This window comes from Pseudophryne corroboree, chromosome 5, assembly GCF_028390025.1.
Source record: "Pseudophryne corroboree isolate aPseCor3 chromosome 5, aPseCor3.hap2, whole genome shotgun sequence".
NCBI classification, from domain to species: Eukaryota; Metazoa; Chordata; class Amphibia; order Anura; family Myobatrachidae; genus Pseudophryne; species Pseudophryne corroboree.
Genome location: NC_086448.1, coordinates 564,180,416 through 564,383,257, shown reverse-complemented (window position 1 = coordinate 564,383,257; position 202,842 = coordinate 564,180,416). Strand labels below are relative to the sequence as shown.

Below are 202,842 nucleotides of genomic sequence, written 5' to 3'. Positions count from 1 at the left end.
AACAGAAGCCCTCCCCGGCTCCTGCAAAAACCTCAGCATGACGCTGGGGCCTCTCAAGCGGACTCGGGGACAGTGGGGGGCCGTCTCAAAGATTACAGCGCGCAGTGGGCTCACTCGCAGGTAGACCCCTGGATCCTGCAGATAATATCTCAGGGGTACAGGTTGGAATTAGAGACGGATCCTCCTCATCGTTTCCTGAAGTCTGCCTTACCAACCGTCTCTTCCGAAAGGGAGAGGGTGTTGGAAGCCATTCACAAGCTGTACGCTCAGCAGGTGATAGTCAAAGTACCCCTATTACAACAAGGAAAGGGGTATTATTCCACTCTATTTGTGGTACCGAAGCCGGATGGCTCGGTAAGGCCTATTCTAAATCTGAAGTCCTTGAACCTCTACATAAAAAAGTTCAAGTTCAAGATGGAGTCACTCAGAGCAGTGATAGCGAACCTGGAAGAAGGGGACTTTATGGTATCCTTGGACATCAAGGATGCGTATCTACACGTTCCGATTTACCCCGCACACCAGGGGTACCTCAGGTTCATTGTTCAAAACTGTCACTATCAGTTTCAGACGCTGCCGTTCGGATTGTCCACGGCGCCTCGGGTCTTTACCAAGGTAATGGCCGAGATGATGATTCTTCTTCGAAGAAAAGGCGTATTAGTTATCCCATACTTGGACGATCTCCTAATAAGGGCAAGGTCCAGAGAACAGCTGGAGACAGCTTTAGCACTATCTCAAGAGGTGCTAAGACAACACGGGTGGATTCTGAATATTCCAAAATCCCATTTAATCCCGACAACTCGTCTGCTGTTCCTAGGAATGATTCTGGACACGGTTCAGAAAAAGGTTTTCCTTCCAGAGGAAAAAGCCAAGGAGTTATCCGATCTGGTCAGGAACCTCCTAAAACCAGGAAAAGTGTCAGTACATCAATGCACAAGAGTCCTGGGAAAAATGGTGGCTTCTTACGAAGCAATTCCATTCGGCAGATTCCATGCAAGAATATTCCAAAGGGATCTGTTGGACAAATGGTCAGGGTCGCATCTGCAGATGCACCTGCGAATAACCCTGTCACCAAAGACAAGGGTGTCACTTCTGTGGTGGTTGCAGAAGGCTCACCTATTAGAAGGCCGCAGATTCGGCATTCAGGATTGGATCCTGGTGACCACGGACGCCAGCCTGAGAGGCTGGGGAGCAGTCACACAAGGAAGAAACTTCCAGGGAGTATGGACGAGTCTGGAAAAGTCTCTTCACATAAACATTCTGGAACTAAGAGCAATCTACAATGCTCTAAGCCAGGCGGAACTTCTCCTGCAAGGAAAGCCGGTGTTGATTCAGTCGGACAACATCACGGCGGTCGCCCATGTAAACAGGCAGGGCGGCACAAGAAGCAGGAGTGCAATGGCAGAAGCTGCCAAGATTCTTCGCTGGGCGGAGAATCACGTGATAGCACTGTCAGCAGTGTTCATCCCGGGCGTGGACAACTGGGAAGCAGACTTCCTCAGCAGACACGATCTTCATCCGGGAGAGTGGGGTCTACATCCAGAAGTCTTCAACATGTTAATAGACCGTTGGGAAAGACCAATTGTAGACATGATGGCGTCTCGCCTCAACAAGAAACTGGACAAATATTGCGCCAGGTCAAGAGATCCACAGGCAATAGCTGTGGACGCACTGGTAACTCCTTGGGTGTACCAGTCAGTGTATGTGTTTCCTCCTCTGCCGCTCATACCAAAGGTATTGAAGATCATACGGCAAAGAAGAGTAAGAACAATACTAGTGGTTCCGGATTGGCCGAGAAGGACTTGGTATCCGGAACTTCAAGAGATGCTCACGGACGAACCGTGGCCTCTACCTCTGAGAAGGGACCTGCTACAGCAGGGTCCCTGTCTTTTTCAAGACTTACCGCGGCTGCGTTTGACGGCATGGCGGTTGAACGCCAGATCCTAAAAGGGAAAGGCATTCCAGAAGAAGTCATTCCTACCTTGATTAAGGCACGGAAGGAAGTCACCGTGAAACATTATCACCGCATTTGGCGAAAATATGTAGCGTGGTGCGAGGATCGGAGGGTTCCGACGGAGGAATTCCAACTGGGTCGTTTCCTACATTTCCTGCAATCAGGATTATCTATGGGTCTCAAATTGGGATCCATTAAGGTTCAAATTTCGGCCCTGTCAATATTCTTCCAAAAAGAATTGGCCTCTGTCCCTGAGGTCCAGACTTTTGTCAAGGGAGTACTGCATATACAGCCTCCTGTGGTGCCTCCGGTGGCACCGTGGGATCTAAATGTAGTTTTAGATTTCCTCAAATCCCATTGGTTTGAACCATTGAAAAAGGTGGATTTGAAATATCTCACATTGAAAGTGACTATGTTACTAGCCCTGGCCTCTGCCAGGAGAGTATCTGAATTGGCGGCTTTATCTTATAAAAGTCCTTATCTAATCTTCCATTCGGATAGGGCAGAACTGCGGACTCGTCCGCATTTTCTCCCTAAAGTGGTATCAGCATTTCATCTGAACCAACCTATTGTGGTGCCTGCGGCCACTAGCGACTTGGAGGACTCCAAGTTGTTGGACGTTGTCAGAGCCTTAAAAATATACATTGCAAGGACGGCTGGAGTCAGAAAATCTGACTCGCTGTTTATATTGTATGCACCCAACAAGTTGGGCGCACCTGCTTCTAAGCAGTCGATTGCTCGTTGGATTTGTAACACAATTCAACTTGCACATTCTGTGGCAGGCCTGCCACAGCCTAAAACTGTAAAAGCCCACTCCACAAGGAAGGTGGGCTCATCTTGGGCGGCTGCCCGAGGGGTCTCGGCATTACAACTCTGCCGAGCAGCTACGTGGTCGGGGGAGAACACGTTTGTAAAATTTTACAAATTTGATACCCTGGCAAAGGAGGACCTGGAGTTCTCTCATTCGGTGCTGCAGAGTCATCCGCACTCTCCCGCCCGTTTGGGAGCTTTGGTATAATCCCCATGGTCCTTTCAGGAACCCCAGCATCCACTTAGGACGATAGAGAAAATAAGAATTTACTTACCGATAATTCTATTTCTCGGAGTCCGTAGTGGATGCTGGGCGCCCATCCCAAGTGCGGATTATCTGCAATACTTGTACATAGTTATTGTTAACTAATTCGGGTTATTGTTAAGGAGCCATCTTTAAGAGGCCCTTTCTGTTGTCATACTGTTAACTGGGTTTAGATCACAAGTTGTACGGTGTGATTGGTGTGGCTGGTATGAGTCTTACCCGGGATTCAAAATGCCTCCCTTATTGTGTATGCTCGTCCGGGCACAGTACCTAACTGGAGTCTGGAGGAGGGTCATGGGGGGAGGAGCCAGTGCACACCACCTGACCTAGTAAAGCTTTACTTTTTTGTGCCCTGTCTCCTGCGGAGCCGCTATTCCCCATGGTCCTTTCAGGAACCCCAGCATCCACTACGGACTCCGAGAAATAGAATTATCGGTAAGTAAATTCTTATTTTCCTGCAGTGCCCGATGAAAATAATCAGCAGCTCTTTCTCCCTCTTTTTGCCTGATGGAGAAAATTTTGTTCCACTTAGCAACAGCTGGGAAATATACTCCTAACTGCAGATTGATTCTTTTTACATTATCTTGGTTGTACGCATCCGTAAGGGGTACCTCTTCGTCTAATTTACAGCCAGCGATAAATTTCACTGAGTCGACATTGGAGGGTAAACATGCCCTCAGCAATGTCCGCCAATCTTTGTTAGTGGGCTCTGCAGAGTTACCTAGCTCTCTAATGTATCTCTGGCTTGCAGCTAGATCTTTCCTAGGATCAGGGAATTCAGACATCATTGATCTTAATTCCGTTCGGGAAAAAGGGCAGTGCATGTTTCTGACAGGAGTGACTCCTGAAGTGTCAGTTTTCCCATTTGGTACTGCAATTACCCTAACGGGATTAAGTTCAATAACATCATTCTGAGTAGATTCTACAACATGTGGTGTAATGGTTTCTGCATAGTGTACAGTGCCGTACTTACCAGTTGATACGACCTCACCTGTCCCTCCACTAGGGGCCTTTGATACTGCTCTTACTGGTTGGGACGTGCCCACTGTAGTCTCTTGTATGGTGGCTGCTAGAGAGTGCCGATATTGTGGTGGGCTCATCCTCTTGGTCACAATCCTGGGGAAAGTTTAAAACAGGGTACAGCTTGCACGGGTTAGTATTAGCATCAACAATCTTAGTTACATTATTCTTAACATCTATACAGTTACTAAGTGCATGTTTATCATACACCAGTGTGCCATTCTCTGTGACCACTTTCTCTCCTGTTATGTATGGTGGTGGTGGTGCGGTGGCTATCAGTTTCCTGATAGGGTTAGATCCAGCCGCTTGAGCCAATCCTCTTTGTATTTCACCTTCCTGTTGCCATAATTGTAAACAATCATAATGTCGGATCCGCCTCTTTGCAGATTTAATGAGACATATCCTTCTCCTTAGATTTTGTAACACCTCGGGGCTAAAACTGCCTACCCGTGGGAACTTTTCCCCGTCATGCACAGTCATTCTTTCCCATTCATCGCACAAAACCTCTGTGTGTGAACCGTATTTCTCACACATGATATACCTTGCCGACCCTATTGGCCGGCTTACTAAATCAACCTGAACCAAGGTTGATCGCCCCCTACCTGAACAACTGACCCCCATCTTTGCAGGTGTTGCTTTCACTACCTCTGACCTTCAAATCAGGGTCTTCAGCGAACCCTTACAAAAACCAAGATGTCCGGGGTAGGCCGACGGTGAAAGTTTACCGAGTACCTTCACACACTCGCCCAAGTCGACCAATACGCCCACACACTGCCTTAGCCCCTGCAACCTGAACCTCTATTTACTGGAACGTGTGGGTGTGATCCGAAGAGCACTTACCCTTCCCAGTAAATATCAGTTGCTGGAGAGTTCCTGAGTGACCAGCAAACCTCCCTTAAAATAAAAAAAATTACACAAATCACGTTAGAATGTACAAATAGCGTTTATGACCCCTCTCATACGCAAACGGTACTGGGTCAAGTTACAAACTAATGCACACAATTACATGCGGTACAATCGTACTGCACATAAGCAACTAATCTTATGTGCGGAACGACCAATGGAATCGAAAATTACGGCTGCGAATTCCTTCAGCCAGAGCTTAATGGCCTATATGGGTATACTCTATCTATAGCGGACTTCCTAGTCTGCTGTACCTAGACCTCCTGGTCTGTCTCTCTGGACCTCCTGGTCCGTGACCTCCTGGTCTGTGTACAGTAGACCTCCTAATCTGCTATACTCTAATGCTCATTTCAATATTTAACAAGGGATGCCTCCCAAGCCACCGCGCTGTCATTTTCACGGATGTACCTCTACGAGAACTCGATTTTTAGGTTCCAACCAAAATGAGAAACTTATATATATATATGCAAATACTCTTTCACCTCATATACTCTTTACTTTCGTTTCTGTACAGAAATCCTGTCAGGAATCGACTTACCGCTGTTATGTCTGTCCGCCGGAGCGGACTCCGTCCGGGGTCACTGCATGTTGCTGTCACCTGTCGCCCTGCTCGTGGATACCATCTCAGGCCTGGGAGCGCCCCTGGAGTCAACGGGCGTGTGGGCGCGCCGCGTCCCAGCCGGGCCGCGTCAAGGGCGCCGCCATGACAGTTTTCCCCAGTGTAAGTGCGGTAGCCAATCCGGAGCTTGGCCGCACCTCCTCGTCTCACTCCAGCCAATACCTGCCGGTCAGGGGGTATATCAGGAGCTGCAGGGTGAGTCAGAGGTGGTCCTGAACTTTGTGTCACTCCTGCGACCCGTGTGTCTGGACCTGTTCTCCTGTTCCTCCGTGTTCCAGGATATTCTCCTGATCCTCCGTGCTCCTGGATATTCTTCTGTACCTGTTACTTCCGTGGAACTACAAGTACCAGCACCAGCAATACCTTTCTGGCTTCACACCTTCAACACCTGCAGTGTGCTCCAGCCTACAGCAGTAGAGACTCCCTCTCCAGGTGCATTCCGTCATCTCACCTGTGATTCAGCCTGCATGCTGATTGTGCACTTCCAACAGCACAGTGAACATTACCATCCAGTCTCCTGCATTGCTACCAGGTTTGCTACCATTATTCCACCTCTGCTGGCTCCACGTTTTAATTACTCTGGTTCCATTTCTGCATTACAAACTCTGCCATAGACTTTCAAGTTTCAAACCATATTATATCATTGCCATTACCATTGCCGTTACCATTATCATTTCCATTGCATTCGTTTGTTTTACTTTCTGCTGCATTATTATCTGGACTTTCTGTTAATAATAAATCTTCATTGTGCACATGCGCAGAAACCCAATACTGCCTCCTCATTTCATTCCACCTACCTCCACTGACCCACTAGCGCCCCCTCCGGGGACACAAACTAAACCGACTCTGACAGTAAGTTCAGGACAGATGGACTCGCACGGTGGTCAGAGTGTGGGGTCAGGGGCCTTACAAAACCTGGTCTCCCGTTTGGATGGACAAGAGGCTGTGCAGCAGCAGATCTTCCAGTTTCTGCAAGGGATGTCCTCCCGGATTGATACGTTACAACAATCTCTGCTAAGTGCGCCTGCACCTCCAGTTCCTGTTACCCCTGCACATGCAAGTGTAGGGGGTTCTTCTTCTCCGGCTGCATCTGCTCCTGTATCTCGTTTGCACCTGCCTGTGCCTAGCAGGTATGATGGCAGTCCGAAGTTATGCCGTGGGTTCCTCAACCAGTGTGAAGTCCAGTTTGAACTTTTACCTCATAATTTTCCCACGCCAAGATCCAAGGTTGCTTATATCATTTCACTGCTCTCTGGATCAGCCCTGAGCTGGGTGTCTCCTCTATGGGAACGTGCCGACCCGTTGATGAACAACTATGCTGAGTTTGTTTCCATCTTCAGACGCATCTTCGATGAACCGGGTCGTGCAACATCAGCCTCCGCAGATCTTCTCCAGCTCCGTCAAGGGACTCGCAGTATGGGCCAATACGTCATCCAGTTCCAGACGCTAGCCGCAGAGATCCAGTGGAATAACCAAGCCTTGGTAGCAGCCTTCTGGCATGGACTCTCGGAGAGGATAAAAGATGAACTGGCAACCCGTGATATCCCTGTGCAATTACCAGAATTAATCTCCCTATGTATCAAGTTGGACTCTCGCATCCGCGAACGCAATAGTGAGCGTGCTCGTGCTGAGTGTCGCAAACCAAGAATGGTACCTCCTGTACAGTTTCAGCCTCCACCTTCTGACGAGCCTATGCAAATTAATAGGTCCCGCTTAACCTCTGAGGAGCGGTCAAGCAGACTTCGTGAGAGACTGTGTCTTTATTGTGCGGCAGTAGGTCACCAAATAAATTCTTGTCCAGTGCGTTCGGGAAACGCCAGATCCTGACTTGTAGGGGAGGAGTCAAGTTGGGATCTTTCAAGCAAGCTCCTTCAACCCAAGATTTAATTCTTCCTGTGACCTTAGAGACGGCGGCTGGACTCCAATCAGCAACTGCGTTGGTAGACTGTGGTGCAGCGGGGAATTTCATCACTCAAGCTGCGGTAGACAAGTTTCATCTGCCGGTCTATGAACTTCCATATCCAGTCTACATCACGGCAGTTGATGGTAGTCGTATTTCTAAGGGGTATATCACTCAACAAACCCGGCCAGTGATACTGGGGGTTGGGTTCCTGCATTCTGAGTTAATAAAATTTCTAGTTATTCCTCAGGCAACTCAGGAGATTGTGTTAGGTATGCCCTGGCTCCAGCTACATAACCCACAGATTGATTGGGCTACCTTACAACTAACTGCTTGGGGTTCACATTGCCGTCAGTCCTGTTTAGCCCAAGTTGTTCCTGTCAAGACTTCTGAAATCAAGACCCAGTCTACTCTTCCTATGGCCTATCAAGATTTCGCTGACGTCTTCAGCGAGAAGGCCGCTGATGTTCTGCCGCCCCATAGAGAGTGGGATTGCCCCATCGACCTCATTCCTGGCAAAAAACCACCTAGGGGGCGCACCTACCCGTTATCTGTTCCTGAAACCGAAGCGATGAGCGAATACATCAAAGAAAACCTACAGAAAGGATTCATCCGTCCCTCATCATCACCTGCTGGGGCAGGTTTCTTTTTTGTTAAAAAGAAAGATGGAGGACTTCGTCCATGTATTGACTACCGGGGACTTAATGATATTACCGTTAAGAACAGCTACCCGTTACCTCTTATTACCGAGTTATTTGATAGAGTCAAAGGAGCCCGCATCTTCACCAAGTTAGATCTCCGCGGTGCCTATAATCTCATCAGAATCCGCAGCGGTGACGAATGGAAGACAGCTTTCAATACTCGGGATGGCCATTACGAGTACCTGGTAATGCCATTCGGGTTGAGCAATGCTCCAGCAGTGTTTCAACACTTTGTTAATGAAATTTTCCGTGACGTTCTGTACAAGTATCTCGTTGTTTACCTGGACGATATCCTCATCTTCTCTCAAGACCTCCCTTCTCATCGTCTCCAAGTCCGTGAAGTCCTCCGACGTCTTCGTGAGAATTGTCTTTACGGCAAATTATCTAAGTGTACCTTTGAGGTTACCTCCATACCCTTCCTGGGGTATATAATTTCTGGATCGGATCTCCAGATGGACCCGGCAAAATTGGAAGCTATTGCCAATTGGTCCATTCCGAACACTCTCAAGTCCATTCAACGATTCCTGGGCTTTGCCAATTATTATAGGAAATTCATCCGAGGCTTTTCAACTCTCATTGCTCCTATTACTAGCTTAACTCGGAAAGGGGCAGATCATTCCAACTGGTCAGAAGATGCCCTGGCTGCGTTTCAAAAAATCAAGATGGCTTTTGTTACCGCTCCAGTTTTGTTACAGCCCGATATTAATAAGCCATTCGAGTTGGAGGTGGATGCTTCCACAGTAGGAGTGGGAGCTGTTCTCTCTCAGATGGGAGCTGACGGGAAGATTCATCCCTGTGGATTCTTTTCCCGTAAGTTTCTTCCTGCAGAAGTTAATTATTCCATCGGAGATCAAGAGCTTCTGGCGATTAAACTGGCCCTTGAGGAATGGAGGTATCTCCTGGAAGGGGCGAAGTTTCCATTTAATATCTATACGGATCATAAAAACCTGCTCTACTTGAAGGCAGCTCAGTGCCTTAATCCTCGCCAGTCCCGATGGGCTATGTTCTTCTCCCGTTTTAATTTCAAGCTCCATTTCCGCCCAGGTTCTCAGAATACCAAAGCAGATGCCTTGTCTCGATCCATGGAATCTGAGGACGAGATATCCGATCCAGTACCACGCTCCATCCTGGATCCTGTTGCTTTTGCTTCTTCACAAGTTTCTCCAGCTCCGCCTCCTGGTAAGACTTTTGTTGCTCCTGAACTCCGTTCTAAGTTGTTGTCTTGGGCTCATCAGTCTAAATTTACTGGGCATCCTGGTGTCCTAAAGACTTTTAAATTTCTCTCTGAAACATACTGGTGGCCGAAGATGAAAGTCGACATCAAAGACTTTGTGGCGTCTTGCCCTAAATGTGTGCAGCACAAAACTCCTCGTCAGTCTCCAGCAGGTCAGTTACAGCCATTATCTATTCCCAGCCGTCCTTGGTCACATCTGTCTATGGATTTCATCTCTGACCTTCCCTCCTCCCAAGGATTCAATACCATCTGGGTAGTGGTCGACAGATTTACCAAAATGGCTCATTTTGTTCCACTCCAAGGACTTCCTTCCGCTCCAAAACTGGCTCAAACCTTCCTACGGGAGATTTTCCGTTTACATGGACTACCCACTGAAATAATATCTGACCGTGGAGTTCAGTTTGTGGCAAGGTTTTGGAGAGCTCTCTGTTCTGCCATGCAGGTCCATCTCAAGTTCTCGTCAGCGTATCATCCTCAGACGAATGGGCAGACAGAGAGGGTAAACCAGGAGTTGGAAACTTTCCTGAGACTGTACATATCATCTTCCCAAGATGACTGGGTAGATTTGCTCCCGTGGGCTGAATTCGCTCACAATTTCCGCTACCACACAGCTACTGAAACTACTCCGTTCTTCGCTGTTTATGGGCAGCATCCACGAGTTCCTGATTTTCAAGACCTTCCTAGCATCGATGTTCCTGCTGCCACTACTGTCCTCAGTCAGTTCTCAACAATCTGGAGGAAGATTCATACTTCACTCAAAAAGGCTTCTGCCCGGTACAAATTCTTTGCCGACCGCAAGAGACGTGCAGTTCCCAGCTTGAAACCTGGGGATAAAGTCTGGCTGTCAACCCGGAATCTTCGTCTTAAAGTGCCTTCGATGAAGTTTGCACCATGCTTCATTGGTCCTTTCTCCATCGAAAGAGTTCTAAATCCTGTGGCTTACAAGCTCAAGTTACCCTCTTCATTGCGTATTCCTAATGCTTTCCATGTCTCTCTCCTCAGACCATTAGTCCTAAATCGCTTCCAAAGAGCTCTTCCAGCTGGCCCCAGCATTCCAACTCAGCGGGGCATAGAGTTCGAGATAGAGAAGATCCTGGACTCCCGTCACCGGTATGGTCGTCTGCAATATCTCATCGACTGGGCCGGCTATGGTCCTGAGGAGAGGAGTTGGGTGAACTCTGCTGATGTCCACGCTCCCAGGTTGGTCCGTGTTTTCCACAGGTCTCATCCTTCCAAGCCACGTGGGTGTTCGGTGCCCACCCATAAGGGAGGGGGTACTGTCAGGAATCGACTTACCGCTGTTATGTCTGTCCGCCGGAGCGGACTCCGTCCGGGGTCACTGCATGTTGCTGTCACCTGTCGCCCTGCTCGTGGATACCATCTCAGGCCTGGGAGCGCCCCTGGAGTCAACGGGCGTGTGGGCGCGCCGCGTCCCAGCCGGGCCGCGTCATGGGCGCCGCCATGACAGTTTTCCCCAGTGTAAGTGCGGTAGCCAATCCGGAGCTTGGCCGCACCTCCTCGTCTCACTCCAGCCAATACCTGCCGGTCAGGGGGTATATCAGGAGCTGCAGGGTGAGTCAGAGGTGGTCCTGAACTTTGTGTCACTCCTGCGACCCGTGTGTCTGGACCTGTTCTCCTGTTCCTCCGTGTTCCAGGATATTCTCCTGATCCTCCGTGCTCCTGGATATTCTTCTGTACCTGTTACTTCCGTGGAACTACAAGTACCAGCACCAGCAATACCTTTCTGGCTTCACACCTTCAACACCTGCAGTGTGCTCCAGCCTACAGCAGTAGAGACTCCCTCTCCAGGTGCATTCCGTCATCTCACCTGTGATTCAGCCTGCATGCTGATTGTGCACTTCCAACAGCACAGTGAACATTACCATCCAGTCTCCTGCATTGCTACCAGGTTTGCTACCATTATTCCACCTCTGCTGGCTCCACGTTTTAATTACTCTGGTTCCATTTCTGCATTACAAACTCTGCCATAGACTTTCAAGTTTCAAACCATATTATATCATTGCCATTACCATTGCCGTTACCATTATCATTTCCATTGCATTCGTTTGTTTTACTTTCTGCTGCATTATTATCTGGACTTTCTGTTAATAATAAATCTTCATTGTGCACATGCGCAGAAACCCAATACTGCCTCCTCATTTCATTCCACCTACCTCCACTGACCCACTAGCGCCCCCTCCGGGGACACAAACTAAACCGACTCTGACAAATCCCTTTCATTCAGTATCGCAGTCTAGTCCCAGAGGAGTTGCAACTAGAGAAGGTTCCTTTTAGATTAAAATTTAGGATACTGAGATTAATTTGCGCTATTATCGCGTTGCTTCCGTATCGCCTACTAAAACAATACTATTGTGTGATTCGTATTACGTGGGCGTATCCATACGCTCCATTGCGTAATATACGCTACGTGTGTCGACCCTTGCGTCGCGTACGCTTGTCCCGCCCTTTGTTAGGGACACGTTTACACAGGCCAGACACGTCCACAGTAACACAAGTAACACGTTTCTATCAATGCAAATGATTTTTAACTGTAATCATTTACCGAGCACCACACAGAACTTGCTTGTATCTTAGGCAAAGCCGTGTGCGTGTTTTACAAATTACTTCCTTACGTATTAATTTTACTTTTAACTACCAATAGCAACAAATCTTTCTCAGCACGTTATCAATGATAAATGGCAAACAGGAAGGCGAGATGTGAAAATACCAATGAAAATACAGGTGTGTGCTTGTGTTGCGTATGCAATGTGTACCAAACAGAAATGAAACAGTTTAAAAAAAAACAATAGCGTACTGTTCTTACCTTCCGGTTCCGGATTCCACCAACACTCCTACAACGTAGCGATGCAGACGCTTATCTAGTCAGCACTACCGTATCCCTCACCACCAACACGGATACGAAGGGATACTACCTTCCCGCCCTTTGCTGACAGATAAAGTCTGCTTGTGTTCGCTAGAGCGGATATGTGGAGGAAGGACGAGCATCCAATTGATAAAGCTAATTATTTATCTTATAACATTCACTATATATTGGTAAGAGACTCAGTACGCAATGGGCGTATGGGGTACCGTAATGGTACGCACTTAGCGTAGCAGACGCTGGGCCGTGGTCGAGACGCACGAGCGGTACGTTCGCTCACTGCTTACGCTGGATATCGAGCACGCTATAGGCGGCCCGAGCACCGTAATGCTACGCTACTAGCGTAGCGGACGCTGTGCCAACGAGAGGAACACGAGCGGCGCAGACGCTCACAGGATGACACACAGTAAACCTTGTATGCAACACACTGAAAGGCTAAGCCTATACTGTAAACCTTGGTCTTGTAATGTTAACACAATGTAACGCTGATTAACCTCTATTATATAAAAGCTGATTGAGCGATTGAGACGCTCAGAAAGAGAAACACAGACACCTTGCTGAGGTTCCAAAACCTTTACTTACGATAATTTGTATGAAAAATGGGAAAACAGTTAACAGCTTATACACTACAACACTAACCTAAAACACCTAAACAGAATAACTGGGCATTAATATACAATAGCGTCTTAATCCTAAACAATAACAGTGAGAGAGAGAGAGAGTATGGCAAATACAGACAGAGAATAAGTTGGTCACAGAGAACTTACACACGTGGGGAATGATCGCTAGCGCAGTCCTGGAACCAGCTCTCTAGTTAGTCAATGATGAAAACCTTTGTGGAGAAAAGACTGAGCTGGCCCAGGCTGGCTGTTCTTATATACACAAAGTACAGTACACTACAAAGGGCCCTACAATCTCATTGGCCCTCATTCCGAGTCGTTCGCTCAGTAATTTTCTTCGCATCGCAGCGTTTTTCTGCTTAGTACGCATGCGCAATGTTCGCACTGCGACTGCGCCAAGTAATTTTGCTATGAAGATAGTTTTTTTACTCACGGCTTTTTCTTCGCTCCGGCGATCGTAGTGTGATTGACAGGAAATGGGTGTTACTGGGCGGAAACACAGCGTTTTATGGGCGTGTGGATAAAAACGCTACCGTTTCCGGAAAAAACGCGGGAGTGGCTGGAGAAACGGAGGAGTGTCTGGGCGAACGCTGGGTGTGTTTATGACGTCAAACCAGGAACGACAAGCAGTGAACTGATCGCAGATGCCGAGTAAGTCTGAAGCTACTCTGAAACTGCTAAGTAGTTTGTAATCGCAATATTGCGAATACATCGTTCGCAATTTTAAGAAGCTAAGATTCACTCCCAGTAGGCGGCGGCTTAGCGTGTGTAACTCTGCTAAAATCGCCTTGCGAGCGAACAACTCGGAATGAGGGCCATTGTTCATTGGACACAGGAATCTGCACATTATAACAAAAGGTCATAGGTTGATTCGAACAGGTGGGCTGTGACTATTTCAAACTGCTCAGGTGGGAGGGAATCTCAGGTTTCCCGCCGCATGGATAATGAACTGCAAATACAGTAAATGTCCATAAACTTCTTATAAACATAACTATACGCAGGAGCGATTAATCTCTTTCAAACCAACACCGGAATGTTACTAATAATATACTCTTCCGTTGCATACTAAACACCACTGCTCAAAACCTGTCTGACCCTTCGTATCATGTAAAGAGGGATTTCTCTGTCCATGAACCAGTTACACTAAACAAACTTACTGATATTATTAAGGGGACCATAACCTATAAAATACACTATTTAGATTAACTGTGTAACGATCGAGTCGCCCGCCAGACGCACACAAACTCTACCGTAAATGCGCATACCACGCGCCTGAGCGCACGACCGTGGAGGCGCCGTCACGCAACTGCGAATATGCGCACACACGGGAGAGAATGTGCACGTGCAGCGGGCAAGCGCATGGGGTTAGTACAAGGCATCATAGGTTGCTATATTTTTCGACTTTGACAAGGGTAACCTGGACTATTTAAATAAATAATGGGGACACTTTTGAGCACTCCTACCAAATATAAATGATGGAGTCCAGGGCAGCATTGTATCTCCCAACAGGATGTAAACAGAACGACAAAAAAATTTGACATTATAGACCAAATAGGTAAGAGGCGATGAAGAAGATATTCCCAAGTCATATCGCAGACTGTGCCAACACTCTACAGTAGAGATTGTCAGATGGCATGTGCCAGGCAGCGCATGCTTACCGCCGCGGGTCCCGCTGTTTGGCCGTTGCCGGTGGGCTGTCTGCGGCGGCTCCGTGGCTTCACAGGTATGCGGCTGGGTCGGGCAGCGTGAGTGCGGCTTCCTGGAGGCTGGAGGAGGACCTAGTGGCCAGCAGCTCCCTGGCATGTCTGCAGTGCTGGGAGCAGCCATGTTGGAGACCAAGGGTAGCACCAATTAGCGTGAAGGGTGAGTGCCAGCCAATCCTGTTTTCCTGTTGCCTATAAATAGGCTGGGATTATTGCATTCTGTGCCAGTGCTTTGTTGTGGTTACTCTGTACCTAGCTCTGTGCTCCCGCAGTTGTTCTGTGCGTCTCTTGTAATTGGTTCCATCAGAATCTCCGAATTCTCAGCCGACTATCGCTGTACAACGCCCGCCAGCTCTCCATGGTGCAGTCACGGTCGACCGCTCTCCCACCAGTACCTTCGAGTTCCGCAGGATTCTCGTGGCGGTTCACTAGCATCCAGCTCTCAGTCCTTCATCCACGTGTTCATATTATCCAGCATCCAGCTTTCACAGTTCTTCTTCCATGTCTTCATATCATCCCGCATCCAGTTTCCACAGTTCTTCATCCATGTCTTCATATCATCCAGCATCCAGTTTTCACAGTTCTTCGTCCACATCTTCATATAATCCAGCATCCAGTTTTCACAGTTCTTTGTCCACGTCTTCATATCATCCAGTTTCCACAGTTCTTCATCCACATCTTTGCATCACCCAGGATCCGTTTGTTACAGTTCTTCATTCACGCCTTGTGTCATTCAGTGACTTCCTTTCCTGCAGTTCCCTAATCCTGAACTTTTGCCTCAGCTTTTCAGTTCTGTTGTCTTAATAAATATATGAGAAGGAATTATCTTCGTCCTCCTTGTTTCCAGCACACAGGGGCATCCGCTTCTTCAGGTAGACTGAGTACGACAGATCCACAAACACAGCCTGTCCTGACAGCATGTTCTAGGTAGATGGGTGAGACAGGGAATCACATGAACAGGTTTCTGAACAGCAGCAGTTTTAATATTAACCCATTGTTAAGACCCCTCTTACAGAGACCATTCCAGGACCCTGGATAACATGACTGCCGATAATAACGAAGACATCTGGAGACCATCCTTTATTTGGGTCAATATAGGGGACTCTTACTTCCCCAAATAAAGCTACATACTAACTACTGTAATCTGATTTAAAAGAGGGGGTGGGATTTTATGCAGAACTGCATGTAAGATGAACAAAAGCCTGGGAAGAAGGTTCATTTTGACAATGTTAATTTTACCCAACCAAAAGAATTTGAGATATGAAGCCAAAATCTTAGTTAGTATCCAATATCCCTTCGCACATAATAATGTTTTAAAATTTGTATTAAACTTCCAGACATTCGTAGTTTGTGCAGTAAAGATGTCATGCATCTCACGCTCACTGGTTGATATCCCCTATTCAGAACCATGGTGCAAGATGTTTTTCACCAATAACAGCCGCCTTTCCTGGAACCACACTGTTCACAGCTTCTCGGATGCCACCTAAACTTGATCTCAGTAGTACATAGTTATAAACTAAGAGGAAGAGTCTTGGAGACTCACAGCTATGGTACATAGGACAGACATGACACACCGGAAGATAAATTGGCAGGCTGGGTCAAAGAGCCGGACAAGCACTCCGGTCACATCCACAGTTTCCAGTAGCAGAAAGAAACAGCAAAATCTCAGGGACAGAAAAGACAGGAGCTAGTCCAGGTAAAAAACCTTATACCAGCAACGTAGTAAATGTGTTGAGGGCACTTATGTGAAGACAGTGGGGGAGATGTAGTAAGCAGTGAAAAGAGTGGATAAGTGAGCCAGTGGAGAAGTTGCCCATGGCAACCAATCAGCATTGAAGTAACATTTCTAATTTGCATACTATAAAATTATACAGAGCAGCCGATTGGTTGGGCAACTTCTCCACTGGCTCACTTCCCCACACTTTTCACTGCTTAGTACATCTCACCCAGTGTTGCATGAACAGCTGTGAAGCAGAAACCCTGGGGGTCATTCCGGCCTGATCGTAGCTGTGCTAAATTTAGCATGGCTACGATCACTTACACTGACATGCCGGTGGACACCCAGCACAGGGCTAGTCCGCCCCGCATGTCAGGCCGCCCCCCTCCCCGCACAAGTACAAAAGCATCGCACAGCAGTGATGCTTTTGTACTTGACGAGTAACTCCCGGCCAGCGCAGCTCCTGCGGCTGGCCTGGAGTTACTCGTCGCTGCCCTGGGTCACAGTGGCTACGTGTGACGTCACGCAGCCGCTGTGGCCCGCATGGTCCAGCCACGCCTGTGTTGGCCGGGCCATGCCCACAAAACAGCAGCCAAACGCCGCCGTGCCACCCCCTCCCACCCAACGACCGTCTCTGCCTGTCAATCAGCTGGCGCATGCGCAGTTGTGACCTGATCGCTGCGAAGAACTGCAGCGTGCGATCAGGTCAGAATGCCCCCCCAGAGAGCTGTCAATCGGGGCAGTTGGTGCTTAATTAGTCTCAGCTACTGAGCCAGGGTGGAAAGCAGTTGCCTAGCAACCTCAGTACACACAATGACACACACACACAATGCCACTGAAACCAGACAAATAAGAACAGAAGTGTGACAAAAGATTTAATTTTAAGCCTCTCATACACCAAGAACATATAGGGAATGCATTGATCAATTTTATTAAACCTTGTCCAGGTACCTTCTAATAGGAACTTTTTTACCATATGTTCTTATTGTATGTTTTTAAATTGTGTGTGTTTTAATATTATTATTTTTTCTTGTAATGCTGGCCAGCATTAGTAATATATATGTGTAATATTTACCTTTAAAAATTAAAATTCACACCAGATTGAATAAGCGCATTCTCTTCATTTTTTGTTGTCTGGTTTTGATATAGAGGGGGTTAATACCGATTACCCTTGTGAGACTGCTGCATTCAATTTGGATCAGCCACAGCGCCAGGAAAATTGGGTTAGAGGATTGTTTTTAAATATAAATTAATTTTGAAAAATCATTGCCACTTATTTTGGTCACACTGCATGACCTTCCAGTGCCTCTTCTCTCAATGTACAATGAGCCACTTGCTAAAGACCTTTCTTGGAGCTTAAGATTCCTAAACAAATTCTAGAACTATATAATATCCCTTTCACACTTAGACCGACCCGGGAATAAACTGGATTCATCACCCATGTTTAATATCCCTTTCACACATAGCCTTTCGACCCTGGTTTTTGCCGGGGCTTGTGGCTTGACCGTGTCTCGGCTATGTGTGAACAGACCCGGGTCAGGTGTCCCAGGTTCGCCACCTTGCTCGGTGCCAGGGTTATTCCTAGCAGAGCCGACCCTAACCAATATGATGCCCTAGGCAAGATTTTGGCTGGTGCCCCCTAGCACCACCGCTAGTTCAGCCTATGACCCTGCACCCCTTTTCCAGCACCATCACCCCTCACCCATAGAAGTCCTTATTTTGGTGTTCCTACTACCTATATTTTAAATAGGAACAGTGCGCCCAAAAAGGGGTGTGTTTTTGCTGGCAAGAGGCATGGCCACGCAATAGTACCCCCAATTGAAATTACTCTACACAGTACTGCAACTTTATTATCACACCAAATTGCTCCTTATTTACATTACACCACACCATAGTGCTCTTTATTCACATTAGACCACATACAGTGGGGTTTGAAAGTTTGGGCACCCCAGGCAAAAATTCATTTTAATGTGCAAAAAGAAGCCAAGGAAAGATGGAAAAATCTCCAAAAGGCATCAAATTACAGATTAGACATTCTTATAACATGTCAAAAAAAGATTTTATTTCCATCATTTACACTTTCAAAAGAACAGAAAACAAAAAATGGCATCTGCAAAAGTTTGGGCACCCTGCAGAGTTAATACCTTGTACTGCCCCCTTTGGACAGCTGAGACCTGGCAGTGTCATGGATTGTTCTCAATCATCGTCTGGAAAGACCAAGTGATGTCAATCTCAAAGGTTTTAAAAGCCCAGACTCATCTGACCTTGCTTCAACAATCAGCACCATGGGTTCCTCTAAGCAGTTGTGTAGAACACTGAAACTGAGAATAGTTGACGCTCACAAAGCAGGAGAAGGCTATAAGAAGATAGCAAAGCGTTATCAGATGCCCATATCCTCTGTTCGGAATGTAATTAAGAAATGGCAGTCATCAGGAACAGTGGAAGTTAAAGTAAGATCTGGAAGACCAAGAAAAATATCAGACAGAACAGCTCGCATGATTGTAAGAAAAGTAAGTCAAAATCGTTTGACTGCACGATCCCTCCAGGAAGATCTGGCAGACACTGGAGTTGTGGTACACTATTCCACTATAAAGAGATACTTGTACAAATATGGTCTTCATGGAAGAGTCATCAGAAGAAAACCTCCTCTACGTCCTCACCACAAAAATCAGCGTTTGAAGTTTGCAAATGAACATATAGACAAGCCTGATGCATTTTGGAATAAAGTTCTGTGGACCAATGAGGTTAAAATAGAACTTTTTGGCCGGAATGAGCAAAGGTACGTTTGGAGAAGGAAGGGCACAGAATTTAATGAAAATAACCTCTGTCCAACTGTTAAGCATGGGGGTGGATCAATCATGCTTTGGGGTTGTATTGCAGCCAGTGGCACAGGGAACATTTCACGAGTAGAAGGAAAAATGGATTCAATAAGATTCCAGCAAATTTTGGACGCTAACTTGATGCCATCTGTGAAATAGCTGAAGTTAAAGAGAGGCTGGCTTCTACAAATGGATAATGATCCTAAACACACCTCAAAATCCACGAGGGATTACATCAAGAGGCGTAAACTGAAGGTTTTGCCATGGCCTTCACAATCTCCTGACCTCAACATAATTGAAAATCTATGGATAGACCTTAAAAGAGCAGTGTGTCACAGACAGCCCAGGAATCTCAAAGAACTGGAAGACTTTTGTAAGGAAGAATGGGCGAAGATACCTCAAATAAGAATTGAAAGACTCTTGGCTGGCTACAAAAAGCGTTTACAAGCTGTGATACTTGCCAAAGGGGGCAGTACAAGGTATTAACTCTGCAGGGTGCCCAAACTTTTGCAGATGCCATTTTTTGCTTTCTGTTCTTTTGAAAGTGTAAATGATGGAAATGAAATCAAACTTTTTTTTGACATGTTATAAGAATGTCTAATCTGTAATTTGATGCCTTTTGGAGATTTTTCCATCTTTCCTTGGCTTCTTTTTGCACATTAAAATGAATTTTTGCCTGGGGTGCCCACACTTTCAATCCCCACTGTAGTAGTGCCCTTTCTAGATGTTACACCACACAGTAGAGCACCTTATACACATAATGCCACACATTAGTAATGCATTTATACACATATAGTACCACACAGTAATGCCCCTTACACATATAGCACACATTATTAATGTCCTTATAAACATAATGCACCTTACACATTATGCCAACCTTTATTAATACCCTTATACACATAATGTCCCTTACACATGACGCAATTATTAGTGCCCTTATACACATAATGACACACATAATGTCCCTTACACATACACCGCATATCAATAATGCCCTTATACACATATATTTAATGGAAATTAAACATAAGGTCATGAACTGATTATTATTATTATTATTAATCATCGTTGTGGAACTACAAATCTTAGCATGCTACCAGGGCTGTTGGTTTATTACACTACCATTGCAATAACCACATCAAAGTTTAAAGAAAATGTACTGCCTCAAACGGGTTGTCCATATCATATACAGTCCTAGCATTAGCATGCCTTAAATTTGAACCTAATTGTAGTCCTTATACATATAATATTGGCCCAAGCCATAATCAGTGGTTTGGCAGCCTTCTAATGTGAGTTTCACCATGGGCGCATTAATCTCATGAATCATCCCTGCTTTTCTGTTCTTACTGTTCCTAAAATGTGGACTATAAGCAGAAAAGGCAAGTGTGTAGATCCTGCCCTGCTTTTTCTTGTTTTTGTTTTTTTACACAGCATTGTTCAGTCTTAGAACTTTGTATATTTTCATTATTTTATGCATGTATTTAATTGTTTTTTTTGTTTAATGCACAATTTGTAATTTAGGGGGTAATTCCAAGTTGATCGCAGCAGGATTTTTGTTAGCAATTGGGCAAAACCATGTACACTGCAGGGGAGGCAGATATAACATGTGCAGAGAGAGTTAGATTTGGGTGGGGTGTGTTCAGTCTGCAATCTAATTTGCAGTGTAAAAATAAAGCAGCCAGTATTTACCCTGCACAGAAATTAAATAACCCACCCAAATCTAACTCTTTCTGCAAATGTTATATCTGCCTCCCCTGCAGTGCACATGGTTTTGCCCAATTGCTATCAAAAATCCTGCTGCGATCAACTTGGAATTACCCCCTTAATTCACAGATGTGTGACTGCATTAAATGTAAAATAAAAACCTACAAAAAAAATACAAACAATATAAAAATACAAACAAATGCTGCATTTTTCCTGACTGACTTTCTTTATTCATAGAGATATTAATGGAGTGTAGGTCATATAGTAGTGTTTAAGTTAAATACATCAAACTGAATGTAGTACAATAATAAACCATTTTCTGTACATTTAAATCATATTTTAATTTCCATTTACTTACTCATTTTCAATATTACACGTGTGTATTCTTTCTGAACGTTGTACAATTTCTCACATAACACTGTAAATCTCATACTGCTACTTCATGTATGAAAATATATTTGATTTTGTAAGGAATGACAGATGTGTGAGACTTCTTTTATTGAAGGCTGCCTGTAATTACGGCTTGTTTGTTAAATGCATATGCTACTTGTTTTTAACTGTAAACTGTGGTACCTGTCACTTGCCACTGAGTGGTGATAGCCTGAGGACATAAGCACACATGGATATGATAACGGCGACAAGCAACAGGTTACCATGACTCAGGGAGGCAGTTGAAAGCTTGACCAAATGTTTTGTTTTTACCTGTATACTATTTAGTGACCAATTAACTGTACTGTACGTTTCTAAGGTTACTCTAATATCATTTGCTGTGTATAAATTGTACCACACTGACCCTTGCAGGTCAAGACTCTAAGGATTGAAACCTTGTGTTGGTGCCAGCCGTGTATGTTCATTGTATTGGTGGTATACTTGTATTTGTTTCTGCAAATAAATCTCTTGGACTTTGGAACTCTAAGTAAGCTGATGGGACCCCACAATTACTTATAGTATTGTTCTCTGTCTTTGGTGGTTGACTCGAAGTAGGGAATACTTTTATATATGCTTATAATATTTCTTGTTGCCATAATCTAAAGTTTTTCACCTCTGAGAGCCTCTAATAAATAATATTGCATAGCATGGTATGTTTGGAATTCAAATGCCAATTTTGTGGACCAATATATATTTCTACTAAAATAGCCAATGATGGTACTATGGTACAGATTATGTTGGTGGCAAATAAGGCTACAGCTCCCTACTGCAGCTTCAGCTCAGTTTCAAGACTAGAGAAAGTGGCTGTGTAGACCCGGCATGTCCAAACTGCGGCCCTCCAGCTGTTGAGAAACTATACATCCCAGCATGCTCTGACACAGCATTAGCATTCTCTGACAGCAAAACTGTGTCAGGGCATGCTGGGATGTGTAGTTTCACAACAGCTGGAGGGCCGCAGTTTGGACATGCCTGTAGACCAATAGCTTCCTATCTCTCCCCCCACAGCTGCACATACAAGGGGAAGGGGGAGTTCATGCAGCCACATAGTTGAGGCTACATGCTTTGCGGGTGTCATAGAAGCGGCAGCACTAAAGAAATACATTTCTCTTGGCGGCTCAACCTACTGTATTATGGTGGTCATTCCGAGTTGATCGCAGCCAGCAACTTTTTGCTGCTGCTGCGATCAACTAGCACACGCCTATGTGGGAGTGTATTTTAGCTTAGCAGGGCTGCGATCGCTGGTGTAGCCCTGCTAAGCTAAAAAATGTTCATGCAGAAGTAGATGAGACCTGGACATACTTACCCTGTGCGACGATCTCTGCAATGCTGGAGCCGGCTTTGACGTCAGACATCCGTTCTGCTGGACACGCCTGCGTTTTCCTTACCACTCCCCGAAAACGGTCTCCAACAGTCCGGATCCGCCTTCTTCTTGTCAATCTCCTTTGCGGTCAGCTCTGCGACGGCTTCCTTCGTTAGACGCGACCCCTGTCGCTGGGCAACGTTGCGCACGCGTATTGTGGCCGCCACACATGCGCATTCTGGACCCGTTCGCACCGCAGCGATAAACCGCTGCGTGCGAATGGATCAGAATGACCCCCTATAAGTAATCAAAATCCTAGCATGTCGTGTTTGGTGTGGCAGAATAGAAAGTAATGCAACTAATTTACCTTTAACAGCTAACCCAGAAGTGAGAAGAGCACATATTACAGATGCTTAGCAAACGAGACCTGGTAACCCCACTGTAATGTGTTTGGGCAGCATTTGGACATGTGCATATGGCCCTATCTATATCAGCCTACCCACTATTACTGCTTTCAACTGGAGAATGGAGGAGGAATGGATACTTGCATAGAGGTTGCTGATCTCAGTACATAGACGCCGGACTGACAGTGCACATGGGGCTTTGCAGAGGCAGATGTAGGAGCAGGTATGGGGAACGCAAAGCATGGAATTTTTTCCCAGTCCCTTTGCTAAACATAACAATGCAAGTTTCCCCTTTTTCTCCATTATCTGGTCATTTGCTAGAACAGAGAGGAGAAAGCTATAGAAACTAGTTATTCACTTAGGGGTAAATGTATTATAGTGGTACGGATTGTGCCGTGATAACACTTCATTACTGAGGTGAAGCAGAAAGGGACATCGACAAGATGTATTAACATCTTGCCTGCCGAAGCGGGTGAGCAATGACCCCCTGAGCACATAGCGCTCTAGCTCTGTGCTGATGCGCTGTGTCTCCCTGCCCAGCCAGCTCCGTTACACATGTGCGGGATCTTGCTACTTATGAGAGATCTCCTGCGCAGTCCGGAGCCGGCGCCCGCCACAGCCAGGAACAGCTCTGTCTCTGCTATGGAGATAGGGCATCGCCACCTGGAGCTGTTGAAATCAACCATTCATACATTGACCCCGCATATTGGCGTGCTATCTTAAAAGTAGCAGCGCCGATATGGACAGGGGGCATAGCACGCCTGTCACTGAGCTGTCATACATGGGGGAGAAGTGGTATCAGTGCATATAACGTGCGCTGTTACCACATCTCCCCCATAATGACGCATCATACATTTACCCAATAGTCCCCTAGATATTAGAATGGTATAATTTCATCTGAGACCTACAACGCCACAATTACTATAATAATGATACATTATTAACATAAAAAGAAACACATTGAGTTTATAACAATGGAGAAGCACCTGTATATTTCTGATCACTACTATAATATTCCTAGGCCAGGGATGCCTATGTTTACATTGTAATTATGGTGCTGCCACTATATCGGGTATGGGCAGGCCTCGTAGAATGTCAGCTGCATTTCTTACAAGCCTTTCTGCAATTCTCCTCCTTGTTTTATCTGTTGCATTTCCTGCATGTGGAGTCAAAATAATATTCTTCATTGTCAACAAGGGATGAGTCCTGAAGAAGAAAAACGGAACACAATTATAAATGAATAACACTACAAGAGCAAATAGTTTTATAAAAAATTACAATGCAGCCCCTAATATTCCTTATCCTGCATATTGCCCATGCCCAGAGCCCATGTCCCATGATGAGAAAAATGACAGCTAACTACCATTTTACTTCTGTGTTTGGATCCAGCCGGTGCAACTGAGTATGTGTATCTGGTCATGCATGTGCAAATCTAAAACATTGCGATGGGCATTGCAAACTGTTCCAGCACACGGGGGAGCGATCAAGAGATCCTACTTTGTTTCAGATGGCATTAGCTGATGGAGACAAGCTCTTAAAAGGGGACAGCTTCTGCGAGTGCTGTTACTAGTAAACAAAAAAAATAGGTCTGTACAGAAACAGTCATCACCGCGTATTTATAGGACTATCTTTGATAAATAAGCCCCTATAACTGCCAATGCTCACATTAATGTCCCTTATTAATAACATTTTTATTTTTAGAAAAATAGCTGACAAGTAATGTGGACTTTACTAATTTACATGTTTGAACTATGGGGGTTATTCAGGTTTGTTAGCAAACAAAAGCACACTAATGGGCAAAGCCATGTTGTACTGCAGGTGGGGCAGATGTAACATGTGCAGAGAGATTTTTAAGTTTGGATGGGGTGTGTTCACACTGAGGGCCCGATTCAGACCTAATCGCTGGTGTGCGAATTTGCACAGCGGGCGATTATCGAATGACTGCGCATGCGTATGCACTGCAATGTGCATGTGCGTCGCCAAACAGCGACAGGATGGTGCGAAAATTTTGCTCGCAAGGTGATTGACAGGAAGAAGACGTTTGGGGGTGGTAACTGCCCGTTTTCAGGGAGTGTCAGGAAAAATGCAGGCGTTACCAAGTGATTTCAGGGCATGTGTGTGGCGTTAGCTCCGGCCCCGATCAGCCTGTTTGCATTGCACTGTAGGAGTAAGTCTTGGGCTACGCACAGACTGCACAGATTGTTAAAATCATTAGATGGTGAGTGAGTTCTGAACGGATTTGTAGATGTCCGCTGTCTGACAGATTTTTGGCACGGCGTACACATGCATTTGCACACTTGCATGGGGCAGGTTTTCACTCTCCCAGGGCGGCGACTATCTGATCGCAGGACAGTGTCATTTGCAGCATAGCAATCAGGTCTGAATTAGGCCCTGAAATCTAAAGTGCAATGTAAAAATAAAGCAGCCAGTATTTACTCTGCACATGTTACACCTGCCCCACCTGCAGTGCAACATGTTTTTGCCCAATTGCTTACTTGTATGGTTTGCTAACAAATCTGAATAACCCCCTATGTTTCTTTATCAAGTAGAGATGTAGAAAACACAATAAGGCACATTATTAGGACCCCCCATCCCCCTCCACCTTATACATTTACATATTTTCTATGAATGATCAGAGCACTTTGGGCACATACTACGTCTGCATTTGTTTTTACATAAAATTAGTCTAACAGTACATGAATCCCTATTGCATAAGGGTCTTACCTTGGCAAAGGTTCTGGATAAGTGACATCTAGAGCAGCAGCCTTGATGGTTCCTTGATTAAGGGCATCTACCAAACTATCTTGATCAATTACTTGACCTGCAATAAAGAGTTGGAAAAGAATTCTCAAACATGAAACAGAATCCTTCATGAAATATAAGCATTCTACTAATATGTTGACAATTCATGATTAATATTAAAAGTCATATATTTAAAAAAAAATATGATGTACACTACACAACAGTGTTTCATTGAGCCTGGACCTCAAACACTAGTGTGTTAAGTTTTTACATATATGGCAATCTATATTACACATCCGATACTTTTTACAAAACAGGTATATTATTGACATAAGCCAACATACTTAAGAGAATCAGCTTTCAATTGAAAACCTTTGTAAAGTAGGAGCTGTCCACATTTGATGTATGGCACATATGTTTATACATATAAGTAATGAACGCTAGCACTAAAAGTTGTTCTATTTTTTTTTATTGTATTTTAACTGTATGAAAATGTAAAAAGATAGTAAGCACCTCCCTAAAGGGGGAGTCTGAATGCTGGGTTACACTAATTACAAAGTAAGACATTCCATCGATGATGTGCTTAAAATTGCATACAAACTTAACGTCGGAGGTGGAAGGCCACACCCCTGATGAAGTTGCACAGACTAAGCGTTCCACATTCTGTCCATTGTTCGAGTTTGGATCAATACTGCTGTCTGGAAACAGTTGGCTGTTCAGAGATCAATGTGGCACAGATACTGAAGGGATTTTAATTGTATATTTTCATGAATGTGAATATTATTTTAAGTATAATGCATTAGTGGAAACTGATTTTTCTTGTTTGTATGCAGTCGTCAGTCCACCCTCTTGCAAGATACATGAGAACCAACTGGGTCAGGGCCATCTTATCGTATAGGTACACTCTGTAGCTGCCCATGGCACCACAATTCTAGGGGCCTTTAAGCAGGGGAGGGTGGTGGTCACATAATCAGAGTGGTGAGGTAGCATTCTCTACCTGCAGCCATACAGTGAATGGCTGTCAGCATGTTATTGGTGGACGACTGGAGCTATCCACCAGTCAGAGTGCTGACAGCCATTCACTGTATGAAAGCACTTAGGGGGTCATTCCGAGTTGATCGCTCGCTAGCTACTTTTAGCAGCCGTGCAAACGCATAGTCACCGCCCACGGGGGAGTGTATTTTCGCTTTGCAAGTGTGCGAACGTGTGTGCAGCCTAGCGGGACGAAAACGTTTTTTTTGCAGTTTCTGAGTAGTTCTGGACTTACTCAGCCCTTGTGATTACTTCAGTCTTTTTGGTCCCGGAATTGATGTCAGACATTCGCACTTGGACACGTCTGCATTTTTCCAAACACTCCCTGAAAACGGTCAGTTGCCAGCCACAAATGCCCTCTTCCTGTCAATCTCCTTGCGATAGGCTGTGCGAATGGATTCTTCATTAAATCCATCACCCAGCTACGATCCGCTTTGTACCCGTACGACGCGCGTGCGCATTGCGGCCCATGCGTAGTAGTAACCTGATCGCTGCGCTGTGAAAAATGGCAGCGAGCGATCAACTCGGAATGACCCCCTTAAAGAGATGTTGCAGAACCGTCGGAGGGACAATTTTTTTTTCCAATTGGTTCCCCAGAATGGGTGTGTAGGAGACCCAGTGCATTGCTTTGCCCAGGGTCTACTATGATGTTAAGACAGTCCAGAACTGGGTGATATCAGACAAGCTTATTCATTTTATTGTGAACTAAATTTTACTTCTAAATTTGGCTATTCAGATATTATCGGTGTCCTTTCATGTTGTGCATTATGGCCCTTATTCAGATGTGGTTTGAGATGGGCCCTGATGCGCAAAGTATTGATGTTCGGTACTGTCGGTACTTCTATGTAAGCAGCAGTAATAGCGCCTCCAACCACATCTGAATGAGGGCCATTAGCATTCCCTTATCCTTTTTAGTTAAATATTTTTATATAATTCAAACGCATCTTACATATAACATCTTGAACCTGTTGAGAATGTGTGTGCAGTTTTGTAAGTGACCAGAGTACTGTATACACACCAGCGGTTAGTGTGTAGGCATTGACCAGTCCAGTAACATAACAAGGCTCTGTGGTTTATTGTGGCCCAAGTGACTGTACAGCTGTACTTACTGTTAAGATGGTTGGATCAGCAATATAGCAGCAATATAGCAGAAGCCTCCACCATGTTGCTCATACACAGTGGCAAAATGTCGTTGCACATGCTCACATACACTATCGGTGCCCATCTTGGTAAGGGAATGAAGTTTCCCCAGAGGAGCCATGTTTTGTTGTTTTGTTTGACACCGGAGGGGGTAAGTATTTCTACCATCCCTCCTGTCACCCACCCTGACCCTCGGGGGGTGGCTGCTACAGCTAACTCCCGGGGGTGTTGGCTATGGCTAACCCTTGGGGGGATGGCTAGGGCTAACCACACCCCTTAGTGCCTAACCCAAGCCCTCCCCCACTCTGGGCCCTAACCCTAAACCCTGATACTCACCTTCGGCATCCTGGCTGTCGGTCTCCTGAGTGGTGTTGGTATTCCAGCATCGGTCACATGACTGCCGGCATCCTGACAGCCAGGATACTAAACGCATCCCATCCTGTCTATATTAGCAATCATATTTCTGCATTCATGTAACTTTGTGTTATAAAATATATGCATCAAATGTATTCTCCTCATGAAACCTCCATCCTAATACGCCTCTTGCATATCTCTAGCTTGCACTTTCCCATGAATTATGAAGTATATATGCTGCTCCACACTCAAGCCTATGGTACCTATAGCTCTCTCTACTTCATCTGGGTTTGGACTTTCACCACGATCTACTGTTACTTTCCACAATTTCTCCTGCTTAAGTTACATTTCCTTGTGTAGTTTTCTGTGCTTCTAAATTCAATGAACCCCATTATAGATGTAATACCTGTATATGTGCTCCTTACAACCATTATTCTGCAGCTCTGATACTGTAATTGTGTTTGCTGTCACACCTTTTAACTCAGAACACACTGTACTTGCTCTGTCTGTGTTACAGCAGCTCTCAGTATTTTTTACATGTGGTCAAGATGGCGCCTCAATGCTGATCTGGTATTTGCAAAGAAATTCCCAATTTGGCTGTGGCACTTCTGCATACACTCTGAATGCTTTGATGCTTCTTTTCCCACTTATGTGTAGAGGTATCCCTTCTGTAGTATAGTGTTCTGGGTGTCTGTTACAACTGTGCGCTCTTGGAACTCTCATGCAGTGCTTGGGACTTGTAGTACCTGGATACTGTTGTGCCTGGGGTGTGTTGTGCCTGTTGAGAATGTGTATACCGTTTTAAAAGGACAGCAGAGTACTGTACACAGCAGCGGTTATTGAGCACTGAGGATGCAGTCAATTGACCTACAATCAAAATACTGATGGTCAAAATACCGGCAACCATAGACCAATGGTCAAAATACAGATAATGTCAAAATACTGACATAAAAAATGTCGACACGGTCAAAATACCATCATTTAAAATGTCGACAGGTCAATTACTTTTTCACTGAAACCAACTTGTTCATACTTTACCATCCCATTGGACGTGGAGGGGTAAAATAATAGTAGTGTGCTGAGCGCAGTGAGGCACTGCGCCCGAAGCAAGGCAAGCGCAGCGAGCCATGCAAGGGTACGCAGTACACTTATATGGTGTCCATGTCGGTATTTTGACATTTTAAATGTCGGTATTTTGACCGTCTGTATTTTAATTGTAGGTAAATCATACTGATCCCATGCACTGATCAGTCCAGTAGCTTAACCAGGCTCTATGTTTTGTTGTGGCACAAATGAACGAACAGCCATACTCACTGTTACAATGTTTGTATCAGCAATGGAGGGGAGCCTATAGCAGAGTAGGGGTGTAGGCAGCTCACCAGCCAGTGACTGTCTTCTCTTAAGGTAGCAGTCCAGGGTTATGGCATGGTGAAGTTACAGGTCTCAAGCTAAGAGGAAGATGTCCATTCTCCATTATGTTGCGCATGCACAGAAACCCTATCAGTGGCCATCTTGGTTAGGGAATGAAGTTTCCCAAAGGAGAAATTTTGTTGGAGACTGCGTAGTAGCGCACTCCAGTTCTAACAAAATCATGTCAACAAACTTGCTAAACAATGTATGTTTAGATTCAATTTAATTCTGTACCTCTACTGATGTTGATAAGGGTGGCTGTAGGCTTCATCAATTGAAGCTGCTCTCTTCCAATCAATTTGTGGGTGTCCGGGGTCAGCTTTACAACGACCATAACAAAATCAGCTTGCTGAAGTAAATCGGCCATGTTAGTGCAGTACTCAGCATCTACAGCCATTTCTTCTTCCAGACTTCTGTTCCAAACATTGTTTAAGTACATTTGTGTGAGCATTATACATAACATATGTAGCATATACACGTGAAAAACACTTCTAGACTAATATTGTAGGTAAAAGAATTTTAACAAACCCTTCCTACTTTGGGAATACACATACATAGAATATTAAAATGTTACTATGATGGTCAGTAACAAAGGATAGTTAAGATATAGGGGGGAATGTAATAGCCTGCGAGAAGCAGGAAGTGCTAGACTTTGTGCGAGTTCTCCGCCTTTTTCTAAAGCAGCAACCCAGAGGCGTCACCGGGTGTGGTGACACCCGGTGCGCCACTGCAGCAACCATTTTTTTGCCGTGTAAATGATTACCGCTTTAAAAAAAAACAGGAGAGCTCGCACAAAGTCTCGCACTTCCTGCTTCTCACAGGCTATTACATTCCCCCCATTATATCCTAAGACTAGAAAAGCTCACTGGGTAGGTAGCAAAAACAGGCGTCTAAGTGATATTAGGCCTGGATATGTATAGGTCTCTGTCACTTTAAGACATTGCCCACAGCCACTATTGCACATTTCAAGCAAATGGAAGGACTGCCATTGGGCACTCACTAGCGGCTAATTAAATATCTCCCATAATGTGAAGTGGGGCACTGTAATGTGGCACAATATGATATGGAGGCACTATAGTGTGGCATAATATGATATGGAGGCACTATAGTGTGGCATAATATGAACTGGAGGCACTGTATTGTGACATAATATGAACTGGGGACACTATGGGGGTCATTCCGACCTGAATGCTAGCAGGCTACTGTTAGCACTGCTGCGATCAGGTAGTGGCCGCCTGGGGAGGGGGGATTAGCTGTGCTGGGCTGCGTTTCGCTGTGCAAAGACTGCACAAGCAAAACATTTGTGCAGTATCTGCTCAGCTCAAGACTTACTCACCCGCTGCGATGATCCTTCCTGGAGCTGACGTCAGGATCCCTCCCTGCATTCGACCAGACACGCCTGTGTTTTCTTCAGCACTCCCAGAAAACGGTCAGTTGCCACCCCCGGCCGGCCTCTTCCTGTCAATCTTCTTGCGTTCGCCGCTGCAAATGCTTTCTTCGTAATTCTCGTTGCTGCCCGGCGACGTCACCAGGCAGCGATGCGCCTGCGCATTGCCGCCCACGCTCATGCACAGTTCTGACCCGTTCGCACGGCTGCAAAAAACTGCAGCATATGAATGGGTCGGAATGACGGGATGTCATAATATGAATTGGGAGTACTGTGTTACATAACGTGTATTGGTCACCCTACACTGTGGCATAATGTGAGCTAGGATACTACCATGGTTCATAAAATAAACTAGGGCACTACTGTGGGGCATAACATTGACTAAGGCACTTCTATGGATCAGAAAATGAACTAGAGCACTGCTATTGGGCATAAAATTAACAACTGCTGTGGAGAGGTGTCTCTCTAGAAGCATTGGGACAGGGGCCCCTTCAATATTTTGCTATGGGGCCAACAATGTTCTGGCTACGCCCCTGTACAGTTAGCTTTGTAAAAAAAAATGCTTTTTGGTGTTTTTTATATCTTCTCTGCTTTTTTTTTATAAAATGCCTCGTTGGTGGATTGTTTCTCTATAAATGTAGCATGTAGATGCAAGCAGAATTTAACTATACAGTTGGCAGAGGCAAATCAGATTAGGATGATAAATAGATGAGCAATAGAAATAAATCATCCCATAGCTACACAATGCTTACACATAACTATGGGGGTGATTCAGACCTGATCGTAGATGTGCTAAATTTAGCACATCTACAATCAGTTTCTCTGACATGAGGGGGGACGCCCAGCACAGGTCTAGTCCGCCCCGCATGTTAGGCCCTACCCCCCCTCCGCACGGGTGCGAAAGCATCACACGGCGGCGATGCTTCCGTTCCCGCCAAGTAGCTTCCTACCTGAGCATCCGAGCTGCTCTGGCAGGCAGCTACCTGCCGTGTTCTTGGTCGCATCGGCTGCGTGTGACGTCACACAGCCATCGCGGCCTGCCCCGGTTATAACACTGTTGGTGGGGTGCGGTCTGGACAACGCAGGCGTGTCCGGATCATGCCCCACCAATGGCGTTGTAACGCCGTTGGCATGCCCCCTGATGTCCCGCGACCACCTCTGCCTGTCAGATGCTTTTGCATCTCACTGGGTGCGCACGCGCAGTGTGGCCATTGCATGTGCGCACAACGCTTAGGGCTTTGGCTATGAATTAGGTCCCATGCAGATGGACAGCTGCCAGAGGCGTAGCTAGGGTTTTCGGAGCCTAGGGCAAGATGAAAAATGGCGCCCCCCCAAAAAATGGGCGAGTCAAAAAATGGGCGTGGCCACACTCCAGAAGGGTTGTGGCCACGCACCAGAAGGGGTGTGGCCACTATAAATGGCTGACAGTGCCAGTTACATTGCCCCACAGTGCCAGATACAATGCCCCACAGTGCCGGATACATGCCCCACAGTGCAGGATACATTGCCCCACAGTGCCAGATACATTGCCCCACAGTGCCAGTTACATTGCCCCACAGTGCCAGTTACATTGCCCCACAGTGCCAGATACATGCCCCACAGTGCCAGATACATTGCCCCACTGTGCCAGTTACATTGCCCCACATTGCCAGATACATTGCCCCACAGTGCCAGATACATTGCCCCACTGTGCCAGTTACATTGCCCCACTGTGCCAGATACATGCCCCACTGTGCCAGTTACATGCCCCACTCAGTGCCAGATACATGCCCCACTGTGCCAGTTACATGCCCCACTCAGTGCCAGTTACATGCCCCACTCAGTGCCAGATACATGCCCCGCTGTGCCGCCCCCCCCCCCCGGTCACTCACCGTTTGTTGATATGTGAGGGGAGAACGCAGCGCAGCTTCTCTCCTGCCCCTCACCGCTCCAGGTCTCCGGCAGCTGTGTGGCGGCGGTTCGCTAGCCAATCAGAGCTCACGGACCGGCAGCCAATCAGGAGCTGGTCCGCAAGCTCTGATTGGCTAACGCCGCCGGAGACCGGACACACGCAGCGCTAGTGCTGGCAGCGGCGGTGAGGGGAGGGAGAGACGCTGCGCTCTCCTCCCCTCACATTTCGGCGTGACGGGGGCGAGTGGGGCATGATGCCCTGGCCGCCGGCGGCGCCCCCCTCTCCTGGGCCTGCCAAGGCACCCAGGGCACGTGCCCCACTCGCCCTACCCTAGTTACGCCTCTGACAGCTGCTGCACATGTGCTGAGCCTGAGCACAGACTTGGCCTTCCAAGTGGTAACACTTTCAGTCAGATTAGTAGCAGTTTTATAGGGTGTGGAATGTGTGTATGCGTGATCGCCGCCGAGCTTGGTGGCGACCTACGGTCGCAATGGGTTCTGTTCCTACTCTATGGGCGTCGTGGACACCCACGAGTGGGAATAGTCCCTGTTGGTCAGCATGCCGACCGTCGGGATTTTGAGGGGACGGGATGTAGGTGGAGGTTATGTGACCATTGCTCTCCTGACCACCGGTCACATAACTACATCCTGTTTTTATGCATGCTATTGGTGAATGTGTGTGTACAGTACATGACCGGAGGAACAGCTATTTGTTTGCTTTGAACTTGCTCATCATAAATGCCATCCATAATTTTCACTATTTATTTTTTTGGTTAGTCAGTTTTTATATCCTGCAAGATGCTGCCACTGTTATAGATATCTTAGGAGAGATGTTATTGATATTAAGCTCTCTCATCAGTTATTACTGTACTAAATAGGAAAAATATTATTAGACAACAGTCATTGTTATCAGAACCCTTAACTGCTCAGTTATACTTAACACAATATTTTTCAAAATTGTATTCCAATGCTGATTATTTAAATCAGGGGTGGCCAGACTTTTTGGACCTGGGATCTAGTTTTTGTTACTTACCGGTGATCTACCGGCGTCAAATAACACCAATAAGAACACTCACATTTAAAAATAGCACTAAGAATTACATCATCAAGTAACCCCCTTCTGTACAAATCCCCCCTTTTACAGATCCCCCTTTGTACAGATACTCCCCTTCCAGTCCCCTGCATAATAGCCCCCTGTACAATAATCCCTTTCTGTGCAGATCCTCCACCCTTTGAAGACCCCCCCTTGTGTTAAAAAAATAAAAAAATCCTTTGTGAAGATACCACGCTCTGTGCAGAATCCCCCCTTTGCAGATTGTCTCTCCCCTTGTGAAGAAGCCCCCCTTTGCATAACTTACCTGACAACAAGTTGTCCTGCTGCCTAGCTTTAATCCTCCCTCTCCCCGTAGTCACGGCTCCCGCTTTCACGCTGCATGACCTCCCGCTGGATGCTTCTCCTGACGTCGCCACTGCCGGTTAGATCAAACTGGATCCAACTAACGCCCAGGCTCCTCACATCGCGGGTGACATCATTACGTCACCCGCGCACCCGCATACTGCATCCCTGGGAACTGTGAAGAGAAGCAGCAGCGGCAGGCTCCTTACACAGTTATTTTCTGTTAAATCTGTTGCGATCTACCGGCGGATGCTCCGCGAGCTACCGGTAGATCGCGATCTACCTATTGGCCACCTCTGATTTAAATATATGGTAAGGCATTGACTTAGGCTGTTATGTGTGCCTTACCTCCGGTTTCTATTGTGGTAGAGAATTCTCATTCTGAAAGCTTTGGCTCGCTGAGCTATGCTGTAACCGATGCTTCCCATTCCAATGATACCCAGCGTGGCCTCTGTGATGTCGTCACCCAAGCAGTTGAAATCAAAATCTTTAGTGTCCGGTGAACACGCTATTTTGTTGCCTGTGAAATAAAAGATATGCAGCAGTTGCATTAGAACCTACCTTTGCCATGTGTGCCATCTGTCCTCTCTGGGGTGCAGTAGACTCAGGCATTGAGTCTACTGCGCATGCACAGGTCTCCGGAAACACTCGCCATGTTTCTGGTGACTAATCTCTGACTACTGCACATGCGCAACTAACGGTGAAAATGGCCACCACAGCATTTTCTGGGTGATTTCTGCTTCAGCTGCAGCACCAAGAAAGGACTCGGGAGTGGTAAGTAATTAAACATGGGTGCAGAGTGTGCGCATACACTGCACCCATTATAGAAACGCCAATGACTGACATCCCTCCCTCACATCACATGGCATGCTGACTATTTGTGCCTGTGTCTGGCAGTCATTTGTGCCTGAGATGTTTTGAAAAGGAGATAATGATTGTAGGAGAATAGCTATTAAAAAAAAAATTAGTATCAGACACATTTCTACAAAGTACTTTAATTTAAAGGGTCTGATTGAGAGATATGCATAAACACAATGGTTAGGGGCATCACCCATGTTTGTGAGACTGCGAATGCACAGTGGCCCTCATTCCGAGTTGTTCGCTCGTTCTTTTTCTTCGCATCGCAGCGATTTTCCGCAAACTGCGCATGCGCAATGTTCGCACTGCGACTGCGCCAAGTAAGTTTGCTAAGCAGTTTGGTATTTTACTCACGGCATTACGAGGTTTTTTCTTCGTTCTGGTGATCGGAGTGTGATTGACAGGAAGTGGGTGTTTCTGGGCGGAAACTGGCCGTTTTATGGGAGTGTGTGTAAAAACGCTACAGTTTCTGGGAAAAACGCGGGAGTGGCTGGAGAAACGGGGGAGTGTCTGGGCGAACGCTGGGTGTGTTTGTGACGTCAAACGAGGAACGACAAGCACTGAACTGATCGCACTGGAAGAGTAAGTCTCGAGCTACTCAGAAACTGCACAGATAAATCTTTTCGCAATATTGCGAATCTTTCGTTCGCAATTTTGCTAAGCTAAGATTCACTCCCAGTAGGCGGCGGCTTAGCGTGTGCAATGCTGCTAAAAGCAGCTTGCGAGCGAACAACTCGGAATGAGGGCCAGTATTCATTCAGCGCATGTACTGAACAAGTCCTGCATGACCACACACAGTGCCTCCAAGACGCAACATATCAATCATATGGGGCCAGGTGGGAGCGGCACTGCTTGCTTTTTCCAGAAAATGAGGCGTCTCCAGAAAATAGGCTTACTCAGATGGCCAATGCTGCTGCTGATCCAATGCTGCATATTCAGATGCAATACTCAGATACAAGATGCTGGCAGGAGGTATCTTTTTCCTCCAGATGCCTACTGCAGCATTAGCATATTTTTTCACAGCTGCTGTGCAAAAGCATCTCTCTGAATCAGGCCCAAAGTTATCAATGAAATAACTGCAAAACTCTGATAAACAAAGGGGTTTTATTAACTTTTGGTTTAAAGACAGATTACAATCAGAGCTATGTCTTGATCCAAACACCCTCTCCAACTACTGACCCATCTCTCTCCTCTCTTTTGCCTCCAAATTCCTTGAGCGTATTGTCTACAACCGCCTTACTGTATTTCTTTCCTCCAATTCACTGCCTGACCCAATCCAGTCTAGCTTCCGTTTTCTGCACTCCACTGAAAGTGCCCTCACCAAAGTCTGCAATGACTTCCATGCTGCCATATCTAAGGGCCACTACTCTCTGCTTATGCTTCTTGATATCTCTGCTGCTTTTGACAAGGTGTACCTCCCTCTCCTTCTGCAAATCCTTCACTCCCTTGGTCTGTGTGATACTGCCCTCTCCTGGCTGTCCTCCTACCTTTCTGACCATTCTTTCTCTGTCTACTCTCATTACTCCCCCCTCCCCCCACTTCCACTAACTGTAGTTGTCCCTAGAGATGAGCGGGTTCGGTTCCTCGGAATCCGAACCCGCCCGAACTTCAGCTTTTTTTACACGGATCCGAGCGACTCGGATCTTCCCGCCTTGCTCGGTTAACCCGAGCGCGCCCGAACGTCATCATGACGCTGTCGGATTCTCGCGAGGCTCGGATTCTATCGCGAGACTCGGATTCTATATAAGGAGCCGCGCGTCGCCGCCATTTTCACACGTGCATTGAGATTGATAGGGAGAGGACGTGGCTGGCGTCCTCTCCATTTAGATTATAAGAGAGAGAGATTTACTGGATCTTAGGACTAGGAGGAGTACTGTAGAAGTGTAGAGAGTGCAGAGAGTTTACTAGTGAGTGACCACCAGACAGTGCAGTTTATTTAATATATCCGTTCTCTGCCTGAAAAAAGCGATACACACAGTGACTCAGTCACATACCATATCTGTGTGCACTGCTCAGGCTCAGCCCAGTGTGCTGCATCATCTATATATATTATATATCTGTCTGACTGCTCAGCTCACACAGCTTATAATTGTGGGGGAGACTGGGGAGCACTGCAGTGCCAGTTATAGGTTATAGCAGGAGCCAGGAGTACATAATATTATATAGTGAGTGACCACCAGACAGTGCAGTTTATTTAATATATCCGTTCTCTGCCTGAAAAAAGCGATACACACAGTGACTCAGTCACATACCATATCTGTGTGCACTGCTCAGGCTCAGCCCAGTGTGCTGCATCATCTATATATATTATATATCTGTCTGACTGCTCAGCTCACACAGCTTATAATTGTGGGGGAGACTGGGGAGCACTGCAGTGCCAGTTATAGGTTATAGCAGGAGCCAGGAGTACATAATATTATATTAAAATTAAACAGTGCACACTTTTGCTGCAGGAGTGCCACTGCCAGTGTGACTGACCAGTGACCTGACCACACTGACCACCAGTATAGTTAGTAGTATACTTATATTGTGATTGCCTGAAAAAGTTAAACACTCGTCGTGTGACTTCACTTGTGTGTTGTTGTTTTTTTTATTCTATAAAAATAAAACTCATTCTGCTGACAGACAGTGTCCAGCAGGTCCGTCATTATATAATATATAATATATACCTGTCCGGCTGCAGTAGTGATATATATATATTTTTTATATCATTTATCATCCAGTCGCAGCAGACACAGTACGGTAGTTCACGGCTGTGGCTACCTCTGTGTCTGCACTCGGCAGGCAGTCCGTCCATAATTGTATACCACCTAACCGTGGTTTTTTTTTCTTCTTTATACATACATACTACTACGACATCTCTTTATCAACCAGTCTATATTAGCAGCAGACACAGTACAGTACGGTAGTTCACGGCTGTGGCTACCTCTGTGTCTGCACTCGGCAGGCAGTCCGTCCATAATTGTATACCACCTAACCGTGGTTTTTTTTTCTTTCTTCTTTATACATACATAGTTACATAGACATCTCTTTATCAACCAGTCTATATTAGCAGCAGACACAGTACAGTACGGTAGTTCACGGCTGTGGCTACCTCTGTGTCTGCACTCGGCAGGCAGTCCATAATTGTATACTAGTATCCATCTCCATTGTTTACCTGAGGTGCCTTTTAGTTGTGCCTATTAAAATATGGAGAACAAAAATGTTGAGGTTCCAAAATTAGGGAAAGATCAAGATCCACTTCCACCTCGTGCTGAAGCTGCTGCCACTAGTCATGGCCGAGACGATGAAATGCCAGCAACGTCGTCTGCCAAGGCCGATGCCCAATGTCATAGTACAGAGCATGTCAAATCCAAAACACCAAATATCAGAAAAAAAAGGACTCCAAAACCTAAAATAAAATTGTCGGAGGAGAAGCGTAAACTTGCCAATATGCCATTTACGACACGGAGTGGCAAGGAACGGCTGAGGCCCTGGCCTGTGTTCATGGCTAGTGGTTCAGCTTCACATGAGGATGGAAGCACTCAGCCTCTCGCTAGAAAAATGAAAAGACTCAAGCTGGCAAAAGCAGCACAGCAAAGAACTGTGCATTCTTCGAAATCCCAAATCCACAAGGAGAGTCCAATTGTGTCGGTTGCGATGCCTGACCTTCCCAACACTGGACGTGAAGAGCATGCACCTTCCACCATTTGCACGCCCCCTGCAAGTGCTGGAAGGAGCACCCGCAGTCCAGTTCCTGATAGTCAGATTGAAGATGTCAGTGTTGAAGTACACCAGGATGAGGAGGATATGGGTGTTGCTGGCGCTGGGGAGGAAATTGACCAGGAGGATTCTGATGGTGAGGTGGTTTGTTTAAGTCAGGCACCCGGGGAGACACCTGTTGTCCGTGGGAGGAATATGGCCGTTGACATGCCAGGTGAAAATACCAAAAAAATCAGCTCTTCGGTGTGGAGGTATTTCACCAGAAATGCGGACAACAGGTGTCAAGCCGTGTGTTCCCTTTGTCAAGCTGTAATAAGTAGGGGTAAGGACGTTAACCACCTCGGAACATCCTCCCTTATACGTCACCTGCAGCGCATTCATAATAAGTCAGTGACAAGTTCAAAAACTTTGGGTGACAGCGGAAGCAGTCCACTGACCAGTAAATCCCTTCCTCTTGTAACCAAGCTCACGCAAACCACCCCACCAACTCCCTCAGTGTCAATTTCCTCCTTCCCCAGGAATGCCAATAGTCCTGCAGGCCATGTCACTGGCAATTCTGACGAGTCCTCTCCTGCCTGGGATTCCTCCGATGCATCCTTGCGTGTAACGCCTACTGCTGCTGGCGCTGCTGTTGTTGCCGCTGGGAGTCGATGGTCATCCCAGAGGGGAAGTCGTAAGCCCACTTGTACTACTTCCAGTAAGCAATTGACTGTTCAACAGTCCTTTGCGAGGAAGATGAAATATCACAGCAGTCATCCTACTGCAAAGCGGATAACTGAGGCCTTGGCATCCTGGGTGGTGAGAAACGTGGTTCCGGTATCCATCATTACTGCAGAGCCAACTAGAGACTTGTTGGAGGTACTGTGTCCCCGGTACCAAATACCATCTAGGTTCCATTTCTCTAGGCAGGCGATACCGAAAATGTACACAGACCTCAGAAAAAGAGTCACCAGTGTCCTAAAAAATGCAGCTGTACCCAATGTCCACTTAACCACGGACATGTGGACAAGTGGAGCAGGGCAGGGTCAGGACTATGTGACTGTGACAGCCCACTGGGTAGATGTATGGACTCCCGCCGCAAGAACAGCAGCGGCGGCACCAGTAGCAGCATCTCGCAAACGCCAACTCTTTCCTAGGCAGGCTACGCTTTGTATCACCGGTTTCCAGAATACGCACACAGCTGAAAACCTCTTACGGCAACTGAGGAAGATCATCGCGGAATGGCTTACCCCAATTGGACTCTCCTGTGGATTTGTGGCATCGGACAACGCCAGCAATATTGTGTGTGCATTAAATATGGGCAAATTCCAGCACGTCCCATGTTTTGCACTTACCTTGAATTTGGTGGTGCAGAATTTTTAAAAAACGACAGGGGCGTGCAAGAGATGCTGTCGGTGGCCAGAAGAATTGCGGGACACTTTCGGCGTACAGGCACCACGTACAGAAGACTGGAGCACCACCAAAAACTACTGAACCTGCCCTGCCATCATCTGAAGCAAGAAGTGGTAACGAGGTGGAATTCAACCCTCTATATGCTTCAGAGGTTGGAGGAGCAGCAAAAGGCCATTCAAGCCTATACAATTGAGCACGATATAGTAGGTGGAATGCACCTGTCTCAAGCGCAGTGGAGAATGATTTCAACGTTGTGCAAGGTTCTGATGCCCTTTGAACTTGCCACACGTGAAGTCAGTTCAGACACTGCCAGCCTGAGTCAGGTCATTCCCCTCATCAGGCTTTTGCAGAAGAAGCTGGAGACATTGAAGGAGGAGCTAACACGAAGCGATTCCGCTAGGCATGTGGGACTTGTGGATGGAGCCCTTAATTCGCTTAACAAGGATTCACGGGTGGTCAATCTGTTGAAATCAGAGCACTACATTTTGGCCACCGTGCTCGATCCTAGATTTAAAGCCTACCTTGGATCTCTCTTTCCGGCAGACACAAGTCTGCTGGGGTTGAAAGACCTGCTGGTGACAAAATTGTCAAGTCAAGCGGAACGCGACCTGTCAACATCTCCTCCTTCACATTCTCCCGCAACTGGGGGTGCGAGGAAAAGGCTCAGAATTCCGAGCCCACCCGCTGGCGGTGATGCAGGGCAGTCTGGAGCGACTGCTGATGCTGACATCTGGTCCGGACTGAAGGACCTGACAACGATTACGGACATGTCGTCTACTGTCACTGCATATGATTCTCTCAACATTGATAGAATGGTGGAGGATTATATGAGTGACCGCATCCAAGTAGGCACGTCACACAGTCCGTACTTATACTGGCAGGAAAAAGAGGCAATTTGGAGGCCCTTGCACAAACTGGCTTTATTCTACCTAAGTTGCCCTCCCACAAGTGTGTACTCCGAAAGAGTGTTTAGTGCCGCCGCTCACCTTGTCAGCAATCGGCGTACGAGGTTACATCCAGAAAATGTGGAGAAGATGATGTTCATTAAAATGAATTATAATCAATTCCTCCGCGGAGACATTGACCAGCAGCAATTGCCTCCACAAAGTACACAGGGAGCTGAGATGGTGGATTCCAGTGGGGACGAATTGATAATCTGTGAGGAGGGGGATGTACACGGTGATATATCGGAGGGTGATGATGAGGTGGACATCTTGCCTCTGTAGAGCCAGTTTGTGCAAGGAGAGATTAATTGCTTCTTTTTTGGGGGGGGTCCAAACCAACCCGTCATATCAGTCACAGTCGTGTGGCAGACCCTGTCACTGAAATGATGGGTTGGTTAAAGTGTGCATGTCCTGTTTTGTTTATACAACATAAGGGTGGGTGGGAGGGCCCAAGGACAATTCCATCTTGCACCTCTTTTTTCTTTTCTTTTTCTTTGCATCATGTGCTGATTGGGGAGGGTTTTTTGGAAGGGACATCCTGCGTGACACTGCAGTGCCACTCCTAAATGGGCCCGGTGTTTGTGTCGGCCACTAGGGTCGCTAATCTTACTCACACAGTCAGCTACCTCATTGCGCCTCTTTTTTTCTTTGCGTCATGTGCTGTTTGGGGAGGGTTTTTTGGAAGGGACATCCTGCGTGACACTGCAGTGCCACTCCTAGATGGGCCCGGTGTTTGTGTCGGCCACTAGGGTCGCTAATCTTACTCACACAGCTACCTCATTGCGCCTCTTTTTTTCTTTGCGTCATGTGCTGTTTGGGGAGGGTTTTTTGGAAGGGACATCCTGCGTGACACTGCAGTGCCACTCCTAGATGGGCCCGGTGTTTGTGTCGGCCACTAGGGTCGCTAATCTTACTCACACAGCTACCTCATTGCGCCTCTTTTTTTCTTTGCGTCATGTGCTGTTTGGGGAGGGTTTTTTGGAAGGGCCATCCTGCGTGACACTGCAGTGCCACTCCTAGATGGACCCGGTGTTTGTGTCGGCCACTAGGGTCGCTAATCTTACTCACACAGCTACCTCATTGCGCCTCTTTTTTTCTTTGCGTCATGTGCTGTTTGGGGAGGGTTTTTTGGAAGGGACATCCTGCGTGACACTGCAGTGCCACTCCTAGATGGGCCCGGTGTTTGTGTCGGCCACTAGGGTCGCTTATCTTACTCACACAGCGACCTCGGTGCAAATTTTAGGACTAAAAATAATATTGTGAGGTGTGAGGTATTCAGAATAGACTGAAAATGAGTGTAAATTATGGTTTTTGAGGTTAATAATACTTTGGGATCAAAATGACCCCCAAATTCTATGATTTAAGCTGTTTTTTAGTGTTTTTTGAAAAAAACACCCGAATCCAAAACACACCCGAATCCGACAAAAAAAATTCGGTGAGGTTTTGCCAAAACGCGTTCGAACCCAAAACACGGCCGCGGAACCGAACCCAAAACCAAAACACAAAACCCGAAAAATTTCAGGCGCTCATCTCTAGTTGTCCCCCAAGGTTCTGTTCTTGGTCCTCTCCTTTTCTCTCTTCATACGTCCTTTTTAGGAGAACTCATTAGATCTTTTGACTTCCAATATCATCTGTATGCTGATGATACTCAAATCTAACTCTCCTCCCCTGACCTCTCCCCTGCTCTCCTCACTCGTATCTCCAACTGTTTCTGTTATTTCTTCTTGGATGTCCCAGCTCTTTCTTCCCAAAAATGTTTTATTTTTTTTTATTTTATTTTATTGAAGCATGAAATCACATACATTAAATGTACACCTCATGTGAACATGAATTTTACAAACATTATGAACAATTGTCCATTGTACACTGGATACGGTTTCAGCACATATTTCACAATGGTGCTATCTTTGATAACATACACATATAGGTGAGTTTAGTCATATAGGTGTAAAATAAAATAAAGTGAAGTAAACTGAACCCCCAGATCAATGCCCGCATAGCCCTCCCTCTCGTCGAGCAAGGCTCCCGCTCCGCTATCAAAATTAGCCACAAACCCAGATTATTCATTACCGAAGTTTACTTCACTTTATTTTGGGGGGATCTTGGTCATAAACACGTGTTTCGTACCCAGCTTTTTCTTAAACTTAACATGTCTAAGATTGAGGTGATCATTTTACCACCCTCCCTCACAACCTCATCTCCCACAATTTCAGTATGTATTGATGGCACTACTATCTCCTCTAGACGCAAATACGCTGTCTTGGGAGTAATCCTTGACTTTTCCCTCTTTTTCAAACCACACATTTATCACCCCTCACAAACCTGCCATTTTAATCTCAAAAATATTTCCAGGATCAGACCCTTTCTCACCCAGGATGCTACCAAGACCATTATCCACTAACTGGTCATTTCCAGACTGGACTACTGTAATCTCCTCCTAACTGGCATCCCTGACAAATGCCTCTCCCCACTTTAATCTATCCTCAATTCTACAGCCCAGGTCATCTTCCTCACCAAATGCACTATGTCTACCTCCCCTGTCTTACAAGCCCTTCACTGTTTTCCCTTCCCTTTCAGAATCCAATTCAAACTTCTCACACTCACAAAGCCTTATCCCACTCCTCTCCTGTTTATATCCCTGACCTTATCTCCCTTTACACTCCCACCCATTCTCTTTGCACTACTAATGCACACTGCCTCTCCAGCCTAATGATTACTTTCTCCCACTCCTACCTTCAGGATTTCTCACATGCTGCTCCCTTTCTCTGGAATTCTCTACCTCTCCCCTCAGACTCTCCAGCTTTCTAAAAAAACTTCAAATGGGCTCTCAAGACCGACTTCTTCACCAAACCCAGCCTATTCTCATCCTGACCCTCTATTCCATGCTCACTGTCTACCCAACCTGTATTACCCCTCCCCTTTAGGAATGTAAGCTCTCATGAGCAGGGCCCTCAACCCTCATGTGCTCGGTTTCCTGCCACCCTGATACTTATGTCAGGGTCGTCTGCTGCGGTAGCTACAGATGTGTCACGATCCGGGTATCTGGACGCCATTTCTTACCCATCAGATGCCTCCTAAGGCTGGCTCAGCGCTCCAGGACCGGATCCCATCTGTTATCCTAATGTTCACATTCCTGCATCCTCTCCTGTCTCTCTGAGATGCTGTCACAGTAACGCCTTATTACATCTGGCATGGCGTCTCCCGCGGCCTCCGCCGCCGTCCCTGAGCTTCTGCATGCAGAGTGTCAGAGTGGCGATTACGTCAGCCGCGGCCTCCGCTGTGTCCGCGTGGTTGGATGTGCACTTGTCAGCCTGGCGTCTCCTGTCTCCAGTGGCCGGCGCCGCCATTACTGTTTTCATTACCACATGGATTACAAACCAAACTTCCCTCCAAGTGTCTGCATGGGCGCAGCCATCTTGGATTCTGTCAGCTGATCATTTCCTCCAATCTGTTGTCAGTATTGTTAATCTGCATAATTGCCTAGCCAATCCCTTCCTTGCTGCAGGTATAAATACACTGTGCCTGAGCAAGGAAGGCGTCAGTGCTTTGGTTGTCAAACCTAGTTCCTGTTTGTCTCTCTCCTGTGATTGTCTTCCAGGTTCCAGCTCCTGTCTCAAGACTTCCACCATAGAGACCCGCACCAGCATTCCACCTGCGGTGTAGCCTGACTCTCCAATCCATTGTGGATTCATCTGTTTCCAGCTACAACACTACCTGCTTCCAGCTCAGCTTCCAGCAGAGTACAGCTTCCCTTAAAGGGCCGGTGTCCTTTCTACACTTTACCACTCTCCACCGGTATTATTATTTCTCCGCTCTCAAGTTCTACATTTCAGTTCATATTTCATCGCTCCCAAGTTCATTTATTATTTAACTGGTTCCAGCCAGTATCCACTCCGTGCTAACAACAGTCTGGTTCCAGCCAGTATCCACAGCAGCTGTTTTACCTTCAGCAACCCAGCTTTTCCTGGAACACCAGCTGGCACAATCCTGGGTTATCTCCATTGCTACAGTCGGGCCTGGTAAGGACTTTCCATCTAGAAGATCATAAGAACTATCTCACACTACCAGTGCCCTGTGGCTCCTGCCATCCTGTAGTACCCAGGAACTGTATTTATTATTTGCTGACTTTTACGTTTTCTTTTACTGCTGCTGTGTTGCGGAGTTGTTATAATAAACATCATTGACTTTTATCTAAGTTGTCGTGGTCACGCCTTCGGGCAGTTATTATTCATGTTACTTACATGTCCAGGGGTCTGATACAACCTCCCAGGTTCCGGTACATCTCAGCCCCTACAACTGAGGCTGCCTCCCGTCAGCTCAGGCCCTCAGTTGTGACAGTAAGCACTGACCTAATGAATCCAGCCGGAGACCAGGATCAAGCGGCCAGGCCGATGCAAGAACTGGCAGCCCGACTAGAACATCAGGAGGCTGCACAGGGCCACATCATCCGCTGTCTCCAGGATCTCTCTACTCGGCTGGATGGGATTCAGACAACTCTCCGTGGATCAGGCGCATCTGGTGCGTCAACCACAGTGACTCCAGCTATAACCCCACCCACCTTACCCATTTCTGCTCCACGTCTTCATCTTCCAACGCCAGCAAAATTTGACGGATCTCCAAGATTCTGCAGGGGATTTCTCAACCAGTGTGAGATTCAGTTTGAGCTACAACCTGGCAATTTTCCCAGTGACCGTACAAAAATTGCCTACATCATCTCTCTTCTCAGTGGCTCCGCCCTTGACTGGGCATCACCGTTATGGGAGAGGTCCGACACCCTGCTATCTTCTTACACTGCATTCGTGTCAACATTCAGGCGCATCTTCGACGAGCCAGGCCGGGTAACCTCAGCTTCATCCGAGATTCTCCGTTTACGCCAGGGGTCACGTACTGTAGGACAATATCTGATACAGTTCCAGATCCTGGCATCCGAACTGGCATGGAACGACGAGGCCCTGTATGCTGCATTCTGGCATGGCTTATCTGAGCTTATTAAAGATGAGTTAGCTACCAGAGACTTACCTTCTAAGTTAGATGAGCTAATCTCACTCTGCACGAAAGTTGATTTACGTTTCAGAGAGAGAGCAACTGAGCGTGGAAGATCATCTGCTCCAAAATCTTCTGCTCCTCCTCCTCGTCAACTGTCACCATCTAAAGATGAGCCCATGCAAATTGGCCGTTCCCGTTTAACTCCTGCTGAGCGCCGAAGACGTCTCTCTGAGTCTCTTTGTCTTTACTGTGCAGCTCCGTCTCACACCATCAATGCCTGTCCCGAACGTCCGGGAAAACTCCAAACCCTAGCTCGCCCAGGAGAGGGCCGGCTAGGAGTAATGATCTCCTCTCCATCTCCTCATGATTGTAATCTCCCAGTCTCGCTTCAAGTTGCTCAACGTTATCGGAACGTCATTGCTCTCCTTGATTCCGGAGCAGCTGGGAACTTTATTACTGAAGCCTATGTTAAACGGTGGTCCCTACCCACCGAGAGACTTCCTTCCTCCTTTTCCTTAACTGCCGTGGATGGCAGTAAAATTTTTGATACTGTTATTGCTCTAAGGACTCTACCAGTTCGTCTGAGAGTGGGAGTTCTTCATTCCGAACTTATTTCACTTTTAGTGATTCCAAGAGCCACACATCCTGTGGTCCTGGGCCTTCCATGGCTCCGTCTTCACAATCCTACAATTGATTGGACGACTACGCAAATCCTGGCATGGGGTTCCTCCTGTGCAGAGACATGTTTGTTTAAAGTATTGCCTGTCTGTTCTTCCTCCCCCAGGTCGTCTGATGTTCCACCTCCTCCATATCAAGATTTCACGGATGTGTTCAGTAAAGCTTCTGCTGATATCCTTCCTCCTCATAGAGAATGGGACTGCCCGATTGATCTCGTTCCAGGGAAGGTTCCACCTCGAGGCCGAACTTATCCGTTGTCTCTGCCTGAGACGCATTCTATGGAGGAATACATTAAAGAGAACCTAGCAAAGGGGTTCATTCGACCTTCTTCTTCCCCAGCCGGCGCAGGCTTCTTTTTTGTAAAAAAGAAAGATGGTGGTCTGCGGCCGTGCATCGACTACAGAGGTTTGAACGACATTACCATCAAGAACCGTTATCCTTTACCCCTGATTACTGAGCTCTTTGACAGAGTTAGCGGAGCTACCATCTTTACAAAGCTGGACTTGCGAGGTGCATACAATCTCATCCGGATCCGTGAGGGTGACGAGTGGAAGACCGCCTTTAACACCCGTGACGGACATTATGAGTACCTCGTCATGCCCTTCGGATTGAGCAATGCTCCAGCTGTCTTCCAGCATTTTGTCAATGAGATTTTCAGAGACATTCTATACCGTCATGTCGTGGTCTATCTAGACGATATCCTAATTTTTGCCAACGATTTAGAGGAACATCGTTTTTGGGTTAAAGAGGTTCTGTCCCGTCTCCGTGTCAATCATCTCTATTGCAAATTAGAAAAATGCGTCTTTGAAGTCAAGTCCATTCCGTTTCTAGGGTACATTGTGTCCGGTTCCGGACTAGAGATGGATCCTGAGAAACTACAAGCAATTCAGAATTGGCCGGTACCCTTAACCCTCAAAGGGGTCCAGAGGTTCTTAGGGTTCGCCAATTATTACCGAAAGTTTATACGAGACTTTTCCACCATTGTGGCGCCTATTACTGCTTTCACCAAGAAGGGTGCTAACCCGTCCAAGTGGTCTGAAGAAGCCATGCAAGCTTTTCATCTTTTAAAACAGAGGTTCATCTCTGCGCCTGTCCTGAAACAGCCTGACATCGACTCTCCTTTCATCCTAGAGGTGGATGCCTCCTCCGTTGGAGTAGGAGCGGTGTTATCTCAGAGGGCTAAAGATGGCCATTTACATCCTTGCAGTTTCTTCTCCCGGAAGTTCTCCCCAGCTGAGCGCAACTATGCCATTGGCGACCAGGAGTTGCTAGCCATCAAGCTCGCTCTAGAAGAGTGGAGGTATCTGTTGGAGGGAGCTTCTCATTTAATCACCATACTTACAGACCACAAGAACCTTTTATACCTGAAGGGCGCACAATGTCTCAACCCTCGTCAGGCCAGATGGGCACTTTTCTTTTCCAGGTTCGACTTTAAACTCCAGTTCTGTCCGGGCTCTCAGAATCGCAAGGCCGATGCCCTTTCCCGCTCATGGGAGCAAGAAAATGAGTCAGAGTCTTCAGACAAGCATCCTATTATAAATCCGTTGGCATTCTCCACGGTAGGGATGGACTCTACGCCCCCATCAGGGAAAAGTTTTGTGAAGCCGATGCTAAGGAAGAAGCTCATGCATTGGGCCCATGCTTCCCGTTTTGCCGGACATACAGGTATCCAAAAAACCCCGGAGTTTATCTCTAGGTCCTATTGGTGGCCAACTCTGAAAAAGGACGTCTTGGAGTTTATTGCATCTTGCCCAAAGTGTGCCCAACATAAAGTATCCCGCCAGTCGCCTGCGGGGCAACTGGTTCCACTATCCGTTCCCCGTCGACCATGGACCCACTTGTCGATGGATTTCATTACAGACTTACCCATGTGCAACAAGTTCAATACCATCTGGGTGGTAGTTGACCGGTTCACCAAGATGGCACACTTCATTCCTCTCACCGGTCTTCCGTCAGCTTCCAAGTTGGCTCAAGTATTCATACAAGAGATCTTCCGACTCCACGGTCTTCCTGAAGAAATTATCTCAGATCGAGGAGTTCAATTCACAGCCAAATTCTGGCGAAGTTTATGTCAAGTCCTCCAAGTCAAGCTAAAGTTTTCCACGGCTTACCATCCTCAGACCAATGGTCAAACCGAGAGGGTGAATCAGGACTTGGAGGCCTTCCTCCGCATCTATGTGTCCTCCTCTCAAGATGACTGGGTTCAATTACTTCCCTGGGCCGAGTTCTGTCATAACAACCAGTATCATTCTTCATCTGCTTCAACACCATTCTTCACTAACTTTGGATTCCACCCTAAAGTTCCTGAGTTCCAACCGCTTCCAGCAACTTCTGTTCCCGCAGTGGATATCACCTTGCATCAGTTTGCCAATATCTGGAAGAGCGTACGATCAGCTCTGCTCAAGGCATCGTTCAGGTACAAGAAGTTTGCGGATAAGAAGCGTCGAGCAGTTCCTGCTCTCAAGGTGGGTGATCGGGTATGGTTATCCACGAAGAATTTGAGGTTAAGAGTTCCCAGTATGAAGTTTGCACCTCGCTATATCGGTCCTTTCAAGATTGAACAAGTCATCAATCCTGTTGCTTACAGACTCCAGTTGCCTCCCTTCTTAAAAATACCCAGGACATTCCATGTTTCCCTGTTGAAACCGCTGATCTTGAATCGGTTTCATTCCTCACTTCCTCCAACTCCGAAAGTCCAAACTCAACGAGGCGTTGAGTATGAAGTGGCCAAGATCCTGGACTCACGTCACCGTTACGGTCAACTACAATATCTTATTGACTGGAAGGGTTATGGTCCTGAGGAACGTTCATGGACCAATGCTTCTGATGTCCATGCTCCTGCCTTGGTCCGGAGATTCCATTCCAAGTTTCCTCAAAAGCCAAAGAAGTGTCCTGGGGCCACTCCTAAAGGGGGGGGTGCTGTCACGATCCGGGTATCTGGATGCCATTTCTTACCCATCAGATGCCTCCTAAGGCTGGCTCAGCGCTCCAGGACCGGATCCCATCTGTTATCCTAATGTTCACATTCCTGCATCCTCTCCTGTCTCTCTGAGACGCTGTCACAGTAACGCCTTATTACATCTGGCATGGCGTCTCCCGCGGCCTCCGCCGCCGTCCCTGAGCTTCTGCATGCAGAGTGTCAGAGTGGCGATTACGTCAGCCGCGGCCTCCGCTGTGTCCGCGTGGTTGGATGTGCACTTGTCAGCCTGGCGTCTCCTGTCTCCAGTGGCCGGCGCCGCCATTACTGTTTTCATTACCACATGGATTACAAACCAAACTTCCCTCCAAGTGTCTGCATGGGCGCAGCCATCTTGGATTCTGTCAGCTGATCATTTCCTCCAATCTGTTGTCAGTATTGTTAATCTGCATAATTGCCTAGCCAATCCCTTCCTTGCTGCAGGTATAAATACACTGTGCCTGAGCAAGGAAGGCGTCAGTGCTTTGGTTGTCAAACCTAGTTCCTGTTTGTCTCTCTCCTGTGATTGTCTTCCAGGTTCCAGCTCCTGTCTCAAGACTTCCACCATAGAGACCCGCACCAGCATTCCACCTGCGGTGTAGCCTGACTCTCCAATCCATTGTGGATTCATCTGTTTCCAGCTACAACACTACCTGCTTCCAGCTCAGCTTCCAGCAGAGTACAGCTTCCCTTAAAGGGCCGGTGTCCTTTCTACACTTTACCACTCTCCACCGGTATTATTATTTCTCCGCTCTCAAGTTCTACATTTCAGTTCATATTTCATCGCTCCCAAGTTCATTTATTATTTAACTGGTTCCAGCCAGTATCCACTCCGTGCTAACAACAGTCTGGTTCCAGCCAGTATCCACAGCAGCTGTTTTACCTTCAGCAACCCAGCTTTTCCTGGAACACCAGCTGGCACAATCCTGGGTTATCTCCATTGCTACAGTCGGGCCTGGTAAGGACTTTCCATCTAGAAGATCATAAGAACTATCTCACACTACCAGTGCCCTGTGGCTCCTGCCATCCTGTAGTACCCAGGAACTGTATTTATTATTTGCTGACTTTTACGTTTTCTTTTACTGCTGCTGTGTTGCGGAGTTGTTATAATAAACATCATTGACTTTTATCTAAGTTGTCGTGGTCACGCCTTCGGGCAGTTATTATTCATGTTACTTACATGTCCAGGGGTCTGATACAACCTCCCAGGTTCCGGTACATCTCAGCCCCTACAACTGAGGCTGCCTCCCGTCAGCTCAGGCCCTCAGTTGTGACAAGATGCAGCCTCCTTCATCATTGCAGTTTCTCCGCCTAAACGTAGTATTGTCGAGCATTAGCTATAGCTCAGGTTGTTGAGGTGTTGCATGGAAAGGCACATTAGGGTACGACAAGATACACAGCATGCAATAGACATCTTCACCACTGGGTGGTTAATGCTCCACTAATCCAGTACTTTAGAGCGAATAGCGGCAGATAGATATACAGTACAGTACATTAATCATACTGTAATAGCGTACTCTTAGCAAGCCCTGGCAAATGGCCAGTGACAACTGTAATGTTATACACACAGACCAACAGTCAGACAGGAACTTGAAGTGTACAGTATAGCCTACTGTAAGCATTAATACCATGATTTACTAATGAACGCTGGGCTTCATGGATGCTGTAGGAAATATTCATTCTCTGTTGGGACCAAAAAAACAAATCAATAAATAAAATTAGTGTACACAGATGCAAACTTACCTTTTAAAGCAATGGATTATTGGCGTTAGGATTATGTGAGCGTCTAAGTCCCATAGACAATACAGCATAAGCAAAACCAATTGAAAGGGATCACTGCTTATATTTATACTTGAGTTTGCGTCTGTATCACCAGGCGTCATGGCCTAGCGTAGAGGTGTACCGGGCCCCATGCTCATGGTCCCAGGTTCAGTTCCCAAGAAGAGCGAATTACAATTTTTCTTTACTTACAGTTTATTCATTTTTTTTTTACATTCACACATTTAAGAACCTTACATTCAATAGAATTATGAACACAGCAAAAAGGAGATTTATGGTAAGACTTACCATTGTTAAAGCTCTTTCTGCAAGGTACACTGGATTCCACAGGGAATAACATCGGGGTGCAGAGTTGGACCTTGATCCGAGGCACCAACAGGCTAAAGCTGTGACTGTTCCCAGGATGCACTGCACCGCCTCCTCTATAGCCCCGCCTCCAGGCACTGGAGCTCAGTTTCGTTAACCAGTCCAATGCAGTAGCAGGTAAAATAGAGATGGTAGATGTTAGCCACATAGAACCACATTCTCACGACAGGAGAAGGTACCAGCGGCTAATGCCATACAAACCTAAAGAAGCTAAGTGCATTAGGGTGGGCGCCCTGTGGAATCCAGTGTACCTCGCAGAAAGAGATTTAACAATGGTATACCATAAATCTCTTTTTCTGCAGCGGGGTACACTGGTATTCTACAGGGAATAACATTGGGGATGTACTAAAGCAGTTCCTCATGGGAGGGGAAGCACTGTAGCGGGCACAAGAACCGGGCGTCCAAAGGAAGCATCCCGGGAGGCGGAAGTATCAAAGTCATAGAACCTGATGAACGTGTTCACTGAGGACCACGTAGCCGCCTTGCACAATTGTTCAGCAGACGCACCACGGCGGGCCGCCCAAGAAGGTCCAACAGACCGAGTAGAATGGGCCTTGATAGCAGCAGGAGCTGGGAGTCCAGCCTGCGCATAAACTTGTGCAATCACCATTCTAATCCCATACCTCCCAACATGACCCTCTCCAGGAGGGACACAATGCTCTGCTGCTGGACTTTTTTCTCAATTTGTGATTGCCAGCACCTGTGTGAACAGGTTAATGGATAAGAAAGGTGTTTCAGCACAGGTGATGGCAATCATAAATTAAGATGGAAGTCCAGGAGCAGAGTATTCTGTCCCTCCTGGAGAGGGTCATGTTGGGAGGTATGTAATCCATCTGGCCAAGGTTTGCTTATTCGCAGAACTCCAAAAAAAAAATCACAATTCAGGCGCTTTAAGTTTTTAAATTGTATAAATTCAATTAGTTTTTATACTATGAGCTGCAAAAAAACAGTCCAGCTGTGTCTGTGTGCACACAGCTATTTTAATTAGTGATGATGAAGAGCCACAGATCTCCACCCCAGAAATTAAAGCAAACCAAGGAACCAAATAATGACTGTTTTGCACTAAAATACTAAATGGTGCATATACTGTATGAATGAAAACTCCTGTATAATATATAACCATCTGATTCACTTATTCAATAAAAAAAAATAAGAATTTACTTACCGATAATTCTATTTCTCATAGTCCGTAGTGGATGCTGGGGACTCCGAAAGGACCATGGGGAATAGCGGCTCCGCAGGAGACTGGGCACAAAAGTAAAAAGCTTTAGGACTACCTGGTGTGCACTGGCTCCTCCCCCTATGACCCTCCTCCAAGCCTCAGTTAGGATACTGTGCCCGGACGAGCGTACACAATAAGGAAGGATTTTGAATCCCGGGTAAGACTCTTACCAGCCACACCAATCACACCGTACAACTTGTGATCTGAACCCAGTTAACAGCATGATAACAGAAGGAGCCTCTGAAAAGATGGCTCACAACAACAATAACCCGATTTTTGTAACAATAACTATGTACAAGTAATGCAGACAATCCGCACTTGGGATGGGCGCCCAGCATCCACTACGGACTACGAGAAATAGAATTATCGGTAAGTAAATTCTTATTTTCTCTAACGTCCTAGTGGATGCTGGGGACTCCGAAAGGACCATGGGGATTATACCAAAGCTCCCAAACGGGCGGGAGAGTGCGGATGACTCTGCAGCACCGAATGAGAGAACTCCAGGTCCTCCTCAGCCAGGGTATCAAATTTGTAGAATTTAGCAAACGTGTTTGCCCCTGACCAAGTAGCAGCTCGGCAAAGTTGTAAAGCCGAGACCCCTCGGGCAGCCGCCCAAAATGAGCCCACTTTCCGTGTGGAATGGGCTTTTACAGATTTTGGCTGTGGCAGGCCTGCCACAGAATGTGCAAGCTGAATTGTACTACAAATCCAACGAGCAATCGTCTGCTTAGAAGCAGGAGCACCCAGCTTGTTGGGTGCATACAGGATAAACAGCGAGTCAGATTTTCTGACTCCAGCCGTCCTGGAAACATATATTTTCAGGGCCCTGACTACGTCCAGCAACTTGGAATCCTCCAAGTCCCTAGTAGCCGCAGGCACCACAATAGGCTGGTTTAAGTGAAATGCTGAAACCACCTTAGGGAGAAATTGAGGACGAGTCCTCAATTCTGCCCTGTCCGTATGAAAAATTAGGTAAGGGCTTTTATAGGATAAAGCCGCCAATTCTGAAACACGCCTGGCTGAAGCCAGGGCTAACAGCATTACCACTTTCCATGTGAGATATTTTAAGTCCACAGTGGTGAGTGGTTCAAACCAATGTGATTTTAGGAATCCCAAAACTACATTGAGATCCCAAGGTGCCACTGGAGGCACAAAAGGAGGCTGTATATGCAGTACTCCCTTGACAAACGTCTGAACTTCAGGAACAGAAGCTAGTTCTTTTTGGAAGAATATTGACAGGGCCGAAATTTGAATCTTAATGGACCCCAATTTTAGGCCCATAGACAGTCCTGTTTGCAGGAAATGCAGGAATCGACCCAGTTGAAATTCCTCTGTAGGGGCCTTCCTGGCCTCGCACCACGCAACATATTTTCGCCAAATACGGTGATAATGTTGTACGGTCACATCCTTCCTGGCTTTGATCAGGGTAGGGATGACTTCATCCGGAATGCCTTTTTCCTTCAGGATCCGGCGTTCAACCGCCATGCCGTCAAACGCAGCCGCGGTAAGTCTTGGAACAGACATGGTCCCTGCTGGAGCAAGTCCTTTCTTAGAGGTAGAGGCCACGGGTCTTCCGTGAGCATCTCTTGAATTTCCGGGTACCAAGTCCTTCTTGGCCAATCCGGAGCCACGAGTATAGTCTTTACTCCTCTCCTTCTTATGATTCTCAGTACTTTTGGTATGAGAGGAAGAGGAGGGAACACATACACTGACTGGTACACCCACGGTGTTACCAGAGCGTCCACAGCTATTGCCTGAGGGTCCCTTGACCTGGCGCAATATCTGTTCAGTTTTTTGTTGAGGCGGGACGCCATCATGTCCACCTTTGGTTTTTCCCAACGGTTCACAATCATGTGGAAGACTTCTGGGTGAAGTCCCCACTCCCCCGGGTGAAGATCGTGTATGCTGAGGAAGTCTGCTTCCCAGTTGTCCACTCCCGGAATGAACACTGCTGACAGTGCTATCACATGATTTTCCGCCCAGCGAAGAATCCTTGCCACTTCCGTCATTGCCCTCCTGCTTCTTGTGCCGCCCTGTCTGTTTACGTGGGCGACTGCCGTGATGTTGTCCGACTGGATCAACACCGGCTGACCCTGAAGCAGAGGTCTTGCCTGACTTAGGGCATTGTAAATGGCCCTGAGTTCCAGGATATTTATGTGAAGTGACGTTTCCATGCTTGACCACAAGCCCTGGAAATTTCTTCCCTGTGTGACTGCTCCCCAGCCCCTCAGGCTGGCATCCGTGGTCACCAGGACCCAATCCTGAATGCCGAATCTGCGGCCCTCTAGGAGATGAGCACTCTGTAACCACCACAGGAGAGACACCCTTGTCCTTGGAGACAGGGTTATCCGCTGATGCATTTGAAGATGCGATCCGGACCATTTGTCCAGCAGATCCCACTGAAAAGTTCTTGCGTGGAATCTGCCGAATGGAATCGCTTCGTAAGAAGCCACCATCTTTCCCAGGACCCTTGTGCATTGATGTACTGACACTTGGCCTGGTCTTAGGAGGTTCCTGACTAGGTCGGATAACTCCCTGGCTTTCTCTTCCGGGAGAAACACCCTTTTCTGTACTGTGTCCAGAATCATTCCTAGGAACAGCAGACGTGTCGTCGGAATCAGCTGCGATTTTGGAATATTTAGAATCCATCCGTGCTGTCGTAGTACTACTTGAGATAGTGCTACTCCGACCTCTAACTGTTCTCTGGACCTTGCCCTTATCAGGAGATCGTCCAAGTAAGGGATAATTAAGACGCCTTTTCTTCGAAGAAGAATCATCATTTCGGCCATTACCTTGGTAAAGACCCGGGGTGCTGTGGACAATCCAAACGGCAGCGTCTGAAACTGATAGTGACAGTTCTGTACCACAAACCTGAGGTACCCTTGGTGAGAAGGGCAAATTGGGACATGGAGGTAAGCATCCTTGATGTCCAGAGACACCATATAGTCCCCTTCTTCCAGGTTCGCTATCACTGCTCTGAGTGACTCCATCTTGAACTTGAACCTTTTTATGTAAGTGTTCAAGGATTTCAGATTTAAAATGGGTCTCACCGAGCCGTCCGGCTTCGGTACCACAAACAGCGTGGAATAATACCCCTTTCCCTGTTGTAGGAGGGGTACCTTGATTATCACTTGCTGGGAATACAGCTTGTGAATGGCTTCCAATACCGCCTCCCTGTCGGGGGGAGACGTTGGTAAAGCAGACTTCAGGAACCGGCGAGGGGGAGACGTCTCGAATTCCAATTTGTACCCCTGAGATACTACCTGCAGGATCCAGGGGTCCACTTGCGAGTGAGCCCACTGCGCGCTGAAATTCTTGAGACGGGGCCCCCACCTTGCCTGAGTCCGCTTGTAAGGCCCCAGCGTCATGCTGAGGACTTGGCAGAAGCGGGGGAGGGCTTCTGTTCGTGGGAAGAGGCTGTCTGCTGCAGTCTCTTTCCCCTTCCTCTGCCCCGGGGCAGATATGAGTGGCCTTTTGCCCGCTTGCCCTTATGGGGACGAAAGGACTGAGCCTGAAAAGACGGTATCTTTTTCTGCTGTGAGGTGACTTGGGGTAAAAAGGTGGATTTCCCAGCCGTTGCCGTGGCCACCAGGTCCGATAGACCGACCCCAAATAACTCCTCCCCTTTATACGGCAATACTTCCATATGCCGTTTGGAATCCGCATCACCTGACCACTGTCGCGTCCATAACCCTCTTCTGGCAGAAATGGACATCGCACTTACTCTTGATGCCAGAGTGCAAATATCCCTCTGTGCATCACGCATATATAGAAATGCATCCTTTAAATGCTCTATAGTCAATAATATATTGTCCCTGTCCAGGGTATCAATATTTTCAGTCAGGGAATCCGACCAAGCCACCCCAGCACTGCACATCCAGGCTGAGGCGATTGCTGGTCGCAGTATAATACCAGTATGTGTGTATATACTTTTTAGGATATTTTCCAGCTTCCTATCAGCTGGTTCCTTGAGGGCGGCCGTATCAGGAGACGGTAACGCCACTTGTTTTGATAAGCGTGTGAGCGCCTTATCCACTCTAGGGGGTGTTTCCCAACGCGCCCTAACCTCTGGCGGGAAAGGGTATAATGCCAATAATTTTTTAGAAATTAGCAGTTTTTTATCGGGGGAAACCCACGCTTCATCACACACCTCATTTAATTCATCTGATTCAGGAAAAACTACGGGTAGTTTTTTCACACCCCACATAATACCCTTTTTTGTGGTACTTGTAGTATCAGAAATGTTCAAAACCTCCTTCATTGCCGTGATCATGTAACGTGTGGCCCTACTGGAAAATACGTTTGTTTCCTCACCGTCGACACTGGAAGTCAGTGTCCGTGTCAGTGTCTGTATCGACCTGAGGTAACGGGCGTTTTATAGCCCCTGACGGTGTTTGAGACGCCTGTACAGGTATTAACTGATTTGCCGGCTGTCTCATGTCGTCAACAGTCTTTTGTAAAGTGCCGACACTATCACGTAATTCTTTCCATAAGACCATCCAGTCAGGTGTCGACTCCCTAGGGCAGGCATGTCCAAACTGCGGCCCTCCAGCTGTTAAGAAACTACACATTCCAGCATGCCCTGACACAGTTTTACTGTCAGAGAATGCTAAAGCTGTGTCAGGGCGTGCTGGGATGTGTAGTTTCTCAACAGCTGGAGGGCCGCAGTTTGGACATGCCTGCCCTAGGGGGTGACATCACTAACACAGGCAATTGCTCCGCCTCCACACCATTTTCCTCCTCATACATGTCGACACAGCGTACCGACACACAGCACACACACAGGGAATGCTCTGATAGAGGACAGGACCCCACTAGCCCTTTGGGGAGACAGAGGGAGAGTTTGCCAGCACACACCAGAGCGCTATATATATACAGGGATAACCTTATATAAGTGTTTTTCCCTAATATAGCTGCTGTATATATTAATATGCCAATTTAGTGCCCCCCCTCTCTTGTTTTACCCTGTTTCTGTAGTGCAGGACTGCAGGGGAGAGTCAGGGAGCCTTCCTCCAACGGAGCTGTGAGGAAAAAATGGCGCCAGTGTGCTGAGGAGATAGGCTCCGCCCCCTTCTCGGCGGCCTTTCTCCCGCTTTTTAATGGAAAAATTGGCAGGGGTTAAATGCATCCATATAGCCCAGGAGCTATATGTGATGTATTTTTTGCCAAAAAAAGGTTTTTTATTGCGTCTCAGGGCGCCCCCCCCAGCGCCCTGCACCCTCAGTGACCGGAGTGTGAAGTGTGCTGAGAGCAATGGCGCACAGCTGCGGTGCTGTGCGCTACCTTATTGAAGACCAGGACGTCTTCTGCCGCCGATTTTCCGGACCTCTTCACTCTTCTGGCTCTGTAAGGGGGCCGGCGGCGCGGCTCCGGGACCCATCCATGGCTGGGCCTGTGATCGTCCCTCTGGAGCTAATGTCCAGTAGCCTAAGAAGCCCAATCCACTCTGCACGCAGGTGAGTTCGCTTCTTCTCCCCTTAGTCCCTCGGTGCAGTGAGCCTGTTGCCAGCAGGTCTCACTGAAAATAAAAAACCTACTTTAAACTTTTACACTAAGCAGCTCAGGAGAGCCCCTTAGCCTGCACCCGTCTCGTTCGGGCACAAAAATCTAACTGAGGCTTGGAGGAGGGTCATAGGGGGAGGAGCCAGTGCACACCAGGTAGTCCTAAAGCTTTTTACTTTTGTGCCCAGTCTCCTGCGGAGCCGCTATTCCCCATGGTCCTTTCGGAGTCCCCAGCATCCACTAGGACGTTAGAGAAATATATATAAAAAGATTGGGTAACGTTCTGCTTTTACTATATAGAATTCATGTGTACAAGTCATCAAATACTTTTCCTAATTTCTATAACAATGGAAAACACCTGATACATATTACCACATGTAGTATGAATACTTATGCACACTCTAGAGACTCTTTGAGGAAGCACCCAGGTGCGAAACTAGTTAGAGGGAGAATTTGCCGATCAGTCTACAAATTCCTACAACTGATAGTGATCTGGTCCATAAGCTGGGAACCAAGGACGGCCAAACGTCACTCCTTAAATCAGAAACTGCCGGCTGGGTCTTCTGCAACGAGGATGCGGCCAACCAGCTGACGGGGAGAGTCTGATCTGCACAGCCGTCCATATACAAGCATCTCCAGCTTCCCGTGCTCTGTTGAGCGGACGTAGACGGGTGAGAGACAGCACCACATACCGCTGAGTGCAGTGCAAGATCCCGCAAAACAGACAGTTGGGCTGCAGTGGTAAGCTGCCATACGCCGCACATAAGCAGCAATCACATTACGGGATAAGTGCTCTCAGGATCGTTTGCACATAACGTGGGACACCATACTTAGTGCCACTGCTTGTATATACAAGAGACTGCACCTTAAAACTGAAAAGCATACGAGTGTGCAAGAGTTTTCATACCATTTTAAGAAACATATATATCATGGAACCAGAGGCAGAACTCTGGGAGGCAAAGCAGTCAGCTGCCGCCGGGCTCCTGCTTTGAAGGGGGGCACCTCTCCTCCTGTTCCGTGTGTTCAGCGACATTAATCAATTAAGTTAAATGACAGCAGCTAGTATCTCTTCTGTAGCCGACTACCCCACTAGTCACTACACCTTACAAATCACACCCTCTTTATTATAGATACACTGGAAGCAGACAACTTACTGATGAAGCTATTTGCCCCTATAAAGGAAGCATGAACATTCTAACTATATGAAGTTATTTCTCAGACAATTAAAATTAACTTCATATACTGTAGTTAGAATTCTCATACTTCCTATGCAAGAGTAGATACAGTATCTCCATCAGTAAGGTGCATGTTTCCAGTGTAATAGGTTGTGGATTCTAATCCTGGATATGACACTTGCAAACTAATTGTCAGAGAAATAATCAGCATTGTGAGTGACTGAGCAGATCTATGTAGTGTGTGGCTGGACTCTACATAGACCTGCCTAGTTGCAACGGTTTTGTAGTAGCTTCATATAGTTAGAATCTACAGGCTTGCTATGCAGGAGCAAATATATATATATATATATATATATATATATATATAAACACACACAGTATATATATATGTGTGTGTATATATATATATATATATATATATATATATATATGGGGGCACCACTGTTTTTCTTGCCTCCGGGCAACTGGGACAAACTTACGCCACTGCATGGAACAATAAGCTGTGTGCATAGTTGCATACAGCATATGAGTGGTAACCACAATTTGGGACAGCATCTTTAAACACAGTTGTTTCTACAATATCTATATGGATAACATTTTAAAGTTAAATTGCACTTTTTTATGAAAGATGTATACTTAAGATTGGATACTTTCTAGAGTGTGCATAAGTATTCATACTACATGTGGTAATATGTATCAGGTGTTTTCCATTGTTATAGCAATTAGGAAAAGTATTTGATGACTTGTACACATGAATTCTATATAGTAAAAGCAGAACATTACCCAATCTTTTTATATATATTTTTTTTATTGAATAAATGAATCAGATAGTTATATATTATACAGGAGTTTTCATTCATATATGCACAATTCAGTATTTTAGCGCAAAACAGTCATTTTTTGCTTATTCGCAGGCCAGCCACAATTGTGAAAACCAAAAAGTACAAAAAGGGAATCTGATCTCCTGATAGAGGCAGTCGTTTCCACATAAATACGAAGAGCCTGTACCACATCCAAAGACCGCTCATTGGATGACAAACCAGGAGCGATAAAGGCCGGAACCACAATCTCTTGGTTAAGGTGGAAAGATGACACCACCTTAGGTAGACAACCAGGGCGAGTTCGAAGAACAGCCCGGTCACGGTGAAAAATCAGAACGGGTGGATGACAGGACAAGGCGCCTAAGTCCAACAGCCTCCTAGCAGAGGCAATAGCCAGCAGAAACATGACCTTAAACATAAGGCATTTAAGGTCCACAGACTCAAGAGGTTCAAATGGAGACTCTTGTAGAGGCATTTTTTCTCTGAAACCACACCAAGGCAGATATATGAACCTTGAGGGAGGCTAAACGAAGGCCTAAGTCCAGGCCTTGTTGCAGAAAAGCCAAAAGTCTGGCAGTGCTGAATTTGTATGCATCGTAATTCTTATTAGCACACCAGGTGAAATAAGAATTCCAGACCCTATAATAAATCTGAGCCGAAGCCGGTTTATGGGCTTTCAACATAGTTTGAACGACCGCCTTGGAGAATCCCTTGGTCCTCAGGAGTGAAGCTTCAAGAGCCACGCCATCAAAGCCAGTCTGGCCAGGTCCGGGTAGACACAAGGGCCCTGAATGAGGAGGTATGGGCGTTGAGGAAGTAGAAGAGGGCGCTCTATCGAGAGACCCTGCTGGTCTGAGAACCAATGCCGTCTGGGCCACGCTGGTGCGACTAGAAGTAGTATTACTCCTTCTTGCTTGAACTTCTGTAGTACCCTGGGCAGGCAGACACTGGAGGGAACACGTATGGCAGCCGAAAGTTCCATGGAATTGCCAGTGCGTCCACGAACGCTGCTTGAGGATCCCTTATCCTTGCTCCGAAGACCGGAACCTTGTGATTGTGTCGAGACGCCATCAGGTCTACATCTGGTAGGCCCCACTTGTCTACTAGGAGCTGAAAGACGTCCGGATGAAGACTCCACTCTCCGGCGTGTATGTCCTGACGACTGAGGAAGTCCGCATCCCAGTTGAGGACTCCCGGAATGAACACTGCCGATATAGCTGGCAGATGGCATTCTGCCCATTGAAGTATTTTTGACACTTCCATCATTGCCATGTGGCTTCGAGTGCTGCCTTGATGATTTATGTACGCCACTGTGGTGGCGTTGTCTGACTGTACTTGAACAGGCCTGTTTTGTACCAGAGGCAGGGTAAGTTTGAGCGCATTGAACACTGCCCGCAATTCCATAATATTTCCTCCCTGGTCCACCGACCCTGAAGAGAGTGTTGCTCCAACACCATACCTCAACCCCACAGACTGGCATCCGTCGTTAGGAGGACCCAGTTGCGGATCCAGAAGGGACAACCCCTGCTCAATTGTTGGTCCTGCAGCCACCAGCTCAGTGACAGACGGACCTCCAGATTCACGGAGATCATTTGAGACCTGATCTGGTGAGGCAGGCCATCCGACTTGGAAAGGATTAACCACTGTAGAGGGCGGGAATGAAATTGAGCATACTCTACCATGTCAAAAGCCGACACCATGAGGCCTAGTACTTGCATCGCCGAGTGTATCAACACTCTTGGGCGAGAGAGGAAGCATCGTATCCTGTACTTAAGTTTCAGGACCTTCTCTGGAGACAAGAACAAACGTTGGTTGTGTGTATCCAGTAATGCCCCCAGGTGCACCATGCCCTGAGCAGGGACCAGCGAGGAATTCTTCCAATTGATGAGCCACCCGTGGGCTTGTAGAAATTGGACTGTCAGTTCCAGATGACGGGTGAGAACCTCTGGGGAGTTCACCAGGATCAACAAGTCATCCAGATACGGCAGGATCCTGACACCCTGACAACAGAGAATGGCCGTCATGGTTGCCATGACCTTGGTGAAGATCCGAGGAGCTGTGGTCAGTCCAAAAGGTAAGGCTTGGAATTGATAATGTAGGTTGCCAATAGCAAACTGCAGACACTGCTGATGCGACATGGCAATAGGTATGTGTAGGTAAACATCCTGTATGTCCAGGGATACCATATAATCCTTGGGCTCCAAAGCCAGAACAATAGAGCGAAGAGTTTCCATATGGAATTTGGATACCTTCACAAACTTGTTCGAAGATTTGAGGTTGAGAATGGACCGGGAGGATCCATTCGGCTTCAGAACTAGAAACAGTGTTGAATAGTATCCCCTGCCTCTCTGAGACAGAGGCACCGGCACTATCACTCCCGTGTCAAGGAGGGATTGTACAACCAAACGTAGAGTTTTTGCTTTTAATGGATCCGAAGGGATAACCGTTGAGCGAGGGGGACGTTTCTTGAAAGAGAAGGCGTATCCGTGAGAGATAACTTCCTGCACCCAGGCGTTTGAAGTGGTCTTTGACCATACCTGGGCGAACTGCAGAAGTTGGCCTCCCACCCTGGGATCCCCCAGGGGGAGGCCCACCCCGTCATGCTACAGGCTTGGCTGATTTGGAAGCAGGCTGACGGGTGGCTCAAGAACCTTTAGGTTTGGGCTTAGAGGTTTTGGAAGTGCGAGCTTGTCTCGGGTACTCCTGACCCTTTGCTTTTCCTGGAGTTCGAGAGGAACGAAAAGTGGTACTCTTAGCCTTTGGAGCTGAAGGATTAGTACTTGGGAGACACACAGTCTTGGCCGACGCCAAGTCAGTCAAAATCTCTTTCAGATCTTCCCCAAACAGTAGATCTCCCTTAAAAGGGACCATCTCCAAGGTCTTCTTAGAGTCCAGGTCCACCGACCAGGACCATAACCACAGAATCCGGTGAGCCAGGATGGACGTAGTAGACGCTTTGGCCGCCATAATACCTACATCAGAGGCCGCCTCCTGAATGTAATGGGAGTCTGTGGTAATATATGTTAGACATTGTCTGGCATTGTCAGAAAAATTCAGAGGTAGCTCCGCTTCAACTGCTTGAACCCAGGCTTCAATACCTTTTGCAGCCGAAGAGGCTGCCATAGTTGGTCTATGTACAGCACCAGCAAGAGTGTAAATAGACTTCAAGCATGGTTGCTCGGTACTCCGTAAGGACCATGGGGTATAGACGGGCTCCGCAGGAGACTGGGTACTCTTAAAAGAAAGATTAGGTACTATATCTGGTGTGCACTGGCTCCTCCCTCTATGCCCCTCCTCCAGACCTCAGTTAGGGAAACTGTGCCCGGAAGAGCTGACATTACTAGGAAAGGATTTGAAATCCAGGGTAAGACTCATACCAGCCACACCAATCACACCGTACAACTCGTGATAACTATACCCAGTTAACAGTATGAACAATAACTGAGCCTCTCTCAACAGATGGCTCATACAATAACCCTTTAGTTAAGCAATAACTATATATATATGTATTGCAAAGAGTCCGCACCTGGGACGGGCTCCCAGCATCCACTACGGACTACGAGAAATAGAATTACCGGTGAGTAAATTCTTATTTTCTCTGACGTCCTAGTGGATGCTGGGTACTCCGTAAGGACCATGGGGATTATACCAAAGCTCCCAAACGGGCGGGAGAGTGCGGATGACTCTGCAGCACCGAATGAGCAAACTCAAGGTCCTCCTCAGCCAGGGTATCAAACTTGTAGAATTTTGCAAAAGTGTTTGAACCCGACCAAGTAGCAGCTCGGCCAAGTTGTAAAGCCGAGACCCCTCGGGCAGCCGCCCAAGAAGAGCCCACCTTCCTCGTGGAATGGGCTTTTACTGATTTAGGATGCGGCAGTCCAGCCGCAGAATGTGCAAGCTGAATCGTGCTACAGATCCAGCGAGCAATAGTCTGCTTTGAAGCAGGAGCACCCAGCTTGTTGGGTGCATGCAGGATAAATAGCGAGTCAGTTTTTCTGACTCTAGCCGTCCTGGAAACATAAAGTTTCAGGGCCCGGACTATGTCCAGCAACTTGGAATCCTCCAAGTCCCTAGTAGCCGCAGGCACCACAATAGGTTGGTTCAAATGAAACGATGATACCACCTTAGGGAGAAATTGGGGACAAGTCCTCCATTCTGCCCTTTCCATATGGAAGATCAGATATGGGCTTTTACATGACAAAGCCGCCATTTCTGACACACGCCTAGTCCAAGCTAAGGCCAAAAGCATGACCACTTTCCACGTGAGATATTTTAGCTCCACGGTCTTAAGTGGCTCAAACCAGTGGGACTTTAGGAATCCAACACACGTTAAGATCCCAAGGTGCCACTGGAGGCACAAAAGGGGCTGAATATGCAGCACCCCTGTAACAACGTCCGAACTTCAGGCAGTGAAGCCAGTTCTTTTTGAGAGAAAAAGGGATAGGGCCGAAATCTTGGTCTTAATGGATCCTAATTTTAGGCCCATAGTCACTCCTGACTGTAGGAAGTGCAGGAATCGACCCCCCTGGAATTCTTATGTAGGGCCTTCCCGGCCACACACCAAGCAACCTATTTTCGCCATATACAGTGAAAAAGTCTTGCTGTCACGTCTTTCCTAGCCTTTATCAGCGTAGGAATAACTGCATCCGGAATGCCCTTTTCCGCTAGGATCCGGCGTTCAACCGCCATGCCGTCCAACGCAGCCGCTGTAAGTCTTGGATCAGACAGGGTCCCTGTTGCAACATGTCCTGACTGAGAGGCAGAGGCCATGCGTCCTCTGAGAGCATTTCTTGCAGTTCCGGGTACCGAGTCCTTCTTGGCCAATCCGGAGCAAAGAATATTGTTCACACCACTCCGTTTATTACAATTCTCAGCCCTTGGGTCTGAGAGGAAGAGGAGGGAATATATAGACCGACTGGAACACCCACGGTGTTACTAGTGCGACCACAGCTATCACCTGAGAGTCCCTTGACCCAGCGTAAAACCTTTTTTTATCTTTTTATTGAGGTGGGACGCCATGTAGTCCACCTGAGGCAGTTTCCATCAATTTGCAAAACTGCGTGAAGACTTCCTGATGAAGTCACCACTTTCCCGGGTGGAGGTCGTGTCCACTCCCGGAATGAACACTGCTGACAGTGCGCTTACTTGATTCTCCGCCCAGCGAAGAATTCTGGTGGCTTCTACCCTCGCCACCCTGCTCCTTGTGCCGCCCTGGCGGTTTACATGAGCCCCTGCGGTCTGACTGGATCAGAACCGGTTGGTCGCGAAGCAGGAACTCCGCTTGACTTAGGGCGTTGTATATGGCCCTTAGTTCCAGGATATTGATGTGAAGGCAAGTCTGTTGGCTTGACCACAAACCTTGGAATTTTCTTCCCTGTGTAACTGCCCCCCACCCTCGGAGGCTTGCATCCGTGGTCACCAGGACCCAGTCCTGAATGCCGAATCTGCGGCCCTCGAGAAGGTGAGCACTCCGCAGCCACCACAGGAGAGACACCCTGGCCCTGGGGGATAGGGTGATTAACCGATGCATCTGAAGATGTGACCCGGACCACTTGTCCAGTAAGTTCCATTGTCCTTGCATGGAACCAGCCGAAGGGGATGGCCTTGTATGATGCCATCATCCTTCCCAGGACTCGAGTACAGTGATGCACTGACACCTGTTTTGGTTTTCAATAGATTCCTGACCAGTGTCATGAGCTCCTAAGCTCTCTCTATCGGGAGATAAACCCTCTTCTGGTCTGTGTCTAGGATCATGCCTAGGCGAGGCAGATGAGCTGTAGGAACCAACTGCGACTTCGGAATATATAGAATCCAGTCGTGTTGCCGTTTCACTTCCAGAGAAGGTGATACGCTGTCCAGCAACTGCTCTCTTGATCTCGCTTTTATGAGGAGATCATCCAAGTATGTGATAATATAGTGACACCTTGCTTCCGCAGGAGCACCATCATATCCGCCATTACCTTGGTGAAATTGGTAATGACAATCCCGTACCGCAATTCTGAGGTACGCCTGATGAGGTGGATAAATGGGGACACGAAGGTATGCATCCCTTATGTCCCGATTCATTTCAGGCTTGCAATGACCGCTCTTAGCGATTCCATCTTGAACCTGAACCTTTTCAGGTATATGTTCAGGGATTTTAATTCCATATGGGTCTAACCGAACCGTCTGGTTTCGGGATTATAACATGGTCGAATAATAACACCCTCTTGTTGAAGGAGGGGACCCTTGACCACCACCTGTTGAAGATACAATTTACGAATTGCAGTTAACACTGGCTCCCTCTCTTGGGGGGAAGCCCGCCGGGTCCTCGGTGAGGGGGCATCTTCTCACAGTCCAGCCTGTATCCCTGCGATACAATTTCTATTGCCCAGGGATCCACCTGGGAGTGAACCCACTTGTGGCTGAAATTTCGAAGACGTGCCCCCACCAGGCCTAGTTCCGCCTGTGGAGCCCCAGCGTCCTGCGGTGGATTTTGTAGAGGCCGGGGAGGACTTCTGTTCCTGGGAACTAGCTGTGTTGTGCAGCGTCTCTGCCACTGCCTCTGGCAAGAAAGGACGCACCTCGGACTTTCTTGCTTTGTGATCGAAAGGACTGAATTTGATAATGTTGTGCTTCCTTAGGCTGTGCGGGAATATAAGGCAAAAGATTAGAATTACCAGCTATAGCTGTGGAGACCAGGTCCGAGAGCCCTTCTCCACACAATTCCTCAGCCTTGTAAGGTAAACCTTGCATATGCCTCTTTTAGTCGGCATCACCTGTGCATGTTCCACAGGACACGTCTAGCAGAAATCGATATAGCGCTGACTCTAGAACCCAGTAGACTAATGTCTCTTTGGGCATGTTTTATATATATATATATATATATATATATATATAAAAGACAGCATCTTTTATATATATATATATTTTACTGCATGCTATCTGCAGGATCCCTGAGGATAGCTGTTAAGTCAGCGCTACCTTTTGGGTAAACGTGACAAGCTTTGTCCACCCTAGGGGAAGATTCCCATCGTATCCTGGCCCTAGTAGGGAAAGGATACTCCCTGAGAATTCTTTGTGGGAAGCTGCAGCTTCTTGTCTGGAGATTCCTGCTCTTTTTCTTCCTGAGAGGAGGGAAATTTACCTCAGCTTTCTTCCCCTTAAACATGTGTACCCTTGTGTCAGGGACAGATGAGTCATCAGTGATATGCAAAACATCTTTCATTACAATAATCATATATTGAATACTTTCCTGCCATTTTGGCTGTAACTTTGCATTATCGTAGTGGACACTGGAGTCAGACTCCGTGTCGATATCAGTGTCTATTATTTTGGATAGTGAGGGTTGTGAGACTCTGAATGTCTCTGCGACATAGGGACAGACATGGGTAGATTCCCTGTCTGTTCTCTAATCTTTTGTGCAATAAATTTACCTCAGCACTTAATTTCATATATCCAATCAGGTGTCAGCGTTGTCGACGGAGACACCACACACACACACATTTGCTCCATCACCTCCTTAGGACAGCCTTTTACCTCAGACTTGTCGACACACACGTTCCGACACACCACACACTCCGGGAATGCTCATCTGAAGACAGTTCCCCCACAAGGCCCTTTGGAGAGACAGAGAGAGAGTATGCCAGCACACACCCCAGCGCTATATGACCCAGGAAAAAACACAGCAATTTAATGTTTACCCAGTAGCGCTGTTATTATCTGCGCCGAATTATGTTCCCCCCCCTCTTCTTTAAAACCCTCCCTTCTACCGTGGTATAAGCAGGGGAGAGACCGGGGAGCTTCCTCTCAGCGGTGCTGTGGAGAAAAAACATGGCGCTGGTGAGTGCTGAGAAAGAAGCCCCGCCCCCTCGACGGCGGGCTTCTGTCCCGCTTAAATATACATTTTCTTGGCGGGGGCTCATACATATATACAGTGCCCAAAAGGAGGTCCAAATGCTGCCCAGGGCGCCCCCCCCCCCCCCCCCCTGCGCCCTGCACCCTTACAGTGACCGGAGTATGTGAGGTGTGTGGGAGCAATGGCGCACAGCTGCAGTGCTGTGCGTTACCTCAGTGAAGAACGGAGTCTTCTGCCGCCGATTTCGAAGTCTTCTTGCTTCTCATACTCACCCGGCTTCTGTCTTCCGGCTCTGCGAGGGGGACGGCGGCGCAGCTCTGGGATCGGACGGCGAGGGTGAGATCCTGCGTACGATCCCTCTGGAGCTAATGGTGTCCAGTAGCCTAAGAAGCAGGACCTAGCTTCAGAGAGTAGGGCTGCTTCTCTCCCCTCAGTCCCACGATGCAGGGAGTCTGTTGCCAGCAGAGCTCCCTGAAAATAAAAAACCTAACAAAATACTTTCTTTCAGCAAACTCAGGAGAGCTCACTGAAAAGCACCCAGCTCGCTCTGGGCACAGTATCAAACTGAGGTCTGGAGGAGGGGCATAGAGGGAGGAGCCAGAGCACACCAGAATGTCTCCTGCGGAGGCCGTCTATCCCCATGGCCCTTACGGAGTCCCCAGCATCCACTAGGACGTTAGAGAAGTACACATACACACACACAGGGGCAAACACAGGATTCTCAATGGGGGGGGTGCTCTGTACAAACAAGCGCACAGGGAGGAAGGGGGGGGGGGGATTTGGTGGTGTTTGGTTGTGTGTGTGTGTGTGTATATATATATATATATATATATATATATATAGTTATCGGATCCCTCCCAGCACCACCCGAGGTGCGCATCACTCGATGCATGCGCAGATAGGACTCTGGGTCCTAAACCTGGTAGTCCTATCATCGCAAAAGTTAGCTCTTGGCGCAAGAGCTGTACTTTTTGCTGTTCTTCATGCAAAGAAGGCGCTGTCTGTTGCTATATAGTGTGGTAGGGGATGCATGATCATAGTTGCATTCCGCACATTTAAGAACAGTGAGAAGCAAGTTCCTGGACAGTGGCCTCCACTCTTGGTAGTCTGGGTGAACGTCCAGTCATTATGATAGAACAGGCAAGTATGGTGCCAGAAATCTATGTGAACAAAACAATTGTGATGGGGTGGATCTAACTATAGCATGAATACCTCTTGATATATCTTTTTGGGTTCAGGTTCAAAACATTCTATGCCTATTTCCCTATAGATTGTAAGCTTGCGAGCAGGGCCTTCCTACCTCTGTCTGTCTGTTTTTACCCAGTTTTGTTCTATTACTGTTGTTCTAATTGTAAAGCGCAACGGAATATGCTGTGCTATATAAGAAACTGTTAATAAATAAATAAATAAAACATTGCACCCCCTGGATTACTGTAACTAAACTGTTTTAGTACATCATTAAACATGTACCCTCACAGGCTTGCTTCACTCGCCACGTTTCAAACACGGTGGCTCGCTCTGCTCCTCTCGCCTCAGGTTACTACTCCCAATATATATCCACGTGGATATTAGGAGTGCTAGTCCAGGGGTCCTATGTTCTGAACTTGGGTCATCTTTTTGACTGAGGACAAACGTAGAACATTGAAAGGATGACTTACCTTCTACTACATTTTTGGCAGACGCCAGCATTAGAGCCATTCCCATATCTGCAGTAGCGTCATCTCCCACACCCGGTGTATTGGATACAGCAATACCATAACTTGATATAATGTTTAGGTCCAGGTGATCCACCCCTGCTCCAGAGCTTGCTATAACTTTAAGATTTGGAAGAGAATCCAGAAGCTCTCTGTCAACAACAGGTAGATGCCACCAGCTCAAGACAGCCTTTATCTTTGGAGCATATGCTTTCTTGTCATGGGCAAATTCATCCAGGTACACAATTTGGAAATGCTGCTTTATAAGGGGTTCATAACTTTTGGGAAATCCCCGAGACCCACCACTGTGTGATAGCAGAGCATATGGTAATTCCTCCATTTCTTCTAGAAAATAAGCAAAATAGTATTCAGAATGTGTCTGCTTTTAACCACATATATTCTGCATTATCTGCACTGATTTCTACAGTGTTACATCATTAGCAGTAAACAAAAAATGGAGTCAACTAACAGAAGCATCAATAGTAAAAGATGTTATAAAAACTATTAAAACTGTACAGCATGATTTTAAAACAGTTGAACTAAAAAACTGAATAGTCCTTATCTGTAAATTAACAGTGGTTGGAAAACCGTATAAATATATACTAGTACAGTATTTTAGATCCATCAACCCACCAGGTTGCTAGCTATTGTGGTCACCATATTGTGTCTCTCCAGCCTCATGTATTCTGTGCCTCTGAGGGTTTAGACTGTTTTGGAGGGTGACTTTTTCTTACTAACTTGATTGTTTTAAAACGGCGCCCGATGGTCTGAGTGGTCTCTCCTCTGGGTAAAATTGTGCTGGGACTTTTTGTCAGCAGTAGCGGGCTAGTTTCACTACATCTCCCAGTATGCTCCTTAATGATTTCCTGTTTTTGAAGCATTACTACCCAGTAGGACTACATCTCCCAGCCTGCTCCTCTAGGAATTCTTGTTTTGATGGCCCTGTGAAATGAACACACTCATTGTCATGTCTTAATGTGGTTTTAAAAGGGATCAGGTGCTGGGGAAGGGGTGTGTCGGTCTTTCCAAATTGTGTTGCTGAAGCAGCATGTGTTTAGCAGCTTCAGAGAAGTGAGATGCAGCAGGAACTCTTTCTCCTAGCAGAGCCCAAGCAGCAGGTATACTGAAGGTGCTGTGAGGTCTGCTGGCATATCCCTCTGTAAGTTGCAGATTACAGGGTATAGTTTCTGGGACCCCACCATGTTTGTGAAGTGCAGTGTGCGTGTGGCTGGGATACTGAAGAGTTTGCTGTAGCTGTTAACCCGAGATCCTGGTAGGAACTGTATTAAACTTGGGTAACTGCCTTTGATGAGTTTTGGGGACTCTGCTGGAACATTTGGGGAAACTGGTGTTCAACCTACAGGGTGATTCAAAAGTCGCAGTACACCCTTTTGTTTCAAAAACTGCAGGAAATGGGAAAACTGACTTAGATTCAAGATGGTGCCCATGTTCAGTGCATACCCTAAAAGATAGCCCACCTCACCCATACCTTATTGGACTATTTAGTTTTTTCAATTTCCTGCACTGTTTTTAAAACAAAAGGGTGTACTGCAACTTTTGAATCACCCTGTATTAATTATGACATTGTTAAATGCTCTTTGGTGATTGTGATGTTACCTAGGAGGCTTGTGTTGTTTTTACATTACCTTTCAATAAATGTGTGATTACAAGGCACCTGTCTCCTTATCTAAGTGAGCACCGTGTTTAAGGGAGTTCGAGAATAATGGTTGGCTTTATGTCCTAAATAGGTACCTTCACCCTTCATGTGTCTCTCCAGCCTCATGCATCCTGTGTCTCTGTTTCCTCATACCAACCCTGAATCTCTTCAATCCTTATGCCAAGTGTCTCTCCAGCCTCATACCACCCCCTATATCTCTCCAGCCTCATTCTTTTCCTGTGTCCATTCTCATGCCCCCACTGTGTCTCTCCAGCCAAATGTCCTACCCCCATGTCTCCATCTTCATGCGACACTGATTGGAGCACCATAACTTGCTTTGGTGAAAAGGTATTAGGATGACTGTAATAAAGAGTGCCTTCATATTTGAAAGGAGAGCTGACAGGTTGGTTGGGAGAGTGGGGGTGTGCTGGAGAATATATTGTGCCTTACATAGCCACGTGCTTTTGTGTGTATGTATGTATATATATATATATATACAAAGTCATACAGTGACGAAACGCGTTGGTCGTGACCTGGGACGGACGTGTTCGTTTCACTTCAGGAACACTGGTCTGTTGGCTGAGACGCTGAATTGAATCTACATCTACCAGCGCTGTGCGGGGCGAGCCGATGCAAGCTGCTCCGGAGGCAGCAGAGATTAGTCTGCACACTGGTGATCTTTTATCTCGATGTATGTGAGCTTGTTACTTTGTAGTAAAACCTTTGATACTTTGACTCACTGAGTGCGCCTTCATTTTTCTTTTTTTTATATATATATATATATATATATATATATATACACAGTACCAGTCAAAAGTTTGGACACACCTTCTCATTCAATGGTTTTCATTTATTTTAATTATTTTCTACATTGTAGATTAATACTGAAGACATCAAAACTATAAAAGAACACACATGGAATTATGTTGTAAACAAGAGAGTGTTAAATCAATATATGTTTTATATTTTAGATTCCTCAAAGTAGCCCCCTTTTGCTTTGATGACAGCTTTGCAAACTCTTGGCATTCTCTCAATCAGCTTCATGAGGTAGACTCCTGGAATGGTTTTGAATTAACAGGTGTGCCTTGTCAAGAGTCAATCTGTGGAATTACTTGCCTTCTTAATGTGTTTGAGACCATTGGTTGTGTTGTGCAGAGGTAGGGTTAGTACACAGTGGACACCCCTATTTGACTACTGTTGTAATCCATATTATGGTACGAACCACTCAACTCAGCAAAGAGAAATGACAGTCCATCATTACTTTAAGACATGAAGGTCAGTCGATACGGAAAATTTCAAGAACTTTGAATGTATCCTCAACTGCAGTTGCAAAAACCATCAAACGCTATGATGAAACTGTCCCTCAGGAAGACCAAGAGTAGCCTTTGCTGCAGAAGATAAGTTCATTAGAGTTACCAGCCTCGGAAACTGCTACTTAACAGCACCTCAGATTAAAGCCCACATAAATTGTTCACAGAGTTCAAGTAGCAGACAAATCTTAACATCAACTGTTCAGAGGAGACTGCGTGAATCAGGCCTTCATGGTCGAATTGCTGCAAAGAAGCCAACAAGAATAAGAGATTTGTTTGGGCCAAGAAACACAAGGAATGGACATTAGACCTGTGGAAATCTGTACTTTTGTCAAGTCCAAATTTGAGATTTTTGGTTCCAACCGCTGTGTCTTTGTGAGACACAGAGAAGGTGAGCAGATGGTTTCTGCATATGTGGTTCCCACTGTGAAGCATGGAGGAGGAGGTGTGATGGTGTACGGGTGCTTTGCTGGTGACATTGTTGGTGATTTATTAAAAATTCAAGGCACACTTAACCAGCATGGTAACCACAGCACTCTGCAGAGCCATGCCATCACATCTGGTTTGCGCTTACTGGGACCATCATTTGTTTTTCAACAAGACAATGACCCAAAACACACCTCCAGGCTATGTAAGGACTACTTGACCAAGAAGGAAAGTGATGGAGTGCTGCGTCAGATGACCTGGCCTCCACAATCACCCAACCTAAACCCAATTGAGATGGTTTGGGATGAGTTAGACCGCAGAGTGAAGGAAAAGCAGCCAACAAGTGCTCAGCACCTCAGGGAACTCCTTCAAGACTGTTGGAAAAGCATTCCAGGAGACTACCTCATGAAGCTGATTGAGAGAATGCCAAGAGTGTGCAAAGCTGTCATCAGACCAAAAGGGGGCTACTGTGAGGAATATAAAACATATTTTGATTTAACACTTTTTTGTTTACATCACAATTCCATGTGTTCTTTCATAGTTTTGATGTCTTCAGTATTAATCTACAATGTAGAAAATAATTTTTAAAAATAAATAAAAACCAATGAATGAGAAGGTGTGTCCAAACTTTTGACTGGTACTGTGTGTGTGTGTGTGTGTGTGTGTGTGTGTGTGTGTGTGTGTGTGTGTGTGTGTGTGTGTGTGTATATATATATATATATATATATATATATATATACGTATGACCGGCACTCCAGCAGCACAGCATAAATACCTGGGTGCCCTCCCGTGGCACTACAAAGCCCAGCAGACAGCACAGATTGGTGGGCGGCACTCCAAGGATTTGTAAAAATTTTTTACAAATCCTTGGAGTGCCGCCCACCAATCTGTGCTATATATATATATATATATATATATATATATATACACACACACAGGGCAGCAATGAAGTGTCATACGTGGGTTAAGTTTAGAGTAGGCTTTTTGAGGGTGTGTAGTCAGAATTATGGGCTATACTAAGCTGTACATATGTATTCATCCATCGGGTATCAGATGGATATGTTTTGTTTCCACGCATAGGGCTGGTGAAAGTGCTTGCTAATATTGATGTATAGAAAGGGGAGGTGCATCTGGCCAGCAGGGTGCCTTCAGTGGGACAATCAGGGCCGGCTCCGACATGTGCGGCCGCGCGGGGCATCATCCTTAATGGGTACATGGATTGCTTACCGCCATTAAGGGTTTTGGGCTGCAACTAGTAAACAGGCCACAACATTCCCTGGCTGTACCTCCCGGCTACAGCGCCAGTCATGTCACTCCTTCCTGACACTCGCAGCGTATCGCTGGCAGAGCAGCCTGTGCGGATTCTCACTACACCCATACACCAACTGCAGGGCAGGCTGTTAGCATTTTTGATTGGTTCGCGGCACTGGCCATCCACCAATCACATTTGTGGGAGTGTCTAAATGATGATTGGTGGATGTCTGGAGCTATCCACCAATCAGTAGAAACCGCAGTGAAGCAGCCAATCATTGAGGATGAGAAAGAGAGACGGAGACAGAAGTGATCACTGCACAGCAGCAGCAGGAGGAGGGTGAGTAGATGTAATAATCTGTCCCCATAGATCTGAGGTGGTCTCCTATGAAAAGCATATTGACTCGGTGGTACGCTTACCCCCAGGGGCACGCGGCAGACTGGTCGAGGATACTTAAAAACAATGCCGGTAATGGCGGAAGAAGCCTCTCTTCAGCGTCCCCCCGGCGCATGCGCTGTTGCGCTTGGAGGACGCCAGGTCATGGAGCTGCGGCTGGAGGAAGGAGCCCCCGGCGCATGCGCTGTCGCTAATACATGTCCACTCCTGGATGGGAAACAAATTGCTGGGTGCCTTATCCAGAATGCTATGCTGACAGCGCTGGCTAGCCCGGAAGATTTCTGTGCATAATACCTTCTGGCTCCCTGGGGACAGTCGTGCAGCGTGCACGGTGCCCAGGAACTCCTACTGGCCGGGGAGGCGGGCTTAGCTGTAAAATGGCTTATGCTGATTCGCGGGCGCCGCAAGGCTCACCCCCCACACCCTGCACCTTCCCCCCTGCTCCCACGCCAATTTAACCCCCCCCCCCAGGGTGTGTTTTTAAATTAAAAACCCACCACAGAAGGAGTTAAGGAGCCTAATATATGCAATGAAAACATTCGCTACATCGTTAACACTATCACCAGCCTGACCCATTGGCATAAGCCATGAAGGATCCATGATTTCAGGTTGGGTACTCCAATTCTGACCAACTGCATGCCACAGCAGTTCAAGTCAGGTCCATGAAACATTTTTACAATCTAACTGCCCAATGAACACCTCTTTCCTTTTCTTAGCTGACAGGAGTGGAATCATACGTGGCCTTCTGCTGCTGTAGCCCATCTAGGTTTGATGGGCTGCATGATCGGAGATGCTCTTCTGCATACCACTGTTGTAATACATGGTTATTAGTTATTAGTTACTGTCTCCTTTCTGTCAGTTTGAACCAGTCTGGCCCTTCTCCTCTGACATCTCTCATTAACAAGGCATTTTCACTCACAAAACTGCTGCTCAATGGTTTTGCACACCATTCTCTGTACGATTCTGCCTGGCCCACTGTCCCATACCACTGTGCAATGACAAGCGGCCCGGCTGAGCCGCTTGTCATTGCGCTACAAAGCTCCAAGATGCGGCGCCGCTGAGGAAATACCCGGTAACGCCATAGGGTCTGTTGACCGCGATTTCCTCTGTGACATCCGGCGCTGGGCGGCATAGGGGGCGGAGCCACAGCAGGAGCGTGCAGAGGGCAGCGGGTAGCAGCAGCGGCTCTGCGCAGCGGGCAGCGGATCTGGCAAAAGGCGGTGGATAATCTTGGCAGCAGATCTGCCACTGTGAAAAAAATACATCAAAGGTAAAGCTGCTATATGGGTCCGGGGGGGAGGAGGAGGAGGAGGAGGAGGGAGGGAGGAGAGGAGGGTGGTAGAGACTGCTGTATAGGTTCAGGGGAAGGGGGGTAGAGACTGCTGTATAGGTTCAGGGGAGGTGGTGAAGGGGGGTAGTGACTGCTATATGGGTTCAGGGGAGGGGAAAGGGGGGTAGAGACTGCTATATGGGTTTAAGGGAGAGGGGAGGTTTGAGACTGCTATGTGGGTTCAGGGAAGCGGGTGGGGGGAGCTAGTAACCAGCTGTGAATACGATTTATAACAGCATTACACAGGATGCTGTTTGTTTGTTTTCAGCAGTTTTTTTTTGTTTGTTTTTTATTACTGGATGTGTTTTTTAGACATTTGTATTTTGCCTGTAAAAAACTACGTATGCGGTGTAATGTATATTGTGGTGTGTGTGTTTTTATAGTTTTATATATATATATATATATATAATACTATGTTTTTATAGTTTTATTTATTTATATATATATATATATATATATATAACTAATTCAGACCTGATCGCTAGGGTGTGATTTTTGCACTGCTACGATCAGGTAGTCGCCGCCTACAGGGGGGGGTGGGGGGTAATCGCTGTGCAGGGGAGCGATCGCATGTGCAGGAGAGCTGCAGAAACAGAAGTTTGTGCACTCTCTGCGCAGCTCAGCACTCACTCTTCCAGTGCGATGATCGGGGCCGGAGCTGACGTCAGAAACACTCCCTCCAAACGCCTGGTCCCTCCTGCATTTTTCTGTGCACTCCTCTAAACCGGTCAGTTGCCACCCACAAACGGCCTCTTCCTGTCAATCACCTTGCGATCACCTGTGCGATCGCTTTGTTCGCACCATCCCATCACTGCCTGACGCTCCCCAGCGCGGCGGATCGATGTGCCTGCGCACTGCAATGCATGCGTAGTTCAGACCCGATCACCCGCTGTGCGAAAATACACAGCAGCGACCGGGTCTGAATTGGGCCCTATAACGGGTCTCATTTGCAGCAACTGCTGACTAAGGGGCTGATTCAGACCTGATCACTGTGCTGCAAATTTTGCTGTCCTGCGTTCGGGTAGTCGCCACTCCCAGGAGGAGTGTAAATTCACCCGTGCAAGTGTGCGATCGTATGTGTACGCAGAGCTGCAAAAATCTACTTTGTGCAGTCTCTGCACAGCCCAGGACTTACTCCTACAAATATTTGTCATTCATATTAGTCCCCGCCCTTGTGTGTGGCCCTCGAATATTCACTGGAAGTGTTAAGCGGCCCCCCAGCTGAAATAATTGCCCACCCCTGCTCTAGAGAGTGTTGTGTGAGAAAATCACAGAAGAAAAAAAAATCAGTATTTCTGAGATACCAAAACCAGTCTGTCTGGCACCAACAATAAATCCACGATGACTGCACTTAGATCTCATTTCATCTCCAGTCTGGTGTTTTGTCTGTACAATAATTCAACCTCTTGATCAGGTTTGCATGCTTATATGTATTGAGCTGCTGCCACATTGTTGGCGGATTAGATATTTGCATCAACATGAAGGTGTATCAGTGTACCTAAAAAAGTGGCCAATGAGTGTGTGTATAAAGGACCATAAAATGTACTCAATATCCTATTTAGTCAATTCATTATATGATAAGCACAAGCTAACTAACTTAACAACTTAATTACAACTCTCAAGTTACAGTCCTTTGATCACATGTAGTGACAGCCAGATCTGTAAAGGCACATTAGGAGACTAGGTAGGAGGTCCTGCAGCCACTGGAACAAATGGAAACCCTGCTCAGCTAATTTACCTGGTCTAAAAAAAGTCAAGAGTTTCATAAAGAAACTAAGGGAGAAGAACAAATGCATTGCACATGCTTAGCCAGGTAGCAATGATAAAGTTTTACTTTGAACCATTTCTGTAATCTATCTGGAACTGCTGGTGTGTGCACTGCCCTGGCCATCTCTACATAAAGGTCACATTGATCTCTATGGGAATGAACAAGAATGAATTCTCACAAGCAGTTGTATACAATATTGATGATTATTGGAGTGCACAAACATCATAATGTTGAATTTAGTTAATACAGGTCTATTCATGAAGCAGTGAAAAGAGTGGATAAGTGATCCAGTGGAGAAGCTACCGCTGTGAATGATAAAACTTATTACGCATGATAAATGCTGCTCCAGCCAATCAGCTCCCAACTGTCATTTGGCAAACACATATCAGTTGGGAGCGGATTGATTGGATCACCATTTATCATACGCAATGAGTTTTATTATTAACAACAAGATTTATCACTCGTTGATAAATAGGCCTCTTAAACTGAACCCAAGCCTTCTCAAGAGCAATGAATATTTGGGTGGACCCAGACCTGAGTGCTGGATTTATTGCACCCATACGTCTACATAACAAGACTGCACATGTCATAGGCATGAACTTTGCACATTCCATGAATGTGCTCAGTATACTGTATGTCTTAGGCATGGCAGGTCTAAAGGTGCATCCGCAATTGTGACTGCATCTGCAGCTGGCAATGAAAGATCACCACTTCTTGCCAATACAGTTAAACCCCTTTTCCACCTGTAAAGCACGGGTCACAGCGGGGAGCCTGACACGGTTGCTACCCGGCTGCGGCCCGTGCTCAGCCCCCTGTCTCACTGCGCTCACCAACCCGGCATATTGCTGCTGGCGACGCGGCAGGGGCGGCGCTGGGAGATCACATGATCTCCCAGCACCGCCCTTCCATAGACTGTGAACGGGAGCCGTGTCGCATCGACACAGCTTCCGTTTACACTGCACAGCTTACCGGGTTGAACTTGTGTCCAACCTGGTAAACTACCCGGGTAGGATTCCCGGATCACTTGATCCGGGTTGACCCTTTTCCACTAGCAAAAAACACGGGTAAATGCGCGCCCCCGTGCATTTACCCGTGTTTTCTAAGCTAAAAGGGGTATTACTTTGAAAAGTGTATTATGGCATTCTATGATTTCTTTACTCAATAATGCAGAGGTATAAATGTCAACGTTACACAAAGTATCGCATCTTATAGTAAACCAGACCAAATTTGGACTCTGCTATGAAGGTCTGCGATAACATATACAGGTATGAGATATCACTTTATCTGGATTGCTTGGCACTCATACTGTACATGACAACATTATCAGTCATTTACTTTTTCTTTCTGGTTTTCTGAGCTTTCTGAATTTCCAGAAAAAAGATCACATACATGGTTTTCTCTGTACAACTCATCAAAAATATTATTAAACAACAACAAAAACTTGATGGACTGTTGATTTCTACAGTTGACTTGATAAGTAAAGTATGCATAACTATCAATAGAGACAAGGTTCAGCAGTACATACCACAGCTTGAGTATCCCCGACTGAATCCTGCCAGACTCAGCAAGACTTTGCTAGAGGCAAAATGAGTTAATAAGTTGCTTGAATAATCAATTTATAACTTAACATATAGGGACCTTACAGGACTGTACATATGTCATCATTTTCTCACTATTAGAAGCCTGTTATGTAGGTCTTATCCTGTCAAATTTAAAGGGTTTCCCACCTCCATATTACTTCATGTATTACTTGCAAATGCCTTGTGTTTCAACAGGGTGGTATATGTTAACAAATGATAGCTATGCAAAAGTGAAAACCTCCTTAATTAGTATTTTCTAATTTAACACCACAAAAAAGCATGGATCTGCATACATAGGGCTGTATACAAATATCAGAGAGACCGGTTCGAGATCCGGCTGCAAAGGAGGCGAGTTCCACTGCCATTGCCATCATGTATACGCTGTTGCAGCGGCAACTAGCCCCCTTCGCCCCTAATTAAATTGATCCCAATGTTTCTTTTAGGCAACTTTCATTTATTGTTTTCCAGTAACCTTTACTAAATCCTTACTCTTTCTGACTTAATTCTACAGGTCTGCGTAGCAGAGGGTGGTGATAGGAAACTGAGAACAATCATCTTGTCCTATTATTGGCAGATTATGTTCAGATCCATGTATATCACTGAACTCAGACTGACGGTGACGATGAGAAGAAATAAAGCTGCTATCAGTCAATATAATAGTCACGTAGTAGCTTGGAGATATGGCGGGATCAAGATGGAAGGAAATGACACACTTATCTAACAGGGAATGGGCTTAATTTGGTACAATGGCAATCAGACCCTATGCAAACAGGACACACAAGCAGACTCTGCTGATAAAAATTATATGTGGCATGTCTATATTCTCTGTGCATCTGTGGCTGTAACTGCATAGGATAGTGTTCACTCTAGCCTTCTTTGACGGGGCGCTGCGCCCTGCCCCTTTTCTGAGTGGCAGAATGCGCCCTGCCCGTTTGTGCCCGCCCTGCTGATTACTAAAGGTCCGCCTACTCACCGCCGCGCCAGGCTGTCACTGCCCCCTGCCGTGATGTCACTCCTCCCCGCCGCTCTGTCTTACCACACTGCCTGCCGCGCTGCCACTCCCCCCTGCCGAGATGTCACTCCTCCCCGCCGCTCTGTCCCACCGATCTCTCATGCCACTCCGCATAGCTGTCACTCCCCCTGCCGCCCTGCCACTCCCCCCTGCCGAGATGTCACTCCTCCCCGCCGCTCTGTCCCACCGATCTGTTATGCCTCTCCGCAGAGCTGTCAGTACCCCTGCCGCGCTGTCACTCCCCCCTGCCGAGAGCAGCTGCCTTAGGCTTGTTGCGCTGATGCGCTGAAGGCAAGACTGTACAGGCTGCTCGGAATCTGGTAAGATGAGGAGGGCTGGGTTTGCTTCTCTCGCCGAGGCAAACCCAGCCCTCCCTCCTCTGTGTACATGACCCTATAAAAGAGGACGCCGGGGAGGATCAGTGTGGCGGCCATTTTCAATCAGCTCCGCGGTGTGTGAGGGGGAATCAGCGCGATCAACTCCCGCAGCATCAGCCCCCAGTAAGTAAAGTTAGCACACAAAAAAGTGGAGATAAAAAATGTGACCTACCTGGTGCAGTATGTCTCAGTGCTCTCTACCTGGTGCAATGTGCCTCAGTGCTCTCTACCTGGTGCAATGTGTCTCAGTGCTCTCTACCTGGTGCAATGTGTCTCAGTGCTCTCTACCTGGTGCAATGTGTCTCAGTGCTCTCTACCTGGTGCAATGTGTCTCAGTGCTCTCTACCTGGTGCAGTGTGTCTCAGTGCTCTCTACCTGGTGCAATGTGCCTCAGTGCTCTCTACCTGGTGCAATGTGTCCCAGTGCTCTGTACCTGGTGCAATGTGTCTCAGTGATCTCTACCTGGTGCAGTGTGTCTCAGTGCTCTCTACCTGGTGCAATGTGCCTCAGTGCTCTCTACCTGGTGCAATGTGTCTCAGTGCTCTGTACCTGGTGCAATGTGTCTCAGTGCTCTCTACCTGGTGCAGTGTGTCTCAGTGCTCTCTACCTGGTGCAATGTGCCTCAGTGCTCTCTACCTGGTGCAATGTGTCTCAGTGCTCTCTACCTGGTGCAATGTGTCTCAGTGCTCTACCTGGTGCATTGTGCCTCAGTGCTCTCTACCTGGTGCAATGTGCCTCAGTGCTCTCTACCTGGTGCAGTGTGTCTCAGTGCTCTCTACCTGGTGCATTGTGCCTCAGTGCTCTCTACCTGGTGCAATGTGTATAACGTGCTCTGCCTGGCGCAAAGTGTAGAACGTGCTCTATCTGGCGCAATATGTATAATGTGCTCTACCTGTCGCAGTGTGTATAGGAGGTTATACTTGGTGCAGTGTGTATTAGCTGCACTACTGTGTGGTGTAATGTGAATTGCCACTTTTATGTGGCCACGCCCCTTCCCCACGAAACAACGCCCTAAATTTTTTATGCGCGCCTTCGCCGCGCAATGTCCATGCTTTCACATGTAGTAATGGGAGGACCAAGCATTATAGTATGTACCTAATTTTGCCCTACTAACTTAAAAATGTGCCCTCCCGAATGAAAAATGTGCCCTCCCCGTGATCAGCACCCTGCCCTAAAAAAATCCTAGAGTGAACACTAATAGGAAATGGTACATTACAGTGCTTTCTAGGAAACACTCCAGCATAACATTCTGTATGCAGAAACAGACACAGATGCACACACAGAATATAGGCATGCCACATAGTATTTTAATCAGCATAAGCTGCTTGTGCGTCATATTCACATAATTTTGTGAATAAGACACTTTTTAATGGAAAAAGTTGCATGGCACTACCAAGTCAAGCCACGGCATGGCGTGACTAGAAGGGCTGTTTAATGTGCAGGAAGGCTAGATGTAGGTGGACACATCTGTACTTTAATACTGTCCTGCATTTACTACTGTCATTTTGTATCTTTTGTATCTTTTTTTTCTGCTTTCCACTTTGCCTTCTTCCATAAAATTGTTACAAAACAGAAAGACAGTTGTTGGTGCTATCACTAGCACTACAAACCTGTGTGTACCTAGCAAATACAAGAATTGAGATTTTATTCATACAAACGCTGCTGTATGTATCATCTATGGTGCTCCCATTCTGTGTCTGCCCTTGCTCTTCTCTAAACTCTATGGGTCTAATTCAGATCTGATCGCAAGAGTATGCGTTCGCACGCTCATCTGCAACGCAGTGCTATCAGTATGCAAATTTGCGAACATACACAAGAACACGCCGAGAACGCATGGTTGCACAGAAAAGTGACACTCGTGGCATCAGAATACGAATTTCACCTATAGGTACTCACGCACCAGGTAAAGATTCAACCTTGCATCTGAGTGCAAGGTCCACTGTCCAACCAGGAAGAAAGATAAGGCAGGTAGAGACAAACAGACACAGATGGTTCTCACCGTGACTACTCATGTTCTTCCTCCGCACACTCGCCTACAGATCCCTGTAAGGAAACAAACACCACCGCAATGCAGGGCCACTAACTTAAGTGTCATACTACTACACTTTATAAAACAGCCAGGCCCGATGCTACCCGCTCAGCGAAGGGATGCAGTGCAGGGAGGCGCTGGGACGGAGAGGCGCTCCCCCAGCTCTGCATCCCTTCCCTGCTGCTGCGTCGTACTGTCCCCCCTGCTGCTGCTACCAGCTGCTGTGCCTGTCACTGTATGACAGGCAGTGGCGCCGGCAGCATGAAAAGCCTCCTCTCCTCCCCAGTCACCTGTGTGACAGCGGCTGTATGGATAAGAGGAGGGGGCGGAGCTACATGGGACGGAAGGGGGTGGGGCTAAACGGGACGGAAGGGGCGGGGGTACACGGACCAGGCTGCTGAGAGAGGGACAGCAATTACAGTGGCGGCCAGCCAGACTTAGGTAAGTGGAGGGTGAGAAAGAAATGTATGTGTGTGTGTGTGTGTGTGTGTGTGTGTGTGTATGGTGGGTGTGTATGTGTGTATATATGTGTGAATTCTGTGTGTGAGGTGTGTCTGTGTGCGCACGCATTATGGGGGTCATTCCGAGTTGATGGCTCGCTGGCAGTTTTTAGCAGCCGTGCAAACGCTATGCCACCTCCCACTGGGAGTGTATTTTAGCTTAGCAGAAGTGCGAACGAAAGGATCGCAGAGCGGCTACAAAATAATTTTGTGCAGTTCCAGAGTAGCTTCAGACTTACTCAGCGCTTGCGATCACTTCAGACTATTCATTTCCTGTTTTGACACGTCATGAACACATCCTGCATTCGGCCAGCCACGCCTGCATTTTTACTGGCACGCCTGCGTTTTCCTGAACACTTCCTGAAAACGGTCAGTTGACACCCAGAAACGCCCTCTTCCTGTTAATCACTCTACGTATAATGACGCTACTAAGGAAGGGGGGGGGGAATTACATGTAAGTACGCTACTGCTACAGGGGGACATTACGTATAACAACGCTACTACTGGGGGCCATTACATGTAAGTACAGTACTACTGCTTGGGGGGGCATTACGTATAACAATGCTACTACTGGGGGGGGCATTACATGTATGTACGCTACTACTACAAGGGGGGCATTATGTAAAACGATGCTACTACTGGGGGGGCCATTACATGTAAGGACGGTACTACTACTTGAGGGGGGGCATTACGTATAATGACGCTACTACTGGGGGGGCATTACATGTAAGTACACACTACTACTACAGGGGGGCATTACGTATAACGATGCTACTACTGGGGGGCCATTACATGTAAGGACGCTACTACTACTTGGGAAGGCATTACGTATAATGACGCTACTACTGGGGGGGGAGCATTACATGTAAGTATGCTACTACTACTACTGGGGGGGCATTACGTATAACGATGCTACTACTGGGGGGGCCATTACATGTAAGGACGCTACTACTTGAGGGGGGGGCATTACGTATAAGGATGCTACTACTGGGGGAGGGGGCATTACGTATAATAACGCTACTATTACTGGGGGGAGCATTACGTATAATGACGCTACTATTACTTGGGGGGCATTACGTATAACGATGCTACTACTACTGGGGGGGGCATTACGTATGAGAACACTACTGCTACTGGGGGGGGCATTATGTATAAGGATGCTACTACTACTGGGGGTGCACTAGGTATAAGGACGCTACTACTACTGTGGGTTCATTACGTATAAAGATGCTACTACTACTGGGGGTGCACTACGTATAAGGACGCTACTACTGGGGGGGCATTACGTATAGGGACACTTCTACTACTGGGGGTGCACTACGTATAAGGACGCTACTACTACTGTGGTTGCATTATGTATAAGGATGCTACTACTACTGGGGGGGGCATTATGTATAAGGATGCTATCACTACTGGGGGGGCATTATATATAAGGATGCTACTACTACTACTGGGATGCATTACATATAAGGATGCTACTACTACGGGTGGGGCATTACGTATAAGATGAATAAGATTGTGCTACTGTGTGGGGTAAATTTAAATGGGGTTACTATTGTGTGGCCATGCCCCTTATTTGTGAGACCACACTCCTTTGCCGAATATGGGAGGGCGCAAATTAATAGTTTGCAGGGGGGCGCCAAACACCCTAGCACCGACCCTGAAAACCGCATCACCTTCAATGTATAACTTTGTGTGTAGTGGGGCACAGACTTTAACCGACAAACAGTTCTAACCAGTTTACCCTGCATGGAACAACAATAATGACAGATGGTAATAACACAACAGCTAATCGGGGTAAAGTCTCTTGAACCCCTGCCTATATAGAGCTGTTCCATCAACCCCTACCTACTTAGAGCTGGCCAACCCTTCTCTCTACTACAGGGGAAGTCAGAAGTACCGAGAGAGGGGGGAGGGGGGGGAGAGGGTACAAATTACCTGTTATGAACCACAGGTAGTGGTTCATTCCTATTTTATGTTTATAAAGTTGTCTTGCATGCCAGGATTTCCCGTTGCTCTGTTTTAGAATACTCTTGTCTGCTGCCGCTGGTGGGTCTGTGTAATTGCAGCTTGTTCCCATGTGTTCAGCCTCACCTGGCTGCTAATTGTATCTTGTCAGTTTGGAGTCATGCTAGAGGGCAGCTGCACGAGATTATTAATTAGGCCTCTCTGTTATATGCTGGCTGACTGCAATTCACAGATGCTGGTGATATTTCTTGGTTTTCAGTCTGCTTGAAGTCTGACCTGGTTCCTGCCAGTCCCTGAGCTCCTGTATAGCAGTGTCTGACTAGCTGCTTCCTGTGTTGATTCCTGTGTCGATTCCTGTGTCTGATCCCGTGTCCTGCTGTGAGGCGTTCCTGCCCTGAGGTCCAGTGGCTTTGCCTATCCCTGGTCAAGTTCCTGGTTACCTGGTGTCCACTGGTCTGTCGTTTGGGATTCTGCCTGTCCTCCAGTTCTGAGAGTGTGTGTCGGCATCATTGAGGGTTCCTGTCCGTTTGCCAGTATTTGTACCGGTTCCGTGAGTAGCGGCTCTGCCGCGTCCGTTGGCCTAGGCCGCTGTATTTCATTATTGTTTCTATCCCTGGTGTTTTGCAGAGGGTTCTGCTTATGCTGTCACCGCCGGTACACAAAGGTATTGTGTCGGCGTGTGATCAGCATTTCCTTTGTTGTTATTTTCCTTTGGCGGTTTCTCCGCACATACTTTAGGTTTTTAGTTAGCTTGTAGCCCCTGGCCTGTTTGCTTAGTTAGAGGGCCTCTTGTTATCATCCTGTCTTGGATTTCCCTTTGTCTCTCACTAAGACCGGGGGGCATCGGAGTTGGGCAGACATAATCCGCCCTTCAAACGCGGCTGCCAAGGGCTCAAGAAACCATAGTCTCGCAAGGGATTTCTGACAGCACGGGTGAGACAACAGAGTTAGGGCGCCAGGGGCTATTCCCTTTCCATTCCCCTTTCCCAGCATTACGTCCTGGTGCTCTGGACTCACTTCATGAACATCTCCCTTGTTCTGAGCAGCAGGAACCTAACATTATCACCAGCCATACCACAAAAAAGAATAAAACTTTTTTTCTTTTTTGGCCCAGTCCAGTGTCTAGTCTAGAATCCAGTCCTGTCTAAAATTCAGTGTGCAGAATCCAATCCGGTGTTTAGAATCCAGTCTTGTCTAGAATTCAGTGTGCAGAATCCAATCCGGTGTTTAGAATCCAGTCCTGTCTAGAATTCAGTGTGCAGAATCCAGTCCGGTGTTTAGAATCTAGTCCGGTGTTTAGAATCCAGTCCGCTGTTTAGAATCCAGTCCGCTGTTTAGAATCCAGTCCGGTGTTTAAAAAAAAAAAAAAAAAAAGTCTTGTTTTGTTTAGCAAAAATTTAGTCTTGCCTTGTCTTGCCTTGTCTTGTCTTGTCTAGTTTTAAATCCTCCTATGTCTACTATGCAAGCCCTGCAGGCATCTCTCGCAGCCCTGAACTCTGTTTTCAGTGCTTTGAGACCAGAGCGACTAGAAGTTTTGCAGCAATCCCTAAAGCAACTGCAAAACCTTCTGACTAAAATCTTGCTCATCTTGCCAGAAGTCGTTGAGAGTACATCTATCTCTAAAGAGACTCTTGTTCACAGTATGGTGACAAGAGAATCCTCTGGTTTAATTGAAGAGAGAAGGTTTAAAAGTTTTCTGCGGCCCAGGCTCTCAGAAGAGGAGCGTCTGCGTCGCAGAAACTTAAACTTGTGCCTATATTGTGGGGGTTTAGGCCACTATCTGCAGACCTGTGAGTTGCGCAAGCCAAAGTGTGGTGACGAGTTTTGCCCTCTGGCCAAGTTGAGTCAGGATACAAGACCTACTCCTGTCTCTACTGTGGCAGAGGTACTTGTCACACAACCCACACTAAAAAGCTCTCTGTCCTATAATTGGGGTCCTTGGGCAAGGGAGCCCCATTATAGATTCAGGAATCAAAAGAGAATGTTTCTCTCCTCTCTTGAGGTTCCTGTGGAAGTGGAATTGCAAGCCCCTGGAGTGGTGCCCGATGCCCAGGTTCCTGGAGTGGTGCCCGATGCCCAGGTTCCTGGAGTGGTGCCCGATGCCCAGGTTCCTGGAGTGGTGCCCGATGCCCAGGTTCCTGGAGTGGTGCCCGATGCCCAGGTTCCTGGAGTGGTGCCCGATGCCCAGGTTCCTGGAGTGGTGCCCGTAGCCCAGGGTCCTGGAGTGGTGCCCGTAGCCCAGGGTCCTGGAGTGGTGCCCGTAGCCCAGGGTCCTGGTGCGGTAGCCGTAGCCCAGGGTCCTGGTGCGGTACCCGATGCCCAGAGTGCTGGTGCGGTACCCGATGCCCAGAGTGCTGGTGCGGTACCCGATGCCCAGATTGCTGGTGCGGTACCCGATGCCCAAGCTTATAGAGGGACATCAAATATTGTAGTTCAGGTGTCCATACCAGAAGGGGTCTCAGAAGCTGTTACCCCAGGTAGGGACTTGAAGAGCGCAACCCTAGAAAGGGTCTCTAAAACCATAGTTCTTGAAGGGAACTCGAGAAGCAAAACCCCAGAAGGGATCTTTGAAGTAATATCCCCAAGTGGGGTCTCGAGAGACGCAGCCCCAAAGAAGGGTCTAGAAGTCGCTTCCCCAGGAAAGAACTTAAGAAGCATAGCATTAGTGGAGGATCTGAACGTTATTGCTTCAGCAAAAGTCCCGGAAGTCATAGTCCCGGGAGAACTTTCGATAATTATCGACTCAGAGAGGGAGGCCGATGGCCCGATCCCAGTCAGGGAGGCCAACGGCCCGGTCCCAGTAAAAGAATCCGAGGTGCTGACCCCAGCGGGGTTCCCGGAGGCCACTGCCCCAGCGGGGTTCCCGGAGGCCACTGCCCCAGCGGGGTTCCCGGAGGCCACTGCCCCAGCGGGGTTCCCGGAGGCCACTGCCCCGGGTGGGGTTCAGAAAGTCACTGCCCCGGTTGGGGTTCAGAAAGTCACTGCCCCGGTTAGGGTTCAGAAAGTCACTGCCCCGGGTGGGGTTCAGAAAGTCACTGCCCCGGGTGGGGTTCAGAAAGTCACTGCCCCGGGTGGGGTTCAGAAAGTCACTGCCCCGGGTGGGGTTCAGAAAGTCTCAGCCCCGGGTGGGGTTCAGAGAGTCTCAGCCTCGAGTAAGGTCAATAGTGACCAGGTCCTAGCAAAGCACTCCAGTCAGTCAGATGAGAAGGAAACAGATCCTGACTCTGATATCTCAACATCCATAACCTTTGATGGGGACTTAGCCCAATTTCTGGCGCTTTTCAAACACTATTACACTATTATGTTGTCTAGACCATTTCTGGGCATCACTTCAGAAAACCTTGGGCTCTATCTGATTTATTCTTTTAGAGGAGAGCCTTTTGAGTGGGCGACCAGCCTAATGAAAGCTGAAGATCCCATTCTTCAGGATCCCCTAGCATTCTGTGATGCAATTATTAAAAGATATGGTTCCAAAGAAATTGGTTCAGGTTCCTCTAAGTCACCCGTCTTGTCTGCTGAGAGTCCACCAAATACTGTAAACTCGGCACAAGAGTCCCAGCCTGTTGTTTTGACTGCAGGATGTGCTTTTCTGACTTCTTCTTCTAATAATAGTACTTTACCAGAAAGTTCAGCTCCCAAGGGTAAGAGACCTGTCTCTGATTTGAACGCAGCCTTGCTGGGTGGTACCATCAGTTCAGACAATGTTTGGGGAATTACCTTGGTCAGACCTAAAGAGCTTTGTAAAAAGAAGAAGAAAAAAAAGAAATAATTTTTGACTCTTGCCTTGATAAAAAAAAAAAAAAAAGATTTTTTTTTTCCTTGTCTTGTGTCCAGTGGCCACCATCAAGGGGAGGGCACTGTTACAAGTTGTCGCTTCAGCTTGTTTTTTGTTTTCTTGTCTGTTAGACCAGTGTGTCAGGTTTTTTTTTTTTTATCCCCTGTTCTGGATAGTCTGAATTTTGGGGTCTTTTGACCCCTCCTCAAGGGGGGGGGGGGGGGGGGGGTAATGTTATGAGCCACGGCAGTGGCTCATCCCTGTTTTGCATTTTTGTTCTGTATTTTATGTTATACTTCTGTTTATGTTCCCCGTGGGTGTCATGGGTTGCTCGGAGCTCACCCTTAAGGAGGGGATACTGTTATGAACCACAGGTAGTGGTTCATTCCTATTTTATGTTTATAAAGTTGTCTTGCATGCCAGGATTTCCCGTTGCTCTGTTTTAGAATACTCTTGTCTGCTGCCGCTGGTGGGTCTGTGTAATTGCAGCTTGTTCCCATGTGTTCAGCCTCACCTGGCTGCTAATTGTATCTTGTCAGTTTGGAGTCATGCTAGAGGGCAGCTGCACGAGATTATTAATTAGGCCTCTCTGTTATATGCTGGCTGACTGCAATTCACAGATGCTGGTGATATTTCTTGGTTTTCAGTCTGCTTGAAGTCTGACCTGGTTCCTGCCAGTCCCTGAGCTCCTGTATAGCAGTGTCTGACTAGCTGCTTCCTGTGTTGATTCCTGTGTCAGTCCCTGTGTCGATTCCTGTGTCTGATCCCGTGTCCTGCTGTGAGGCGTTCCTGCCCTGAGGTCCAGTGGCTTTGCCTATCCCTGGTCAAGTTCCTGGTTACCTGGTGTCTACTGGTCTGTCGTTTGGGATTCTGCCTGTCCTCCAGTTCTGAGAGTGTGTGTCGGCATCATTGAGGGTTCCTGTCCGTTTGCCAGTATTCGTACCGGTTCCGTGTGTAGCGGCTCTGCCGCGTCCGTTGGCCTAGGCCGCTGTATTTCATTATTGTTTCTATCCCTGGTGTTTTGCAGAGGGTTCTGCTTATGCTGTCACCGCCGGTACACAAAGGTATTGTGTCGGCGTGTGATCAGCATTTCCTTTGTTGTTATTTTCCTTTGGCAGTTTCTCCGCACATACTTTAGGTTTTTAGTTAGCTTGTAGCCCCTGGCCTGTTTGCTTAGTTAGAGGGCCTCTTGTTATCATCCTGTCTTGGATTTCCCTTTGTCTCTCACTAAGACCGGGGGGCATCGGAGTTGGGCAGACATAATCCGCCCTTCAAACGCGGCTGCCAAGGGCTCAAGAAACCATAGTCTCGCAAGGGATTTCTGACAGCACGGGTGAGACAACAGAGTTAGGGCGCCAGGGGCTATTCCCTTTCCATTCCCCTTTCCCAGCGTTACGTCCTGGTGCTCTGGACTCACTTCATGAACATCTCCCTTGTTCTGAGCACCAGGAACCTAACATTACCACACAAGTAGGCACATTCATGTGATTCGGTGGAGTGACCAGGTCCTAATGGCCACAGTCACTCTTAATGTTGGTGGCACGGGCACATTGCACGCCTAGCATGTGGCACAGGCACCAGGTCCTATTAACCCCACGAGCCTTGTACCCAATCCCTGGTGGTCTAGGAAGGGTTAATAACAACTATGCCTACCTGTACCTTTGGGAGAGGCTGCAATGGGGAGCTTCTTTAGTCCCTTTGCATCCCAATACTGCAGCACTCTCCGGTCCTCAGTCGCATTCTTCTGCCGCTGGCCCATTCTTGCCAGCTGTGTCGCCTCTTCTTCTCTTGCTTCTCATTGGCTGCCAGTCCAGCACCAAGTTTGAACTGCCACTTTTGCAGCACTGCCCAACTCTGCTAAATGACCTGCATAGGAAACAGACACACTGTCCCAGGGTCGGTCTCTGATGTACCGAAAGCAGGACAGATCTCCACAAAGGGTGTAGTATGGTATACCGACAGTGTGGCGGGCGCAAATGAGCCCCTTGCTGGCTCGCTGCGCTCGCCACGCTGCGGGCACTGTGGCGCGCCACCGTGGACCCCCTCGAGGGAGAATAAGTGTCGGTATGCCGGCTGTCGGGATTCCGGAGCCGGTATACTGTGCGCCGGGATCCCGACAGCCGGCATACTGAAGACCACCCCTCCACAAGCATGCTGCAGCCAGAACACTAAACCTAATAAACTTGAAAAAGGATTAACTTTATGCTGCACGGGTGTGGCATGCAAGGTTGACAGTAACTAGGTCGGCCACTATTGGTCGACAGTAACTAGGTCGACAGGGTCTGTGGGTCGACATGGTCTAGGTCGACAGGTCAAAAAGTCGACATTAGTTTTTTATGGTTGTTTTGGTGACGTTTTCTCTGTACAGTGACCGGGAACCCCAATTAGTGCACCGTGACCCCTCGCATGGCTCGCGCTCGTGCAAGGTGCCTCGCTGCGCTCAGCACAGGTAATCGTAGTCCACGTGGATCGATAAGTATGAAAAAGTCTTAAAAAAGAAATAGTGAAAAACTCATGTCGACCTCTTGACCTGTCGACCTAAAACATGTCAACCTAGAGACCGGGGGGGGGAATTCTGAGTTGATTGCAGCAGGAACTTTGGCCCTCATTCCGAGTTGTTCGCTCGCAAGTGAATTTTAGCAGATTTGCTCATGCTAAGCCGCCGCCTACTGGGAGTGAATCTTAGCATCTTAAAATTGCGAACGATGTATTCGCAATATTGCGATTACACACCTCGTAGCAGTTTCTGAGTAGCTTCAGACTTACTCGGCATCTGCGATCATTTCACTGCTTGTCGTTCCTGGTTTGACGTCACAAACACACCCAGCGTTCGCCCAGACACTCCTCCGTTCCTCCGGCCACTCCTGCGTTTTTTCCGGAAACGGTAGCGTTTTTTCCCACACGCCCATAAAACGTCCTGTTTCCGCCCAGTAACACCCATTTCCTGTCAATCACATTACGATCGCCAGAACGATGAAAAAGCCGTGAGTAAAATTCCTAACTGCATAGCAAATTTACTTGGCGCAGTCACAGTGCGGACATTGCACATGCGCATTAAGCGGAAAAATCGCTGCGATGCGAAGATTTTTACCGAGCGAACAACTCGGAATGAGGGCCTTTGTTAGCAGTTGGGCAAAACCATGTGCACTGCAGGGGAGGCAGATATAACGTGCAGAGAGAGTTAAGATTTGGGTGTGGTGAGTTCAATCTGCAATCTAAATTGCAGTGTAAAGATAAAGCAGCCAGCATTTACCCTACACAGAAACAATATAACCCACCCAAATCTAACTCTCCCTGCACATATTATATCTGCCTCCCCTGCAGTGCACATGGTTTTGCCCAACTGCAAACAAAGGGGGTCATTCCGAGTTGTTCGCTCGTTATTTTTTTCTCGCAACGGAGCGATTAGTCACTAATGCGCATGCGCAATGTCCGCAGTGCGACTGCGCCAAGTAAATTTGCTATGCAGTTAGGAATTTTACTCACGGCATTACGAGGTTTTTTCTTCGTTCTGGTGATCGTAATGTGATTGACAGGAAGTGGGTGTTTCTGGGCGGAAACTGGCCGTTTTATGGGTGTGTGCGAAAAAACGCTACCGTTTCTGGGAAAAACGCGGGAGTGGCTGGAGAAACAGAGGAGTGTCTGGGCGAACGCTGGGTGTGTTTGTGACGTCAAACCAGGAACGACAAGCACTGAACTGATCGCACTGGCAGAGTAAGTCTCGAGCTACTCAGAAACTGCACAGAGAAGTCTTTTCGCAATATTGCGAATCTTTCGTTCGCAATTTTGATAAGCTAAGATTCACTCCCAGTAGGCGGCGGCTTAGCGTGTGCAAAGCTGCTAAAAGCAGCTTGCGAGCGAACAACTCAGAATGACCCCCAAATTTCCTGCTGCGATCAACTCAGAATTACCCCACGGATCCCGTGCTTTTTACCTAATCAAAACTGTTATGCTGTATCTCTAGCACAGCTTGGCTGCTGCACTATTTAATAACGTGTGGATGCTCGCGGCTGCCATCTGCTGGTTGTCGGCACACGTGCAGTTGCATCTTCTGGTAGGGTCTGGATAGTCCAGGCAGCCGCTCGCAGATCAGCGTGTGGATCCAAGTACCGGAGTGCTGTGACATTAAACATGGCGACCTCCGTTACAATTCTACGGAGATTCTGCCGCCCTGTTATCTGGCGGGATTTTCCTTTGTTTGTGTGGGGGTCATGTTCTCTCTCCCGTGTTACCATCACTCCTTTGGCAGCAGTCACCCCCCACTTCTACAGATGTGTGCATGTCTCCCCAGCGCTGCTGGCCAAGAGCCTAATACATAAGTTCTCCATTAAATCCAAGTAAGCCTCCTATCTAGCGTCCGTGTGTCTATGGGTAGGGAGCCGGCTGCCTGGTGTCAATGGGTAGACACCTGGAAGTAGTCATTGGGTAGAGTGGCACCTCAATGGTGGCATAGGTTAAGTATACACCTTCCTGGTGTCATTGGGTCGGGAGATGCCTCTCTGGTGTCTTTGGGTTAGGGGAATGCAAGCCTGGTGTCATTGGGTCAGAAGACGTCTGCCTGGTGTCATTGGGTCGGGAGACGCCTCCCTGGTGTCATTGGGTCGGGAGATGCCTCTCTGGTGTCTTTGGGTTAGGGGAATGCAAGCCTGGTGTTATTGGGTCAGAAGATGTCTGCCTGGTGTCATTGGGTCGGGAGACGCCTCCTTGGTGTCATTGGGTTGGGAGCTGACAGCTTAGTGTCATTGGGTCGGGAAGACGTCTGCCTGGTGTCATTGGGTTGGGAGATGCCTGCCTGGTGTCGTTGGGTTGGGAGACGCCTGCCCAGTGTCATTGAATAGGAAGCCAGCTGCCTGGTGTCATTGGGTTGGGAGCTGACAGCCTAGTGTCATTGGGTTGGGAGACGCCTGCCTGGTGTCATTGAATAGGAAGACAGCTGCCTGGTGTCACTGGGTTGGGAGCTGACAGCCTGGTGTCATTGGGTCGGGAGCTGACTGCCTGGTGTCACTGGGTTGGGAGCTGACTTCCTCGTGTCATTGGGTCGGGAGCTGACTGCCTGGTGTCACTGGGTTGGGAGCTGACTGCCTGGTGTCATTCGGTCGGGAGCTGACTGCCTGGTGTCACTGGGTTGGGTGCTGACTGCCTGGTGTCACTGGGTTGGGTGATGACTGCCTGGTGTCACTGGGTTGGGAGCTGACTGCCTGGTGTCACTGGGTTGGGAGCTGACTGCCTGGTGTCACTGGGTTGGGAGCTGACTGCCTGGTGTCACTGGGTTGGGAGCTGACAGCCTGGTGTCATTGGGTCGGGAGCCATCATTGTGCACTGTGTAGCTTTAGTAAAAATTTCAACATGTATGTTAATTTTATTTTTTAAACAGAAAGAAACTTTGGTACGACAGTCCATGTTATTCTAGGCCAGTAAGTATTAGTATATATATTTTGATTTGTCAGTTTTCATTCAAATATGACCAATACATTTCAAATAGGTCTTTGTTATACACATTTTTGTTGTATCACACGGACTTTGGGAGCACTTCCACTAAGGTTAGAAGGAGAGTATCTGTTTAAAGAAAAACTATCCTATAAACAGTCTAGTTATTGAACCATGTTGTATAGCCTTCCATCATTTCACCAAAGTTGGGTACACACTTTCCGATATATATTGGGGGTCATTGCGACCCGATCACTCGCTGCAGTTTCTTGCAGCGCAGTGAACGGGTCGGAAGTGCGCATGGCAGCTGTCATTGCCTAGCGATCACCTCTGAGACAGAGGCGGTTGGTGGGTGGGAGGGGGCTGGACGGTGGCGTTAAGCCGCCATTTAGGGGGCACGGTCTGGCCAACGCAGGCGTGGCCGGACCGTTGGGGGGGGGGGGGGGGTCCGTGGCGGCTGCGTGACGTCACACGCAGCTGCTGCGGGCCGGGGAGCGATGAGTAGCTCCCGGCCAGCACGCTAAAGCTGCGCTGGTCGGGAGCTACTCTGGAAGTGGAAAGGTATCGCCGCTGTGCGATGCCTTTGCACTTCTGCGGGGGGCGGGGCCGGCACTGACATGCGGGGCGGACTAGCCCTATGCTGGGCGTCCCCCCACATGTCAGTGTGAATGATCGTAGCTGTGCTAAATTTAGCACAGCTACGATCAACTCGGAATGACCCCCATTGTGCGTACAGCTGACGAACGATATATCGACTGGACCATCACCTCATATGTACGGCCGATGGATATTCATATAGATATTCCTGTGAACGACGTAATGTAGTTCACAGACCTATCAGGTCGGCCCTGCAGCAGGACCGATGCCAATATATCATGCAGCTATATCTGTGCCTATGTGTATGGGCGACCTGCTGACCACGCGTGATATCTGCCACATAATCTAATGAATATAACGTCACAAGTGGGCAGGCATATTCAATTTATTCTGCTGGGCAGACAATTGGTAACCTCTGTATGTATTTTATTTCCTAATGGGATGTTTACACTTTTCTTATGGCTACCAAAATGCTTGCATACAGCTGATATGCAAATGTACAATTTTACAAATGATGCATGCGTTCTGTTTGTATATTGTGTAAATTGTAGTTAAGGTTGTAATTTTCTCAATCCCTTGCGACCAGGAATGTGGCTTGCTTATATTGCTTCTTATTCTCCATGCCAGTACGTGGTGTGATTTTTATTTTTTTAAACAGAGAAATGTTAGTACGTTTTATCAGCATTTTACTGTAGATTTCCTTTCAATTGAATTGAGTGGCTTTCAGTAGCATGTTGATTTTATATAAATATATAATTTTTATTTTTATTTTTTTCCAGTGTGGTAGTATGGAGGAAAATATTTGTGTCTTGGAAGTTTTTTTGTTTACATTCCAGAACCGGATATTTATTTGTGACCTTCTTTGTATGCCTAACTTGCAGGATAATCAGCCACAAGGTTTAATGAGCTTGATGAAACAGGAGCAGAAAGAAAAGAGAGGAAACACTGTGCGCATCAAAGCTCTGAATGCAATCCTGTACAGAGCCCTGACAGGCATGCTAGGTACAGCAGAAGTCAGCGAAGAGGTTTTCGATCTTTATATTGAACTTTCAAAGGTAATTTATACGAGTCTGATAAGAGCCTTCCGAAACAAAATCCACATTAAGTGCGTGTGTTTTTTCCCAAAAAATGTGTGTTTTTTTTCTGCAAAAAAAAAAAGGTCTTTAATTGAATTGCCCCCCATCAGGCAAAACCCTTTTCTCTTACGTCCTAGAGCAGTGGTTCTCAAACTCTGTCCTCAGGACCCCACACGGTTCACGTTTTCCATGTCACCCAGCAGGTGCACTGTGTATCACCAACTGTCGCACTTTAAAAATCTACAGGTCACCTGCAAAACATGGACCGTGTGGTGTCCCGAGGACCGAGTTTGAGAACCTGTGTCCTAGAGGATACTGGAGTTCCATTTAGTACCATGGGTATAGACGGGTCCACTAGGAGCCATGAGCACTTTAAGAATTTGATAGTGTGGGCTGTCTCCTCCCTCTATGCCCCTCCTACCAGACTCAGTTTAGAGAATGTGCCCGGAGGAGCCGGTCACGTTTATGGAAGCTCCTGAAGAGTTTTCTACATTTATTTTATATGTTTGTTATTTTCAGGCAGGGCTGGATGGTACCAGCCTGCCTGCTTCGTGGAACTTAGGGGGAGAGACGGCCAATCCTCTTGAAGGGTTAATGGTCTTGTTCCCCGCTGACAGGACACTGAGCTCCTGAGGGAACTATTCGCAAGCCCTACCACGGCGAGCATTCCCGCAGCACGCCGCCACCCATAACAGCCAGAAGAATGAAGAGTGGTGAGTACTAAGCCGTTGTCCCGGTTAGCAGGGCGCCGGCCATTATGGCGGCATGAGGGTACGGAGACACACGGCTTCTAACTGGGGCGGAATGCGTCTCCAGACACAGTACACAGCTGCATCTCAGTGCACTGTACAGAGTACCCACACTGGCAAACACAGCCTTAAAACATTTTTCTCTCCATTTTAAGCACCAGATTACCTCAGCCAGTATAAAAAAGCGGTAAGACCGCATGCCATTGAAGGGGCGGGCCTTCATTATGAGCGGATTCAGCAGCTCACCAGCGCCATTTTCCATCTGCAGTGGACACAGACGCTGACTGACAGGGACGCGAAGCTCCTCCGGAGAGACTCCAGGTTACCTCAGCTGTACCAGGGGGTCATAGCACGGGGGGGAGTGATTATTAGTGCACTAAGTCCCCGATCAGGGTACTTAGTCTGCGACCCGGCTAAGCTTGGCATTAGCGATAAGGGCACGGTGGCGGCTGGCTCCAAATAACTCTGCACCTTCCAGAATAGCGGGGCTGAACCGGAGTGGGTTAATTTCCTTAAAGGAATGATCTCCAATATTTCTACAAAATTATCCCGCAATGAGAAAGAGACGCAATACTTAAGACAGACTGTGGATGAGTTTATGAATAGAGGCTCAGTACCATACCTCAGGCCAGTATAAAGATGTAAAATGCGGGAAGCAGCGCCATGTTTCAGGGGGCGGAGCTTCTCAGAGCGGACCCAGCAGCGTTCAGCGCCATTTTCCTCCCTGCAGATCCAGCTACAGAGACGCTGACAGGGAGAGCTGTCCCTCCACACGACTCCGGCTATCCTGTGCGGTAGAAGGGGGGCGAGGCTGTATAATTACCGTGTAGTATATTAAGGTACACAGTCAGCACCCGGTATTTGTATTATTTATACCTAGGGAAGCGCTGTGTGTGTGCTGGCTCCAAACTCTGTGTTTCTCTGAAGGTACTTGAGGGAAACTGTGTCTGACATTTTCCTGTGTGTGTGGTTGTATGTTTTTTCACATAGTCATGTCCAGGGACTCTGTGTCTTATGCTGCAGAGGACGTTTTATCCCCAGAGGAAGCCATTCCATGTACCCAGGAATGTAATGTATTGTCTCAGATTCCTATTAAAGAGCCAGAATGGCTGACTTCTATTAAGGGAATGATCTCTCATATCTCTACTAGGGTAGCTCATACTGAGATGGAAACTCAGGATTTAAAGAATTCTATGGCTGTTTGGTCAGGTTCTGTTCCTATTCCTTCTCAATCCCCTAGCATATTCCCAAAGAAACGTGCACTTGCCCAGATTACGCAGGATGACACAGATACCGACTCTGACACGACAGACGGGGATGGGGATGTGCCAAGGGGGGCGGCATCTCTGGCTAAGGGGTTGCAGCTCATGATTGAGGCCATTAGAGATGTGTTAAACATTACTGACACACCACCTGAGCAGTTTGAGGAGGCTTACTTCACAGACAATAAGAAAGCCTCGCTAACCTTTCCTGCCTCTAAAGAATTAAATGCTTTATTTAAAAAATCCTGGGAAACCCTGGAGAAAAAATTCCAGACGGTGGGCTACATCAACTGTCAGGGCAGAACGAAGAGCAGAGCCGCAATGTCAGAGGTAACAAGAATCATCCTCTGGGCAGAAAAACACGCGTTGGCGCTGTCAGCAATTTTCATTCCGGGAGTGGACAACTGGGAAGTGGACTTCCTCAGCAGACACGATCTCCATCCAGGAGAGTGGGGCCTCCATCCAGAGGTGTTCACAGAAGTGACACATCTTTGGGGGGTTCCTCAGATAGACATGATGGCCTCCCGCCTCAACAAGACGTTTCTGAGGTATTGTTCCAGGTCGAGAGACCCGCAAGCAATGGCGGTGAATGCTCTGGTGTCTCCGTGGGTGTTCCAGCCGGTGTACGTGTTTCCTCCACTTCCACTCATTCCAAGGATTCTAAAGCTCGTAAGGAGAACAAGAGTTCAGGCAATCCTCATTGCTCCGGACTGGCTAAGAAGGGCTTGGTACGCAGATCTTCTGGGTCTACTGCTTGAAGATCCGAGGCCTCTGCCGCTTCGGAAGGACCTGATACAACAGGGGCCATTCACTTATCAAGACTTACCGCTGCTACGTTTGACGGCATGGAGGTTGAACGCCAGATATTAGCTCGGAAAGGCATTCCGAATAAGGTTATCCCTACCCTGATACAGGCTAGGAAAGGAGTAACGTCTAAACATTACCATCGCATTTGGAAAAAGTATGTATCTTGGTGTGAATCCAAGAAGTTTCCTACGGTGGAGTTTCAACTGGGACGGTTTCTCCTCTTCCTGCAAGCAGGTGTGGATATGGGCCTGAGTTTAGGATCCGTAAAGGTCCAGATTTCGGCCTTATCCATTTTCTTCCAGAAACAGCTGGCTTCCCTCCCTGAGGTTCATACTTTTTTGAAAGGGGTTCTGCACATCCAGCCTCCCTTTGTGCCGCCTATGGCACCCTTGGACCTTAACGTGGTATTACAGTTCCTCCAGTCGAATTGGTTCGAGCCTCTACAGGAGGTTGAAGTCAGATTTCTCACTCACGTGGAAGGCTGCCACTTTGTTGGCCTTAGCTTCTGCTCGATGTGTGTCGGAGTTGGGGGCTTTGTCTTGTAAAAGCCCCTATTTGATCTTCCATGAAGATAGAGCTGAGCTCCGGACTCGTCAGCAGTTCCTTCCAAAGGTTGTGTCGGCTTTTCATATCAACCAAGCTATTGTAGTGCCAGTTGCTACTGACTCCTCAGTTCCGTCAAAGTCCTTGGGTGTTGTAAGGGCTCTGAAAATCTACGTGAAGAGTACTGCTCGTCATAGAAAATCGGACTCTCTTGTTTGTCCTGTAAGATCCCAAGAAACTTGGGTGTCCGTAAGAGAAAGTAAGATTTTCTCGTAGTCCGTAGAGGATGCTGGGCGCCCGCCCAGCGCTTTGTTATCCTGCAGTGGTTACTTGGTTCAGTACTGCTTGGTTCTTAGTTAAGTACTGCGTTATTACTTGGTTCGAGTATGTTATTCAGCTGTTGCTGAGTTTTCAAGCTTGTTAGCTTGGTTTGCCTTGTTTGTGTGAGCTGGTGTGACTCTTGCCACTATCTGTGTAAAATCCTTCTCTCGAAGTTGTCTGTATCCTCGGGCACAGTTTCTAGTCTGATAGGAGGGGCATAGAGGGAGGAGCCAGCCCACACTATTAAACTCTTAAAGTGCCAGTGGCTCCTAGTGGACCCGTCTATACCCCATGGTACTAATGTGGACCCTACGGACTACGAGTAAAGGATTTACCGGTAGATAATTAAAATCCTATTTTCTCTGGAAGATAGGAAAAAATGGGAAAATCCACCGATAGTGGATGCATCATTGTCTAGGCTGTCACGAAAAATTGTATTGCCTGTCCCTGGTGCAGCCTCCCTAAAAGAAGGACACCAGCACACCCCTAGCTGTACAGTCCCATTCTCAACCTCAAGTCTTTGAACAAATTTGGTGTGTAGGTAGCTGAGTGGGAGGATGTACAGTAGGTAGCGGGGAGGGTTGGTAGCGGCGTGGGAGGGAGAAAGGTGTAAGTACCACTTACTATTAGGTGGGCGCCAGCCATGGACACACTGAACACGGCGGCATTTCAAATGAAGCGCTGGCCGCCAGCCAACCAGAGCTGGCGGACCAGCAGCCAATCAGGGAAGCGGCCGCTGATTGGCTGCCGGTCCGCCAGCTCTGATTGGCTGGCGGCCGGCGCCACATTTGAAGTGCCGCCGCGTTCAGCGTTAGTCTATGGCTGCCGCCCGCCTAATTGTAAGTAGTATTACTTACACACACTCCCTCCCGCACATGCGTAGTGTAATCCCGTGAATCCCGGGATTGGATGCTCCAATCCCGGGATTCAAATCCCGGCATTTTTGGGCCCAAATCCCGGGATCGGCCTCCCTACTTCGGATCTGTTGAAAGCAAAAACTCTACATTTGGTAGTACAAACCCTCCTGGACACAGAAGTGATGGTGCCGTTGACTCTGGCTCAGAGAGGCAGGGGGTACTATTCAACGCTGTTCCTAGTTCCGAAACCGCATGGATCCTCCCGGCCCATTCTCAACCTCAAGTCTTTGAACAAATTTGTGACGATATCCAAATTCCGTATGGAAGCTCTTCGCTTTATTATTCTGGCCTTGGAACCCAAGGACTATATGGTATCCCTGGACATATAGGATGCTTACCTACATATACCTATTGCCATGTCGCATCAACAATATCTGCGGTTTGCTATTGGCAACCTACATTATCAACTCCGCGAATCTTCACCAAGGTTATGACGGCCCTTCTCCGCCGTCAGGGTATCAGGATCCTGCCGTATCTGGATGAATTGTTGATCCTGGCAAACTCGCCAGAGGTTCTCCTCTGTCATCTGGAACTGATGGTCCAATTCCTGCAAGCCCACGGGTGGCTCATAAACTTGAAGAAACCCTCACTGGTTCCTGCTCAGAGCATGGTGCACCTGGGGCCATTGCTGGACACACACAACCAACGGTTGTTCTTGTCTCCGGAGAAGGTCCTGAAAGTTCAGGACATGATAAGATGCTTCCTATCTCGCCCACGTGTGTCGATGTATTCGGCGATGCAAGTTCTAGGCCTCATGGTGTCGGCTTTCGACATGGTAGAGTACGCTCAATTTCATTCTCACCCTCTGCAGCGGTTAATCCTTTCCAAGTGGGATGGCCTGCCTCACCAGATCAGGTCTCACATGATTTCCTTGACTCCGGAAGTTCGTCTGTCTCTGAGCTGGTGGCTCCAGGACCAACGATTGAGCAGGGGTCATCCCTTCTGGATCTCCAACTGGTTCCTTCTAACGAGGGATACCAGTCTGCGGGGTTGGGGCACGGTGTTGTAGCAACACTCTCTTCAGGGTCTGTGGACCAGGGAGTAATCTTTCCTTCCGATAAACATTCTGGAGTTGTGGGCAGTGTTCAATGCTCTGAAACTGGACCTGTCTCTGGTACAGAACAGGCCTGTTCAAGTACACGCCACCATGGTGGCAGCACTCAAAGCTGCATGGCAATGATGAAAGTGTCAAATATTCTTCTATGGGCGGAACGCCATATGCCAGCCGTATCGGCAGTGTTCATTCCGGGGGTCCTCAACTGGGAAGCGGACTTCCTCAGTCGTCAGGTCGTATACGCCGGAGAGTGGAGCCTTCAGCTGGAAATCTTTCAACTCCTAGTTAAAGTGGGGCCTACCAGATGTAGACCTGATGGCGTCTCGACACAATCACAAGGTTCCGGTCTTCGGAGCAAGGACAAGGGATCCTCAAGCAGCATTCGTGGATGCGCTGGCAATTCCATGGAACTTTCGGCTGCTGTATGTGTTCCCTCCAGTGTCACTCCTGCACAGGGTAATAAGGAAGTTCAAGCAAGAAAGAGGATTACTACTTCTAATCGCTCCAGCGTGGCCCAGACGGCATTGGTTCTCAGACCTGCAGGGTCTCTTGATAGAGCGTCCTCTTCTACTTCCGCAACGCCCAGACCTCCTCGTTCAGGGCCCTTGTGTCTACCAGGATCTGGCCCGACTGGCTTTGATGGCGTGGTTCTTGATGCTCCAGTTCTGAGGGCCAAAGGATTTTCTGAGGCGGTCATTCAAACTAAGTTCAAAGCCCGTAAACCGGCTTCAGCTCTGATTTATTATAGGGTCTGGAATTCTTACTTCACCTGGTGTGCGACTAAGAATTATGATGCATACATGTTCAGTACTGCCAAACTTTTGGCTTTTCTGCAACAGGGCCTGGACTTAGGCCTTCGTCTGGCCTCCCTCAAGGTTCATATTTCAGCCTTCTCGGTTTGGTTTCAGAGAAAAATTTGCCTCTCTGCCTGACGTTCATAGTTTCACTCAGGGTGTTTTACAGATTCAGCCTCCCTATGTCCCTCCTGTGGTTCCTTTGGATTTGTCGGTTGTTCTGGATGCCCTACAGGAGTCTCCGTTTGAACCTCTTGAGTCTGTGGACCTTAGGTAGCTTACTATTAAGGTCTTATTTTTGCTGGCTATTGCCTCTGCTAGGAGGGTTTCGGACTTGGCTGCCTTATCCTGTCGGTCACCCTTTCTGATTTTTCACCGTGACCGTGCGGTTCTTAGAACTCGCCCTGGTTATATGCCTGAGGTGGTGTCGTCTTTCCACCTTAACCAAGAAATTGTGGTTCCGGCCTTTATCTCTCCTGGTTAGTCCTCCAAAGAAAGGTCTTTGGATGTGGTACGGGCTCTCCGTATATATGTGAAGAGAACCGCCTCTCTTAGGAGATCTGATTCTCTCTTTGTCCTTTTTGGTTTTCACAAACGTGGCTGGCCTGCGAATAAGCAGACCTTGGCCAGATAGATTAGAATGGTGATTGCACAAGCTTATGTACAGGCTGGACTTCCAGCTTCTGCTACTATCAAGGCCCATACTACTCGGTCTGTTGGACCTTCTTGGGCGGCCCGCTGTGGCGCGTCCCTAGAACAATTGTGCAAGGCAGCTACGTGGTCCTCAGTGAACACGTTCATCAGGTTCTATGCCTTTGATACTTCCGCCTCCCAGGATGTTTCCTTCGGACGCCGGGCTCTTGTGCCCTCTACAGTGCTTCCCCTCCCATGAGGAACTGCTTTTGGACATCCCCAATGTTAATCCCTGTGGAATACCAGTGTACCCCACTGCAGAAAAGGAGATTTATGGTAAGAACTTACCATTGTTAAATCTCTTTCTGCGAGATACACTGGATTCCACAGGGCGCCCACCCTGACGCACTTAGCTTCTTTGGGTTTGTATGGCATTAGCCGCTGGTACCTTCTCCTGTCGTGCGAATGTGGTTATCTGTGGCTACTAACTACGGTTGTCTCTTTTACCTGCTACTGCATTGGACTGGTTAACAAAACTGAGCTCCAGTGCCTGGAGGCGGGGATATAGAGGAGGCGGTGCAAGGCATCCTGGGAACAGTCAAAGCTTTAGCCTGTTGGTGCCTCAGGTCAAGATCCAACTCTACACCCCGATGTGTTTCCCTGTGGAATCCAGTGTACCTCGCAGAAAGAGATTTAACAATGGTAAGTCTTACCATAAATCTCCTTTTTAGTGCTAGCATACACAGTATATTTACAAACAAACAGTAATACAGGTCCGGGATCTCATGGCATGATCTCCTTATACAGTTCTTTGATTCATCAAGCTTTTTATTTTATTACCAGTTACTTATATAGCGCACACATATTCCGCAGCGCTTTACAGAGAATATTTGGCCATTCACATCAGTCCCTGCACCAGTGGCGCTTACAATCTATATTCCCTATCACATGTACACACAGACACATTCACACTAGGGTTAATTTTGTTGGGAGCCAATTAACCTACCAGTATATTTTTGGACTGTGGGAGGAAACCAGAGTACCCGGAGGAAACCCACGCAAGTACAGGGAGATTATACAAACTCCGCACAGTTAGGGCCATGATGGAAATCGAACCCATGACCTCAGTGCTGTAAGGCAGTAATGCTAACCATTACACCATCCGTACTGCCCATTTTAATATAAACACCCAGCCTTCCAGCTGCACTTTAAGTTACAAGTACAGCATTGTTGCAGTTTTACAGTTTCTTCTGTAGTGGAGCAATATAGCATCTATTCCGTCCAACACTGACATCAGCAAAACTTTAGCGTGAATCTCTATTTGCACCAGTAGTTTGATTTCTGCAGTGGGGTACACTGGTATTCCACGGGGAATAAAATCAGAGTGTAGGGTTGGATCTTGATCCGAGGCACCAACAGGCTAAAGCTTTAACTGTTCCCAGGATGCACTGCACCGCCTCCTCTATAGCCCCGCCTCCAGGAACTGGAGCTCAGTTTGTAAGTTGGTGCCTGCAGTGCAGGTAACTAACAGGTGGGGCTGCGCTAGGCAGCGCTGAAAAGAGCTTTTTAGAAGACTTCAAGGGCCGCAGCACTTTCTGTGTCTTTATGACATGCTGTGCTGCGGCTCCATCACCTCCCTCAGCGGCACTGCATACTCCCACGGCCGGGTTCCCGGGTACTTGCAGCGGAGACGCACCGGTTTTCAGGCACACCACCGCTGTCACTGTCCAGGATCGCGTGGCTGCACTAAAGGGAGGAGGTAAGAGGGTCCCCCAGGTGGGACCCGACGGTAAATCAAGATCCGGTTGTGGTCCCAGGAGATGGACCGCGCCGCTGGCGTGGATACTCTGTCGCACAGGGACCCCACTATATCCACCAGGGCAAGGAGCACAGGCCGGATTTACTAAAATCCGTTTATAAAAGGCTCCACAGTACCCGGTGGTGAAGTTCAGCATAGGGGATAAGGCACAGACCTGTAGCCCCTCCCCCAGCTCCAGGCACCATCTACTGCTGGTGTTCCCGCCCTGGAGCTACAGTTCTCTCTCCCTCACTCCCTGACTGAGATTTTGGCGCCATTACATAGCTGGGCTGATCTCCGGGACTGCTGGGCACTGTCTCCTCTGTAAACCCACCTGTATCATCAACGCTGTGCATTTACATACACTTAAGTATTCTACATGTCATTTTAGACAGTGTTAGTTAAGAACAAGTGTACTGCTATCTGAATATTTAGTACAAGTATTCTGTGATATATATCCAGTGTTTACTGTGCATTGTTATATCTGTATACAGTACGGCAGTACGGATGGTGTAATGGTTAGCATTACTTACTCACAGCACTGAGGTCATGGGTTCGATTCCCACCATGGCTCTAACTGTTCGGAGTATGTATATTCTCCCCGTACTTGTGTGGGTTTCCTCCGGGTACTCCGGTTTCCTCCCACAATCCAAAAAAATACTGGTAGGTCAATTGGCTTACAACAAAAAATGACCCTAGTGTGAATGTGTCTGTGTGTACATGTGATAGGAAATATAGATTGTAAGCTCCACTGGGGCAGGGGACTGATGTGAATGTCCAAATATTCTTTGTAAAGCGCAGCGGAATATGTGTGCGCTATATAAATAACTGGTAATAAATATACATACATACTTATATGTAATTTACTAGTCCAGTGCAGTTTTATTTTTTATATGTGATAATTCCTGTGTTGTATCTGTGACTGAGTGTGCCTATAACTGCTGTGTGGATTCCATTCTTGTGTATCACACGTTTTGCTATCACTATATTCTCTACCCTGGGAAACTAGGTGCATCAGGGTCTCATATAATATATAGTGCTACACAGGGTATGCTGTTTGTATTTCTTACTGTGTTTTTCAGTCACCCCACACCGCTTAAATCCTCTGTTTGTGCTCTGTATTTACTGTCACAAAACACAGGGGATTATTTGCTGGTTTTTGTGTTTGCCTGGCTATATTGTACTGTTACGCCCTAAGGCTACATCACATACAATGTCTGCTACACAGGGCGGGACATCCGCGGACACTCCTGCATCATGCAGTGCTGTCGTCACGGATTCACCAGTGGGGGAAGTGTTAGGTGCTGGTTCAGGCACTGGGTGTCATACATCTCCCAGTCCACCTACGGCGCCTGTGGCCAGTCAGGACCCACCTTGGGCAGCTTTTTCAAATATGCTGACTACGCTTGTAACGCGTCTTACGCCCCCCTGTGGGTCCTCCCATGCCATTAGAGCCACATATTGTCCCTGTAGTCAATTCGCCATGGGCGGATACTATTGTCTACCCAGTTACAGCAATTAAATCAGACTTTGGTTAGACAAAAGTCCACCTCACGTCACTCTGGAGCCAAGGGGTCATCTAAACGGGCCATTTCTTCCTCACAATCAACTAATATTTTGGATAATTCTCCCGATGAGGATGGGGAATATACTTATCCGTCAGACGTTGATACAGTTGCTTCTGATGAGGTCAGGAACAACAGGTTGATGTTCCTGACCTTGTGGAGGCTATCAAGTTGATTCTCCAGATTGATGATGTCATTGAGCCTTTTATTACGTCTAAGAAACCGGATAAGTTTAAGCGTCAGAAGGTTACTAAAGTAAATTTACCACATTCTGACCTTTTAATTGACATACGTCAGGAATCCTGGTCATCTCCAGGAAATAAGTTTTCCCTTTCTAACAAGATGCTAGCTCGTTATCCTATCCCTGTGGAGTTGAGTAACAAGTGGGAAACTGCACTGCCGGTGGACTCTCATGTGGCCCGTCTTGTGGTGTCATCTACTCTGCCTGTCACCACTGTCACCTCACTGAAGGAACAGACAGATAAGCGTGCGTAGGGATGCCTGAAGTCTATTTACACTCTTACCGGCGCTGTACATCGACCCACTATGGCGTCCTCTTGGGCTGCAAAAGGAATTGAAGCATGGGTTTAGGCAATTGAGGATGAGCTGCCTCAGGATTTTTCTGATACTGCCAGACAATATCTTTCATATATTACCACAGCCTCTCACTATATTCAGGAGGCGGCCTCTGATGCAGGGGTCATGGTGGCCAAGGCATCTACTACGTCTATCCTGGCTCGCCAGATTCTGTGGTTGAGGTCCTGGAAAGTGGACCTGGACTCTAAAAAGACCTTGGAGGTGCTTCCTTTCAAGGGAGACATACTATTTGGGGAGGATCTCAACGAGATTGTGATTAACTTGGCGACGGGCAAGACTGCGTTCCTCCCAAGTGCTAATCCTTCTACTCAGAAGGCTAAGAGAACAAAAGGTCAGATACCCGAGACAGGCTCGTACTTCCAAAACCACTAAGCCCAAATCTAAACAATCATGGGCCGCCCGTCAGCCTGCTTCCAAACAAGACAAGCCTGCTGCATGATGGGGCGGGCCACCCCCTGGGGGACCCCAGGGTGGGAGGCCGACTTCTGCAGTTCGCCCAGGCCTGGTTAAAGACCACTTCGGACACCTGGGTACGGGAAGTTGTCTCTCACAGGTACGCAATCTCTTTCAAGAGACGTCCCCCTCTTGAAAGGGGGATGCAAGCTCTACAATTGGTTTTGCGATCCCTCCTGGACACAAGAGTGGTAGTGCCGGTACCTCTGTCCCAGAGAGACAGGGGATACTATTCGACCCTGTTTCTAGTTCCGAAACCCAATGGGTCTTTTCAGCCTATACTCGACCTCAAATTATTGAACAAATTTGTGAGAGTGTCCAGATTCCGTATGGAAACTCTGCGCTCTATTGTACTGGCCATGGAACCCGAAGACTGGGAAATTTGCGGTCTGCAGTCTGCGCTTAACCACCTGGGTGGGGGAAGTTGTCTCTCACGGGTACGCAGTCTCTTTCAAGAGACTTCCCCCTCGCCAGTTCTGTTCAACGGTTATTGACTCAGATCTGTTGAAAACGCAAGCTCTACACCTGGTTGTACAATCCCTCCTGGAAACAGGAGTGGTAGTGCCGGTACCTCTGTCCCAGAGTGGCAGAGGATACTATTCGACCCTGTTTCTAGTTACGAAACCAAATGGGTCTTTTCGGCCTATCCTCCACCTCAAATCATTGAACCAGTCTGTAGGAGTGTCCAAATTCCGTATGGAAACCCTGTGCTCTATTGTGCTGGCCATGGAACCCGAGGACTATATGGTATCCCTGGACATACAGGATGCTTACCTGCACATACCTATTGCCATTTCGCATCAGCAATATCTGCGGTTTGCTATTGGCAACCTTCATTTTCAATTCCAGGCTCTGCCATTTGGACTGGCCACGGCACCTCAGATTTTCACCAAGGTCATGGCCGTGATGACGGCTTTCCTCCGTCGTCAGGGAATCAGAATCCTGCTGTATCTGGATGACTTGCTGATTCTGGAGAACTCCAAAGATGTTCTCCTCAGTCAACTGGAGATGTCAGCCCAATTCCTACAAGCACACGGGTGGCTCATCAATTGGAATAAGTTCTCGCTGGTCCCTGCTCGGAGCATGGTGCACCTGGGGGTGCTACTGGACACACACAGCCAAAGACTGTTTCTGTCACCAGAGAAGGTCCTGAAACTTCAGGACAAGAACAGATGCTTCCTCTCTCGCCAGAGAGTGTCGATACACTTGGCGATGCAAGTACTAGGCCTCATGGTGTCTGCTTTCGTCATGGTAGAGTATGCTCAATTTCACTCCCGCCCTCTGCAGAGGTTAATCCTTTCCAAATGGGATGGCCTGCCTCATCGGATCAGGTCGCAAATTATCTCCTTGACTCCGGAGGTTCATCTGTCACTGAGCTGGTGGCTACAGGACCAACAGTTGAGCAGGGCCCTTCCCTTCTGGATCTCCAACTGGGTCCTCCTGACAACGGACGCCAGTATGCGGGGTTGGGGCGTGGTATTGGAGCAACACTCTCTCTAGGGTCGGTGGACCAGGGAGGAATCTCTCCTCCCGATAAACATTCTGGAATTGCGGGCAGTGTTCAATGCGTTGTCACTGGCCGTGCCTCTGGTACAGGACAGGCCTGTTCAAGTACAATCGGACAACGCCACCACGGTGGCGTACATAAATCATCAAGGCGGCCCGTAAATAAATCATCAAGGCAGCACTCGAAGCCGCATGGCAATGATGGAAGTGTCAAAATCGTCCAATGGGTGGAACGCCATCTGCCAGCCATATCAGCAGTGTTCATTCCGGGAGTCCTCAACTGGGAAGCGGACTTCCTCTGTGGTCAGGACGTGCACGCCGAAGAGTGGAGTCTTCATCCCGAAGTCTTTCAACTCCTAGTGGACAAGTGGTGCCTACCAGATGTAGGCCTGATGGCATCTAGACACATTCACAAGGTTCCGGTCTTCGGAGCAAGGACAAGGGATCCTCAAGCAGCATTCGTGGATGCACTGGCAATTCCATGGAACTTTCGGCTGCCATACGTGTTCGCTCCAGTGTCACTCCTGCCCTGGGTAATACGGAAGTTCAAGCAAGAAGGAGGAATACTACATCTAGTCGTTCCAGCGTGGCCCAGACGGCATTGGTTCTCAGACCTGCAGGGTCTCTCTATAGAGCGTCCTCTTCTACTTCCTCAGCGCCCAGACGTCCTTGTTCAAGGCCCTTGTGTCTACCCGGACCTGGCCAGACTGGCTTTGATGGCGTGGCTCTTGAAGCATCACTCCTGAGAGCAAAAGGATTCTCTGAGGCGGTCAATCAAACTATGTTGAAAGCCCGTAAACCAGCTTCGGCTCAGATTTGTTACAGGGTCTGGAATTCTTACTTCACATGGTGTGCTGCTAAGAATTATGATGCATATACTTTCAAAACTTCCAGACTTTTGGCATTTCTACAACAAGGCCTAGTTTTGGGCCTTCGTCTGGCCTCCCTGAAGGTTCATATATCTGCCTTGTCGGTGTGGTTTCAGAGAAAAATGGCGTCTCTTCCTGACGTTCACACTTTTACTCAGGGTGTTTTACAGATTCAGCCTCCCTATGTCCCTCCTGTGGCTCTATGAGATCTGTCTGTAGTCTTATATGCCCTGCAAGAGTCTCCATTTGAACCTCTTGAGTCTGTGGACCTTAAATGCCTTACGCTTAAGGTCGTGTTTCTGTTGGCTATTGCCTCTGCTAGGAGGGTGTCGGACTTAGGCGCTTTGTCCTGTCGGTCACCCTTTCTGATTTTTCATCGTGATCGGGAAGTTCTTCGAACTTGCCCTGGTTATTTACCTAAGGTGGTATCATCTTTTCACCTTAACCAGGAGATTGTGGTTCCGGTCTTCATCTCTTCTGGTTTGTCTTCAAAGAAAGATCTTTGGACGTGGTACGGGCTCTCCGTATTTATGTGGAAAGGACTGCCTCGATCAGGAGGTCAGATTCCCTTTTTGTACTTTTTGGTTTTCACAAACGTGACTGGCCTGCGAATAAGCAAACCTTGGCCAGATGGATTAGAATGGTGGTTGCACAAGCCTATGCGCAGGCTGGTCTTCCAGCTCCTGCTGCTGTCAAAGCCCATTCTACTCGGCCTGTTGCACCTTCTTGGGCGGCCCGCAGTGGCGCGTCCGCAGAATAATTGTGCAAGACGGCTACGTGGTCCTCAGTGAACACGTTCATCAGGTTCTATGCCTTTGATACTTCCGGCTCCCAGGATGCTTCCTTTGGATGCCGGGTACTTGTGCCCGCTACAGTGCGTCCCCTCCCATGAGGAACTGCTTTAGGACATCCCTGATGTTATTCCCTGTAGAATACCAGTGTACCCCGCTGCAGAAAAGGAGATTTATGGCAGACTTACCATTGTTAAATCTTGGACTGGTTAACAAAACTGAGCTCCAGTGCCTGGAGGCGGGGCTGTAGAGGAGGAGGTGCAGCGCATCCTGGGAACAGTTAAAGCTTTAGCCTGTTGGAGCCTCGGATCAAGATCCAACTCTACACCCCGATGTTATTCCCTGTGGAACCCAGTGTACAGGCCAGTACTGACAGGAGAGATGTGTGCTGAGCGATCTTAACACAGACCGCTCAGCACACATCTCTTCCGCTCAGCACAGCGTGATGTGTGCTGAGCGAGAGGAGGGGGGGACGCCTACTTCATACAGCGCTGAAGTGAGTGACCCGCTAGATTGAGCCTGCATGCAGGCTCAATCTAGCACCGGGGATAGCCCCCGCGCATCGCTATCGCTGGGGGGCATACACATAACAGATCCGTGCTTAAAATCTAAGCAATCTACTCAGATTTTAAACACGGATCTCTCTGTGTGTACCCCCCTACTCGCAGAAAGAGATTTAACAATGGTAAGTCTACCATAAATCTCCTTTTTCCCTGACATCAGATGGATGACGTGGTGTCTTAAACTATGAGCAGTGGTCTTTTTAATCGGGGTATAATGGGAGTAATTCAGAGTTGATCGTAGATGTGCTAAATTTAGCACATCTACGATCAGTTACTCTGACATGCAGGGGGATGCCCAGCACAGGACTAGTCCACCCCGCATGTCCGTCTCTCTCCCCCCGCCCCGGCACAGGTACAAAAGCATTGCACGGTGGCTATGCCTTTGTACCTGACAAGTAGCTCCCTGCCAGCACAGCTCCTGCACGCTGGCAGGGAGCTACTGGCCGAGTTCCAGGTCGCAGCTGCCACAGCCCGCCCACCCATTGGTCGGGACACACCTTTGTTGTCCGGACCGCGCCCCGCCAACAGCGTTCTAATGTCTTTGGCAGGACTGCTCCCGCCCTGTGACCGCCTCTGCCAGTCAATCAAGCAGACGCGGTCGCAGTCCAGAGATGCTCATAGCATCTTACTGGGCACCCGGGGTGCGCATGCGCAGTGCAGCCGCTGCACGTGCGCACTCAACAAAAAGATTGTCTGCGATCGCTGCCGCAATCCAGGCTGAATTAGCCCCAATGTGTGTTTACTGGCGATTGTGGTTGGTTAGGGGGCTGGAAAGGCAGTTTGAAAACAGGCTATTACAAGAAGCTATATGTACTTGTTAATCCACAAAGAAAGGATTTGGGATGAGGGTATTCTACAAAATGTTATAGGATTAGTGGGAATGGTGTATAGAAGATTTATGAAGCTATTGACATAAGGTCAGATTCATGTTTGTAAGTAAAGCAAAAAAGCAAGCAACTGGACTAAACCATTTTGCACAGCAGGTGGGACAAATGTAACGTGCAGAGAGACTTAGATTTGGGTGGTTATTCAAACCAAAATCTATATTGCAGTGTAATAATAAAGCTGGCTAATGTTTGTGGGCTACATGCAAAAGCAGCCAGTATTTACCCTGCACAGGAAAGACTATACATGTATTTGCTCCCTTTGCATGGGACAATGAGTCCTGTTGGATAAAGAGCGCAATATAAATAAAATGATTATTATTATTAAAACATGGTTTGTTCCAGACACAAAGTTACTTGTTTTTCTTTGCTTTACTTACAAACATGAATCAGGCCCTGTATGCAGAGAACACAATTACTTAATTGAAATTCTTTTATTCAGAGAACATGTAGTTAAAGACATCAATTCTGTGGTATTTACACACACCTAAGATAGAGGAATTATTGGTCAGTGTAAGCACAGAGCACAACTGCTGCATAGTCTGTCTTACTGCAATACAGATTCTGCCATGCTTCTGGTTGAAGTTGAAAAAGGAGATGGGACATTATTACACATATTAATTGGTTCCAGTATATGTTTGAGGAAATGTAAGACCATTGTTGCATATACTGGTACTTCAGTAAGTAACGGCACAAAGTAACATTTTAAAATTTAATAGAGAGTTATATAGTAATACAATACCAATAGTTGTGGGGGTTTTTTTGTTTTGTTTTTTTATCACATCAGTGTCCCATAAGGGGAATGGTATAAAATAGTATTTTTTGTATTGAAACCATGATAGTGAAAATTTGAGTGTGACCTTAATGGTAATAAGGTGGCACAATAACTCACCCAGCACTTGTACTAGTGTAATGGAAATTAGTGGTGTTGCTCTGGAAAGTGACCAGTAAAAGGTTATTTTCACTTTCTCCATGTTTGCAAGCAGTGCAGCTCTCTCCATTACCTTGCTACTCACCGCAGGTAGTGCTATGCCCTAATTACCTCATCCTATGCCACTGTTGAACGAAAATCTTTTTTCTCCCTTTCAGCTATCAGCATTTCCCTCCTCTCCTTGTCTGCACTGGAGCTTGGCTGACACGCCCTGTATTCCGTGCATCTGCCTGGAAGCGTTTGATTGTCGTACACAGCGTCCTAATGTAGAACACTATGGGGGTAATTCAGAGTTGATCGCAGCAGCAAATTTGTTAGCAGTTGGGCAAAACCATGTGCACTGCACGGGGGGCAGATATAACTTGTGCAGAGAGAGTTAGATTTGGGTGGGTTGTTTTGTTTCTGTGCAGGGTAAATACTGGCTGCTTTATTTTTACACTGCAATTTAGATTTCAGTTTAAACACACCCCACCCAAATCTAACTCTCTCTGCACATGTTATATCTGCCCCCCCCTGCAGTGCACATGGTTTTCCCCAACTGCTAACCAATTTGCTGCTGCGATCAACTCTGAATTACCCCCTATAAGCAGGAGCCAAAAATAATGCTTACCTATAACATGGAGTCTCTTGTGATGTTGCCACCAGGATATCTGTAGCAAGGACAGTTTCTGTGTTGTTATAGATCCAGATAGCTTTACCCACAGCGCCATTAATGTTACTGAAATAAATATTTTTCTTTTTAAAAAGTGTCAGGCCTGCAAAATAAACTTTTTTTGACTGCAAAAGCTTCACAATAGTATCCCTATAAAACGTAACATTCCCCAATAATTCAAGAATGTTGCCATACTATGCAGAAGGGACATGTTTTGAGACTGGATTGTTTAGAAGTTGGCAAACCCTTAATAAAATTCTGGGAGGTAATTCAGCTCATAATTGCGGTTATGTTTCAGAATCTTGCATTCGCGTTGTAACTAGAACTTCTGTTTTGTTTTTAGGTGTCTGTAACATTCGATGTTTCGGTCTGTCGGGCTTATTGGAAAACCAGCGGCAACAAAGACACTGATGCTGAGATTGAAAAAGTGCTCCAGAAATATGCTGCTCGTTTTAGGTGTTGTATTTTCTTTATCTAAGCTACACACCCAATGGAACATGTGGGGCTTCCCGTCACATATAGCAAAGCTACTGTATGTTCTTTTACTTTTTTTACTTTCAAGTGCTGTTTCTAATGAATAGCCAAGGTGTTGTCCAATTGCGTGTGACTGCTGCTGCATTTCTGGATTGTGGGCATAATTCAGACCTGATCGCAGCAGCAAATTTGTTAGCTAATGGGCAAAACCATGTGCACTGCAGGTGGGGCAGGTATAACATGTGCAGAGAGAGTTAGATTTGGGTGGGATATATTGTTTCTGTGCAGGGTTAATACTGGCTGCTTTATTTTTACACTGCAATTTAGATTTCAGTTTGAACACACCCCACCCAAATCTAACTCTCTCTGCACATGTTATATCTGCCTCCCCTGCAGTGCACATGGTTTTGCCCATTAGCTATCAAATTTGCTGCTGCGATCAGGTCTGAATTAGGCCCCGTGTTATGTTTGCTAGCTACCTCAACCAGTCATTGCATTCATTATTTGCAGGTGAAGAAAGAGACTGAGCTTCTGCATAGTGTATGTGTGATGCGTCATCCAGCTGGGTGCTTTATTGCATTTTACTAACTGCAAATGCTTTCTGGGCACAGAAAGATTGGCATTCACCATAAAACGCAGCAATCTTCTAGTCTAAAAAATGATGGAAACTTACCATCCGTTTGCTTGCACACAACATACTACCTTATTTACTTTGCTAAATTCATTACAGGTTGCTAAGTGAACCTTCCTGTTCATGCATCAGGAGTTGGAGGACTGGAGTGATGTAATTATACACAGGGTGGGGCTTAGGGGGTAATTCCAAGTTGATCGCAGCAGGATTTTTGATAGCAATTGGGCAAAACCATGTGCACTGCAGGGGAGGCAGATATAACATGTGCAGAGAGAGTTAGATTTGGGTGGGGTGTGTTCAATCTGCAATCTAATTTGCAGTGTAAAAATAAAGCAGCCAGTATTTACCCCTGCACAGAAATAAAATAACCCACCCAAATCTAACTCTTTCTGCACATGTTATATCTGCCTCCCCTGCAGTGCATATGGTTTTTCCCAATTGCTATCAAAAATCCTGCTGCAATCAACTCGGAATTACCCCCTTAGTGCAAAGTGCTAGCCCCAGTATTTCAGTAGGGCAAGTGCTGATGTTCCTTAGCCTCATGGCCAGTGAGACTAGTTTACCTTTTCTTTTTTGTTAAACTTTGTTGTGGTCACACTAATGCAGGAAGACCATCACTTCAAGAATAGCAAAGAGTTTGCTATTAGCAACACTTCCATGTGACGTATTGTATAGTGTGGAAACAGTTTCTATTTTGAATACTGTCTGCTTGATTGTTCCCTGATCCTATTTCCTTATAGATATACACCAATTTCTCTTTCTCTATCGTCCTAGTGGATGCTGGGGTTCCTGAAAGGACCATGGGGAATAGCGGCTCCGCAGGAGACAGGGCACAAAAAGTAAAGCTTTTCCAGATCAGGTGGTGTGCACTGGCTCCTCCCCCTATGACCCTCCTCCAGACTCCAGTTAGATTTTTGTGCCCGGCCGAGAAGGGTGCAATTCTAGGTGGCTCTCATAAAGAGCTGCTTAGAGAAAGTTTAGCTTAGGTTTTTTATTTTACAGTGATTCCTGCTGGCAACAGGATCACTGCAACGAGGGACAGAGGGGAGAAGAAGTGAACTCACCTGCGTGCAGGATGGATTGGCTTCTTGGCTACTGGACATCAGCTCCAGAGGGACGATCACAGGTACAGCCTGGATGGTCACCGGAGCCGCGCCGCCGGCCCCCTTGCAGATGCTGAAGTAAGAAGAGGTCCAGAATCGGCGGCTGAAGACTCCTGCAGTCTTCTAAAGGTAGCGCACAGCACTGCAGCTGTGCGCCATTTTCCTCTCAGCACACTTCACACGCAGTCACTGAGGGTGCAGGGCGCTGGGGGGGGCGCCCTGGGAGGCAAATGAAAACCTATTAAAAGGCTAAAAATACCTCACATATAGCCCCCAGAGGCTATATGGAGATATTTAACCCCTGCCTGTATTCACAAAATAGCGGGAGACGAGCCCGCCGAAAAAGGGGCGGGGCCTATCTCCTCAGCACACGGCGCCATTTCCTCTCACAGTTCCGCTGGTCAGGACGGCTCCCAGGTCTCTCCCCTGCACTGCACTACAGAAACAGGGTAAAACAGAGAGGGGGGGCAAATTTAATGGCAATATCTTGATATATATAAAGCAGCTATAAGGGAGCACTTATTATAAGGCTATCCCTGTCATATATAGCGCTTTTTGGTGTGTGCTGGCAGACTCTCCCTCTGTCTCCCCAAAGGGCTAGTGGGTCCTGTCTTCGTTTAGAGCATTCCCTGTGTGTCTGCTGTGTGTCGGTACGTGTGTGTCGACATGTATGAGGACGATATTGGTGTGGAGGCGGAGCAATTGCCAAATATGGGGATGTCACCTCCTAGGGGGTCGACACCAGAATGGATGCCTTTATTTGTGGAATTACGGGATAGCGTCAACTCGCTTAAGCAGTCGTTTGACGACATGAGGCGGCCGGACAATCAATTAGTGCCTGTCCAGGCGCCTCAAACACCGTCAGGGGCTGTAAAACGCCCTTTGCCTCAGTCGGTCGACACAGACCCAGACACAGGCACTGATTCCAGTGGTGACGGTGACCAATCAACCGTATTTTCCAGTAGGGCCACACGTTATATGATTTTGGCAATGAAGGAGGCGTTACATTTAGCTGATACTACAGGTACCACTAAACAGGGTATTATGTGGGGTGTGAAAAAACTACCTATAGTTTTTCCTGAATCAGAAGAATTAAATGACGTGTGTGATGAAGCGTGGGTTGCCCCTGATAAAAAGCTGATAATTTCAAAGAAATTATTGGCATTATACCCTTTCCCGCCAGAGGTTAGGGAGCGCTGGGAAACACCTCCTAGGGTGGACAAGGCGCTAACACGCTTATCAAAACAAGTGGCGTTACCTTCTCCTGAGACGGCCGCACTTAAAGATCCATCAGATAGGAGGATGGAAAATATCCAAAAAAGTATATACACACATGCAGGTGTTATACTACGACCAGCTATAGCGTCTGCCTGGATGTGCAGTGCTGGGGTAGTTTGGTCAGAGTCCCTGATTGAAAATATTGATACCCTGGACAGGGACAATATTTTACTGTCGTTAGAACAAATAAAGGATGCATTTCTTTATATGCGTGATGCACAGAGGGATATCTGCACACTGGCATCACGGGTAAGTGCTATGTCCATTTCGGCCAGAAGAGCTTTATGGACGCGACAGTGGACAGGCGATGCGGATTCAAAACGGCATATGGAAGTTTTGCCGTATAAAGGGGAGGAGTTATTTGGAGTCGGTCTATCAGATTTGGTGGCCACGGCTACAGCCGGGAAATCCACCTTTCTACCTCAAGTCACTCCCCAACAGAAAAAGGCACCGACTTTTCAACCGCAGCCCTTTCGTTCCTTTAAAAATAAGAGAGCAAAGGGCTATTCATATCTGCCACGAGGCAGAGGTCGAGGGAAGAAACAGCAACAGGCAGCTCCTTCCCAGGAACAGAAGCCCTCCCCGGCTTCTACAAAAGCCTCAGCATGACGCTGGGGCTTCTCAAGCGGACTCGGGGACGGTGGGAGGTCGTCTCAAAAATTACAGCGCGCAGTGGGCTCACTCGCAGGTAGATCCCTGGATCCTGCAGATAATATCTCAGGGGTACAGGTTGGAATTAGAGACAGATCCACCTCGCCGTTTCCTGAAGTCTGCTTTACCAACGTCCCCTTCCGAAAGGGAGACGGTTTTGGAAGCCATTCACAAGCTGTACTCTCAGCAGGTGATAGTCAAGGTACCTCTTCTACAACAAGGGAAGGGGTATTATTCCACTCTATTTGTGGTACCGAAGCCGGATGGCTCGGTAAGGCCTATTCTAAATCTGAAGTCCTTGAACCTGTACATAAAGAAGTTCAAGTTCAAGATGGAGTCACTCAGAGCAGTGATAGCGAACCTGGAAGAAGGGGACTTTATGGTATCCTTGGACATCAAGGATGCGTATCTCCACGTTCCAATTTACCCCTCACACCAGGGGTACCTCAGGTTCGTTGTACAAAACTGTCACTATCAGTTTCAGACGCTGCCGTTTGGTTTGTCCACGGCACCTCGGATCTTTACAAAGGTAATGGCCGAGATGATGATTCTTCTTCGAAGAAAAGGCGTATTAATTATCCCATACTTGGACGATCTCCTAATAAGGGCAAGGTCCAGAGAACAGCTAGAGATGGGATTAGCAATATCTCAAGAGGTGCTAAAGCAGCACGGATGGATTCTGAATATTCCAAAATCCCAATTAATGCCGACAACTCGTCTGCTGTTCCTAGGGATGATTCTGGACACGGTTCAGAAAAAGGTTTTTCTTCCCGAGGTAAAAGCCAAGGAGTTATCCGACCTGGTCAGGAATCTCCTAAAACCAGGAAAGGTGTCTGTACATCAATGCACAAGAGTCCTGGGAAAAATGGTGGCTTCTTACGAAGCAATTCCATTCGGCAGATTCCATGCAAGAATTTTCCAAAGGGATCTGTTGGACAAATGGTCAGGGTCGCATCTTCAGATGCACCTGCGGATAACCCTGTCTCCAAGGACAAGGGTATCTCTTCTGTGGTGGTTGCAGAGGGCTCATCTATTGGAGGGCCGCAGATTCGGCATACAGGATTGGATCCTGGTGACCACGGACGCCAGCCTGAGAGGCTGGGGAGCAGTCACACAAGGAAGAAACTTCCAGGGAGTGTGGTCGAGCCTGGAAAAGTCTCTTCACATAAACATTCTGGAACTAAGAGCAATCTACAATGCTCTAAGCCAGGCGGAACCTCTGCTTCAAGGAAGACCGGTGTTGATCCAGTCGGACAACATCACGGCAGTCGCCCATGTAAACAGACAGGGCGGCACAAGAAGCAGGAGTGCAATGGCAGAAGCTGCCAGGATCCTTCGCTGGGCGGAGAATCACGTGATAGCACTGTCAGCAGTGTTCATCCCGGGAGTGGACAACTGGGAAGCAGACTTCCTCAGCAGACACGATCTTCACCCGGGAGAGTGGGGACTTCATCCAGAAGTTTTCCACATGCTAATAAACCGTTGGGAAAGACCAATGGTGGACATGATGGCGTCTCGCCTCAACAAAAAACTGGACAGGTATTGCGCCAGGTCAAGAGATCCGCAGGCAATAGCTGTGGACGCGCTGGTAACACCTTGGGTGTACCAGTCGGTGTATGTGTTTCCTCCTCTGCCTCTCATACCAAAGGTATTGAGAATCATAAGGCAAAGCGGAGTAAGAACGATACTAGTGGCTCCGGATTGGCCAAGAAGGTCTTGGTACCCGGAACTTCAAGAGATGGTCACGGACGATCCGTGGCCTCTACCTCTAAGACAGGACCTGCTTCAGCAGGGACCGTGTCTATTCCAAGACTTACCGCGGCTGCGTTTGACGGCATGGCGGTTGAACGCCAGATCCTAAAAGGGAAAGGCATTCCAGAAGAAGTCATTCCTACCTTGATTAAGGCAAGAAAGGAAGTCACCGCGAAGCATTATCACCGCATTTGGCGGAAATATGTTGCGTGGTGCGAGGATCGGAGTGCTCCGACGGAGGAATTTCAACTGGGTCGTTTCCTACATTTCCTGCAATCAGGATTGTCTATGGGTCTCAAATTGGGATCTATTAAGGTTCAAATTTCGGCCCTGTCAATATTCTTCCAAAAAGAATTGGCCTCAGTTCCTGAGGTCCAGACTTTTGTAAAGGGAGTACTGCATATACAGCCTCCTGTGGTGCCTCCGGTGGCACCGTGGGATCTAAATGTAGTTTTAGATTTCCTCAAATCCCATTGGTTTGAACCACTAAAAGATGTGGATTTGAAATATCTCACATGGAAAGTGACTATGTTACTGGCCCTGGCGTCCGCCAGGAGAGTATCTGAACTGGCGGCTTTATCTTATAAAAGCCCTTATTTAATTTTCCATTCGGATACGGCAGAGCTGCGGACGCGTCCGCATTTTCTCCCTAAGGTGGTATCAGCGTTTCACCTGAACCAGCCTATTGTAGTGCCTGCGGCTACAAGCGACTTGGAGGACTCCAAGTTGTTGGACGTTGTCAGAGCTTTAAAAATATACATTTCAAGGACGGCTGGAGTCAGAAAATCTGACTCGCTGTTTATACTGTATGCACCCAACAAGTTGGGTGCGCCTGCTTCTAAGCAGTCGATTGCTCCTTGGATTTGTAACACAATTCAACTTGCACATTCTGTGGCAGGCCTGCCACAGCCTAAATCTGTTAAGGCCCATTCCACAAGGAAGGTGGGCTCATCTTGGGCGGCTGCCCGAGGGGTCTCGGCATTACAACTCTGCCGAGCAGCTACGTGGTCAGGGGAGAACACGTTTGTAAAATTCTACAAATTTGATACCCTGGCAAAGGAGGACCTGGAGTTCTCTCATTCGGTGCTGCAGAGTCATCCGCACTCTCCCGCCCGTTTGGGAGCTTTGGTATAATCCCCATGGTCCTTTCAGGAACCCCAGCATCCACTAGGACGATAGAGAAAATAAGAATTTACTTACCGATAATTCTATTTCTCGGAGTCCGTAGTGGATGCTGGGCGCCCATCCCAAGTGCGGATTATCTGCAATACTTGTACATAGTTATTGTTAACTAATTCGGGTTATTGTTTAGGGAGCCATCTTTCAGAGGCTCCTCTGTTATCATACTGTTAACTGGGTTTAGATCACAAGTTGTACGGTGTGATTGGTGTGGCTGGTATGAGTCTTACCCGGGATTCAAAATCCTCCCTTATTGTGTACGCTCGTCCGGGCACAGTACCTAACTGGAGTCTGGAGGAGGGTCATAGGGGGAGGAGCCAGTGCACACCACCTGATCTGGAAAAGCTTTACTTTTTGTGCCCTGTCTCCTGCGGAGCCGCTATTCCCCATGGTCCTTTCAGGAACCCCAGCATCCACTACGGACTCCGAGAAATAGAATTATCGGTAAGTAAATTCTTATTATCGTCCTAGTGGATGCTGGGGTTCCTGAAAGGACCATGGGGAATAGCGGCTCCGCAGGAGACAGGGCACAAAAAGTAAAGCTTTAGGATCAGGTGGTGTGCACTGGCTCCTCCCCCTATGACCCTCCTCCAAGCCTCAGTTAGATTTTTGTGCCCGGCCGAGAAGGGTGCAATCTAGGTGGCTCTCCTAAAGAGCTGCTTAGAAAAGTTTAGCTTAGGTTTTTTATTTTACAGTGAGTCCTGCTGGCAACAGGATCACTGCAACGAGGGACTTAGGGGAGAAGAAGTGAACTCACCTGCGTGCAGGATGGATTGGCTTCTTGGCTACTGGACATTAGCTCCAGAGGGACGATCACAGGTACAGCCTGGATGGTCACCGGAGCCTCGCCGCCGGCCCCCTTGCAGATGCTGAAACGAGAAGAGGTCCAGAATCGGCGGCAGAAGACTCCTCAGTCTTCTTAAGGTAGCGCACAGCACTGCAGCTGTGCGCCATTTTCCTCTCAGCACACTTCACACGGCAGTCACTGAGGGTGCAGGGCGCTGGGAGGGGGGCGCCCTGGGAGGCAAATGAAAACCTTTTTTGGCTAAAAATACCTCACATATAGCCTCCGGGGGCTATATGGAGATATTTAACCCCTGCCAGAATCCGTTAAGAGCGGGAGACGAGGCCGCCGAAAAAGGGGCGGGGCCTATCTCCTCAGCACACAGCGCCATTTTCCCTCACAGAAAGGCTGGAGGGAAGGCTCCCAGGCTCTCCCCTGCACTGCACTACAGAAACAGGGTTAAAACAGAGAGGGGGGGCACTAATTGGCGTTAGAAATATATAAAAAAGATGCTATAAGGGAAAACACTTATATAAGGTTGTCCCTATATAATTATAGCGTTTTTGGTGTGTGCTGGCAAACTCTCCCTCTGTCTCTCCAAAGGGCTAGTAGGTCCTGTCCTCTATCAGAGCATTCCCTGTGTGTGTGCTGTGTGTCGGTACGTGTGTGTCGACATGTATGAGGACGATGTTGGTGAGGAGGCGGAGCAATTGCCTGTAATGGTGATGTCACTCTCTAGGGAGTCGACACCGGAATGGATGGCTTATTTAGGGAATTACGTGATAATGTCAACACACGCCAAGGTCGGTTGACGACATGAGACGGCCGACAAACAATTAGTACCGGTCCAGACGTCTCAAAAACACCGTCAGGGGTTTTAAAACGCCCGTTTACTTTAGTCGGTCGACACAGACACAGACAGGGACACTGAATCCAGTGTCGACGGTGAATAAACAAACGTATTCCTTATTAGGGCCACACGTTAAGGGCAATGAAGGAGGTGTTACATATTTCTGATACTACAAGTACCACAAAAGAGGGTATTATGTGGGATGTGAAAAAACTACCGTAGTTTTTCCTGAATCAGATAAATTAAATGAAGTGTGTGATGATGCGTGGGTTCCCCCCGATAGAAAATATGGGCGGTATACCCTTTCCCGCCAGAAGTTAGGGCGCGTTGGGAAACACCCCTTAGGGTGGATAAGGCGCTCACACGCTTATCAGAACAAGTGGCGGTACCGTCTATAGATAGGGCCGTCCTCAAGGAGCCAGCTGACAGGAGGCTGGAAAAATATCATAAAAAGTATATACACACATACTGGTGTTATACTGCGACCAGCGATCGCCTCAGCCTGGATGTGCAGAGCTGGGGTGGCTTGGTCGGATTCCCTGACTAAAAATATTGATACCCTTGACAGGGACAGTATTTTATTGACTATAGAGCATTTAAAGGATGTATTTCTATATATGCGAGATGCACAGAGGGATATTTGCACTCTGGCATCAAGAGTAAGTGCGATGTCCATATCTGCCAGAAGATGTTTATGGACACGACAGTGGTCAGGTGATGCAGATTCCAAACGGCACAAAGGTGTATTGCCGTATAAAGGAAGAGGAGTTATTTGGGGTCGGTCCATCGGACCTGGTGGCCACGGCAACTGCTGGAAAATCCACCGTTTTTACCCTAAGTCACATCTCTGCAGAAAAAGACACCGTCTTTTCAGCTTCAGTCCTTTCGTCCCTATAAGAGTCATATCTGCCCAGGGATAGAGGAAAGGGAAGAAGACTGCAGCAGGCAGCCCATTCCCAGGAACAGAAGCGTTCCAACCCTTCTGACAAGCTCTCAGCATGACGCTGAGACCGTACAGGACCCCTGGATCCTACAAGTAGTATCCCAGGGGTACAGTTTGGAATGTCGAGACGTTTCCCCTGCGCAGGCTCCTGAAGGCTGCTTTACCAAGGTCTCCCTCCGACAAGGAGGCAGTATGGGAAAAAATTCACGAGCTGTATTCCCAGCAGGTGATAATTAAATTACCCCTCCTACAACAAGAAAAGGGGTATTATTCCACACTATATTGTGGTACTGAAGCCAGAAGGCTAGGTGAGACCTATTCTAAATCTAAAAAAATTTGAACACTTACAAAGGTTCAAATCAAGATGGAGTCACTCAGAGCAGTGATAACGAACCGGGAAGAAGGGGACTATCTGGTGTCCCGAGACATCAGGGATGCTTACCTCCATGTCCCAAATTTGCCCTTATCACTAAGGGTACCTCAGGTTCGTGGTACAGAACTGTCACTATCAGTTTCAGACGCTGCCGTTTGGATTGTCTACGGCACCCCGGGTCTTTACCAAGGTAATGGCCGAAATGATGGTTCTTCTTCGAAGAAAAGGCGTCTTAATTATCCCTTACTTGGACGATCTCCTGATAAGGGCAAAGTCCAGGGAACAGTTGGAGGTCGGAGTAGCACTATCTCGGATACTGTTACAACAGCAGGGGTGGATTCTAAAGATTCCAAAATCGCAGCTGATCCCGACAACAAGTCTCCTGTGCTTAGGGATGATTCTGGACACAGTCCAGAAAAAGGTGTTTCTCCCGGAAGAGAAAGCCAGGGAGTTATCCGAGCTAGTCAGGAACCTCCTAAAATCAGTGCATCATTGCACAAGGGCCATGGTAAAAAAATGGTGACTTCCTTCGAAGCAATTCCAGTCGGCAGATTTCATGCAAGAACTTTTTAGTGGGATCTGCTGGACAAATGGTCCGGATCGCATCTTCAGATGCATCAGCGGATAACCCTATATCCAAGGACAAGGGTGTCTCTCCTGTGGTGGTTACAGAGTGCTCATCTTCTAGAGGGCCGCAGATTCGGCATTCAGTTTTGGATGTTGGTGACCACGGAGGCCAGCCCGAGAGGCTGGGGAGCAGTCACACAAGGAAAAAATTTCCAGGGAGTGTGGTCAAGTCTGGAGATTTTTCTCCACATAAATATAGCTAAGGGTAAATTTATAATGCTCTAAGCTTAGCAAGACCTCTGCTTCAAGGTCAGCCGGTATTGATCCAGTGGGATAAAACATCACGGCAGTCGCCCACGTAAATAGACAGGGCGGCACAAGAAGCAGGAGGGCAGTGGCAAAAACTGCAAGGACTTTTCGCTGGGCGGAAAATCATGTGATAGCACTGTCAGCAGTGTTTCATTCCGGGAATGGAAACTGGGAAGCAGACTTCCTCAGTAGGCACGACCTCCACCCGGCAGAGTGGGAACTTCATGGGGAAGTTTTCCACATAATTGTAAACCGTTGGGAATTACCAAAGGTGGACATGATGGCGTCCCGTCTGAACAAAAAACGGGACAGGTATTGCGCCAGGTTAAGAGACCCTCAGGCAATAGCTGTGGACGTTCTGGTAACACCGTGGGTGTACCAGTCGGTGTATGTGTTCCATCCTCTGCTTTTCATACCTAAGGTACTGAGAATTATAAGACGTAGAGGAGTAAGAACTATACTCATGGCTCCGGATTGGCCAAGAAGGACTTGGTACCCGGAACTTCAAGAGATGCTCACAGAGGACTTATGGCCTCTGCCGCTAAGAAGGGACTTGTTTCAGCAAGTACCATGTCTGTTCCAAGACTTACCGCAGCTGCGTTTGACGGCATGGCGGTGGAACGCCGGATCCTAAGGGAAAAGGCATTCAGGAAGAGGTCATTCCTACCCTGGTCAAAGCCAGAAAGGAGGTGACCGCACAACATTATCACCACATGTGGCGAAAATATGTTGCGTGGTGTGAGGCCAGGAAGGCCCCACGAAGAAATCTCAACTCGGTCGATTCCTGCATTTCTTGCAAACAGGAGTGTCTATGGGCTTCAAATTGGGGTCCATTAAGGTTCAAATTTCGGCCCTGTTGATTTTTCTTCCAGAAAGAAGTGGCTTCAGTTCCTGAAGTCCAGAAGTTTGTCAAGGGAGTATTGCATATACAACCCCCTTTTGTGCCTCCAGTGGCACTGTGGGATCTCAACGTAGTTCTGGGATTCCTCAAAACACATTGGTTTAAAACCAGTCAAATCTGTGGATTTGAAGCATCTCACATGAAAAGTGAACATGCTCTTGGACCTGGCCTGGACCAGGCGAGTGTCAAATTGGTGGTTCTTTTTTCTCAAAAAAGCCCATATCTGTTTGTCCATTCGGACAGGGCAGAGCTGCGGACTCGTCCCCAGTTCTCTCCCTAAGGTGGTGTCAGTGTTTCACCTGAACCAGCTTATTGTGGTGTCTTGCGCCTACTAGGGACTTGGAGGACTCCAAGTTGCTAGATGTGGTCAGGGCCCTGAAAATATAGGTTCCAGGACGGCTGGAGTCAGGAAAACTGACTTGCTGTTATCCTGTATGCACCCAACAAACTGGGTGCTCTTGCTTTTAAGCAGACTTTTGCTAGTTGGATGTGTAATACAATTCAGCTTGCACATTCTGTTGCAGGCCTGCCACAGCCAAAATATGTAAATGCCCATTCCACAAGGAAGGTGGGCTCATCTTGGGCGGCTGCCCGAGGGGTCTCGGCTTTACAACTTTGCCGAGCGGCTATTTAGTCAGGGGCAAACACGTTTGTAAAATCCTACAAATTTGATACCCTGGCTAAGGAGGACCTGGAGTTCTCTCATTCGGTGCTGCAGAGTCATCCGCACTCTCCCGCCCGTTTGGGAGCTTTGGTATAATCCCCATGGTCCTTTCAGGAACCCCAGCATCCACTAGGACGATAGAGAAAATAAGAATTTACTTACCGATAATTCTATTTCTCGGAGTCCGTAGTGGATGCTGGGCGCCCATCCCAAGTGCGGATTATCTGCATTACTTGTACATAGTTACAAAAATCGGGTTATTATTGTTGTGAGCCATCTTTTCAGAGGCTCCGCTGTTATCATACTGTTAACTGGGTTCAGATCACAGGTTGTACAGTGTGATTGGTGTGGCTGGTATGAGTCTTACCCGGGATTCATAAATCCTTCCTTATTGTGTACGCTCGTCCGGGCACAGTACCTAACTGAGGCTTGGAGGAGGGTCATAGGGGGAGGAGCCAGTGCACACCACCTGATCCTAAAGCTTTACTTTTTGTGCCCTGTCTCCTGCGGAGCCGCTATTCCCCATGGTCCTTTCAGGAACCCCAGCATCCACTACGGACTCCGAGAAATAGAATTATCGGTAAGTAAATTCTTATTTTTCATTCTACACTGCATCTTTGCTGGATTGAATGACATGTACAGGTGGACTCAGAGCATATTCTCTTTATGCCCTGCAGAGGTTCTCAAACGCGGTCCTCAAGGCACCCCAACAGTCCAGGATTTAGGTATATCCATGGCTCAGCACAGATGGTTAAATCAAATTGACTGAGGTGCTAATTAAGTCACCTGTGGCCAAGCATGGATACATTTAAAACCAGGATCGTTGGGGTGCCTTGAGGACCGTATTTGGGAACCTCTGCCCTACAGTAATACTTTCTAGGCATACTACCCATTGTTTGTAGCTTGTAAAACTTACAATTGCTACAATAAAGTTGTGCTTTATACATATATACATATTGCACAGACCCTATACGTTGATTATATGACCTTATACCTCCAGGAAATTACTTTCATTATTTTGGGAAATTCGAAATACACCAGAGGCCCGTTTTTAATGTATGTTTGTTTCATTTTTTTTTAACTAAGATAATATTGTGTTTTTCAGACATCTCTTGATAACACATCAGGTTCTTGGAAGAGTTCCACCAATTTTGTTTTTAAAAGACAAAGAGGACGCTAAAATACAAGAGGTAGGATTAAGAGAATATTTAAATTATTTTCAAAATTAATTTGTGCAGTTATTGTTAAGGTGCATTTTTACTAGGATCTGAACACCCTTTAGTATCCATCTCACGCTTTCATGGGATGACCCCAGGTTTGAAGTAGGTGAGGAAAGAATGACATGTATCCAATCACCTCATTAGGAAGTTGACAGCAGAGTACTTAAGGTTATGATCTGCAGGAGGCAGCAACCACCATGGGATTTCCATGATTGACAGTGAGGACAAGAATGAGTACAATGGAACAGCAGTGGTGGATGCCTCACTAGGAATGTGCCTAGGGGTGATGCTTGCTGGGGCGGGGCGGGGGGGGGGGGGGGGGGCGCAGCATGCTCACTTGCATGAGATTCCTGCTAGGCCGATGACCTGATGAGGTCAGGTTTTTCATTTTACCATTACAACTTATTTTTTCATTCTGTAACTGGTGAGGGAGGAGGGGACAATATTGGTCAGTTAATTGTGGAGGTGAGGGGGGTATGGTTTGTGTTGCTTTGGCAATTGGGAGGTCCCAACATGAAAGGGGTAGTGACATGATGGGGGGCGACTGATAATATTGTGCCTAGGGGCCGCATGACAAGGGGAAGTTTTATGGTGTGAGAAAGTAATGAAAGCAAACAGGCAGACAGTTACATAGAAGAAACAGGGTCCTTCAGCCGCCTTGAGGGGTGATATGAGGTCTCTGTCAAACTATTGAAGGGAATCTGGCATTAAATGGGTTTGTGGGGGACAGGTCATGGGTTTGTGAAGGACAAGTCATGGGTTTGTGAGGGACAGGTCATGTCAGACTAACTTAATTAGCTTCTACAAGGAAGTGAGCAATAATCTTGATCAAGGAAAAGCAGTGGATGTGGTCTTCCTAGATTTTGCAAAAGCCTTCGATACAGTTCCTCACAGGAGACTGATGATCAAATTAAAGGAGATTGGCCTAGGAAAAACTATTTGCACATGGATAAGCAGCTGGTTGGATAGCAGGGTACAGCGAGTAGTGGTCAACTGAAAGTCCTCAACCTGGTCCCCAGTAGTCAGCGGAATACCACAAGGGTCCGTACTCGGACCACTACTGTTCAACATATTTATCAATGACCTAAAAATAGGCCTGGAAAGCACAGTGTCAATCTTTGCAGATGATACTAAACTGTGTAAGGTAATTAATTCAGAATTGGATGTGGAGTCCTTGCAGAATGATCTATCTAAACTTGAACTCTGGGCGTCTAAATGGAAAATGAGGTTCAATACAGACAAATGCAAGGTTATGCATTTTGGGACTAAAAACAAACGTGCATCCTAGATATTAAATGGGGAACGCCTAGGGGAAACAGAGTTGGAAAAAGATTTGGAGGTATTCATTGATAATAGGCTTAATAACCGTACACAATGTCAAAACGCAGTAAAGAAGGCAAGTAAGGTGCTAGCGTGCATAAAAAGGGGAATTGAGACAAGGGACTCGGATGTAATCATGCCGCTGTATAAGACATTGGTACGTCCGCACCTGGAATATGGTGTTCAGTTTTGGGCACCATTGTATAAAAAAGACATCAGTGAACTCGAAAGTGTTCAAAGGCGAGCTACTAAATTGATTAAAGGCCTAGAAGGACTGGACTATAAGGAAAGACTTACTAGGCTGAATATGTATACACTAGAAAAGAGGCGCCTAAGAGGAGATATTATTAATATCTTCAAATATGTAAAAGGGACATCACAAAGAGTTATCAGAGGAATTATTTATTAAAAGAACACAGTTTAGGACACGTGGGCACTCGCTGCGACTGGAGGAGAGAAAGTTCCGAATGCAACGGAGGAAAGGGTTCTTCACTGTTAGGGCAATCAGGATGTGGAATTCCCTGCCAGGGAAGGTGGTAATGGCGGACTCTGTAATTGGATTTAAAAAAGGAATGGATACATTTCTGAATGAAAAAGCTATCCAAGGTTATAATACTTAAAATATCAACGTTGTTAATCGGGGGTAACATGAGTTATAGTAGCTAAATAGTCATAAAACATTATTTAGCAAGTATGTAGAATCATCACAACTTAAAACAGGTTGAACACGATGGGCAATTTGCCTCTATTCAACCTCAAATACTATGTTACTATGTTAAATGCACCGCTACATTAAACTAAGTTCATACTATAATTTTTTGCAGTCTGTAAGTATGAAGCTAAGCTGCAACGTCATACATCTGTGCTGCTATATTGATAAGCTTACAGAAGCTAATTAGGTGTGGTTGAGGTGACCTGTATTTCATACTCATAGAAAGATTATGACGGCAGATAAGAACCACTTTGCCCATCTAGTCTGCCCCTTGTTTACCCTTTTTGTTACCTCAAACCGTATTAGATCCTTGGTTCTTTGTAAGAATATCCTTACGTCTATCCCAAGCATGTTTAAATTGCTCTATTTTATTAGCCTCTACCACCTCTGATAGGAGGCTATTCCACTTTTTCACTACCCTTTCTTTGAAGTATTGTTTCCTCAAGTTTTCCCTGAACCCTACTGTACCTCCTTCCAGTTTCAGTGCATGTCCTCGTGTTCTGATACTTCTCTTCCTTTGAAAAATGTCTCCCTCCTGTGCCTTGTTAAAACCCTTCATATATTTGAAAGTTTCTATCATGTCTTCCCTTTCCCTTCTCTGCTCTAAACTATACATATAAAGATCTTTCCTGGTTAGTTTTGTGATGTACTGTAGGCCATGACCCATTTTAGTTGCCTTACTTTGTAAGTCTCTAATCTAATGTATTAATATCCTTCTGGAGATATGGGGGTATATGCAATTGCGGTCGAATTCCCGAAATTGTCGAAAAACTGGACTTTTTCGCCAAAAAAAAAAAATCGACAATGCAATTCAGTACTTTCCGTCAAAAAAACGGACTTTCAAAATTCGACTTTTTGAAATTCGACATTTCTGCAATGGTACAAATGCGGCAATTCGCCAAAAGTATATTCAATTGAAGTTTGGAAATTCGACAACAGTGCTTTTAGACAGTAAATTCGTCATTTTCAATCCGCCACACTTTGGTGGGGGAATCTAATAAAAAAAATTGAAAACATGTTTTTTTGGGTGTTTTTTTTATTGGTAATAGCATATCTATTTATATCAGAAGGGATTAGGTAATTGGTTTGTCTATTTTGGAGCCACAAGTATTATTTATATATTTTATATATTTTTAAAAAAATTATTATTATTTTTTTTTAAATGGAATGGTAAAATCCCGAAAATAAATGGCGTGGGGTCCCCCCTCCAAAGCATAACCAGCCTCGGGCTCTTCGAGCCAGTCCTGGTTCTAAAAATCTGGGGGGGAAATTACAGGGGATCCCCCGTATTTTTAAAACCAGCACCGGGCTCTGCGCCTGGTGCTGGTGCAAAAAATACAGGGGACAAAAAGAGTAGGGGTCCCCCGTATTTTTTACACCAGCATCGGGCTCCACTAGCTGGACAGATAATGCCACATCCGGGGGTCACTTTTATACAGCGCCCTGCGGCCGTGGCATTAAATATCCAACTAATCACCCCTGGCCGGGGTACCCTGGGGGAGTGGGGACCCCTTCAATCAAGGGGTCCCCCCCCCCCAGCCACCCAAGGGCCAGGGGTGAAGCCTGAGGCTACAAGTCCCAGCAAGCCTCCCCCGCAAGCTGGTACTTGGAGAACCACAAGTACCAGCATGCGGGAGAAAAACGGGCCCGCTGGTACCTGTAGTTCTACTGGGAAAAAAATACCCAAATAAAAACAGGACACGCACACCTTGAAAGTACAACTTTATTTCACACCTGCCGACACACACATACTTACCTATGTTGACACGACGTTCGGTCCACTTGTCCAAGTAGAATCCGGGGTACCTGTGAATAAAATTAAACTCACCTGATCCAGTGTCCAGGTATAATCCACGTACTTGCCAAAACAACAAAACGGCAACCCGGACCAAACGGACTGAAAGGGGTCCCATGTTTACACATAGGACCCCTTTCCACGAATGCAGAGACCCCCTCCCGTGACTGCTGTCACAGAAAGGTCTCTTCAGCCAATCAGCGAGCGCAACGTCCTGGCACTCTGCTGATTGGCTGTATGCGCGTCTGCTGTCAGACAGCGCATCGCAAAGCCTCTCCATTATATTCAATGGTGGGAACTTTGCGGGTAGCGGTGAGGTCACCCGTGGTCAGCGGCTGACCGCGGGTAACTCCACTGCTACCCGCAAAGTTCCCACCATTGAAACTAATGGAGGGAGCTGTGCGATGCGCTGTCTGACAGCAGACGCGCATACAGCCAATCAGGTGAGTGCCACGAAGTAGCGCTTCCTGGTTGGCTGAAGGGACCTTCTGTGACAGCAGTCACGTGGGGTCCCGGCATTCGTGGAAAGGGGTCCCATGTGTAAACATGGGACCCCTTTCAGTCAGTTTGGTCCGGGTTGCCGTTTTGTTGTTTTGCCAAGTACGTGGATATAACCTGGACACTGGATTGAGGTGAGTATAATTTTATTCACAGGTACCCCGGATTCTTCAGTGACGAGGGGGGCGTGGCAGTCGGCGGGTCAACATAGGTAAGTATGTGTGTGTCTCGGCATGTATGAAATAAAGTTTTACTTTCACGGTGTGTGTCTCCTGTTTTTATTTGGGTATTTTCTCTGACGTCCTAGTGGATGCTGGGAACTCCGAAAGGACCATGGGGAATAGCGGCTCCGCAGGAGACTGGGCACAACTAAAGAAAGCTTTTAGGTCACCTGGTGTGCACTGGCTCCTCCCACTATGACCCTCCTCCAAGCCTCAGTTAGATTTTGTGCCCGGCCGAGGTTGGATGCACACTAGGGGCTCTCCTGAGCTTCTAAAAAGAAAGTATATAATTAGGTTTTTTATTTTACAGTGAGACCTGCTGGCAACAGGCTCACTGCAGCGAGGGACTAAGGGGAGAAGAAGCGAACCTACCTGCTTGCAGCTAGCTTGGGCTTCTTAGGCTACTGGACACCATTAGCTCCAGAGGGATCGACCGCATGGAACTGGCCTTGGTGTTCGGTCCCGGAGCCGCGCCGCCGTCCCCCTTACAGAGCCAGAAGCAAGAAGAGGTCCGGAAAATCGGCGGCAGAAGACATCAGTCTTCACCAAGGTAGCGCACAGCACTGCAGCTGTGCGCCATTGCTCCTCATACACACTTCACACTCCGGTCACTGAGGGTGCAGGGCGCTAGGGGGGGGGGGGGGGCGCCCTGAGCAGCAATAAAAACACCTTGGCTGGCAAAAATACCACAATATATAGCCCCAGAGGCTATATATGTGATAATTACCCCTGCCAGAATCCATAAAAAAGCGGGAGAAAAGTCCGTGAAAAAGGGGCGGAGCTATCTCCTTCAGCACACTGGCGCCATTTCTCCCTCACAGCTCCGCTGGAAGGAAGCTCCCTGGCTCTCCCCTGCAGTCTACACTACAGAAAAGGGTAAAAAAGAGAGGGGGGGCACTAAATTTAGGCGCAGTATATATAACAGCAGCTATATGGGACATAATTCAGTTAGTCCCTGCATTATATAGCGCTCTGGTGTGTGCTGGCATACTCTCACTCTGTCTCCCCAAAGGGCTTTTGTGGGTCCTGTCCTCTGTTAGAGCATTCCCTGTGTGTGTGCGGTGTGTCGGTACGGCTGTGTCGACATGTTTGATGCGGATAATGATGTGGAGGCGGAGCAGATGCCTATAGAAGGGATGTCACCCCCTGCGGGGCAGACACCTGAGTGGATGGACTTATGGAAGGAATTGCGTGCACGTGTCGACTCCTTACACAAAAAATTTGACGACATGCCAAATGCGGGACAGCCGGCTTCTCAGCTCGTGCCTGTCCAGGCGTCTCAAAGGCCATCGGGGGCTCTAAAACGCCCGCTACCTCAGATGGCAGACGCGGATGTCGACACGGATACTGACACCAGTGTCGACGACGATGAGTCTAGTCTAATGTCCACTAAGGCCATTCGTTGCATGATTGAAGCAATGAAAGAGGTGTTACAAATTTCTGATATAAACCCAGGTACCACTAAAAAGGGTATTATGTTTGGGGAGAAAAAACTACCCGTAGTTTTTCCCCCATCAGAAGAATTAAATGAAGTGTGTGAAGAAGCGTGGGCTTTCCCTGATAAAAGATTGGTAATCTCTAAGAAGTTACTAATGGCGTACCCTTTCCCGCCAGAGGATAGGTCACGTTGGGAGACACCCCCTAGGGTGGATAAAGCGCTCACACGTTTGTCTAAAAAGGTGGCACTACCGTCTCCGGATACGGCCGCCCTCAAGGAACCTGCTGATAGAAAGCAGAAGGCGATCCTGAAGTCTGTATATACACACTCAGGCATTATACTTAGGCCAGCTATTGCGTCAGCATGGATGTGCAGTGCTGCCGCTGCGTGGTCAGATTCCCTGTCAGGAAATATTGACACCCTAGGCAGGGACACTATTCTGCTAACCATAGAGCATATAAAAGACTCAGTCTTATACATGAGAGATGCACAGAGGGAGATCTGCCGGCTGGCATCTAAAATAAGTGCATTGTCCATTTCTGCTAGGAGAGGCTTATGGACTCGCCAGTGGACAGGGGATGCAGATTCAAAAAGGCACATGGAAGTTTTGCCTTATAAGGGTGAGGAGTTATTTGGGGATGGTCTCTCTGACCTAGTTTCCACAGCAACTGCTGGGAAGTCAGCATTTTTACCCCATGTTCCCTCACAGCCTAAAAAGGCGCCGTTTTATCAGGTACAGTCCTTTCGGACTCAGAAAAACAGGCGTGGCAAAGGCGGGTCCTTTCTGTCCAGAGGCAGAGGTAGGGGAAAAAGGCTGCAACAAACAGGTTCCCAGGAGCAAAAGTCCTCCCCCGCTTCTTCCAAGTCCGCCGCATGACGGTGGGGCTCCACAGGCGGAGCCAGGTACGGTGGGGGGCCGCCTCAAAAAATTTCAGCGATCAGTGGGCTCGCTCACAGGTGGATCCCTGGATCCTGCAAATAGTATCTCAAGGGTACAAACTGGAATTCGAGCCGTCTCCACCCCACCGGTTCCTAAAATCTGCCTTGCCGATTACTCCTTCAGACAGGGAGGCTGTGCTAGCGGCAATTCACAAGCTGTATTCCCAGCAGGTGATAATCAAGGTGCCCCTACTTCAACAAGGACGGGGTTACTATTCCACACTGTTTGTGGTACCGAAACCGGACGGTTCGGTGAGACCCATTTTAAATGTGAAATCCTTGAACACATACATAAAAAAATTCAAGTTCAAGATGGAATCGCTCAGGGCGGTTATTGCAAGCCTGGACGAGGGGGATTACATGGTATCCCTGGACATCAAGGATGCTTACCTGCATGTCCCCATTTACTATCCTCACCAGGAGTACCTCAGATTTGTGGTACAGGATTGCCATTACCAATTCCAGACGCTGCCGTTTGGACTCTCCACGGCACCGAGGGTGTTTACCAAGGTAATGGCGGAAATGATGATACTCCTTCGAAGAAAGGGAGTTTTAATTATCCCGTACTTGGACGATCTCCTAATAAAGGCGAGGTCCAAGGAGCAGTTGTTGGTGGGAGTAGCACTATCTCAGGAGGTGCTACACCAGCACGGTTGGATTCTGAATATTCCAAAATCACAGCTGGTTCCGACGACACGTCTACTGTTCCTGGGTATGATTCTGGATACAGTCCAGAAAAAAGTGTTTCTCCCGGAGGAGAAAGCCAAGGAGCTGTCATCTCTAGTCAGAGACCTCCTGAAACCAAAACAGGTATCGGTGCATCACTGCACGCGGGTCCTGGGAAAGATGGTGGCTTCTTACGAAGCAATTCCTTTCGGCAGGTTCCATGCCAGAATCTTTCAGTGGGACCTGTTGGACCGGATCGTATCTTCAGATGCATCGCCTAATAACCCTGTCTCCAAGAACCAGGGTGTCTCTGCTGTGGTGGCTGCAGAGTGCTCATCTTCTAGAGGGCCGCAGATTCGGCATACAGGACTGGGTCCTGGTGACCACGGATGCCAGCCTTCGAGGCTGGGGGGCAGTCACACAGGGAAGAAACTTCCAAGGACTATGGTCGAGTCAGGAGACTTCCCTACACATAAATATTCTGGAACTAAGGGCCATTTACAATGCCCTAAGTCAGGCAAAATCCCTGCTTCTACACCAGCCGGTACTGATCCAGTCAGACAACATCACGGCAGTCGCCCATGTAAATCGACAGGGCGGCACAAGAAGCAGGTTGGCAATGGCAGAAGCCACAAAGATTCTCCGATGGGCGGAAAATCACGTAACATAGTATCTGAGGTTGAAAAAAGACAATTGTCCATCGAGTTCAACCTATTTGTGGTGTCCTATGCATGATGATTTGACTAAAATTTCTGACTGATGCTGCTGTCAGCCATTGCATTTTATCCCTATTTATAGTAACTATAGTGCATGACTATGCACCATACCCCTGGATATCCTTTTCCAATAGGAATTTATCTAACCCATTCTTAAAGGTGTTGACAGATTCCGCCATTACAACTCCCTCGGGCAGGGAATTCCAAACACGTATTGTCCTTACCGTGAAAAAGCCTTTACGCCGTATTGTGCGGAATCTCCTCTCCTCTAACCTGAGCGAGTGTCCACGAGTCCTCTGTGTTGATCTAACCAAAAACAGGTCCCGCGCAAGCTCTGTGTATTGTCCCCTTATATATTTGTAGATGTTGATCATATCCCCTCTTAGTCTCCGCTTTTGCAATGTAAACATGCCTAGTCTTTCAAGCCTTTCCTTGTATTCCATCGTCTCCATGCCCTTAATTAGTTTGGTCGCCCTCCTCTGTACCTTTTCAAGCTCCAGGATATCCTTTTTGTAGTACGGTGCCCAGAACTGTACACAGTATTCAAGGTGTGGCCTCACTAGTGATTTATATAACGGGAGTATAATACTCTCGTCCCTAGCATCAATACCCCGTTTTATGCATGCTAATATCTTATTAGCCTTCTTTGCTGCAGTCCTACTTTGGATACTACTTCTTAGCTTGCTATCTATGAGGACACCTAAGTCCTTTTCCAGTACAGAATCCCCTAATTTTACCCCATTTAGTAGGTAGGTGTAATTTTTGTTCTTGTTACCACAGTGCATTACCTTACACTTGTCTGTGTTGAAGCGCATTCTCCATTTGGCTGCCCATGCTTCTAATTTAACTAAGTCGTTCTGAAGAGACTCGGCATCCTCCTCTGTATTTATAGCCTTACATAATTTGGTATCATCTGCAAAAATTGACACCATGCTCTCTAGACCTTCTGTTAGGTCGTTAATGAAAATATTGAACAATAGCGGTCCTAATACTGAGCCTTGCGGCACACCACTTAGCACTTCAGTCCAAGTTGAAAAAGATCCATTAACCACAACGCGCTGCTTCCTATTATCTAACCAGTTTTTGACCCAAGTGCATATTGTGCTTCCTAGCCCTGATTCTTGTAGCTTGTATATAAGTCTCATGTGTGGTACAGTATCGAACGCTTTGGCAAAGTCTAAAAAGATTACATCCACGTCTTTATCCTGATCTAGGTTTGCGCTTACTGTTTCATAAAAGCCAAGTAAGTTGGTTTGACAGGATCTGTCCTTCATAAACCCATGTTGATTCCTTTTAATGACCTTATTGGTTTCAAGGAACTTCTGAATACTATCTCTTAGAATACCTTCCAATACTTTCCCCACTATAGATGTAAGACTAACTGGTCTATAATTACCTGGTTCAGCTTTACTTCCCTTTTTGAATATAGGCACTACTTCCGCTATACGCCAGTCTTTGGGAACCATACCTGATATAACTGAATCCTCAAAGATCAAAGATAGCGGTTTTGCCAGTTCAGAGTGAAGCTCCATTAGAACCCTTGGATGAATACCATCGGGCCCTGGTGATTTATTAATCTTTAAATGTTTTAATCGGTCACAGACTACTTCCTCGCTTAAATAAGTACCTATCAGTGTGATATTGTCATTATTGAGATTGTGTGTCAGTCCCTGAATTGGGTCCTCTCTAGTGAATACTGTTGAAAAAAACTCATTTAGTGTGTCCGCTATGTCATTATCATTTTTGCTTAAGACTCCCAACTTGTCTTTCAAAGGGCCTATACTCTCCTTTTTTAATCTCTTGCTATTAATGTATTTAAAGAATTTTTTGGGATTCGCTTTGCTTTCCTTTGCTACTAGTTTTTCAGTTTCTACTTTAGCCGCTCTTATTTCCTTTTTGCAATTTTTGTTACATTCCTTATAGTGCTGAAATAACTCTGCATCCCCGTCAGATTTGTATTTTTTAAATGCTCGCCTTTTCTTGCCCATAAGTTCCTTAATCTTTTTGTTAAGCCACATCGGTTTATGATTTTTACTAGCACTGTCAGCAGTGTTCATTCCGGGAGTGGACAACTGGGAAGCAGACTTTCTCAGCAGGCACGACCTCCACCCGGGAGAGTGGGGACTTCATCCAGAAGTCTTCACGCTGATTGTAAATCGATGGGAACGGCCACAGGTGGACATGATGGCGTCCCACCTAAACAAAAAACTAGAGAGATATTGCGCCAGGTCAAGGGACCCTCAGGCGATAGCTGTGGACGCTCTAGTGACACCGTGGGTGTACCAGTCAGTTTATGTGTTCCCTCCTCTGCCTCTCATACCAAGGGTACTGAGAATAATAAGAAAACGAGGAGTAAGAACAATACTCGTGGTTCCGGATTGGCCAAGACGAGCGTGGTACCCGGAACTTCAAGAGATGATCTCAGAGGACCCATGGCCTCTGCCGCTCAGACAGGACCTGCTGCAGCAGGGGCCCTGTCTGTTCCAAGACTTACCGCGGCTGCGTTTGATGGCATGGCGGTTGAACGCCGGATCCTGAAGGAAAAGGGCATTCCGGAGGAAGTCATTCCTACGCTGATTAAAGCCAGGAAAGATGTAACTGCAAAGCATTATCACCGCATATGGCGGAAATATGTTGCTTGGTGTGAGGCCAAAAAGGCCCCAACAGAGGAATTTCAACTAGGTCGATTTCTGCATTTCCTACAAGCAGGAGTGACTATGGGCCTGAAATTAGGCTCCATTAAGGTACAGATCTCGGCTCTGTCGATTTTCTTCCAGAAAGAACTAGCTTCACTACCTGAAGTTCAGACGTTTGTGAAAGGAGTGCTGCATATTCAGCCCCCGTTTGTGCCTCCAGTGGCACCTTGGGATCTCAACGTGGTGTTGAGTTTCTTAAAATCACATTGGTTTGAGCCACTTAAAACCGTGGATCTAAAATATCTCACGTGGAAAGTGGTCATGTTATTGGCCTTGGCTTCAGCCAGGAGTGTGTCAGAATTGGCAGCTTTGTCATGTAAAAGCCCTTATCTGATTTTCCATATGGATAGGGCGGAATTGAGGACTCGTCCCCAGTTTCTCCCTAAGGTGGTATCAGCTTTTTACTTGAACCAACCTATTGTGGTGCCTGCGGCTACTAGGGACTTGGAGGATTCCAAGTTACTGGACGTAGTCAGGGCCTTGAAAATGTATGTTTCCAGGAAGGCTAGAGTCAGGAAAACTGACTCGCTATTTATCCTGTATGCACCCAACAAACTGGGTGCTCCTGCTTCTAAGCAGACTATTGCTCGCTGGATTTGTAGCACAATTCAGCTGGCGCATTCTGTGGCTGGACTGCCGCATCCTAAATCAGTAAAAGCCCATTCCACAAGGAAGGTGGGCTCATCTTGGGCGGCTGCCCGAGGGGTCTCGGCTTTACAACTTTGCCGAGCTGCTACTTGGTCAGGGGCAAACACGTTTGCAAAATTCTACACATTTGATACCCTGGCTGAGGAGGACCTTGAGTTCTCTCATTCGGTGCTGCAGAGTCATCCGCACTCTCCCGCCCGTTTGGGAGCTTTGGTATAATCCCCATGGTCCTTTCGGAGTTCCCAGCATCCACTAGGACGTCAGAGAAAATAAGATTTTACTCACCGGTAAATCTATTTCTCGTAGTCCGTAGTGGATGCTGGGCGCCCATCCCAAGTGCGGATTGTCTGCAATACTTGTACATAGTTATTGTTAACTAAAGGGTTATTGTTGAGCCATCTGTTAAGAGGCTCAGGTGTTTTCATACTGTTAATCTGGGTATAGTATCACGAGTTATACGGTGTGATTGGTGTGGCTGGTAGGAGTCTTACCCGGGATTCAAAATCCTTCCTTATTATGTCAGCTCGTCCGGGCACAGTGTCCTAACTGAGGCTTGGAGGAGGGTCATAGTGGGAGGAGCCAGTGCACACCAGGTGACCTAAAAGCTTTCTTTAGTTGTGCCCAGTCTCCTGCGGAGCCGCTATTCCCCATGGTCCTTTCGGAGTTCCCAGCATCCACTACGGACTACGAGAAATAGATTTACAGGTGAGTAAAATCTTATTTTTTTTCCAGTAGAACTACAGGTACCAGCGGGCCCGTTTTTCTCCCGCATGCTGGTACTTGTGGTTCTCCAAGTACCAGCTTGCGGGGGAGGCTTGCTGGGACTTGTAGTACTACTGGAAAAAACAATATTTCATTTTTCCAAAGGCTATCAGCCCCCCATCCGCAGCCCTTGGATGGGGGGGACAGCCTCGGGCTTTACCCCTGGCCTTTGGGTGGCTGGGGGACCCCTTGACTAAAGGGGTCCCCACTCCCCCAGGGTACCCCGGCCAGGGGTGACTAGTTGGATATTTAATGCCACGGCCGCAGGGCGCTGTATAAAAGTGACCCCCGGCTGTGGCATTATCTGTCCAGCTAGCGGAGCCCGATGCTGGTGTAAAAAATACGGGGGACCCCTACTCTTTTTGTCCCCCGTATTTTTTGCACCAGCACCAGGCGCAGAGCCAGTGCTGGTTTTAAAAATACGGGGGATCCCCTGTCATTTTTCCCCCTGGATTTTTAGAACCAGGACCGGCTCAAAGAGCCCGAGGCTGGTTATGCTTTGGAGGGGGGACCCCACGCAATGTTTTTTCCCATTTTTTAAAAATCGGAACAAAATCCGTCAAATCGGCCGTTTTTCGTCAGCGGGACTGTCTAATCCGTTTTTTATTGAATATGGTCAATTTCGGCACCCACTTGCCGAAATTAGACGGTCGAATTGTGTCGAATTAAAAAACGGCCGAAAAATTGTCGCGATTCGCCGCTAATTGCATATACCCCATGACCTCCAGAACTGAACACTGCATTCTAGATAAGGCCGTACCAATGACCTATACAGTGGCATTATTACTTCTTTCTTTCTGCTGCTGATTCCTCTCCCTCTGCAACCAAACATCTGACTAGCCTTCCTCATTGCTTTGTTACATTGCTTACCTGCCTTTAAGTCACCTGAAATAGAGACTCCTAGACCCCTTTCCTCCTCAGTAGTTTCCATTATAATGCCATTAATACTATATTTAGCCTTTGGATTTTTAAGACCCAAGTGCATAATTTTGCATATTTTGTGCATTAGATTGTAGTTGTCACACTTTTGCCCATTCCTCTATACATAGATCATCACTGATTTGTTTTACCCCTCCTGGTGTGTCTACCCTGTTGCATACCTTTTTGTGTCATCGCAAAAAGGCATACTTTCCATTCAGTACCATTTGCAGTGTCACCAACAAACTTTATAAAGCACTGGTCCAAGTACAGATCCCTGGGGTACTCCATTCACTACAACTGCCTGTTTTCTATCCTGCAACCAATGAAATGAAAAATAAATGTTATGATTACTGCCAAGATAGAAGCAATCAACATTTCTGATGCTTGTTTGAGTAAACCGTTATATGCCACTTGTGCTCTCAGCCACTAATGTGATGTGGCTTATTGGTCCAAGCTATCTCCTTTTGTTCAGCCAAATTGTACATGGATTCTGACATTTGCATTAAGCGCTGACAAACTAGATTGACCTTTGCATGACCAGTGTTTCTGATAGCCCCATAATGCCCCACATGGGGCATTGGCATGAAGTAGAATCAGCCAGCAGTTTTTTACTAAGTAAGCTGCTGGCTGCTTCTCCTCCATGTTGGTGTTTCACTGGGAGTGAGACACATTACAGCCAAGAACCACACTTCCAGTTTCAGGAGGAGAGGCTGCGGCTCCCACCTTTCCCTGCTGAGCTAACTAGCAATGATTGGGGAGCAACACGAGGCAGCTATCAATAGGTGGCAGCATCTCCTAGGGCATCCCCAGGACTAACGCTGGCGCTGTTCTGCACCTAGCTCCAAACATGGCAGTCTGCTCAAAAGGGTGCAGAAAACTGTTCTTGCAATATTTGGCTTATTATAAAGGCTGCAGTTATTCCATGCATGTCATTTATCTCTACATAGTTCTATTAAAATATATATTAACGTCAAATTGTGATTTCTTTTCATTTAACACACAGGTTGAAGAATTGTTGGCTACTTTAGACTTTGGAGACAACTATGATACAGCAATCAAATGTGGGGATGTACCCAGGTACATAGTGCCAGCATACTCCATAGCAATATGGGGTTGGGGACAAACACTGCAATGAAACAAAACTGGATACTAGACAAAACTTTGCTCACAAACCATAGAAAGAAATACAAAGAAATAGGAGTTTGATGCATGAGGTTAGGTGCCACATATTGCAAAACTAAGTGTTTTACAGTGGCTGAATTAAAAAGAAAAAAAAATGGGTGTATATATATATATATATATATATATAGTGGAAGAAACGAGGCGGCACTCAGAGACTTTTCACTTCAATCATGTAATTGTGCAAATGGTCACATCAACGTTTCGGTGACCTGGTCCCCGAAACGTTGATGTGACCATTTGCACAATTACATGATTGAAGTGAAAAGTCTCTGAGTGCCGCCTCGTTTCTTCCACTGCATACCACCGGTTCCCGGTTGGGGAGGGCACCAGAGAGGCATCAGTCCAGCATTGGACTTCGTGGAGTGCCGGAGCAGCTGCTTTCTCTTTCTCTCTCTCTCTCTCTCTCTGTGTGTGTGTGTGTGTGTGTGTGTGTGTGTGTGTGTGTGTGTGTATGTATATATATATATATATATATATATATATATATATATATATATATATGAGAAAAAGAAAGAAAAGGATCTGTTTCTGGTGCACAAATATATATATAATATTTAAAAAAAAATATTATTGAGCCAGTGTAAAATACTTAGTAGGGATGTGTGATCCATACAGTTGATAGATGGTTTATGAGCATTGATGGAGAATAAATGTAAGTTTGTGTGATCTGTGTACACTGGCACTGATTGGGTGAAATAGCCTACAGAGAGGTTAAGGAGATTAGTCAGTAATTTACATTTCTTGCCCAAGGAGTTTGGAGACTAGAGGAAAGTCTTAGAGGGTATTTCACAGGCTAAGGTCACCCCCAGGATAAAGTCTTGTAATCCGGAATAGGAGCGCACATGCTAGGTGCAGATCTTGGTAAGGGTGGATTGGTTGAGTTGGTAGTTATGGAGCTGACTAGAGATTTATGTTGGTGCAGTTTTCTTAATGACTATGTTAGTAGCAGTACTTTTTTGGCAGACAATGAAGTGACTGACAGGCTGGAGCAGCAATGGAGTAATAAGCTATTGCAAGGAAAATGGCTCTAGCTGCTGAACTCAAAATATTTTGTTCGGGTAAAGGTCAGTAAGAAGAGAACTGAAATAGTCATGGTGGGAGATAGTGCATAAATGTTGGTGGGAATAGTATTAGATCAGTCTTTAAAAGATTGATTTGACATGGTGAGAGGACGGCCAATATAAAATTAAGGAGAGTGGGTCAACAAAAGTGAAGGGAGATCTGGGTATATAGATTTTATTAAAAATTTTTTAAGCACACAGTGTTATAGGGGAGTAGTTGGCCCAGAACTGAAAACATGCTGTTACTGCTAACTGCTGCTACTGACGGAAACAAAGAGTCGTTTGATAATTAGTATGAGAACCAGGTAATGACAGTGTCTTGTAGACCTAATGAATATAATGTTTATTGAGAACCGTTGTCCATCAGATCAGTAGCTGCATATAGAGGTCCTTGAGCATTTGAAGCAAGTAATAGCCTCATAATAACGTTAGCGCAATCATCTTTTTTGTTGTGCTTACTTTAGAACATTGGACTCTGAATCCCCGTCTGCGGTGTCTGCTGTCTCTGCTACTAGTGTGTTTGGTATTGATCATGTAGAACTTAACAAACAAATTGTTGACTACAAGATGAAAATGAAGGACAGACAAATGGAAAATGATGGAATTGAACTATCAAAGCAACAACAAGAACAGCTGGCAGAAATTAGGAAGCAAAAGCTGCTGAGGAAGAAAATGAAAAAGCAAAAGTGGGCTGTGCAGGATTACATCAATCCACAGGACTATTTGCTGTCTGCAGACAGTGACTTGTACTATGAAGAAGAGTCCGAACTGCAGGAGGACATTGATGATCTGGAAGAGGAGGATGGAGATGGTGTTACCAAATTAAATTAAGTAAACACCTGACAATGGACATACTTGCCATGTGTACTACTTTCTACTCCTAACTATTTACACCATATGACTATTCTAGTTTATGGTGATGGGATTATTAAGAAATGCCTGAGTCTTAAATTGTTAATTTCCTTTGACTGTACTAGAATATTTTTTTATGGTGTGACTCGGAAGCAAAAACATTTCTTATGTAGACTTTTTCCAATAAATGTAATGATTTTGGTAACTTTTTGTTTGATTTTAATGCAACTGCTTTTATTCTACTAAAATATATATATGATTATATTCCTCCTGCTCAAGGAAGTGAGAACAGACTACTATTGAACTGGCAGATGTAGCAAATGTTAAATTGACAATGGTCATGTTACAATTTTAATGCAATGCATCATTTCTTGGTAATAATTACACATTTCTACACATACAATTCCCACGAGCACCCTCCATACAATAGACAGAGCGAGAGAGAGAGATATCAAAAGGATAGAGGGAGGTATAATATTTGCACTACTCCCCTATTGAAACTCCCTCAGCCACCAGCCTGTATTTTATGTTCAGGCTTTCAGGTTTCTGGCAGTCTTTAGCAATGTGCACCTGTCTCTGCTAACAGTGCTGATTCCTGAGGAGAGAAGAAACATTGTTTATTCGCACAAGAACTGCCAGGCTGAGAGAAGCGCCTTTTTGTGATTGACAGGTTAAAAAACCTGGGTGCGACGGATCATTGGCTATCCTAGTCGCCTGTTTTTTGGCTCTGGACCGGTACAGGTCATGGACAGGCGGGAGGTCAACTCCGATGATCTTCTCAGCGGACCTTACCGCTCTTTGGAACTTGCGTTTGTCTCTCTCGCTGGCGGAGCTATACCAGACGATAATCGTGGAGCACAGGACAGATTCTACAATTGCAGAGTAGAAGGAGACTCTGTGGGACGTTAAACTTCTTAAGTTGCCTTAAGAAGAACAGCCTCTGCTGCACCCTTCCGATGGTGGCATTTGCATTTGGTCCCTACTTGAGGTCTCTAGAGATCGTAGTCCCCGGGAACTTGAAGGAGTCCACTAGCGGCACCGGTATTTCTGCAGCGAGGTACACTGGGGTTCCACAGGGATAATATCGGGGTGTAGAGTTGGGTCTTGATCCGAGGCACCAACAGGCTAAAAGCTTTGACTGTTCCCAGGATGCATAGCGCCGCCTCCTCTATAACCCCGCCTCTATGCACAGGAGCTCAGTTTGTAAGTTGGTGCCTGCCTGAGCAGCCCTAAAAAGAGCTTTTAAGAAGACAGAATACTTCAAGGACCGCAGCATTGGCTCACTCCTTGTCAGCGTTTGGGCGTCATTACACACATACTGAGCTGACTTTGGGACTGCTGGGCAATGTCTCCTCTGTAAAGCCGCCTGCATCATCGGCGCTGTGCATTTACAGGACACTTAAGTATTCTACATGTCTTTAGACAGTGTTAGTTAAGAACAAGTGCATACATTCAGGGATATTTTGTACAAGTATCCTGGGATATACATCCAGTCTTTACTGTGCATTGTTATATTTATATATCTACACAGCTTTACTTAGTAGTACAGTTATTTAGTATTGCTAGTCCAGTGCAGTTTTATTGTTATTTGTGATAATTTCTGCATTGTACATGTGACTGTGTGTGTGCCAATAGCTGCTGTGTGATTTCCATTCCGTGTATCTCACATATACTGCTATCCCTATATTCTGTACCCTGAGGGGGGGCTAAGTGCGTCAGGGTTATCATATAATATAATGTTTAACTACTACTCTGGTATTTTTCTCTGTGTATTACACTCACCATATACCTCTTAAATCCTCTGTGTGTGCTCTGCTTATAGTCACACTATACAGGGGGATTTTTGTCAGGTACTTTGCTTATATTGTACTAATTTGCCCTACGCTTTCATATAATGTCAGCTACACAGGGTGGTAATTCTATGGCTGATCCTGCTTCATGCACTGCTAATGCCGTGGATGTCTCAGGGGAAAATATTGCAGCTGAGGGTTCCTGGTGCTGGGGGTCTTATACCCCTCAGTCTACAGCACGGGGGCAACTCATGACCCACCGTAGGCTACTTTTTCTAATTTACTGACTACGCTGGTAACTAGACTTGCGCCCACTATGGGACCTTCTGTGCCATTACAGCCACATATTGTCCCTGCAGTTAATCTGCCATGGGCAGATACTCTGTCCTCACAGTTACAGCAATTAAATCAGTCTTTGGCTAAACAAAATCCTAACCCTCGCCCGCCTGAGACCAAGGGGTCATCTAAGCGGGCCATTACATCCTCACAATCCACACATGTTTCAGATACTTCATCTGATGAAGATGGCGCATATACTGACCCCTCAGACACTGATGCAGATGCTTCTGATGGGGAATCTATAACTCAAGTGGATGTTCCTGACCTCTTGGAGGCTATCAGGCTGATTCTTCAGGTTGATGATGATGAAGAACCCCCAGTTACCTCTAAGAAACCAGATAAGTTCAAGCGTCAGAAGGTTACTAAATTAGTTTTACCACATTCTGACCACTTAGTGGAAATACGTCCAGAATCCTGGGAAAATCCAGGAAAGAAATTCTCCCTGTCTAAGAAGATGCTAGCTCGTTATCCCCTCGCTGCAGAGTAAAGTAAAAGTTGGGAAACACAGCCACCGGTGGACCCACAAGTCACACGTCTGGTGGTATCATCTGCTCTGCCTGTCACTACCGTCACCTCTCTGAAGGAACCGACGGATAAGCGTGTGGAGGGTTGCTTGAAGTCTATTTATTTACACACTAGCTGGAGCTGTACACAGGCCTACTGTTGTGGCCTCTTGGGCTGCTAAAGCTATAGAGGCCTGGGTTCAGGAAGTTGAAGCGGAACTATCGTCTGATTTTCTTGATAATGCTAGACCGTGTCTTTCATACGTTATTACAGCCTCTCATTATATTCAGTAGGCAGCATCTGATGCAGGTATCCTGGCGGCCAAAGCGTCCACTACGTCTATTCTGGCTCGCTGGATCCTCTGGTTGCGGTCCTGGTCTGTAGATCTAGACTCTAAAAATACCTTGGAGGTGATCCCTTTTAAGGGAAACATACTTTTTGGGGAAGCCCTCAATAAGATTGTTGCTGATTTAGCATCTGCTAAGACTGCATGTCTACCTAGTACTACACCTTCGGATCCGAAGGCTAAGAGTACTTCATTTCGTTCCTTTCAGCCTCCAGGTAAAGCAAAGGGTCAGGCGTATCCGAAACAGGCTTGCACTGCCAAATCCACTAAGCACAAACCTAAACATGCCTGGGCTGCCCATCAGCCTGCTTCCAAAACAGACAAGCCTGCTGCATGACGTGGGAGGCCGACTTCAACAATTTGCTCAGGTATGGTTACAGACCACTTCAGACACCTGGGTAAGGGAGGTCATTGCTCACGGATACGCCGTCTCTTCCAAGAAATGTCCCCCTCGCCAGTTTTGCTTGACAAACGTTCCTACGGATCCGGTAAAAGCAAAGACTCTCCATCTGGTGGTACAATCCCTCCTGGACACGGTGCCTCTGTCTCAGAGAGGCAAGGGGTACTATTCAACACTGTTCCTAGTTCCGAAGCCGAATGGTTCTTCCCGGCCCATTCTCAATCTCAAGTCTTTGAACAAATTTGTGAAGGTTTCCAAATTCCGTATGGAAACTCTTCGCTCTATTGTTCTGGCCCTGGAGTCCGAGGACTATATGGTATCTCTGGATATACAGGATGCTTACCTGCATATACCTATTGCAGTGTCGCATCAGCAATATCTGCGGTTTGCTATTGACAACCTACAATTTCAATTCCAGGCCTTACCTTTCGGTCTGACCACGCCTCCAAGAATTTTCACCAAGGTCATGGCGGCTCTACTCGGCCGTCAGGGTATCAGGATCCTGCCGTATCTGGACGACTTCTTGATCCTGGCGAACTCTACAGAGGTTCTCATCTGTCATCCAATTCCTGCAAGCCCATGGGTGGCTCATCAACTGGAAGAAATCTTCCCTGGTGCCTGCTCAGAGCATGGTGCACCTGGGAGCACTATTGGACACCCACAACCAGCGTTTGATTTTGTCTCCAGAGAAGGTCCTGAAACTTCAGGACAAGATAAGATGCTTCCTCTCTCGCCCACGTGTGTCGATACACTAGGCGATGCAAGTACTAGGCCTCATGGTGTCAGCTTTCGACATGGTAGAGTACGCTCAATTTCATTCCCGCCCTCTGCAGAGGTTGATACTCTCCAAGTGGGATGGCCTGCCTCACCGGATCAGGACTCACATGATCTCCTTGACTCCAGAGGTCTGCTTGTCACTGAGCTGGTGGCTCTAGGACCAGCAACTGAGCAAAGGTTGTCCCTTCTGGATCTCCATCTGGGTCCTTCTGACGACTGATGCCAGTCTGCGGGGCTGGGGCGCGGTGTTGGAGCAACACTCTCTTCAGGATCGGTGGACTAGGGAGGAATCTCTCCTCCTGAAAAACATTCTGGAATTGCGTGCAGTGTTCAGTGCATTGACACTAGCCCTACCTCTAGTACAGAACAGGCCTGTTCAAGTACAGTCAGACAATGCCACCACGGTGGCGTACATAAATCATCAAGGCGACACTCGAAGCCGCATGGCAATGATGGAAGTATCAAAATCCTTAATTCGGCGGAACACCATCTGCCAGCCATATCGGCAGTGTTCATTCCGGGAGTCCTCAACTGGGAAGCGGACTTCCTCAGTGATCAGGACGTACACGCTGGAGTCTTCATCTGGAAGTCTATCAACTCCTAGTGGACAAGTGGGGCCTACCAGATGTAGACCTGATGGTGTCTCGACACAATCACAAAGTTCCGGTCTTCGGAGCAAGTACAAGGGATCCTCAAGCAGCGTTCGTGGACGTACTGACAATTCCATGGAACATTCGGCTGCCGTACGTGTTTCCTCTGGTGTCACTTCTGCCCAGGGTGATAAGGAAGTTCAAGCAAGAAGGAGGAATACTACTTCTAATCGCTCCAGCGTGGCCCAGAAGGCATTGGTTCTCAGACCTGCAGGGTCTCTCGATAGAGCGTCCTCTTCTACTTCCGCAACGCCCTGACCTCCTCGTTCAGGGCCCTTGTGTCTACCAGGATTTGGCCCGGCTGGCTTTGACGGCGTGGCTCTTGAAGCTTCCATACTGAGGGCAAAGGATTTTCTGAGGCGGTCATTCAAACTATGCTGAAGGCCCATAAACCGGCTTCTGCTCGGATTTATCATAGGGTCTGGAATTCTTATTTCGCCTGGTGTGCGACTAACAATTATGATGTATACAAGTTCAGCACTGCCAAACTTTTGGCTTTCCTGCAACATGGCCTGGACTTAGGCCTTCGTCCAGCCTACCTCTAGGTTCATATTTCTGTCTTGTTGGTATGGTTTCAGAGAAAAATTGCAACCCTGCCTGATGTTCATACGTTCACTCAGGGTGTTTTACGGATTCAACCTTCCTATGTCCCACATGTAGCTCCTTGGAATTTGTCAGTTGTTCTGGACGCCTTACAAGAGTCTCCATTTTAACCTCTTCAGTCTGTGGACCCTAAGTGGCTTACTCTTTAGTTCTTGTTCTTGCTGGCTATTACCTCTGCTAGACGGGTTTCAGACCTGGATGCCTTGTCCTGTCTGTCACCCTTTCTTATTTTTCACCGTGACTGGGCGTTTCTTAGAACTCGTCCTGGTTATTTGCCTAAGGTGGTGTCGTCTTTCCACCTTAACCAGGAAATTGTGGTTCCGGCATTTATCTCTCCAGGTTTATCCTCCAAAGAGTGGTCTTTAGATGTGGTATGGGCTCTACATATTTATGTGAAGAGAACAGCTTCTCTTAGGAGATCTGATTCCCTCTTTGTCCTTTTTGGTTTTCACAAACGTGGCTGGCCTGCTAATAAGCAAACCTTGGCCAGATGGATGAGAATGGTGATTGCTTATGTACAGGCTGGCCTTCCAGCTCCTGCTACCATCAAAGCCCATTCTACTCGGCCTGTTGGACCTTCTTGGGAGGCCCGCTGTGGTGCGACCCTTGAACAGGTGTGCAAGGCGCGGCTACGTGGTCCTCAGTGAACACGTTCATAAGGTTCTATGCCCTCAATACTTTCGGCTTCCGGGATGCCTCCTTTGGACTTTGGGTTCTTGTGCCCGCTACAGTGCGTCCCCTCCCGTGAGGAACTGCTTTAGGACATCCCCGATGTTATCCCTGTGAAACCCCAGTGTACCCCGCTGCAGAAAAGGAAATTTATGGTAAGAACTTACCTTTGTTAAATCTCTTTCTGCGAGGTACACTGGGTTCAACAGGGCGCCCACCCTGACGCACTTAGCGTCTTTGGGTTTGTATGGCATTAGCCGCTGGTACCTTCTCCTGTTGTGAGAATGTAGTGTATGTGGCTACTAACGGTTGTCGTCTCTTTTACCTGCTACTGCATTGGACTGGTTAACAAAATTGAGCTCCTGTGCACGGAGGTGGGGTTATAGAGGAGGCAGCACTATGCATCCTGGGAACAGTCAAAGCTTTTAGTCTGTTAGTGCCTCGGATCAAGATCCAACTCTACACCCCGATGTTATCCCTGTGGAACCCAGTGTACCTCGCAGAAAGAGATTTAACAAAGGTAAATTCTTACCATAAATCTCCTTTTACCCTGCACAGAAACAAAATAACCTACCCAAATCTAACACTCTGCAAATGTTATATCTGCCCCATCTACAGTGCACATGGTTTTTGCCCAACTGCTAACAAATTTGCTGCTATGATCAGGTCTGAATTACCCCCTAAGTCTCAAGAACTATAAGATTAAAAATAAAATAAAAAAATGTGTAACTGAGCAGGAGCTCAGTCAGCAGTGACCGGCTCCCTCCGCACAAATTCAAAACTGAGGGATGATGGAGGATAGTGGGGGAGGAGCCTGTTTCACTTCTTAGATCATTTAAAGTGCCAGCTCCATGTAAGCCACCATCATCAACCCCCCTTTCGCCCCCACAGTCTTGAAGTTGTGTCAGTGTCCACCTAGTGGCTGACTGAAAAAAGTAAATACGTGTTAAAATAAATATGGAATCCATGTGTTTCTAAACAATTAAAATTGTAGGTATACTTCAACCAAGGGTATAGCTACCATAGGTACAGGCAGTACAGCTGCTATGGGGCCCAGAGGCAAGAGTGGTCCACCCTGTCGCAGTTGCATGTGTTATACATTTTTCACAGTTGGGTGCTATATAGGTGCCCTTAGAAACTTTTGCCTTTTGGGGACTACAATATGTCTAGTTACGCCCTTGGACCTGCTCATTGTAATGTGGTATAAAGTTAACTGGAGGGCATTCTAATGTTACATATCATAACATTAACTAAGGCACTACTAAGGATCAGAAAATTAACTGGGGTACTATTATGAGGAATAAAATTAACAATTGCTGCAGAGAGGTGTCTCTAGAAGCACTGGGACAGGGGACCCTTCAAAATGTTGCTGTGAAGCCCAAAAAGTTTTGGCTATGCCCCTGCCTGGCGCCATTCTTCATCCAGCCCCTATTTGACCTCCCATTGCAGCAAGATATCAAGTCACACTCATCCTTAGCACTAATGGGTTAAATATTGCTGCTTTATATGGATCCCAAAACTGTGGAGGAATGAATTGGAAACAGATGAGCTACGTACACACTATAAGAAAGATCAGGCGATATGGCAATTTCTGCCCAACATAGCTGACAATCGTTTAGTGTGTACACAGCACGTTTTTCCTCCCGATATAGGGGGTCATTCCAACCCGTTCACACGCAGCGGTTCTTTGCTGCGGGGCGAACGGGTCGGGACTGTGGCTGCGTGGTGCCCGGTGACAGTCGTCGCCGGAAAGCAACGCCGCCAGCGCAGAAAGTGATTGCAGCGGTGATCGCATGAAGACTGACAGGAGGGAGGCGTTCCGGGGCATCAACTGACCGTTTTCAAGGCGTGGTAGGACGAACGCAGGCGGAACCAGGCGTTTGGAGGGCGGATGTCTGACGTCAATCCCGGGACCTTCGTCGCTGGATCCGTCGCACAGGGTAAGTAACTCTTGTCTTGTTTTGCAGGAAACTTTTTTAGCATAGCAGGGCTGCATAAGCAATCGCAGCCGTGCTATGCTAAAATACACTCTCCCATTGGCGGCGGCAAGTTGATCGCACGAGAAACAAAAACTTGCTACGAGCGATCAACTCGGAATGAGGGCCATAGTGAGAGCTGCACTGATCATGGAAGTTTGTAAAAGTGTTTATTCCAACTTTTTAAAAACCTGTATAAAACACTAAAAAATTACTGTACACTAATTATTCTGTAACCCAATCTGCTGGAAAGACTTTAATTTGATGAAGAACGCTTGCTTTCTATCATATTTCAACCATCAATAAAAAGTGCTAAAATGATCCATTTGACACCTTTAAAAAACATCCAGTACTTTCCTTCTGGACACACTGCCTTCTGTATGGTCCTGCTATCTCAGTTGTCACTTTTTGGGGGCCCGGGATGGTTTTTCCACTTTTTATGCACTTTTCCCAGGTCACATTTAGTAGAAAAGTCACACAACATCGCCACAAGTTATCATTTCTAATTGGATCTCTAATTTCTCCGGTGCGCACATTCATGCAACATATGTAAGTTTCATGAAACAAACTTGGCACCTAATTGGATTGACCCCTATAGTTTATATATTTATAAATATTGAAGTTTCTCATACGTCCTAGAGGATGCTGGGGACACCATTAGAACCATGGGGTATAGACAGGCTCCGCAGGAGACATGGGCACTTTAAGACTTTGAAAGGGTGTGAACTGGCTCCTCCCTCTATGCCCCTCCTCCAGACTCCAGTTTTAGAATTGTGCCCAGTGAGACTGGACGCACTAAGGGGAGCTCTACTGAGTTTCTCTGTAAATACTTTTTTGTTAGGTTTTTTATTTTCAGGGAGGCTGCTGGCAACAGTCTCCCTGCATCGTGGGACTTAGGGGATAGAAGTATGACCCACTTCCAGTGAGTTCAAGGGCTCTGCTTCTGGCTACAGGACACCATTAGCTCCTGAGGGTTTGATCGCTGGGTACGCTCAGATGCTCGCTCCCACAGCCTGCCGTCACCCCCTTTCAGAGCCAGAAGTCAGAAGCAGGTGAGTAACCGAAGAAAAGAAGACTTCTCTTCAGTGACGGCATTTGCAGAGGTACCGCGCAGCAGGCAGACGCTGCACGCCAAGCTCCCACTCACACAGCACTGCAGGGTGCAGGGCGTGGGGGGGGGGGGGACACCCTGGACAGCTGGAAACAATCCTCTTTAAGCCCACTGGCAAGAGGGGACATTAGTGCCGCGGCACGGTCCCAACCCCCGCCAGTATAAATATTGAGAAAGCGGGACAGAAGCGCGCTATTAAGGGGGCGGAGCTTCTTCCTCACAGCTCACGGCGCCATTTCCTCTCCACACGCTGCAGAGACGCTGGTCCTCCACACACGCTGACAAGTACCAGGGGTGCAAAACGGAGGGGGGAGGCATATAATTGGTGCAATATATATATATGTGATAAAAGCGCTATAGGTCTGAGGCATTGTCTTGGCAATTTCAGGCCCATTTGTTTATTTCAGCGCAGGGTTGTGAGCTGGCTAATCCCCTCTGTGTCTCTCTCTGACAGACTTCACTGTGGGTCTGTCCCCTATATGCCTGGTGTGTCTCGGGGTGTTTGGTGCACGAGTGTTGACATGTCTGAGGCTGAAGGCTCTTTCCAGGAGGAGGCTGTATTAGGGACGTAGACGGCTGCGGGGGTGGCCTTGTCGGCACCGCCGACACCTGATTGGGTAAATGTGTTGAACGCCTTGAATGCTAATGTGGCTCTTATTAGTAAGAGGTTAGATAAGTCTGAGTTGCAGACCCAGGCATGGAAGAAATCTGTGGAAGATATGTTATTCCAAAGTCAGGTTCCCTCAGGGTCACAAAAACGTACGTTGGGCCAATTGGCAGACACTGATACCGACACGGACACTGATTCCAGTGTCGACTATAGCGATTCCAGGTTAGACCCAAAATTGGCAAAGAGCATTCAGTACATGATTGTGGTGGTTAAAGATGTGTTACATATCACTGAGGACCCAGCTATCCCTGATAAAAGGGTCTGTATGTATAAAGAAAGGAAACCTGAGATAACGTTTCCTCCCTCTCATGAACTGAACACGCTATTTGAAAAAGTTTGGGAAGGTCCTGACAGAAAGTTTCAGATTCCCAAAAGAATTATGGCAGCTTATCCGTTTCCCTCGACGGATAGGGAAAAGTGGGAGTCACCCCCCCCTTCACTGTAGACAAGGCCTTGTCTCGTTTGTCTAAAAAGGTGGCTCTACCGTCACCTGACACGGCGGCCCTTAAGGATCCTGCGGATCGTAAACAAGAAACTACGTTGAAGTCCATTTATGAAACTACGTTGAAGTCCATTTATGTGACCACGGGTACACTACTCCGACCTGTCATTGCGTCTGCGTGGGTAAGTAGTGCTATCGAAAAGTGAGCAGATAACTTGTCATCTGATATAGATACCCTAGATAGGGATAGCATCCTCTTGACGCTGGGTTATATCAAGGACGCTGCAGCATACCTTAAGGAAGCTGCGAGAGATATAGGTCTTTTGGGATCAAAGGCCAATGCCATGGCATTCTCAGCTAGGCGTGCGTTGTGGATTCACCAATGGAATGCTGATGCTGACTCCAAGAAAAGTATGGAATCTCTACCATATAAAGGTAAGGCCTTATTTGGAGACGGCCTTGATGATTTGATATCTACGGCTACCGCGGGTAAGTCATCCTTTTTACCTTATGTTCCTCCACAACAAAAGAAAACGCACCATTATCAGATGCAGTCCTTTCGGACCAATAAATTCAGAAAGGGCCGGGGTTCTTCCTTCCTTGCTACTAGAGGAAGGGGAAGAGGTAAACGATCTCCAGCCTTGTCAGGCTCCCAGGAGCAGAAGTCCTCCCAGGCTTCTGCCAATTCCAACACATGACGTTGGGGTTCCTATGCGGGAGTCCGCACCGGTGGGGGCCCGTCTCAAACTCTTCAGTCAATTTTGGGTTCATTCGAACCTAGACCCTTGAATTTTACAAATAGTATCCCAAGGGTACAAGCTGGAGTTTCAAGACGTCCCTTCTCGATGGTTTTTTTCAAATCGGCCTTACCAGCTTCTCTTCCCGACAGGGAGGTAGTTTGCGATGCAATACAAAAATTGTGTCAAACTCAAGTTATCATCAAGGTTCCCCAATCACAACAGGGAGAAGGTTTTTATTCGAGCCTGTTTGTGGTCCCGAAGCCTAAACCTGGAATCCCTGAATTTCTACCTAAGGAGATTCAAATTCAAGATGGAGTCTCTCCGGGCAGTGATCTCCAGTCTGGAGGAAGGGGATTTTATGGTGTCGGTGGACACAAAAGATGCCTACTTACATGTTCCAATTTATCCTCCGCATCAGGCTTACCTGAGATTTGCAATTCAGAATTGTCATTACCAATTTCAAACGTTGCCGTTTGGTCTATCCACGGCTCCGAGGATTTTCACCAAAGTGATGGCGGAGATGATGGTTCTCCTTCGCAAGCAAGGAGTCACAATTATCCCATACTTGGATGATCTCCTAATAAAGGCGAGATCCAGGGACCAGTTGGTCCAAAACGTTGCACTCTCCATGACAGTTCTTCAACAACATGGTTGGCTCCTAAACCTGCCAAAATCACAGTTGATTCCGACGACGCGGTTGTCGTTCTTGGGAATGATTTCGGACACAGAACTACAGAGAGTCTTTCTTCCTGGGGAAAAGGCTCTGGAACTTCAGAGTCTGGTCAAACAAATTCTGAAACCAACAAGAGTGTCAATCCATCAATGCATTCGGTTGCTGGGGAAGATGGTTGTGGCCTACGAGGCCATTCAGTTTGGCACGTTCCGTGCCAGAGTGTTCCAGTGGGACCTGTTGGACAAGTGGTCCGGGTCCCATCTACACATGCACCAGAGGATAATCCTGTCTTCCAAGACCAGGGTATTACTCCTGTGGTGGCTGCACAGCTCTCACCGCCTAGAGGGGCGCAGGTTCGGGATACAGGACTAGATCCTAGTGACCACGGATGCAAGCATCCGAGGCTGGGGGGCAGTCACAATGGGAGAAAACTTCCAAGGAAGATGGTCAAGTCGGGAAACTTGTCTCCACATAAATGTTCTGGAGCTAAGGGACATTTATAAATTTATAACGGCCTCCTACAAGCGGAACATCTTCTTCGAGATCTGCCTGTACTGATCCAATCGGACAATGCAACAGCAGTAGCGTACATAAACCGTCAGGGCAGAACGAAAAGCAGAGCGGCGATGGCAGAAGCCACAAGGATTTTCCGCTGGGTGGAGAAGTATACAAGCGCTCTGTCAGCAATCTTCATTCCAGGAGTGGACAACTGGGAAGCAGACACGATCTCCATCCAGGAGAGTGGGGCCTCCACCAAGAAGTCTTCGCAGAGATAACAAGTCGTTGGGGAGTTCCTCAAATAGACATGATGGCATCTCGTCTCAACAAGAAGCTTCAGAAATATTGTTCCCGGTCAAGGGACCCTCAAGCAATAGCAATGGATGCACTGGTGACACCGTGGGTGTTTCAGTCGGTGTATGTATTCCCTTCCTCTTCCGCTCATTCCAAAAGTTCTAAAGATCATAAGAAGAACAAAGATCCGGGCGATCATCATTGTCCCAGACTGGTCAAGGAGGGCCTGGTATCCAGATCTTCAGGAATTACTCATAGGAGATCCCTGGCCTCTTCCTCTGCGCGAGGACCTGTTGCAACAGGGGCCGTGCGTGTATCAGGACTTACAGCGGCTGCGTTTGACGGCATGGCGGTTGAGCGCAAAATCCTAGCCCGAAAGGGTATTCCCAGTGAAGTCATTCCCACACTTCTTCAGGCCAGAAAAGGGGTAACGTCTAAACATTACCACCATATTTGGAGAAAATATGTTTCTTGGTGTGAATCCAAGGGGGCTCCTATGGAAGAGTTTCGGCTAGGACGTTTTCTCCATTTTCTACAAGCAGGTGTGGATGCGGGCCCAAAATTGGGCTCAATTAAGGTACAGATTTCAGCCTTATCGGTTTTCTTTCAGAAACAATTGGCCTCACTTCCAGAAGTTCAGACTTTCGTGAAAGGCATGTTGCACATCCAACCTCCATTTTTGCCTCCAGTGGCACCATGGGATCTTAATGTGGTGTTGCAGTTCCTTCAATCACATTGGTTTGAACCTTTACGGAAGGTGGAGTTGAAATTCCTCACTTGGAAAGTGGTCATCCTGTGGCCTTTGCATCTGCAAGGCTGGTGTCTGAATTAGCGGCCTTGTCTCACAAGAGCCCTTACTTGATCTTCCATGAAGACAGAGCTGAATTGAGGACACGTCAACAATTTTTACCGAAGGTGGTTTCCTTTCCACATAAACCAACCTATCTTGGTACCTGTGGCTACTGACGCCTTCGCTGAGTCAAAATCTCTGGATGTGGTCAGAGCTTTGAATATTTATGTCGCCAGAACGGCTCAGATTAGGAAAACAGAGGCTCTGTTTGTCCTTATGCTCCCAACAAGGTTGGGCGTCCTGCTTCCAAGCAGACCATTTGCGCGCTGGATCTGTAACACGATCCAGCAGGCCCATTCCACGGCTGGATTGCCATTACCAGAATCAGTGAAGGCCCATTCCACTAGGAAAATGGGCTCATCCTGGGCGGCTGCCCTGGGGGTCTCGGCATTGCAACTCTGCCGAGCAGCTACTTGGTCGGGGTCAAACACTTTTGCAAAGTTCTACAAGTTTGACACCTTGGCCGATGAAGACCTTAAGTTCGGTCAATCGGTGCTGCAGAGTCGTCCACGCTCTCCCGCCCGTTCTAGAGCTTTGGTATAACCCCATGGTTCTAATGGTGTCCCCAGCATCCTCTAGGACGTATGAGAAAATAGGATTTTAATACCTACCGGTAAATCCTTTTCTCTTAGTCCGTAGAGGATGCTGGGTGCCCGTCCCGGTGCGTACTTTATCTGCAGTTAATAGTTATGGTTACACATGTGTTGTGTTACGTTTATTGTCAGCCTGTTGCTGCAATTGTTCATGCCGTTGGCTTGTGTTCTGTTGAATGCCACGTTGTGCGGCATGCTTGAGGTGTGAGCTGGTATGAATCTCACCTTAGTTTAACAATAAATCCTTTCCTCGAAATGTCCGTCTCCCTGGGCACAGTTCCTATAACTGGAGTCTGGAGGAGGGGCATAGAGGGAGGAGCCAGTTCACACCCTTTCAAAGTCTTAAAGTGCCCATGTCTCCTGCGGATCCCGTCTATACCCCATGGTTCTAATGGTGTCCCCAGTATCCTCTATGGACTAAGAGAAAAGGATTTACCGGTAGGTATTAAAATCCTATTTTTATAGGTTTTTGCAAGTTTCTAAATGTTGGTGCTTTTTCTGAAAAAATTTGTTAATTTAAAAAAAAAGTGTATTCAATTTTACACTAACCATTACATATTGATCTGTAAGCGCGATGATGATAGCTTTGCAGGTCTCAGGTAAGATCAGGCCAAGTGCTTGCTTTGAGATGAGGGTGCTGAGCTTGAAGTCTGTCAGGGACCTTTCAGTAACCAGGAAGTGCAGGGTAGCCACCAGGCATTGCTACAGGTATGGCTCTCCTTAAATATGGCCCTCATTCCGAGTTGATCGGTCGCAAGGCGAATTTAGCAGAGTTACACACGCTAAGCCGCCGCCTACTGGGAGTGAATCTTAGCTTCTTAAAATTGCGACCGATGTATTCGCAATATTGCGATTACTAACTACTTAGCAGTTTCAGAGTAGCTCCAGACTTACTCTGCCTGTGCGATCAGTTCAGTGCTTGTCGTTCCTGGTTGACGTCACAAACACACCCAGCGTTCGCCCAGGCACTCCCACCGTTTCCCTGGCCACTCCTGCGTTTTTTCCGGAAACGGTAGCGTTTTCAGCCACACGCCCCTGAAACGCCGTGTTTCCGCCCAGTAACACCCATTTCCTGTCAATCACATTACGATCGCCGGAGCGAAGAAAAAGCCGTGAGTAAAAATACTATCTTCATAGTAAAGTTACTTGGCGCAGTCGCAGTGCGAACATTGCGCATGCGTACTAAGCGGATTTTCACTGCGATGCGATGAAAAATACCGAGCGAACAACTCGGAATGAGGGCCTATGTGTATTGCTTCTTTTTGTTGTACATGCTGTCATCTTCAGGCTGTATAGGTTTTGCAGACGGCCCTGGGACGCAAGTCAGACGCCTTTCTAGGGAAGAGACGGCAAATATACTAGGTTAAGACATTGACAGGATAGACAACAGCAAACAAGAGCACTCTATAGTGGCCCAATTAAAAAGAACAAAATGGAGGGATCAGAAACTTTTGACTGTCCAGCCATAGGGTCACCTGTATAAAAAGAAAAAAGTCAGTATAAAGTTCTCCTCTTTGGACTTATGATTGGATCTTTTTCTGCTTGATGTCTTTAAAATAGTCTTCATCTGGCAGACTGTACGATGCCACTTGTCTCATCCATTCGTTTTGTATAAATAGTTTTTTTTATTGTTAAAAAAAACAAAATTGGATCTGATATTTAAAAAAAAAAATATGTATCTGGGGGGATCATAAACGTCTTTCTTAATCATTTGACTGTTCACATCGTGTCCCTCCAGAGATCTTGCTGTATTAAAATTTAAAAAAGGAAAAAGATTTAAAAAAAATTAAATATGAAGTTTTCCCACTTTGGACTTTTGCTTGGCTCTTATTCTGCTCAGTGTCCTTGGCCATTAATTTTGTATACACAGGTTGAGTATCCCTTATCCAAAATTCAAAATCCCACTTTTTTGGGTCCCATACTGAGAAAATGACATATATGTATATACACTGCTCAAAAAAATAAAGGGAACACTAAAATAACACATCCTAGATCTGAATGAATGAAATATTCTTATTAAATACTTTGTTCTTTACATAGTTGAATGTGCCGACAACAAAATCACACAAAAATTAGCAATGGAAATCAAATGTATTAACCCATGGAGGTCTGGATTTGGAGTCACCCTCAATATTAAAGTGGAAAAACACACTACAGGCTGATCCAACTTTGATGTAATGTCCTTAAAACAAGTCAAAATGAGGCTCAGTAGTGTGTGTGGCCTCCACGTGCCTGTATGACCTCCCTACAACCCACACAAGTGGCTCAGGTAGTGCAGCTCATCCAGGATGGCACATCAATGCGAGCTGTGGCAAGAAGGTTTGCTGTGTCTGTCAGCGTAGTGTCCAGAGCATGGAGGCGCTACCAGGAGACAGGCCAGTACATCAGGAGACGTGGAGGAGGCCGTAGGAGGGCAACAACCCAGCAGCAGGACCGCTACCTCCGCCTTTGTGCAAGGAGGAACAGGAGGACCACTGCCAGGGCCCTGCAAAATGACCTCCAGCAAGCCACAAATGTGCATGTGTCTACTCAAACGATCAGAAACAGACTCCATGAGGGTGGTATGAGGGCCCGACGTCCACAGGTGGGGGTTGTGCTTACAGCCCAACACCGTGCAGGACGTTTGGCATTTGCCAGAGAACACCAAGATTGGCAAATTCGCCACTGGCACCCTGTGCTCTTCACAAATGAAAGCAGGTTCTCACTGAGCACATGTGACAGACGTGACAGTCTGGAGACGCCAAGGAGAACGTTCTGCTGCCTGCAACATCCTCCAGCATGACCGGTTTGGCAGTGGGTCAGTAATGGTGAGGGGTGGCATTTCTTTGGGGGGCCGCACAGCCCTCCATGTGCTCGCCAGAGGTAGCCTGACTGCCATTAGGTACCGAGATGAGATCCTCAGACCCCTTGTGAGACCATATGCTGGTGCGGTTGGCCCTGGGTTCCTCCTAATGCAAGACAATGCTAGACCTCATGTGGCTGGAGTGTGTCAGCAGTTCCTGCAAGATGAAGGCATTGATGCTATGGACTGGCCCGCCCGTTCCCCAGACCTGAATCCAATTGAGCACATCTGGGACATCATGTCTCACTCCATCCACCAACGCCACGTTGCACCACAGACTGTCCAGGAGTTGGTGGATGCTTTAGTCCAGGTCTGGGAGGAGATCCCTCAGGAGACCATCCGCCACCTCATCAGGAGCATGCCCAAGCGTTATAGGGAGGTCATACAGGCACGTGGAGGCCACACACACTACTGAGCCTCATTTTGACTTGTTTTAAGGACATTACATCAAAGTTGGATCAGCCTGTAGTGTGTTTTTCCACTTTAATATTGAGGGTGACTCCAAATCCAGACCTCCATGGGTTAATAAATTTGATTTCAATTGATAATTTTTGTGTGATTTTGTTGTCGGCACATTCAACTATGGAAATATCAAAGTATTTAATAAGAATATTTCATTCATTCAGATCTAGGATGTGTTATTTTAGTGTTCCCTTTATTTTTTTGAGCAGTGTATATATATATATATATATATATATATATATAATATTTATGTCATTATCTCCGTAGGGGGCCCAAAAATTTGAGATTTTGGATAAGAGATACTCAACCTGTATTATGTTCTTTTATTATTGAAAGGAAAATAAAATAAAATTGGATCTCACATAAAAAAAAATGGAGGGATCAGAAACGTCTTTCTTAATCATTTGACTGTTCACATCATATCCCTCCAGAGATCCAGCTGTCTCGTACCTCGTTGGCGCCAATCATCTTGTCTTCATGCCACCTTGGCTTTTAGCATAGTAGATGTCTGGAGTTTTGTTTTGACTCGGTTCCTCTTAGATATGATGGTAGAAGAGACTGTTCAAGTCGATGCATCGTGTGCGGCACAGGGGGCAGGCGGTGTTAATCTGAAGCCATTGAGTCAGACGTGGTAGTAAGATGACATTGCAACGTCCACTCCAACCACAAACTGTGAGAAACAGATGGTACAAGACTCTCCAGCTTCTTCTTCTCCAGTTGTGCACCTCCTGTAGCTGGAAAGGAGAGAAAGAGGGACTCCCAGGGTGGTGTCCAGTGCAAGTATTGCTACCCTATGTGCAATTGATTCATATGAGCTTGCACTTGGTCCATTTCCTTCACTTGTTCCTGATGATGGTCCACTTCCAGCACTATTTCTTGCTGAAGGTACATTTCCTGCACTTCTTCCTGAGGATGCACCATTTCTTGCTCTTCTTCCTGATATTGGTGGCCTAAGGAATACTGATCTTAGCCATGCCCCAGTGACGTTATGGCCAGGTCTATCTGAAAAGATATTTCATATCAGACAGGTCAGTCAGACGTAATCCGCTGCTGTAATGACTTAATCCCCTGATGTATTGTTCTCTGCATTGTATTGCAGCTGAGAACAATAGATGAAGGGTTTATGTTAATAAACCATGGTGTGCCTAGGCGCAGCAAAGAAATCAAGATAAAGGTGTACCCATCTGTATTGTTGATATAATAGCCATAGGTAACCTGCAGATATCAAATATTGTTTGTATACAATGGGGGAGATGTATTAAGTTGTGGAGAGAGATAAAGTATCAATCAATCAGCTCCTAACTGCTATGTTACATGCTGTGTTTGAAAAAAATGATAGGAGTTTACTGGTACTTTATCTCTCTCCAAGGCTTAGTACATCTGCCCCAATATGTGCTACAGAAATAATGGGATTTATAGATTATTGCAATAGTCTCCTAACTGGTCTTCCCAAAACGAGACTCTCACCACTACAATCCATTCTGAATGCAGCGGCGAGGCTTATCTTCCTTGCGTTCATCGTCTAAAGATCCACTCTGTCAGTCTCTCCATTGGTTACCTGTATTCTACCGTATTCAATATAAAATATTTTTACTTACACACAAGGCCATTAACCAAACTACACACAGCACATCACTTCGCTTATCTCAAAATATCTCCCAACCCGACCTCTTCGCTTTTCACAAGATCTGTGTCTCTCATCCACACTCATTACTCACTCCCACTCACGACTGCAGGACTTTCACCGGGCTGCACCCACTCTGTGGAATGCCCTACCACGCACAATAAGACTTTCCTCTAGTCTCCAAACCTTCAAGCGTTCCCTGAAAACTCACCTCATTAGGCAAGCGTATCAAATTCCAGAACCGCCCACATAACTTTCAAAAACCTTCCTATCAAATTGCATCCACTATGTACAGTCCACACATATCCTCACATGTCTTCTCATTCTTCACTTTCCCTTCCTCTCGACCCCGGTTCATCATTGCTCTGTGACCATATCATACAGCCCACCAAGAACATTTGCAATCTGGTGGACAACTATGCAATAGATAGCACCTTTCCTTGTGTACACATGCCTATTTCCCTATAGATTGTAAGCTTGCGAGCAGGGCCTTCCTCCCTCTATGACTGTTTGTTATTACCCAGTTTTGTTATATCATTGTTATTTCCAATTGTAAAGCGCAACAGAATTTGCTGCGCTATATAAGAAACTGTTAATAAATAAATAAAAATTCTATTATCTTAAAATGCTTGTAACTCAAACAAGAGTTGTAAAAGTATAAGGGGTATATTCAATTAGCGTCGGATCCATTCCGACATGCATTTGTCGTAATGTATCTGACAACCCCTATTAAAATCTCATCTCAATTCGAGGAGGAGAGAGGGGGGGAGCCGCGGGGGGGGGGGGGGGGGGAGACCAAAGGGGACAGCCGCCGGCAGACGGAGGAGATCAGCGCAGGAGGATGTCACACAGCCTCACGGCAGTGTCCACCCGGCTCCAGCAAGCGTGACCTCACTTGCTGGAGCCGGGTGGAAGCTGCCGTGAGCGGCGCGGCTGTGTGACATCCTGCTGTAGCGCTGATCTCCCCTATATGCCCGCGGCTGTCCCCCGTCTCCCTGCGGCTCTCCCCCCTCTCCTGCTCTGAGTCCCACATCTCAGTCCGACATTTTTTTATGTCAGACTGAGATGGTCGAAAAGGGGGCCAAAACTTGTTGATTTTGGCCCTGTTTTCGACACAAGCATGTGGATCAGCAGGTATTCCGCAGATCCACGTGCTTTTCAACAAGTCTAATTCATCGACTTGTCGAAAAATTTGGGGATATATTGAATAGGTCGAATCACGATTCGACCTTAAAAAGTCAAAAACTGCCGTCTTTTTCGACAGACGGCAGCTTTCGACTTCAGTTGAATATACCCCTAAGTGTACAGACGGATGCCCTAAATGTTCATCCTCCTAGCACAACCAGAAATATTTTGATAGTTATCCATAGAAAATGCTGCCAGATGGAATGGTAACAGATATCCCCTTTCAGTTTGATTTTTGTGTTTTATAAAAAAAAAAAAAAAAGAGAGATATACAAAGATGCAGATAGAATCACAGCCAATAATTGTTAAATCCCATCGGACTATAACATGGGGAAGGAGAATGTAGGTAATCTCCAGAGCTCAGCTACATCTAGGAGGGGTAATCAGTGTAATCACCTGGGGCTCTGCCTCTTGTCGGCCACTGGAGTAAACACTACTCTCCCTTCATCTTTGCAGAATGTAGATTTACGATGATCTCACCTAACATTGCCCATAATTCATCTTTCTTTCTAGAAAACAAACTGAGAACTGAACATTTCTTGATCAGTTAGTGAATAAAGTAGTGATGAGCGGGTTCGGTTCCTCGGAATCCGAACCCTCCCCGAACTTCACCCATTTTACATGGGTCCGAGGCATACTCGGATTCTCCCGTATTGCTCGGTTAACCCAAGCGCGCCCGAACGTCATCATCCCGCTGTCGGATTCTCGCGAGATTCGGATTCTATATAAGGAGCCGTGCGTCGCCGCCATTTTTCACTCGTGCATTGGAAATGATAGTGAGAGGACGTGGCTGGCGTCCTCTCACTTTGTTTCAGGGGGCTGCAAATATCTTTATTCTGGGGACCAGCAGTATTATAGGAGGAGTACAGTGCAGAGTTTTGCTGACCAGTGACCACCAGTATTATACGTTCTCTGCCTGAAAAACGCTCCATATCTGTGCTCAGTGTGCTGCATATATCTGTGCTCACACTGCTTTATTGTGGGGACTGGGGACCAGCAGTATTATATAGGAGGAGTACAGTGCAGAGTTTTGCTGACCAGTGACCACCAGTATTATACGTTCTCTGCCTGAAAAACGCTCCATATCTATGCTGCATTGTAGTATATAGTAGGAGTACAGTGCATAATCTTGCTGACCACCAGTATATAATATATAGGAGTACGGTACAGAAGGCCACTGCTCTACCTACCTCTGTGTCGTCAAGTATACTATCCATCCATACCTGTGGTGCATTTCAGTTTTGCACAGTTTGCTGACCACCAGTATATAATATATAGCAGTACGGTACAGTAGGCCACTGCTCTACCTACCTCTGTGTCGTCAAGTATACTATCCATCCATACCTGTGGTGCATTTCAGTTTTGCACAGTTTGTATATAGCAGTATGGTACAGTAGGCCACTGCTCTACCTACCTCTGTGTCGTCAAGTATACTATCCATCCATACCTGTGGTGCATTTCAGTTTTGCACAGTTTGCTGACCACCAGTATATAATATATAGCAGTACGGTACAGTAGGCCACTGCTCTACCTACCTCTGTGTCGTCAAGTATACTATCCATCCATACCTGTGGTGCATTTCAGTTTTGCACAGTTTGCTGACCACCAGTATATAATATATAGCTGTACGGTACAGTAGGTCACTGCTCTACCTACCTCTGTGTCGTCAATTATACTATCCATCCATACCTGTGGTGCATTTCAGTTTTGCACAGTTTGCTGACCACCAGTATATAATATATAGCAGTACGGTACAGTAGGCCACTGCTCTACCTACCTCTGTGTCGTCAAGTATACTATCCATCCATACCTGTGGTGCATTTCAGTTTTGCACAGTTTGCTGACCACCAGTATATAATATATAGCAGTACGGTACAGTAGGCCACTGCTCTACCTACCTCTGTGTCGTCAAGTATACTATCCATCCATACCTGTGGTGCATTTCAGTTTTGCACAGTTTGCTGACCACCAGTATATAATATATAGCAGTACGGTACAGTAGGCCACTGCTCTACCTACCTCTGTGTCGTCAAGTATACTATCCATCCATACCTGTGGTGCATTTCAGTTTTGCACAGTTTGCTGACCACCAGTATATAATATATAGCAGTACGGTACAGTAGGCCACTGCTCTACCTACCTCTGTGTCGTCAAGTATACTATCCATCCATACCTGTGGTGCATTTCAGTTTCTCTGACGTCCTAAGTGGATGCTGGGGACTCCGTCAGGACCATGGGGAATAGCGGCTCCGCAGGAGACAGGGCACAAAAGTAAAAGCTTTAGGATCAGGTGGTGTGCACTGGCTCCTCCCCCTATGACCCTCCTCCAAGCCTCAGTTGGGTTTTTGTGCCCGGCCGAGAAGGGTGCAATCTAGGTGGCTCTCCTAAAGAGCTGCTTAGAGTAAAAGTTTTGTTAGGTTTTTTATTTTCAGTGAGTCCTGCTGGCAACAGGCTCACTGCAACGAGGGACTTAGGGGAGAAGAAGTGAACTCACCTGCGTGCAGGATGGATTGGCTTCTTAGGCTACTGGACACTAGCTCCAGAGGGACGATCACAGGTACAGCCTGGATGGGTCACCGGAGCCGCGCCGCCGACCCCCTTGCAGATGCTGAAGAGAGAAGAGGTCCAGAAATCGGCGGCTGAAGACTTCTCAGTCTTCATGAGGTAGCGCACAGCACTGCAGCTGTGCGCCATTGCTCTCAGCACACTTTACACCAACGGTCACTGAGGGTGCAGGGCGCTTGGGGGGGCGCCCTGGGCAGCAGTGAAAGTACCTATGCTGGCTAAAAATACATCACATATAGCCCCTGGGGCTATATGGATGTATTTAACCCCTGCCAGGTTGTCAGAAAAACGGGAGAAGAAGCCCGCCGAAAAGGGGGCGGGGCCTATTCTCCTCAGCACACAGCGCCATTTTCCTACACAGCTCCGCTGCTAGGAAGGCTCCCAGGCTCTCCCCTGCACTGCACTACAGAAACAGGGTTAAAACAGAGAGGGGGGGCACTTATTTGGCGATATTATTATATATTAAGATGCTGTAAGGGAAAACACTTATATAAGGTTGTCCCTGTATAATATAGCGTTTTGGTGTGTGCTGGCAAACTCTCCCTCTGTCTCCCCAAAGGGCTAGTGGGGTCCTGTCCTCTATCAGAGCATTCCCTGTGTGTGTGCTGTGTGTCGGTACGTGTGTGTCGACATGTATGAGGACGATGTTGGTGAGGAGGCGGAGCAATTGCCTGTAATGGTGATGTCACTCTCTAGGGAGTCGACACCGGAATGGATGGCTTATTTAGGGAATTACGTGATAATGTCAACACGCTGCAAGGTCGGTTGACGACATGAGACGGCCGGCAAACCAATTAGTACCTGTCCAGGCGTCTCAAACACCGTCAGGGGCTTTAAAACGCCCATTTACCTCAGTCGGTCGACACAGACACGGACACTGACTCCAGTGTCGACGGTGAAGAAACAAACGTATTTTCCATTTGGGCCACACGTTACATGTTAAGGGCAATGAAGGAGGTGTTACATATTTCTGATACTACAAGTACCACAAAAGAGGGTATTATGTGGGGTGTGAAAAAACTACCTGTAGTTTTTCCTGAATCAGATAAATTAAATGAAGTGTGTGATGATGCGTGGGTTTCCCCCGATAGAAAATTATTGGCGTTATACCCTTTCCCGCCAGAAGTTAGGGCGCGTTGGGAAACACCCCTTAGGGTGGATAAGGCGCTCACACGCTTATCAAAACAAGTGGCGTTACCGTCTCCAGATACGGCCGCCCTCAAGGAGCCAGCTGATAGGAGGCTGGAAAATATCCTAAAAAGTATATACACACATACTGGTGTTATACTGCGACCAGCGATCACCTCAGCCTGGATGTGCAGCGCTGGGGTGGCTTGGTCGGATTCCCTGACTGAAAATATTGATACCCTTGACAGGGACAGTATTTTATTGACTATAGAGCATTTAAAGGATGCATTTCTATATATGCGAGATGCACAGAGGGATATTTGCACTCTGGCATCAAGAGTAAGTGCGATGTCCATATCTGCCAGAAGATGTTTATGGACACGACAGTGGTCAGGTGATGCAGATTCCAAACGGCACATGGAAGTATTGCCGTATAAAGGGGAGGAGTTATTTGGGGTCGGTCCATCGGACCAGGGTGGCCACGGCAACAGCTGGAAAATCCACCTTTTTTACCCCAAGTCACATCTCAGCAGAAAAAGACACCGTCTTTTCAGCCTCAGTCCTTTCGTCCCCATAAGGGCAAGCAGGCAAAAGGCCAGTCATATCTGCCCAGGGATAGAGGAAAGGGAAGAAGACTGCAGCAGGCAGCCCATTCCCAGGAACAGAAGCCCTCCACCGCTTTTGCCAAGTCCTCAGCATGACGCTGGGGCCGTACAAGCGGACTCAGGTGCGGTGGGGGGTCATCTCAAGAGTTTCAGCGCGCAGTGGGCTCACTCGCAAGTGGACCCCTGGATGCTACAAGTAGTATCCCAGGGGTACAGATTGGAAATTCGAGACGTCTCCCCCTCGCAGGTCCCTGAAGTCTGCTTTACCAACGTCTCCCTCCGACAGGGAGGCAGTATTGGAAACAATTCACAAGCTGTATTCCCAGCAGGTGATAATCAAAGTACCCCTCCTACAACAAGGAAAGGGGTATTATTCCACACTATATTGTGGTACTGAAGCCAGACGGCTCGGTGAGACCTATTCTAAATCTGAAATATTTGAACACTTACATACAAAGGTTCAAATCAAGATGGAGTCACTCAGAGCAGTGATAGCGAACCAGGAAGAAGGGGACTATATGGTGTCCCTGGACATCAAGGATGCTTACCTCCATGTCCCAATTTGCCCTTCTCACCAAGGGTACCTCAGGTTCGTGGTACAAAACTGTCACTATCAGTTTCAGACGCTGCCGTTTGGATTGTCCACGGCACCCCGGGTCTTTACCAAGGTAATGGCCGAAATGATGATTCTTCTTCAAAGAAAAGGCGTCTTAATTATCCCTTACTTGGACGATCTCCTGATAAGGGCAAGGTCCAGAGAACAGTTGGAGGTCGGAGTAGCACTATCTCAAGTAGTTCTACGACAGCACGGGTGGATTCTAAATATTCCAAAATCGCAGCTGTCTCCAACGACACGTCTGCTGTTCCTAGGGATGATTCTGGACACAGTCCAGAAAAAGGTGTTTCTCCCGGAGGAGAAAGCCAGGGAGTTATCCGAGCTAGTCAGGAACCTCCTAAAACCAGGAAAAGTGTCAGTGCATCATTGCACAAGGGTCCTGGGAAAAATGGTGGCTTCTTACGAAGCGATTCCATTCGGCAGATTTCACGCAAGAACTTTTCAGTGGGATCTGCTGGAAAAATGGTCCGGATCGCATCTTCAGATGCATCAGCGGATAACCCTGTCTCCAAGGACAAGGGTGTCTCTTCTGTGGTGGCTGCAGAGTGCTCATCTACTAAAGGGCCACAGATTCGGCATTCAGGACTGGGTCCTGGTGACCACGGATGCCAGCCTGAAAGGCTGGGGAGCAGTCACACAAGGAAAAAATTTCCTGGGAGTGTGATCAAGTCTAGAGACTTCTCTCCACATAAATATACTGGAGCTAAGAGCAATTTACAATGCTCTAAGCTTAGCAAGACCTCTGCTTCAAGGTCAGCCGGTATTGATCCAGTGGGACAACATCACGGCAGTCGCCCACGTAAACAGACAGGGCGGCACAAGAAGCAGGAGGGCAATGGCAGAAACTGCAAGGATTCTTCGCTGGGCGGAAAATCATGTGATAGCACTGTCAGCAGTGTTCATTCCGGGAGTGGACAACTGGGAAGCAGACTTCCTCAGCACGACCTCCACCCGGGAGAGTGGGGACTTCATCGGGAAGTCTTCCACATGATTGTGAACCGTTGGGAAAGACCAAAGGTGGACATGATGGCGTCCCGCCTGAACAAAAAACTGTACAGGTATTGCGCCAGGTCAAGAGACCCTCAGGCAATAGCTGTGGACGTTCTGGTAACACCGTGGGTGTACCAGTCGGTGTATGTGTTCCCTCCTCTGCTTCTCATACCTAAGGTACTGAGAATTATAAGACGTAGAGGAGTAAGAACTATACTCGTGGCTCCGGATTGGCCAAGAAGGACTTGGTACCCGGAACTTCAAGAGATGCTCACAGAGGACTCATGGCCTCTGCCGCTAAGAAGGGACTTGCTTCAGCAAGTACCATGTCTGTTCCAAGACTTACCGCGGCTGCGTTTGACGGCATGGCGGTTGAACGCCGGATCCTAAGGGAAAAAGGCATTCCGGAAGAGGTCATTCCTACCCTGGTCAAAGCCAGGAAGGAGGTGACCGCACAACATTATCACCACATGTGGCGAAAATATGTTGCGTGGTGTGAGGCCAGGAAGGCCCCACGAAGAAATTTCAACTCGGTCGATTCCTGCATTTCCTGCAAACAGGAGTGTCTATGGGCCTCAAATTGGGGGTCCATTAAGGTTCAAATTTCGGCCCTGTCGATTTTCTTCCAGAAAGAATTGGCTTCAGTTCCTGAAGTCCAGAAGTTTGTCAAGGGAGTACTGCATATACAACCCCCTTTTGTGCCTCCAGTGGCACTGTGGGATCTCAACGTAGTTCTGGGATTCCTCAAATCACATTGGTTTAAACCGCTCAAATCTGTGGATTTGAAATATCTCACATGGAAAGATGACCATGATGTTGGCCCTGGCCTCGGCCAGGCGAGTGTCAGAATTGGCGGCTTTGTCTCACAAAAGCCCATATCTGATTGTCCATTCGGACAGGGCAGAGCTGCGGACTCGGCCCCAGTTTCTCCCTAAGGTGGTGTCAGCGTTTCACCTGAACCAGCTTATTGTGGTACCTGCGGCTACTAGGGACTTGGAGGACTCCAAGTTGCTAGATGTTGTCAGGGCCCTGAAAATATAGGTTTCCAGAACGGCTGGAGTCAGGAAAACTGACTTGCTGTTATCCTGTATGCACCCAACAAACTGGGTGCTCTTGCTTCTAAGCAGACGATTGCTAGTTGGATGTGTAGTACAATTCAGCTTGCACATTCTGTGGCAGGCCTGCCACAGCCAAAATATGTAAATGCCCATTCCACAAGGAAGGTGGGCTCATCTTGGGCGGCTGCCCGAGGGGTCTCGGCTTTACAACTTTGCCGAGCTGCTACTTGGTCAGGGGCACACCCTGGCTGAGGAGGACCTGGAGTTCTCTCACTCGGTGCTGCAGAGTCATCCGCACTCTCCCGCCCGTTTGGGAGCTTTGGTATAATCCCCATGGTCCTGACGGAGTCCCCAGCATCCACTTAGGACGTCAGAGAAAATAAGAATTTACTTACCGATAATTCTATTTCTCGTAGTCCGTAGTGGATACTGGGCGCCCATCCCAAGTGCGGATTGTCTGCAATACTTGTACATAGTTATTGTTACAAAAATCGGGTTATTATTGTTGTGAGCCATCTTTTCAGAGGCTCCGCTGTTATCATGCTGTTAACTGGGTTCAGATCACAGGTTGTACAGTGTGATTGGTGTGGCTGGTATGAGTCTTACCCGGGATTCAAAATCCTTCCTTATTGTGTACGCTCGTCCGGGCACAGTATCCTAACTGAGGCTTGGAGGAGGGTCATAGGGGGAGGAGCCAGTGCACACCACCTGATCCTAAAGCTTTTACTTTTGTGCCCTGTCTCCTGCGGAGCCGCTATTCCCCATGGTCCTGACGGAGTCCCCAGCATCCACTACGGACTACGAGAAATAGAATTATCGGTAAGTAAATTCTTATTTTTGCACAGTTTGCTGACCACCAGTATATAATATATAGCAGTACGGTACAGTAGGCCACTGCTCTACCTACCTCTGTGTCGTCAAGTATACTATCCATCCATACCTGTGGTGCATTTCAGTTTTGCACAGTTTGCTGACCACCAGTATATAATATATAGCAGTACGGTACAGTAGGCCACTGCTCTACCTACCTCTGTGTCGTCATGTATACTATCCATCCATACCTGTGGTGCATTTCAGTTTTGCACAGTTTGCTGACCACCAGTATATAATATATAGCAGTACGGTACAGTAGGCCACTGCTCTACCTACCTCTGTGTCGTCAAGTATACTATCCATCCATACCTGTGGTGCATTTCAGTTTTGCACAGTTTGCTGACCACCAGTATATAATATATAGCAGTACGGTACAGTAGGCCACTGCTCTACCTACCTCTGTGTCGTCAAGTATACTATCCATCTATACCTGTGGTGCATTTCAGTTGTGCGCAGTATATATAGTAGTAGGCCATTGCTATTGATAATTCCACACATTAAAAAATGGAGAACAAAAATGTGGAGGGTAAAATAGGGAAAGATCAAGATCCACTTCCACCTCGTGCTGAAGCTGCTGCCACTAGTCATGGCCGAGACGATGAAATGCCATCAACGTCGTCTGCCAAGGCCGATGCCCAATGTCATAGTAGAGAGCATGTAAAATCCAAAAAACAAAAGTTCAGTAAAATGACCCAAAGATCAAAATTAAAAGCGTCTGAGGAGAAGCGTAAACTTGCCAATATGCCATTTACGACACGGAGTGGCAAGGAACGGCTGAGGCCCTGGCCTATGTTCATGGCTAGTAGCTCAGCTTCACATGAGGATAGAAGCACTCATCCTCTCGCTAGAAAAATGAAAAGACTTAAGCTGGCAAAAGCACAGCAAAGAACTGTGCGTTCTTCTAAATCACAAATCCCCAAGGAGAGTCCAATTGTGTCGGCTGCGATGCCTGACCTTCCCAACACTGGACGGGAAGAGGTGGCGCCTTCCACCATTTGCACGCCCCCTGCAAGTGCTGGAAGGAGCACCTGCAGTCCAGTTCCTGATAGTCAAATTGAAGATGTCACTGTTGAAGTACACCAGGATGAGGATATGGGTGTTGCTGGCGCTGGGGAGGAAATTGACAAGGAGGATTCTGATGGTGAGTTGGTTTGTTTAAGTCAGGCACCCGGGGAGACACCTGTTGTCCGTGGGACGAATATGGCCATTGACATGCCTGGTCAAATTACAAAAAAAAATCACCTCATCGGTGTGGAATTATTTTAACACAAATGCGGACAACAGGTGTCAAGCCGTGTGTTGCCTTTGTCAAGCTGTAATAAGTAGGGGTAAGGACGTTAACCACCTCGGAACATCCTCCCTTATACGTCACCTGCAGCGCATTCATCATAAGTCAGTGACAAGTTCAAAAACTTTGGATGACAGCGGAAGCAGTCCACTGACCACTAAATCCCTTCCTCTTGTAACCAAGGTCTTGCAAACCACACCACCAACTCCCTCAGTGTCAATTTCCTCCTTACACAGGAAAGCCAATAGTCCTGCAGGCCATGTCACTGGCAAGTCTGACGAGTCCTCTCCTGCCTGGGATTCCTCCGATGCATCCTTGAGTGTAACGCCTACTGCTGCTGGAGCTGCTGTTGTTGCTGCTGGGAGTCGATCGTCATCCCAGAGGGGAAGTCGGAAGACCACTTGTACTACTTCCAGTAAGCAATTGACTGTCCAACAGTCCTTTGCGAGGAAGATGAAATATCACAGCAGTCATCCTGCTGCAAAGCGGATAACTCAGGCCTCGGCAGCCTGGGTGGTGATAAACGTGTTTCCGTTATCCACCGTTAATTCACAGGCAACTACAGACTTGATTGAGGTACTGTGTCCCCGGTACCAAATACTATCTAGGTTCCATTTCTCTAGGCAGGCGATACCAAAAATGTACACAGACCTCAGAAAAAGAGTCACCAGTGTCCTAAAAAATGCAGTTGTTCCCAATGTTCACTTAACCACGGACATGTGGACAAGTGGAGCAGGGCAGACTCAGGACTATAACTCGTTCCTAGGCAGGCTACGCTTTGTATCACCGCTTTCCAGAAGAGGCACACAGCTGACAACCTCTTACAGAAACTGAGGAACATCATCGCAGAATGGCTTACCCCAAATGGACTCTCCTGGAGATTTGTGACATCGGACAACGCCAGCAATATTGTGCGTGCATTACATCTGGGCAAATTCCAACACGTCCCATGTTTTGCACATACATTGAATTTGGTGGTGCAGAATTATTTAAAAAACGACAGGGGCGTGCAAGAGATGCTGTCGGTGGCCCGAAGAATTGCGGGCCACTTTCGGCATTCAGCCACCGCGTGCCGAAGACTGGAGCACTAGCAAACAGTCCTGAACCTGCCCTGTCATCATCTGAAGCAAGAGGTGGTAACGAGGTGGAATTCAACCCTCTATATGCTTCAGAGGATGGAGGAGCAGCAAAAGGCCATTCAAGCCTATACATCTGCCTACGATATAGGCAAAGGAGGGGGAATGCACCTGACTCAAGCGCAGTGGAGAATGATTTCAACGTTGTGCAAGGTTCTGCAACCCTTTGAACTTGCCACACGTGAAGTCAGTTCAGACACTGCCAGCCTGAGTCAGGTCATTCCCCTCATCAGGCTTTTGCAGAAGAAGCTGGAGACATTGAAGGAGGAGCTAAAACAGAGCGATTCCGCTAGGCATGTGGGACTTGTGGATGGAGCCCTTAATTCGCTTAAAAAGGATTCACGGGTGGTCAATCTGTTGAAATCAGAGCACTACATTTTGGCCACCGTGCTCGATCCTAGATTTAAAACCCACGTTGGATCTCTCTTTCCGGCAGACACAAGTCTGCAGAGGTTCAAAGACCTGCTGGTGAGAAAATTGTCAAGTCAAGCGGAACGTGACCCGTCAACAGCTGCTCCTTCACATTCTCCCGCAACTGGGGGTGCGAGGAAAAGGCTAAGAATTCCGAGCCCACCCGCTGGCAGTGATGCAGGGCAGTCTGGAGCGAGTGCTGACATCTGGTCCGCACTGAAGGACCTGCCAACGATTACTGACATGTCTTCTACTGTCACTGCATATGATTCTCTCACCATTGAAAGAATGGTGGAGGATTATATGAGTGACCGCATCCAAGTAGGTACGTCAGACAGTCTGTACGTATACTGGCAGGAAAAAGAGGCAATTTGGAGGCCCTTGCAGAAACTGGCTTTATTTTACCTAAGTTGCCCCCCCTCCAGTGTGTACTCCGAAAGAGTGTTTAGTGCAGCCGCTCACCTTGTCAGCAATCGGCGTACGAGGTTACTTCCAGAAAATGTGGAGAAGATGATGTTCATCAAAATGAATTATAATCAATTCCTCCGTGGAGACATTCACCAGCAATTGCCTCCAGAAAGTACACAGGGACCTGACATGGTGGATTCCAGTGGGGACGAATTAATAATCTGTGAGGAGGGGGATGTACACAGTGAAAGGGGTGAGGAATCGGATGATGAGGCGGAGGTGGACATCTTGCCTCTGTAGAGCCAGTTTGTGCAAGGAGAGATTGATTGCTTCTTTTTTGGTGGGGGCCCAAACCAACCAGTCATTTCAGTCACAGTTGTGTGGCAGACCCTGTCGCTGAAATGATGGGTTTGTTAAAGTGTGCATGTCCTGTTTATACAACATAAGGGTGGGTGGGAGAGCCCAAGGACAATTCCATCTTGCACCTCTTTTTTCTTTCATTTTTCTTTGCATCATGTGCTGTTTGGGGACTATTTTTTTGAAGTGCCATCCTGCCTGACACTGCAGTGCCACTCCTAGATGGGCCAGGTGTTTGTGTCGGCCACTTGTGTCGCTTAGCTTAGCCATCCAGCGACCACAGTGCACCTCTTTTTTTCTTTGCATCATGTGCTGTTTGGGGACTATTTTTTAAATCGACCATCCTGTCTGACACTGCAGTGCCACTCCCAGATGGGCCAGGTGTTTGTGTCGGCCACTTCGGTCGCTTAGCTTAGTCATCCAACGACCTCGGTGCAAATTTTAGGACTAAAAATAATATTGTGAGGTGTGAGGTGTTCAGAATAGACTGGAAATGAGTGGAAAGTATGGTTATTGAGGTTAATAATACTATGGGATCAAAATGACCCCCACATTCTATGATTTAAGCTGTTTTTGAGGGTTTTTTGTAAAAAACACCCGAATCCAAAACACACCCGAATCCGAGAAAAAAATTTCAGGGAGGTTTTGCCAAAACGCGTCCGAATCCAAAACACGGCCGCGGAACCGAATCCAAAACCAAAACACAAAACCCGAATAATGTCCGGTGCACATCACTAGAATAAAGACATGGAAGATGCGTCCAGTAACACAGGGACACTGACCTACAGTTGGAATACATATGTGTGATCCCAACTGTCAGCAGCATCCCATCAGCCGGAATCCTGGCAGTGAGTCCCCTCGTGGGGCTCACTGTGCTCGCCATGCTTTGCCCGTGGACCCACCACCCGGGTAGGAATATTGGGCTGCAGACGGTATTCCGGCTGCCGGCATTTTACAGACTGTCAGGATTACGGTGTCGGTATCCTGATCATCGGGATCCCGACAGTCGGTATATTAATTGCAACCCCTACAGTCACTATCCTAATTTCACCCACTTCAAAATAGAACAGCTAAAGAATCAGACACTAAGGTTTCATTTACTGAACAAACATTTTACTTCCCATTACATATATATAATACAAGTTATAGAATTATATAGATAGTGCTCTCAGCTGGTCTACAGGGACTGGAGCCTGCAGTGAATTGGCAGAGCTCCAGCTACGCTGTGTGACAACGGCCGATGTGTCAGGGTCAGACTGACAACATTCAGCCATCTGCAGCATGGAGAATCAGCATTCACCAGTGGGTCCCATCTCACAGTCCAGCAGCATCCGAGGATGCCCCATTGCTTGCTGCAGTGCAGGCTGAGCGGTACCAGGCTGGGGACAACCTGTGTGTTAGCAGGGCTCTTGGAACCGAGCCGATTGGGGGTCTATTTACTAAGCCTCGGTTGGAGATAAAGTGGATGGAGATAAAGTACTAGCCAATCAGCTACTAACTGCCATGTCACGAGCTGTGTTTGAAAAATGACAGTTAGGAGCTGATTGTCTGGTACTTTATCTCCGTCCACTTTACCTCCATCTAAGGCTTAGTAAATAGATCAGTAACTCTGGAGCAGTAGCAGGTGTGCCGCAGAGCTCCATTGGAAACGTGGTCACGCTTGGATCCTGCTGTGAACCACACAGGTGCTGCTGTACATGCAAGTGCCCCTTCAGGCCTTGGAGCCCGGAGGAAGGTGTCTCCATTGCCTCTGGGAGTTACGCCCCTGTTTCAGCTAATGATCAAAATAAATAAAAAGGTGGGTGCACTCTTTGGATCCCTAGAAGCGTATGGTGCTTTATCTGGTTATAAGATATATCTCTCTAAAACAGAGGCGCTTGCTTTCAATCTATCCCCGCTAACTCTAAAACTATTACACTGCAAGTATAACATGGCATGGCGTGCTTCCAAAATTAAATACTTGAGAATTTATATAAATAATCAGTATAATACCCTGTATGCAGCTAACTTTATATCTTTATTCAAGAATATCAAACTAGATCTATTTCGATGGAGAGGCCTAATTATTTAATGGTTAGGCAGAATTGTAACACTTAAAAATAGGATTTTAATGACCTGCCGGTAAATCCTTTTCTCGTAGTCCATAGAGGATGCTGGGGTCCACTTTAGTACCATGGGGTATAGACGGTTCCGCAGGAGCTTTCAGCACTTTAAGACTTTTTAACAGTGTGAACTGGCTCCTCCCTCTATGCCACTCCTCCAGACCTCAGTATAGGAACTGTGCCCGAGAAGACGGACATTTTCGAGAGAGGAATTACTATTAAACTTGTAGCGAGATTGACACCAGCTCACACCATACACAAAAAACATGTCGGCTAACATGGCCTTTAACATAACTCATGCCAACCTGCATGTATAACGCAACAGCAACAGCTGTTAACATCTGTACACATGAAACTGTGCAAAAAAGAGAAAATGTAATCAGCAGGAAAAATGAGCACTGGGCGGGCGCCCAGCATCCTCTACGGACCACGAGAAAAGGATTTACCGGCAGGTAATTAAAATCCTATTTTCTCTTACGTCCTAGAGGATGCTGGGGTCCATTTTAGTACCATGGGGCTGTACCAAAGCTCCCAGTACGGGCGGGAAAGTGCTAATGTTCCTGCAGAACTGACTGACCAAATTTAAGGTCGTCAGCAGCCAAGGTGTCAAACTTATAAAACTTAGCAAACGTGTTTGCACCTGACCAGGTAGCTTCTCTGCAAATTTGCAATGCCGAGACACCCCGGGCAGCCGCCCAGGACGAACCCACTTTCCTTGTAGAGTGGGCTTTTAACCGAAGTCGGTAACGGCAATCCTGTCGTGGAATAAGCGTGCTGAATGGTACCCCTGATCCAGCGTGCAATAGTTTGCTTAGAAGCAGGACACCCGATTTTGTTGGGGTCATAAAGGACAAACAAAGATTCTGTTTTCCTTATCCGAGCCGCTCTACGCTCTGACAACATCCAAGGACTTTGAAACGGCTGAGGTGTCAGAAGCCACTGGCACCACCACTGGTTGGTTGATATGGAAAGAAGACACAAGCTTCGGAAGAAAGTGCTGACGAGTTCTCAGTTCAGCCCTACCTTCATGAAATATTAAATAAGGACTCTTCTGTGACAGAGCTCCTAACTCAGACACTCGTCTGCCTGAAGCCAAGGCCAACAGCATGACCACTTTCCAAGTGAGAAACCTTAACTCCACCTCTTGCAGAGGCTCAAACCAATACGATTTAAGGAACTGCAGCACCACGTTAAGATCCCATGGCGCCGCAGGAGGCACAAAGGGAGGTTGGATGCGCAGAACCCCCTTCACGAACGTCTGGACCTCAGGAAGGGAAGCCAACTGTTTCTGAAAGAAAACGGACAAGGACGAAATTTGGGCCTTGATAGACCCTAGTCTCAATCCAGCATCCACACCCGCCTGTAGAAATAGGAGAAGTCGTCCTAATTGAAACTCCACCGCAGGAGAGTTCTTGGATTCACACCAAGATACATATTTTCTCCAAATACGATGGTAATGTTTGGACGTTACCCCTTTCCTGGCCAGAATAAGTGTGGGAATGACTTCAGTGGGAATACCCTTACGGGCTAGGATCTGGTGCTCAACAACCATGCCGTCAAACGCAGCCACGGTAAATCCTGATAAACTAACGACCCCTGCTGAAGCAGGTCCTCGCGAAGAGGAAGAGGCCGAGGATCTTCCAGTAGTAACTCTTGAAGATCTGGATACCAAGCCCTACTTGGCAAGTCTGGAGCAATGAAGATTGCTCGAACTCCTGTTCTTCTGATGATCTTGAGAACTTTTGGAATAAGTGGAAGTGGAGGGAATAGATACACCGACTGAAACACCCACTGGGTCACCAGTGCATCCACTGCCATTGCTTGTGGGTCTCTCGACCTGGAACAATATTTCTGAAGCTTCTTGTTGAGGCATGATGCCATCATATCCACTTGAGGAATGCCCCAACGACTTGCCACCTCCGCAAAGACTTCTGGGTGGGGGCCCCATTCTCCTGGATGGAGATCGTGTCTGCTGAGGAAGTCTGCTTCCCAGTTGTCCATTCCCGGAATGAAAATCGCCAACAGAGCTTTTGCATGCCTTTCTGTCCAGAGGAGTATCTTTGTCACCTCTGCCATTGCCGCTCTGCTTTTTGTTCCACCTTGACGGTTTATGTAAGCTACTGATGTTACATTGTCCGACTGGATCTGTATGGGACGACCTTGAAGAAGGTGTGAGGCTTGATGAAGACTGTTGTACACAGCTCTCAACTCCAGAATGTTTATGTGAAGGAAAGTTTCTTGACTTGACCATCTCCCTTGGAAGCTTTCGCCTTGCCTGACTGCTCCCCATCCTCGGAGACTTGCATCCGTGGTCACCAGGATCCAGGCTTGAATCCCGAACCTGCGTCCCTCTAGGAGGTGAGAAATTTGTAGCCACCACAGGAGCGAAATTCTGGCTTTTGCTGACAAGATTATCCTGTGATGCACGTGGAGATGCGACCCGGACCACTTGTCCAGAAGGTCCCACTGGAAAATCCTGGCATGGAATCGGCCATATTGTTGCACCTCGTAAGCTGCTACGATTATCCCCAGCAGGCAAATGCACTCATGAATTGATACTCTTCGTGGTCTCAAAATTTGTTTGACCATGCTCTGGATCTCCTGGGCCTTTTCCACCGGTAGAAATACTCTCTGTACCTCGGTGTCCAGTATCATTCCCAAAAATTATAATCTCATCGTCGGTTCCAACTGAGATTTTGGAAAGTTGATGATCCAACCGTGCTGTTGAAGTACCGTCACGGATAATGCTATGTTCTGGAGTAGTTTGTCCCTGGATCTCGCTTTTATGAGGAGATCGTCCAAGTATGGAATTATGTTGACGCCTTTCTTGCGAAGGAGAACCATCATCTCTGCCATCACCTTGGTGAATATTCTCGGAGCCGTGGAGAGCCCGAACGGTAATGTTTGGAATTAGTAGTGGCAATCCTGAACCGCAAACCTCTGGTATGCTTGATGTGGTGGGTAAATGGGGACATGCAAGTAAGCATCCTTGATGTCGACTGACACCAGAAATTCCTTTTCTTCCAAGCTGAAAATCACTGCTCTCAAGGACTCCATCTTGAATTTTAACCTTTTTAAATACAGATTCAGAGATTTTAGGTTTAAAATCGGTCTGACCGAGCCATCCTGCTTCGGCACCACAAACAGGCTTGAATAAAATCCTTGGTTCTTTTGTTCGGCAGGGACCAAGGAAATTACTTTGTCTTGACATAATTTGTGTATTGCGTTCAGGACATTTGCGCTGTCCTGAGCAGAAACTGGCAAGGCTGATTTGAAAAATCGGCATGGGGAAGGTCTTGAAATCCCAACCTGTAACCTTGGGATACTATCTGTAGTATCCAAGGATCCAGATCTGAGTGAACACCGACCTGGCTGAAAAATAGTAGGCGTGCCTCCATCCAATCGCACTCCCGTAGGGGAGCCCCAGCGTCATGCTGTGGCTTTTGCAGAAGTAGTTGCTGACTTCTGCTCCTGGGAGCCTGATGGTGTTGTAGGTTTTCTACCTCTTCCTCTCCCTTTTCCTGTGAAAAACGGGGTACTCTTAGCCTTTTTGTACTTGTTGGGCCGAAAAGACTGCATAGTATGAGAATGATATACTTTTTTAGCCGGTGCAGCTGCCGATGGCAGAAATGCCGACTTGCCAGATGTAGTAGTTGATATCATGGCATCCAGCTTCTCACCAAAGAGGGCCTCACCATTGTAGGGGAGCACCTCAATATTTCTTTTGGATTCTGCATCAGCATTCCATTGGCGGATCCAGAGTGCCCTGCGGGCTGAAATCGCCATAGCAGAGGCCCTTGAGCCCAGTAAGCCAACGTCCTTCATAGCCTCCACTAAGTAACCTGCAGAATCTTTGATATGACCTAGAATTAGAAGCATATCATCTTTATCAACCGTGTCAATATTAACAATCAAGTTGTCTGCCCACTTTTCCACTGTGTTACCTACCCACACAGAAGCAATTGTGGGCCTGAGTAACATACCCGTAGCAACATAGATGGACTTTAAAGTCGTCTCAAACTTGCGGTCAGCAGGTTCTTTTAACGAAGCTGACCCTGGGGCAGGTAAAATAATTTTCTTCGACAACCTAGAGACTGAGGTGTCTACCATTGGGTGCAACTCCCACTTACGCCTGTCCTCTCCAGGGAAAGGGTACGCTACCCGCAACCTTCTAGGAATAGCAAACTACTTTTCCGGGATAGCCCAGGATTCCTGAAAGAATGCATTTAAGTCCTTAAATGGAGGAAAGGTCATCACCTGTTTTTTTATTTAATTTAAAATAATCTTTTTCCTCAGGTGCAGGTGTTGTGTCAGTAAATTCTAACACCTCTTTTATAGCGACTATCATACATTGAATGCTCTTAGCCAGTTTGGGGTCTACCCCCCTCAAATCCCCAGTGTCGACCTCAGTGTCGGAATCTGTGTCAGTGTCCCTTTGCATAATTTGAGCCAGAGTCCTTTTCTGGGAACTGGAGGGGTCCCGAGTGGATGACGTGGAGGAATCAGCAAACAGTGCATCCTCCACAGACTGTTTCCAATACTTTGTCTGTTGTTCAGACCCAGAGAATTTCTTTGCCAGTTTTGCCATATTACTCTGCAACTTTCTCACCCACACCGACTCAGAACTCTCTTGTGCCTCCAAAATGGGTTCCTCCGGGGAAGAACTTTCTCTAGACATGGTACACACGTGTACAGTCACACCACTCACACACAGGGAGCTATTGGGGACAGATCTACCCTAATGTCTGTCAGAGGGACCCAGAGGGAAATGCCAGCCCACACCACGCGCCCTATATGTATTGCATACAATAAATATATATACAACCACAGCGCTTTTATCCAATATGAAGTCCGCAGACCTCAACACACTATGAGCTCCCCTCCCCTTCTATAACACCCTGGTACTTGTATCAGCGATGTGTGAGGAGAAGCAGCGTTCAGGATCAGCGCTCCGGCGTCTCTGTGAGGAGAATATGGCGCCAATTGAGTGTTACTAGCAAGTCTGAGGAGAAGCCCCGCCCCCTGTAATGGCGTGGTTCAGCCTCAGCAAATACAATATTTATACTGGCAGGGGTATGTACACCAGCGGCTCTCATGTGTGTACTGTTATGCCAGTGAGAGTAAGGATTTCAACATGTTCCCCAGAACGCCCCCCCCCCCCCCCCCCCGCGCTCTGCACCCTGTGCTGAGAGACATATTTGTGCACAGCATCCCGCGCTGCACTGGTACCTTAATGCCACCACGATGACCGGAGAACCCCTCTCTGCATGTCTCCGGTGAATACTCACCAGCCTTCTGACTTCTGGCCCTGTGTTCTGTACCCTTCAGGAGCTAATGATGTCCTGTCAGCGGAAGCAGAGCCATTGAACTAATGGAGAAGTTGGTTCCTACTTCCCCCCCTAAGTCCCACGAAGCAGGGAAGCTGTTGCCAGCAGCTTCCCTGTAAAATAAAAAACCTAACAAAGTCTTTTCCAGCAGAACTCTGTAGAGCTCCACTGGTGTGCATCCAGTCTCCCGGGCACATTTTCTAAACTGAGGTCTGGAGGAGGGGCATAGAGGGAGGAGCCAGTTCACACTGTTAAAAAGTCTTAAAGTGCCGAAGGCTCCTGAGGAACCGTCTATACCCGATGGTACTAAAATGGACCCCAGCATCCTCTAGGACGTAAGAGAAATGAACGTCTTACCAAGACTACTCTATCTCTTTCAGACTCTACCTGTTCAGGTGCCTACTGCAATTGCACAAGTAGTTTATTCAATTTGTGTGGAAGCTCAAGCCGCCTCGTACCAGCTTCTCCCTTCGACGCCCTACTTCCAATGGTGGATCTGGGTTCTCTGACATAAATTTATACTATTACGCATCTCACCTCAGCCAATCTATAGCTTGGTTCACATCTTCTCAAGCACCTCGGTGGGTCACATTAGAGGCCACATCATGCAAAGTTTTCACAATGTCCTCTGTCATTGGGTTGGCTCTCTCGAACAGACCCGCTCAAGCTCGCACACATCCCGTTATTGCTTTCACGTGTTCAATCTGGGAGCACTGCAAAACTCATTTTGCAACTACTTCCTACCCTTCCCCCATCACTCCCCTCTGGCACAACCCGGCATTTCCTCCCGGTTTCAACTATAGACATATCTATCCGTGGTATGAAGGGGGCATTAGAGTCATATATACGATCTATTAGACTCAAATGGCTGCGCCTCTCTGGATCTTTTACAGAACAAACATATTCTACCCGCCATCAATTGTTTCACATACATCCAAATTCGTCACTTTTCTAACTCACTCCCTATTACCTCGATAACAAGACCTCTGACTAGTATTGAGCCCCTTAGTTTAAACTGTCCCCTTCGCAAGGGTATCATCTCAATGCTCTACAACTACTTGCTTCAAGTTAAAACCCCTACTACCCAGAATCATGAGCTTCTATGGGAAAAAGACCTGGGACCGCCATCAGATGAGGATACATGTTCTACAGTCCGTGAATGGGTCTCTAAAGCATCTATCTCCTCTCTAATCAAGGAAAATGCCTATAAGGTTTATTACAGATGGTACCTGGTACCTACCCGGTTACGTAAGATGTATAGCTCCATTTCAGACCGATGTTGGAGAGGTTGCGGAGGGGAGGGAACCTTTATACATATATGGTGGTCTTGCCCCAACATTGCTAAGTTTTGGGACGAGGTTTCCCACATCTTGCACGAGGTCCTTCAGGCCCCTATAGTTAAATCCCCTTGACCGTTTCTCCTCGGTTGCCCAATAGAAGGCCTTGATAATCCCACTGACAAACTATCTAAACATATTTTAAATGCAGCCCGTTGTCTAGTTGCTAAACAATGGAAATGTATCGACCCCCCTTCTCGACAGCAACTTGTAAATAAAATATGGTATGTTGCAGCCATGGAGAAAATATCGGCCTACCTTCGTAATTCTTCCCCTAGATCTCTCACAATCTGGCATGACTGATTTCTGTACAACAACACTACCCCACATGGTGCTCTTCCTTCAGGTTTTTCAGGCCTCTTGCTCTGAAAGTATATTGCAATCTCTCCACCTCTGATTGAGGTAGTTATAAACGCCCCTTAGGGTCCTATTTTTATTTACATCAATATCCCGGACTAGGCCAATGCTTTTCGTTTTTTACTTTCTTCATCTGCTCTACCTTCCCCATATCTTCTTCCTCTTCTTCTTTCATTCTTACTCTCTTCCTTTATCTTCCTCCTTCGTTACACTATAGTGTTTACGCATGTCTGTTTCACCCATACACATCTATACTGAGGGTTAATTGTTATTTTATATCTGCTTTTGGCTAAGTGCTGTGAGGGCTAGCGCCCTTTCTTTTCTTTTCTCTACTACGTTCAAGACACATGCCTTAGCCTGAAACTATGTAATATGGTTTAACCCAGGAGTGGGGAACCTTTTTTCTACCAAGGGCCATTTGGATATTTATAAAATCCTTCGGGGGCCATTCTCAACTTAAAAAATGACCCTGCCCACCAGTAGGTCTGCCCCTTAGAGGTACTGTGTGCGCCAAAATAAATGGGTGTGGCCAATTAAAATGGGACGTGATACACATATGCCCCCAATAGTGCAGTGCCAGATCCGTAAATGCCCCCACAGTGCCAGATCCACAAATGCCCCCACAGTGCCAGATCCACAAATGCCCCCACAGTGCCAGGTATACAAATGCCCCCACAGTGCCAGATATACAAATGCCCCCACAGTGCCAGATATACAAGTGCCCCCAGAGTGCCCTATATGCAAGTGCCCCCAGAGTGCCAGATCGCTCACCGCTGCTGCAGGTCCATCCAGCTGCGTCAGCGGGGGCGCGTCTCAGCTGTCGGGTCATGGCAGGGAGGAGAGCGCGGCTATGTCAGGCTGCAGCGTCGTGTAGGACCTCAAACCAGCCGCCAGTTCGTGAGCCAATCAGAGCTCGCGGACCGGCAGCGGCGGCTCCTGATTGGCTGCCGGTCCGCGAGCTCTGATTGGCTCACGAACCGACGGCTGGTTTGAGATTCAGCGTGTCTTGCTGCCAAACTAGCGGGTGGGCCTGACCAAATGGCTTTGCCGGCCGTATACTGCCCGCGGGCCGGAGGTTCCCCACCCCTGGTTTAACCCATAATCATACATATTTAAGTGTTCCTCACTGCTCGGATTGTTTGTATATTATCACCAATTTGTACTAGTGTACAGTACACTTGTCTCTGCATCTATATTGATTGTAAAAATTAGAAATAAACATGTTTAAAAAACAAAGATGGGTGCACCATCTAAAAAATGCACCCAAAACATAGCACAGATGGGATTGTGCGCTCAGCTGCGGTCAGTGGGGAATCTGTGAAAGTGTGCACTAGTGTAGAAACTAGCTCACGTCCAGGGCCAGTCTCTAGCATCAGCAGCTGCTTCCACCCAGGAAATGCCAGTGCTAGTGCCATGTGCGGGGGTTTTACACATTTGAATGTGGCATGAGGGCGGCAGTTAATTATGGCTGTGCCTCACATCAGCTCTCTGCCCTTTACCCCACATCATCCTCTTCCCACTGATACTACACAGCTACACATGTGGGGAATGGCAGCTTAGTGCTGAGGAGTCATCACACCAAGAACAGGGAGGTTTAGGGGCATCTACTGAATCCATCTCAACTCTTCACCTGGGCCCAGTGAGTTAAACTGTCATGGCTGCTGCCATCTCTGCTCCTCCTGTGGCGGTGTCTGTGGTGACAGCTGCCAAACATGACTCTATGATGTTATACACATTTACTCATTACTCCAAGATAGAGGATTACCACCAGCATAGCCTCTATATAATTATATTTTTGTTACTATACAATAGACACCTATACACAATACTGCAAAGAATGGGGCTGAGCAGATGCAAGATACCAAGGGCTTCCGAGAAATGCACAGCCATGACCCCAAGTTGTGCTAGTGCCCAACATCTCACTGTGTATGGAAATGGCAGCTTTTCCATGTTGCCCTCCAAACTCTTTCCACAGTCAAGATTTCAGTATTCTTTTTCTAGTTGGGACACATTTTAATCGCTTGTCTAATATGCTAATGTGCCTTCATTAAACTCATAGGGGTCGATTTATCATCGAGTTTTAGCTATTAAAAACTCGTTGAGTATGACCTGAACCTATCTGGTAATAGAATTTCAGAGATATTTGTTACATGAATTTGCAAATACATGGTTAGCTGCTGAGCCGCGTCAAGGCTTCTCTGATGTCAGCAGTCTTACACTACTTAATAGCAGTGTCCACATAGGGCCATGTGATTTGTCTACAGCAGAGGTGGGGAACGTTCGGCGCGCGGGCCATATAAGGCCTGCAAAGCTACTTGATCCGGCCCGGCCGGCTCACCTAAACGAGGGAGATACCGGGTGCCTGCAGAGATTTTGTTACCAGTGGGTGCCAGCTCCTTCCCCTCAGCAGCAGCCAGAGGCAGGAGCTCACTCCTGAGCTCTGGCTTCCGGCTTAGGCAGTGTGCGGCTTTGCGCTATGGGGGAGACGTCATGACGTCTCTCCCATAGTTCCGAGGAGCAGGCAGCCAGGCGGAGGGCAGCAGTCCAGAAGCAAGAGCGGGGCTGGTGAGTATTGTTTTTTTTTTAATGTGTGTGTGTAAGCGGTGCTACTAGAGGGGGCATATCTAATGGGGCATAACAACTGACTGGGGGCATAACAACTGACTGGGGGCATATGTAATGGGGCATAACAACTGACTGGGGGTATATCTACTGGGGCATAACAACTGACTGGGGGTATATCTACTGCGGCATAACAACTGACTGGGGGTATATCTACTGGGGCATAACAACTGACTGGGGACATATCTACTGGGGGCATAACTACTGACTGGGGCATACGTACTGGGGGCATATCTACTGGGGCATAACTACTGGGGCATATCTACTGGGGCATAACTACTAGGGGCATAACTATAACTACTGGGGGCATATCTACTGGGGAATAACTACTGGGGGCATAACTACCGGGGGCATATCTAATGGGGCATAACAACTGACTGGGGGCATATCTAATGTGGCATAACAATTGACTGGGGGCATATGTAATGGGGCATAACAACTGATTGGGGGCATATGTATTGTGGGCATATCTACTGGGGCATAACAACTGACTGGGGGTATATCTACTGGGGCATAACAACTGACTGGGGCATCTCTACTGGAGCATAGCAACTGACTGGGAGTATATCTACTGGGGTATAACAACTGACTGGGGACATATCTACTGGGGGCATAACTACTGACTGGGGGCATATGTACTGGGGGCATATCTACTGGGGCATAACTACTGGGGGCATATCTACTGGGGCATAACTACTGGGGGCATATTTACTGGGGCATAACTACTGGGGGCATTTCTAGTGGGTGCATATCTACTGGGGGCATAACTACCAGGGGCATATCTACTGGGGGCATAACTGCTGACTGAGGGCAAAACTACTGGGGGCATATCTACTGGGGCATAACTACTGGGGGCATATCTACTGGGGGCATATCTACTGAGGGCATAACTACTGGGGGCACATCTACTGGGGGCATAACTACTGACTGAGGGCATAACTACTAGGGGCATATCTTCTGGGGGCATAACTACTGACTGAGAGCATAACTACTGGGGGCATATCTACTGGGGGCTGGCTAATTTTGAAGTTGATAATTTTTGTATGGCCCCCCAAGGATTTATGTAAATATCCAAATGGCCCTTGTTAGAAAATAGGTTTCCCTCCTCTGGTCTATAGTAACACACCTCCCAACTGTCCCGATTTTCGCTGGACAGTCACGTTTTTTTGGGACTGTCCCGCTGTCCCACCCGCGGGCCGCAGTGTCCCGCGGTGGGGGGGAGGGGGCAGTTGGGAGGCTCCTGCACTCGCTGCTCTGCTAAGCAGAGCAGCGGTGAATAGACGCTGTGTGCATGCGCTCAGCGTCTATTCAGTGGAGACAGGAGGAGAGGGGGCATGCTAGCAGCTCCCGGAGCACTGGGCATGCCCCCTCACTGATGAGAATGGGGCGTGGCTCGCGATTGTGGGTCCTCCCGCGAAGCCATGCCCCTTTTCATAGACCACGCCCCCTTTTCGGGACCGCGCCGGGCAAAGCCGCGCGTGTGTCCCTCTTTCATGAGGAAGAATGTTGGGAGGTATGCAGTAAGGCCCCATGATAAAGGCTCATACAAAATTACATCCAGATTGAGGGCTAGCTTACCTGAAAGCCACCCCTAAAATCTCCCACCACATACAAGATAAGCACTGTCAAAGTCAGAAAAATATCACGCTGCACATTGCCATATATGCACCTCATGCGAGTGCCTGCTGCACGTGCATGAGCCCTCCCGTGCGTGCGTATACTCGCCTTTGCGTGCACCCGCAGGCGCACGATATGCGCATTTACGGTAGAGTTTGTGTTCGTCTAGCGGGCGACTCAATCGTAACATATTTTAGTCATATAATGTATTTTGTAGATTATGGTCCCTTTGATAGAATCTGAAAGTTTAGTTAATATAGCATGTTCGGGGACAAAGAGATTCCTCTTTGTTTGATACGAAGGGTCAGACAGGGGTTACACAGTGGTGTTTAGTATCCATCGGAAGAGAATATAATTAGCAATATTCCGGTGTTGGTTTGAAGCGGATTACTCGCTCGTGCGTATAGTTATGGACATAAGAAGTTTATGGACATTTACTATATTTGCACTTTATTACCCATGCGGCGGGAAACCTGAGTTTCCCTCCCACTTGAGCAGTTTGAAATAGTCACAGCCCACCTGTATGAACCAACCTATGACCTTTTGTTATAATGCGGAGACGGATTCCTGTGTCCAATGAACAATAAGAATGTAGGGACCATTGTACTGTACTGTGTGTAAGTGTATATAAAGACAAGCCGACCTGGGCCAGCTCTCTACTCTTTTCAACGGTTCTCATCACTGATAATCGGGAGCTGGATATCCAGGAAGGCGCATGCGATTGTTTCCCCTTGTGCGTAAGTTCTCTGCAACCATATTTATCTCCTATTTTGTTGTAAGCCATTCTCTCTCTCCTTCCCCCTTAAATGTAATTGTGTCTTTGTTGTATTTTAACGTGTAGTAACTCGGTTAGATATTTTATGTTAGTTTGGTAGTGTATAACTTGTATTGTGTATTCTTTTGCGATTGAACGTTCATTCATTCCCTTAAAAGGTGTTAGACCCTTAGACCGGTATTTGAGTGTTTATTATATTGCTAAAGGGTTCTCAGAGCGTAAGAGTCTCTCATACAGCTTTTAAACTAACAAGGTTACACTGTGTTGCATTTACACCTTATCACTGCACAAAGGTTTACAATATAAGTACATTGTTTATGATACTGTTACAAAGGTTTAACTCTGTGAGCGTCAGCGCCGCTCGTGATCTCCTCGTGGTCTCGAGCGTCCGCTACGCTGATAGCGTATCATTACGGTAATCGGCAGCCTATAGCATGCTTGCCTTTACGCATTAAGCCATGAGCGAACGTGCCGCTCGTGCGTCTCGTCCACGGCTAAGCGTCCGCTACGCTGAGTACGTACCCTTACGGTACCACTTACTCCAATAGCGTACTGAGTCTCTTAACCTTTTAGCGTGTTTAATATAGGATATATATTAGGCTTTGTCAATTGGGGGCTCGCCCGCTCTTCACATATCTGCACTAGGTAATTCCAGCAGACATTATCGGTCAGCAAAAGGCGGGAGGTAATATTCCTCGTAGTGCTGACCAGATAAGCGTCTGCTTCGCTTAGTAAGGAGTGCTGAAGGAATCCGGAACCGGAAGGTAGGAACAGTACGTTATTGTCTTTTAAAACCTGTTTAGTTTCTGTTTTGCGAACGTACGCATAAGCACACACACCTGTATTTCGTGTTTAGCATTATTTGTCCGCACCTCATTCTCCTGATTGCCACACACTAGTGATAACGTGTTGAGACATTTGTTGTTATTAATAGTTAAAGGATAAATATTTAAGGGAATAATTGTAAAAGGCACGCACACAATCTCGCCTAGAATACAAGGGAGATTTGAGAGGTGTTCAGTGAAGGATTACTGTTAAAGATCATTCACATTGATAAACGTGTAGTGTGTTACTGTGGACGTACTTGGTCTGCGTACACGTGTCCTTACAAGGGCAGGGCGTACGCAACGCAAGGGTCGATGCACGGAGCGTATATTACGCAACGGAGCATACGGATACGCCCACATAATACAAACCGCACGATAGTATTGTTTTAATAGGCGATAAGGAAGTAACGCGAAAATAACACAAATCTATCTCAAATCCAAAAGTTTAAAGTTAAAAGAAAAAGACTTTCTCTGTTGCAATTCTTCTGGGTTAGACTATTACTGAATGAAAGGAATTCTGTACAGAAATAAGAGTGTTCAAATGTAAGAGTGTGTATATATAAGATTTCCCTTTTATTACGGAAGTGGGAACCATAGGCCAGTAGAAAGAGGTACACCAGCGAGAGTGATATCGTGGGGTGGCTTGGGAGGCGTCCCTTGTTAGTCTCGACATATTAATGAGCAGTAGAGTCTGCTGTACATAATAGACCAGGAGGTCACAGACCAGGAGGTCACAGACCAGGAGGTCACAGAACAGGAGGTTCAGGTACAGCAGACTAGAAGTAGAGAGCACAACCGAAGAGGGTTGGTGCGAGACCCATATAGGCCAAAGAAGCTCATCGCTGAAGGAATTTGCAGCAGAAATTTTCAATTCCACTGATCGTTCCGCACATAAGATTAGCTGCTTGTGTGCAGATACGATTGTACCGCATGTGATTGTGTGCATTAGCGTGTCTTGAATATTCATAAGAACGCTACTTGCACATTGATAACGTGATTTGTGTAATTTTTTTATTTTAAGGGAAGTAGCCTGATCACTCAGGGACATTCCAGCGACTGACACTTGCTGGGGAGGGTAAGACACTCCCACACGCCCGAGAAAGTAGACGTACTTAGGTGCCCTAGGTTGGGTACAGAACCTCTGGGAACTTTGGTCGCCGTATTGGCCAGCGTGGGCGGAGTTAAGTGGGCGGACCTCGTTGCAAAACCCTCACCGCAGCCTTACCCCGGACATCTTGGTTTCTGTAAGGGTTGCCGAAGACCCTGATTTGAAGTCAGAGGTAGTGAAAGCAGCACCTGCAGAGATGGGGGCCAGTTGTTCAGGTAAGGGGCGATCAACCGAGGTTCAGGTTGATTTGGTAAACCGACCAATCGGGTCGGCAAGGTATATCATGTGTGAGAAATATGGTCATCACACAGAAATGTTATGCAATGAATGGGAAAGGATGACTGTGCATGGCGGGGAAAAGTTTCCCCGGGTAGGTAGTTTTAACCCAGAAGTGTTACAGAATTTAAGGAGAAGAGTTTGCCTGATTAAATCTTCAAAAAGGCGTATTAGACATTATGATTATTTAACATTGTGGCAACAGGAAGGTGAAATACAAAGGGGGTTGGCGCAAGCCACTGGATCTAACCCTATCAGGAAACTGATAGCCACTGCACCCCCACCACCATACATACCTGGAGAGAAATTGGTTGCAGAGAATGGCACTCAGGGTCATGTTAAATGTATAGAAGTTAAAGATAATGTAACTAAAGTAATCAATGCTAACACTAATCCGTGCAAGTTGTACCCTGTTTTGAACTTTCCCCAGGATTGTGACCAAGAGGATGAGCCCACAACAATATCAGCACTCTCCCTAGCAGCCACCATATCAGAAACAGCAGTGGGCACGACCCAACCCGTAAGATTAGTAGCAAAGGCCCCTAGCGGAGGGACAGGTGAGGTCGTATCGACTGGTAAGTACGGCACCATACACTATGCTGAAACCATTTCACCACATGTTGTAGAATCTACTCAGAATGATGCTATTGGACTTAATCCCGTTAGGGTAATAGCAGTGCCAAATGGGAAAACTGAAGCTTCAGGAGCAACTCCTGTCAGGAACATCGCCATGCACTGTCCCTTTTCCCGAGCGGAATTAAGATCAATGATGTCTGAATTCCCTGATCCTAGGAAAGACTTAGTTGCATGTCAAAAGTATATTAGGGAGCTAGGAAATTCTGCAGAGCCAAATAACAAAGATTGGAGGACAGTTTTGAGGGCATGTTTACCCCCCAGTGTTGATCCGTTAAAATTTATCGCTGATTGCAAGTTAGATGAGGAGGTACCACTAACAGACGAGTATAATCAGGATAATGTAAAGAGAATCAACTTACAGTTAGGGGTATATTTTCCTGCAGTTGTAAAGTGGAATAAAATCTTTACGATAAAACAAAAAGAAGGTGAATCCACACCAGAGTATTTTCACCGGGCTCTGCAGGATATGGCTAGGTACACTGGTATAGATGACATTAAAACTAATGTACACCACAGGGAAGTAGCTGTTTCAGTATTAATGGACGGTCTAAAAGAGGTTTTAAGTAATAGAATACAAACCACTAGGCCTGATTGGAGAGGTATGTCGGTGGATGCATTGGGAGAGGCTGCTGCTGGGCATGATCGGAATATCATCAGACACAGGGAGTCACAGAGTGATAAGTTAATGGCTGTGAGCATACAGGCCCTCAATACCCGGCCACCTCAGCCCAGAACTGTGACCCCTGTGGGTAAGTCAATAGGTATAAAATGTTATTGTTGCCACAGAGAGGGACACATAGCACGTGATTGTAAAACAAAACAAAGGCAAAATTCATATCAATCCCCTAGACAACGACCTGATACGAGACATTGGGATCAAGGACCGCAGAGGTGGAGCTATGAGCCACATGCAGGGGAAACAAAAAGGTATCCCCCAAGAAGAGACTGGCAAATCTCTGATAGTTCCCATCTACCCCCACCACAAGTAATTGCTGCCAGCGCGATTCAGGGAGGTCACCATACCCAATAGGGGTGTGGCCACACCTGTAATCTGCAGCCAGTGAAATTGATTGCAAGTCTTGGAAGTGAACCCGAGGTCACAATTGATGTAGCTGGTAAATCATTAAATTTCCTTGTAGATACGGGGGCGGCCAAATCAGTGATAAATTCGACAGTGGGCATGAGAACCACTGGTAGGACAATTCCAGCCATGGGAGTAACGGGAGTAGTACAGCACTACCCTGTTAGCAAACCAGCAGAGATTACAATAGGGCCTTTGCATACCAAGCATTCCTTTTTGCTGGCTGCATCGGCACCGACTAATCTCCTGGGAAGAGATTTATTGTGTAAAATGGGGTGCGTCATATATTGTACTCCTGAAGGTGTATTCTTAGACATACCTGAGAATCACGCTCAGGAAGTACGAGACATGCTAGACTCCCCATCAAAATTAATGTCACATACCGTTATGATAAATAGGAGTTCATCCCAGGTAGAAGAAATGACATCCCAAATACCAGAGTCACTTTGGACTAAAGATGGACAAGACACTGGATTAATGGCAAACGTAGCTCCAGTCGTTGTGCAAGTAAAAGATGGTAGGATAGCTCCAAAAATCCCACAATACCCTCTGAAGCCAGAGGTGGAGTTAGGAGTATACCCCGTAATAGAGCGCTTGCTACAACAGGGCATTCTGGTAAGAACATCCAGCACTGCTAATAGTCCCATCTTCCCTGTGAAAAAGAGTGGGGGGAGGGGTTACAGGCTAGTGCAGGATCTAAGGGGGATTAACAAAATAGTTGAGAGTCAGTTCCCCGTAGTGCCAAATCCAGCTGTCATCCTTATGCAAATCCCTCCCACTGCCAAATTTTTCACTGTTATTGACCTCTGCTCCGCCTTCTTCTCGGTACCTCTGCACCCTAACAGCCAATATTTGTTTGCATTCACATACAGAGGAGTCCAATACACATGGACTCGATTACCACAAGGTTTCATAGACAGTCCAAGTATATTTTCACAGGCATGATTGTTTACAGTCTTTCCAACCAGAGAGTGGATCAGTATTGATCCAGTACGTGGATGATTTACTACTATGTTCAGATTCACTGGAAGCGTCCCTGAAAGATACGAAACAGCTCCTGTTTCATCTTTCAGACACAGGACACAAGGTTTCCAAAGACAAGTTGCAATTATGCCAGACTAAAGTAAAATATCTGGGACACTGTCTGACACAAGGACTGAGACACCTGACCGCTGATAGAATTCAAGCAATTCGAGACATGACTCTGCCACAAACTCAGCAACAGATCAGAACGTTTTTAGGAATGTGTGGGTATTGCCGTAACTGGATCCCAGGTTTTTCCATTCTAGCATTACCTTTGCAGGAGATGGTCTCATCAAACAAACCTGATCGGATCTCGCATACAGACGAATCCGAGATGGCATTTGAGAGACTTAAACAGTGCCTAACACAGGCACCGGCATTAGGTATGCCTGACTATGGGAAACCCTTTGAGCTGTACGGAACAGAAAGTGCTGGTTGCGCGGCAGGCGTCCTAACCCAAAAGCACGGTGATGCCAGCAGGCCGGTAGCATACTACAGCGCTCAGCTAGATACGGTAGCGCGATCCCTCCCCACATGCTTGCGAAGTGTCGCTGCGATAGCATTGCTAGTAACGAAAAGCGAAGATGTAGTGCTAGGACACAACCTCACAATCCATACACCACGTGCAGTGTCAGCCTTGCTGAATTCGGCTCAAACTAGACACGTCTCATCAGCACGGTTTACAAGATGGGAATTGGCATTAATGGCCCCCGTAAACATCACCATAAAGAGATGCAGTGCATTAAATCCGGCAACGTATCTCCCAGGTGTGCCTGGACAGGCACAAAGGGTGGAGGATGAGAGTGATGGTGAAGGAGGATTTGGTAAGGACAATGACACACATGATTGTATGAAATATTTGACCCAAAATTTCACGGCAAGGCCTGACATCAGTGACAACCCACTGGAAGATGTAGATTTTACTTTCTACACTGACGGTAGTTGTCACAGACAGACGGATTCGGGAGACTTGTGTACTGGATACGCAGTCGTAGATGACCAAGGCACCATAGAAGCAGAACCGCTAGGCCCACCTCACTCAGCCCAGGTTGCTGAACTGGTTGCCCTAACCAGAGCATGTGAATTGGCTAAGGGCAAATCAGCCAATATCTATACCGATTCTAGATACGCCTTCGGGGTAGTCCATGATTTCGGAGCACTATGGCGCCTCAGAAATTTCACGACGGCAGCTGGTACACCGGTAGCGCATGCAGCTCACATCAAAAGGCTTCTAACAGCGATACAGGAACCCGACAGAGTGGCTGTTATCAAGTGTAAAGCACATACATATAGCCAAGACCCGGTATCACTTGGTAACAGCCGAGCAGACGAAGCTGCTAAGTTAGCAGCTGGTACCCCCAGACAGACAGACACCACACAACTGATGGTATTTAATACCGTCAACACACAGAAATTGTGTGAAATGCAAAATTTGTGTTCCACACAGGAAAAGGCAGTTTGGAGGGCAAAAGGATATGGCCAGGAGTCCTCAGGACTCTGGACAGATGGACAGGGTAAACCAGTGGCACCCAGAGCATACCTTCCCAGTTTAGCGGAAGCAGCACATGGGCTGACTCATCTAGGCAAGGAAGGGATGTGCAAGTTGGTAAGAGCATATTGGTGCGCCCCAGGATTTTCTTCCCATGCGGGAAAAAGGGCAATGACATGCTTCACCTGCTTGAGGAAGAATATCGGAAAGGCAATACCAACAGAACCATCTCATATCCCACCTACAGGCGGCCCTTTTCAGGTAATACAAATTGATTTCATACAATTACCCCCTTGTCGAAATTTGAAGTATGTACTAGTTTGTATAGATGTGTTTTCAAATTGGGTCGAAGCATTTCCTGCGGCCACAAATACCGCAATGTTTACTGCTAAGAAAATTGTACAGGAATTTGTGTGTAGATACGGTATCCCTAGAATAATTGAAAGTGATAGGGGTACCCATTTTACAGGTGATGTCTTTCAAGGAATGTGTAAGTTGATGGGAATTGATAGTAAGCTGCACACTCCGTACCGCCCCCAGGCGAGTGCGAAAGTAGAAAGAGTGAACAGCACTATTAAAAATAAATTGAGCAAAGTTATGGCGGAAACAGGATTGACATGGCCAGAAGCTTTGCCCATTGTATTATACAGCATCAGAACCACTCCCAGGTCCCCTCTTAATCTGTCCCCTTTTGAAATTCTGTTTGGTCGACAACCGCATGTTATGATTAACCCTCAGGATGATTTGAAGTGTAACAATGAAGTGACTGTAAAGTATTTGGTTAAGATGAGTAAACAGCTAAGGAATCAGAATGATAATTTGAAGTTGGTGATTCCTGATCTGCCAGATAGTAATTGTCATGACATTGAACCTGGGGATTATGTAATGATACAGAATTTTCTACGCTCAGGTTGCCTTATTGACAGATGGGAAGGACCTTACCAAGTCTTATTGATTAGCACGACAGCATTGAAGGTTGCCGAGAGAGAGACTTGGGTTCATTCGTCCCATTGTAAGAAGGTTGCTGATCCAGAGAGGTCCCGTGATAAAGAACAGACGGTAGAGGAAGTTGTATCACTGGAGTGTCTGTTTCAGGAGGACTGAGACGGCACCTGAGCATTGAGAATAATAAGATCGGAGGCAGTTGTCGATTCCCTGTTGTCACGAACCGGTCTCTTACCTCTGCGGGTTCTGGGGTTCATCCGTTGCCAGTGCGGTTGCTCGCGGTGCTGTGCGCCCGTGTGGGGACACGGCGTGATCAATGGCACAGGTAATGCAGAGTCTGGGAACTGTGAGTGCGGGGACCAAATGGCCTAAGGCACTGCGGTGTGTCTGCTGTATAGGAGGTGGCCATGTTGGAGACCAAATAGCTAATACAGAGCACTTGTGAAAACACCTGTGAGCAGGTGTAAGCCAATCCCGTGCTTGTGCTGCCTTTAAGTAGGCTGGGATTATGTTACTCTGGGCCAGTGCTTTGTTGTATCAAAGCTGTGCTCTAGCTCTGAGCTCTCTCCGTGCATTCCTGTGTGATTCCCGTGGTCCAGATATCGCCTCCGTTCCCAGAGGTCCGTCTGCAGCCTTCACTGCTGAAAGATCCACCGGCTCTCTGCTGTGCTGTCAGTTAATTGCACTCCTATTGGAAATAGTTGGATTCCCAGTGTCCTGCATGAGGTTACCTTGTCAGTCTGCCTATCATTCAAAGTCTGGAGGATTCTGTTTCTCTCAGCTGTTCGTTTGTTCAACTCTGCATTTAACCCATTCATCACCTTGTCTTCTACTACAGTTTCACAGTGATCTCCGGAACCCGCAAGTAACCCAATTCAGTACTTTTATTTGCTATGTTGTCATTACAAGGATAATTCATCACAGTCTCTCAGTTAACTCTCAAAGCTCCATTGCCAATTCTTACAGTTAATTCTCCATGTCTGCATTAACCAGTTAAACACAATCTGCAGTTCAGCATCAAAGCTTGTTTATATTTGCTATGTTGTCATAACAAGGATAATTCTTCAGTCTCTCAGTTAACTCTCAAAACTCTGACAATGCTAAATTCCTTTGTCGTATAAACAACCCTTTATGAAGTCTAAGAACACTGTACGCTGCTTACTTAAGAAGTACCGTAAGGGTACTCTATTTGCGTAACGATCGCTCAGCCGTAGGCGAGACGCTCAAGCGTCACGTTCGCTCACGGCCCAGTGATCACAGGACAACACGTTATTGGTTATGACTAGAGTAATGATTCGCTATGGCGTAGCGGACGCTCGAGACCACGAGGAGATCACCAGCGGCGCAGACGCTCACAACGCTATACCTTTATGTCTAAACCTTATACCAATGAAATGCACAGAATACCTTAATGTGAGTACAGAGTGTAAGTGCAACCTTGTGTAACCTGACTAACTACAAAGCTGCTTGAGCGTCACCGACGCTCAAGTGAACACTTAACACTATAGAAAATACACAGATACTGGTTTAGGGTCCAAAGCCTATTAACTGTATTATATCTAATATACTTGTAAAAGGGGATAACAGTACAAATGATACACTACAATATAACAGAGACTTCCTAACCAAAATACAATACTATCTAATACAATACAATGCTAGTCTAGGGGAGATGTGAGAGAAAAGAGAAAGGAGAGAGAGAGAGAGAAATGGAGAGAGATGAGAGAAATTGGCTCACAGTAAGACAATGATTACGGAGAGAAACTTACGCACAAAGGTAAACGATCGCATGCGCCTGGACATCCAGCACCCGATTTTCAGCAATGAGAACCGTTGAAGAGTGAGAGCTGGATGTGGTCGGCCTGCCTATTTATGCCCCACACACAATGCAATCTCATAGTCCCTACAATCCCATTGTCCATTGGACGTCGGAATTCGGCCCTGTATCATAACAAAAGGTCATAGGTTGATTCATACAGGTGGGCTGTGACGATTTCAAACAGCTCAGGTGGGTGGGAGACTAGGTTTCCCGCCGCATACCTGAGTATGAGTAAATAATAGAAATGGACATAAACTTCTTATGTCCATAACTATTCGCACGAGCGATTAATACGCTCCAAACCAACACCGGAACATTGCTAATTAAATACTCTTCCGATGGGTACCAAACACTGCTGCATGACTCCTGTTAGACCCTTCCTACGATACAAAGAGGGATTCCTCAGCTCAGGGACATTCTATATTAACCAAACTTTCAGAAACTATCAAAGGGATCATGATCTACAAACTACATTAATTGTGAAAATATGTAACGATTGGGTCGCACGCTATGACTACATACTCTTTACCGTAAATACGCATACCGATGCGAGCGGGTGCACGCATCAGCGGGTATGCGCTATCACGGGAAAGCGCACGCATGCGCAGCACGGACCAGCATGAGGTGCAAATATGGCAGCGTGTATAGGGATATTTTTCTGACTTTGACAGTCCACCCTTTGGCAGTCAATAATAACTGCCACCTTCTAAAACATTTCAAAAGGAGAAAAATATATGTCAGGGGTTAATTCATTTCCATGGTTGGGTGAGGGAGGAGAGGGGAGTAGGTGTGAAGAGGGTATGACCTAGTGTGATAGCAGAAGCATGTGTGTATGAGTCCATGTTTGGAGGGTCATGTATCATCGTGCCGTACGTGTTGTAAATCAAGCTTCGAGGTATTGCGAAGTATACATTTGAATTCCTTCTTATCCCGTGGTACGGGTCTGTGGATGGGCTGTCAAACTTTACCGAGCTCATTTCGGCTTTCAGTTGTAACAAAATGGGGATGCACATTTTAGTTGATGATACATGAATGGGGGAGGTATGTGGTTGCTGATATCTGTGCCTGTATTCCCTATCGTCTATGTGTGTCATTACCTGAGGGTTGTAGAGATGAAGATAAAGAACACTTATGGAAAATGCAATGATATTCTATGTCAGGGAAATGTACATCTGTCGTTGAAGTTGTGTTCGGTATCTGTTGAGAGTCGTCTTCTTTGCGCTGTATTGCTCCTTGGGCATGAGCAAATAGCTTTGTCAGTGCCATCAGATTTACAAAAAATGTTGGGCTAGCGTGAGTTTAAAAATACTAGGGAAACTGGGGATCCATGGCAAAGTTCATCAAGTGTCCATATCATAGGTTGTCAAAACTTCATCTTTGGTGCTTGTCTGTTGTCTGTGTAGCGTCTCGTCAACTTCCTCGTCCAAGGGGGTCTTTGTATCTTGGAGAAAAGCAGAAAAACAGGTGAAAGAAACGGACCGTATAATCGCATTTTCATCACATTCTGGTTTCTATCATTGGGTCATAAATCAAATCCAGGTTAATTACAGTTTCCTCACTCCTCAAACTCATCACTTTTGTACTTTGTTTGCACCTCATTAAAGCCTGCCCGCATCTAAATATCAATCCAATCGATATAACGACACCCAAGATACATAGTAGAAACTTTCCAACATCCATTATGACTCCTTGAGCCCAGTCTCCCAAACCGGAGAACCAATTTCGCGGGTTCAACCATGACACCCAACCAGTCAGCTCATTACCTACAGCAGCAAGGGTGAGATTGTGTTTTCGACGAAATTCCCACTTCAATTGGAGAATATCGTCCATCTTTTGGTCTATGACCTCTACCGGATCCTCGGTGCTATTTGTGATATACGTGCAACACTTTATGCCGTACTGTGTTGCCAATGTAACACAATATCCGCCTGTTACTGCTGTAAGATAATTAAGAACCATCCTATGCTGAACTAGTTCTGTTTTGTAAGCTTGAAGTTCTCTTCCAGTGTATCTAAACGTGTCATCATACATTTCAGTGATATTATCTAACAAATTGGCGAGTGCGGAAATGTATTTATAGTTCATCACTCCTCGAGCGGTGCGAGTGAAATCTAACGCTACCAGAACCTGAATCCCGGTGGATTCATGGATAAGATCAGAGGCCGGATGCTCTAACCTTTCTGACAGTTGTCTTTTAACTCGGTGCTCGTAATGAGTGTGAGTATAAGGAGCTTGGGCACCACGGTGTATGTCCTTCATTTTGTCATGTGTAACAGTCATCACTTCAGGCAATACTTTTCCAATATAACACAATCCTTCAGAGTTTGGGGCAAGCCACTTGTACGCCTTTCTCCCGCATATGAAATATGCATCATCGGGGAGAACATATGGGACGGAGAAGGACATTACCATGTTACAAACCTTCCAGGTGAAATCTCCTGACCCTAATTCTTCCATCTGCTTAATGCACGTATCAGTTTGTACGATATGTGCACAGTATCCTGGTGATACCTCTCCAACTCTAGTAATCCTATTTCCTAAGGTATATCGATACTGGAAAGATTTTCCTCTACTGGCTATGTGGCGTACAAGCTCTGTATCTGTAGGCATTCTATCTGCTCTGTGTGAAAAGGTCATGGTTAAATTGCTCCACGACACTTCCCAATTTCCCGGTTTTCTGGGATTGGAGATGTTGAAACATAAGAGGGACCTATCCACATGATATTGGTGGAGCTTCAAACTAGGAGGGCTGGAGATATTAAACCTCCGGTCCACCGGTCTCCCACCACTTAGCTCAAGTACCTCCCCTAACGTTAAAGGAAATGGTACTAGCCCTGATTTGCTATGACCCTGAGGTACTTGAGAGCATACCCAACAATCTGTTTGGTTTAACACGTTACCCACTAAAGAGTGATAGTCACTCAATGGATGCCGGTCCATATGGATATTAAAACTGGATTGGCATTTCTTTATGCATCCATCTTCAACCAGATTATCACAGAGCCTACAGATACAGTTTTCTTCAGCTAACAATCCATCACAATTTCTTCTATCGGATCGTTTTCTGATACTCGCCTTTGCTTGTTGGTTTGGTTGATCTTGGAAAACTACGCCTCCATCATCATAATCGGAACCCATTCCAGAACCTCTCTCGACCTCTATGGTACTCTCGCCGGAACAGACTGCTCTGGTCAACATCACGGTTAACATCAAAATCCGGATCACAGTCTCTTGGGGCAAGTCCATCTTTGAGGAGGAAATAGAGAAGAATGAGAAGGGGGAAAAAGAAATTTCAAGGAAGAGGGGATGGGAAGTGGAGAAAAACAATAAAAGGGAGAGGGGAGTCGACAACTGCTTTCGGTCTTCAAGGCTCAGGTGCCGCCTCAGTCCTCCTGGAACAGACACTCCAGTGATACAACCTCTACCGTCTGTTCCTTATCACGGGACTTCTCTGGATCAGCAACCTTTTTGCAGTGGGATGAATGGACCCAAGTCTCTCTCTCAGCA

The 202,842-nt window shown here is 47.1% G+C and overlaps 2 protein-coding genes across 2 annotated transcripts; one reads left to right on the top strand and one right to left on the bottom strand.

The window, feature by feature from the left end:
- Positions 1-22,256: 22,256 nt before the first annotated feature.
- Positions 22,257-114,040, bottom strand: LOC134928049 (glyoxylate/hydroxypyruvate reductase B-like). The gene is made up of 6 exons (XM_063923293.1): positions 113,875-114,040; positions 70,211-70,591; positions 34,683-34,854; positions 29,896-30,074; positions 25,708-25,804; positions 22,257-24,189 (listed from the first exon to the last, which is right to left on the bottom strand). Exons 2-6 carry the CDS (start codon positions 70,584-70,586, stop codon positions 24,033-24,035), a joined length of 981 nt encoding a protein of 326 aa, XP_063779363.1. The 5' UTR covers positions 70,587-70,591; positions 113,875-114,040; the 3' UTR covers positions 22,257-24,032.
- RBFA (ribosome binding factor A) lies at positions 93,658-144,726 on the top strand. Its single transcript, XM_063923292.1, has 7 exons — positions 93,658-93,963; positions 95,001-95,040; positions 96,532-96,705; positions 114,759-114,871; positions 127,980-128,064; positions 142,430-142,503; positions 144,134-144,726. The coding sequence occupies exons 1-7, from the start codon at positions 93,758-93,760 to the stop codon at positions 144,498-144,500; spliced, it is 1,059 nt and encodes a 352-aa protein (XP_063779362.1). The 5' UTR covers positions 93,658-93,757; the 3' UTR covers positions 144,501-144,726.
- Positions 144,727-202,842: the final 58,116 nt, after the last annotated feature.

Coding starts and splice junctions, on each gene's coding strand:
- RBFA (XM_063923292.1), top strand. CDS start 93,758: ATGGCGACCTCCGTTACAATTCTACGGAGATTCTGCCGCCCTGTTATC. Junction 95,041..96,531: donor GTCCATGTTATTCTAGGCCA/GTAAGTATTAGT, acceptor CCTAACTTGCAG/GATAATCAGCCACAAGGTTT. Junction 96,706..114,758: donor TTTATATTGAACTTTCAAAG/GTAATTTATACG, acceptor TTTTGTTTTTAG/GTGTCTGTAACATTCGATGT.
- LOC134928049 (XM_063923293.1), bottom strand. CDS start 70,586: ATGGAGGAATTACCATATGCTCTGCTATCACACAGTGGTGGGTCTCGG. Junction 34,855..70,210: donor TGCCAAAAATGTAGTAGAAG/GTAAGTCATCCT, acceptor TTTATTTCACAG/GCAACAAAATAGCGTGTTCA. Junction 25,805..29,895: donor CCTTATCAACATCAGTAGAG/GTACAGAATTAA, acceptor TCTTTATTGCAG/GTCAAGTAATTGATCAAGAT.